We start from the raw sequence: 270,813 nt of genomic DNA, 5'->3' as shown, positions 1-270,813 counted from the left end.
AGAGAGATTATGTGATTTGCCTGAGATCCCATAGCTAAGAAGTATCTGAGACTGAATCTGAATTTAAATCTTCCTGACTCCAAGTCCAGAGTTCTATCCATCGAGCCCAGCTATTTAAAAAGGGCCAGAGGAAAATTCAAGTCAATCAATCGTTTCTCTTGGTCGTGGAAATCGGTTTTAAGAAAAGATTTTGGAAAAAAATTCACAGTATGAAAAATGAAATGCTTCATTGGGTAAAAGAGTGCCCACGTTAATGGGAAGAGAAAGCAACAACATTCATTAAATACCTACTATGTGGCAATCACTGTGCTAAGAATTTTACAAATATCTCATTTGAGTCTCACAACCCTGAGAGGCAGAAGCTATTATTACCCCTATTTTACTATTGAGGAAACTAAAGCAGACAAAGGTCAAGTGACTTGTCTAGGTACAGCTAGTAAGTGCCTGAAGTTGGATTTGAATTCTGATCTTCCTGACTCCAGGCACGGAGCACTATCTACTGCACCACCCAGCTGCATCTGATGACATTACACAAACATTAAAATGTCAGGGTATTTAAATGTATTTAGCAGAGTATTTAGCATTTAGCTCCCAGGACTATTGTGAGGATCAAATGAGAAAAAAAAAAATTGTAAGGAGTTTAGAATGTGCCTAGCACACAGTAGGTGCTGTATAAATGTTAGTAACAAGAGTAGTACTACTGCTACTGCTACTAATACTGATCACTACTATTACTGTTACTACTCCCTTCCAAGGTTTTTGTGAGGGTCAGATGAGATAATAATTATTAAACATTTAATAGGTATTTGATAAACAGTTGGTGCTATATAAATGTTCGTGAATATTACTACTTCTATTACTATTACTATCACTACTACTACCTCCCAAGGTTTTTGTGAAAATCAAATGAGATAATTGTAAAACATTTAGCATGGGTCTGCACACAGTAGGTGCTATATAAATATTAGTGAATATTTACTACTATTACCTCCCAAAGTTTTTTGTGAAGATCAAATGAAATAATAATTATCCCTCCCCGAGAATTTTTGTTTATGTAATTTATCAATATTATTACAATAATTATCAATATTATTATCAATGTTCATACATGGTTTATTTTTCAATATTTACTATATGAGAAATTAACAAATCTTAGAATTATTATAAAAATAAACTTTCCTTCTCTCTCCTCTCCCTCTGTCCACATAGGGAATCAAACCTTTACCTGCAGATGAATATAAATTTTGATCACTGAAACCTAGCAAGATACTCTGGGTTTTCCAGGTTAGATTTTTTTAAGGATCCAAATCCTTCTGGCTTTCATGGATTGGCCCACCACCAGTCCCAGCCCAAGCCTCACTTGGTCATTGTTTGGGTTTTGTTGGCTCAGGATGTTTTGTCATTTTTTTCTGTTTTGTCCAGAAAGCTTCAAGGTCTTCCCCTTTCAGATTGATTTGTTTTTTAACTAAGTAAAAGAAGCCACACTTTGCCTTGGACAAAATGAGACCTGGGAGAGATCTTCACTTAAAAAGGTCAAGGTCTCCCATTGCATCCTGGTCTGTCTCCAGTCATCCTGATCTCTATCTTGCCACTAGACCCGGATGGTTCTGGAGAAGAAAATGAGGCAGGTTTCCTCATTCAAATCCAACTCACTGACAGGACAAGACATCATCTTCCTGATTTCATTGGTCCTCTTCAAGAACAAAGGACAGAAAACAATAACACTGATATTTACTACATTAGGTATGAAAATATCTTATTATTATTATGAAAAATAGTTTCAAACTTTAGACCCCTCTTAACAAGGTTTCAGGGACCACAATTTGAGAACTGCTGCTTTAAGTGAAATTTTTTGGGCCCCATCTTTCAGCACAGGTGTAAGAGAATGGGTGGACATGGACAACTCCAACATAAAAAACAACAAAAATCCCCCAATGCCTGTTGGGCTCGTTCTTGCACAAGATCTCTGAACTTCTGGGCTGGACACGTCAGCTGTCAACTCATCAGCTTCCATTCTTGACAGTATTGTGCAGCAGCCCTAGCTGATATCTCTAATCACTTAACCATAGGATACCCTCCAGCCCCCTTCCTGTTTTTTTCTACAATCCCAGATGGCCCTGACTTCCTGACGTTGAGGGTCTGATATACTGGTCATCCATTTTGCTGCTTTTTGGCTATAGACCGTCCATCCACCATCCTCTGGCTGTGTTCCATGTGGCGCCATTCCCCATCCCTAGGGAAATTCAGGACATGTGGTATAATCTCAGGTGTACCAGAAGGAACTCCCGATTTCCCCCAAAAGGTCTCATCTATTAATATAGTATTAATGATACCTCCTTGAGATTCCATTTTTTGAATTTCATATTTTCAACTTGACAACTAGGTGGCACAGTGGATAGAGCATCAAGCCTGAAGTCAAGAAGTTCAAATTCAGCCTCAGACATTTACAGCTGTGTGATTCTGCTTAAGTCACATAACCTTAGTTGCTCAATTTCCTTATCCGTAAAATGACCTCCAGTGTCTCTGCAAGAAAATCCCTAATGGGTTCTCCAAGAGTCGGACACAACGGACAACAATAAATTTTAAATTATTATTTAAACTTATAAAGCAACAATAGCAAACAATTAACTAAGCATACAAAATAAAGGGGAAAAAATTGAAATTCCCACCCCCAAAGCCTCCTCATGATGTGGAAGTAAGCAGGTATTCCCAAGCTAGAAAGATTTGGGGACGGAGGCCCAGGTCAAATTAAATTCCAAGAGGGATATCATAGGCTCTCCAAGCCAGACCTCTGACAACAGAGAAAAAAAAAAAAGATCCATATCAAGGAAAGCTCTGGTACTGAAGTATTAGCCTGTAAGCAAGAGGGGAATTCTGTACCTAGGAGAGGAGGGAAGCATGGGAATGGGTACGTCTTCTTTGCTCCAGACCTTAGCCAACTCTTGTCCAGAAACCACACACTCATGCTTCTAGAGCGGGGTGCATAGAGTGTGAGCCTTTCCAAGGAAAAGAAAAAGGGGCCAGTGATATAATGCATGCCCCAGAATATATCCAAACACAGGGCCCTCCTCTGGGCATACCCATGGCTTTGTTTCAATTATTAATTAAAGACAAATCCCTAGGTTCAAATCCCCACAAAAAAAAAAAAAAGTAAGTCCATTTTTTTAGTTTAACAAAAACCAAATTAAATGGGCACTTACATATGCAAAACAAAGCAGAAAAAAAGATTGCACATGAAACAGAAGGTCTCTATTATGTACTGTTTGGTTTTCTTCTGCAGATGACTTTGAGGTAAATGAAAGGCATTTCTTTAGTCTTTTCAGGTTTACAAAGCACATTTCTCACACAAACTCCCAAAGAAAAGATGGAAAGCATTATTATTATTATTATTATTATCATTTTTGCTGAACCTGTGATTCTATTGGAATTCCCACTAATGAAACTCCCTTCACCAGCGCAGATCACCTGCTCTACAGTTTATAGTCTTAGCCCTTTGGGGGGGTAGGAAACAGATGGAAGTTAAATGACTTATCCAAGTTCACACAGTCAATATATGTTAGATGGGGGTCTCCAGCCTTTCCTTCCTGGCTACCCTTTATGTCATAGCACCTCTCTATATTGAGAAAACGTTGCTATCCCCATTTTATCCATGGAGGTTCAGTGAGTGAGGAAGAAATGACTTGCTACTTTGTCTCTACATGTGCAATGGACATCAAATTTCTTGCCTTTTCAATGAATGGGGCAGCAATGGAAAGAGGGAAAGAGGGAACTGAAAAAAAATTTAATTGTTTTTATTTTAAATAATTGCCCAGGTTGCATAGGCAATAAGCATCAAACTCAGGACATAGGCTTATATCAGCCACTTAGAGCTGAAAGTGATTTCCAAGCCACTGAGTCCCATGTTCCTCCTTTTTACAGATGAGGAAACTGAGGTTCAGAGTAAGGCAACTAGTCACTATGTGAGGGGTGATTCAAATCCGGGTATTCTGAGCCGGTTCTACCACTACAGCCCTCTGCCTCCTGCCTATGACGCACCCCACAGGCTGGTCAGCAATGCTGCGTGCCCTCCCTGCTTCTATCAAGCTTCCCCTCTCATGGCTGGACAGCAGTATCCCGACTTGTCCCCGATTAGCCTGGGCGGCAGGTGGCAGCATTGGCCCCAGAACTCCTCGGCTGGGCTGCGAGAGGCTCCAGCACCCGGCTCCTGCCTCCTGCTCCTTGGAGCCGCTCCCTCCCTCCCTCCCTGGCAGTTTGCTTGTAAAAACAAAGATTAAAACCGTCATGGCATCTAAGAGGGAGGGCAGGTGATAGGGCATGTCACACAGTCAGTCAGCCAACGAGCATTTATTAAGCACTTACTGTGTTTGTGTGCCAGGTACTATGTTGGAAATACAAAGAAAGGAAAAAAGGGGGAACCCTTTAAAACACATCTCCAAGGTATTTCCTATTGGGGCACAGGGAGATGCGCCAATCCTCCCTAGGAAGACCTGGCTTCTTGGCTTGTGGTTCAGCCCCCAAGACCCTTGTCACTTTAACTCTCTCTCTTTATTTTCCTTCTCAATTAAGTGAGTTAAATAGGAAAACCTGGAAGATTCCTTTCAGCTCTTTGAAAACTAACAATGAACAGGATACAGGGCTTGAAGTAAACAAAATCTAGATTTGGATATTGCCTCAGACATCTACTAGCTGGGTGACCCGGGCCAAGTCACTTAACCCTTGTCTGCCTCCGTTTCCTTATCTGTAAAACGGGGGAAACCGCACCTACCTCTTAAGGTAAGCATCAGATGAGATAATATATACAAAACGCTTTTGCAAATTTATCATTGTCATCAAATGTCATAAAATTATAGAGCCCCAGAGAATCTTAACCCTAACAGGTGTTCTTCCATGATTGCCCAGAAACCAACCTTATAACTAACTGCCCTCCCATAGAAATTAAAGTTATCCTGTGGTCCTCAGCCCAATGTGGGTTCTGGATCCACCTTCCATCTGCCCCTCCTCTCTGGGTTCTGGATCCACCTCCCAGCTGCCCCCTCCTCTCTGGGTTCTGGATTCACCTCCCAGCTGCCCCCTCTCTCTGCCTCCTGCTACCTCCACATCCAGGCCCAGCCCTGCCCGTCTCCCAGCTCCCTCCCTTTTGCCAGTCTCCCCCCGCAATATCACTGCAGATTAATTGGCACTAATACAAATGTACACAGCTCTATAAAAAAAGGTGTCACGGGCACACAATGAGAACCCGGCTGCTTGCTTATTATCTCTGCACTGCAGGTATCTAATTCATTCCTGGGGAAAACAGTCTATTTATTCTGTTACATTATAACAATCTCTCTGCAAACAGAACTTGAACAGGCAGGGGAGGGGGGTGGAGAAAGGGGCAAGTTGGAGGGGGGCAGAAAAAGAAAGAAAAATGGGGAGAGACCACCAATCCAACACACCATACATGGGCACAAAGTCAAGCCCTCCCAAGCCCCAGATTCAGTCCTTGGGCCCACCTGCCTCTACCAGCCTGCCTACAGCCAGGCCACAGATGGGAGCCCCCTGCTTCAGAGGAAGAAGGGATTTTAGAGTCAGGAGAGACCTGAGAGGTCATCTTTTGGTGATCCAGGGAAATCCAATGACTTACCCACAGTCCTCTGGATCCAATCTCTGCTGTTCTTTGCTCCCTGAAAGGATCTTGGTCTATGTGACCTCGATCCCATCATTTCTCCAGGTTCTGTATTTCTCTACAAACTGTGATGATTGGATTTAGTCAAAGGGTTCCTAAACTTCTATGTGTTGTGAACCCCTTTAGCACCTTCATGAAGCCTTCAGACCCCTTCTCAGAATGGTTTTAAAGGTGCACAAACTAAATACCCAGGGTTACAGATGAAACCAATTATATTGAAAAATAGTCACCATGAATCCCAGTTAACTGAACCCCTAGAGAACTCTATGGAATTTCTGGGGGCACCTCCAAGTCTGAGAGGGAATTTGATCTGAACAACAGAGAACTGGCCTTGGAAACCGCTGAATCTTGCCTCAGTTTCCTCTTCTATAAAAGGACAGGATTGAACTAGCAGATCTCTAAGGTCCTTTTGATCTCTCGGTGCACCTCTGTTCTTAGGTCATGAGTAACAGAATTTAGATTCAAATCCAGATTCTTTGACTACAAATCTAGGGCTCTTTCCATAAAAACTGCTTCTTAATCTGATTTGGAATTTTTTTCTAAGGAGAATATGATGGGTCCCAAGATAAAATGTTAATAATAATAATTCCTTGCATTTTATAGCACCTACCTCCCAGGGTGGTTGTACGAATCAAATGAGATAATCATTCTAAAATGTTTAGTATAGGATCTGGCACACAATATACACTATATTTAGCTTAATTATAGTTAGTTATTACTATGATTATTTTATATTTTTCAAAGTGCTTTCTCATGTACTTTATCTCATCTGATCATGGTAACAACCCTGGAATTATTTTTTTTATCCCCACTTTAAAGATTGGAAAACTGACTTTCAAGAAATGAAGGTTCTTGAATCACATTACTCAGCTAACAAATAGCAAGATCAGATCTAGAACCCAAGAACCAGTGTGGAATTTTGGGAAGATCACTGATATTATGGGAAGATTAGATCCAGGAGACTGGACTTGGATCCAGGCAGGTTTTGTGACCTTGATCTTGTCATTTCTCTAGATCTTGGATTTTTTCCTCTATAAACTATGGCAATTAGATTAGATCAAGGCTCCTTAACCTTCTGTGTGTTATGGACTTTTTACCAGCCTGGTATAGCCCGAGGAGCCTTTCTCAGATTGGTTTTACAGCATACAAATTAAAGTTACAGATGAAAGTAGTTATATCGAAAAGTGGCTGTCATGAAACCAGGTTACCAAACCCCTGGAGACACTTCCAAGTTTGAGAGACAATTTGCTATGGGCACTACAGAGCTGGGTATGGAAACAGAAGAGCTGAGTGTGAATCCTCAAACACTTATTAGCTATATGACACCCACAGATAGTAGTTATTTGTCCTTCATTTTTCAGGAGGACCCTGATATCAGGAAGAGGATGCAAGGAACGAAGGACAAAAATCATATGACACTAGGGAGGGCTCTCAGCCTGTCTTCTCATTTATAAAATGGGGTTGAAATTATGAGGATGAAATGAGATAACACAAGTTTCAAACGCTTTTCAGTGCTACAGAAATGTTAGCTGAATCCTATGGGCCCTATCTCTTCACTCTCAGTTGAACCTCTCCAAGTCTCAATATCCTCATTTGTAAAATAAGAGAGCTGGGCTACATGATTTCTAAAATCCCTTACAACTCTAAATCCACATTCTATGTCAAATGCTTCATTTAATAAATGCATTGTATTTTCTTTCTCACTTTTTTACTGTTTGATCTGATTTTTCTTGAACGGCAAGATAATTGTATAAATATGTATACATATATTGGATTTAGCATATATTTCTATCATGTTTAACATATATTGGATTCCTTGCCATTTAAGGGAGGGAGTAGGGGAAGAGGGGAAAAATTGAAACACAAGGTTTTGCAGGGGTTAATGCTGAAGAATTATCCATGCATATGTTTTGAAAATAAAAAGCTTTAATAAAAAAAAAATAGATCTTTTCTGTGACTGGGTCTTTTTGGAAAGTTAGTATTATAGGAGCCATTTCAGCCTCCAGATGGTCAGAAACATTTGGGGGCAGGAGGACCAAGGGTGACATTGACTTTTGCAACGATTTGAAAAATCATCCCATCTTTATTTCCAGCCTCCTAAGGCTGCTGTAAAAATAAAAAAAAAATAATGCATTTTTTTTTAGTTGACACATGTACATTTTTATATATTTCCATATGAGTCATGTTGGGAGAGAAAAATCAGAACAAAAGGGAAAAAACACAAGGGAAAAAAAGATGAAAATAGGACATAATACGTTTTAAATTGTTAGATATTATGTATCTTTTTTTTTTTTCTGTATGTCTCTGTCACACACACACACACACACACACACACACACACACACTTCCCTGGACTTCTTTCCATCATCTCCACCTCCAGGCTTTCTTCAAGTTGCAGCAAAAATCCCACTTTCTACAAGAAGCTTTTCCTGTTTCCTCCTTAATGCCTTTCCTCTCTCTGTTATCTCCCCGTCTATATCTTGTGGTTCATGGCTCTATTCATGTTGTCTTTCCCACTAGACTTGTGATCCAAGGTCACACGGCCAGGAGGAACAGAGGCCAGCATTCAAACTCAGTTCCCCTTCCATCCGGTGCTCTTTCCCCTGCCTCTCATAAAAGATAAGTAGAACCTCACGACGAGTTAGCCCGGAATTATATCAGCCGGAGCATCATTAATTGTTTCCCAGCCAATGTCACGCTAGGTAAAATGATATTGCAGGGGGCAGTTAATTTCACTGGAGCAATGCTGTCTGTGGGCAAGAGCCCAGTGATGAAAGACTTCCCAGCCTTTGCTGTGGGTTCCGTTATAATGTATCAGTGAAATAATGGAAACACAACAATGTTTGCTGATGCTATTCCGAATATGCCTGGAATGACTGTCCTCTCAACCCTCGCTCTGGGAAGCAGCCCTAGTGCCAGGGAGGAATGGAACAAGGATCCCAGGGTCCTCCTCCCATTTTGGCCACCTGCTCACCAGAGAAATGCCTTTCTGGGGGCTTATTCCTTGATTCTGTTTACATAGTTTTATTATGTTCTTTAATCATTGACTTATTCATAAACAAATATATGGTTATATATAATATATTTGTGGCTATGAATTATATTATTTGGTCAGTTGCTTATTTTTAAATACATATTTGCAAATACATGTGTCATATATAAACATGAATAATAGATTTATTTATTACATATTTAGCTAATTGTTTTATTATATTATTTATGTATAAGTGCATATGTTGTAGACATATTTATTCATTAATATTTGCTTATATTGTTTCTTTAGTTGCTTATTTTTAAATAATTATTTACAAGTACATGTCATATATAAACATAATTTATTTTAACTATTTACTTAATTACATATTTAGCTAGTTGTTTCCTTATATTGTTTCTTTATATTATTTATGTATAAGTGCATAGTAATAGACAAATAATATATTTATTTTTGAATATTAACTTAATTATATTATTTTAGTTATTTTATTTTTAAATACTTATTTACAAATACATGTCATATATAAACATAAATAATTTATTTTAACTAATTATATATTTCGCTAGTTGTTTCCTTATATTATTTATGTATAAGTGCATAGTGATAGACAAATAATATACTTATTTATGAATATTAACTTAATTATATTATTTTAGTTATTTTATTTTTAAATATTTATTTACAAATACATGTCATATATAAACATAAATAATTTATTTTAACTAATTACATATTTCACTAGTTATTTCCTTATATTATTTAGGTATAAGTGCATATATTAAACATATAATATATTTATTTAATATTTACTTAGTTATATTAGTTCTTTAGCTGCTTATTTTAAAATACTTATTTATAAATACATAAATATAAGTAATATATTCATTACAAATATATATTTAATTATTTTGCTAGATTATTTATTTATAAACGCATATATTCTATATATGATATATTTATGAATGTTTACTTGTGTCATATATAAATATAAACAGCATATTTACTAGCAATATTCATTTAATCATATATTATCTAGTTGTTTCATTATATTATTTATTTATAAATGCATATATTACATACATATAATATATTTATCTATGAATATTTACTTAATTATATTATTTCTTTAGTTGCTTACTTTGAAAAACTTATTTACAAATGCATGTCATATATAAATAATATACTTATTACCAATATTTGTTTAATTATATATTACTCTAGTTGTTTTATTCTATTACTTATAAATGTACATATTCTATAATATATGTATTTATGAGTACTTACATTATATATTTATTTGCTTATTTTGAGATATTTATTTATAAATACATAAATAAAAGAATATATTCATTATGAATATTTGTTTCATTGTATTATTTATAAATACATATATTTTATACACATAATCTATTTATTTATGAATATTTACTTGATTATGTTATTTCTTTAGTTGTTTATTTTGAAATACATATATGTAAATATAAACAATATGTGTATTATGAATATTTATTTAATTATATATTTAACTGTTGTTTAAGTATATTTATTTATGAATACATGTATTTTATATAGAAATAATATATTTATGAATATTTACTTAAGTACATGTTTAATTGTTTAGTTTTTATTTATAAATATACATATGCTATATATAAATTACTTATGAGTATTTATTTAATTCTATTATTTTTTTAGCCTATTCCTTTGCCAATTAAGGAACAGGTAAGATTAAACATTTACTAATAATATGGTTGTATCATGAGGTCTACACTGAAGTTTTTTCAATAGTCATTTTATTAAGGAGGAAAGTGAGAGTCAGGAAACTTGGGTTCTAGGTCTGGCTCTGCCTGGAGGAAAGTGATATCTTTTGCCTTTCTTTATCCTCAGTGCTTAGCCCAGGCCCCGGTATACTGTGGGTGCTTAATACATGCTTATTGACTAAGTCTCTGTGCAACTTTGGGAAAATCTTAGCCTCAATTTTCTCATCTGTAAAATGGGGAGGGGAGGGGGTGGACCAAATCATCGCTGCTCCTTCCTGCCCTTCCAGCTCCTATAGCTGCTTTTGAGCTCTATCTAGCATCCTAAGATTTCAACATCACCTCCCTACCCCAGCCCACCAGATTGTCCTAGTCTAATTTCTCCCTTTATGAATCCCTGACTACACTCACCTCCCAGAGAGTCATCTAAATCTCTGTCTTACATAAAACAAGAAAGTCTACCATTTCTGTATCATTAACCTCAGTCCCTCTGGCCTTGAGGTGAACTTCCCAAAGCCATGGGCACTTTCACAGAGCATGCTCCAGCCTACCCAAAGTGGAGAGTATGAACAGGCAACAGAAGGGCTGAGCTTTGAGGAAAGGCCCTGACCGCTGAGAACTGCCATATGCTTAGTGTGGATGAAGGGAGAATTCTATTCACTCAGTCCATCAGCAAGGGGAGTTTAAAACACTGGTCTAGGGAGGCTGGGCAACAGGAAAGTCAAGTTCTCCTCTGGCCTTGCTTACTAGCCAGTGGGATCTCCTTGGGTCCTGGCACTGCTCTGGGCTTCAGCTTCCTCCTCTGGAAAATGTAGGGGGAGAGCTGGAAATGGCACTATCTCTGACCCCTTTAAGCAGCTCTGCTAGTCTTGGTCCCAAAACCCTTTCCAGCCCCAGTGTTCTCAGTTTTATAATCCCTTCCTACTCTGATCTGTTCTAAGGTCCCTCCCAGGTCTCATATACTATATACTATATTAATGGTCCCATTCAGCTTAGCTATTCCCGGTTCTAAAGTCACCTTGACTTTCCATGTGCTAAAGTCTCTGTGTTCTAAGACAATTCCATCATTGCCATTTAAACATTCTAAAGTCTCTCTAATATTTAATGTTCTAAGTTCCCTCAAGACTTGACATTTTGAGTTCTAAAGTCTCTTTGTCCTAAGATCCTTTCCAGCCCCAGCATTCTGTTTTATAATCCCTGCCTATTCTGATGTTCTGTGTTCTAAAGTCCCTTCCAGGTCTCATATACTACATTAAAGGAACATTTTATGTTCTAAGGTCGAGGATTCTTATCTCCACATAATGATTTCCTTCACACACCCCCGCCCAACAGTCAGGCACACCATTGTATCACAGAGACACAGTGAAAAGCTTGCTCATTTAGGCATCTAGAATTTATAAGTTCAAATCCTGGTTCCAATCCTGAGCAAATCATTTATTTCTTTTGACTTTCAGCTTCTTGGTCTGTTAAATGGGTCTGAATACGGTAGGACTTGCATGACTAATTCCATGTGGTTTTTATAAGGAAAATAATTTTTAAGTTTTGAAAAGTCTACAGAATGAAGATTATTATTATTTGTCATTAGAAACAAGTCATTAACCCTAAATGATGTTTCTGACAGATTGTCTGGTCCGTCTTTCTACCTCTAGATAGGAGTATATGTAGGCCACATTCATTTAATCCCACACTTAAACTGCTTCCACAACTGTCCTCCATCTGTGTCTTCTCGACACCAAATATCCCCCTGTAAAGTGGAAGGATTCATTGACTACTCTAGAATGTGGTCAATAAAATAAAACAAGTTCCAGGGGGAAAGACTTTACTTTTATCATTATATCCCTATCACCTAGCATAGTGTCTTCACTTAAAAAATTAGTCAATGCATTGATGGATTGATTAATATCTAGAAAATTACTACATGTTTTCAGTTTTTAACTATGATTTTCCTTTCTAAAAAGAAATATATTTTTAAACTTCTATTAAGATAAGCTCATAGATGATCAACTATGAAAGCCTTGGTTCTTCTCAGTAGTTCAGTGATCCAAAACAATCCCAATAGACTTTGGCTAGAAAATGCCATCTGCATCCAGAAAAAGAACTAAGGAGAACTGAATGTAAATTAACACATGCTACATTGACTTCTTTTTCTGGGTTTTTTAATATCTCCCTTGGTTTTTCCCTTTTGCTCTGATTTTTGTCTCCCAACATAATTCATAAAACAATGTGTATGAAAAATAAATAAACTAAAAACAAAAAGCTCAGAACCACAGAATTCTGGAATTCAAAAGGCTAGACTTAAGATTATCTGGTCCAACCTTCAGTCTGATTAACACAGATGAGATAGTTGCAGGTTTGGCCAACATCACAGTTTGGGGTTCTGCGTATGAAAACAGTAGTTGAATTTCTTATTGATCATTCAGGGATTCAACGACGGCTGACACTCGAGTTAATGAAAATCCCAAATGATAGAAGAACTGCACATGTTTAGTCTATATCAGATTGCTTGATGTTTTGGTGGGGGGAGGAAAAAGAGGGAGGAAAAATTGGAGCATGGGGTTTTGCAGTTTTTAACAAACTATCTTTGCATAGTATTTGGAAAAATAAAATACTAAAGGAAAAAAAGAAAAATTGACATTGCTTTATCTTTCCCATTTAGAAATCAGAACAATTCCTTGTACATGCAACAAAATAAAGGTCCTTTTACAGTCTTTTCTGTTCATAGATAGTTGTGGACAGATAGTCCACCAGCTGGTCCCTGACTTTCCCATGATGTCTCTATAGCTGTAATTAGTTAGGTTGGTCCTCAGGTAACTGGAACCATATTCCAAAGTTTTCCAGCTTGAGAGGACCTATATAGCAGGGCATTTATTCTATCGGTATAGTCTTCAAGAACTGTATAAAGAGGCATTGGAGAAGGACTTCTGTGGAAATCACATTCATATAATATTCTTTTTTCCCCTTTTTTATTATAGCTTTTTATTTACAAGATATATGCCTGGGTAATTTTTTCAGCACTGACCCCTGCAAAACCTTTTGTTCCAATTTTTCCCCTTCTTTCCCCCACCCCCTCCCCCAGATGGCAGGTTGACCAATACATGTTAAATATGTTAAAGTATCATATAATATTCTTAAAATGGTTTCAGAATCCTTCTGTATGCATCTGGAACACCCTATCAACTTGGGACATCACTCACTTGACAAATGAGGAAACTGAGAGCCAGAGAAATGATGTGACCAGTTCAAGGTGATACAATGGCAGAAACCAGATCAGTTGAGCCGCCAGGTGACTCTCTGACCTATATCCTTAGAATGGAAGTTCCTTGAAGGCAGGCCCTGACTTCTGTCTTCCTTTTTTGGTCCAATACTTAGCAGGCTCTGCCTGGCACACAGGAAGTGTTTAATAAGTGCTTGGGGACAGACTTAACTAGTCACACTACTATGCAATAACTGTCAGAGAACCAACAAGTTCTCTGCATTCTGTGGACAGCATGGTCAGGTAAGTGTGTAGGCAGAAGATATCTCTGGGGTGAAAACTGCAATATGCCTTGAAGGATGGGGAGAAGTGGAATAGGTCAAGATTCCTTGGAAGGCAGGAGTAAGAAAATGGAGGTAGACATTAGCAGGCTCTACTCAGAGAACGAGGCTACGACCAGTCTGGCCAGCATTTAGGGTGTTGAACAAGCCGAAGAGGAGACCAAAAAGGTAAAGTGGGACCTGATTGTGAGGGGCCTTGAACACTAGGTTAAAGAATTCACATTTAATCTTGAGTCACAAATGCCATGAAACTCATTTAAAAGCAGACATTGTTTCTCGTTGTGATTACGGCCAGTTAAAATTAGGTCACCCCCAAAGAGCTGATCTCGGAATTAGGGAGCTGCTCCAAGCCAAGCCCACCATATCTTCCACCTGCTCCAGCAGGGACAGGAAAGGAAGAAGCCAGCTCGGCTGGTGTGAGCGCCAGATTGTCCTGAGCAAGAGCAGAGAGAGCGCCATTTTTCAGAGCAGGATTATTTTAATGATTTTCCCCTTTCCCTTGGAACCCTTTCTAATTCCTAACTTAATTTATTTTGACATCCTTGCTGCTGGTTTGACCTCTTTACTGGAATCATGTGGTGTTTAAAACTCATTACTCCACCATTGGAACAGGAAGTTAATTAAAACCCTTTAAAGAGAGGGTGTTGATGAGTGTCAGCAGCCTTCTAGTTTTGCTCAGTGGGAGATAGGGCTGCTGAAGGCCATGATTCAACTAGACAAAGCCAGAGCCAGGAGCCACCAGGCATCTGCGTGCCCCGCTGCCAGCTCTCCCGGGCAGCCCTGCCAAGCCACAGGGAACGTAGTAGGAGCTTAATATCTGGCCAACTGAGATGAATTGGCCTAGTTTTCATGTTGTAGGGCTCCTCACCACCATTTTTCTTTTCTTTCCTTCCTTCCTTCCCTCCTTCCTTCCTTTCTTCCTTCCTTCTTTCCTTCCTCCCTTCCTCTTTCTTTCTTTTTTTCTTTCTTTCTTTCTTTCTTTCTTTCTCTGTCTTTTTCTTTCTTTCTTTCTTTCTTTCTTTCTTTCTCTCTTTCTCTCTTTCTCTCTCTTTTTCTTTCTTTCTTTCTCTCTTTCTTTCTCTCTTTCTCTGTCTTTTTCTTTCTTTCTCTTTCTCCCTTTCTTTCTTTCTTTCTTTCTTTCTTTCTTTCTTTCTTTCTTTCTTTCTTTCTTTCTTGGCATTTGGGGTTAGTGACTTGTCCACGGTCACACAGCTAGGAAGTATTAAGTGTCTGAAGTCATATTTGAACTCAGGTCCTCCTGACTTCAGGACTGGTGCTCTGTCTTCTACACCAACCAGCTACCTCTTTTCCCTCCCAAAATTTTTACATGATCCCCAAATATGTAAATATATAAAATAGGTAAGCAAATCAAACATTTATTGATAATAAATCATAATTTCATGACTCCCACATTTAGTCATATGACTCCCCCCACAATATAAGAAGCTTTGCTCTAGAGCCAAAGGAAATACAGGAAATTTCTCACCTCAATTTAATAAACATTACCAAGTGTTGTTTTTGTTGTTGTTGCTGTTGTTATCCAGTCACTTAGTCTAATCTGACTATTCCTGAAACTCTCCCTGGATCATACTGTCCATACATGGAGTTTTTTAGCAAAAATACTGGAGTAATTTGTTCTTTCCTTCTCCAGCTCATTTTACAGATGAAAAAACTGAGGCAAACAGGATAAGTGACTTGTCCAGGAGGCTGGTAAGTCTCTGAGGCTGGATTTGAACTCAGGAAAATAAGCCTTCCTGATTCAAGGCACAGAACTCTGTGCACTATGGCACCTCCTAGGACCCTATAGGTGTCAAAGCCTGGACTCAAATCCAGGACCTAATACATGGTAATTTTTAATATGTAGTCTGAGGATCTGAGTTCAAATGCAGATTCTGTTACTTATTAACTGTGTGATCTTGAGCAAATCATATCTTCTCTGAGGTTCCATTGTGAAGATGAAAAGAGATGTCTGTCAAGCAAGCCCTTAGCTTGTCTGGCACATAATAGGTGCTTGTTCCCTCCTGCTACCCCCTTCCTCATCTATAAAATCAAGGAGTTGGATTAGAGAGTCTTTTAGATCCTTCCCTGCTCGAAATCCATGATCTTCTGTCTCCAAACCTGTATTCTTCTTCAGATTGCTTCCTGACATGGAAATAGGAAGCTTCCCAGGGCCTCCTTGTCACATGGAAATGACCTTGGCCCTCCAAAGCCATGACAGCAGAATGGCCGTGCCAGCAGTTCTTAAAAGCTAAAAAAGCCTTTGAGAGCACAGCAACAGATTGTGTGTGTGTGTGTGTGTGTGTGTGTGTGTGTGTGCGCTCCAAGGACCAGGCTTGTAAATTTGGACAGGCTCATCCGTAAAACAGTTGGACAGAGGATGATTTTTTTTCACCAAGAGTAATTCATGCCAACATTGCCAACATTGACTAAGGAACGGATAAATGTATCAGTGGGAGGGCACCCACACTGACATCATCGCTCCCCGGTGCACTGTGGGAAAGATACAAGGTGGAATCAAATTTAATGTATGGCCCCAGGTATTTAGAGCTGCAGTGGAGCTGCACAAGACTTGAAGTAAAGAAGGCTTATCTTCCTGAATTCAAATCTGGCCTGAGATACCTACCATGGACCAGATCCTTGGTGAGTCACTTAACCCAGTTTGCCTCAGTTTTCTAATCTGTCAAATGAACTAGAGAAGGAAATGGCAAACCAGTCTACTATCTTTGACAAGAAAACCCCAAATGGGGTCATGAAGGATCAGACACAACTAAAAAAATGACTGAACAATGACTTGGAATCTAGTGGTGAAATATTTTGATATATATATATCTCTAACCATGACACAAAACAAAACAAAAGTGTGTAAGTATATGATACAAAGTATTATATAAGGTCTGAGGAAGGAAGGATAATAACTATTTAGCAGAATTGGAGAAGGAAGACTTCATAGAGGGAGAAACATTTAAACTGGAGCCTGAAGGATGTATAAAATTTCAATAGCTATAAAATATCATGAGATAACATATGTCAAGTGTCCTGAAAACCTGAGGTTGGTATTTAAATGTTAACGCTCTAAATGGGGGGACATCCTAGGAGTCCCCCCCCCAATAGGAGTGGGATATGGCATGGGCAAAGGCAGGGAGGTGGGAAATCCATGGTTAATAGTCCACTATGGTTCTGCGACTGCTTTGTACACTATTGACTCTTGATAAATGCTGATTAGATTGAATTAAAGTCCAAAATGGAGACCTGGAAGATGTAAAGACTGTGCTTCAAGAACTAATTCAATTCAACAAATATTTATCTTAGGGTGTATGAAGGGAATAGAATGAGATACCAGTGGAATGGTGGAGTAGCATCAGATCATAGAAGATAGTAACCAAATTCTGAGAGAGTTAGGATTGCTTTTGAATCTTTATACGGTTTTGATCAGAAGAGGGACATGTGAATCAAAGAAATTTAAATTAGCACCTTAGAGGGCATTGAATCCAATTGTCTCATTTTATAGATGAAGAAATTGAGACACAGGTCAAATCACTTAATCAGTGTCACACACAGCTAGTCAGCATCAGAGTCATAGTTAGTATTCAAAAGTCTTTCTGACTCCAAGTCCAGCATTTCTATATTCCCATGTCACCACACTAACTCAGCAAATATTTATCAAGCACCTATTATATGTCAAACACTAAAAATGCAAAATCTACTACTAATAATAATAATAAATTAAGCAGTCTCTGCCCTCAAAAAGCTTTTAGTTTATCAATTTAATTATATATAGCCTATAGATTTGTACTCAGTAGAGAGAGAGACAGTAAAGCTTGTTATGGGCCAGAACTCCAAACTTCAAACAAAGGATTCTTACAAGGTGCCAAGTCAGTGGAAATGATAGTTATCTAATTAGTTATCTAGTTTAGCACTAGTTATCTAATTTAGCATGGATCAGTATGATTGATTTAATCACTACAACAAATAATGGTTTCCTAGTGATATAATGATTGGTTTATACTCAGTGTGGAGCATATAAACTAGAAACCTCAGCCAAGTAGATTCAGAGATTCAGAAAGATTCAGAGAGCAGAGAAGAGAGGCGAGAACTCAAGCTCTTGGAACCAAGAAGAGAGGTAGGCCTCCAGAAAACTAGCGGATCCCCAAATGAAGGAGATAGGACTTTGAAGGAGACAATAAAGGATTTGGACTTTTAACACCTGGCTGCACTTATGGTGATTACTGAACTGAAACGAAGGCTGCCCAGAGACCCCAAGGAAACGGAACCAAAGAGAACATTACAAGAGCTGTCTAAGTCACCTTGGGGATGTCAATTACTCTTCGAGCTTCTATTACGTCATCTGTAAAATGGTAAAATAAAATTCATTTTTACAGAATTGTGAGGAGAGTCAATAAATTGTTCAATAATCATTTATTAAACACCTATTATGTGCCAAGCATGTGCTAAGCATCAGGAATACAAAGAAAGGCAAAAGACAGTCTGTCTGCCCACAAGATATTCTCATAGTCAAAGGGGGGAGATAACATGCAAGACCACTGAAATAGAAAAACAAAATCCTAGTTACAATGTATAGATAAGCAAAACAAATTCCCACACTGGCCATGTCCAAAAAAAATTATGTCTCAGCCTGTACTCTGAATCCATCATTTCTCTGTCAAGAGGTAGGTAACATATGTCATAATCAATCCTCTGGAACTGTGATTGGTTATTGTATTGATCAGAGTTTCTAAATCTTTCCAAGTAGTTTGTCTTTACAATATTGTTATTATCATATAAATTCTTCTGGTTCTGCTCAATTCCCTCTGCATCAGTTCATACAAATCTTTCTAGGTTTCTCTGAAGCCATCCTCTCTCTCATTCCTTGTATTCATATATCAATCATCTTATAAGTATATAAGTCATTTCTTATCCAAGGCAGTATTGATGTTCTGGGGAGCCAGAAATGATCTTAAGGAGAGATCTTCAGGACTCCAGAAACAATGGAAGAATTTGTCCGATTTATCTTGCTATATCTGAACATAAACTTGAAGGGACAAATGCTATATAGGAACAGAGTTAGATTGGAAGCTTAATGCCTTTCCTCTCCATCTCCATCAGACCAGAATCAGTTACAAAATATTTCCACCTGCTCCAATCTCTCCAACGCATTTTCCTTATACATCATCAAGATTCTCTCCTGTGTCCTCCCAGGGGAAAGATGGCAGATGCCCATAATGCACTCTCCATGGCAGCTTCCTCGTATCCATCATGGGCTTCTCCACTACGCTCTAGGGGATAGTCTCATGTCTTCAGAGATGGTTGTGTCTTATATCTTGCAGGCGTACGGTAACTCATGTAACAAAGACTAAATAAATTATGGTGTATTCATGTAATTGCATATCATAATGCAATTAAGTTTGGCAAGTGTAAAGACTATAAGGAAATATTTAAAGCTCTTCATAAAATAATGAATAGAGATAAAAGTGGAACCAAGGGACAGTATGTATACTAACTACAACCATATCAAAAGAAAAATGGATAAGAAAGAACAAATAAAAATGGCCCGTGGAGCCTTAGGGAATCAGTGACTAGCTGCAATTCTATTTTATGGGATAAATTTCATTTATTTAAACATATATAGTAGGAGAATGAAATTGATTGTATCACTCAGTATTGTTCATAACATATATATACATATATGTGTGTATATATATATATATATATATATATATTTTTTTTTTTTAAAGACAACAGGGCTAAAAATGTAAGTGATGAGAGAGAAAGCAGTCCCTTCTAGCCTGGCTGCACCCAGGGAGCTCGTTATCACATGATATTACCCTGTTATTTTCACTGGAGATGTTCATGGCAAAACAAGGGTGAAAAAGATATTTTACTTAGGTACTGAATCTGGAGTGGAGAAGACCTGAGTTCAAATCCATCCTCATACATTTACTAGCTGATGACTCTGGGCAAGGAACTTAACCCCCATCTGCCTCAGTTTCTTCATCTATAAAATGGGGATAATAATAGCATTTTAGGAATTGTTGTGGATTAGTTGAAATAATATTCATAAAACACTTTGTGTTATGCAAGATATACCCGAAATGTTAATGCAGCTTATAACTTAAGATGGTTATTATTTAGTCATTTCAGTTGTGAACAACTCTTTGTGACCTCAGTTGGAGTTTTATTGGCAAAGATACCGAAGTGGTTTGCCATTTCTTTCTCCAGCTGTAAGCCTCAATCTTTTTTATCCCAAGCCTAAAGTAGACTCTTTATAACATCTTCCTTTTGCCCCTGATTCTGTTTTTTGGGGACAAACCAAATAAATATAATTCTCTTTCATGGGACACTCTTTCATATATTTACAGATAATTTTTGTATCTATTTTGTATCTGGTTTTGCATTAGATAGACCTAGACCTCTAGACCTTCATCTTTTCACATAGAAAAAAGACTGAGGAAAGAGGACTCAGTGTGTAGAAGGGCCAGGTAGCATTTTAAACTGAGAGTATCACCCCTCAGAGGAACAATTATGTAATGTAGTGGATCGAGCATTGGGCCTGGAATCAGGAAGACTCATCTTCCCGAGTTCAGTTCTGCTTTCAGACATTTACCAATGACTTCTGGGCAAATCATTTAACCCTGTTTGCCTTAGTTTACTTATCTATAAAATGGGGATAATTAAAAAAAAGTTTGTGGGGATCAAATGAGATAATATGCATGAAGTACCAAATATTGTGCTTAGTACATAGAAAGTGTTTAATAAATCCTTGTTTCCTTCCTTCTGACCTTATCTCTCAGTAGTAAGGGTGACTGGATTGATTGGCCAACAATAGTTCCCAGCTCAAGCTTTTTAGGTCTTTGTTTGGGCTCTGATGAGTCAGAGTAAAAGTAAATAGCAATTGTTTCTGTTTTGACCAGAAACCCTGAGGGTCTTTCCTTCCCAGATTGATTTTTTTTTTTTTTTGGAGGGAGGAGAACTAGGCCAAAGAGGCCATTCTTTGCCTCATTTCTCACCTAATCTTAATCAGTAAATGGGTATTCCCTCAGTCCCTGGGAAAGACCTTAACTCAAAAACTTCAAGATCTCCCAATGCATCCAGGGACACCTCCAATCATCCTGCTCTCTGTCTTGCCGCTGGACCAGATAACTCTGGTGGAGAAAGTGAGGCTGATGACTTTGCATAGTCAGTCCTCCCTCACTTCAATCCAATTCACTTGCAATTCATGACATCTCCTTGATATGGTCCTCTTTGAGAAGGAAGGACAATCAATAACAATCTCTCACTAGTGCTGAAAGCTAACCCCCCTAACTCTAGTCAAACTGGTATGATCACTGTCCCTGGAACATGACACCTTGTACTTCCGACCTCAATGCCTTTATCTATGGCAGTTTCCCTGCCTGTAACACTTTCCTTGTTGTCTAAGACTTACCTTTGCTTCAAAGCTTCCCCAGTAAAGCTTTCCCTGAACACTCCAGAAGAGAATAATTCACATTCATTTAAAGTTAGATTTTAGAGCTGAAAAAGGACCCTCTGAGGTCATCTGGCTCAGCTCCCTCATAATAACAGATGAGAAAACAGAGGCTAGTAGGCAACAGAATAACTTGCCTGAAGTCCTACAGTCAGCATCCCAACCCAGGTCCTCTGACTTCAAATTCACTGTGGTTTGATGCGCTATCTAAATATTAACCAGAGTTTGTGTCTGATTTTTGGTGGCCCCATTTGGGGTTTTCTTGGCACAGACTGAAGTAGTTTGCCATTTTTTTCTCCAGCTCATTTTACAGATGAGGCAACTGAGGCAAACAGGATTTAGTGACTTGCCCAGGATGACACAGCTAGTAAGTGCCTGAGTCCAGATTGGAACTCAAAAGGATGAGTCTTCCTGCTTCCATGCCCATATTCTATCCACTGACTGTACCAGCTAGCTGCCCATATGTTATTATATATCCTTTCCAAATCACTTTGATAAATATTATTCATGTTGCTCATTTGGTAATATGGTATAATTTGAAGACTGATGGGCTTGAAGTCAAAAATCTTGAGTTCAGATCTTGACTCTGATGCTTACTTATAGTGTGATGACTCATTTTCTTCTTCGTTTTTAATAGTATTTTATTTTTCCAAATACTGCAAAGTAATTTTCAGCATTCACCTCTACAAAATCCTGTGTTCCAAATTTTTCACCTTTCCTCCCTCCCTAAGATAGTGAGCAATCTGATACAGGTTAAACATGTGCAATTCTTTTAAACATTTCCATATTTGTCATCTTGCAGAAGAAAGATCAGCTCAAAGGGGGAAAAACATGAAAAAGAAAAATAAAACCAACCAAACAACAACAACAAAAAGATGAAAATACTATGCTTGTGATCCACATTCAGTCTCCATAGTTCTCTCTCTGGGTGTGGATAGCACTTTCCATCCCAAGTCTATTGGAATTGCCTTGAATCACCTCATTGTAGAAAAGAGCCAAGTCCATCACAGTTGATCATCACATAATTTTGCTGTTGTATACAATATTCTCTTGGTTCTGCTCACTTCACTCAGCATCAGTTCATGTGAGTCGTTCCAGGCTTCTCTGAAATCAGTGATAACTCATTTTTCTCTATGGATCTTCATTTCCTCATCTTTAATATGGGAATGATAATGTTTTAACTCTCTCTCTCATAGGATTGTAACATTTTGTGAACTTTTATGACACACTTTGTGAGCTTTTATGAAGGAACTGAAGTCCTTCCTGTTTTCAAGTTTTCTCATCTAATACTGGAACTCTCATTGACTTTGGGGTAGGTTCTCCTTTCATTTTGGTGGGGACTATGGGAGAGAAATTGTAGGGTATTATGGGCCAAAACTCTCAACTTGAACATAGGATTCTTACAAGGTGCTAAGTCAGTGGAATTGATAAAAACAATGGTAGTTCAGTACATGTATTTAGTATTTACTATAGTTCCACAAGATTTACAACTATGATAAGAGACCATATAAGCTTGGACAAATTCAGCCAGAATCAGAACTGGAAGACAGAGAAGTGGTGTCGGTCCTCCTGCGTCTCCCACAGAAACCAAGACACATTGGGAGGACCTCAAGAAGCTGGCAGAGGCAGAGAAGACAAAGGACTAGCAGCAGGTGCTTAAGCTCTTGGACCCAAGGAGGAAGAGGGAGAGGGAGAGGGAGAGGGAGAGGGAGAGGGAGAGGGAGAGAGAGAGAGAGAGAGAGAGAGAGAGAGAGAGAGGCTTCTATGAAAGCTAACCAGGCCCCAGGCAAGGAGATAATAAAGGATTTGGACTTTAACCCCTAGCTGTTCTTGTGGTGATTACTGAACTGAAATGACCCCAAGAAAATCCAACCAAAGGAGAACATTATAGTAAGGGAGTGAGGGTGCAATTAGGATTTTACATAATCCTCAAGAGTGAAACCCAGAAAGCCTATAAAGGGTTAAAGGGGATTGTACCATTAAGGGGTGGGTAGGTTCTCTTAAAGCCCCCACAACTGTGAATCATAATACACTTGAAGGAATTGGAAAATAGACTTTACTGATGCAGATGTTGCTTGTGGATTGGGAATGAAATAAATTAGAGGCAAGAGGGAAAAGGAGAAAGGTCAGAGAATACAAATGCCTCTTGGTCTCCTTTTATGGCTATCATCCTCTCTCACGAAGGGATCTGTTCTGCTGGCCAGGAGGAGATCCCCAGAAGCCACTGGCAGGTGGCCCCCGTAATACCCAAGGTGCCTTCCAGCTTTACAGCATAGGCTGTGGGATACATCAATGCACTGTTCTGATTTCAGCAATCTATTTTGTTGTTGTTAAGTTTAGAACTGTTAACCGTTCTTCAGCTGTCTCTCTAATGACCCAGTCAAGGGTCCCCACACCTACCAGAGCCTGAACAGGGTCCCTTCGGGCAGCCTGAAAGCTGGCAAGGCTGCAGGAGCATCCTTGGGAGGGAAGTGATGGCAGCCTAACATGACAGCATCGGTGTCAGGCAGGAGTACTTGGGATAAGACATCAGAAATATATCCCTGGAAGTTTTCAGCTTAAGAAGAAAAAAAAAACCCCACCATATATACATTATATGCAGAGTTGTCAAAAGCTCATCTCTGAGATGAAAAGGGATTTAAAGCTAAAACTCGGAAGCTAAACTATCTGGACACCATCTGTCTACATATCACTTGACTGGCTAAGTTATCTTCTGCTACATCGCTTTTACTTTCAGCCTCACCACGGGCCTCCTTGGCTGGCAAACTGGCAGAAGAACTGGATTCCCAGAGCCTTCAGTGCCCCGCACCCCCAGCGTGCCCCTCAATAGGTTCGTTCACCTTCCTAAAGAGACAAAGAGAAGCCAGACGCCTCTATCACTCACTGAACAGTAGCAGGAGGTGACAGGTACAATGGCTCCATAGTCCAGGGATCTGGATTCAAATCCTGCATCTGTCAAATCAAGGAGGTGGCCCAAATGGCCTTCGTAGACTAAATGATTCTAGCTATCTTCTGACTTCTTCCAGTCCAAGTTAAGTTTTGCCTCGGAACAGAACTTTCACATAAGGTGTATTTACAGAGGTGTCCCACCTGCACAAGGAGATAGTGTATAGTGGAAAGAATAACAGGTTGAGAGTTCTGTACAATACCTGGTTTCTGCTTCTAGTCTTGGCACAAACTAGTTGGGTAACCTTGGTCAAATCAGGTGTGAGCCTCAGTTCCCACATCTGTAAATTAGGAATAACAACCCCTTCCCTCTCTATGTTATGGGTTTTTCTGTAAATCAAACATGATTAATGGAGGGAAGTGTAACAATGGATAGAGTACTGACCTGGAATCTGGAGGACCCGATTTCAAATCCAGCCTCAGACACTAGCTGTGTGACACTCTGTTTGCCTCAGTTTCCCCATCTGTAAAATAAGATATTTGGATTCACAGATAGCAGGCAGCTCTTTAAAGAGATTAACCTTGATTGGGTATTGAATACTGGAGAGAATGATGATATCAGCTCACATCTATATAGACAGGGCTTTAAGTCTGGGGAAGCACATCATGTCTGTTATCTCATTTGAGCTCCACAAAAACTCTGGCAGGTCGATGCTACAGATGGAGAAATTGAGGCTGAAAGAGATTAAGGAATTTGTCCAAAGTTATTGTAGTTCAGTTATTTTCAGTCCTGTCTGATTCTTTATGACCCCAGTTATGGTTTTCTGGGCAATCACTGGAGTGGTTGGCCATTTCCTTTTCCAGCTCATTTTACAGATGAGGAAACTGAGGCAAACAGAGTGAAATGCCTTGCCTAGGGTCACACAGTTAGTGTCTGAGGCTGGATTTGAAATCAGATCCTCCTGATTCCAGGCCAGCACTGAATCCAGTGTCCAATCACACAACTAATAAGTCATTGAGGCAGGATTATAACCCATCTGCTCTTGTCTACAAGCCCAGGAGGCCAGAAGACATCTAAGATTATAAATCTGGAGGTAAAAGGGAAATCTGAAGCCATCTGTAGGTCCAAATAACTTATTTTACAGATGAGGAAACTGAGGCTGGCTAAGTGACTTGCCTTTGGTCAGAGGTAGGATTTGATCCTAAGGTCTCTGAGGTACCAAATTACATCTTCTGTGGAAATATTAGCAAACCTTGATTAAAAAAAAAAAAGAAACATAGTAAAATTGTTAATCACTCAAATAGATACTCTGGTAAAGCAGATTTTGAAAAAAAAATGCTTTTGAGAAAGCATTTGAGCTAGTTAGCTAAAGTGAGATTTCGAGTTCATATCAACACGGATTTAAAACAACTCCATAGTAGGTGGTAAAGTGTTTTAAAAAAAAAAAAAAAAAAGCAGTTATGGAGGATAGAACAGGAAATCTGTTAAAAGAGTTGTCTTGGTTCAAAAAACAAAAAAGACCTTCCTAGGCCTCCATTTCCTTATCTGTAAAACTGACCATTGTACACAGCCGGCTGATCTCTAAGTTCCTAACACTTCTAGTTCTAAATTAATTGTATGACCTGTTCATTTTAGCTACCAGGTCATATCTTCCTCTTCTCTAAATCCAAAATGGATGAGAATTTGGCCCCTTAGGGAAGTTATATAAATTTATGAAAACATGAAGCCGGAGCATGGCAAAGACACAGAACATTCTCATCCGCAAGCCTGCTTGCCTTTCCCCTCTGACGGGCAGAGGTGAAATAAGAACCAGGCAGAGGGAGAAATCATGAAACCAGAGAGGTATCAACAGAGAAGGTATTTAGTCCAAACAATGGGGTCTGGAGAGTGGGGAGGATGGGAGGCCCTAGGGGACAGGAAGGAGGGGTAGCTAGAACAGGCGGCCCTAGCTGGGCCCATGGCTTTCCCACGCCCTCTGGGAGGTTCTCCCTGCTGCATCCAACCTTTAGGAGTTTTCTGGGAGAATCTAGAGCACCTTGGGAGCTTCCTCTCCTTTAAGCAGTGGCATCCAGTCTCCTGTATGATTTCAGCAGACTTTGGGCTACCCCTGAATGGTAGGATTGTCCAGGGTTGGGGGTGGGAGGGAGAGGACAGAGCCTGGTCATTTATTTAGTCAAGAAACAGAGCAGTTTCTGAACAACTGAGTCTGAACAGATTCCCTTCAATTAACTCGGTTCCTCTTTCTTCCTAAGGTATAAAAGAAAAAGGAAAACATTTCGCCTTTGGGTGGAAACATTTTCATCTTGCTTCCCTGCTCAGTACAAAGACATTTTAGAAATGGGGGTCAGAGGATCTGGATTCAGATCCCAGTTCTGACATTTGCTAGATTTGAATAAATCACTAAATCTATCTAGGCCTCAGTTTCCTTATCTATAAAATGGGGAAGCTGCATTAGATAGACCCTGTAGGCCCTTTTAGCTCTGGCTATGATCTCATGATCTCTCCTAGCCCTAATATTTTGACTATGGGACATAAAATCCTTATTCTTACACACACACACACACACACACACACACATACACACACACTATAAATTAGTAAAAAGTCACAGTTTTTTCAGTTCAAGGAAGCAATTCTTCACATCCAGGGACTGAAAGGTAAGATATTCACTATGATAGCCTGAACTGTTTAATTAATATACATTAATAAGTGCTTCTCAAATTTCATCAGGGTGGGGTTGAGAGATTTCACAATTTAATTCTCTTTCATTCTCTTCAAACACATATATCATTCTTTTTTTCCTTTCTCCTCCCCTTATTCCCTCAGACAATTTCTGGTTCTTCTAGGTCAGGCACCTCCCAGTGGTCTGAGCAATCTCCAAGTCTGTCTTTGGCTAAGCCAGGGGATCAATCTTGCAGACCCAGCAAAGTCTGGGCCTATTTGATTCAAATCAAATAGATTTGATTCCATGGAAATTGATTAAATACCTGTTCTATGGAAGAACCTGTATTAGGCCTTGAGGGTATTTCAACATGTTAATGGATCTATCAATTAATCAGTCAGGGAATAAGCAATTATTAAGTACATACTAGGTACCTAGTATGAGCTTAAAAAGAAAAGGCAAAAAAGGTCCCTGCTCTCAAGGAGTTAGAGGTGTAATGAGAGAGACAACATGCAAACAACTCCAATCTCCTTCCTCGAAGATCACAAGCCAGTGATTATCCAGCCAGTCCCCTGGGAATCCCTTCCTTGTCTACTAAAGAGTTCTTCACAGGGAATTTGCCCAAAGCTTTGGGGGACTGTCCTCAAGTTCTTGTGGATAAATATGGAGCAGGAAGAAGTGTGGGGATGTGTCCGTGGGGTATCCAGTCTTAGCACATGACCAGTCCTTCTTTTCCCATCAGACATTTCTCTGATGACATCCTTTGCTTCTCCTTTAAAATTTTTGGTCTGTGAGATGCTGCTGTCTGTTGGCACAATAAGATAGAGTGCTGGGCAAGATGGCAGGAATACCTGAGTTCAAATATGGTGTCAGATACTCACCATGCTCTCTGTGCCTGTCACTTAATTTTGTTACTTCTGTCTGCCTCAGTTTACTCAATTATAAAGTGGGGGTAATAATAGTATCTGTCTCCCAGGATTGTTGTGAGGATTGTTAAATGCAAGTGACCTTGCCTGATTCCAGGACTTCAAATTATTTGAGAGTGATGGAAATCAATGAAAAGAGAACTATTGAAGCAGGAAAAATAAATTTAAAAAAGAGTCCCAGTTCTGAATCCAGAGAATTCCCCCAGCCTTCCCTATGGACTCTTGGTCGCTATATAAAACAACTTAAGTAACAGCTTCTTGAGGCTGTGTCTCTTGAGACGCCCTTCATTTTGAAATGTATTTAATTCTACTCCACTCTGCCCTTTTCAGGCACTCCTGCACCCTGGTACTTCTTGGTGACCTCATATTTCCCTTGCCTTGGTTTTGCCCAAGACTCTAGTTTTTGCTGTTTTGACAGGTTCTTTATTTTAGGGTGATAGGCTCAAATGAGCTATTATTTATGAAGTATTTAGCACATTACTTGGTAAATAAAAGGTGCTTAGTAAATTCTTATTTTCTTCCCCGTTTTGCTGATCCTTGTCCTTTGGGTAAGCCCAAACTTGCATGTTTCCAAAACTCTGACATCCATGGAGAATTATTGATGCCAAAAAGACAGGCCTTCGTTTCAGGAACATTAAATGTATTCTGAAATTTCCTCAAAACTGCCTGCTCTCTCCATTCATTTCAATGTGGTCCCTGAAAAGAACCCACATGTGCAAAAATGTTTGTAGAAGCCTTTTTTGTAGTGGCAAAAAACTGGAAACTGAGGAGATGTCTATCAGTTGGAAAATGGCTGAATAAGCTATGGCGTATGAATGTTATTGAATATTATTGTTCTATGAGAAACGACCAGCCGGAGGATTTGAGAGAGACCTGGAGAGACTGATGCTGAGTGATGTGAGCAGAACCAGGAGAACATTGTATACTGCAACAAGCAGATTATGTGATAATCAACTGTGATGGACTTGGTTTTCATCAACAATGAGGCGATTCGGAGCAATTCCATTTGACTTGTGATGGAGAGAGCCATCTGCATCCAGAGAGAGGACTATGGGAAACAAATGTGGATCACAACATAATATTTTCACCTTTTTTGTTGTTGTTGTTGTTTGCTTGCCTCTTTTTTCTTTCTCATCCTTTTCTCTCTTTTTGATCTGATTTTTCTTGTGCAGCATGATAAATGTGGAAATATATTTAGAAGAATTGCACATAAAGAAGAATCCTATATTGGATTGCTTGCTTCCAGGGGAGGAGAAAAGGAGGGGGGGAGGGAGGGAGAAAAATTTGTAATACAAGGTTTTGCAGGGATGAATGTGGAAAACTACTTTGCATGTATTTTGAAAAATAAAAAGCTATTACCGATCTATATCTGCTTATTGTCCTTTTGTAGTATCTGTCTCAAATAGTGTGGACATTATAGTCTGGAGAGTAAGCATCGTTCATCCATTTGGATTTTACGGTATGGATAGTTAAGCTACACTATCCTGAATAATTGTAGACTCCTTTAAGGCATTGTAGTATAGCGGTACTTGCTACAATCATCATCATCATCTAGTTAACATTTACAAAGTACTTTAAGATTTGCAAAAAACTTTACAAATATGATCTCATTTGATTTTCATAACAACCCCGGGAGATTGGTGGTAGATGAGGAAACCAAAGGAGACAGAGATAAGTGACTTGACTAGGGTTACATAGCTTACGAGTTTGAAATCAAATGTGAATTCAGATCTTCCTGACTCTAAGACCATTGCGTTGTCTGACCTCTCTCCTCTTCCCTCTGCCTCCAGTTTATTTCATTCCCAGTCTGCAATACCTATGTCAGAAAAGGCTGCTCTGCAACTCCTTCAGATGCTATAATCCACAGCTGTGGAGGCTCTAGGAGAACTGATCTGCCTCTTAACAGGAACCTCAGAGGTGATCTTGTCCAAACTTATCTTAGAGATGAGAAAATTGAGGCCCAGGGAGTTTATTTTTTTTACTTTTTTAAAAAATTAAATTTTATTTTTTTTCAGTCAGAAAAAATCCATTTTAGCTCCTTTCTACCCCACCTTCTCCAATTGAGAACCAAAGGAAAACAAAATCCCTGTTATATAGTATATTATTTTTCAAATCCATGCAAAGATAGTTGTAAGCATTAATCTTTGCAAAACTTTGTATTTCAAAATTTTCTCCCTTCCTCCCTATCCCCAAGTAATAAACATGTGCAATTCTTCTAAACATATTTCCCCATTCATCATGCTGCATGAAAGAAATCAAAAGGGAAATCAAAAAGGAGAAAGGAAAAAAACACAAACAAACAACAACAAAGGTGTAAATACTATATTTGGATCTACATTGAGTCTCCATAATTCTCTCTCTGGATGTAAATGGCACTTTTTATCACAAGTCTGTTGGAATTGTCTTGAATCACCCCATTAAAACCCTTGTTATAAACATGTAGTCAAGGAAAACACACATTTCTACAGTAGGGCTGGGGAGTATTTTTTTGTCTAAAGTCACAAAGGGGACAGGGACAGGTAACTAACTGGCCCTCAGGATCTCTGATTCTGCAGCTGGTGACCGGCCCACTCTGCCGATGACTTGAATTGGATCATCTTACTCATTCATTACTTAATTCAGCCAAGGATTATCTAGGACCTGCTTATGTATAGGCCACACTTCAAGAGCTGGAGGATGATAGAAAGATGAGGACATTCAGCTTGCCCTCAAGTACTTTACTGTCAGTCTCATAGCAGCCCTTAAAGGGCATGGAGTCCCAACATCTAGATCATATGGGGCGCCCGAAAGCCTCTGTGGGGTTTTTTTGCTGAGACAGGTGGGGTTCCGTGACTTGCCCAGGGTCACACAGCCAGGGAGTGTTTGTTAGGGGCCTGAGGCTGGATTTGGTCAGGATTTGCTGCATCCACCGCACCACCCCGCTGCCCCCCCCCCCCCGCGGGTTTTTTAATTGCGATAACCCCAAACTGCATACACTAAGACTTTGGGACGCTGTCTCGGGAAGAAGAATAAGGCACACAGATAAGCATAATAGCGAATGCAATGCAATTAAGGGGAAACGGTCTGGTTCAGAGAGATAAAAGCGTTTATTAGTGTGCCGCGCACCGCATTGTATGTTTAGCGGAGAGCCGCCGAACCCGGGAAATCCGGAGACCGGGGTTCGGATTCTGCCTGACCTTGTCCCGTAACCTCATTCTCCGAGCGATGAATTTCGGGCCGGCCTTTCAGGGCAGTTGGTTTGGGAGGAGAGGGCTTTGCGAATTTTAAAGTTTCTTAGACACGGGAGTTATCGGTCCCGCAAAGTGCTCGTATTTACGGACGTGCGTCTGCGTATCACGGGGCCCATTCACAGACCCAGAAATTGGCATCTAAAGGGCGCAGGATTTTCTAACGAGACGCCCCGCCGCCCAGCTCGCGGTTCAACTGAGCCTCACTTATCAGTCCCGCCGAGTAGGCGTTCCAATTGCTCAAGGACTCCTCCGCTCCGCCCCCGGCTCGGCCCGCTCCTCCTCGCGACCCCCGGCCCCTCCCCGGGCCATGCCCCGCCCCTCCCCCAACCGCCCCAGGGCTGCCCGGCTCGGCCCCACCCTCGCCCTCCTCGGGTCCCCCCCGGCTGTCCTCAGCGCGCCCGCCGGCCTCCGTCGGGCGGGGCCGAGGCGGGCCGGGGCCGGGCGGGGCGGAGCCAGGCCTGGCCGGAGCGGGAGTGACGCCGGTCCGAAGCCCGTCCCCGCCGGGCCCCGCCCCGGCCCGCCCCTCCCCTCTCCTGGGCTGTCTTCCCGCCCCCTCCCCTGCGCTCCCCGTGCTGGAGAACGCTCAGCCCGGTGGATACCTCGCTGGTTCCATTGAGAAAATCGAAGCGGAGCGGGCGGCGAGCGGCCGGAGCCGGGCTCTCTCTGCCCGCCGCGAGCTCAGCGCACGCCAGCCCGAGCCGCCGCCGCCGCCTGCGAGCCCGCCTGGCTTGCCCGGCCGGCCGGCCGCAGCCACAGCTCGCCCTGCTCCGCCGAGCCAGGCAGGGGGGGGCATCCCCCCCTCGCCTCCCGCCTCCCGCGGCGCTCTGCGGCTCCGCAGCCTCCGGGCCGAGATTGGGGGGCGGGGGGAGGGGGGCGGGGGCGCCGCGGGGGCCGCCGCCAGCCGAGGCCGGCGGCGAGGGAGCTCCCCGGGCGCAGGGAGTGCGCGGCGGGCATGAGAGGCTGCGGCCGCCGCCGCCTGCGTCTCCGGAGCCCGTCCCCGACCTGCGGCCGGCCGAGCAGTTAGAGGGAGGAAGGGAGCCCACCGCTGGAGAGATGTCCAGGAGAAAACAGAGCAACCCCCGGCAGATCAAACGTAAGTGGCAAACTTTAGGCAGAGGTGGCCGCCGCCGCCGCGGGAGGAGGAGGAGGCGGAGAAGGAGGAGCCGCGGGGGAGAGGGAGGGAGGGGCGGCGGCTAGCCTTGGGGTACCCTCTCCTTCCCCAGCCTGCCGACCTCGACCCGCTTCTCCCCTGCGCCGGCTGCGGACTCGTTCCCCTCTCGCTTCTCGGTCTGGAACTTGAACGTCCGCCGCCGCCGCCGCCGCCGCCGGCTCTGAGCGCCCCACCCCCAACAGTCCCCCCAATCTCCCTGTTAAATGGGACCGTTCGCCTCTTCCTCCCCCCCTCCCCAAGGTAGCACCGCTACGTCTGCGGAGCCGACGGGAGGGAGGGGAAGCCGACCCAACTAGAGGCGGCTCTGTCTCCGGTGGGATCTCGGTGTCTCCTGGCAGACAGCTGCCCAGATAAAGTCTGTATTGTTGCTTCGCCCCCCTCCTCCCCCCCAGTCCGGGTCCTCCCCTCTCTTGCCTCCCCCTCCGTGCCATTTTGGCGTTCCTTCGGAGCGTCCTTCACCCTTCACCCAGCCTCTTCCCCGGCTACTCCCGGCTCCCACTCCCCACAGCCACCCCTTCGGTAGTCAGTCTGTGTTGCCGCCTCCTGCAGTGTTGCTGTTTGCTGTGACATGTAATCTAATCTCCATAGGGCAGATCTGAAATGTATATACGTGAGCTGCCGCTTGTACTGTATGGTCCGAGGAGGCGGCTGGCGGAGTGGGGGATTGGGGGTGGGAGGACCATGGTTATTTTTTCATTTTACTTGTGACTAGGGGAAGTTTGAGCCGTGCTAAGTGGGTTTACTGGTCTCTCCCTTTCCCTCCCTCCTCCCCTAGCTTTCACAGAGATGTTTCAGCCAGATAAGGCAGCCTCTGATCTGGGTGGAGATAAAGTTTAAAATATTCCATTCTGCAAGTCCCATCCTGATAAGATCACTCTGTCGGGACGGGCTGAAATTGTGATCTTATCTGCCCAGTTTGACTCTCACAGTCTTTGTATTAAGAAAGAGAGAGAGAGAGAGAGAGAGAGAGAGAGAGAGAGAGAGAGAGAGAGAGAGAGAGATCATGATTATCTAGGAGCTTAAAAAAAAAAGCTATGCAGTGAGTGGAGATGTCTGTCTGGGGGTTTTGTAAGATATTTGGCTACTTTTAATTTTTCTTCTGGAAATCTTGTAACCTCAGCTTCAGCTGCTGGGTCTTCACTAGGCTGCCCTCAGCCTGCCATACTTGTTGGCTTTTGAAAGCTAGAAGGGAGGGATGGGTGAAACCCTGATAAAAGTATCTTGATAAAATCCAGACCGAGACCACCAGGCATTGCTTTATATGTGTTTCAACTCCTCCCCCCCATCATCTACTACCCCCACCCCCCACCCCAAGCCCTCTCTCGCTGATAGCGTTGCCCTAGGTTGTCATTCTCCTAGGGAACCGAGCTGATCAAGCCGGGAGAATCTGATTTCAGGTCTAGCTGAGATGAAAGAGATTACTGTTGTATATTCAGGGTGGGGAGGCGGGGGATTCTATGAAACTGTTGGAACTTTTCCAGGGGTTACCTGCTTCTGTTTCTAACCCCTCCTCTCCCCCCCCTCACCCCACCTCCTCGCAGTCCTCCCTCCTATCCCCACCCCTTCTAGTAGATCTAACTTGTGGATAACGCTTAGATGGAGGGATATAGTTTGAACACGCCTCCGTAGAACAAATGTTGCTTTTATCAGCCTGGAGAAATAATTGCCATCTTGAGTGGCATCTACCTGCCAGCCTGACTGGGTGATGGCTCAGCTGGGAAATCTTGATCCAATCTAGAGGGGAGTGATGGAATACTTAGTTTTAACATCCCGCCCCCTTTCCCAGTATTATTATTATTATTATTCTTTTAAGACCCGGGATTGGGAGTTCTGCTCCCCTCCGTTCAGGAATTAAGTAAAGTGGACGACTGAAACTCGGGCTGCCATCAGAGCCAGCTTTCGGGGTGCCTTCAGACAGGCCATTCCAGCCGGATTGAGCTGAAGTTAGTTCTGATGCTGCAGCTGGTCGGTCGGTGGCTTTGTACCCAACCGAGATGCTGCTCCCTGCCTAGGCAACAATGCTGATCATTTGCTGATAAAGTCTATTTGAGGCTAGTGCACGCTCACTGGGTGTGCAGGAGTGTGTGACAGGAAGCCGGCATCCTCACAATCGCCCTGGCTTCCCACTCCCCCGGCACCCACCCTCACAATAACTTATTAGCGTGGTCGCTGGGGTTAATAAGAGTGCTGAACGCCGAGCACTCCTAGGCTGGGTGGGGAAGTGTCGGGAGGTCTGTGCGGGAACCGCTGTTAAGCATTTGTTTCGCTGCCTCTCCCCTTCACCCCTGGGAGATGTCTGCCGCTTTAATGCTTAATAAGGAGTAAAAGGTGATCCCAAGATGGATTGCGATGCCGGCCGGCCCGGGCAGCCTGCTGCATGTTAGTGGGGAAGCGGAGCAGCGGGGAGCTCGGCTCCATCCGCACCCCTCCGCTTTCTGCAGAGATGGCAAGGAGGAGTGGGGGGGGGTGGGGGTGGGGGCGAGGCGATTGATCGCCGGAGATGCAGATCGCCCAAACTGATGAGCCCCAAACCGGCCTGGGCTCTTCCGTCCTGTCAGGCGTGAGAAGCGGAGAGGAGTGCAGAGGCGGCTATTTACCTCCGTGCCCCCCCCCCCCACTTCCATCCTTACCCTTTCGCCACGGTCTCCTCCAGGAGAAGGGAGGGCGCTGGGATCCGGGTTCTGGTAACCCTACTCCTATAATGTGCAAACCCGACCTGTTTACAGCAAGTACACTTATATCATGTCAACCGGAGTATTAAAACCTCCCCCAGATGCATATCTGCTCTCATGGGTTTTTTTCTTCTTCTCTATGTGCCTCTGTTCTTGCCCTCCTCCTCCTCTTTTTTTTTTTTTTTTCAAGTTGATGAGAATTGCAGATAGACTCAAAAGGAGATCTTGGGTTAGAAGGTGATTGCCAGAACCGATAAGACCAAGAGACAGAGACAGGGACTGTGACAGAGATGGTGGACTGTATTCCATATGGAAAATTAGGATTCCTCCTTTTTCTTCTGACCAGCCCCAGGCCAGGCTAGATCCATTTGGGATGAGGAGCCGGGTGCCCTTGTCCTTCTCCTGTCCTAGGATCCTCTGTTGTCACATTGCAGCCTGGCACGGAATGTGAGGGAGAGGACAAAAGGGTGGGGGGGGCTCTCCCCTGCACCCCTGGCCTTTGTGTGTCTGTTTATTTAGCTTGGTTCTGACTTCAAGTTCGATTGTGGACTGAGTTAAGATGGATAAGGTGATTGTGACTGGGTGGTGATGGAATGGCTAACAATTTCTGGCCCTTCCTGTATTTCAAAGGCAATCTCTTGGCTAGATCTCTCTTCCCCCTTTCTTCCCCCCCCCCCCCCCACCTCCCGTAGCTCCCACCCTCTTGGTGGATTTGGTCCTTTGCTTCTCCTTAGATTGGAGGAAACTGATAAGGAAATGAGGCTGATTTCCTTGGTGGTAAAGGCTACTACTGTCCCTTCCTCTGGCCTCTCTTCCTCATGCCCCCTCCCCATCAAAGCCTTAGGAACCCCCCCACCCCACTCCCCCTCACCCCAGATGCAGCTGCCTCTTTCTTTCTCTCTTTTGTTCTGCTCTGAGATAGATGTGCCCGGCAGATAAGCGAGGGAACCGATCACAGCCTCGATAGCCTATTCTGTTTATTAACTTCAAACATGGGAGCTGGGGCCCCCACACAAAGTGAGAAAGCTCCAAGCCAGCAGCTGTGAGCTGGCAGTTTAGAAAGAGTTGGGACTTTCGACATGGGGAGAAACAGATCCCCGACTGATGGGAACTCTGGGTGCCTGGAACACCTCCCCCCTCCCCCAACTTCTCTTCATTGAGGGAAAAAACCCCATAGAACTGAAGAGTCTCCCAGTAGTTCGAGGACGTTTCTGCCTGCCTGTTTTTCCTTTCGGTTCTACTTTCAGCTACAGTAGATGTGAATTCCTGATAAGCGCTGGGGCCTGATCTCCAGGCTGATAAAGATTGCCAAGCCAGATAAGAGGTGCTTATCTCTACCCACCAGACTGGAGCAGGATTCGCCTATAATAACAAACAGTGAAAAGCAAAGTCGAGGGGGGTGGGGTAAGGGGGCTCCAACAATTTGTTCCATTGCAAATGTGATTAATGCAGGCCTTTTAATTATCTGATTCTGGGTAAAGGGGGTGGGGGAGGGTTGTGGGAAGGGGAAAAGGAAAAGGGGCTGGCCAGAAAGTAGGCCAGGCTGCCAGAGCGGGGTATTTTATTTTATTTTTTTTTCACCCAAACTTGGCAAAATCCATGTCATTGAAAAGAAACTGGTTCTCTGCCGCTTTCTTTTTAATTAGGTCCAGGTGGTACAAACCCATTAAAATGGAAGAAAGCTGACTTTTCATGATTATTTGCTGAGTGAAGGAAATGTTTGGTGAAAATAACAGCCTCTTTTAAAGCAGATCTCCTCTCATTCCTATGAGATGGTGTGAGATAGGGTGATCCGTGGTTCCCCAGTCCTCGGCGAGAGGGAGGTAGTTTTCTGTTGTTCTTAGGATTGTTTGGGGTTGCTGGGGTTTTTGCAGGGGGTGAAGGGAGGAGATTGTGTTGTGCTGGATTCTTTTGAAAATTATCTATGCCCAGATTGCCTGGGTGTTGCTTATTACTAAAGTTCTGTCGCTGCAAAAAGACAACTGGCTTCTCTCTCCCTTTCCCTTCCCCCAAGGAGTTTTTAATTTCTTGATATTCTACTGGTTTGGGAACTGGGAACAAGTCCCCCTTTACAGGTTCTGTTTGCTGGAACCCTTTGTTTAGTAGCTCTCCTCCCTCTCTCCCATCTCCAGCCTACAAAAACCCAAAGGCTCTAAGCTTCCTGTGGGCAGACATTCAGATTGTAGCCATAGGGATGTCAAAGGAGCGACAGCTGAATAGAGACTTGGCTTCCAGCCTCATTGGTCCAACTAACTGGGTGGCCAAGACGAGTCGCTCTGGCTCAGGCCCTCATCTTCTCTTGCTTCAGCATTGCTGGGGCAATTGGTCCTAATTGACCTCCCCAATTCTTACTTTTCCACTCTCCTGTTAAAGTGATCTCCCCAAAACACATTACTGACATTGTCACTTCCTTGCTCAGGAATCTGCTGTGGCTCCTTCTTCTCAAGGATAAAATAGAAACTTATTGGCCTTTGAATCCTTTCAAAGTCTGGGTCTAATTTACCATCCCAGGTTATTATATGTTCTAGCTTTAAAGAACTCTTGCTTCTGTCAGACTGGAACACTTAAAAACTCTCTTGGTTCCAATAAGGGATTGGAATTATGGGAATTGTTGAACTTGTGCTACCTACTTCATGGGGTGGTTTGGGGGAAGTGCTTCAGAAGAGCTGTGAGCTCTTTTCATGAGTCTAGTCCCATCAGATAAACTATTCAAAATGATGGATCCTTAAGCCTCTGTAAGTTTCCTGAAAAGACTAGACGGGTAGGATTCCCAGACATTAGGCCATTTTGGGAGCTCCCACCAGTGACCTTATTGGTGGGATTCCCTCCCCATCCTTTACATTTCAGCAACCTGTGTAGTAACTCTCTCTGCCCAAGACCCTCTTCACCCATGAAGAAGGTAGGGTGAGGGACTTATTACTCTGTCTCACTCAAGTCAGACTTTGTGACCAGTGGGTCTGGAGTCCATTTCTTCTTGTCTTTAAGACCAGCCCTTTACCTAGTACTTCTTTTCAATATTTTACTCCACTTTGCTTATAGACCAACCAGAGACTAGGAACTTAGGTTCCAGGCCCAACCCAGCCACTAATTTGTTCTGTGCATTTCAGAAACTTAATCAACATCTCTAGGCTCCTGTTTCTTCTTCTAAAGTGATGGGGGTTCCACAAATGCTGTCTGTGCCCAGCATTGATAAGTATGACCCAAAAGTTTTATTCTCTCTCGCATAGCAGATAAAGAGCTTTAGGAAGATCTGACTCATTTACAAATGAGTGATAAAAACTTCTATAACACTTACCTCATTGGGCCACTGTGGGATTCAGGTGAGCTGATAGATGTGTGTGTGGTTGTTTTTATATTATTATTCTGTTTGTTCATCAAGAAGCCTCTATTCTCATGCCAGAGAGTCTGGAATTTATTGTGTTGGGGGAGAGAGAAGGTTAGGTAACCTTGGAAGATACCAGAAATTTCCAGAAACTGCAGTAGAAATCAAAGGTTTTCAAGTTTGGTATGGTCAAATCCAGGTGCAACTGGGTGGCTCAGTGGATAGTGTATTGGCACTGAAATCTGGAAAACCTGAATTCAAATCTGGTCTCAGACACTTATTAATTGTGTGACTCTGGGTAAATCTGCCTCAGTTTCCTCAAATGTTAAATGAGTCAGAGAAAGAAATGACAAATATTTCCACCATCTTTACTAAGAAAATTCCCAAACGAGATCGTGAAGATCACTACTCAACAACGGTCAAATCCCAGTCTCCGTTTTCATCCTCGCTACAGTCTCTCATGACCTCTGGCACCAATCTTTTCAGGGGTCTCATTCATGTTCCATGAATGAATTGGAGAAACCTTCTCTAGAGGGATCCCTGCTGTGCTCAGAGTGAATGTTTCTTCTGAAAAACAAAACTGAATATTTTTTTCTGGTCTCCTGGAGTTTTCTCAAGTCTATGCTCGCCCTTAGCCAAAAAACAATAAATAAAAAATGAAAAGGTATCAAGTCTTGTCAATTTTATCCTCTTTACGCCTTTCAAATCCATCCCTGTCTTCTTAAACAGACATCATCTGGCTCCGGCCCTCATCCTTTCTCACCTTATCTATTGCTGGAGTAATTGGTTCTAAGTGACCTCCCTAATTCTTGTGTTTCTACTCTCCTGTTAAAGCGATCTCCCCCAAAGCACATTATTGACACTGTCACTTCCTTGCTCAGGAATCTGCTATGGCTCCTTCTTACCTTAAAGATAAAATAGAAACTCACCATCCTTTGAATCCTTTCAGTCTGGTTCTAACTTACTTTTCCAGGGTGTTATATATTCTGTTCTTCAAGAACTCCTTTTCAGTCAGATTAGCAGACTTGTGCATTTCTACAAAATAGATTCAGTCTTTCACTTTTGCCCAGGCTGATCCCCTTTTCTTATATTCCCTCGAATATACTTCCTTTAAAGTTTAATTTTTAGTACAACCTTCTGGAAAAGGCCTGTTCTGTTGTTAATGTGTGTTCGTTCTCTCTGTGTGTCTCTCTCTTCCCCCCCTCCATCTCTTTCCATCTCTCCCTCTCTCCCTTTCCATTTGGGGTTAAGTGACTTGCCCAGAGTCGCACATCCACTGTCTGGCCAGATTGGAACTCCAGGGCTGGTGCTCTGCTACTGAAACTATCCCAGTGCCTTCTCATCAGAAATTATTTTGTATCCACCTGTATATATTTTGTATTTCTTTTTCTGGGTACATGTTTCCCCCTCTTCTCCATAATATATGGCTCCTGGAAGCCTTCTTTGTTTTTCTTGTATTCCCTTCCCTGTTCCTGGCACATGTTGAACTTTTTTAAAAAATCTGTTTTATTTTCAGTAAATAGTAGACTCTTTGTCGAATGAATTAACTGGGGAGTGGGAGGGGGGATGCTTTCTGATTTCCAGAGAGAGAGCACCCTTCTCATCCCCTTTAATTTTATAAGCTGATTTTCCCCCCTGGTTTTTACTCTTTTCATTCATTATAAGTGGTGAGCTTGCCAGCCCCATCATAATAAAAAAAAAAAAAAAAAAAAAAAGGAGAAATCGGGAATCCTAGCCCTTTAGAGCTAGGAGGAGGTACCTTTGTAGTCATCTGCCCCTGAGCCGCAGAATTGGAGAGTTAGGCTCATCCTCTATGACCATCTAGCTCAACCTCATCCTTTTACAGATGGGAAAACAAAGCCCAAAAGGGAGGGGACTTGGCCAAGGTCACATAGCTAGAACTCAGTTTTTATTCGTTCATTCAGTGTTTATCAAATGCCTACTGTGACCGAGCTAGGTCCAGTGTGAGTTCCTGACCCACAATTCAATGCTCTTCCCAGAATAATTTCACTCTGATTACTACTTGGGGGCCAGCTACTTATTAGATGGTTTGGAAAAGGGCATTCTCTCCCTGCCCCCATCCCCTTCACACACACACACACACACATACACACACACACACACACACACACACACAGACACACACACACACACACACACACACACATTTTCAAAATTTGATTGTATGAGTAATAATTCCAATCAGAGAGCTCACAGAAGCAGCTTCAAAGCCATCTCCTTCCCCCCAGCAGGCATCGGAGCCCGTGGGTGACTCCCCAAACCGCCCAGCTCACAGCCAAGTCAGTGAAGAGAGAAGTGAAAGTCAAGTGCCATTAACCCAGAGACTGGCTGCCTCTCCCACTGTCTGGTTGGGGAGTAATTAAAATGAACAAAGGGATCCTCCATAAAAAGAGTCCGGCCACTCGCTCCTTTGGAATTGCTTTCTCTGCCCAGGGGATTGTTTGAGCATGGGCAGTCTTGTGGCCTGGGGCTTCCTTTTCTCCACCTCTAGCCAGTTTTTATGAGAGAGACAGAGACAGACAGAGGGAGGGAGGGAGGGAGGGAAGAGGAGGAGAAGGAAGAGACACAGACAGAGAGGGAAAGAGGGAGGAGGAGAGACTGAGACAGACAGACAGGGAGAGTGAGAGACAGAGAGATGGAGGGAGGGAGACACAGAGAGAAACAATGTGTGTGTGTGTGTGTGTGTGTGTGTGTAACTAATGTGCCGGGTTCAGGATGGGGAGCAAGCCGGTGGCTTTGATGAGATTAACCTGTGCTTCGGTCCTTAAGCTGCCCATCAGCCAGACTGCAGTGATAGAGAGGACAGGGGCACAGGAATGATAGCCATCTTCAAACATGTGCAGAGGCAGCCCAGGACTCTGCTGTAGAGTTCCAGAGGGCAGGACCGGGGCTGATGGAAGATAGATTCCGGCTTAGTCCGTCTGAGGAAGGAAGCCCTTTCTAACTGGTCCTGGTGCCCCAGCTTCGGAAGGAGCTTCTTGTAGGGGAGTCAGCTCCCCTTGACTTCCAGGGATGTGGGAGCAATCTTCAGGGCAGGGCGCTGGACGAAACCTCTCCTGAGAGTTTTCATACCCGAGTCCAGTGACTCGGAGCCAGGAGTTTCTCCATTGAGACCATACTCTGATGTCCTGTTTGGCGTACTTGTTAGAGATGACAAAGCTAAAGGGATTGAGACCAGCTGCCCTTTTTTTTTTGTAGAAGACCCATTTTTCTGACCATATTTCGTAAAGAAATTTTGTCCACGTGTTTTTATTCTGAGACTGGAAGGAGCCACGTTGGGGAGTAGAGGACAGCCTGGGCAAGGGAAGGCCTTCCTGAAGTAGGAAAGGATTATGTGGGGTCTTTAGGCAGCCAGTAATAGTTCTTTCACGGTGACTTGGAAAAATGACCGCCACCCCTTACACACATATCTAGTTCATAGGGTCATTGCTCCAGAGCTTAGGGGAGATTTCAGAGAACACATAGACCAAGCTGCTCATCTCACAGATCAGGAAACTGAGGCCACGGACACATGGGAAGTTAATGGCGGAGCAGGATTGGAATTGAGATCCTGCGCCAGTGCTCTTCCCATTGTGCACCGTTTCCTCCCTAAATACCTGTGTGCTGGTTGAACTTGGGCTAACCTTGAGAGAGTCCGTGGGGGCTCGGGGAGCCTCTGCCCCACCGTGGATGCTTGGGAGGCTTGGAGACATCCTTCCTCCCGAAGGCGGGATGGCGGCCGATTTGGGGGTTTGGGACTCTCGGGCTCTTGGCCTGCTGGCACAGACCCCGGGCATCTCCATGGGCTCGCCAAGGGCCGTTCAGCTGCTGCCATCTCTGCCTCTCTGCTTGGCAACCTCGGCTTCTCCACAGAGGTCACTCTGCCAGAGCCAAGGGGCGGCACCGGAGCATTGCTGGGGATTTAAATGGGTCAGTTGGGGAAGAAAGGAGGAACCGGAATGCGATGCCATTAATTGTACCACTTATCTCCTGTTTCTATGCCAACCAGACGTTCCCTGAGTTTGACGGGCCCGTGAATAATACTCCAGGCCGTGCCTATCTGCCATCGACACGACTCTTCGTGGAGGCAGCTGTTGCCTGGTTGATTGGTATCGCCCAACCTCCTAGCCCAGTTGCTCGGTCTGGGCACGTAGGCTCTCCTTGTCCTTTCTGCCACAAGTCCCCTGGGTCCCCATCACTCGCCTCACCCGGGTTGGTGTCCAGAGGACAGAGCAGCTCCTTCTTGGTCAAAGCCAGCGGTTTCCTTGTGATACACCAGCAACAACAGCCCTAGATTTGGAAGTTCTGGCACTGGGTTCAAATGGCAGCTCTTCTACTTCCTGTCATTAATATTGGGCTGTACCTTCATCTCTCTGGCTCTCATTACCCTTATCTGTAAAATCAGATCTGAGGTTCTTAACTTTTCTTATATCCTAAACCCCTTGGGCAGGCTGGTAAAGCCTGGGAACCTCTTCTCAGATTTGTTTTTGAAAGCATAAAATAAGTAAAATCACAAAGGAAGCATATTACATTGAAATATAATCATCAATTTATTATTATTTTTTAATAGTTTAAAGACCTGAGGTTTAGAAATCTTAGACTAGAGGAGCATGTATCCTGTGGGTCTAAGTTCAGTGACGGAAGATGATTCCCTAGCTGACCTGGTTCCTTCCACTCCCAAGGCCTCCCCAAATCTAAGTCCTACAATCCCACCTTTGGAAACTCCCAGAGATCCATAGGCGTGATCTGGCTTGATTTTGGGGATCTCAAACAGAGGCCCCCACAGCAGACAGATCCAAGCAGAACAACCAGGGAGTGCTATCTGCCCCCAACAAGTGGGCTGGGTGGGGAGCTGGAGGAGGGGGTGGAGTAGGGTGGGGGTGCTGGGGAGGTGCAGCGGTGTAGGAGCCAAGTCCAAGAACAGGGATCTGAGTGTGGCTTTGAGATAGGTGCGTTGCTGGGACATGGGGGCCCTATCAAAGCCTGGGGAGTACAGAGGAGAGACGTTACCCCCTTCACATCGTGTATACCACAAATCACGCACCAGTTACAGGGGATAGGAAATAACCCCCCTGCCCTTGGAGAGCTTACGTTCTCTCCGTGTGACAAGAATGGTTGTCTATATTTCAGGTTGTCCTTCTCAGTGGCCTACATTCACAGTTGAAGGAAAGGGTAAATTGTAGTAATGTTGGTGAAAATAAAGAGGGAATTGTTTTCCCATCCAAGTTCACAGCCCCCCTGGTTGGTAACTTTCAACTTATTTTGTATTTAAACCTCTAAAGCTCCATGGTAAGCCTTTGTCTGCCCACCTCCCCACCCCCATGATTCTTTCATGCTTGAGCTGGTACAGTGTTGGAACAGAGTAGGTACTTTGCTTATTGACTGATTGGCTGAGTCACAAATACTCCCCCAGCACTTTTTGGGACTGAGGCTTTGGGGCTGAGTTTGGGCCCTTGTTGACATTAAACAATGGCCTTGGGCCTGGCTGAGAAGGGAGGGGTGGTAGTGGATAAGGGCTAGATTAGGACAGCCGAGACCCTAGTGATTCATGGGCTGTGGCAGCTCTGGGCAAAGTGCTGTCAGGATCTGTGACGTTCACTTCCTCATCTTTCCGCTGGATTCTCCACGAAGCTGCCCTAGGGCTGCTGTGAGTGCCCAGAGAAGGGCCGGGTACAGTGAAACATCATGATTTGGCTGTCCCCCCCGGAGACAGGAGACTCTCCTGCCTTCCTGAGCTGGGCCCGAAATGTTTGCCAAGCCAGGGGAGAAAGGGGACTGGCTGTCCCCCTCGGCTTATCTCCACAGCTCCCACCCAGGCCGAGGCACCCAGGGAGGCCCCACCCAGCGGAGAGGTCCCCTTGGAGATCTGGAACTCCATCTCAGCTTGTCCATCTCAGGAAACCAAGGGAGGGTGATGGGCACTTTTTCCTCCTCAGGGTGAATCCACAAGCATTTATCGGGACCCACTGTGGGGCATTGCTAGGCCCAAGAGCGGAGCAGCCCCTGTTCCCAGTGTCCTCATGCAGAAGAGGAGGAGGACGGCCTCCCCCTTGCCTGCTCTGCCCTCCTTGAGGAGCTGCCTGCCGGCTCCCACCCCTCTTGGGCCTGCCAGCGACACGGCGCTGTCCCCTGTTTCTACATCTTCCACTTGGTGTTGGGGTTAAAGTTCCTGTCGTTCAGTCATTCAACAAGCATTTATTAAGCCTGCTGCTTGCCAGGCCCTGTGCTAACCACCATGCGAGTGTTTAGGCAGATTAGGAATTTAGGAACCACCCTGGACTCCCATTGGCTGGATTTCACCTTATCTTGCCAAAATCTTAGCCTCAATCTCACTCTCCCCGGCATACTGAGTCATAGGCTCCCTATCCTCTTGCCCTTTATCTCCTTCCCCTTCCAGCTTCCCTCGGTCCCCTGTTAGAGTGTAAACTCCTTGAGCACAGGGGATTTGGGGCTTGCACTTTATTTCCTGTGCTTAGCATTGTGCTTGGCGACTAGGAAGCATTTAACAAGTGCCCTCTCTAGCCATCCCTCCATCCATCTAGTGTTTGGCTGCCCCATTCTTCATGGCCTTATTTGGGGTTTTCTTGGCAAAGCTACTGGAGGGGTTTCCCATTTCCTTCTCTGACTCATTTTACAGATGAGGAAACTGAGGCAAACGGTGAAATGACATGTACATACAAGCTAGTAAGTGTCTGAGACCTGATCTAAACTCAGGTTCTTTCCTCCAGCACCTACTACATTGCTCTGTACACAGAGCCTTTAATAGTTGGGTTTTTTGAGTGACTGAAAGAAGTATTAGAGTCATTGCTGTTTGAACAATAGAACCTGGTTTAAATACAATCTCTGATCCTGCTACCTATTCTACTTTGGGCAGGGCACCTCTCTCTGAGCCTCAGTTTCCTCACCTGCAAAATGGTAGCATTGACCTAGCTGGCCTCCAAGGCCCCTTCACTTCCAGCTGTGCATCTATTTTCCTGTTCTTTGGAACAACAAAATGGCACCTTATGAGGTGTAGGGGGATGGCTTGGGGTCAGCTTCTTGGTCTCACTGGCTTTCTTATCCAATACTTTTTATACATCTGCCTGATTTTCTTTTCCCTTTGCTATTTTGTGTTTTCAGACTTGGAGGAGATGGGAAGGAGCCTCCAGTTCCCACTGTGCCAAGTCAGGAAGGGGGGAAGAAGGAAAGAGAGGAATAGAGAGGAAGGAAGAAGAGAGAGAGAGAAAGGAGAGTGAGAGTGAGAGTGTGAGTGTGAGTGTGTGTGTGTGTGTGTGTGTGTGTGTGTGTGTGTGTGTTGTGTTTTGCAGAACCTTCCATTATGACATTATGGCCACCCAATACCTGAACTTTATCTACAGGTTCAGAGAGGAATCCTTCATTCACTCTGCTCCAAGAGGGGATCAAAGGGGCACCCATTTTTCTGCAGCACCAGAAAGTGCAGCTTTGGCCCTTGGCAGGCTGAATTTTTCTCCCCACCCTAGGCTCCGGCTCGGCTGTTTTTCCAAGGCTGGGGTCAGTCCAGCCCTGGCCTGATTCAGCATTCCAAGGCCATCTCCTTCTCACTGGAGGCCCAGAGGGAAGCCTTGCAGCCTGGGCCCGGCTTTCCCCTTCCCCATCCTTCTGTTTGCGGGAGGAACATCCCCTGCTCAGGCACAAAACCCTTTTGCTCTTCTGCTCATTGCAGCTAGCATTTCTTTTTTCTTTTTTTTAAGCTTTTTATTTTCAGAACACATACAAAGATAATTTTCAGCATTCACCCTTGCAGAACCTTGTGTTTGGGGCAGCTAGGTGGTGCAGTGCATAGAGCACCAGCCCTGAAAGTCAGGGGGATCTGAGTTCAAATCTGGTCTCAGACACTTAACAATTCTTAGCTGTGTGGACAGTGGGCAAGTCACTTAACCCAATTGCCTCAGCAAAAAAAAACCCAAAACCTTGTGTTCCAAATTTTCTTCCTTTCCCTCATCCCCTCCCCTAGACAGCATGTAATATATGTTAAACATGTGAAATTCTCCATATATTTCCACAATTACCGTGCTGCACAACAAAAATCAGATCAAAAAGAAAAAATGAGAAAGAAAACAGAGCAAGCAACCAACCACCAAAAAAGTGGAACAGTATCATGCTGTGATCCATATTCGGTCCCCGTGGTCCTCTCTCTGGATGCAGATGGCTCTTTCCATCACAATTGGAATTACCCTAAATCACTTCATTGGTAAAAGAGTTCTGTCCATGGCCCTTGTTGCTGTATACGATGATCTAGTCCTGCTTGTTTCACTCAGCATCAGTTCATATAAGTCTCTCCAGGCTTTTCTGAAATCATCCTGCTGGTCATTTCTTACAGAACAATAATATTCCATAACATTCATATACCACAATTTATTCAGCCATTCTCCCACTGATGGCCAATTGCTCAGTTTCCAGTTTCTGGTCACTACAAAGAGGGCTGCCACAAACATTCTTGCCCATGTGGGTTCTTATTGCTTTTTCATGATCTACTTGGGATTCAGACCTGCTGGATCAAATCATACACACACTTTGATAGCCCTTTGGGCACAGTTCCATATTGTGCAGTGCGCGTCTCTTCTCACTGTTCCTGCAGCAACATGTTTTGGAGAAGGGCTGAGACACAGAAAGGAATGTAACTGTTGACCTTGGTGGGGAATAGGGTTAAGGAGTATTTGTGCCAGTGAGTCACTTCCGATAAGGGCCTTCCACTCTGGTTTTCTCCATACATCTTCTCTGTCTCGGCTCCCCTCCAGGCCGGCTGCCTCCTTTTCTCCCATCTCCCTGCTGGTCTGTCTCCAGGCTGCTGACCTTTCCGTCTGTCCCATGTGCTGGAGGCCACAAAGCCGGGGGCTCCCTGGACTTCTCTTCTAATGTTGCTTTTCAGCTCAATTTAACAAATATTGAGTGGCTGTCATATGTGTATAAGGAAGTAGGAGAGAGCCCAGCGTCAGGGATCGGGAATTAGGACCCTGACTCTGCCGCCCAGGAAGTCTCATGACTGCATTTGGGGAGGAGATACTGGGATAGCTCATTTGACAATTAGAGAAACTGAGGCATTCAGGGTCAGACAGCACTAAATGTCTGAGGTCAGAATTTGAATTCAGGTCCTTCTGACTCCAGGGCTGACATTTTTTTCATTTCAACACCTAGTTGCTTTCCTGCCACATAGTAGGTGCTTTAAAAACATTTGTTGATGGATGGATGGAATTAAAGATGGAAGGGGTCTTAAGAGATCACCTGGTTCCACCCTGTCCTTTCACAGACATGGTACTGAGAAGTAAGAAGCACGTGAGTGGCAGAGCAGAGTCCCTGATTCAAACCCTGGGCCCTGTCTCCACAGCTGGGGTTCCATCTGTAGCATCTCGCTGCAATTCCCACCCCGTTCCCAGGATCATCTGCTTTCTTGTTGAATGAAAGGGCTTGGCCTGGAATCCCAGATCTGGACCTGGAAGGGACCTTGGAGGCCAGTGAGTTCAACCCTTTTACTTTATGGATGAAGAAACTCATTTTTATCTCATCCATCAAATGGGCAAGACCCAGGGAGGCAAAGATGGCTTGCCTAGTGTTACATCAATATCACGGCATGAGAAGTGGGCTGGGAACCCAAGGCCTCTAACTGCAAAGGCTCCAAGGCAGAGTTCTTTCCATGGACCATGTCACTGCTGAAAGAGAACCATCATCCAACTGCTTCCCTCCTCCCACCACACACACATCCAATCTCTCTGTCTCTGTCTCTGTCTGTCTCTGTTTCTCTATCTCTGTCTTTCTGTCTGTCTCTGTCTGCCTCTATCTCTTTCTCTGTCTCTCTCTGTCTCTGTCTCTCTATCTCTCTCTCTGTCTTTCTCTCTGTCTCTGTCTCTGTCTCTCTGTGTGTGTGTGTGTCTCTGTCTCTGTCTATCTTGTCTCTGTCTCTCTTTCTGTCTCTGTCTATATCTGTCTCTGTCTCTCTGTCTCTGTCTCTCTCTATCTCTGTCTCTGTCTCTGTCTCTGTCTCTCTGTATCTCTATGTTTCTCTGTCTCTGTCTCTCTGTATCTCTGTCTCTCTGTCTCTGTCTCTCTCTCTCTCTCTCTGTCTCTGTCTCTCTCTGTCTCTCTGTATCTCTATGTTTCTCTGTCTCTGTCTCTCTCTCTCCTTCTGTCTCTATCTCTATCTCTGTCTCTCTCTATCTTTCTCTCTGTCTCTCTGTCTCTGTCTCTGTCTCCCTCAGAACCCATTCCCTGCCCATTCAGGAAGCAGGAACTGGAGCCGGAGCAGACGGGGAGCCCGGTCCTCTTCCCCAGCAGCAGCAGCAGCAGTCTGGGCTGGGAGGCGCTTCCCGGGAGGTTTCCCCGTGGGGGGCGGGAGGACTTGGCCAGGACTGTGTGTCTCGGTTGCCGGCTGGGCTCTCTCGCAGGCTGGGTGAGTGGTCTGACTGTCTGAAGCCTGAGCGAGGCAGGTGTGTGCCCGGAGGTGGGCGGGAAGTCAGAGCGGCCTGTTGGTTAGGCCTTTTCTGAGAAAGTTGGTTTACTGAGAAACAAAGAGAGGGAAAGAGGTGAAGGTGGGCGGCTGGGCCCGGGTGGACCTCGTGGGAAACCGCGTTTTTGGTTTAATAAATGGCTGCTTACAATTCTCTTTTTCAGTCACTGCCCGTGGGTGTTGGTCTCCCATGGGTGCCATGCTCACAAAGGGCAGGTTGGGCTCTTTTGTCATGGAACTTGATGATCTAGTTCCCTTGAGGTGCCCTCCCATCCCCCTTCCTGCCTCCATGGGCAGGCGTGTGCATGTGGGGGAGGGAAGGGCTGCCAAAAGGGCAGACGGGCTCCCAAGGACGGCCCATCTCTGCACTTTGGGCCCAGCCTGGGCTCGGGGCAGTCGGGTCGCTCCTAGCCCGGCGCCCTCCCTCCCAAAAGACCTTGTGTCTACTTTGTATATCTTTTCCTTTATCCACTTTAGAATAAATGCTGTATCTATTTATATATGTCCTTGCTGTCTCCCCCATTAGAATGGGAGCTTCTCCCGCGCATTCTCTAAATTTGTTCCCGGGGAGCCAGCGCAGGGCCCGGCTCGCAGGGGAGCTTTCGTGGCTATTCGTCGGTCAGTTAGGGTCTGGAGCCGAGACGCTGCCCGGTGGGACCCCGGGGCTCCCCAGCTGAAGAACCGAATTCAGGGATATGAGTTTGAAGGATTCTCAGGCCATTAGTCCCACACACAGGTGATGTGGCCGAGGTGCAGAAGGGGGAAGGCTAGATGGCTCTCGGGCCAGCAGGATCCCAGCGTTGGCTGGGCTCTGGGGTGTGCTGGGCCCCACCTGCACAAACAGCCCTTCTTGGTGACTCTCCCTCCTCCGCCCACAAGTCCTCCATCGAGGGTCCGTCCGGTTGGCTTGGGGGGCCCTCAGCCCCGAGACCCTAGTGTTGGAGGGATGCAGCAGCTCCATTTTGGGGCCTTTGGGTCACTCCATTTTTTACTTGTCCTTTTTCCAATCCTGTGTCTCCCTGACGACGTCTGCGGGCTCACTCGCGCTCCCTGTGACTCGTCTCAGGGAACGCGCTTTGGGAGGTGACAGATGATACTTGTGCGTTGCCCGGAGCTTCCCTTGGGGCGAACATGTGGGCGCCGTGTCCCCTTCTCGGTCAGAAGCAGGGGGGCTCTGGGCCGGTTGGTGGGAGATGAGGGCAGACGACCCCATTGCCTGGGTGGGTGACAGAAGGAGCCCAGGCCTTCCCGGATCTTTGAAGGCCCTGGTTTAGTTAGTGTGTTTGTACCTGAGTAAATAAATGGTGGAGAAGGAAGATGCTGCCTAGTAAAAGCAGAGGAAGGGAGGATATTGGGCGCAGCAGAATGAACCCTGGATGAGGCGTCCTGGACACTGAGTCTAGCTTTGATTCTCCCATTCATCTGGAAGAAGTCAGTTTACCTTTGTGACTCAGTCTTCTCATCTGTAGAATGGGGGCAATAATTGATGGAGTCATTGTGGAGCTCAAATGGGATAATGTATGTGAAGTGTCTCGCGAAGCTTGGCGAACCATCTAGATTCCAGTCGTTCTTCTTACCCCTCAGAGGTTCGCGTCGGACCTGCTGAAGGCCCTTTCCATTTTGAAAGAATTGTCCGAGGAGGGCCCCAGTTTGAGAAGAGAGCTGGGTTTGGGATGAGATAAAGAAGCGGAGAAGAAAGGAGGGGAGGGTGGGGCTGAGGACTCCTTGCTGGGCTCCGTGGCCGCCAGCGGCATCTCGAGACCGTCTCCCTTTCTGACCTTGGTGCCCTCTCGCCTGGCCCTGACTCTCTCCCTGTTCAGTCCCAACTCAGTCTGCAGGCGTGACCCTGATGTCCCTCAGAGCCCAGCCTCTCTCCGGATTTTCTCCTCTCCTTGGATTGAACCATTCTGGGGGAATGAGCGAGGTGGCCTAGGGGAACTTAACCAACGTGGCGGGCAGGAGGGCAACAAACGTTAGCTGTTGTGGGCCAAGGACTGAAGAAAACTGCAAACAGAGCTTACCTTTTAATGGGGAGACACAAAGAAGAGAAATGTACCCAAGCTAGGCCGTGGAAGCAGAAGCCAGAGGGGAATGAAAATCACATGAATCAAAATTATGTATTCCTTGGTTATGGGGAGGGGTCTCAGGAGGCAGGAGCAGAGAGTATATCTGAGTGGGAAACACTCAGCCAAGCAGGCAGAGGGCCTGGCTTCTAGTCCTGTCTCTGCCAATGACCCCCTGTAGCAAGTCACCCTCCCCAAATCCCAGTGTTTCCCTGTGAAATAAGGGAATTGGATTAAATCAGGCCTTCTTAAGTGGAGGGCAGCGGTCTGTGAACTTAAATTTATTTTTTGATAACTACTTTAATATAATTGATTTCTGGCAAATTTTTTTTATGAACATAAATACATGATTCTGAGAAAGGTGCCCAAGGGGCCAGAACACAAAAGAGATCAAGAACTTGTGGACCAAGTGGTCCCCTACCTTCTGACAGTCTCTAGTTCTATGCTTCTAGCTAGAAGGCAGTCTTTCTGAGAGGACTGAACATTTCCCAGCAAGTTAACCATCTCCTGCTGTCTCCACACTCTCCAGAGACAGAAATTCCCATCTCCCTTGCTCAAGATTTCAGTAATTCTTTGTGATACCTAATCTATGCTCTTCCTTCTGCCCATTCTCTCTTGTTCTGTCCTCAGCGGGAATAGAGAGCAGCTATTTACTAGAATAGTTCTGTGTCCTATCCAAATCAGCTTTCTCTTTTTTCTGCTCTCCCCCATCCTTATGTCCAGAGCTTTGTGAGCCCTCCCTCACTTGCCCCACTGGGTGCAACATTCAGCTTTGGGAACTAATAAATTTGTCGGAGAGGGATTCTGTAGTTAGGGGGTCTCCTGGGGTAGCCACAACTGAACTTTCTGGAATTAGAACATTATTCTACAGAAATGTTATGGGTCCTTTGGGCAGTCTGAGGAACTTTTTCTCAGAACCACTCTTCATCATCAGGATTTAGACAGACTTTTAGTGTGAAATGATTTACTATATTTTGGTTCATTTCATCCTCACAGTTGCCCCTGTGAGATAGTTATTATTATCCATACTTTACAGATGAGAAATAATATCTTTATTAACTAAAGATAAACTAAAAACTAAACTAAACTAAAAACACATAAACTAAAAAACACAAGGAAAACTAATCATATTGAATACGTCCATCCATATATCAAAATATTTTTTTAAGTTCACAGACTCCAGGTAAAGAATTCTTTTCTTGGACTTTTGAATAATAAATATTATTCTTTCAACAATTCAATTCAATAAGCATTTATTTAAATACTTAGTGGATGCTAAGAACTAGGTACTACTGGACATATAATAGGGGGAAAGTGCATTTCTGCCTTCTGGAAGCTTACATTTTATTAGGGGAAAAACAACATCTACATACATACAAAATTATACACATATACAAATAAATTTAAAAAGCTGAGGGGAGGGGAACACTATCAGCTGGAGGAATCCAGGAAGGCTTCTTTCACCAGGGAGGGAGCCTTGAGGAAAGCTGGACAAAGAGGCTTCCAGAGATCTCCCTTAGCCTCTGTGATGGGGGGCAAGGCGGCAAGAGGAGGCGGGCTCTGTACTCTGTGCAGATGATTGGGGCTGGAGCCAGAAGGAAGATGGAGAATCAAAGTTTTCATACTAGAAGGAACTTCAGGCATCTGCTCTCCATGGTTTCTGAGCGTATTCTGAAGCCGAAATCTATCTGCTATCTCCTGTTGCTCTTTATTTTTCTGACCGGGGTCAAGCTTGAATAAGTTTGATCATTTTTCATTTTACACAACAATTCCTCAGAGCAGAGAACCCAAGAGCTAGAGTCGGGAGAGATCTTGGATAATAATCTTAAGTCATTGTGTCTAGTGGTCTCCAAAGGCTTCATGTTGACTTGGAAAACCACACGTTAGAATTCTCCGTGTTGCAGCGTGTTTTAGTTTACTTTGCTAGACATTCCCGGTTGTGTTTTCGTCTAGCTTTGCCGGCGCTCGGGAGTTTTGCCGGGCTTGGTGAGCTTGACGCCTCCGTGGCAAATGACTTACCCGGGGTCACACAGATAGGGAGCTGAAAGTGTTTGGAGGCAGCTGTTGGGGGAGGCGCGATCTTCCGTGCTCTGTTCAAAAGAGCCCAGTTCCTTTAACTCACATAATCATGGAATCCAAGAGTTGGCGGAGATCTCGGCAGCTGTCTCGTCCAATCCACACATAAAAGGAAACCCACTGTAACCAATCCAACAAATGGTAATCCGTCTTCTTATGGCACAAACTATTTGGAAGGGTGTATTTTCCATAGTGAAGCCCATCTCACGGATCCTCACATTTTAATTTGTGAGAATCCTTGTATTTCCCAGTTGTTATTGTGAGACCCAAATGAAGTTTTTTATATACGTTTTATATTTATGTGTGTGTATGTATATCTTATTTACCATAGTGCCTAGCATACAGCAGAGGCTTAATAAGTGCTTGTTTCCTTCCTCATATTTACGTGCGCTCGTGATTTATCTCCCTGGGCAAGCGCCAAACCACCTAGTGAAAAGGTATTGATATTTGAGTGAGCAGTGGGGCATCCGTGGCCCAGTGCTAACTTGTCACTGGGCGTGGCTGTTGGACAGCATCCGATATATTTGATTCCTTTATGGAGAAGAAAGGACATGCTCAAAGTCACAAAGAGCTTCTAGGCTTCCCCAGGGCTTCCCTGAAGTGACTTTTCATCTTTTGGGTATTTTGGTTGCCTGTGCCCGGTTACATATTGTCCTTCCCACTGGGATATCGGCTCCTTGACTGCAGGGTCTGCTCTTATTTTTCTTTGTATCCCAGAGGTTAGCAGAGTGCCCAGCACATAGTAGACCCTTAACAAATGCTTGTTGCCTGGACTGAGTAAGGAGGCTTAGCCGGTGCCTTTTCTGATGGAGAGGTGACCCCTGGCAGGGCTTGTGTACGTGCTGCTGACAAAGCCACCTCGCCTCGGGTCTTCCCACACCCTGGCACCTCTCCTGGCACTCAATAACTTGACCCTGCTCCTGTTCTTCCTATTATGTGTAAGGAGAAATTCTGTGTTCTTAGTAGGGACTCAACCTATGCTGGGTGAAGGGTGGCTCCCACTGTGCTCATGATTCCCCTGTAGTAGTGAAGTGATTATCCCATTTCCCAGATGAAGAAACTGAGAGGTTAATTAATTTGTCCAGGTCACACAGCTGGTGTAATGGAAAGTAATGGTTTTTAATCCAGGTAACCTAGTTCAGTAATGCCTTTTTGACCACATCATCAGGAAAGTTTCCAGTTGAATAAATAAGAGTTAACATCTGTTTATCGCTTTAAGGTTCATAAAGGACTACAAACAGTACCTCATTTGGTCCACAATAACCCTGAGAGGGAGGTGCTCATATTATCCCCATTTTGCAGATGAGGAGATGAAGGCAGACAGAGACTTTGTCAGCAGCACGTACACAAGAGCCCTGCCAGGGGTCACCTCTCCATCAGACAAGGCACCGGCTAAGCCTCCTTACTCAGTCCAGAGGCCCACCTGACTGGGCCAGGGTCACATAGCTACTAAATGTCAGAGACCAGATTTGAACTCAGATTTTCCAGTGTCCAGGCCCAGCTTGCTATTTACTATACCACTTAAATACCTGTGAAGTTGAAGAAGGAAAAGTAATTCTTTGAATGAAAATCTAAACCTTTGTTGCTTCTAGTAGAAATCATTACTTCTCCACTTTTCTTGGCTTCTGGTTCCAGCAAGATCTGGTCTCTCCCTTACTAGATGGACCTACTCTTCCCTACATTGAATCCTGACTCCCACCCCCAGCTCCTTTCCCCAGGATCTCAGGAAAATCAGATCAAATATAGGTATCTGAGCCAAAGGGTTTCCTGGGAGGGAGTTACTGGACTCCAGTTTGAACCCTAACTCTGGGACTAACTAGCCATTTCCCCATCTGTAAAATCCAGTTCAAGCATTTATTTAATGCCTACTAGGTACTGGTAGACTTAAGGAGTACAAAGAAAAAACAAACAAATAAAAAAATCTTTGCCTTCTAGAAGCTGACGTTCTACAGGCTGAGGAGTGGGGATACAAAATGTTTATAAATGAGGCATAATTTGATAAAGGAGGTCACTAAAAGCTTGAAGAAATCGGTAGGAAAGAGAACAAATATTAGGCACGTACTATATGCCAGGAACTGTGCTAAATGCTATATAAAACTTATCTTTGAGCCTCACAACAATCCTGGAAGATAAGTGCTATGATTATCCCCGTTTGACAGTTAGGGAAACTGAGACAGGAAGATTTGCCCAGGGTTATGTATCCTAGTAGGTATCTGAGGTCAGATGTGAACTTCTACCTGTCTTAAGGCTCAGGGTTGGGTTGACTAGTTTCTAGGAGATGGCACCCAAGCTTGAGCCAGTCTTCCAGGAAGAATTTTAAGGAAGAAGATAAGAATTTTAAGAGTTTCAGGTCAGGAGGGAAGCATGTGAGACATGTGCATCCAGACACGTGGCAAAGACAGAACTGAAAGTGGATTCCAAGCTCAGTGGACAGCCAGCCTGCGGATCCGTCTGTTGGAAAAGTTGTTTGGAGTGAGATTGTCTCAGATTTAATTCTAGGTGGAAGCATTTTGTTTTATTCCAGGACCCACTGAAGGCTTTTGAGCAGAGGAGAAGCTGGAACAAGGCGGTGCCTCAGGAAAATTGTTCTGACCGGCTGGGGAGGATATGGGAGAGATCAGATCTGGAGATGTTACAGATATGGCCTGGTGGGACCAAGCCCGAGGGCCTGTGAGGGAAGAGATTGGGATCCTAGGAGGGTGGGGGATGAAATCCACAAGTGGGGCAGCTGATTGGCTGGGAAGCAATGCACCGGCCTAGTTAGGACATCCCTGGTCAGGATGGCTGAGTCCTCTTGGAGACATTTGAAGGAGGGCTAGCCTGGAGGGGAAGAGAGTATGAATTGTATTTTGAACTCTGTTTTGAAATTCTCTCTTCTGGTGGGGATTTCCCCCTGGGAGCTGGTGCAAAAAAGATGCAGATTGGATAGAGATTCTGAACATTGATCCCCAAGAAGAAGGTGTTGAGAGAGAAGGGCAGATCATTTGGGGACACTTGTCCCCGGGGAGTGGAACAGAGGGAACAGAGAGTGGACAAACAGCTAGAAAAAGCCTATGAGAAGCAATGAATACCTTGAGACCAGGGGCAGGGGAGAGTTAAGAGTGACAGAAGCCACAGGCAGGTCAAGGGGAGCTCAGAAAGTCCACCAGATTTAGTAACTCCAAGATTGTAACCTTGGAGATGGTAACCCTGGAGAAGGCTGTGGGGACAGAAGCCAGATTACAAGGAGTTGAAAAGTGAGTGGGAGGTGAGGAACTAGAGGCAGTGATTGGAGACAGTTGGTGGTTTTTTTTTTTTCCCCCAGGAGTTTGGCTGTGAAAAGAGAAAACAGCTTAAGACAGAGGCAGGGTCAAGTGAAGATTTTATTTTTTTAAGGGACTGGAGAAACTTGGGCACATTTGTAGGCAGCAAGGAATAAACCAGTAGGTAAGGAGAGATTGGAGATGAGATAGAGGGGGAGAGACCTAAGGGGCAAGATCCTGGAGCATCGTGGGCGGAGGCCATTGGCAATGAGAAGGGCCTCCCTTTGCAGAAGAACAAAGAATGGGGGATGTGGAGGGAACTGAGACAACCTCAGAAGTGGAGAGAACCTTTATTCTCAGGAAAGCAGTTCATAGTTTCAGGGATTGCAGAGGTCAAAAAGTCCAGCCTCCATTTTACAGAGGAGGAAATGGAAGCCAAGAGTCATATAACCCATTGATGCCTTAAGACAGCACTTGAATTTGGATTGAGGGGCAGCATCTTCATCCATTAAATGGTGAACCACTCTAGTGTCTTTGCCTGGTAAATCCCAAATGGGTCACAAAGACTAACGGGATCCACGGGGCAGCCAGGTGGTGCAGTGGCTAGAACACTGAACTTGGAATCAGGAAGTTTCATCCTCATGAATTCAAATCTGGCCTCAGGAACTTATTAGCTGTGTGATGCCGGGCAAGTCACTTAACCTGGTGTTTTCTCGGTTTCCTCATCTGTAAAGAGTTGGGGAAAGCACCAGCAAAGCACTCTAATGTCTTTGCCAAGAAAACCCCACTTGGGATCATGAAGAGGCAGACACGACTGAACGACAATCTACGTCTCTTTTAGATTAGTCGTTTTCAAAGTCAGGTTCAGAGACTCCTGGGAGTCTCTGAAACCCTTTCAGAGGGTCTACAAATTCAAAATTAGTTTTTATTTCTGATATGGTAAGTATCTGTAATATTTATCTATATATAAAATCTGTATAATAAATATAATCCACAAATAAAAACTCTGGGCAGATCTTCAGTAATTTTTAACAACAAAGATACTGAGAACAAAAGTTGGAGAACTGCTGCTCTAAGACTACAAGTCCCATGCTCTGGCCATGGCTCCTTGCTGCCCCCAGGTAGAAAGCAATCCTCTCTCTTGAGAGGGAGAAGGGGAAGAGAATGCTTGTTGGAGCCTTGAGGAAACAAGAAAAGGTTTAGAATAGCAGCTCTGAGGAGTATGATAGTCAATTAAGGACGAATAACAGGAGTGTGCCGGGCAGTGTCAGGTCCTTCACCTTGCAGAATTCAGCTGCATTGGAGAACCTGGATGGTGACGGTAATTACAGGCTGGGGCTTGACAAAGGGAGAGGAGGAAATAATAGCAAGGGATGTAAGGGATGAAGGAAGAGTGTAATTGATCTGTTAACGACGTGATCAGAGGTAACTAATTCAGGTAAAGATTCCAAAGGAAGGAAAATGGATCCAGAGCAGAACCGAAGGACAGTAGTTGGAGAGGGTGAGCATGAAGAAGGGGGAACGAGGCAGAAAAAGAGAGAGGGGGATAGAGAGAGGAATTCCAGCTTTCTGGGTGGTGGTTATAGAGCACCTAGGGGCAATGGGGGGTTCTAGAGCATGGGTGGCTGAAGTGCAGTGAAGGTGTAGGTAACTGGTCAAGTGGCAAGCTTGTTGTGTCCGAGGCTATCAAAGTACGCACTGAGAAGATCCCAGATTAAGGGCACGGATTGCAGGGAAGGCAGGAAGAGGGAACCACACACTGAACTCCTTGAGAAAGGAAGGGGAAAGGTAAATGATTGTGTAGAGTCATGATAATTGGGTAGAATACACAATGAATGATCCTGTAGAATCACTAATGGCTGGATAGAGTGAATCTCAAAGGAACAGCAGAGGAAGGATCTGGAAATGCATTAAGAAGTAGGTCTCTCTTCCTTCTTGACCAGTGGGTTGAGGGCCATAAGAGAAGGTGCATTAGCTATTAGAGAGAGAGACCAAAGTTGCAGGCTGCTGGGTGGGCAGGTTCGAGGTTTCTGTGAGTGAAGAGGGAAGGTGTGTGAGCAGAAAGAAGTCTAAGGTGATGGGAAGTTGGTTAACAATAAAATGGGGATTCCCAAAGGGGCCTAACCCTTTCTAACTCCACCTTCTCCACCCATTGTTGTTGTTGGTTTATTTATTTATTTTTTTTTAATAACTCCCATGACATCTGCTTCCCATCTACCAGAACAGAAGGCTAACTTTAGCAAAATAGGAACAAAAAAGAAATCCCAGGGGAGGAGTGCCATTTTGTGTGGAGAGAGTGGTGGGCTGGCAAGTCCCTCCTTAGGTTCTTGGTTCCCACTTTGCCACAAATCATCAGTTGTGAGACTGTAGGCAAATGACTTCAGCTTTAGGTGTCCTGGCTTACTCTCCTGTTAAATGAGATCATTCTCCCTGATCTCCACTTACCTCACAGGCTCATTGTGAGACGAAAAATGAGATCAGAGATATGAAAGTACTTTAAACTGCATAATGTACTTTGCAAACATAAAGTATTATTATTTAAGAGAACCTGATATACTCAAATTGAAAACAGATAAAACAAGTGGTAATTTCTGAAAAATTTACAAAAGAATTCAGCAGAACAAGTCATTTAGTAGCAAGTTTCTGTACTGCGTTTAAAATGGCTTGATAAATTAATATTTTGATTTGCATGGGAACACAGTAATTAGAGCACTAAGTGCGGCAGACCTGTATTCAAATCCCAATCCCTGAAGCTTTCTTGCTGTGTCATTTTCAGCCAGGAGATTTGTCTCTCTGGGTCTTAATCTTGATGCATTTGTCAGATAAAGAGGTTAGACTAGGCCCAGGTCTAGATCACGGACCCCTCTAACAACCTCGGGGAGACTGTACCCTTTGCAGAATCATGTTTTTAAATATATAAAATAAGAACACAAGTTGTGTGGAAATATAGACATAGAATTTTTTTAATATTCTTTAAAATATTAATTTTCTTTAAATTAATTTAAATTTAAATTAATTTAAATTAAATATTAATATTCTTTAAAACAAGTTAATGGATCCTCCGTTAATAATCCCCAGACTAGATGGATTTCCATAGATTCTTCTAGTCCTAAAGCCTGTAATACTGAGTTACATTTGCAGGACACACCTGTTGTGTAGGATGAGGTAACTCAGCTGGTAGGATTGCAGCTCTGCCCAGTGTTAGGTAACGGGTTATCTCATACCAGCCTCAGTGGGGCAGGAACCAGGTTCTAGATGCCCCTAAGCACGGGCTGTCCCTCCTGAGCAGTAAGTGGCCCCTGTGTCCTGTGCCTTCTGAGTGGCTTCCCAGGGGTGGGCCCGGCTTCACCATCCACGCTCTCACCGGGACCAGCGGGGCTCACTTGGGAGACCCAAGCCGGGTCAAGGCCGTGGGTCTGTGGCCAGGGCCCCGTTGGGGACCCAGTCCCAGCCTTGGCCCCCCTGAGCACCTGAGCCAGGCATCCACTTACGGCTCTTAAATGGCAGCAGCAGCCGGGCCCTGACTCCCAGGGTCATCTTGTTCTCACTGCAGTGGGAGGGCAGGGGGAAGCCGAGCGTTCTAGTCTGCGCAAACAGATTTTCCTTGAAGTCTGGAATCCCTGCGAGGGGGGAGACATTTGAGAGGCTTGAAAGGTGTCTAGCCGGGTTGTTGTGTTAGTCACTGTCATCTTCCCATTATGGAGAGGGATGCTGATGGGCCGGCTAGAAAGCCAGGGCTTTGGAGACAGGAGACTCTGGTCTCCCCGCCTATCCCCTCCTCCCTGCTTGTTCTAGTTCAGGATTTTACTCAGGGTGCAATGTGGCCTTGGGCAAGGGGACCCCCATGAAGCTGCATGGGGGCTGCTGCCCGTGGGCTAGTCAGCCAGAAAGGGCACCTTCCTGGCATGGAGAAGGCAGTGACCAGCCCACTGAGTGAGAGACCTGGGTCCGAGGAATCATGGCTTTAAAGTTGGAAGAACTGGGCTTTAGAGACCCCTTCATTTTAAAGTTTTGAGGTGTGGGAATCGGGGGAAGAGATCTGCTTGGAGAATTTGCGAATCCCAAAATCTGTGGCAGAAAGGAGGTTTTATTGTTCACTAAGAAGCAGATTCCTGATGAGGAATTTGGCAAAGGTGTGTTTGACAGACCCTTGGTTTTATGGGCAAACGTTGGCCTGGGGCTGGGAGCTGTCTGGGCTAATCAATAAAGTCTCTTTAGAGAGACTCTTTAGACTTTAGAGATCGATCACTTTACACTTCCATAGACAGAGATCTCCAACTGAATAAAATCATTTTGAAGGCTTTTCCCCAGAGTTTGGTAATTCCCCGAAGGGGATCCGGGCTATCCCCAAAAGATTAAGCGGAGGGTGATTTGACCAAGGTCTCCAATTGAATGAACCGCTTAACCTGGAAAGGGCTTGTCTGGGAAATATGCTTTTCCAGGGTTTGGGAGTATCCTCCCTTTCCCCAAGGTTACATCATCTCCCCCCCAAAGAGCTCAATTTACATCAATAGCTGAGGGAACTGAGGTAAGAGACTTAGAATCATGGCATTAAAGTTGGAAGAACTGGGCTTTAGAGACCCCTTCATTTTATAGATGAGGGAACGGTGAGAGATTAAGATCCCACATATAGGAAGTTGTGGATTGAGGATTCATGCTGAGTTCTCCGACCCAGTGCCCACCTGCATGCTCCCCAGGGACCTTTCTGGGGGCCACGCTCCTCATGGAGAGTTGGGTTAAATGACTCTGAGGGTTTCTGTCTGGAATACTTTTTCTTAAACACTTGCACTTTTGGAGGCAGAATATCCAGTCCATCCAAGACTCCTGATTTCATGGCTGTCTCCCTCATCAGCACACATCTCCACTTCCCTCTGACTTAGCAGATGGTTTTCCTGAGTAGCTAGGGCCCAAGATCACCTGGTGACCAGCCTCTGGGCAAGGAGCCGCTCCAGTCTTGGCTCACCTGGGCCTCAGGTGACAGATTCTGGGCTGCTGCTGGATGGTCCCCAAGTTTTCCCAGCTTGGTGGGGTTTTGTCCCACCGTATAGTTGTGAGAACACGAGTCGGGATGGTGTGTGTGTGTGTGTGTGAGAGAGAGAGAGAGAGAGAGAGAGAGAGAGAGAGAGAGAGAGACAGACAGACAGACAGATATCCATGCATTGGAGAAAAGCTGAGGAAATGTATTTCCTCAGTTAGGGAACTGGGAGTATAGGGTTTTGGACACACTGAAGGTACCGCATAGATTAGGTTTTTGTCTTTTTTGTTAGACCAGGGAGAGGTATGGCCAGAAATGACTGTGTAAGATAAATTAAAAAAAAAAAAAAACAAAACCAGCAAGAAAACTTTAAGAAAGGAAACAAGAGCACATCTCTTGTTCTCAGTGAGCATACAATCAATTTAGGGAGACAAGATTTCCAAAAGGAATTAAAAATCATATGAAGCAGTCCGTGAGCAACCAACCAGGAGACTGGGTAGTTTCAGGATTATGATTATCGAAACCTTTCAATGTTTTTATTTGTTTCATTCAATATTTCCTAATTACACATGGAAAAAATTTTTAATATTCATTTTAAAAAAATTTGAATTCCCAATTCTGTCCCTAGAAGGCAAAAGCAATAAGATAATGGTTACTGAATATCTCCTTGACGAGATGGCCCAAGCTGGTGTTTGCCTATGCACTGACTTTCTCATGGAAGCATAAGCACCTATGGGGACCCTCCAGGTGGTTCCCGGCCCCCCCAGCCAGCGGCAGCAGGAAGGTGGCTTTTAAGTGTGGCTGCCCTGCATCTGAGGTCGGGGGGTTTGAGGGGGGGGTTGCTGTCTGTGACCCCCCCCCCCATGCAGGAGCGAGGTCCGCGTCCAGCCCAAGATGGCCAGGGCCTCCCGCGGCCTCCCCCCCCTTGGGTGACTCGGTGCCTTTTGCTTTTCAGATGGAAGTCCGGCTGCTTACTCACTTTTCTGTCTCCCAGTTGAGGCCTCTCACGCGGGTTTCAGCTCCTATGATAATTCCGAAAGTTGAACTGGCCCCATTACTGCGCTGTGATGGTTGAGTTGATAAGGCCTTGATAATGGTGGAGATAGCCGGGGCTTTGTAGCCAATAGCTCAGCTGCTTCTCCCATTAACATTCCCCACCACTGATCCGCTCCCAGCCTACTATCTTCTCTCCATTTCCACTCCTCCACCAGATAAGGATGGAAATACTGACTTCATAGCTCACTGATTAAAGTGTCTGGATTTCTTGATAATACACAGATAAATTATGTTTTTGAAAAAGAAGGTAGGGAAGGGGGGAGGAGGAGGGGGAAGGCCCCGAGGCAAGGGGGGGGCCCTTGGTCTGGGCTTGGGCCTCCCGCCCCCCCCCCTTGCTGTTCTCATGCCGTTGCCCCAAAGGCCGGGCCTGCCCTGAAATGGTTCAGTCGTTCTGGGCAGGCGGGCAGGCGGGCTGGGAGAAATGAAAGCCGTGCATTTGTGTGAGACTCGGGTGCCATTTAAGTGTGGGTTTGGGGACAGGAGGATAAAGCCTCTTTCAGCTAATGCTAGTTTGCACATTTATTTTGGAAGTGATTAGCCCGGATTCCAGTTTTGTGTAGGAGATGGGTGGACAGGTGCTGATAATCCTTCCGCTGAAGGAATTGTCAAAAGAGCCTTTCTTAGCTCTAGTTGTTATCTCCTGTGAGGCTGGGGCTGTGCATTCCGGGGATACTTTCTATATTATTTATCTATCCTGGAGTCTAATATGCATGTGGGCACAATACCCAGCAGGCTGTGGGGGGATGGGAGGGGGGATCAGGCACTTCTGGCTGGGCATCTGTAGGTGTCCCTGGGAGCGGCTTTAAGTGGGAAAGAAGAGGAAACAATAAGAGGATCATAGGATTAGAATCAGGAGGGACTTCAGAGATCATTTGGTCCAGAGGTTCCTAATCTGGGTCCATAGACAGCCCCTGGGGACCATGAGCTTGATTGGGGGGAAATTACGTCTTTATTTTCTCTGAGTTTTGAGTGTCCTTCGTAATTCTTTGTACTTTTTTTTAATGCAATTCAGAACACTGTTGTAAGAAGGAGTTATTTTCTGGGGTTCATCTGACTGCCCACTGGGCCATAAGTAGAGAAGCCTGGATGTAATCTAGACAATTCCAAGCCCTGTTGTAAGAAGGGGTCCGTCTGGGGTCCATCCGACAGCCCACTGGGTCCAGATGCAATCTAGTCCCCTTTTTACTGGAAGGAAGACTCGAAGACCCAGAGGAAGGAGTTAGCTTGCCCACAGTCACCGAACAGTGTGATGAAGGACCTGGGAGGTGGCCCAGAGTGGTCGTTCACTGGCTGGCCTGCCGCAGGCCACACTGGCATGCTGCCTCTGAGCTACCAAACCCTTTCCCTCATCTGCCCTGGAGCCCCACGGCTGACTGTCCTGAGGGAACCTGTGGACCGCTTACCGTGGGAGAGTCCTAGCCATGAGGAGACACCTTGGGCCTAGACAACGGTGCTCCTTCCGGCACCAGAGAAAGCCCCCAAGTGGGAGTCTGAAAGTCTGCCTGCAGCCCTGGCTGGTCTCCTGGACTCCATGGATGATCTTGTGAAAGTCCGTCACCCTGCCTTTCCCTCTTCCTCCTAGAACTCTGAGCTTTGAGTGTAAAGAAGACCATTCAATTTTTCTTTTTTAATTTGGAATATCCCCAAACTCTCTTTTAGCTTCAATATGTCGTGCGTGCCATCCCTCTGAGAGGCCTGTGGGGGTCTCAGCCAGAGCCTGTGATTTGTCATAACCCATAGAATTGAGCTGCCTCCTGCGAAGGGCAGACCCTCTCTGTATGGCACTTCTCCCCTCCTTGTCCAGAATGGGGCCGTGCATGATAAGAGGGATTCACTAATTGCTGAATGGGAGAGAAGAGTCCTTCATGGCAGGGGGTTTCTGGATTGGGATCCTGAGCTGTTGAAGAGGTCTTGGGCAAACAACTTCTTGGCCCCGGCCATGATCCTCTCCCATAAAATTGAGGGGCTTGGCTTTGTATCTCTAAGGAACCTTTAGGGTCAGATTTGGCAGAGGGCCCTTGCTGGATCTCCATGCACTCCCCTACCCCCATCTCTCCCCTTTCATGTTTAGACTGGACACAGATATTCAGGGTTGTCTGGATTTTCTACCTTCCTCAAACCCCTTTTGTTTCCTCCCCTGGACAAAGATGGATGGCCAATGGCAAATTGATACTCTCACCCTTGGGGCTGAACTTTATGTGGTCTTTAAGCTTAATTCTTTTGGAGTTTAGGAGGTAGCCTGGGGAAGAAGGGTAGAGTCTTTACCTAGCTGGGAAGTATTAACTGAGTATCTCCTGTGTGCCTAGACTTCAGTTCCATCTTGTAGAGGATGCAAAGAGGTAGAATATCCTGCCCTTGTGGTCTAATTAGGTGATAACACTAATGCATGAAAAGATAATTAACAATACATGGGGAACAGACATTAAGCTGAGAATCAAGAAACCTGGATACCATCCCTTGCTGGCCATTGTCCAGGAGCCGCGTGATCTTGAGGAAGTCCATTTTCTGACTGAGCCTCAGTTTACTTTTCTGTAAAATTGAAGGAATGGACCAGATGATCTTGGAGTTCCCTTTCTTCTTCACAGTCCTACCTGTAATGCAAGATGAATGAGTGGTGGCTTTCTATCAACCACATTGTATGGTCCTGGAGGTCAGAGACCAAGTCTTATGCATCTTTTATGCCTCAGTACTAGTTAGCACAGTGCCCTGCATACAATGAACATTGCTTAGTAATACTGATATAAATATTTGCTAGAGGAGGTTTCCCATTCCTGAAGTGCTTTTAACTTGTCTCCCTGACTAGTAATCACCTTTTCTTTCTTCCCTTCCTTCTTTTTCTTTTCCTTCTGCCTTCCCTTCTTCCTTTGTTTCCTTCCCTCTATTACTTCTATAGAAGTCAGCCAGGTGATTCAGTGGCTAGATTTACACTAGGCTTGAAAGAACAGAATTCAAATCTGGCCTTAGACACTGTGTGTCTAAGCTATGTGGCATTGGACAAGTAATTTCACCCTGTTTGCCTTAATCCATTGAAAAAGGAAATGACAAACCATGCCATTATCCTTGCAAAGAAAACGCCACAGACATTTTTGATGTGGTTTATGGGTTCACAAGAGTTAGACACAATTGAACAACTAACCATCCTTCTTCCTTCTTTCCTTTTCTCCATCTCTTCTTCCCTCCACGAGTACTCTTTGGTGCTTATTAGGGAGTCAGGATGGTGCAGTGGAAAGCTGGATTTTGGAATCAGGGACCCTGGGTCTAGATTCCAATTTTGCTACCTGATTTTTCCATTACTCATTTACCAAATCTGTCAAACTAGGGGATTGGACTGGATAGCCCATAAGGGTCCCTGTGATCCAATTGCGTATAAAACTCTGTACTAGACTCTGGAGGAGACATAAAGATGAGTTGGATGGGGTCCCTTCCCTCAAGGAACTTACAATCTAATGGATGAATATGAGACTTCTAAAACACCCCCACCAACACAGATTGTGACTGCTTCATGCCACAGTAGATGGTTCTTAAAATTGGTTTTGATCAAAGCAGTTCATCTACTGGTGACCTAAGTTCTAGTGATGAGCCTCTGGAAGCCAAGGTGGATCTTAGAACAAGAGACTTTATTCTGCCGTCTATTGCCACTTGGAACTCAAGGCCTTTCCATCTTGTTAATAGTGTGTAAGTGAGGGATGTCTTTTCCTTCATACCTCTAGTACCTAGCAGAATGCTTCTTATGTAGCAGATATTGCCTAAATGCCTGAATGGAATGGAAGAGAATTGGTAGTCCAGCAGCTTAGGTTTCCAAAGCTCAGCATAGTATAGAAGCATGGCGGAAGCATGATGGTGACGACATTTCTCTCAATGTCTTAAGCAACTCTAAGGCTGGGGAATCTTAACCTGCAGTCCTTCTTTCCTTCCTTCCTTCCATCCTTCTTTCCTTTCTTTCTTCCTTCCTTTCTTCCGTCCTTCCTTTCTTCCCTCCCTTCCTCCCTTTATTCCTTCCTTCCTTCCTTTTGCCCAATCTTAAGTATTAATAATACTAATAAGTATTAAGGGTCTGAGTTCACATTTGAACTCAGGTCCTCCTGACTTTAGGTCTGGTTCTCTATCCACTTTGCCATCTAGTTGTCCCAAGTTTTTTATTTTTTTTTTGTTTAAAACCATGATTCTGAGAAAGGGGTCAGTAGGCTCCCCAAGCTCCCCCAAAGGGGTTAATACCTCCAAAAAGAACTGACTTGAAATTGTATGTTACAAAGAAGATGCTAATCTGCATTAGTAGAAGAGATTTTCCTCCCACAAGAGTTCTCCATGTCAGTGAAATCGGAGGTCTGGTTCCTGTGGTAAATATAATATAAATAAGAAGTGCAAAGCATTATGAAAGCCCATGAATGATGAGTCAGGCAGCAGTTCACCCGCTGAAGTGGAGGGAGGAGAGGAAAGATATTCTGATAGAAGTCCTCCTCTGGTTCTAGCTGGCCCCAGGCACTCTGAAAGGAAATGGACAGCCAGATTTACTTGTTGGAGCTTCTCCAGGTGTCTCATCAATACTTACTCAAATTTAGGGCAAACGTGGAAAAGGTAGAAGGCGCTCCCTCAGGGCCCACTTCTTCCTTCTCTTCGGTTTTATCAACCTGGGCTTGGTTATCTAATGAGTGGGTTGTTACCCTGCTAGGTACTGGGAACCGGCCGAGGCAGCAGGTATGGACCCAGCAGTTTCTATGGGAGGCAAGCCATCCCGGGCCCAGAGGGAGGAGCCCAAAGTGACTTCAACAACCTGTATAAAAATAACAAGTACAATTCACATTTTGATAAAGCCAGCTCTTTTTAGTTCAAGAAGTTTTCCCTTCCAGCAGTCTTGTGTAGGGTATTTATTACTTATACAGATGAGGAAATGTACTTGTTTGAGAGTACCCAGCCAGAGAAGTGTGAAACTCAGCCCTACCTTGATACATTTAGGAGTCTCCCAGGGTGCATCTCAGAGGTGGCGAAATCCACTTCTCCTTGATTTGGGATTTGACCCCATGGTTAGTCCAGGGCAGCCAGAGGGTCCTGCTGGTTCCACACAAAACAGCCTTCCATCTGCCAAAGCATGAATCGTTTTATTTTAGTCATCATCATAACTTTCTTTATAGGCTCATTATTATCCAGAGAACACGGCTCTCCTTTTTGCTAAGCACAATGTTCATGGGGCTTTTTTGAGATTTCAATTGGAATATATTGAGGCCCTGAGACTCAGACAGCTTAATAGATTTCTTGAGGTAGCACAGCACAGTACAGGATAATTGGGGTTTCCAGGCTTCAGCTAAGCTCAACTGTCTCCCATTTGTGTCATGGATTTCATCTATTTCCTTGTTTAAATATGTACTTATCTAATATGATACTAATATCTATAGATATTTAGAATATCAGTCAATAAAATATCTGTAAGTTATATAAGTATCTAAGTACCTTATAAGTAACCTAAGTATAGCAATTATTGATATAACTTGATATATTTGTATCAATAAATATAAATGCCTGTAAGTATATATTAATATATGAATATAGGAAATGGGTATATATGTGTGTGTATACACACACACACACCTACACATACAAGCACATATCTATACATATATAAATAAATATATAGATATATATATCTATAAATAAATAAACATTTATCCATATCTGTATCTCTGTATGTCCCTGTCTCTCTCTGTATGTGTATGTGTGTATGTCTCTGTCTCTCTTTCCCCTTCTACCTCTCCCTCTTCTCTCTGTCTCTGTCTCTGTCTCTCTCTCTCTCTCTCTCTCTCTCTGTCACTCTCTCTCTCTGTCTCTCTCTCGTCTCTTTGTCTATTTTCTCTTTGTCTCTCTGTCTCTCACTCTCTGTTTTTTTCTGTCTCTCACTCTCTCTGTCTCTCTTTGTCTTTCTCTCTATTTTCTTTGTCTCTCTGTCTCTCACTCTCTCTCTCTCTTCTCTTTCTCTCTATTTTCTCTTTCTCTCTCTCTCTGTGTCTCTCTATCTCTCTCTTTCTCTTCTCTCTCCTCTCTCTCTCTCTCTCTCTCTCTCTGTCCCTATCTCTGTCTCTCCTCTCTCTCTGTCTTTCTATTTTCTCTCTGTCTCTCTCTGTCTTTGTCTCTCTCTCTTCTCTTTGTCTTTCTATTTTCTCTTTGTATATGTCTCTCTCTGTCTCTTTGTCTCTCTTTTCTCTTTTTCTCTTTTTTTTCTCTCTTTCACACACACACACACACACACACACACACACACACACATCCCTCTCTCTACAGGGAGTAGGCAATTCATTCATTCCCAGGGAGAGGCTATATACCTTAATGGGGACTTTGAGGAGGAAGTAGTCCAAGAAAGAAGGCAGTTGGAGTCTTCCTCTGTGAAACCTTCCTTGACCGTTTGCTCCCTCCTTTCTATTTTCCTAGAGTACTTTGGGACTCTCTTAGGACCCCCTAACCCCCACTTGACACTCACTTACCTCTTCCAGGCTGGGTGGTCCCTGAGGGTACAACCAACCACTTTTCCATCTTCTCATCACCCAGGGGGAGAGTGCAGCAGGGCCCTGCGGATTGCCAGAGCTTTTCATAAACAAGTTATTGAGCATCTATCGAGGTCTTACTTGGGAAGAGCTAGGCCCTGTACCAAGTTCTGGGAATATAATTACAAACAGAATTAGAGTCCTGCCCTCAAGACATTTACATTTTAATGGAGGGAAACTGAAGATAAAAGGTGGTGGAGAGAAAACCCTCTTGGGGCTTATAATAGCACAAGTGGCTGGAGAGGTGGACGTGGAGGAGAATGAAGCTGGAGAAACACAGAGGAGAAGGAGAAGGAGGGAGTATGGCTCACCTGAGTATTTTCTAAAATGGAGGTGCTGGAACAATCCCACCCACTTCAGTGATCTTCTAGGATGAGAAGGCCACAAACATTTGTTGAATTGACTTATTGAAGCAGTTTGTATTGTAGATAATTCCGGGGACTGGGTTTAGTTATTTGACTTTTAGGAACTCATTAAGGCTCAGTTTCCTCATCTGCAAAGTGTCAGTGGAAATATCTGTAGCTCTTACCCCAGAGGATTGTTGGAAGAATAAATGAGATAATGCAAACCTCAAATCTCTATATAAATGTCTATCTTCATCACCTCCCCCCATTGCCCTGTGCCTGAATGCCCTTAGCATTCAGAGGGCATGGACACAGGGGAGCGGTTTCTTCCAGTCTCTTGAACTCTGGATAATTGTTCCACCTATGTTAGTGTTCACTCCAGGCAGTGGTTAACATGGGGTCAGTAAACTTGTTTTCAAAAAAGTGGGATAATTATATTTTGATTTTGTTTTTTATAATCCTACATATTTTGTTATATGTATTTTGAATATTTTTTTTTTCTGAGAAGGGGTCCGTAGGCTTCAACAGATTGCCAGAGCGGTCCAAGACACTCTCTCACACACACAAAATGAAGAACTCCTAATCTACAGTATAATTTTTTCCTGTAAATTTTTTCAGAAATAGCCAAAGGGCTCTGGGTCTAAGGTCAGAAAAGTCTGAGTTGAGATTTGGCTCCAGATACTTACTTACTATGTGTCTGATCCTTGATAAATCACTTAACCACTCTTTGCCTCAGTTTCTTCAACTGTAAAATGAGGACAATAATAGCACCTTTTTGTAAGGATCAAATGAAATAGCATTTGTAGAGTGCTTAGCACAGCATTACATAAATGGTATTCCCTTCTCTCCTGTCTCCTTCCTAAAGGAAGGGCTTTTTATATTATGAGAGTTTTCACTAAAAAGCTTTGCAGTTTTTAAACACTATTAACTTGGATAAAACTGTTTTTTTCTTTTTTATAATTTAATTTTTTTAAGTACACATTTCTTTTTGAATCATGTTGGGAAAGAAAAATCAGAATAAAAGGGAAAAACCATGGGGAGAGAAAAAAAAACACAGAAAAAAGAAGTGAATGTAGCATGTGTTGATTTACATTCGATCTCCATAGTTCTTTATCTGGATGCAGATGGTATTTCTATCTAAAGTTTATTGGGATTACCTTGGATGGTTTCTTCTATAACATGGGGTAAATGTGCCGAAGTTTGAGAGCTATTTTTATGCAGGGTTCCATGGGACCACCTATGAGAAAACAGAGATTGGAAACGGAATGCTAAGATCAGGGAACCCCACTGAGGCCAGTTAGGCTGGAATGAAGGAGACATCCAGGGGAGCAAGTCTGGCAAAATTTATGGGATCAAAGATTTCAAGCTGGACGGGATGGGGCTCCAGATTGTAATGGCTTATTGCCAGGCTCCATCTCTGTGTTTTTCCTTTTTATCTTGGGGTGACTTGAAGTTTTTTGAGTAGGGGAGCGATGTGGTCAGATTTATGAGTTAGGAAGATGATTTTGGCAGCTGGGGGGAGGATGGATTAGAAATCCATTAGCCAGACAGGAAGTAGGGAGATGAAATTGGGAGGTTTTTACTAGTCTCGGCAATAAGTGTGATCTGGTCCGGAACCAGAGTAGGGCCCATGTTACTGTATGAAGCCCATCTATGCCAGAGATGTTATAGATGTGTGATCCACAAGACTTGGCAGTTAACTGGGTATTGGGTGATAGGGGTCATGGACTTCTAGAAGGCTAGTGGTACCTCAGGAGAAAGAGGGAACTTTGGAAGGAGGCTGGGCTGGAGGGGGGGAGGGAGAAGGACAAATTCCCTTTTGGACATGTTGAGTTTCTTGCGAGTATTGAAGAAAGAGATCATCTCCAGATGAAGAGAGAAGAAATTAGAGGGAGGGAGGAGGGAAGGAAGAAAGGGGTGAGAAAGAGAGGATGGGAGGGAGGGAGAAAGAGGGAGAAGAGAAGAGAACTAGAAGAAAGAAGGAGGAGGAAGAGGAAGCAACAAAGAGAAATTAATAGTGAATAACTGGGGGAAAGGGCTAATAAAATCCCAAACTGCAACAACATTAGGGACCAGATGCCCTGAGGACAGGGCATCTCATTAGTAACCATGTTCCTTGGCAGGCCTGGAAGCCAGATCTGCCAGAGGTTGAAGAGCCTGTAGGAGGTGAGAAAAAGGAGGCCATTTGTAGCTACCTTAATGTAAAGCATAGTGCTTTGCACACAGTAGGTATTCCATACATGTTTCTTGAATTAAACTCCCTAATTTTATTACAAAGGAAACTCAAGCTCAGAGAGAGAAACTTTTGCCTGTTTCTTAGATCAAATTTTTCCTCAGATTGTCCTGGCTTATCCCACCCAGAGATCTTTGGAGGGTAATGATTATGCCTAGTGGCTAATCAAGAAATAATGATAATATCTCATTTATATAAGGCTTTATGGTTTGCACAGGGCTTTATATATGGTAATTCACTTTGTTCCTTCCAACAACACTGTGAGAAAGATAGTCTTATTATCTCCTCCCCCTTCTCCTTCTGCTTCTCCCCTTTCTTCTTCCCCTTCTTCTTCCCTTTCTCTATTCCTTCTCCTTCTTCCCTTTCTCCTCCTTCTCCTTCCATTTTCCCTCATTCCTTTTCTCCTCCTTCCTTTCTTTCTCCCTCTTTCCTTTCTCCTTCTTTTTCTCCTTCTCGTTCCCCTTCCTCTTCTTTTTCTTTTTCTGAATGATAGTTCCCTGTGTTGGCATTCCCTTGGCTGGATGAGGTGAGGTCAAGTTTAGAGAGGATCCATCTGTGGGGAGGGGGGGCAAATAGCTCTCAGATTTCCATCTGAAATCCCAAGTTTTTGCTTCTTTGGATGACAGAGATCTGCTGGTGATCTGAAGGAGGCTATGACATCAAAATAGAAGAATACCCTGCAAAGAGTAGAAAGTTCATTTTGAATACAGCATCCTATTCCAGTTGTGTGTGTGTGTGTGTGTGTGTGTGTGTGTGAGAGAGAGAGAGAGAGAGAGAGAGAGAGAGAGAGAGAGAGAGAGAGAGTTGTGTGTTTTCTACCAAAAAAAAAAAAAAAAAAAAAAAAAAAGGGAACTGTGATAAAAAGCTGCGATAAAGGCAGGCCTGTTCTGTGTAGGAGTCGGTATCAACGTTATCTATCTCTTTTTTTTTCACTTTCTGAGCAGCTCTGTTGTTTTTTACTCTTATCTCCTTCCACCAAAATGCCAAGAACAAACACACACACACATACAAACCCGGGTGCCTTGATAATTCATGAAGCGAGTGATAAACTGTAACCAGTAAATTAAAAATGAAAAGTTTTTTTTTTTTTTAAAGAAATTATTTTTGCAAATGAAGTCAAAACAAAACCCCTCCACTGAGAATGTGTTAGGGTTGTTCAAAACATTTTGGGGGCAAAAAAAAAACCCCAGATGGATCTTATCCCCTCTAACTCCCCAACCTCCCCCAAAAGCCACTGTCCTCTTCAAATATAACATTCATTCTCTCTCTCTCTCTCTCTCTCTCTCTCTCTCTCTCTTCCCCCCGCCCCCTTCCCCTCTCCTTTTAGGACAAAAATCCCAAATGGGATAGCTGTTCAAAACAGATGTTGTCACCTTTCCTTGCCCACTTGAGGGCCTGAAGGGATAAATCTAACCACTGGGTAAAATCTCCAAATTAGTTCCATTATTTGTTGGGGGGAAAATAACCTAACCCCTCTTTGGGAATCTTGCATTGAAAATAAAAGTATTCCTTCTAAGCTCCCAGTTCATCCTTCCTCTGCTTGCAATCACTCTTATCTCTCTTTTCTTTCTCCTCTTCTTTCTCTCTCTTTCTGTATCTCTCTCTGTCTCTCTTTTTTTCTCTTCTCTCTCTTTCTCTCTGGGTCTCTGTTTCTGTTTCTCTGTCTCTTTTATTTCCCTTCTCTCTGTCTCTGTTTCTGTCTCTCTGTTTTTTCTCTTTCTGTCTATCCCCCCCCCCCCACAGGGATGATGGATTAGCGCACTGGGGGTAGCCCACATGTGTCTGCCCCCCACCCAGCCTGAGCTAGGAAGGCTGTCACAACCGGCTGACTAAAGACATACTATTTGTATGGAGAGCCTGGGCCTTGGGCATTGGATCTGTTTCAAGACTGATGGGACAACAAGAAGCTTAGTTGTCTAGTACTAAGGGAATCGTCCTTCCCTCCTCACCCCCCCCACCCCCGCGGCATCCACACCCCCGGGGTACACCTTTGCCTTGTGAGTGGGCCCCAGATCCCCGCTTGGGGGGGGGGAGAAGGGGCACTTTTTTTTGACCAGTAGGATTAGGGCATGCATACAAATGAGGGAAAGTGAGCTCTGCTTGGGATTGGCTGAGCCCCCTCTGATGTCACCAGGCCGGCACCCTGAGATAAGGGCTAGGTTTGTTTGCCCTGGTTCTGGGCTGATAGTTTGGGCTCCTTTCCTCTGCCCTTGTGGGTCAGGGGAATGGCTGGGGCCGAGGCTGCCAAAGCCCTTAACATCCAGAGAAAAAACCCCTTGAATATGGCTTGTTTTCCTTCCTGTCTCCAGGAGCCAACCCTTTAAAAAACAACAACAAACTAACTTCCCATGTCTTTGTGATCTCTGAGATTATTCCCACTGAGAGGGCTTAAGAATCTTGCTTTTGTTTCCCCCCTTGGTGGGCATTCCCTTCATCATATTTTCTGGATTCTGCTCAGCCGGTAATAGGTGATCTTTTTGCTTTTGATCTTTGGTCTGGAGGGGCAGGAGAATGTAGGATCTTAAACTTGGGGTGCCGGGCCCCTCTGGAGCCAGGAAGGCCGAGTCCCTGCATCCGGCACTGCCCGAGGGCCATTACGCCCGGCTCGCTGCTTGGCCACCTTTGGTCCATCTCCCGCCTGGGTCCGGATCGGCGTGGGAGGGGGACACAAGTCCAAAGACCTTCACACCGTTTTCTAGAAGCCCCTTTCCTTGGGGGTTGGCTGGAATCTGGATTGGGCCTCAGGAGTGGAAAGAAAGGAAGCCTTTTCTCCAGGAAGACAAGTGGTAACTCCTTCTCCTTGGAGTTTGGTTTATATAATGACTAAGAGCGCCAAAGCCCTTTACATTTCCCTCACATTTTAGCCCCATTTAATGGATGAGAAAGGCAAAGCTGGACTAACTGATTGGTCTTATAATAGACTCTTCAAAGGCCTGGCATCCTGGGCCCAGCCTCTCCGAAATGGGCAGTTTTGTTAGTTGCTGGTCATTAGGCATTTTATAAATATCAAGAACTGGGCTTACACTAAAAAAAAATTTTTGTGAAAAAGCCCAAACCCCAAACCGTATCTGAGAGTATCTGAATGATACTTGACATCTCCAGATGTCATTTTATCTCCTCCCACTGGCCTTTTCAGGATAAAAATAGCCACAGCAGTGAGGTTTGCTTTATTTAGTTTCCTTTTAATATGTAAACAGAAAATTAGTGAAGGCATAAATAAGGCTCACAGATAAGAACTAATAAAAGCTGAAAAAATGGGAACAAAACTGCCCACTGCCCTATGTTGGCCCTTTTTCAGTGAAGGTGCTGGGGAGCCATTGGAAGTGTGAGGGGGGATGGAGACTGCTGAAGTAACTTTCTATCTTCCAGGGTGTGTGTGTGGCTATTCTACTCAATTTCTACCCATCATCCCATGCCCAATTCTGGGCATAACTTTTCTATAACTTTTCTAACCTCCATTTCTTCTTCAATTCAATTGAAAAAACATTAAGTACCTACTGTGTGCCAGACACTGTGCTGAACTCTGGGAATACAAAAAGAGATAAATGACAGTCCCTGCCCTCAAAGAGCTCACAGTCCACATCCAATGGCATGAACTCTTCCTCTTCCATAGGATTTGCTCTCCTAAATCTTTTATTGGCACGTCTCCATTGCTTCCTTCTCTGTTGCACATTATGAATTCCTTTTCACACCCATGATCTTGTTCAGTCTTCACGATAAATCTCTAAGGTACCACAGGACGTCATCCCCTCTAAGGCCTACATTTAAGAAATGGAGACCCAGAGAAGCAATAAATAGCAGAGCTGGGATCTGAATGCATGTTGTCTGAGTCTGAATATAGTGCTCTTTCTTCTGTCCCACACTGATTTAGTGGTTGGTATTATTTGTAATTTCAGAGACAGGAAAACCAAGGTGTAATTTCCCTGGGGTCAGCAGAATACAGAGCAAAACTTGTTTTTGTTGTTGACGTCAAATTCTTCACGACCCCATTTGGGGTTTTCTTGGCAAAACCCCTGGAAAGGTTTGCCATTTTCTTCTCCATCTCATTTGACATCTGAGGAAACTGAGGCACACAGGGTAGTGACTTGCCCAGGATCACACATGTGAATTAAGTGTCTGAAGCTCAGGAAGATGAGTGTCCCAGATTCCAGGTCCAGCACTCTAAATTCCACCAGAGCAGAGCCGTTTACACCGCCTCTGTTCTCCAGAATGGTCCTTTGCACACAGTAGGTATTTCATGAATGTTTGCTTATTGAATGAGCTGTACTTGAGTCTGGGGACTCTTCAGGCCAGTGGTTCATCCTCTAGTTTAATGTTTTGTCCACCTGACTGTTTACCCCTTGGGTTTTCTTTATTAACCTTTCTTGAGTGCATCTCAGTTTGGAACTGGCAGGGCGTGCCCTCCTTCCTGGATGTCCTCTCACAGCCTGGCACCGGACTGCATACAGTTAGACTCAGGAAATATTTGTTGAGTGAGTGAATGAATCTCCCCCACATCTCTCTCACACACAAAATTGGTTATATTCTAGCAGACTATCCATAGGATCCAATTCAACAAGCATTTATTAAGCACCTTCTATCTACTGGGCACCGTCAGGTATTTGGGATAGAAAGGCAAAAACTGGGCAGCTCCTGACCTCAAGAAGCTTCGAATCCATTCTAAATATAGAACATTAGTCATGTCAGCACATGCAAGGTGATCTACTGATAAGTAACTTCCACAGAAAGCCTTCACCAACTCCCCTTAATTCTAGTGCCTTCACCCCATAAATTAATTCCTATTGATCCACTTCCTCGTCCAGAGCCGTTTGCTTGTTTTCTTCTCGGCTAGATTGTAAGCTCTTTGAAGACAGAGACTGTAATTTGATTTTTTTTTTCCCATCCTCAGCACTCAGCACAGTGCCTGGCACATAATAAATATTGATCGATTGACTAACAAGTGGTGGCAAAAGCCAGTAGCCAGCAGTACTCGAGCTGAGCCTTGAAAAGCCCTTTGGAGGGTCAGTTTTTGAGATGAAGTTTAGATTTTTAAAAGAATTACTCATTGTTGCTGAGTGTGAGGAAGAAGAGCGGGAGCCTCAGAGTTATCTTGGACTTTCATACCTTTTCTTCAGGTAATAGTGTTTCTGCCTCAGAAACAGCTACCATATCTCCTTCTCCTGTCTGCTTTAAATGATGGGGAGGCTGCTGGACCTGGACTCAGAAAGACCAAATCTTCCTTCTACTTCCTGACTATGACCATGAGCTCACCTTCTGAGCTGCAGTTTTCCCAATCTGTAAAATGTTTCACAGGGTTACTGTGAAGGTCAAAGGAGATAATATAATATATATTTCTTCAGCCAAACTCTTCATGTCTAATGGGTCTTCTTGCCTCCAGATTCTACTCTCTGTAATCCATCTTTCTAAAGCTGTATTTGAACTATCTTGCTTTTAGTAAGTTTATTTATTTTTAACAGACATTGCTTTATGACTCATGTTGGGAGAGAAAAACCAGAGCAAAAGGGACAAACTATGGGAGATAAAAAAATAAAAAAGAAGTGAATGTAGCATGTGTTGATTTTACATTCAGTGTCCTTAGATTTTTCTTCTGGATGCAGATGGCATTTTATGTCCATTGGGATTGCTTTGGATCACTGAACCACTGAGAAGAATCGAGCTTTTCACAGTTGATTATTGCATATTGTTGCTGTTGTTGTCTATGATGTTTTCCTGGTTCTGCTTGTTTTGCTCAGCATCAGTTCATGTAAAGCTTTCCAGGACTTTCCATAATCAGCTTGTTGAACTCTCTTCCTAAGAGTATACTTTGGTCTTTTCCCCCTGCTCAGAAGCTTCTCCATCACCTACCCATCCATAGGAAACTCTGCTTCTGGCATTCAGAGCTCACCATAGTATGGTACCAATTGACCGCTCCAGGCTTATGTCTTTCAGATTATCTCCATTCCAGCAAAACTGGATGACTGCCCCCACCTGATTTGTGCCCTATTTCCTCCTTCATCCTTTGCTCAGTCTGCTCACAGGATCACGGTTTTACAGCTGTAAAAATTGAGGCACAAAAGAGCCAAGTGATGTGTTTTAGCAGGTGTCGAGATTTGAATCCAGCAACGTTATATTTGGAAAGAGTTCCAGCCTCTGTCGCTCCAATTTCTTTTTGTTGATGTCCCCCCCCTTCCTTCAAGCGTCAGCTCACTTGTCACATCACTCCCCCACCCCAAGGTCCCCCCCACCACACACACACAGAGTCTCCCTTTCTCTAGTTTGTTGCCATGGTTTCCCCCAGTACAGTCTCTTACTCTCCCTTGTCCCCTGGTGATGGGCCTTCCTCCTAAGATGGTGAGCTCCTTGATCACAAGCCATAGTACTCTGGGTCTGCCAGAGCCCAGCGTGTAACACAGTGTCTGGGGAGGGGGCGAGGGGGCACAATAAAGTTCTCCTCACAATCTCTGGTCGGTGAAACCTCAGCTGTCTCAGTGCAGGGAATTCTTCTCCGGTAATCACAGGAAGAGGTTTGAAATCTCCCCAGTGCCACTTACGTAACGTGTGGGGCTGGCTACATCTGATCTCCTGTCCTGCCACCTGAGGAAACCAGGAAACTGGGCTCGCGGGTGGAGCCGCTGATTTTTCAGGATTCTTCTGCTTGTCCCCACAGGGTCACCTGCACCCCCCACTTCTTCCAGGAGCACAAGGGGGGGTAGGGAGCTGGGGACCCACCCCCAGGAGCCATCTACGTGATTGTTCACATGAAAGGGTGAGGGGCAGCTGGATGGCATGGGGGATAGAGCAGCAGAGTCAGGGGGGCCTGAATTCAAATCTGGGCTCAGGCTCTTAACGATCACTGACCGTGTGACCCTGGGCAAGACACTTAACCCCAAATGCCTCTGAGGAAAAATTAAAAAAAAAAAAAGGATGAGACTAAATTGGAAGTGGTCAGTAACATGCACAACACTTTTGCTGCCAAGCCAGATTAAAAAATAATTGAGAAACAGTTAATAAAATAAAATAAAAATAGAAATAAGATATGGATAACGTTAATATGTGTTTTTCTAATGTAAAGTTTGTTTTTGTTGTTCACTTGGTTGAGTCATGTCTGACTCTTTGTGACCCTATTTGGGATTTTCTTGGCAAAGACACTGGAATGGTTTGTCATGTCCTTCTCCAACTCATTTTACAGAAGAAGAAACTGAGGTAAATAGGCTTAAATGACTTGCCAAGTGTCATATAGCTGGGAAGTGACAAAAAAGTCTTTCAGAGTGGTTTTCACCATGTTGTTACTGTATAAATTGTGTTTCTGGTTCTGCTCACTTTATTGGCTAATCAGTTCATAAAAGTCTTCTTCAGGTTCTCAGAAACCATCCCTTTCATCATTTCTTTTGGTACAACTGTAGTCTATTATATTCATATATCATAATTTCTTCAGCCATTGATGGACAGCTAATTCTCTGCCACTCCTGAAAGAGCTGCTACCAACAATTCAGTAGAACCCACGTATCATTTCTCTTTGGGTCTCCTCATTGCCTGCAGCCATACCATTTTCCCTGCACATAGTAGGTGCTCAGTGACTAGCATGCCGTCACTTTTCCACAGAATCAAGGTGAGAGAGTCCTTTGGAGGCTCTTTTCCTGGCTGGCTCATTCATCCAGGGGCCCAAGATGGCAGGATGGGTGGATGAAGGTGGAGGGGTTTGTGGGGAGTCTTCTTTGTCATTTCTACTCTGATCTCATGGCTAGGTCTACAAGGGTAATCGGAGCTCCTACTGTTAGAAATGAGATTCAGGATGGCGTAGAAGCTCACCAGACAGTGAGCAAAAACCAAGACAAAAAAAGGGTCCCTCCTTTGGTTTTGGAAGCTCCAGTGTGAGGCAGATGCTTTTTAATGTTTGCTCTGTATCTCTGGTGCTCTGGGCCCCTGCTCACAGCCTCTGGCAAGGCTGCTCGGTCCAGAAAGCAGGCCACAGAATGCCCCCCTCCCACCCCTGCCCTTCCTTTATCAGATTCCCTTCATTCTAGGCAAAAGCGCCAGCCCACTTTGAGACCGAGCCTGTGAGAGGCAAAGGGTGACCGTGACTGCCAGGGAAAGGCGGTTCTGGCTGCCAGGGGCACCTCCCACTGCCCCAGCCCTGCCCTCTTTCCTGGACTGCTCAGGCTCACCGATGGGGCCCGGGTCCAGACAGCGCGGCTGCCAAGGGAGGCTGGGGAGCTCTGTGTTCCTGGCCCCCTCCTTCCAGCTTTTGTGCCCACAAGCTGGTACCCTAAGAACTGCTTTGAGCCCCCTTTCGGCTCCTCCCGGGCCCTTCCTCACCTGCTGGAGCCCACTTTGAGCGAGCCCAGCCTGTGGAAACGCACGTGGGCCCAACAGGCAAATTAAGGGCAAATGAGACTTGACCAGCGCCGAGCTACGGGATGCCTGTAAGAGGCGCGCCCTTTGTGGGCAATAAAAGCCCTCTGCTGTGACTGGCACAAGTCTGCCCGCCGTGGGCTCCCCGGGAGCGGCCTGCTCCTCCTCCAGGAGGCCCCGGGTGTCCCTGTCACCCTGGCCGGGCGCTCCTGGGCCCGCGGGCCGCGCCCGCCGCCGTCCCCTCTCCCGGCCCTTCCCGCGGCCGCCGTCCCCCTTTGGGGTCTCTGAAAACTTGCCCCTGGGCCTGAGCAGATTTCCCCGCATCCCCTTCGCTCCTGTGGAAGCTCTTTCTTTCTTCTCTTCTCCCCCCTCGGCTCTCAGATGCAAAGCCCGGCGCTGCATTGGGAGTCGCATCCCCTTTTGTGAAGCAATCTCCTCCTCTCCATCTGATGTGTCGGAGCAGTGAGGACGGGTCTATTAGAATCTTTCCTCTCCTAAAATCTATCAGGGCCTTATCCGCCCATCTGAAGCGCGGAGTCACTCCATCGCCATTGTGTCTGCGCTTTCTTTCTCATTATTTCCCCCGTTCTGTGGGCTCTCCCCGCCCCCGCTCCCTGTCTCTCGGATGTGGGCTCTCGCTATTAGTATTAGTAATCGGGTCCGCGGAGTTAAACAATCTCCCGTAATCTATCAGCGCGTTATCTGGTCCATCGGAGAGCTGAGAATGTCCCGGCCCAAGAGATGGCGCCGTGCTTTGCTCCTGATAAAGTTACAGAGTTCAGCCCGTGATGAATGTTAAGTAACTACACCCCAGTTAGATAGGATATGGACTTGGCAGCAGGAGCGACTCCGGCTGAAACCAATCTCCCCGATATCAGCCGGGCTGTTTTTTCTCAGGCCCCGGCTCTCTCTTCCCTCCTCCTCCTTTCTCTCCCCGGCTGTCTTGCCCTCACCTGCTCCACCCCCATCCCAACCCTTACCGGGCTGGCCTGAGAGCGCTTGTGAAAGGGGAGGGGGGGGCGAGTTCAGCCCCCCCCATCCCTCTCCCCTTCCCAGGCTTGTAGTTTTGGGTTGGGGGGCGGTGCCCACCCAGCACTCCCGGTGAATGCAGCCTTCCCAGCTTGGAAGGGCCTGCCGCTGATCTGGGGCGGTAGGGGCTCCACGTGGTACCTGGGGTAACTGGGAGACGGAGCATCCCTTGTCTTAATCCACTGCCCTGCTCGTCTAACAAGCCTTGGATTCCCCCTCCCCACCACCTCTTTCTCTGACCCTTGGGCACATTTCTATCCACACCTAATCTAGCGACCTTTAGATTAGGCTTTTTTTGGTGGGAAGTTTTAGAAGTCTTGAATTATTAAGAGTTGCTTAAAAGGAGAAAGGGCAGCTTTGAAAGTTTCCCCATCATGGAAACTCTTTGTTTTTATTTTAAATATTTTCGTTTATTTTGTTAATTATTTTTCAATGACATTAAAAAGGTTCACATTCATTTAAAAAAGAATTTTTTTCTCCTTCCCTCCTGTTGCTTCCCCACCCCTAAAGAAAACAAGCAGTAGGATGTTGGTTATTATACACATATCACTTATTCTTAAATTTATATTTATTATAATATATAATAGTATTATATATGTATATGTATAATATATAATAAAGGGGCTTGCTTTTTTTTTTTTTTTTTTTTTTTGCTTGAGAGTTGGATTATCTAACCTCCAGGATTACAGGATTGAAAAATGGAAGCAACCTCAGAGAGAATTTAGGAAACTGAGAACCAAAGAGACCTCATGACATTTATTATAAGATATAATATTATATGTTACATATATATATATAAAATAAAGGGGCATCCTATTCACTTGGAAGCTGGATTATCTGACCTTCAAATTTATAGGATTAAAAACTGAAAGGAACCTCAGATTATTTAGTGTAACTGCTTTAGGAAATTGAGAACTAGAGACTCCTCATGACTTTTATTTATTATAATATTATATATTTTATATCATATCTTCTCTCCTACCTCAGCTATCAGATGAAAAGGGGCCTCTATTCATTTGGGAGCTGGATTATCTAACCTCCAAATTTATAGGATAAAAAAAAAAAGGAACCTCAGAGATAATTTAGTGTAACTGCTTTTAGGAAATTGAAAACCAGAGACTTCTCATGACTTATATTTATTGTAATATATAATATTATTATATATCATATGTATATATAGTAATATGTAATCAAGGGGCCTCCTATTCATTTGGGAGCTGGATTATCTGACCTCCAAGTTTATAGGATTAAAAAATGAGAGGAACCTCAGAGAGAATTTAGTCTAACTGCTTTTGGGAAATTGAGAACCAGGGAGATCTCATGATTGATCCCAAGTAATACAGATAGTGACTAATAAAAGAATGGATTATAATGAAGTATCTATTAAGGGCTTACTGTGTGCCAGATACTGTGCTAATAATAAGGGCCGGGATTTGAACGTAGGTCCCCCTGATTCCAAACCAGCTCTTAAGATTCTGTTTCCCTTTCGCCCTGGCCAGGGGAGTGAGACCTGAGGTGGAAGGGAGGGACGTAACTTTATAGGACAGCCGTGGGGCTTGTGGGTCCCCTGAGCTCTTGCCTCTGTTGGTCCTTGAAAAGCTCACCAGCTGGGCAGGGGCTGGGTTTGGTTACCTAGCAACTGTCCTGAATAGACTCCTGGAACTCCAGGGCTGGGAGAAGCCTTGGAGATCATCCCTATTGTTTTCCACTGGAAGAAGCTGAGGGAAGGACAGAAGCCGCTTGTCCGGATGGCACAGCAGTTAGGGGCTGGGCTGCGCTCTTCCTTGTATGATGTTTTCGCTCACTGGGATAAAAGTGTTGCGTGTTTGGGCGCGGGACAGCCCACCAGCGTCTCCCCCCCGCTGTGGCCCCCCAGACGGGGCTGCGGACCTCCTTCCTCCCCTTGGCCAGAAGCTCCCTGCGGCTGGCCGGGTCCGGGGTGCCCTCCTGGCAGGGAGGCCCCCTTGCAGGAGGGGCTCCCGGGGCTGCTGTCCGGGGCAGTTAAGCCCGGCCAAGTTCCGTCCGTGGGTAAACGGGGTTGGCCGCAGCAGGAAGTGGGTTTTGCTGGATGGCAGGATATGGGCCCCGAATCCTCCTCCTAGAAGAGCGATTAGCCTTTATCTGGGGCTCTCATCTTCTCCCCATTCTTCCCCCCCTCGGACTGCCTCCCACCCAGCCTTTACTGGTTTTAATTGAGGGGTGAGGAGGGTGGGAGGAGGGAGCTTAAAAACCCTAATACTGGTGGGGGGGGGCATCCCCATCGCCATGGAGACCAACGGGAGAGGTCAGGCCCGGTTTATCTTATCCTGATAGAGGAGGGTTACTAATTAGAGATAGGTACCCTCTTCTCTGAGCTTGGGCTGGTCTAGACATTATCAGCTCCTCGCACCAGACTGATATTAAGACTATCTAGAGAGACGGCCCTTATCCTTACCCCTTCCCTAACCCCATAGGGTGCTTCACCCCATCTCTGGGCTGATACGATAGATAGGCGTGACCTCCCTGAAGCAGGAAGGGCCTCTGGAGGCCGCGAGGGCCGGCAGGCCGCGGGAGGGATGTCAGGCTCGTGGAGGGCTTTGGGCTGCCCCCGGACGGGCTTCGGGCAGGAGGGCTCCGGGGCAGAGGGGCACAGGCAGTTTTCAGTACATTAGTTCTGATCCGGCCCCCATCACCCAGTGGTCGCTGCTCCCCGGCCTTGCTTTCCGCCTCTGTAGTGCGAGGGACAGTGAGGGGAGGGGGCGTGGGGTCCTGAGCACTTGCTGGGCTGCTCACCCACCGCCGACCCCTCACTTTGCTTCTCTCCTACCTCTGGGGCCACAAAATAGCGGCGCTGCCAGGAGCCTAGGGATGGATGGTTGGGACTGGCCTCCTCATTTTATGGGAAGGGGTGGGGCACGTGATGGAGAGAGCAGTTTCAATTGGAAGGGATCTTTACCTCATTCCGTGATCTTGGACAAATCACCAAGCCTTCCCATAACCACCTTCAGGGAACTGTTCTCACCTGCATTACTTGTGATGCGAGATTGTTGTAATAAAGAAAAAATCTGTAAATGCTGCATTATTGTAAATATGGATTGAAAAACTAAGGCCCTGGAGAGGGTAAAAGTTGGTGCTGGAACCCAGGCCCTCCTCCAGATTGTTAGCCCAGTGTCTGCCCCTCCTCATCCTCCAGCCTCCCTCAATTCCTGGCCCCTCCAGGACTCCTGATCAGTCTGTCCTAGAAACACCCCAATCCCTGCCCTTAGTCCTCAGAGGGAGCCCAGGTTCTCAGGTAACCCAGGCAGCCCTTCCCAGCCTCGACTCGGGGACCATAGGGTGGGTGCTGCCTTCAGGCCTGATGCTGCATGTGTGGGTAGGGAGAGGAGAGGAGGAGCCGGTAGAGGCTCTCTCTGATCCCAGGGATCTGAGAGCTGGGCTGGGGGTGGGGGGGGGGTGGTGTATGGAAACCTTCCCTTCTCAGACTACTAACTCACTTTCTCTTTCTACCCAAAGGCTCCAGGCATTTTTCCCTTGTGGTCTTTGTACTTTCATTAAGACTCCTAAGCTGGGGAGCTCTTGGCTTGTCCCCTTTTCAGTGCAGAACAGGTGAACGGTCCCCCTTCTTGGCCTTCTCCTGTCCCAGGAGGGGAAGTTTCTGCCTGTCTCACCTAACCATGGCCAGCCTGACTCTGGCCCAGCTTTGTGAGGAAGATCCTTGGGGAGGATGGAAAACTGGGAGGAGCAGACTGGAGGCTTCTGGGCCTTGGCTCTCCCAAGCTCCTGAGGCTCCTTCAATCTGGCACTTGGGAGATGCTTGTTTCCTCCTCCCTCCTTTCCTACTTTCTTTCCTTCCTCACTCCTTTCTTAGTTTCTTCCTCCCTCCCTCCTTTCCTTCCTTCTTTCCATCTTTCTTTCTCTCTTCCTTTTTCTCTTTTTCTGTTTCCCTTCTTTCCTTCCTTCCTTCCTTCCTTCCTTCCTTCCTTCCTTCCTTCCTTCCTTCCTTCCTTCCTTCCTTCCTTCCTTCTACTAGATACCATGAAAAGTACAGAGCTGAGACACATTCTTATGTTCTTTTGGTTAAATCATCCTATGAAATAATCAACAAGGATTAAAATTTTAAAATATTAAATATTAAGCACCTATCACATCAGGCATTTGTGCATAGTGTACGTACTACTATCCCTATCTTGTAGAAGAAGAAATCAAGTCTCAGAGCAGTTAAATGTCAGGTTCAGGATTCTTGACTCCAGGTCCAGTGGGTTTTGTTTGTTTGTTTGTTTGTTTGTTTTTCTGTCTTGTTCCCATAACATATCTCAATTCTGTCTTTCCTATTCCCCTGTAAGCAGCTTAAGTGCCGGTCCATTGCCCACATCGTATGCTTTCCTACATCTGTCCTTTGTCAGACCTTTCCTTCTGCCCACTAGCTTAGGATGGCCATTCCTATCGAGTCCTAGAGAACTATGACCATCTTCAACCTGAGACACGGGATACATCTGCATCCTGGGAAGGATTGAAAATTACTGACCTGTGCATTACTCTGAGGAGTGTGTTGTTAAATATATTTAATAACTAGCTCTCCAGAAGAAAAAATGCACAAGACACTTTGAAGTTTAATCTGCTTCAGAAACATTTTCGCCACCACTTTATGAAGTCTACACAATCAAAAATAAGTCAAGCCTTGATCTGCAATAGTAGTCAGGATGTAAATGCTCATACTGAAATTTTAATAATTGGCTCTTCAGCAGATAGGAGTTAGCTCCTGCCCACCCCTGACATTTTCCACTGAGGGCTTCCAACTTTCTATGTGACTCACACAACTTGATTTACCACAAAATAAATCAGTCCCAAGTAGGGAAAGAGGGATTTGGAAGCATTAGAAATATGCACATTTGCAAAAGGAATATTCAACTGTCTCTTGCTTCAGCCCCCTGTATATGTTATACCCCAAGGTACAACCCAAGTGGACATCTCATCCATGAAGGCTTCCTGCGATCTCTAACCTCAAGGGGTTTTTTCTCCTGGGACCCCTCCCCAGTCATTTTGACTGCTCCTTCTAACCCTTCTGAAGCCTTCCTTGAATGAGAGCTTATGTCCATGTTTTTACTTTCCAGACTATAAGCTTCCTGAGGGAAGAGTCCATTTCTTTTTTGCCTGTTTCTTCAAAATCTGTCAAGGTGCTTTGCACATAGTAGGTGTTTGATGAGTGCTTCTGGAATTGAATTATATAAATGTGAGAATAACCATGACACTTAGATGGTACTTGGAGATTTGTGGTGTGCTTTTAACATATTAACTCGATCCTTACAACCACTTGGGGAGGTGGGTGCTATTCCCCCCATTTAATAGATGAGAAAACTTGGATGACCCAGCTCTCCCTTGGGTTGCTGTAGTTTCCTCTTCGGTCATTTCCTACCTGTCCGCTGCTCATGCGGTTGGTGCGATCTTACACTCCGTACCACCTGCCCTTCTGCAGTCTACACCAGCATTCGGCACCTGGAACTGCTGCAAGATCCAGCCCGGCCTGATCTCCACAATGCTTTTATTCTGGGAACTCTTGTCCATTTTTGAAGGAATTCCAAACTCTGTATAAGGAAACCTGTATCTTTGAAGGATAACTCAGTGGGGCAGAAGGGTAAGGGATAAGGACTGTGAAAAGGCCTGAAGCCCTGGGTGGGAGCATCATCCAGCACAGTTTTTGAGGAGGGGGTTGCAGCCACATCTGCTTTGGGAATCTATTTGAGAACTGTTGGAGAAGAGGGAAGGGGGCTTTTATTAGGCTATTACAGTCACCAATTAGTCAGTTTTATTAAGGGCACCATGTCAGGTGAAGAGTTCCGGCCCTAAAGGGGCTTCTTTTCCAGTGGTGGAGACAACGTGGACAAAGAGGAGGAATGTTGGAAATCTGGAGAGCCCAAATCCGAAGTCCCTCTAGCCCAGTGACCGCAGGTCCTGAGCTGGGGCGCATCCCCCAAGACCTATCTCAGTCACTTATAAGCCATTGTAATGTCCCTCCCCAGGCCCGCTACATTTCAAAGTTGTGTGACAGGGAGCAGGTCTGGGATTTGTCCGGCCATCAGTGAACAAGCAGGCATTAAGCACCTACCAGGTGTCAGGCCCTGTGCTTGAGCATGGGGGGCAGAAAGAAAGACAAAAACAAACTTTCCCTGGCCTGGAGCTGCTCACTGTCCCTGAGGGGAGATAATATGCAAATGCTTTGGACAAGTAAGCTGGAGGGAGATAAGCAGTTAGGGAAAGTTCTGACCTTAAAGGAGATGGGGAAAGGTGTGATTTTAGCTGGGATCTGAGGGAAGCCAAGATGCTGATGGAGAGCATGTCATCTTGGGGCAGATGGGAATGAAACTCCTACAGCCAATGACCAACCTCAGGTCAATCCCTTTTCTCCTTTTCTTCCTTCCTTGCTCCCTCCTTTTTTTCTTCATTGCTCCCTCCTTCCTTCCCTCTCCTTTCTCCCTTCCTTTCCCCCCCCTTTCTTCCCTCTTTTCTTTCTTTCTTCCCTCCTTCCTTCCTTTTTTCTTCCTTACTTTCTCCTTTATTCCCTCCCTCTCTCCTTCCTTCTTTCTTTTTCTCCCTCCCTCCCTTCCCTTTCCCTTTCTTAGGAGAAAGGTAGAACACCATCATTCTAATAGCAGATTATCTCCCCAACATCCTCTTTTGTGGCACACACAGCTTTTAGAATATTGATGTTTGCAGAGAGGATGGATGCAAGCAGCTCATCTAGTGGTTTCTATGGGTGGGTCCTTCCCCATCTCTTAGCCCCGGCCCCAGCCCTGGGCTCACATGTTGAATGACTAAGAAATCAGCAGGTAAGAACTTTTCTTCTCTGGCATTTTTACAGATAAGGAAACTGAGGCTCAGAGAGTTTAGCTACTCAAACTGTCACTATAATGCTACTTAGCACAGGATGATGATATTTGTGTGGATCCTACAGGGATCATCCAATCAAAAATGTCAAATCTATTTTTCAGAAATGTTCCGCTTAACTTAATGTGCCTTCTCATTGTGGGAGGTGGGGAGGGGGAGAGGATCTGGAACTTAGTTTTAAAAACAAATGTAAAAAAATTGTTTTACATTTAACTGGGAAAATATTAAAATCAGGAGTCAAAAAAAAAAAGTTAAATCTAGTGCATTTGAGTCTCTATAAAGGCAGAAGCAGGAAAAGTGAGTGATAATTCCCCTGTTCCTTTTATAGTTATTTGTTTGATCTTCCCAGCAATCCCTATTAAAATGGGTAGTTAGGTGTCATTATTCCCACCTGACAGTTAGAAAGACTGAGGCTTACATAAAGTGATTAGCCCCGGGACCCACCCATCCAAGCCTTTGCTGCTCTTATCTGCCATCATCTCAGAGCACTGCCTCCATTCTCTCACTGGCGGGACCTCCCTGTCACCGATTCGGCTTCATCCCATCCTATGGCAAGGGCCCCTGGCAGGGGTTTGCCTTTGCTGCTTGTACCTTGGGAGGGTTGGTGCTTCCTGGTTGGGAGGGAGAAGCCGCAGCTTGCTGGAAAAGTCTCCACACCCCGAGGAAAGCAGGAGCCTACCCTCCCCGCTTTCAATTGCAGCCAAGGAGATAACGGGAGTGATGGGCTGGTGCCCCCCGTGCCGGGGCCCCTCGGTAGCTCCTCAGCCCCTTTCTTCTGGCCCTTCTTTACAAGCTTTCAAGATGAATTCAGGGTCAGAGGCTGGATAAGAGGCTGAAGGGAAGCAGAGGGCCTGAAGAATAAAGGCATTATCATGCTCTCCCCAGCTGGATGTATCTGGGCTCCGGCTTTGTTAACTCCCTCTGCCTTCTTGGCATTTTCTCATTGTGCCCCCGATCCTCCTACCCTCCGCCTCGGGACCAGTTTTAGTCTGGGGACTTGTTGCGGTTGGGTTTTTGTGGGGTTCACCCTTCCTGAGAAAGGTCTCTGAGGCTCAGGAGAGCACCCAGTCTCCCGCTCTCTCTCCCAGGGAGATATCTCGCTCATCCCCAGTGCATCCTTGCCTTCCAGCCGGCCTCCTTCCCCGCTCTGGTCAGTCTCACCTTGACAACTCTGCCCTTCTCCTCTGCGATCCCGGCCTGATCCAAGGCCCCCTTCTTCCACCAAGTTCTTTCTTACCCTCCTTTAAGCTCACAGCACTGAGCTTTTCACTAGGAAATATTGTGGATAAAGGACTGAACCTGCTTACTAAGCCCAGAGTTCAAACCTTGCCACTGATAACTTTTTTTTTTAATAGTGTTTTATTTTCCAAATACATGCAAAGATAGTTTTCAATATTCACCTTTGCAAAGCCTTGTGTTCCAAATTTTTCTCCCTCTTTCCGTCCCTCCCATCTGCCCAAGACAACACACAATCTGCAGACATGTTTCCGTCTCTGTCATGCTGCACAAGAAAAATTGCCTCTGATACTAAGTCTGTGTCAAGCCTCATTTTTCTCATCTGTAAAGTGGGCATAATAACAGTACTCTCACAGTGTGGTTTTAAGGATCAAATCCGATAAAATATCAAACCTTAAAGTTCCGATAACACTATCTAAGTATTTCTTAAGCGCTGTCTACCAGCCATTGTATGGATGTTAGGAATTGTAATTGCTCACACGCTATTGCTCACGTGTGGAATTTAGAAAGAGAAATAGGTTTTTCAATGGACTTAATTATAGCATCAGATAATAACCAGATTGCAGTTTTGGCTGTGGGTGATGGTAATAGTGAAAGAACAAAAAAGCATTTATTAAGGATCATTTGCCAAGCACTAAGTCAGTTCCTTCCCTCAGGGGGCTTAAGGTCTAAAAGAGGCCAAATAGGAAGGAGCATTTGGGTTTAGAAAGTCACAGGAGTGGCGGATGGGGCAATGAGAGAGAAGACAGATACATCCATTCTATTAGCCTTGGGGACTTTGATTTTATTGTGGCTTCTGTGAGGAAGGTGGGGAGGGGAATAAGGGAAGGTGGGGGGCGGGAGGGGATGGTATTCCAGCCTCAGAAAAAAGAGAAGAAATGATCCTTGCCATGATCCTTTTATAAAAGAAGAAACTGAGGCAGATGGAGGTGGAGGGATTTGGCTGGAATCACATGCCTCAGGTTGGATTTGAACTCCCTTCCTTGGGGGCCAGCCCTTTTTCTACCGCTTCCATTGCTCCGGACTTTCCCAGTTCTCTGGCTGGCTGTCTGCTGCCCCTGCTCTTCTTCGATTTGACAAATTTAATTATGTGTTCTGCAGATAGTTATTGATAGATTCTAACATGGGGGACTGGGAGTGAGAGGGCCGGCTCTCCGGCCCCCACGCCCTGGGCCCGGGACAGTCCGGCCCCGTCCCAGCAGCTGCAGGTTATCTGTGGGATGGGGGCCTTCGCGCTCTCCGGTTCCAGGGTCTCTTGCTCATCTTCATGCAGGACCCCTGAGGAATCATGCTCAGGGAGCAAGAAGATGAGCCGTTTCTCCCCTGTCAGCTCTGGCTTGATCTGTTTCCAAGAAGCGGCTTCCATGCTGTGTCCTAGATCCCGGGCCCCCAGCGGACTTCATCTGTCATCGCAACTACCTGCCTGGGAATCAAGTGTCCTCCTTCATCAGGAAGCTCATTAGCCAGGGAAGATTGGCTCCGGGTGGGTGGGGGCAGTGATTGTGCCCCCGTTCTCCTCCGCGGGGGCAAAGCGGGCCCCCGAGAGACCGATGGATCTGTGACTTTTTTCTTCTTCTCATCCCTTTGCTGATATTTCAAGGACAGCCGCCGATGCTGTTTCTCAGCTAATGCATCTGGCAGGGTCTTTGTCAACCCAGTAGAACTGGTAGAGGAGAGAGGCAGGCCTGTGGCAGCTCGGCTTTTGGCCCCTGTTTCCTCCTGGACCCCTCGGGGTCCTCCCACCTCTGATAGTCTGGGATTTGACGACTCCATCAGTGGCCCCAGCTTGATGGACCAGAATCTGGTGGGTTTCCTGCCCCTCACCTTAAAAATCTTGGGTCACCGGGCAGAGAGATTTCAGGGCGAGACTTTCTTTCTCTCTGGTTTGAAGACTAAATGACAGCGTTATTTCTAAGCATGGAAGGCCCCACTCCTAAATCTCTGGGACGGGGTGGCCCAAATCCCTCATTTGACAGATGAGGAAACAAGGCTGGTTGAGGGCAAATGACTTGTCTAGAGTCACAAAGGATGCTTTTGTTTTTCAACGGGAAGACATAGCAATCCTCTGAAAGGGGAGGATGGAGGATTCCCTGTGGCCTCTTGTTTTAGAGTAAGCACAAGGACCAGAGACTTAGACTTTTCATCCAAACAGCTCATTTTATAAACAAGAAAAATTGAGGACCAGAGGGAGTCAGTGAGTGAGGTAGGATTTGAACTCTGGTCTCCTGACCTTAAAGCCAGTGACCTGCTTATTTCCAGGAACCAGAAGAATTTGACATGTTCAGTGGTCTGGCCTTTGCTACCCCTTTGGTTCAGCAGAAGTGAGCTTGTGCTCACAGCCCCTGCCCACTCACAACAACAGGAGCCCCTTGGAATAGTTCCTCTACTTGCCTCTCGCAGGGTGTGAAATTAGACCTTCCTCTGGCTGGAATGGGGAAGCCTCTTCCAGCTGAAGAAAATGCACAGACCTCTGGGAAGGCTCAGGCCTTAAGCGGTCAGCTCAGATCTCTGGGAGAATTCCCTTCCCACAAGGACAGCCGACCGAGGGGAAAGACAAGGCCGCTGGGCGGGGAGTCACCAGGCCCTCTGCCATTAACTCTGCGTGACCCTCGGCCACTCACCTTCAGCCAGCCTCGTTTTTCTCATCTGGACTAAATGATCTCCCCCATCCCGGTCTTAAACCCCCCCCAAAATGCAGATTGCTGATCCTCCTTCCCCTCCATCTTTCCCTGTCTCCCCATGTCACTGCTTTTCCCTTTCCTCCTCTTTCCCTCCTTCTGGTATCTGAATAAGAGATGCTCTTTCTTCTCCCTTTTTCTCTCTTCATCCCCACCTCCCTCTTTTCTCTCCTCTTTTTCTTCCTTTTCTCCCTCCTTCCCTCTTCTCCTCTCTTCCAACCTCCCTTCTTTTCTTTTTCCATCCCTACCTCCCCCTTTCCCCCTCCCCTCCTCATCTTTCCCTTTCTTCTCTGTCTCTGTTTCTCCTCCACCCCCCACCCCATTTTCTTTGATGCCCCTTCTCCCCATCAGCAAAGGTAGGGAGCTAGGTGACCATTTGGTCTGCCCTGGTGGCTCCTGCCTCTGATCTCTGAGCTTGTGGGAAAGTTGGAATCTGTTGCTATTTTCTGACTGTTATCGAGGCCCCTTATCTCTTAGCTCTTGTCTGCAGGCCCGCTTTTGGAGAGCCCAGGGTCTCTCTCTTGGCAGACAGAAGGAAAAAAAGGCCTTTTCCTCCCCACTCCTTTTCACTTCAGTGGCCAGGCCAGACAGTAAGAAAAGCGTTATTGTTCAGATGCTGATAGACGTTTAATTTGAGCGAAATGATCAAATCATTACCTCCAGAAATAATCCTTTTGCTGACCCTGGGATGGAGGGAGTTACCTTCACCTTTTCCTCCTCCCTCGTCTCCTCCTCCTTTTCTCGCCTAGCCTCCTCTTGGGGAGGTCCAGTCCCAAACTACCTTTCATCTCCCCCTCCTCAGGGCTCAGCTTCCCTGAAGAGGGGGTGTCTCCTGGGCAATACCCGCTGTCTTTCCCGGCCTCAGCTACCTCCCACTCCCCAACCCCTATCTTCAGTCTCCCCTTGTCTCCCTCCCTACTTCTAGCCCTAATCCCCAGGGTTCCTAATGAATGAATGAACTTCTGAGGTCGTAATTAGGTTCCTGGGGAAATGTAGATTGCTAAATAGGAACCTGTCATTCTTCTGCAAGTGGATGTTTTCATGATGTTCCAGGGATTATTCTGCTGTCCCCAGCCTGAAAGCAGTGATGTCACTCCGCCAATTTTATTTCCTAGTTTTTTCCTTAAAATGTCTCTATGAGAAAAAGTGGGGAGGGGGAAGGCCCACTGAATCTGGGTCTGTGGCTCAGCAGAAGCAGACAGAAAAGGGGAGGGAGCCCTGGCTCCCGTCAGGGTGCAGGAGGCCTCGAAAGTGCGAGAGGGCACATCCCCAACAATACTCAGAGAATGGGGGCCGTATTTGTCCAGTTGTGTCCAGGGAGAAAATGCTCAGCTGAACAAGACAGGGCAGTGTAGGGCAGGCACGGTCCCCAGGACAAAGCCCAAATCAGGGTATAATGTAAGCGGGAAATGTTTAACAAAGAACATCAAAGTGCGGCACACTGATCATGCTCATTTCTGGTTTTCAAAATCATTTTCCTCATCGGTAAAATGGAAATCATAACCTTTCCTTTCTACCTTAGGATGGTTACGAGAGAAGCACTTTGTGAACTTCATTATGTAGTGAGGAGGAGGAGGAGGAAGATGGGAGGCTGTGGGTAGTGTGGAAAAGGCTGGTTCATAGTGAAAAAAAAGTTCTAGAGGTGGGGAAATCCTGAGTCTCCCTATTCCTTCCAGCACAACTCTTTTAAAATGAATAAAAATCTATTTTCTCTCCCTTCTCCCTTGCTCATTTTAAAAGAAGAAAGAAAAGAAAAATGATTGTAACCAATATATTGTTTTCCAAAGTCATGCAAAGCAAATTCTATCCCTGGCCATCCACCAAAATATAGGGCCCACTTTGTACTGAGTCTGTCGCCTCTCTGGCAATGCTGCATTGATCAGAGTTCTTAAGGCTCTCAATGTCATTTGTTTTACGTTGTTATTGGTGAATATAACTCTTCCTCCTGGTTCCGTTCAGCCTACTTCTCAGGTCTCACTAACGCCGTCCTCTCGTCATTTCTTATGATGCAATAGCGTTCTATTGTACTTGTGTCCCATAACTATTGAATCATCCCCCAGAATCAGTCATTCTCTGTTCCTGGGGAGGGGGGGAGGAGGGGAAAGCTGCTATAGATAAATTTGTGTCTGGGGGTTTTTCCCCCTCTTTCCTTGATCTCTTTGGGGTATAAGGTCAAAAGGCCCTCAGAGTTTGGCTACTTGTAAGGCTGAGTTCCGTATTGCTTTTCAGAAGGATTGAACTGATTTACAGCTTCACCAATAATGCATTGATGTGCCTGTTTTTCCCAAAGCCTCTCCTACATTTGTCATGTTCCTTTTTATTGATCAACTTCGGGCACTCTGTGGCCATCTTAGGATCACAGAATATTAGAGCCCCATGAGGCCTTCAATATCAGCTTTTTTTTTTTTTTTTTTTTTTTTGCATACTTATTTTGCCCAGAGAAGAGCATCGACTTTTGTCTCGGGACCAACTAGTGGCTGTAGGAAAATTGGATCCCTTGAGCTCTAATTTAGCTCTGATCTAGTGTGTGAAGATTTCTCCCCCTCCCCAAAATTTAAGCCAGAGAAGGCTCAGAGAAATAAAGTACAGAGTTAAGAAAACTGGTTTTCAATCCAGGCTCTGCCAATGATTACCATGAGATTTGGAGGAACTTATTTTTTAGGCCTATTTCTTCCTGATAGGCATCATGGTATAAAGGAAGGGATCACAGAGTCTGGAGTCCAAGAACTTGGGTTCAAATCCTGACCTGGCTGTTCATTACCTGTATAATTTTGTGGAAGTGTGCGTTTTCCACTCTAAAATGAGGTAGTTGGACCTTATGTCTCCTTTTTGCTACCAGATCTTATACTTCTGATCAGTTAGCCAACCCATTAGCTGCTGTGTGTTTCTCTATGCAGGGACAGGTTGGGGAAAAAAGCACAGAACTTTTCTGTTTTTAAAATTGGAGGCTGAGGGGGACAAAGGCTGATGGTAGTAGATATTGATTCATAGTTGACATATATTAGAACTAAACTCTCCCCTCCCTCACCTAGCTAGAGAAAGGCATTTCATCTCTTTCTGTTTGATTTCTCTCTATTTCTACCATCTTTTTCATCTATAGATCTTCATGTATGAGTCAGGGTAGAGCCAAACAACATAATCTCTTACTGGTCCATAATACTATGATTTTTGGGTACATTTTAGAACAATTAAAGGAAGTCCCACTTCACCCATCCATAGACAGCTTGGCACTCTCATTACTCTAAAACCTGATTGTATTATTTTCCTCATTTAAAAAAACTAGACCTGTAGTTTTATGAAGTGAAGTTTCATCCAGCATGTATTAAGCGCTTACTGTATGCCAGGCTAAAAACAGCAAACAGACTTTAGGAAGAAATGTCCTTTTCTTTTGTTCCTCCAGCATTTTCTCTGTGACTTACAGATTACAGATTACAGAGAGTATCTGAAGGGTCCAGAGTTTAAACCTCTTGCCCAGCGACTCTGTGGCGTCTGGATTTGAATTTGGGTCTTGCTGTCTCTCTAACTACACCACCAGGTTTCCTCTCGGAAGCTCAATTTTCTAAGGGAGCAAACTGAGATTCAGTTAGGTTTAGTGCTTCCCCTTAAAGGTGCAGACACGGGCTGCAAAGAGAAGCCGTTTCAGCAGAGGTTTAGGCAGATTCAGGATGGCAGAGAGACGTGAAGGAAGCCAGGAAACCTCAGAAGGAAGATGAGGACATAGCTGAGTCCTGAGCTTGTCATCCTGGGAAACAATGAGCACCTGGCGTAGTTGGGGAAACTGAGGCTGTAGGAGATGGAATGACTTGCCTGGCTGTAACTGCTGATGCCAATAATGATAATGATAGCACGAAATTGTGGAAATATATAGAAGAGTTGTACATGTTTAACATATATTGGATTACTTGCCATCCAGGGGAGGGGGTAGGGAAAAGAAGGAAATTTGGGACGCACGGTTTTGCAAGGATTCTGTCAAAATTACCCATGTATGTGGTTTTGAAAATAAAAGGCTTTAACAAAATAAAAATAAAAAATAATGATAATGATAGCCATAATGCTCAATTATTTTGAGTTCCATCCATGCTGGAACTGCTGCTCCCGGCCCCAGTCTATCAGTGGGGGGAATAGTGTCGGTGGCAGTATGGCATCAAGAGCCTAAGGAGCCCTGAGTTCCAATCCTCCCTCCAGCACTCGCTGACAGAGGGTGAATAACTGGCTGCTAAGTCTGAGCCTCAGAAATGGGAGTGATGATACTTGTATAACTAACCTTACAGGGGTGCTGTGGTGAGGGTGGAGAGGAAGAGAAGCATTTATTCAGTGACTACTGCATACCAGGCACTGTGCTCAGTCCTGAGAATATAAAGAATGAGACAATCCCTACCTGTCAGGTTGAACAGAGCATTTGTTAAGCACCTACTAAGTGCTTTGTAAATATTTCATTTGAGCCTTACAATTGTGTGATGGCCCTCAGGGCAGGTGCTATTATTATCCTCATTTACAGTTGAGGAAACTGTGGTAGAACCCAGGGTCACACAGCTACTCCCTTTCTGGGTCTGGATTCAAACCTGAAATCTTCTTGTCCCCAGCTTAGGTGGCTCAGTGTGTAGAGCATCATTTCCGCAGTATTTAGAGAAAACTATAATCGGAATAAATACAAAATTGCCGACTGCAAGGCAGCTTGGGAAGAGGGGGGCCAGAAAAGATGTCTTTGGGGTGAATCCTGAGGGAAGAGCAAGATGGGGAGATGGTCAGTGCCAAGGTCTACTTTGTGTACGTGGTTATCACCTGGAGGTTAGGCAGGCATAATATCCTAGACCTCAGGGCTGCCTCTCAGTGCCATGATCGTACCTAAACAAGCATAAAAATCAAGGTTGAGTAAATGCTCATTTTTGTGCCATGGACAGCTCATGAACATCCTGATATCCTTCCAGTCGAACCAGTCTGCTTATCCCCATTTTATAGACTGATAAATCAGGGGTCTGATCTCAAAACAGAAGCCGAGCCTTGTCCTGAGTGACACATTACACGGAGGCCAGTGACAAGAATGTCATTTCCCTGGGGATCTGGGAAGCCCATCCCTGGGAGGCTGTGGAAGGAGCGCTGAACTGGGGGCTTCTGGTCTGGCTCACTCTGCCAATTCACATTTGGTGCTGGGCAGGAATGTGACCTTTGAAAGCCACCCTGACTCCATCTCTAGGATGACAACAATAATCTTTGCCTTATTTCCTGCTGAGGTTTTAAGCCCCAAATGAAACGGTGATGTGTGAGCCTGCCTTCATGGGTTCTCCCCACCTGTCCCTCCCCCAGGGAGCTTGTTTTTTATAAATGGAAACCGAGCAGGAGGTCGCTGGGACTGGTCCCCTTAGTGGGAACGGCAGAATGTTTCCTGGGATACCCTTTTGAGCACCTGAGCCCCCTCCCCTCCCTGGACTAACTCCCCCACGAGGGCTGATGGATGACCCAAAGCCCTTGATTCCCATTCGGTTCTGGAAACACCTGGTTCTCCTCAGCTCTCCCATGGCACTGTCCGGTCTGACCCTGAGCAGCGGGAGCTCGCCTGGGCAGTCTGGCAAAACCCGGGGAACTCCGACGGCTCGGCGAGGCTCCCAGGCCAGCAAGGTTAATATTGTCGCCACCATCTGAGATCAATGTGAGTTTTTAACAATCGCAGTAATTTAAAAAAAAAAAAAAAGCCAGCCTTGTTATCAAAAAAGGAGAGGGAGAGGGAGAGAGAGAGAATAGTTAATCGTCCAAGCGGAGTGTCTTGGAACTGAGCTTTTTGGCTCATCCCCCTCTGTAGAGGCTGTCTTAGTAATTCAGTTTTAAAGCATGAAAAAAGGGAGTTGATGAAATTCCACTATCAGCACTGAACCAATATGCAAAATATCTCGCCCAAAATCAAATAGCTATTATGTTTTCATTTCCATTTCAGCGTATTTGCTTAATGAAGAATAGACAGATCAGGCTGGCAGAGGGAGCCTGCATGGGGTGATAACCGAGCCAGGCTTCCAGCAATCCCAGAGAAATGACGCTCTCGTCACTGCGGCCACAGCCAGCAGCCGGCGGGCTGCGGCCGCTCTCCCCAGCCCCGCCGGTCCGCAGCCCTAGCCCTGGTGCACCGGGGAGAGCTCCTCATGGACCAGAGGTGGCGGGGGGGAGAACAGGGATCCCACTTGGGGAGCCCAGCCTGAAAGTACCTCATGGCCATCTTCTTCTTCACTTCTTAGTGACACTGTGTGACCCGTGGTCTCAGTTTCCTCCTAAATAAAATACTTTGACTCCACTCACTCTTAGAGCTCTCTAAGCATCCCTCCGACCCCAAATCCTGTAATTTGGAGACAATCACAGTATTCATTTCATGGTCTTGCAGTTACCTAGGACAGGACTTGAATCCAAGGTAGTCTCAGTAGCCATCGGGCTGTATGCTTCTGCATTAGTGGGGGGAGTTTTCCTCAGAAGGATTTCCCTGACCCAGTGAAATCCTCAGTGCCGCCCATCCCTGACTAAATCACAGATTTAGATCTGAGAATTAGGGGTCTTTTAGTCCAACCTTTTTGTCTTGTAGATGAAGAGAACAACAGAGGTTTCATTACTTGCCCAAGATCACAAAGCTCCTTTGAGGAATTCAAACCCAAGACATTGGACTTCAAATTTGACCCACTTTTCTCTTCACCATTTCTGTTAGATTCAGGTATTGGCTCTGAGACCGTTCATGAGCCCAGGCTAGTAGTAAACCTCTCTCAGTCTCAGTTTCCTCATCTCCAAAATGGGGAAGGTGAGGGAAAGAGCTTTGTCAGCCTTATAATGCAGAAATTGGAATGGCTGCGACCAGGGAACTGTTGGCTGTTGGTTGCCATGATCTTATGATCAATCTTCTCACATGTCCTGCCGATCAAAGGGTGTTGGGGAGAGGAAAGGCGATGGAAAAGTTTTAGTCAAAAAGAAAACACGTGGATGAATCTCATCTTCAGCTGTGTTCAGGGCTGTCTTATAGAAGGCTTTAGACTTAATGTGCTTCTAAAGAAAAAGGAGCAATGGGTGTGGATTGTTCTGAATTGTCTGACTCTTCATGATCTTATTTGGGATTTTCTTGGCAAAGATACTGAAGTCTTTTACCATTTCCCTCTGCAGTTCATTTTACAGATGAGGAAACAGGGTTAAGGGACTTGCCCAGAATCACACAGCTAGTAAATGTCTGAGGCTGGATTTTAATTTATGAAGATGAGACTTTCTAGTTCCAAGTCCAGCACTCCATTCACTGCACCACCTAGCTGTAAATTACTGGGAGGTAAATTTTGGTTCCATTTAGATAAAAACCTCCTAACAATGAGCCTTCCTCTCCAAATGTAGTGAGTTGCCTTGGGAGGTAGTAATTTCCTCATCAATCCAGATATTTAACTGAAAGACCAGAGAAAGCACAGAGTTTCAGGGTTGGAAGGATGCAACCCTATTGGCCATCTCAAACAACTTACCATGTTATAGAGGAAATCCTTTTTCAAGTAGGGAAATACTTAGATTAAAGACCTGAATTGTCTTAGAGCAGTGATTCTCAAAGTGTGACACTTCAGAGAATCCTGGGAGTCTCTGAAACCCTTTTAGAGGGTCCACAATTTCAAAATTAGTTTTTATTTCTAATATGTCAAGTATAAATATAACCCACATAAACAAAAACTTCAGACAGATTCTCAATCATTTTTAATACTATAAAGATACTAAGGAGAAAAATTTTGAGAACCACAGTTGTAGAACAGGAAGACTGGGAGCTCATGCTCCCAGTAGTAATGATGCTCTCAGAGAAAGTCAAAGAAACCTACAGATGAGAGATTGTAAAGAACTCAGAATTCTTGGTAATCAGAATGACCCAAGGTCTCTTGGATAGTGTTTCAAGTCTTTGAAAAAGCCTTTTTTTCTTGATATTTCTATAAGATAGGAACTGTTTTCAATTTATAGAGGAGGAAACTAAAATTCAGAAGTAAAATGACTTGTCCAATGTCATAGTAAGTAAATAGGAGAGTCAGAACTTGAACCCAGGACTTTGGGTTCTTTGTAAGTGTCTCACCATGGTGTCAAGCTCAAGTAGAAACAGACCCTTGGGCTGCATATTGACTTGGGAAACCACACATTTACATCAGGTGATGGTGGTCATTGAATCCTTTCAGTCACATCCATCTCTCTTTCCCCCTTTGGGGTTTTCTTGCCAAAGATACTGGGGTAGTTTCCCATTTCCTTCTCCAGTTTGTTGGGCTGATGAGGAAACCGAGGTAAGGGGGTTAGGTGACTTGCCCAGGGTGTCGCAGCTAGTGCGTGTCTGAGGCCGGATCTGGCTCCGGGCTCGCTTCCTCCATACGTGGCATTTTTATCACTTTGTCAGACGCGCGGGAATCTGATTCGGGCTGCGTTCTGGTGGCATCTGTGCTGAGGCCTTAAGCTGCCTGGATCATGATTTTTCCATGGTTGAGTGATGTCGGTCTTAGTTTTTCTTTTGAGTGGGAAATGTGCTCTCTGCCTCTGGAGGTATTCAAGAAAAACCTGAATGACCGGGATGCCAAATTAGTTCGCGTTTCGGGGAGAATCGGACTGGGTGAACCCTGAGGTCCCGACCGGCTCTTTGAGCCTGACAGATGAACCAGAGAGAATTTCCTCTGTTAAATGGCTGGGAAGGAGCCCATTCACAACTTAAGCTAGATTCTTGCCTGTTAGGGCAGCGTGAGAAGCTATTGAGGACTCTCCCCCTCCAGAAGGTCCAGCCATTGGCTGGGAATGTCCGGACCACAGAGGCGAGCCTGACCTACTCAGGAGAAAGATTCCGGAAGAAAGGGCCCGTGGGATGTGGGTGCGGGACGTGGGGCCGGGGGCTCGGGGAGGTGGGTGCGGAGCGTGGGGCCAGGGCTAGGGGAGGTGGAAGGGTTCATGAGCTTCAGGAATGAGCCTTCCCACTGGATAACAAAATAACTGGGGGTACTCCAGCAGGACAGTCTTACTCTGGGTGTGTGTGAGAGAGACCGAGAGCTGGAGGGACAGAAATGGACAGAGACAAAGAAGTTGGGGAAAATGGCTTGGGGAGCCGGAGTGAGGACATTCAAGTTAACGCTTCCCTACATCCTAAGGATGTGGGGGTGGGAAACGGAGCTGTCCGCTGGTGGGCAGTGGGAAGGCGGGGCTGTGATCTGAAGTGTCCCAAGCCTTGCTCAGCATCCCTGGGGCAGAACACGCCAGTAGCCGTCAGCCCAGAGGACAGGGCCAGGTGCCCGGTGGGTTCTGGGTGGTTCTAGAGAGAGCCGGAAGTCAGGCCCCACAGGGCTGGGAGGGGAGGGGGTGCTGGGGGGGCTGCAGGAGCGGGGACCCCAGCCCTCTTTGCTGGGGGCTGGAGAGAGGGCCGGGGAGAAGAAAGCCAGTTAATTTTATCAGGCAGCCAAGAGCCGGGAAGGCGTGAAAGAAGAAATTAGCCTAACGATGTTTCATTTGCGGAGAGAGAAACGATTTGTTAGGTGGCGATTGTTTCTGGGCATTATCTGAGGCTTTTTAATTGTGCTGGAACTGAAATTAGCAGAATTAGAATAAATTGCCTTTCCTTCTCTGGCAGCCTCTTTATTCACGCTTATTGTTGTCTGCTTTGTGTAGATTATAGAGCCCTTTGTTCTCCCCCGTAAATATCCTTGCCTGGAGTCAGGGAGCAGCTGAGGTCTGAAGACATTTTTACTGTGTGGCTTCCTCTCTCCCTCCTTCCCGGCCGCCTCTCGGCTAAGGACGTGGCCAGAGATCGGGCTGCGCCATTTAGGACCCTCCGGTCTAACTCCCCCATTGTTACAGATGAAGAAACTGAGGCCGCTCCTTCAGGGCATCCCCCAGGAAGCTGCTGAGCCGGGACTTGAACCCCGACCTCGTGGCTGCCCATGCCCTCCCCGGTGGCAGTAGCTCCGCCATCCCCGCAGGTGAGCGCCATTCACGGCTCTCGGTGATGCTGGTCCCGTCTCCTTCCTGCCTTTCCCCTGAGGCGGCCATTGTTCCCGCGGATCCAACCCACGGGCCTGCTTGCGGGTCTTGGCTGTTCTCGGGCTAAGTTTCCCACAAACTCCGGGACGTTTGGTTCCCCAAACTTTCTGTCTCTCTCCATCATGGGTCCTTCTCCCTTTGTCTTTCTGGTTGATGATTTGGAGGATGGAGGAGGGGGGAATGGCAAAGCCTTCTGGGAGAGGAACCTGCAAATAAGCTCTCAACTTGTCATGTTTACCGTCGGCTAATTAATTCCTCCTCGGCCCCATGCCGACGACTTGGGTAGAGGCCAGCAGGTGAATGATGGCTGCCTGTAACTGGCTACCAGAGGCAGAGCCAGGCCTGCTTAGGCCTGCAAACATCCGGGCCCCAGTAGTGGGGCGTTGGAGGCTTCCCGGGGAGGACCAGCAGTGGGGGGGGAGAGGGGGAGGTCGGAGGCTTCCCAAGGAGGACCGGCGGCTTCTCGGGGAGGATCGACAGTGGGGGGGAAGGGGGTCGGAGGCTTCCCAGGGAGGACCGGCAATGGGGGGTGGGAGGCTTCCCGGGGCCCACCTTTGCCAGGCGCCCCCCAGCCGGGGCGTGGGTTCCCCCGGAGCCTTGCGCCTCCACTTTCTCCTACTCTTACAGAGGAATTTGTTTGGAGCAAGAAATGAAACCATTAGGCAGGTTTGTCACTAAGGGAAGAAGTCCTGACCACTCAAGGAAGTGATGTGGAAAATCGATGAGGGACTGCTGGGGCAGCCGGCGCAGAGGTCTCTGGGTTCCTCTTTGGGGCAGGCGGACGGGGGTCGTCCTCTGCCTGGGACAGAGCCGGGGGCGCCCCTTCCCACCCTCCCTGGCCGTCGGGGAGCAGATTCCCTCCGAGACCGCCTTCAACAAAGCAGATAATTATTATTCTCTGCAGACCTCGGCATTGTTGCCACTTGTTACTGGTAATAATAATTCCAGCTTTGCTCTTTGCTCCAAGGAGCTGCAGGCACTTCTCAGAGAAGTATTATTATTCCTGGCCTGCCGCAAATTAAGGGGGAAAGGGAGGGGGATGCTTAGGGAGGAAGTGATTCGCCTCAGGGGGCTGTCCCTGCTGCCTGGGTCCGGTTGGGGAATCGCATGGGTTCCAGCCCAAGGAGGACCTGGCCCCCGGCGCCTTCCTTGGCGTTAATCCTTATTTGGGATGACTGACTTTTCCGCCCGGTACTCGGAGTTCTTACTTCCAGACGGGCTGTCCACAGTCTTTTCCACTGACACACTCCCAGATTTGTTGGTGCGCCAGACACCTCATTGAGATCATCGTGTTCCTTCCACTCTCCATAACTCTCACCCCGAGATCGTCTCAGACACACCTGGTTTCAAGTAATATTCAAAATGACTAATATCCACATTAATCGGGAAGTGTCCCACATACCCAGTGCGAGAAGGATGTGTCCAAAGACACCCACTAGGAAAAGCACCGTTGTTGGGGTGTAAGCTGTGGAATTACTAGTAAATCGGGGGAAAAAGACAATCATGAGATTGACGGCTCAGTCACCCCTTAAAGCCAGTGTTTGTACATTGAACATTAGATAATGCTTTGGGCTGATGTTAGAGATTAGCCCACTATTAATTATTAAATTGGGCACAGAGCATCATAAAATCATTAAACATTAGCCCTAGGAAGGACACCAGATTCAACCTAGATCTTCTTCCTTTAGAGAACATAGCATGGCCCTGAGATTTCCTACATTGTCCCCTCTCTACCAAAGCTACCATCACTTCCATCCCCAGCCCAGGGGGAAAGCAGTCCTCAGAAAAGGGGATTCTTGGGGTGTGGGGACACAATAAATTTGTCATTTCCCTCCTTTGTGAAGTGGAGAAATGCTCTGAGAGGGTGGCTCCTCTTCCTCACTCCCCCATTCTCTTTTCTGTGTTCCAAAAAGCAAAGTGGGGATTTTCATTTCTTTGCTCAATGTCTGAAAGATTTCATTGGTCTCCTTCAGATAACTGGAGACCTTAAGGCTGGGGCAAGCTTTCAGAGGTACCACAACCCAAGTCATGTGGGGATTTTGATGCCACCCCTCAGACTGGCTGATTCAAGGAATGAGGGGCATTAAACCTGATCGGGAAAGCCTTTGTTAGATGATGTCCGGGGGTGACTCGGTGAAAGCCTGGACCTAGAGCAGGGTCGCTGAGCTCAGACATGTCCTAACTGGGTGCCCCTGGGGAAGTCAATGCCTTAGTCACCTTGACTGTAAAAGGGGGATTGTGACAGCACCTATCTCCTTACCAGGGTTTGTGTGATACTAAATGAGATAATACTGATAAACAACTTTGTAAATCTAAAAGCACTGTCTAGATGCCAGCCCTTATTATTTAACTATCCTACCTTGAATGGCATTTATTTAAAGTTATGCACTATCAGAACTGAAAGGGACCTTAGGGATGGGCCACTTTGTCCTCGTTTTTACATCTAATTAGTGGAAGAGAAAGACCAGGATTCAAATTCATCCTCTGTCACTTGCTGCCTGAGTGACCCTGGGCATGTCACCCAATTTCTACATCTGCGAAATGGGTCTGATGACTGTTGGAAGCCCCTTTCAGTCCTGTAGTCAATGATCTTCACCTCCTGCTCAAAACAGTTTGCCTATATACAAGTCAATAAGTGCCTTATGTCTAAGAATATATGGATCGGACACATTTTTGGACGGGGGCAATGTGGGAATTTTTCTTGCATATTTATTGCAATGATTCTGTTTTTCTTTTATTGTCAAGATCGGGATGAGAAGAAGAAAATGCATGCTTGTTAATTGGGAAAAAAAAAAAAGAAGAAAAGGGAAGGAAGGAATTAATTTATAATTGCAATTGTGTTTAAGGCTAATTGCTGTGAGTTCTTGTTCATGTCCACAGCCAGGACCTGCTTTGGAGCTCTTCAGATACCTTGGATGTCTCTAAGTCTTTCTAGCTTATTCCCCGTGCCCTTCTCCTGCAAGCTGAAAGCCCGATGTATTCTTTCAGGGATGGGGTGCCCCTTGCTCTCCATCCCTGAGAGTAGGATTGACGTGGGCAGTTGATAGAGAACAGCCAGTGTCACTAACTGGCCAGACCCTTCCTTGCTGCATTTGATGGGATTTTATACCTGAGAGTTGGGCAAACCCAGGTTCAAATGGTCTTTCAAACATTCAGCCCCGTCACTAAATTCTTTGGCTCTCAGTCACCTCATCTGAAAAATGGGCATGCCATCCCCCTCACCCACACCTCCCTGTGCGGCTTTAGGGCCAAATGGGACTTCTGGAGTCAGTCAAGCAGGATGTCTTCTTCCCATGATTTTCAACTACATCTTGCATCAGCACCATTCTTTCCATACTAAAAAGTTCTTTTTCGGTCTATTCCCTTGCCCAGTTTTCAGGGCGGAATAGTGGCTTCCTCAGGTCTCCACAAGACCCCAGTGCACCAGACATGCGAGTAAGCAACGTTGGGTCCCAGTTGGCTGTGAGCCCTTTGGAACCCCACAGTGGTATGACCGCCATATTGGTTTTCTTTTTAAAGGTTCTCTTGGTGACATGGAGGAAGGAGAAGACAATCAGGCCGAGGATGCCAGTCAATCAGAGAGAGAGGGAGGAGCTTCAGATCCCGAAGCCTCCGGAGAATGTGACCCTGGGAGCCCTCCTTGCAGTGGTAAGCTACCCCCCCCTTCTCTCCCCATCTAAGATTGGGCCAGTGATCCTTGCCCAGGGTGTGCTCAGGAATTAGAAGTGGTCCTAAAGATTTCAAAGTGTGCTTCAGGGAGTTTCCAAGACCCTTTCAAGGAGCCCTGGAGATCAAAACTATTTTCACAAAAAGGCATAGATGTTATTTAAGCTGCTGGTTTTTCTGAGTATGTATCTGCAAGTTTTCTTCATATATTTCAACCAAAACTATAGAAGCAGATGAGAATTAAGCTGTCTTCCATTAAGATAGACATTAAAGAGATTTGCAAAAATATATGAAACAGTGCTATTCTTACCAAATTTTTCTTGTTTGGGAAAATATAGTTATTATTCTTTTTTACTAAAAGGTTATTTATGCTAATATATAATTGATTTAGTATTTTAAAGTAATTTTTAAAAAAAATTTATCCATTTTCATTTCTACTACAATAAATATTAGTAAATATGACTAGAGATGTACTGATATATGACTTTTCCAAAAACCAGTGTGTACATAGTTCACTTTTCAGTCAAATCCACATTATTCTAATTTTCTTCATCACTCTGTTGTTTAGACAATCAACAAAAGCATAAATGAAGACTGGTTTTGTTCCTCTTGGGAACTGGGATGAGCTGGATCCAACATATCCCTAGACTCAGAGAAAGAAAAGCTCACTGGGATCCTCCCTAGTTTTTGAGAGAGTGGAAGGTGCTGCGATCCCAGAAGACAGAGAGAACTTCCAGCTTTAAGGATAGTTAATTGTTAGTGCTATAAGAGATTTTTTGATGCCAATTTGTCACATTTTTCTCTCTGTGTGGGGAGCTCTTCTTTACCCGTGCAGACAGTGCCCTCCTGTCTAATTTAGACTTGGGACACACAGAAATTAAATGTACTTGCCCAGGGTCACATTTTCCTGAGGTTGACCAGCTTACTCCAAGGATGTTGAAGAGTGGGGGGCGGGAGGAGCTGGGGAGGATGCATCTAAAGCCCCACAATTAGGGAGGCCAGGCTATGGCTCCTGACCCGAGGCATTATGCGTTACCCTCTGCCAGCCTAGTAGAGCAGGAGTGGGTAATTATCTGGGATTTCTTCCTTCCCTTCTCCCACTAAAGGACCTTTGGGTCTCTGCTATCCAGATTGGCCATTAGGCAGGGATCCAAATTGCTGACACCTTGGAGGTTAATTAATTGGAATTTATCCCCTGGCCCTGCCCAAGAGCTCTTAATTAATTACCCATAAGGTATTTTTCTCTTCCTTAACAATCTCCCAACATGGGAGTCTAGTGTGGGGAGCTTTAATAACTGAGAAAAAGAAAACCCAAATCTCTAGGTAGGTCCTTCAGCCCTTGCCAGCGACCTTCACTTTCCCACTGGTTTAGGGCCACCACCCACTGAAGGCTGATTTTCCCCTCTGTAGGACTAGGAGGGCCTACGCCTGTATCCCTGAGCCTGCCTCCATCAGATTCATTCTCCTTCTGTAAGCGCCCTCTCCTTCACGGAGATTCAAGGAGAAGGAGCCCTTTCCTAAACTAGGTCTTTCTGCCTTGGACCTCTCCCAGAGAGAGTCTTCAGCTCCTCTTGGAGAGCAGTAATTATTGTCAGGAGCCAGAACCTACAGCTTCTGCAGGCTAACTGATCTGGGAAATGGCCTCTCCCCTGCTGGAAGCTCCAGACTCCCCCTCCTTGCTGCAGACTTCAGGATGCTCCTTTTGTGCAGTGAGAGGATTTGCTGAGAAATAAGGTGGATGCAGACCTGGTTGACCTGAATCAGGGAAGGACCTGTCTTGGAAGCAGTAGTGAACCATTGAGCATTTTTAAGTAGTTGAGTCTAGCTGCTAGTTCATTCTGTGACTTTAATTCTATCCAATTCAGTTCATAAACATTTATTAAACTCCTACTTTGGGCCAGGAACTGGAAGTCTTGGGGAGTCACTTCCCTTTCCTGATCTATAGAATGAGGGTGTTCATAAGGATTTAGATGGACAGGGAGTATTACAGATCTTTTGAGGAACTGGTTAAGAGTCCACTGCCAAGGTCAAGGGCTTTGTAGCAAATACCAGCCTCGGCTGCCCATGTGGCCTCTTCTCTCCTGCCCATTAGTTTCACCTTAACTAAATTAGCCAACTAGTTTAACAAAACTAACTAACTAATATGATACAGGGTGTTCCACAAATGAAGAGACACATACTTTCTGCTTACATGACCCTGGGAAAGTGACAGCCCTCTGTCTTAGTTTCCTTCTCTGTAAAAATGGGGATAACAATAGCCCCTACTGCCCTGGTTGTTGAGGGGATCACATGAGATAATGGGTAAAGCACTTTTCAAAAGCACAAAGGGCATTTAAATGCCCGCTATCATCATCATCTTATCAGATCTCTTTTTTTGGTACCAAAATTGGCCTTTGTGATTTCCCAGCACTCTGTATTGATTTTGGGGGTTGCCATTGACATTCTCTCCATTCACATTATGGAACTCACAGAATCTGTCCTGTTTTCTTGGTATGGCTTACTCCATTCTGGGTCTTCTCGTGGATGCTGTGTTCTTCAGATACATTGTTTTTTATAGTGTAGTAATTCTCCCATTATGTCCATGTGATGTAATTTACTTAGCCATTCCCCAATTAACAACATCTCCTTTCCAGTCCTTGGCTACCAGAAAAAACTGTTGCCAATGATATTTCAGCAGAGGCCTGCCTTTCTGACTTTGACGCTTTGGTGGGTGTACTTAGCAGCGGAATTTCTGAGTTAAAGGGCATGAACAGTGCAGTGATTTTTCTTGCATAACTCCAGATTGTTCTCCCGAACTGTTGAACCAATTCACAGCCCTACCAAAGGTGGGTTAGTGGCCCTGCCTTTCCATCCTCCCATCTTTTGTCTCACCATTTCTGGATGTGAGGTGAAAGTTCAGAGCTGTTTGGTTTGCATTTTTCTATATTAGTGATTTGGAACATTGTTTCCTATGGTTGCTACTAGTTGGCAATTCTTTTGAGAACTGTTTGCTCATATTCTTTGTTTATCTGCCAGGCCTTTGCTTTTTAAGCAGAAGCTCTATAAAGATCTCCAGAGCTATAGTTGGTTGCCTAATAGCTTATATTTTTGTAGCTCTATAAGGTTTACAGATCCCTTACAACCATGTAAGGGAAATGGGGAAAGGCTTCCCTGAAATTCTAGAGTAAGGAGATGGAAGCCCAGGGAGGTTTTTGATTTGCCTCTGGTCACACGGTTTTGTGTGTTTAAGTGCAGGAGCGGGATTCACAATCAGGTGTTCTGACTCAGGTCAGTTTGCTACGCCTCCTTCCATCCCTTTACTTAGCTTGGAAGAGGGCTAAGTCCTAAGTAAGCAAAAGCAAAGTAATTCTCAGAGAGGAAGCTACTGCCTTGAGCCTTCATGGGAAGTGCAGCTTATCTTTGTGATGTGGGGGAGAAAAGTGGACAGAGTTCTTGCAGCCACAATCAGAAGCCGTGGCATTGGCTGCCCGGAGATGGGTGGCAGCTTCTGCCAGACAGGAATCCCAGCTGGGTCCCTAAGCCCTGACTTGGTAGTTTCAAGCTGCAGATGTTGTTCTTACAGTTCCTGAGGGACTAAAGGGGACTTCAGGGACAAATGGAGGAAAAATGTTGGAGGATCTCATTAGTGTCAGCCAGGACTGAGACCGAAGGTGGAAGGGCCCGAGGCCCAGACACCAGGCTTGGTGGGGGTATGGCCAGGCTTTCTTCTTCTGGGCTGCCTCCACCTTAGATCCAAGGCTCTTTGGGAGTCTTAAGGAAATAGCTTCTTTAGAATCCAAGATATGGAGTCCCTTACTGAAAGATATGGGGCTCCTCTACTTCCTTCACAAGACTATTCTCCCTAGAAAGTTAAAGGTCAATAGCAGGGACCACAAGGGCCCCACTGAAAAGAGACCTCAGTAAAAGGGATTTTTTCAGATAGGGGCTTATCTCACTATCTAGGGCTGGGAGCCTTTTCTACTTCAAGGGAATCATTATCAGCCTTAGAAATGTGACCCCTTCAGAGTATTGCTGCAATTTCTCCTGTGAGGGCCAGAGGAGGGTTTAAAGGTTTCTAATCCCAGTGGTTTGTGTCTTCTTAAAGGAACTCTATGACTATGGAATTGGAGAGGGGTGGAGGAAAAACAGGAGGTGGGAAGAAAACTATAGAAAAAGGGTTTTTCTTGACCAGTATTTCTCTTTGCAGACTACTTACCTCCAATGACAAATGGCACATCAGAACTTATAATGTTTCTCTCTCTCTCTCTCTCTCTCTCTCTCTCTCTCTCTCTCTCTCTATATATATATATATATATATATATATATATATGAATATCTTTCTCTCCTGATAAACACATCCATTTCATTATGTTAGGGAATGTTTAATTTCTCTTTGTATCTCCTATGCTTAGTGCCGAGCCTGGCCCATAGTAAGTAAGCAGATGCTTTCCTCATCTGTAAAACTAGGTTGGAATCAGGAAGATTTCATCTTGAGTTCAAATCTGGCCTCAGGCACTTACTAGCTATGTGTCTCTGGGCACTGTTTGCCTCTGTTTCCTCATCTGTAAAATGAGCTGGAGAAGGAAATGGCAAATCACTCCAATCACTCTGGTCTTTGCCAAGAAAACCCCAAATGGCGTCACAGAGACTCATACGAGACTGAAACAAATGAGCAGTCACAGCAGTAAAGAGCTTGAAGCAGGTCTGCAAAATGCTAAGATCTCCTTCATCTCACATTCTGTGGTTCTGTCGACAAAGAACCAAAGGAACAGATCTAGAACGAGAAGGAGCCTCGGCAGCCGGGTGGAGCAGCCCCTCATTTCACACACGAGTGTATAGGGTATACTGAAGTAACTTGCTCTGAATTGCCCTTGAGCCTCGGTCGTGGCTGTTGTGACGCCATTGGAGGATGTGAAAGCATATCTTTGGTCAGAGTTCCGACACTCTTGGAGCCTTCCCTTGGCTCTTTGAGAAGAGTGAAGCAGGAGGGCTTCATCCTAACCGAGGCTCTGCTCACAGGCTCCCCCCAAGCCTCTCCCATGGGCCCAGCGGCTGATGAACCCCTTCTGGTCCCTCTCCCCAGAACACCTTGTCTTCCCCAGTCAAAGGCAAACTCCAAGCTCTAGCTCTAATCCCCAGTGCCTATGGTTTGGTCCTACCCCGAACTGACAGTAAATGCTGATTGAGTGATTAATTGATTGACTTTATGTTTGTCTAGAGCAGTTTTCCAAGGTATGTAGCAGTCCATGAAAAAAATACCTGTGTTAGCAACATTTAAAAATGTTTTCAAAAATGAGTTTTTTTCCTCTCAGATATTAGAAGTGATTTTTGTTGTTGCTCTTCAGTTGTTTCCGTAATGTCCAGCCTTCATGAGCTCATTTGGGGAAGTTTTCTATTTCTTTCTGAGACAAACAGGGTTAAGTTACTTGCCTAGAGTCACACAACTAATAAATGTCTAAGGCAGGATTTAAATTTGGGCCTTCCTGACTCCCGGCCAGATGCTCTATCTATTGTTCCACATAGCTGCCTTAAGTATGATATTGCTATATCAAAAAACTTTTTACATGCATCATTTTAGGGGATTGGATCCTGTTCCAATAATTTCCCACAGCCACTGATGGGAGACGGAGGTTTGCCGACGTATTTGGTATCTCTCGGGCCACTGCCAGCCCACAACGCCAAATCAGCATTTTGGGGTTCTTTCAATCTAAGTCAGTCCTAAAGATGATCGATGGTCAGATTAAATTGAGGAACAATGGCATAGTCCTAGCAAATTAGTTAGTCCCTTATGTGAGAAGTCGGGCAGAAGGAGCTCTGAAGGTGGAAATTAGGAGACCCGGTATCCAGCCTCACCTGGGATTGACTTTCTGGGAAAGGAGAATAACATCCAGAGATAAGGAATATGTTATATATGCAAACTGATTACAAGGAAGGAATAACTAACAATATGGGGTAATTCAAAAAGGTTTGTAGGCTGGTGCTGGAGCCAAACCTTGAATGGAGATAGAAAATTAAGAATTAAGGAGAGAGGGCATTTCAGATATGGGTCAACTTAAACAAAAGCATGGAGGCTGGATCTTAGGCCTAGTAGTTCTGAGCCTGCTTCCTGATTTCTAAAGGCTGGGGAATAATGTTTGTATAAAGTCTGGCTCCCTCCCATAGGCACAGACTTTGTAAATCTTTAAGCTTTTTGGAAATACGAATTACCAGTGATTTGGATTCTGTATTAGGAAACACATTGTATTCCTGACTTTTCCTCTAATGCACTGTATGGCCTTAAATTCCTTTGTCTCTCCTGGGTCTCAGATGTCTCAGTTGTAGAACTGGGCTAGGTGGACTTTCTGAGGCTTGTTCTTTCAAGATCTGGTAGTTTATGATTAAACCCAGAGGAAAAAAATGTAGGACATTCAGTCTGAGCTGGAAGGGGCTTGAGAGCCCATAGAAGGCAACCCTCTCTCATCTTACAGACAAACACATCGAAGCTAGAGACGTAAGTTGACTTTTCCCCCAAGGTCACCCCGGTAAGAGATATCCCAGCTGGCCTTTGGGCCAAGCAGTCAGTCCAGCCCCAGACCCAGCCCTCTGCCCACCAGCTCCTGCTGAGCAAGGGACCTGCTTTGTTTGGGGGGCGCGGAGTGGAAGGCCAAGGTGTGTTCAGTCATGTCTTCCTTCTCTTTTCCTCCCCACCCCCAGCCCCAAGTAGAGGCCAGCGATGGAAGCCCATCCCTTACAGGCGATAAGAAATCGAGTTGTGTGGTTTGGCCCCTTCTGCCTATCTCTCCCCGCCCCCATTCCTGACCACATCCTTCTCCCATTTGTGGCCGTCAGAGAGTTCTCACTCCCACCCAGGGCTGGGGGAAATCAGTCCGACACCTGGATCCTGGTCTTTCACCCAGAAATCAATAGCCAAGCCTTTTATGGGAACTTAGCCCCAGATAACAGGGAAGCGGGTTTTAAAAAAAGTCCCATCAGCCCCTTGGTGCATAGGCAGCTGGATCCCAATCTTCTGATCATCTGAGCTGATAAGAGGCTGTTGGGATTGTCCGGGTTGCAAAGTCTCCTCAAACTGACCGAGCCCATCCCGAGCCTCCTGCCCTCTGTACCAGCCCCGAAGGGGGTCAACCTGCCCAGCTCCTGAGCTGCCTCGTGTGTGTGGGGTGACATGGGTGGGCAGCGAACAGGCTGGCAGCAGGCTCCCCTTTCTCCCCCAAGCCATGGGGATGGATTTCCACGGAGCTGTCCCACTCTCTTGTCTGACTCCTTTCCCTTGTGATGGGGGACACACGTTCTTCCAATGACTCGTCAGGGCTTAGGAGTATTAGGGAACAGATGGACTCACAGGGAACTGAACTCCCACCTTTGGTTTCCTGAACACGTTCTCTCACCTAAGGTCTGCACGTGTGGAAGGTACCTGACATGGCCACGTAACACCCCCCCACCCCCCCGGCTTTCCGGATGCGGGAACTCGGGGCAGGGAAAGAGATGGGCTAGAGGCCCTTAGGTGGCGGGGGGTTCCCTTGTCCCCCTCCAACCAGAGCTGGCCCGGGATCCTCTCTGACGGCGGCCCCTTCCTCATGCCCACCGGGGCTTTGGAGAGGAAGGGAGCCACAGCCGGGTTTGGGATTTGGTGGTGGGAGCTAACAACTTGTCAAAGGGCAAGTGGTTCGTTGGTGTAGACTTTGACCCCGGCCGGTCTGAAAGGGAAGCAGGAGGTGCGTTATCTGATCGCAGAGCTGATGCAGAGCGCGCAGATAGGGCAGGGGGTGCGGTGGGGGCGGGGAGGGCTGCCCGGAGCTGGGAACAGCAGCCCGAGTTGCACCTGGTACTGGCCTGTTTTGATAAAAAGTTGATAGGGTCGATAACGTGGGGCGGCTGCAGCCACCGCTGCTCTTGTGGCCACAGAGGAAAGCTTTCACCGGGATGGATAAAAATCAATATGCCATCTACTTTGATTTATAGCCAAAAATAATAGGACTTTTATACGGCATGATTGATTTATTTGATGTTAATCATCGGCTTATCGCCAGCATTAATAATCTGAAATGGCGGTGACGTCACCCTGGGCGTGCTTTCTGGGTGCCCATCGATTGGGGCCACCATGGTTATCAGCCCCGGGATGTAAAGGCAAACATGTACTTTGCGCACTAATCTGTCCCACTGTCATATGCACACGGGCTTATCGGCAGCATCTCCAACAGCAGTTAATAAGAGAAAAATAATTGTTATCAAGTTGCTAGGCAGATCCCCCCACGGAGCAGGGCCCAGGAGCCGCGCCGAGAGGCGGCCACAGGCCCCGGGAAGGCGGGAAGGGCGATCCCTCTGCCTGTTCTAATTATTAACCGAGCCGTCATTATTAGTGTTCTGCTGCTGTTAATCAAAGAGGCCGCAGAGGTTCCAAGCACCAGGAAAAAATGGCGGCAGCTGCGCTGCTGGTCCCCCCCCACTCCCCCGTCTCCCCCCTCCCAGCTCCTTCCAAGGGCTCCGACCTCTCTTCTGTCCCCGCACTCAGGAGCTCACCGCTGAGCTGAGGGCTGGACGGTCATAAGTCTGGAGCTGGAGGCCCCTGTTGGCAAAAGGGCACGGCGAAGACCCCTCCAGGGTGGGGCAGGAGAGGAAGGGAGGGATGGTGAGGGAAGGCTGCCCAAAGGCCCCGCGCCGCCTCGCCCCTCAGCTCAGGAGCAGGAAAAGTGACTCTGCTTTTGTCCCAACAGAAGGAGACATTCAGGAAAGCCCAGAGGGCCCCAAGGAGCCGGAGGAGCAGGAGCCTGACTGCGGCCCAGGAGAGGCGAGCCCGTGGAATGGGCCAGGTAACCAGCCATCTGACCTCCATTCCCCCCCCTCCCCCCACCTCCCTGCCATCTGCCCATCTGCTGAGGGCCCTGCACAGCAAGAGCTGGGTGGGACGCATGGGGACGCGCCGAGAAGACTTGGTCTCCTCCAAGAGAAATCCTCCAAGCATGGCAGGATTCGAGATCCTCCCTCCCTTTTTTGGCCTGATTCTTGTGGAAATCCTTCTTTGTAGTGCTTTCTCTTCCTCTTTTCCTCTGCCTTAGTTTCTTCCCTCTACCCATCTTATCCTTGATTTTTTTCCAGTTCCTTCTTTTCTATTTTACCCAGTCTCTTTTCCCTCCTCCCCATCCCGTTTCCTTCTCTCTCTTCCTCCTCCCTCTCCCTTTCTCTCTCTTCCTCTCTCCTCCTTTTCTCCCTCTCCCACTTCTTCTCCCTCCCATCCCATTTCCTCTTCTCCCTCTTCCTCTCCTTTTCTATTAGTTCAGAGGCTTTTAGCCTTTTTGTTGTGGCCCGGATCCCTTGTCAGTCTGGTGAAACTCAGGACCCCCTTCTCAGAATAATGTTTTGAAAAAAATAAATACATTGATATTTTTAAAATAAATTAGATAAAATACCCAGATTAGAAAGAAAACCAGTTATAATGAGGGGTGGGGTGGGAATGCAGGCTCTCCCCCATTCAAGCTCACAAACTCCAGAAAACTACTCAGGGACCTTGTTGCACAGTCTAGGTAAAGAGCGTCTGGCCTAGTGTCTCCCTCCTTTTTCCACTCCCCTGCTGCCTCTCCCCTCCCACTTCACCCCATCTTTCTCTGTCTGTCTCTTCCTTACTCTCATACCTGATATTCCCACCCTTGTTCCTATCACCTTCAGTCACGATCTTTCTCTCCCTCACTCTCTCTTCTTATCATTCAGTATCCCTTTGTCTCTCTTCCTAGGATTGAGAGTTAAGTCTTTCCACCATAGCAAGAGTTAGGTTGACATGTTTTAGATAATGAAATCTATCTTCTATGACTTCAGGGAGGTCCATTATAGGAAAGGCCTTGGGAATGATTTTTTTAATAGCTTTTTATTTTCAAAATATTTGGGAAAAAATTTGTTTTCAACATTCACCCTTACAAAATCTTGTGTTCCAACTTTTTTCTCCCTCCCTTAGATAACAAGTAATCCAATATATGTTAAATAGAGAATGAAGTTCTTGGATCATGTCTCTCTTTCCTAAGAACTAGGATTCAAAGGAAGATACTATGAGGCAAAAAATGGGAGGAAAGTCTGTCTGAATTGTATCCTGAAGTGTCATTAGTACTGATAAGGAAGGAGAAAAAGCTAAGTCTCAGTCAAATGCCCCCAGTGGTAGGTAGCATGGCCAGACCAGGCTGGCTGTTGTATTGGCTCTCATTCTACTCTATGAAACTCTTTGGCAGAATACAGAGAGGTCTGTTTTCATTTTGCTGTGTCTGCCTTCCCTTTTTTATAAATTTGGACCCAGAAGGATAGGGAAGGGCAGGACTATTGAAGAGAGAAGAAAAGATGGCTGTATGTATGTGATGAAGGGATGGATAGATGGCTAGAGTTTATTTATTCACTGAATTTTTTCTGAGGACAAAGGACTTGGTCCCTCCACTCCAGGAATCTGCCATCTGATGGAGGGGGAAAATAAAATGCTTGGGTGAACTAAGACCTAGACACAAATAACTGCCATATTGGTACTGTGGAAAGAATGCTAGATTTTTTTTAATCAAAGGATACTTGTTGAAATCCTGGCTTTCCTATTCATTACCTATAGGATATTGGGCAAGTGATTTAAATATCTGTAGGTCTACTTTTGCATAAAATATAAAGGTCAGACTGGGTGACTGCTAAGTTCCTTCTTTGTGAATATAATGAGTGCTATTAAGAGAGGTACAAATAAAATACTACTGGGGCTCAGAAAAGGGAGAACACCTGTCCACCTGGCAGTGATCAAGAAGATGCCTTTTGAGCTAGATTTTGCAGGTGAAGTAGGAGAGAGCATTCTGAAAAAGGAAACACTAAGCAGAGATGTAGAGATGGGAGAGCCCAGAGTAAGGATGGGGCAGGGGGAGGAAAGGAGGGGTGCTATAGATATTAGCTGCATTAATCCTAAATTAGTTAAAAATATAAAGAAAATAAAAGGAAACGCCTTCAAAGAATGTATATGAAGAGAGCGACACAGAACATGGAGTGAGTAAGGTTGGACTATACTTAGATTTCTGAATCTAATTTTTTTCTTTGTGTCTGTGTCTGGAAGGGGGCTTAGAAAGATTTCACCAGTGGAAGGATTTGGGTCATTTTTGAAAGAGGCCTTGGAGTCAGATTGGAGAAAAGGAGCAGATGGGTTATTTCACATTGCCTGAGGCAGAAACAAAAGCCTAAGTGCTTCTCCTTGTCATGGCTGATGGCATCTCTTCCTTCTGAGAAAGAGCTGGAGGTATGTGGCTTTGATCAAGGCTGAGTTGAGGAAAGTAGCTTTGAGCCACTGGAAACCAGGCTTCTGTCTATTGTAGCAATACTTTAGGGATTCGTGATTGTGTCCTTGTATATCAGTCAATCAATCAATCAATCAATCGACAGACATTTATTAAATGTCTGCTTTGTGCCAGGAGTTGGGCTCAGGGAACTAAGACAGAAATGAAACACTTCAAGGTGTTTCTGCAAGTCTTAAAGCACTAAATAAATGATTGCTATTATTATTAAATGGTTGATTGTTAAACATGATGGTCATCATGAGTGTGAACAATCCCTTCCCTAATGACCAATTCAGATTTAGCTAGACTGGTCCCAGGATGATGGCCACTGTTGAGCCCAGGTAAGACCTTCTGAAATGCTTACTTCTCTGGTATAATCTCAAGGAACTAAGTTTACCACCATATCCTAACAGAGTAAGGCTTTATGGAGAAATGTACCCATTTATCAGATAGGAAATATCCAAAACCAGTGGAGAGATACTCAAGAGTCAGAATAAAGAGGCCATGAGATAGCCTTATAGATGAGTCTTGAAAAAAACTTCTGGTTTAGGGTCCTCGGAGGAACCCAAGTGTAGCTAGAAATGCTTTGGGGGGCTCCAGGGATAGCTCAGGGCAGTAGCCCCCAAAAGGATTTTGGCGTATTATGAATTCCCGGGTTCTCTTATTTATCAGATCACAGAGCTGTAAGATATTTAGTCCAGGCCCTCATTTTTTCAGATAAGGAAATGGACCTAGAGGTTAAGTGGCTTGTATGAGGTCACACAGATAAAAAGCTTTAAAGACAGGACTTGGACCCATGTCCTCTGTCTTCTGAGTCAACATTCATTGGATTTTGTCATGCTTCGCTCTTGGCTGATGGTGGATAAGGAAGATGAAAACCATGGTGGGTAGAAAGGGAATAGTGCAAAGTTATTGTGGTCATAGTAATTGATAATACAAGTAATCAATAGCCTTTACTTAATCCATTAAGGTTTGCAAATAAATTTGCATATCTTATTTGATGTTTGAAGAAAGAGGTGGAAAAAGGGGTCACTATGCACCCCAGAAAACCCATACGTGTGTGGTAGATTAGGAAGAGATTATAAATGCCAGTTTTGAGAATGGTCTCTTTTGCTTATTTTCCCCTCTTACCACAAGCAGGAATCAATCATATCATACCTTTTCCCTTTGTTTAAATCCTGGCTTTCCTATTCATTACCTATAGGATATTGAACAAGTGACTTAAATATCTGTGGCATTTCTTCAGGGCAAATAAATGGTGCTAGCCAACATGTAGTATGGGGTGTGTGGGGGGAATCTTACTAAAAGGCCCTGTCTTGGTCCTTCTGTCCCCTTGGAGCAGAGATTCTAAAGCAAGACTGTGAATTTACCAGGTAATGGGAATCTTGCCTTTCTGGTTCGGCCATCAGACCGAGTAGCACTTTGAATTACCCTTGAGATGCCCTCTGCAAGGGGGAGCAGCTTCTCCTGACATGGGTACCAGGACTGTCCCCCACTCTTCTTGTCCCCCAGTTTGGTGAGGGTTTTCCCACATCTAGAGGGAAAAGCAGCCAGACTAGGAAGCACCCTTCTTATTGCCGTGCTCGGATTCCTGAGTGCATCACGGGTAAGCTGGTGTTCAGCTCTTCTTCTCCCATCTCTGCCCCCTTGCCTAGATATTTCCTCAGTGATCCCAAGGCACCTCCCCCCTCCCTTCAATCTTCTCCAGGAAGGGAAACAGGCTCCCGGCATAACTGATAACACTGGCCCTTCCGGGATGGACTGACAGGAAATCTTAGGCCTCCCAAGTCTAATCAGTCTCTCTCTCTGCTCCCTCCTTCCCTGCCCTCAGACCCTGATGACCATTATGGGAGGTGGAGGAAGGGAATATAGGCTGACTCAACAAAACCTTCCCACCGCCAGGCCATTCAATGACCAATCTGACAACCAATGTGTTCAGAGAAGCCTCTGGGCAACCACTATTCAGCCCAAGGGCCGATTGGTCATGGTCTCAGTTCCCTGCCTTTAGCCAATGATCTCAATCCCTGAGTTATTCTGACCACAGAAATGGACAGTGAAGGACAAAAAGCCAACAGATCCACCTGTTAATATTCATCAAGAGCACTTTACCCTTTGAGGGAAGCGTGATCCCTCTTCTCCCCCATTTACCTCCTCAGAAGGCCATGTCCATCTGTCATTCAACAAATATTTATTACATGACTATTAAAGGCCAGGAACTGTGCTAGTTTCTGGAGATACAAAGATAAAAGTCCCTATTTCCCAAAGAAATATGTTGTTCCTGTCTTCAAAGAGCTTATATTCTATCCAGAGGTACAGAATATCCATAAATAAAAAATAAGTATCAAAGAGGAAGGACTTGGTCTTAACCCTTCCCACTTTATGAACAGTCCCATTGATTCCCCTTTCATTGACAGTCTGATTAAGTCCATCTGATACCTGCTGGGTTTCATTGGCATTGCATAATGACCAATCACTGCTTATGTGGGCAGGCAAAGTAGCTCCCATCTGTCCAGCCCTTGGAAGGTTTATGCACCGCTCTATGAAGTAGGCGTGCCATTCCCCCTTTTTAATTATGAAGAAACAGAAGCTCGGAGGAATGGGATTTGCCTTGGATTTTCGTGCCAATGCTGCATCCATTAATCAGTCTCCTAACAAACACATATTATGCTCCTTTCATATGCACAACACCATGCTGCCACGTTCTTCCCCTTCAAAGCTTTTGGGAAGGCAAGACTGACATGACATAATGTTGAGGAATAGAAGACATTCTATGTAAATACCTCCTCAGCTGTGTGTTTTAGATTGTTAGAAAGGTGGCAGGCGTGGCTGGTAGAAAGTAGACCTCAAAGCCAAGAAGAACAAGGCCCAGGTAACATGGCAAGGCAGCCCACTTTCGGTGATCTTGGCAATTCTGTCAGAGTATAGTTCCAGAGCAGTTAATGATCCATATTGGTGGGAGCTCACCATCCCCATGAAATCACATCTGGACCTCCCCAAAGTGGGGAAAAGATGTATAAATGGTGGAAGAGAGCAGAGAAGATCAGTGCTTCAGGAAGACGTCGTGGAGGAGGTAGCCTGACCTGAAACTTGAATGATGAATAGAATTTGAAGAAACAGTGAGCACAGAGTGTGCTGGGAAAAGGGGATAATTGGAAAGGCTCCAGTGTCAAGGCACAGTCTATTTAAAATAGATGTAAATGACACAAGGCATAATGAGCTGTCACTATCTTGCCAGTAGGGGAGAAGACCCATTTAACTCACTTTCAGGACTCTGAGATAAATACTAATGACATTTTCCTTAAATCCAGACCTAGCCTCGGTGACGCCAGGTCTCTCTCTGAGCTGTGACCCTGACCCTTCCTTCCCTGAGGTCTTGCTTCAGCTATGTGGCCCCACCCCCAGGCCTGGAGCTTGGTCTGGGGAGGAATCAGTCCTTGTGAAAGACTGACCACCTGCTCACTTCTCTGCCTAGGACCTTCCTGTGGCTCATGTTCACTGGCCCTCTCCCGCTTTCAGAGGGAGTCTGGAAATGCATGCCCGGGAGGAGACTGAGGATGGAATTCCCATTTTTCTCTCGAGGTCATGGCGGGGGAGTGAGAGAAACACACAAATATGTGTGGGGTTTTGGAGGGGGATAGAGGACAGAGGGGCTTTGTTGACTGAGATCAGCAAGGACCAGAGGTGCTCTTTGTTATCAGTGACAAATGCTACAAAGATGAGCTGCTGTTTATAGAACGGCAGCTTGAGGTCTCTGACCTCAAGTCATTACTTGGAATCATCAAATGTCAGAGCTTGGAAAAGACCTTAGAGTTCATCTAGTCCAGAGCCTATACTTGACAGATGAAGAAACCGAGGCATTAGGTGGTGAAGAGATTTCTTCAATGGATACTACCAGTGACATACAGATTACCAGTTCTGGGGGCAAACCCTCCCTTTTTAAAATTTATTATTAAAGCTTTTTATTTTTAAAACATATGCATAGATAATTTTCAACATTCAACCTTGAAGAAAAAACTTGTGTTCTAAATTTTTCCCTCTTTTCCCCCCACCTCCTCTCCTCGATGGCAAGTAAACCAATATACGTTAAACGTGCAATTTTTCTATACATATTTCCACAATTAATTATGCCACGCAAGAAATATTACCTCAAAAATGGGGGAAAAAAAGAAAAAGAAAATAAAATGTGAGCAACAACAAAAAGAGTGAGAATGTTATGTTATGATTCACACTCTGTTCCCACAGATTTTTCTCTGGGTGTAGATGACTCTCTCCATCATAAGACCATTAAAACTGGCCTGAGTCATCTCGCTGTCAAAAAGAGTCACATCTGTCAGAATTGATCATCATATAATCCTGTTATTGTGTACAGTGATCTCCTGGTCCTGCTCATTTCACTCAGCATCAGTTCATGTAAGTCTCTCCAGGCTTTCTGAAATCATCCTGCCGATTGTTTCTTATAAAACAATATTCATATACCACAATTTATTCAGCCATTCTCCAAGTGATGGGCATCCATTCAGTTTCCAGTTCCTTGCCACTACAAAACAGGGCTGCCACAAACATCTTTGCACATGTGAGTCTTTTTCCCTCTTTTCTGTAGGGGCAAACTCTTTAGCACTGAGAATACAGCATGGCAGAGTAGAAAAGGAATGGAAGGTTGGAATAAAAAGACCTGAATTTGAATAACTATGACTTATTCACTGGGGTCATTTCCCCCCCTCTGTAGGTTCTTTCAGCTCTTTCTAAGAGACAGCTCTGTGCTAAGGGATAGCACCAGGACTAGAATGAGGTGTCTTGACTCTCAGGCCAATATTTTGTCTCTTACATCTTTCTTGCCCTATTCCTTTAGCCAAGTGACTTAGTCTCCTTATCTGTAAAATGGGGAAATATACCCTACCCTACCTCACAGGGATATTGTAAGGATCAAATGAGATCATGGATATGGAAGGAGCATGGATATGAAAGTTGGGGTGTAAGATGCAAATATATTTTTTCTGTCACCCTGCTAACTTGGAAGAATAGAAGCTTGATGAAAAAGGAGGGGAGGTCCTCTTTTTCCCCCAACATTCCTAAAGAAAAGTTTTATTTTTCCAGACTACTAGGAAGGAAAAAATGGCATCTGCTGTTGGGTTCTGGGAATCTTCACCCTTGGGACTTGAAATACTCATTTTTCCCTTACCCCCAGGACCAGGGGTTTTAAGATTGGCAAAGATCACAGTGGACTTGGCTCGTTTTTTGTGAGAAGGTGGTTCCCCCTCCCCTTCTTTTTCAGATCAGTGAGGGTTATTTTATTTTATTTTTTGGGAGTTATTTGCATTCTTTATGGAAAAGAGATTTTTATTATCGGCTGCTCCCAGCCCATCGCTGTTCTGGTAATTGGAGTGATATTAATTTCTGTGTGGTAGGGAGTTGATGGCAGCCCCGCGATGCCGGTCCGATAGGCTGTTCCTCTCACACTAACCGCGGTGATAGGCGTTCTATCAGCCTTCTTGCAGGCGCTGCACTTATCAGGAATGGGTCTGGCAAAAAACTTTGAGCAGTCTGAATTTTCTTTTTATCTCTCTGGATCCGCTGTATGTCAGCAATGGCAGCTGTGAAGATGTAATATGGAGGGCAGGCAGGGAGGGGAGAGAGAGGGGAGCCACAGCCCCCAGAATGCTTTGCCTGAGCCAAGACTCCCAGAACATCCTCTCCTGGGTCTCTGTCCCAGAGGCAATGTACGTGGGGGAAGTCGAAGAGGGGGGAGGAGGAATCCCTCTCTACCTCCCCTTTCCCATCTATATTGGCTGAACCCTCTCCGGCAGTGTGATCCCTATCTCTCTTACAGTAACAAACCACTCACTTTGGCATTTTCAGCACACGTACACACAGTTCTTAACCTCCCTAATGACTCACTCTGACTCTGAGGGCTGTGGAGAGCCGAATCGGTGACTGGGGGCTCGGCAGTGGACTCACAACCCCAGCCCCGCCACTTTCTTGTCCTGCGCCCTTAGCCAAGTGACTTGACTTAGTTTCCTTATCTGTAAAATAGGGAGAGAGATATACCCTACCTACCTCACAGGGATACTGTAAGGATCAAATGAGATTCATGGATTTGGAAGCACTTTATGAAAGTTGGGATGTAAGATGCAACAATATTGATAATTTTTATTACCAAAAAAAAATAGTGAAGACTTTCCATAATTATTCTATGCACATATCATGTTTAATTAAAATGGTCCAGTATGAATCTTAGATCAGAAGACACTGAGGTCCTCTGCATATTAAAGGGAGGGGGTGTGTTTTGGGTAAAATTATTTCAGGACTGTTGATTACGAGCCAGATGTCCCTGTTGTCTTCCCAGCTGGCCCTGAACTAAAGCCAAAACTAGAGCCTGATGCAGGAGGACTACAAAACCCAGTTCCATCATATGCTCTTTGACAAGCTATTAACTCCATGAGGATCTTGACCCCCTTTTTCAATGACCTAGAACATGTTCAGTCTGCCCCACAAAATCTCATACCTGATCCTATGCCAAGAGTTTATAGAAGCTCCAACTCTGAAGTCCTTTAGAAATAATTCAGTCCCACATCCTCATTTTTACCATTGAAAAATCCCTGGCTTATAAGGGAGAAATGTCTTGTTCAGTTTCACTTAGGTAGTAAGGTTACAGTCAGGATCTGAGCCCAGCTTCCTGGTCTCCAGACCGAGTGGGCTTCCCATTACTCTGTTCTGTCTACCAGCCTTCCGCCCAGGTGTCTCCAGGGCAAAGCAGAGAGTTCTCAAGTATCCTTGTTGAGTACCCCTCCTGTGCCTAGTACTGTGTTAGGGATTACAGGACATTGAAAAGACAGACTGGAACCCTAGACTTAGTTTGAAGATCCAATCTTCTCATTGTACAGAGGCCCTAGAGGTGAGATGGGCTTGGGGTCATAAAGTGGGAAGGGTATTATCTTTAAAAGTGAAGAACCCAGATTCAAATCTCATCTCTTTCACTTACTGCCTATGTGATCTTGGACAAGGCTTTCCATCTTTCTTGGGCTGCCTCAGTTTTCTCTGCCATTAAATAGAGAAGACCTAATAAATTAGAAGAAGAGTCCCTTAGGTCAAGGGACTGGCGTGCTTTGGTCCACAAGATCACAAAGAATCAGACATAACTATAAATAATGGGGGGAATTGTTAGACCAAATGGTCTCTCAGATCAAAATCTGTGAACTTGTAAGCGGAGTCCTTTAATTCTCAGTCCAGTCTTCTTTCCTTTGAAATCTTAGAAGAACTCACATTTCTAATCGCCAGTGTTACAGAAAAGGTTAGGGAACTGTTCAAAATGGCAGAGGCTTGGGGATGAGATTATATGGGGCAGAGTGTAGCTCCAGATGTTTGAAGAAGAGAAGAATCACTCACTGCCCTAGGAGTAGGTCAATGATTAGTGCAATTAATGAATTCCCTGAAGTAGTCTCATATTTTCAAATTCTGCACAATTCTAAGTTATAATGATTTAAAATATGGATGTTGGCTCCAGCCTAATGCAACACAAATTCATATACTGTGACACTTTGGAGGATTCTTCATTCTTACTCACCAAGACTTGGGTTTTGCCAGAGCTGGGTCTTAAATTCATCGTACCTCTTGGTTTTGCCCAGACATTTATACTTTATCTTCCTTTGCTGGATATGAGTTCAGGTCTTCCCTGGCTTTTTTCCAAGTCTTAGCTAAGGTCTTACTGTCTGTAAGAAGTCTTTTCCAGGCCTTTTTAAAGATCTTCCTTCCAAGACTACCCTCACTGTACCCTGTCTAGATCTTTTTTGTAGGTAGTTATTTTCATGTGGTCTTCTTTGTTAGACTATAAGTTTCTTGAAGGCAGGAACTGTTATGGGGGTAGGAACGGCGGGGGGTTGGGGGAGGCTTTTTGGTTTCCCCAGTGCTTACTAAGCAAAGTGCCTGGCACATAGTAGGGCCTCAGTAAATACTGACTGATTATTGATATTTGACTATTGTTGATATAATGACAATTATTGATAATTGATTAATGATAGGAACTAAGTCAATGATAGTAACTCCAATTCTTTCTTTCCTTCTTTCCTTTATTCCTTCCTAGGCAGTATGAGATGGTGGATAGTGCTGAGTCTATCTCTGATACTACTTAGCTATGGGACACTTAACCTTTGTGTCCCTTAGGCAACTCCCTAGGCCTTATCTACTAAGCTAGATGGGAAGTTCCTTAGTTCCCTACCCTGAGGAAATCCTTTCCTTATTCACATATATTTCTCACAATCCTCCTGTGGGAGAAGTAGTACATAAGCATTATAATTCCCATTTTCCAGATGAGAAAACTAAGGCTCAGAGACATAAAGAGAGCTATCCAAGGAAAAAAGTTATTGTTAGAACCAGAACTGGTACTCAGCTTGCTATTGACCCCAACTCTACCATGCAAAGTAAAGCAATTGTTCTCTCTCTTTTGATATATCCCATCCCAATCTAACTCCATTGGGCCCTCACCACCATCTTGTTTCCTGTCCTCTCAGTAGCCCCAGACTTTGATCAAAAAGATGGTAGCTCATTGGAAAACCTATCTGCGGAAACACAGATCATCTCCCAAGAAAGCAAATGAAGTCTCTGCATAACGTGTGGTTCTCCAGGACTCACTTGATGGCCCATTTTTTTCTAGTATAATTGGGCCCTAATTAGAATTTGGATCCTTCATTGTCACTGTGGAGTTTGCTCTGAGGAAGGATGCAGAAAGCCACTTTTGTTACTCTTCCCAACATGGTAGCAGGAAAACCTCATCTGTAGGCTCACAGCACGGCCTCCGGGTTTTTAGACATTCACTCCCTAAATAAGTTTTCAGATAAGGTAACTGAGGGGTTAATTCAGCAGTGGTTCCTATACACCTTGATCTGGGATCGGTGGTGAGGGGACACACTGGAGGGAAGGAGTGGGAGTATCCCAGAAGCCATCAGGGTAGGAGATAGCAGCCAATAGCATGGCTGCCAAGCAGTGATCTGTATTGTGAGGTCTCTAATTGGGAGCAGGGACCATCTTTGGTTTGGCCTTTTTATGTGCATCTGGTACACAGTAGGTGCTTGATAAGTGTTCATGGAATGTCTCTCTAACTCTGACCTTCCTCCTGCCCTTCACCTCCTCCCTCCTCCCCTCACCACCATCCCCAGCACATACATCAAATTCCAATAAGCCTCTCTGCCCACATTAGGTAGCAGGAGACTCTTTTTAAACACTGGTAATCCCTAAGGTTTAATTCTTCTGTGCCCTAGTAAATTGTCTTTCCTGCACTAGAAATAATTAACTCGGATTTATTCTTCCTCTTCTTCTCACTGGCCTCCCCCCCACATTCATCAGAGGATACCTTTCTTTGACCCAGGGAGAGCCTGCCTGGTCCTAGGAGCCCTTCGAGTCCTGGGACACTGAGGGTTCCATTGGTCACCATTCCGTTTCTGACACGCAGCCTTGGGCATATTTCCTCTTGAGAGAGACAGAGGGCACGGCTGGCATGGGACCGAAAGCCACATTTTTTAGTCTGTTGGGCAACCGTGACTCCGTATTCCCCTTACACTAGGTACCCTCTCCCCCTTCTTGGTCTGTCCCCCTCTTCTATCTTGATTTTCCTGACAGAGCCTCACCCGTCCTCCCCGCCCCGTCGTGGGTACCCAAGTGACCAGGGCACAGGGGGCAGAGGCAGAGGGGGAGGGGCTGTCTCTTGCTCTAGCTATATGAAATGCAAACTGAATTTAAAAGGGGGAGGAAAGGGTGGGAGGGGAGAAGAAAAAGTATTTTTTATCTTTGAAATGACCTTGTTCGCTGGAGGGGGCTGGCTGCTTAAAATTCTGATATGCAAATCACTGATAGCTATAATCTATAATCCTCAACTTGGGAGCATTTAGAGATGGAGCCTGCCACATTTACCTCGTCTTTCAGAGGCGAAATTTTCTGCATATCAAAATGTGCTGGGCCCTTTGACTCCTTCCCAGCCTGGCTCTGTATTTATGAGCCATAAGAAAACTAGAATAAAACAAATCATCCATTTATAATTAAAGGAAAACCTGGGGCTGCGGGGGAGTTTGCAGGGAAAGTGGGCCTCTGCTCTAGGTCAGGCAGGACTGGGGAGAGAAAAAAGGGACCCTGAGTGTGCAGCCAGAAGATCTCTGTTCCACCGCCAAACTCTGCTATTTGTTCCCTGCTTCACTTTGGTCCGGCTGCCTCCCTTCTCTGGCTAAAATGGAAGGTTGTTCCTAGGAGTTTGACTCTGTCCATAGCATCAGAGGCTCTGGACTGGCCCTTAGGAGAGCCTGCCAAATTCAGGCTCTACTCGTGGTCTAGCTTAAGGACCATGGTCCTATTGCACCCCCCCCCCCCCCCCCCCCCAGCTCCGGGCCTTGCACGTCAAATAAGAAGAATAATGACTACCTTACAGACATATTGTGTGGATGTAAGAATTCAGTACAATAAAGATTTATAAAGTCTCTACTGTGTGCCATGCACGTAGTAGGTGATAAAGGGAAACCCAAATGGCCCCTAACCTCAAGGACCGTAATACAGGATACTCCAAAAGTCTTGTGTCGGCTTATGTAGTTTAAATGGTTTTAAAATTCCCTAAACCTTTGGGGATACTGTGCATGTGCAGGGGTGTGTGTGTGTGTGTGTGTGTGTGTGTGTGTGTACGCACAGGTGAATAAATATATTTTGGGGAAGGAAAGGATGTTTAGAATTGAAAAGAATGGAGGTGGGAATCAGGAAAGACTTCTAGGAGGAAACGGTGTCTGGGGTGAGTGATGAAGGAGCTCCAAGGAGCAGATGAGGAGGGAGTATATTCCAGGCATGAAGAACAGCCCATGAAAGGACTGGGAGGAAGGGGATGGTATGTCATATTGGTGGGCATTTAGAAGAATTGTTTGGCTTGCAATATAAAGGGAATGAAGACAAATTCTGGAAAGGTAGGCACAAAGCCTGATTTAAAAAGGGCTTTAAATGCTATGACAAGGAGTTAAAGAAGGTCAAAAAAATACTTTTTCTTGATATCTTTGATTTTTTTTAACACTTCCCAATATATACTTTTCCTCTCCCCTCCCAGAGAATCATCCTTTATAGCAAGGAATTAAAAAAAAAAAAAAAAAAAAAAGAGTTATTAGCAGCTCCATGTGTTAGCATTGTGTTGAATTAGTCACTTGGTAGTGAGGGTGGATAGCACTGGGCCATCTACACTCTCCGGACCTTAATCCTCTCTGTAACAGTACCAGAGGTTTGCAAACCAGCTACCCAGAGCCAGGGATGTCGCCCATGACCAGAGCCATTCTCTGTAGTATAGGGGGGACTGAGCTTCTTTGATTTAAAACCATCTTCACTGGTCCTGGTAGGAAAGAACCCAATGCAAATCATTTCAATTCAACATAATTGAATTCAAAAAGTACTTATTGAATGCCTACTATGTGCCAGATACTAACAGATATTAGGGGGGGGGGAGAGGGGAGTTCAGTTTTCAAGGAGCTTCCATTCCAGTTCTTATTTGATGGTACTTTTCTCCCTTGCCGTTTCCAGCTCTCTCCACCCCTTCCCTCTGTCTCAGACTCCAAGAATCAGGACAGAATCAGGCTGGTCACCCTTCTGTACTTGCATCTGGCTGACTTTTCAGCGGCTCGTTGATCAGCAGAGGTGCCATATTAGGCACTGACCAACACTGCTTGTATTGATCGTCCTAAAGACTTCGGGGCCATAATTGTAATTTAGTGCTGAGAACCAGGGCTTCCGAGAGGTTCAATAATTAGCTTATATAAGGAGGAGAAAGATGGAGAGAGGGAGACAGAGGACTCATGCTGTTCCAAAGGTTAGGGAGGAAAGTATCCTTTCTCCTTGTCTTCTCCCAACCTCAAAAAAACCCAAAACAAAACGAAAAAAAAAGTGAACTAATGGCCCCAGGACCTTTGGTGTTCAGGATCACTCTAACATTTTCTCCCTTCCTGTTGTTTGGCTTCTGAACTTCCCCTCTGATGGAAAGAATGAGGCTTTGAAAATATCCGCTAGTTTCCTGGCTTGGGGTGGGGGGGTGAGGTAGAGGGTGTGGAGAAAGGGGAGAGGTGGTTTCCTTGGGGGCAGGGGTTTGGGCTCCCCCAAGGGCCAGACTGTTAAAAAAAAACCCAAGTTTTAGGCTTGGCTGTGACTGCCTCCGCCAGGGTCCTGGAAAGCATACAGGACAGGAGGAGCTGAGGGAGCCAGGTTTGAGGACTAGGGCTGAACTTTTCTCTCTCAGGGCCTCCGCTGCTTCCATTTTTAAATAAGGAGACTGGATTGGGGGGTCTCTAGGGAGCCCCTCCAGCTGGAATTTTGTGTGAAGTACATCTTTCTGTATGGGCAGCCACATTGATTAGCACTGACCAGAAATGTAACTGTGGAGACATGATCCATGTTGAAGGTCCTGGTTCCAGTCTTAATCTCCAACCCTTTCTAGACTATTGTCTTGTCAATTTTCCGACCCTTTTAACTCCGTCCATAAAGTAGGGGATAGTAATCCTTTGACTATGTGGCACACTGGGTTGTTGTGAGGTATTTATAGTGTTCTGTAAACTGTTATTAACCAATGGGAGACCCAATGAACCTGGAGTTAAAATCTAGCCTCAGATGCTTGCCAGATAAGCAAGTCATTTAACCTCTGCCTGCCTCAATAGTCTCCTCTATAATATGGGGACCATAATAACACCCACCTCCCAGAGATGCTGAGATGAAAACAAGACGTTTACAAAGTGCTTTTTGAATGCTAGCTAGCATGGTTACTCTTTGCAACCTAGAGCCAAGTGGCAGAAGGGGCAAGACGAGTGGTAGTTATCTTGTTCCTTTGCCTTAATGTGCCTTTCTTCTTCAAGGCAGAAATTAAAGCAGGAGCCGACCCTTTTTCATTTTACAAATGAAAGGCAGGGGGGTGATTTGCCCAGAGTCACAAAGTTAATAAGGAGCACCTGAAGCAAAGGAGACATAGTCAGGGCGTCTTAAACTTTTCCTACCTTACAATCCCTTTTCACCCTTTTGACCCCATCTATATGGGCATGTAAAATCAGTATGCAAATCAAACATTTAATGATAATATATCAGAATTTTGTGATCCCTACATTCAGTTATGAGATGCCATCTGGGATCACAAACTACAGTTTAAGAAGATGGAACCTGGGGGAGGATAGAGGAGAAAGTCTATTTCATAGCCTGCACCACTGTCCCCTCCTATTCTGTCTAGAACAGGGGAAAACTGCTGCTGATTCTTGGGTCTAAAGGACTCCTTGTTGGAGTGTGGTGGATTTATGCAGAGGCCCCACTCCTGGGGAGGCCGAGGCAGGGGATTGCTGTATCTTCCTCATCTGTAAAATTAGAATGTTGGACACTGGCTCCACAGCCCCTCTGAGCTCTAGATAGAAGGTCCCACAGCTTGGCCATTTGCCCTAGCTGGACCCCCTCTCAGCTGAATCATGATGAGCCATTTAAAACCAGAAAGAATCATGGAAACCAGCAAAACCTCCTCCCCTATTATCATCATTTTCCATTTTGTTTATAGCCTCATTTCAGCTTTATTAGCTTTGTCTCTGAGCTTCATCCCCATCAAATATTTAAATATATCAGAGGGCCCTGGATCTCTTTAATGCTCTGCCATCTATTTTCCTTGAGTTTTCTGCCGCTTCCTAGGAGCTCAGTAAAGATTACTCACTGTTAATTATAGGCAGAGGAGAAAACATGGCCAGGGCAGAAGCTCTTTCAGGAGGTTTATGGTAGAAGGCATTTTTAGAGGTCAGATTGATTCCTGCCTCCCCTCCATCTGTCCCTCCCCTTGTCATGCAGGCAGTACTAGGCCCACGAGGCTCCAGAAAGATGAATCGGAGCTTTAACCTATCCTTGACTATAAATCATCCTGTGGTGGCAGCCTGCAGTACTGGGGGACAAGCTTCTTCTTCTTGGCCCCCTGGGAGTCCTGAAGGAGGCCAGGGCTTCATGAATCTTGTGGAAAGGAAGGAAGGAAGAGAGGGAGAGGAAGTGGGAGGAGAGGAAGACAGAGAAAGAGAGAGAGAGAGAGGAAAAATGGAGGAAGGGAAGGAGGAAAGGAAGGAAATAAGCATTCATATATGTGTTAGGCACTGTGATAAATGTTCTTTTACAAATATGTTCTCCTTAATATTCACAACAACTCTAAGAGACAGGTGCTATTGTTATCCCTGTTTTACAGTTGAGGAAACTGAGGCAGACAGTAAGTAATTCAGTCACTTGTCCAACTGCCTCACATAGTAAGTGTCTTCTAGACTTCCAGACTATCTGCATCACCTAGCTGCGTGGAGGGCAGAATGCCGAATCCCACTCTGCTGTGTCATGTTTGTGCATCTTTCTGCATATCAGCTACCTTTTTCTGATTTTCAGCTTTTTGAGAATTCAGTTCAAGGATGTATCAAGCACCATCTTCTCTGCTTCCCTTTCCCTTTAACCTCTGTACCTCCCATGCTTCACCTCTGAGATTATCTCCAATTTATCCCAACAGGTAGTCTCCCCCACTAGACTGAATGCCCTGTAAGGGTAGCCTGTTGCTTATTCCCAGTGGTTAGTACAGTATCTGGCCCTTAGCTGGTAATTAGCAAGTGCTTCTCCGCTTGCCTGTGGTACACTGTGCTGGGTGTTCTCTCTCATTAGAACACAAATTCCTTGATTTTTGTCTTAATATCTCCAGATACAAAGCCTTCAGTTAAGTGCCTGAAACGTAGTAGGTGATTTAAAAATGCTTATTGATTGATCACTTGATTGATAGTGTAATCCAAGGTCAGATGGTCAGCTCCCCCAGGGTGGGATTTGTACTCAAGGCTGAACAACAAAAACTTCTGACTCCAAATCCACCTATTTTTCACACTGCATCACCTTGCAAATCTTAAAGGGCTACATAAATGCTAGCTATAGTTGTTATTATTACAATGCAATTGCTATTATTTCCATTTTATAGATGAATAAACAACCTTACACAGATGAGACAACTTGTTTAAAGGGTCAGGAGCATACTTTTCAGGGCTTGAAGAGGCTTTAATTATCATGTTAGTAGCCTCTTCATTTTATGGATAAGGAAACTAAGGTTTAAGAGGAAGAGATTGTTTATCTAAAATCCAACCCGTTATATATACCTCCCTGTCTTTGGTTATAGATTAGAAGGGACTTAGAGAATAAACAGAGGCTGTCTATTCTAGCCTCCCTCTAGAACCTGAATCTATTCTCTTTGTATGATCCCTGATAGAGATTTCCATTGATGGGGAACTCACTACTTCCTTGGGACTGCTATATGAGGGAGAATAGATGAAGTAGTAGAGGAGATCAGTTAAAGATCCTGGTTGAGAGGAAGAGGGTGTTTATTTCTGAGCCTACTTTTAAAAATATAGCTTGGTTTAGTCAAAGTCAAATCTGTATAGAAGGCTGAGAGAGCCAAAATGGGAGGTACAAAGGAGAATTGAGATCTGATTTGGAGGATGTCTCAAACTTGTTTTTGTGTTGTAAACCAGTGGTTCCCAACCCATTTTTTTCACCCTGCAGCTCCTCTCAACAATGGTGGAAAAGTGTTAATTAACTCCCAGGGTAATTTAGTACACATAATATTTTGCAATTACTTACCCCTTAAGGCTCCATTAAAGAATTTTTAGCACCAGTCTATGGGGCCATCATCACAAGCCCCCGGGGGGTTCACAAACCCTAAATAAATGGAAGCTACTCTTGTCCACAATTTGGCTTCTAAAAGCATTAATCTTCATTTTTTTTTGAAAGATGGTTCAGCAAAATTCACCATTTTCACGGACAGCCCTCAGTTTCTCTTCTGCTTTGTGTAGGGAAATGTTTATTTTGTTGGGCATTAAGTTCATAGTTAAAAATTTTTTTGATCAATTAAAAAAAAGAATAATGTTTTGGAAATCAGATCATCTTTATTTCCAGGCCTGCCCCTGGCTCTGAGTATGATATTGAGCAATTCACTCTCATTTAGGGCCAGGGTTTCCTTATCTGGCCAATAAAGAGAGATTTAATTGTCCGCTTGGTCTGGCTTTCAATCTTGGGTCAGAATAATCATCTTAAATTACAGATCTTACCATGTTACATTCTTCCTCAAAAGGCTTTAATGGCTCCCCAGTGCTTCCAGGATGAAGCACTTATCCTTATCCTTATCCTGGTATTTGGAGCCCCCCTCATCCCCACCTCCATCTCTTCTCTCCATTCCCTGCCCTCCCCCTCTTTCTTTCCCCAACATGTAGCTCCCATTCACCTTTCTAGACATTTTATTCTAATTTTCCTTGTAGGTTCTGGGTTCCAGCTAAAGGCACTAATTCAGTGTTTTCCAATCTTGGTATTCCATATTCCAGAAACAGGCCTTCTTTGGGCCTAGAATATACTGCCTTCCTTCCTTTTCCTCCCACTTCTTAGAAGGTTTAGCTTTCCTGATTAGCTGGCTGTTAAAGTTCTATCCCCCTACCCTCAGTTGTTCTTGTATGCTCCTGGGCACTCCTTTTGGGGAGCTGCTTGTTTTTATTCCCATTTTATTGATAAGGCAGCTGTAGTCACATAGTAGGTACCTGACTCATAGTCAGTGCTTAAATAAATACTTGTTTTCCAAATGGCAGAGGCCTTTAACTTAAAATCTAGGTATTTTACTACAAAATCATCCTAATTTCCCACTTCAGACAGGAGGAAGAATCTCTAGCTGATGTGCCGCAGTGGGTTCTGAAACTGGGAGAATTGTCAAAATAAAACTTCTCAGAGGGCAGCATGATGATAATAATTAATAAGGCACAGGACTTGGAGTCAGAAGGCTTCCGTTCTAGCCTCAGGACCTCACCAACTGTGTGACCCTGGGGCAAGTGACTGAACCTCTTTCTGCCTCAGTTTCCTTATCTGTAAAATGGAGGTCAGAATAACAGCATCTGCTTCTCAGGGTTGATATAAGGGTCAAATGAGATGATAATCATAAAGCATATAGCACAATGCCTGGCATATGGCAAGTACTGTATAAATGTTAATTATCATCATCATTATTATTATTATGGTACCTTGGGGCAGGTTCTGCCTAATATTACAAAGCCTGGGGTCCCCATGGGTAGGTCTGCCTAAGGTCATGTGTCTAATTTGTGGGACTTCAGCAAAGTCTCCCAGCAGGGTGGGTGTTAAGTGTAATTATAAAGAAATTATTCTTTTTTGGCTTGATGGCTGCTCAGCCCTTCTCTGAGGATTCCAGGAGACCTTCCTTCCTGGACTAATCATGGAATCTTAGAGCTGGGAATCTGTTCCCTACCCCCAGGGCAATCATAACAAAACCACTTTGGCCATCACATCCCACCATGTCTTAGTTGGAGGATTTTACTCCCCTCTTTGACCTGCCACTTTTCAAATGAACATCTCATGTCAAAGTGGCCAAGATCTGAGTTGACGATTGGTCCTTTTCCTCTTGACATAAGTAGGAGGAAGTTCCCTCTACTTCAGGCCTGGCCCTGTTGGTTCTCACATCGTCCAGGGTCCTGCATGGTTTAATTAGAATGAATGAAAATTGTCGGCTTCTTCTTCCTCAGTTTGTGTGTGTGTGTGTGTGTGTGTGTGTGTGTGTGTGTGTGTGTAATTTTTTTTATCTGTGCTGTGACTCCTGTCTGACTAATCTCCGGCAGCCTGAAGTTTCTGTGAAAACCTCAAGGTTTATTATCGGGGACAGCAGGGCAGTCTGAGGCAGGACGGCTTGTTCTGATGGACAGGCCTGGGAGAGATCTCTCCGATTACTCCTCTGGGGTGTGGGTATGAGTATTTTCCTTTCCCTCTGCTTTGGTATGTGTGGGTGGGAAAAATCATTTCAGCTATTTTTCTTTATCACCTCAAACTTGCCTTTCAACCCGATAGCCCTATTTGTGTTAGATTAACGGACTTTGAGAAGAGAAAAAGGCCGGCCCGGGAGGCACAGGGTGGGGGTAGAGGGAGGGGGGTTGGTTAGGGGAACTGGACAGGGCAAGGAGGCAGATGGTGAAGTGGAGGGGGTCAGGTCTGGGTCAGCCAGCCTGGATGCCATGCTCACTTGCCTGAGTTTCTTCAGTAGCTTTCGGAGGGTCATCTGAAGGGGACTTGACCATCTATCTCTCCCGCAATAGCCCCCTCCCCAAGCTGGATCTCACATGGTCACTTCCATGCTCTCCTTACTTCTGCCTCTTAGCTTCCATTGGCTTCCTTCAAGACTCAGCTTAGAGTCTGGAATCTCCCTCCCACCTTCCTTTCCCCGCTCCCCAAGTATTTTCCCCTTGGAAATAATTTTCCATTTATCCTGGAGATCCCCTTTCATTTATACTATATATTTTGTACATGCAGATTTTTACGGATTATCTTCCTCTTAAGAATGTAAGCTCCTTGAGAGCAGGAATTGTGGGGGGTAGGGGTTTTGAGGGGTTTTTTGTTTGTTTGTTTGTTTTTTGGTATTCTTTCCTCCTTAGTATTCCCACACTGTTCCTGACACTTGCTAAGTGCTTAATAAATGCTTGTAGGGAAAATGACCAACCCACTCAAAACCAGCTCTTTGTGGTGGTAGGAAAAGCCTACCTGGTGAATACTAGCAGGGGATAGTCTCAGCCTATTCAGAAGAATAGTTGAAAGGTGTCAGCTAGCTCCTTCTTTTTTCGAAACAGGAAGCTGGCTGCTACTTTGTGACTCAGTCTACTTTAATTTTAACTGTTACACTTGGCTCATTGAATATCTTCTTAAAGCTCCGATTATATGTGGTGTATGTAGCCCAAGTGTAAGTGGTGGTCAGGTGATTGATCACCAAGCACTGTGTGCTAAGTACTAGAGAGACAAAGAAAGTCAGGAGCAAATCCTGCCTTCAGAGAAGGCTCATTCTGATGGACCAGAGAGCATGGAAAGAGCCACGTATGTACTTTACAGACAAGATGGAAAGTCATCTCAGAAGAGAAGGCCTTCGCAGCTGGGTCCGACTTGGAGGAGGAGGGGAAACTGGTCCTGGGAACTTGCCACATCCCCCTTGAAGCACCATCCAAGTGCCCTCCCTTGGGTTTAGAACCCTCCCCCTTGTTGGCCCAAGCCATGACTTCTGCAGAAGTGGTTACATTTCAATAAGTCAATAAGCATTTGTTTGCCTTTCAGTACAGTATGTAATAGCTCTCATTTTTATAGGACTTTGAGGTTGGCAAAATGGTAAGGCTTTTGATACACAGGAACCCTATGACATAAGTGCTTTCATCATCCCATTTTACAAATGAGGAAACTAAGACAGAGAGTGATCGAGTGGCTTGCCCAGGGTCAGTCAGTTAGGGAACGTCTAAGGTAGGATTTCCAGTTCCTCTGATCCTGCCCACTGGAAGTTGTAGACCTCTGATCCCAGCCTTGGCGAAAGGTTCTGTGTCTCCAGCTGGGGGAAAGAACCTTTATAGTACTTGGGGCCAGAGACTTGCCACTGCAAACACTGGCTTTCCTGGGAGACGTAGATGACTAAATTTGAGCCGTACTTAACAAGGTGCCTGTACTGCTGAATTCACCAGAGAAAACTTGAGCTTCACATCACAAGCTTAGAGCAGAGCATAGACATGGTTCTGGAAGGAACCACAGAATATAATCCCTTTGTTTTATGGGAGAGGGAAAATCCAGCCCCTCTGGGAGAATGGGCCAGCTCTTCAATGCTAAAGGCTCCACTCCATCCCTGCTCCTGGTACTGCCCTAGATTGGGCAGGAGCCTTCGAGAGAGCCAGGAACAAATCTTGCTCGGAGGTGTGGGAGGAGGGGGGACATGTGGGGAGCTCTTGGGCCCATTTGTTGTCAGATTTCAATACAGATGGCCCTTTTAAAGGCTGTGGGGGAGTGGGGAAGAGAGCAGATGAGATTTGTGTGTGAGTGATTGCTATCTCTGCACTTTATCTCTTCCTTGGGTACCTATCTAGAAACTGATATCTCTCCCCCTTGCAGCCAGCCAGCCAACTACCCTGTCTCCTTGGTACCTCAATGGAGCACTCAGGCGCCTACATAATCCCTACATTCTCCAGTAACCCTTTACTGGCGGAGAGTTTCCAAACAGCCGGCCGCTCCGACCCCCTCGCCTGTCTACCAGTCGTGCCTCTTGCTGCTTTTATACATCTCCTGTCCTCCATTAACCATTGGGAGATGGGCACTGCCCCCAAGCAACTGCCAGGAGGGCCCACACTGCACAGGATCCAGGCTCAGGCTGCCCTTTAGCTTCAGAACCACAAGTTTCTGGTCCTGGGAAAGGACACAGCTGATGTTCCCACCACAGATGCTCGGCAGCCAGCCAGCCCCAGAGTAATCTGTCTTCCTCAGGTGGGCAAGGTTTTCTGGGCAGCCAGGAAGCGGGTGCCCGTAAATTCTGAGTCCTGGTCAAGGCCGAACACTAGGCCCTTTTGCCTAGAATCACTCTGAGCTTTCTGATGGGAGAAGAACCTTTCTCTCACTTGCTTCTATGAAGTTGCCTATAGTCTTCCTGGGTCCCCTATGCCTACCTGAAATAGAAAGAATATTGATGCCATGTTCATTTTTTCTAAGACCAAGTGTCTCTGTCTCATCTAGGTTATAAGTTTAGTATCCACTCTCGGAGCTTATTCTAGTGATGATTTTGTTTTTGGGGGAGAGGGGGCAGTTGGGGTTAAGTGATCCATCCAGGGTTACACAGCTAGTGTGTGTCAGGTGCCCGATTTGAACTCGGCTTCTACTGCCTCCAGAACCATTGCTCTGTCCATGCACCAGCTGGCTGCCCTCCCCATTGGTGACTTTGGCCAACTCATCTCTCCTTAGGCATCCTGGTGGCATCCCCATCCTGGGGTTCACCATCCCCACGCCAGCCCTACCGCAGCTCAGAACTCTCTACCGCAAGCGACTCGCCCGGGCCATCATGCCCAGCCAGACTGCTCCCACTAGCTCTATGTGCCATCATCAGCATCTTCCCCCCACTCCAAGTGCAGTCTCATTGCTACCTTCTTGCCCACCTCCCCCAGAGAAAATCTCCCAGTAGCTCCCAGCTCTTTCCATTCCTTACCTCAATGCGTTGCCAAATTTTCCTACTATTCCCTCTATGACCTTTCTGATACCCACCCCTGCTTCCTTGGGGTCATATTTATCGGGAGGTACACTGTCATCTCAGTATGGATGAGGACATAAAATCACACAGACTGTCAGCTGGAGTAAGCCTCAGGAGGCACCTCTAAACCAGCTTCTAGCTGAACCAATCTCTGTCCCTCCCACATACATATACACACACACCCCATCGCTGAACCCACCCTGCTTGTCAGAGCCCTTCATTAGATGTAGTTTTGGTTTTTGTTTTTTTCCCCCTGAGGCATTTGGGGTTAAGTGAGTTGCCCAGAGTCACACATCTAGTAAGTGTTTAAGTGTCCGAGGCCCATTTGAAGTCAGGTCCTCTTGACTCTAACCAGTGCTCCATTCGCTGGGGCCATCTTGCTGTCTCCATATTTTAAAGTTTTAAAAATGCATCAGATTTGTTATTGCATTTGGTTGGCCCAAGAAGGGCCTTTTCTTATTCCTACTTTACTAATAAGGAGACTAACTAAATTGTTTCCATTTCCCAAGAGAGATTAAATGACCTACCAGGCTCATTTGATTCTCCCAGATCAACTTGTTAAGTAAATAATAATATTATCCCCATTTTCCAGATGAGGGAGATTAAGTGATTTATCTGGGGTCCCGATCTAAATTCCTAAGATAACATTTGAATTTGAATCTTGACTCCCAGTGCAACACTCTGGCTTCTGTATTGGTCCAGCTGCTTCAAGCCTGATGCTCATTGGCTGCTTCAACCATTCTGGTTCTACCTAATCCACACTGGGTGAAAAAGCTCCTCCCCTGGCCCGTAGCCTCACTATATTGTTCACCATGGCTCCATGTTCCCCAGCCAGGCACCAACACAGCTGGAGGCATTGTAAAGCCAACTCATGGACATCGGCTTTCTTCTACTTGGCTAACTTCAAAGGAACAGAGAGCAGGAAGGTCACAATATTCATCCATTCAATAGACACCTAATAAGTGTGCTTAATAATGTGCCTTATTACATGTGAGGCACTCTGCCAGATGCTTGGGAAGACACAGGGAGGTCAATCAATCAATCAGTCAGTCAGTCACTCAACAAGCGTTTAAGTACTTGCTGTGTGCCAGGAATTCAAGGCTCTCCACAATCTGACATCTCCATAGTTTTCTCGCCATATCTCCTATCACTCCCTTCCACACTTGACATTGCCAGCAGATTGGACAATTAATTCTCGGTTCCCTATGCCTTTGCTTGCCCTGACCCTGGAACCCTGTTTAATTTTCTGTTTATTCTTTAAAACCCAGTTCTAATATACTTCTTCCATGAAGGCTCCCCTGATATAATATTTATAAGGTACTTAGCACAGGGTCTGGTATGTAATTGTTATTCAGTCTTTTCAATTAACCTGTGAAGGAAATCAAAAATGCAGGCGGACAAAAATAGAGGGATTGGGAATTCTATGTGGTGGTTCATACTCATTTCCCAGAGTTCTTTTGCTGGGTGTAGCTGGTTCAGTTCATTACTGCTCTATTGGAACTGATTTGGTTCATCTCATTGTTGAAGAGAGCTATGTCCATCAGAATTGATCATCATATAGTATTGTTGTTGTCATGTATAATGATCTCCTTGTTCTGCTCGTTTCACTCAGCATCAGTTCATATAAGTCTCTCCAGGCCTTTCTGAAATCCTCCTGCTGGTCATTTCTTACCAAACAATAATATTCCATAACATTCATATACCACAATTTATTCAGCCAATCTCCAATTGATGGGCATCCACTCAGTTTCCAGTTTCTGGCCACTACAAAGACACCTGCCACGAACATTCTTGCACATACAGGTCCCTTTCCCTTCTTTAAGATCTCTTTGGGGTATAAGCCCAGTAGAAACACTGCTGGATCAAAGGGTCTGCACAGTTTGATAACTTTTTGAGCATAGTTCCAAATCACCCTCTAGAATGGCTGGATGTATTCACCATTACACCAACAATGTATCAGTGTCCCTGTTTTCCCACATCCCCTCCAACATTCCGCGTTATCTTTCCCTGTCATTCTAGCCAATCTGACAGGTGTGTGGTGGTACCTCAGAGTTGTCTTAATTTGCATTTCTCTGATTAATAATGACTTGGAGCCTCTTTTCATATGGCTAGAAATAGTTTCAATTTCTTTGTCTGAGAATTGTCTGTTCATATCCTTTGGCCATTTATCAAGTGGAGAATGGCTTGATTTCTTATAAAATAGAGTCAATTCTCTATATGTGTTGGAAATGAGGTCTTTATCAGAACCTTTAACTGTAAAAATGTTTTCCCAGTTTATTACTTCCCTTCTAATCTTGTTTGCATTAATTTTGTTTGTACAAAAACTTTTCAATTTGATATAATCAAAATTTTCTATTTTGTGATCAGTAATGATTTCTAGTTCTTTGGTCATAAATTCCTTCCTCTTCCACAGATCTGAGAGGTAAACTATCCTGTGTTCCTCTAATTTATTTATCATCTCATTCTTTATGCCTAGGTCATGAACCCATTTTGACCTTATCTTGGTGTATGGTGTTAAGTGTGGGTCAATGCCTAGTTTCTGCCATACTAGTTTCCGATTTTCCCAGCAATTTTTGTCAAACAGTGAGTTCTTATCCCCAAAGCTGGGGTCTTTGGGTTTGTCAAACACTAGAGTATTAAAGTTATTGACTGTTTTGTCCTTTGAAGGACAAACCTATTCCACTGATCAACTAGTCTATTTCTTAGCCAATACCAAATGGCTTTGGTAACTGCTGCTTTATAATATAATTTTAGATCTGGTATAGCTAGGCCACCTTCATTTGATTTTTTTTTTCATTAATTCCCTTGAAATTCTTGACCTTTTGTTTTCCCATATGAACTTTGTTGTTAATTTTTTTTTAGGTCATTAAAATAGTTTTTTGGGAGTCTGATTGGTATAGCGCTAAATAAATAGATTCGTTTTAGTTTTTATTATTATTATTAATGTTTTAATAGTTTTATTATATTATTGTTATCTCCCATGGTATTTTGTTATGTTTCTCTCTAATATACTTTTCTTATAATATTGGATGTTACTATTGTTAGTTTCTTCTTGAGCACAACTTCCATGAGGGCGCCTCATTCACAGTAGGTATAAAATAAATGATTGCTGACTATATAATATGCTTATGGTAGGGAAATATAGAGGTAGACAGATAATCAGAATGGGAAGCAACTATATTCCCTTTTGCAAGGTGATATTACTATTAAATGAGCAGTCCTGCAGGTCTATCAGAGGCTAAGTAAAGGTGGAGAATCATTTACTTCCTTCCCACAATCCTGCGCCATACCATACCCTCCATATCCCACATTAGACAATCCTACTCATTACCCAGAGCACTAGACTTGTGGTCAGATTTCTGATCTATCCCTCCCTGGTTTTGTGACCTGAGGCAACTCCTTCTGAACTTAAGATCTCCTTTTCTAAAACAAGGAGATTGTACCCTCTGATCTCTGAAGTTCCTAACAGATCTAAGTCTCCTTTAAGCTGTGAAAGCTCTCTGAACCTCGGTTTCATTTTCTGTGAAGTGCAGATAATAGGATCTGCCCCAATTCCCTTGAGGTTAAGATAGTGTATGTGAAAGTGTTTTGTCGTTTTCACATCTTGCCCAGAAGGGAAACGTTTTTAATTACTATGACTTGGGAACAACGCTGATTCTATCTGCAGGGGCAAGGCAAGTGGGTCTTCCTGCCTGCTCTCTGGAAGGCTGTCAGAGTCCCCACATCCCCCTCACCTCGGTCTTCCACTTATTTGCCAGCCTTCCGCCTCCCGGGCAGCCCGATAGGCCCCCTGCCCCTTGGGCCCCCAGCTATCAACTGGGCCGGGCCACTGACATCACCATCTTGGTTCCCTGTCTTTCCTGGACAGGATATCGCTCTGGCCAGTGGTATCTGAGCAGGAGCTAATCATTCCACGCTCCATTTCCTCCTCCTCCTCCTTCCCCTGCCCTGACTTCCTGGGAATGGGCCCTCACTCTTCCCCCTAACTCCCCACCCTCCCCTTCCCCCATCCCCTAAGAGGCAAGTGGGGGAGCTGTCTGCTGAGCTTCCTCCTGTGAGCTGAATCAGGGAAACAGCAGGCGGGGCAGGGTCCTGGGCCATGGGGAGGGGAGGGGAGCACCGAGAGCCAGCCACGTGGCCAGGGTGGGAAGTGTCCATAGTTAAGGCAAAAAGGTCGAGAATGCTCTTAAACTCCTGACTCCTGCCTCAGGTGGACTAAAAAATTCGTGTCCTGGACCTTTTTTGGCAAGGCTGCCCTGCTCAGAGTCGCATTTTTAAATGCATAAAATAAAAAACAAAGGATTACAAAGGAAGGCAATTAGAGTGAAATACAAAGATCAGATTTTTTAAAAAGCTAATTTATAGGTTCCAGATGAATAACCTCAGATGATCTCTCAGGTCCTTTCCAGCTCTGAATCCTGTAATTCTTGGACTCATTTTTTTCCTCCGGTTCCTCCTACTCCTTTGGAGTAGCTGCAAAGCCAGAGTGGGACAGGTCCTTCCTCCCAATGTGTCCCTTGCTCTTCCAGCCAGCAGCCCTTCCATGCAGCTGGCCTCCGGAAGCGTTTGGTCTGATGGGGAGCACCTGCTGTTCTTGCCTTGTGCCCTCCAGGCTTGATGGCCCTATTTGTTACCGGCACCTCAGGCCAAAGACAGACATTTGGATGGAGGGACAGACCAGACAGATGGACAGACCCACATTCAGCCCATTCAAGAATATCTTTACTTTCTACCCCAAAGCACACTTGACAGGTGTTAGTGCTCCTTAATTGCTTAGGTCTCCCCTTTCTTCATCACTTATCTTAGAATCATATTCTGCCTCTGGCATCTTCTCTGGAAAATAAATGGGGGACTAGATATTCTGTGAGATCTGTAACTGTCTTGACACTCTATATTTTAAGGGCCCTTCCACTATTGACATTTGTGTTCTAGTTTCCCTCACAGCTCCCACATTCTACATTCTAAGGTCCCGTTCTAGTTTTGATCTTCTGTATTCTAAGGTTCCTCCCAGCTCTGACATTCTAAGTTCTAAGGTCCCTCCTACTTCTGATATTCTATGTTCTAAGAGTTCTTCCATCTCTGACATTCTCTGTTCTATGCTCCCTCCCAGCTCTGACATTCCGCTTCCTAAGGTCTCTCCCAGCTCAAATGTCTGTGTTTAAGGGTTCTCTGTACAGCTTTAAATCCTCCCGATCCTATATTCTTCTGTCTTTATCCTATCTTCTATGGGGGTGCTAGGGGAACCCTCTGCTGGGTGATATCGTTCTGGCTCTGCTTTAATTTCTTGTGTGGCTGTGTAAAGCAGAGGCCCCATGTGTAACCTGCAGCACTCCCAAGTGCATCCCAAAGCATATTAAAATGTAATTGAGAAATACTTAATAGAATAAATAAAAATATAAAATAGAATATTGTCATAAAATTAGGTTGTTCTGCAGTCCAGGGATCCTCATTTGGTTTAGTGAGCCCTGATTCTATTTGAATTGGATGCCACCGGTGTTGCGTAATGGGCTTGGAAATGAGAAAGCTGGGTCTGAGCCCTGACCGTGTCACTGAAAGGCTGAGCTCCAACAGGCTCCCTTTCTGGGGTTCAGGTTGTCTCCTTTGGGTTTCAGTTTTCCTCTCTAAAAGAGTAAGGGGAGGTCGAATAAGGGAGATGAAGGACCCCTGACCGCTCTCTCTCACAGGGGAAATGATGGGAACATAGGCATGAAATCACGTGGGAACCCTAGAAAGCTGGCCAAGAACTGCATCCTGGGGGAGTCTTGGAGAGAGCCAAGGGTCACAGAGCCCGAGCTCTGAATCTCAACACCAGCACTTTGTAGTTGTGTACTTTGGGGCAACAGACTAACTTCTCTGGGGCTCAGTTTTCTTATCTGTGAATGACAGTGTTAAAAAGTGTGTGACAGTGATAAAAATGGTCTCATTCCATGCTCCAAGGCAGCTGAGCAGGTCAGAGCCCCGGATGTGTGTGAAGGAAGCTGAATTCAGGCTGGCCTCAGGCACTTGGCTTCTGGCTGCCTCAGTTCCCCAAGTAGAAATGAGGGTGAAGGGGCATTTATCCTCCAGGGTAACTGTGAGGATCCGATGAGATGATATTGATAAAGCACTTAATGTAGTGTCTAGAGCACAGTAAACAATAAATTCTCTCTCCCTCTTCCTCTCTCTCCTTCTCTCTCTCCTTCTCTGTCTCTCTCTCTCTCTCTCTCTCTCTCTCTCTCTCTCTCTGTCTCTCTTTCTCTCTCTCTCTCACTCTCTCTTTCCTTTGTTCTTTCCATCCCTCCCTTCCTTCCTTTCTTCCTTCCGAGTATTTCTCTCCACACTTTTTGCCCATTTCCACTATCCCTAAGCTGGATAGGAGCAACATGGAGGCCAAGTGTTAGAATGTCACAGAAAACCAGAACTTGCAGAGACCTTAGCAATCATCCGCCCAGTCCCACTTTATAGAAGTAGAAACAGGAAAGGGTCCTTCTGCCCATTTTACTGATTGGATGTGTCCTAGAGGAGAGGACTAGCCTCCCCATAACTCACTCCCCTTTGGCCTCAGCTCCCTGATTTGTAAATGAGAGAGTGGAACCAGAAAATCCAGCATGGGAGGCTTTGTCCAGCTCTATGTCTTGGTCCTAGTGAGAATAACTAATGCTTCTGCAGCACAGCCTGGTCTACAGAAAGCCTGCACTTCTGTTATCTGCTTTGATGCAGAGAAATGTCGATGCTGTCTCATGAAGCGGGGTTTGGAACCCAAAGGCTCCCAGCCTGGTGCTGGGCCCGTGACATGAGACGGTTCCTCCACATGCAGCATTAGATGCTTGTCTCTCTCATTTTTTAAAGGGAAGGAGCCTTGCCAGCCTCCTGGCCCTGGGGCGGAGTGTCAATGGGCAGAGGAATGGGCTCCTGCAAAGTCACTGCTCCCTTTCCCCCTCATCCCCTATGGACCAAGGGAGCTGGGGCTGCCACCCTCTACAGGGGGCTTTTCTCCGAGGCATTTGTTTGTTTGTTTAACTTTTTTTTTCCTCCCCTAAAGAATTTTTCCATTAAGGTGCCGGTGGCCGGTTGGGCTGATAAGATCATGTCAGTGGAGATGGGACAAAGGGGAAAAGATCTGCTTGAGGGTTTGATCATATCCTGAGTGGAAGGGCACATATTCAGGCCTGAAATGAGTTCTGATCTTATCTGCCCACAGGGTTATGGTTATTGTGTTTAATAAAGGATGGTCTTTCTTCTCTTTTTTTCCCTTCTCTTCATCCTTTTTTTCTTTTCTCCTCCATCTCCCGCCCTCCCCTTCCCCCAATTTTTCTCCCCCCTCGCCATCCTGATGTCCCCTGGATTTCTCTCCGTGGCACTGACCCTCACCCTTCCTGACTTTTTGCCCAAAGAGCCTGGTTTCCCCAAAGGCAGCAGGAGGAGGAGGTCCTGTGGCCCTCTCACGAGGGGAGCCAGTAAGGCCCCCTCATCTTCTATGTTCGCTCAAGAGAGTGGAACTGGGTCAAGGAGAGGCAAAGTACCGGGGAGACCCCAGCCCACTCCCACCAAAGGTAGAGGCCTCTCATGGCAGTTCTGGATGTTCTACCCTGCTGCCATCTTTAAGCTCTCCCATGGGCAGGCCTTTTCCCCATATAGCCCCATCTTGTGCTCTTTGCTTTGCTCCTCTGCTCAAATCCCAAAATGGAAAGCTTCCTTCGCTCCTCCGTCATGTTCACTTAGCCTCACACACGTGCACACAAACATTAATCCACTACATATACCCCGTTGAAGAGTGTCAAGAGTGCTGCTGTTTGAATTACAAGGAGGGCCATCTTTTCTCGGAAGGGACCCTGGTGTCCCTTCCCGGAGCTATCGGCCTCCTAGCTTATCCCCCCAAAAGGTGACCCCATCACCAGAGCCTGAATCTCAGGAGCACCCCGGCCCAGCCTGGGAGAGCTTCCTGACCACTGTTGCTGTGTTTGTCACTGAGGATGCTCCCTGAAGAACTTTCAGCAGTGTTTCCTTAGGAAACTTTCAGCAGTATTCATTTTATTTTATTTTATTTTTTTTTTGTTATAGTAACTTTTTATTGACAGAACCCATACCAGGGTAATTTTTTTTACATCATTATCCCTTGCACTCACTTCTGTTCCGTTTTTTCCCTCCCACCCTCCACCCCCTCCCCTAGATGGCAAGCAGTCCTATACATGTTAAATATGTCACAGTATATCCTAGATACAATGTATGTGTGCAGATCCAAACAGTTCTCTTGTTGCACAGGGAGAATTGGATTCAGAAGGTAAAAATAGCCCGGGAAGAAAAACAAAAATGCAAACAGTTTACATTCATTTCCCAGTGTTCTTTCTTTGGGTGTAGCTGCTTCTGTCCATCATTGATCAATTGAAACTTGAGTTAGATCTTCTCTTTGTCAAAGAAATCCACTTCCATCAGAATACATCCTCATATAGTATCGTTGTTGAAGTATATAATGATCTCTTGGTTCTGCTCATTTCACTCAGCATCAGTTCATGTAAGTCTCTCCAATCCTCTCTGTATTCATCCTGCTGGTCATTTCTTACAGAACAATAATATTCCATAACATTCATATACCACAATTTACTCAACCATTCTCCAATTGATGGGCATCCATTTATTTTCCAGCTTCTGCCCACTACAAACAGGGCTGCCACAAACATTTTGGCACATACAGGTCCCTTTCCTTTCTTTAGTATCTCTTTGGGATATAAGCCCAGTAGAAATACTGCTGGATCAAAGGGTATGCACAGTTTGATAACTTTTTGAGCATAGTTCCAAACTACTCTCCAGGATGGAGAGTTCACAACTCCACCAACAATGTATCAGTGTCCCAGTTTTCCCACATCCCCTCCAACACTCATCATTATTTTTTCCTGTCATCTTAGCCAGTCTGACAGGTGTGTAGTGGTATCTTAGAGTTGTCTTAATTTGCATTTCTCTGATTAATAGTGATTTGGAACACTTTTTCATATGAGTGGTAATAGTTTCAATTTTATCATCTGAAAATTGTCTGTTCATATCCTTTGACCATTTGTCAATTGGAGAATGGCTTGGCTTCTTATAAATTAGAGTCAGTTCTCTATATATTTTGGAAATGAGGCCTTTATCAGAACCTTTAACTGTGAAGATGTTTTCCCAGTTTGTTGCTTCTCTTCTAATTATAATCTGTTTGCATTAGTTTTGTTTGTACAGAAGCTTTTTAATTTGATGTAATCAAAATTTTCTGATTTTGTGATCAGTAATGGTCTCTAGTTCGTCTTTGGTCACAAATTTCTTCCTCCTCTACAAGTCTGAGAGATAAACTAACATAGGATAGTTATTTATTTATTTATTTATTTTATTATTTTCCTCCAGTTTATTTATAATTTCGTTCTTTATGTCTAAATCATGGACCCATTTTGATCTTATTTTTGTATATGGTGTTAAGTGTGGGTCCATGCCTAATTTCTCAGCAGTGTTTATTAAGCTCCTACTATTTACCAGGCTCTATGTAATCACTTGGAGAGGGGAAGGGAACAGGTGTTTATTAAGTACCTACTGTGTGTCGGGCACTATGCCAGTTGCTTTGTTTACATCTCATTTGAGGGACAAATCTTCATGGAACTCAGTCTACTCGGGGCAGAAAATAGCAAGATATTCAGGAAGGTGTGCGGTGTGACCTGGGAGGTTCAGGAGAAGTTAGAACCCAAAGTGTCCGGGAGTCCAAGGGAGAAGGTGCTCTTCACTCCGGGGCAAGGTGGCGGGCATTGGAGTCAGGCTTTAAAGCCTGGAACAAAGGGCTCATCTCCGTCGTACGTGTGAGGGTCGGCGGAGCTTGTGAACAGGTCGGGGAAAATCTCATAGAGTAGTTGAGATTTAAGCTGACCCCCAAGGACAAAATAGATTTTGGTGAGCCATGGGATGGAGTCCTGTGAGTGAGGCAGAGGAAGGACCCCTGAACAAAGGCGTGGCGGCTGGAACCTACTGGATGCAGGAAGAAAAGAGAGAAAACAAGGGAGGCAGAGAAGGGAGACAGGGAGGGAATTGGCTTGTCTATAGGAAGAAATCTAGAGGAAAGACAACTGGATTTATAGTCAGGACTTGGGTTCAAATTTAACCATCACTTTGTAACAACTTCGGTCATGTTATTTACCTTCTTTATCAGTAAAATAAAGACCTGACCTAAAGTTCAGAAACCTGAGTTCAAATCCTGCCCCAGACATGTATAACTTTGGGCAAATAGCTATCTCCCTCAGTAAAATGGAAATAACAATAATAATAGTCCCTATATCCAAAAGTTGTTGTGAGAATCACATGAGAAGGTATCTGCAACTCTGCAACTGTTGTTGTTGGGCTAGATTCTCTTTTCATTCCCTTTCTACTTCAGACATAGGGAAATGAAGTTATGGAAGTTCTGAATATCCATCTGGGAATTTGGCTGATACAGTCGGCAGGTGGGAGCTATTGCAGACTCTTGAACAAAAGAGGGACCCAAGGACATCAGCGTTAGTGGCCTCCTAGGGATTTGCAGCCTGGTTCTTGGCTAAACTACATTTCACTCTGCGGGTGTGGGGGGGATTACTGAATCCACTGCAGCTTCAAGGCCACTTTCCCCTGGTGGCTGGCAGGGTGACATCCCACATAGATAGACTTCAAGGATCTTCTGCTTTTGAACTCTACTTCTCCTTCCCCCTGTAGTCTCCCAGTTCTTAAAGCCCCTTTAGGAGACCTTCCCCCAGTCTCAGAATTATACAGGACCGCATAGGAAGCTGGGCACTTTGTCAGACCTGTTCCTAAGGAGACCCCTGTTAGACACTTCCCCCACTTACATCCTGACCATTCCTTATTTCATGTTCCTTTCCCCTCTGCAGGACCTGTGCCAAGGGTCCGCTGCATCCTTTAAGGCTCCCCCCAAATGCTGCCCCCTCTGGGAAGGTCTCCCTCTTCTGGCCTCTCTCCCGATTTCCCTCCTGGGCTCAGGAGTCCTGAACACGGCCAGGGAGAACCCAGGGTGTTGTGGGCTACAAAATGGCAGGGGCTGATTTTTTTCCGACCCTGCTTCCTTCCTCCATAGGGTCACAGACTCAGCACCAGAAGGGATCTCATTGACCATCTCATCCAATGCACGTATTTTACCGATGAGTAAACTGAGGCCCAGAAAAAGGAAGTAATTTGCCCCAATTTATTCATTCAGCCATTCCCCGACGGATAGGTGTCTCCTCAGTTTCCAGTTCTTTGCCCCCAGAAAAGAGCTCTGGCCACTTACCTGCCCTCCTTCCTTCCCCGCCCCCTTCCATTTTATATATATATATATATTTTTTTTTTTCTCCCATTACATGGAAGCTTGCTGAGGGCAGAGACCATCTTGCTCACTCTTATTAGTATCCCAGGGGCTTAACTCAGTGTCTGGTATATAGTAAGTACTTACTAAGTGCAGTGTCTGTCTGTCTGTCTAGCCATCTTTGTCTTTCTGTCTCTGTATAATACAGACTGAATAGTCCTAAGAAGCAAACTAGAACTGGGGCAGTGGGAGGCTCTGCTCTCTGCCATGGTGCCAGCCAGCTGCCATCTTCTGGCCTCGTTCCCCATAGTCTGGTCAGGGCAGGCAAGCTCAGCCTCAACGTACCAGTTGGGTGGGGGGTGCAATCTGCCCGGTCATCCCTGCCCCGGCCCCCGAGGCAGCCAGAGCAGAGCCCCGGCCGCCCCCATTATCTCTCGCCCGGGCCCAGAGTGCGTCCCCATTATCTCTCATGTCCTTTTCCCGCCCTTTGCCGGGGAACAGCGAGGGTTGGAGGGTTGGGGGCCAGGGTCGGCGGGCCTTCCGAGGAGCCACCCCCAAAAGCAGGAAGGAAAGGGCCTTCCGGCCAACCCCCTGGAAAAACATACAGCTGGAGAGGGTGGTTACTTGATAGGTGGGAAAGATAAGCATTAGGAGCTGGGTAAAGAAAATACACCAATGCAAATAAAGCCATTACAGGGATCAAGCTGGGAGCTTATCTCCTCACATCCTGGTTTCAGCGAAGGAAGCCTGCCAGGCTGCCACACTGCCCGGGAGTGGAGGGGGCGCTTGGGGGGCCCAGCCCCCTGCCCCCACCTCCTCTTGCTCACCAGCAGCCCGGCTTGGCCCAGGAGCCCCTCCAGGGTGGGGATCAGGGCTGGGGGCAGCCCCTGGAGCTCTTCTGGCCCTGAGACACACGGATTTGGGACCTGGACATTCTCCTAAGGAATAAGCAAAAAGCAGACCACAGACTGTAGGCTTTAGAGGTAACTTAGTCTACCCCCTCATTCTACAGGAGAGGAACTGCAGGCCCCAAACTTACCCCAAAGTCAGGCAGGTACCAACCATAAAGGGCAGGATGGGGAGCCCTGTCCTCTGAATTCAGAACCTCTGAGGAATCCACTCCCTGCCAGCTGGAGCTCCCCACTCTTCATACTCACTGTTTCTACTTTAACTTATCAGTAAGTTAATTGGTGAGAGGAGAAGCTGGGTCTCAGAAAGGTGGCTAGTATAAGCACTATTATGCCCTTACTGACAAATGGGGAAACTGAGGTTCGGAGATTCCCTTAAGATCTCGTAAGGAAATGGCTTTCTCTGTGATTTGAACGCAGTTCTCCGGCTAGTCCGGGGACCTTTGCCCCACAGAGCATGTGTTGGCTGGCTGCCCCCTTAGCCGGCAGGCTGCCTCTTTCTGCCTTTGCTGGGACATTACCTACAGCATTCTTTCCTGCTTGGACAGGGGGCTGGGGGCGTTAGGGTGTTCCCCCTCCCCTCTGGTAAAATTGCCGGCCCCTCTCCCTGCCCCCCAACTCTTATCTCAGTTCCCGGCCATGCAGACTACACCTTTAGAAAATTACAGTCCTGCCGCCTCCTCTCCCCTTATCGTGGGCCTCCCACTAAAGCAGATACAATACAGAGAGAGGCCACAGGGAATGTCGGTGGGGAATGTGGGGCCCCCGGATTGTGCCCGAGTTGGGGCTGACAGGGGCCAAGGCGGTGGCCAGGGAGCCCGCTCTGCTTGCTATTCCAAGGAGGTAAGATCTCCTCCATTAACTAGGGCCAGGGTTCAGCATGATAAAGATTTGCTGTTGTACTGTGTCAAAAAATCAATAAATCCCAAGCGATATTCCAAAGAGATACTGAGAAAGTCCACAGTCACTGGCAGGGGTGGGGGAGCCGGGAGGAGCCGAGCAGAAAGGGCAGAAGGGGAAGCTTTAAAAGGTCTGCCTGCCCTCCTCTGGGTCTCAGTTCCCTGATCTGTAGAATGAGGGGGGCAGCGCAAAGCAGTCAATGAAACATTTTTTCCCACTTACCATAGAGGTGGGGGACTATGGATGGAGAGTGCTGCATACACCACCTCAGAGAGTGTGGCTCCGTCAATCAGTTTTGCTTTGTTACGTGTGAATTTTCAATAGAAGGAAAAACATTAACAGGGAACTCCTTTGTAAAAACAAAACGCATCAGTAAAATTTCTTGTTCAATGGAAATTCTATGACCTCTAACATTATTTTCACTGCTGACGTTCCGTGATTCCTTTTCCTTGGGAGCCTGGGTCTCAGTTTCCATTTCCTTAAAATTAAGATTTGAGAATTAGACCTCTCCCAACGTTAGAGCCTCCTCCCAGCTCCCATTCAGCGGCCGGCTCTGGTCGTGTCTAGTGGCTTATGCGTGGCTTCCTCCACTGGGTTTTCCAGGAGGTTTCCTAGAAAACAGAGACTTATTTTTAACCTTTACTTGCATCTCCAGGGCTTAGCACAGGGCCTGGCACAGGGTGAGGTTCCCAGCATTTAATGCTGCTTAGTGACTGAGCTCACGCATGGGCCCAGACTTCTCTAGCTCACCTTTGGCCCAGGGGACTGACCCACTCTCGGTGGGACCAGGAACGTGGGACCAGGGACTTGTTCTGGCTCCCGGGTCGGCATTCAGCGTCACGGGACTTTTGTTAGCGCGTTCCTTCTCCGCAGCTGCCATCTTTCTGGGGCCTCCGGACTCCGCAGCTACAGCGAGATGTCTCAGAGGGGATGGAGCGTCCGGGTTAGAAGTTGGAGGATCTGGGTCCCAGTTCTGGCCTTGATGATTATAACGCTGAGTTTAGGAAGGTGACTTCCTCCGGAGTCTACAAAATCTCTTTGAGCCTAGAAATTAAGGAGATTGGGCCGGATGAGGGTGGATTGTTCCTTTTGCTCTCCTCCCTGAGACTAGAAATGGTTCCCCCCCATTTAAACTGAGATACATAAAATACAGGTGATTCACCCACAGTCGCTCAGTCAAGGACCCAGAAAAAGAACCTGTGACAAGTTGGAGTTTAGGCCTCTCTAATCTGGCGCTTTCTTTCTTTCTTTTTTTTTTTTTTAAAGATTTTTCCCAATTATGTGTATAACAGCATGGGGGTGGGGGGGGGTTGCGATTAATACACAGAGTTTGTTTTATTTTTTGTTTTTTTTTTACATATTTCCATATGAACCCATGTTGAGAGAGAAAAATCAGAACAAAAGGGAAAAAAACCACCCACTCTCTTTAACTTTATTATCCCTGCTCTGCAGTGTGCGCTCTCTGCTTTGGGTTAGCCAGTTAGAACGGGAAGCATTTATTAGGCTCCTGCTGTGTACCAGAAACTGTGCTAAAACCTGGGACTGCCGCCTGACTGTCCCCCGGCCTCCGGTTTTCTGTTCCACCCTCCTGGGCCGTCCCCTACCCTCTGCCTAATGTAGTGGCTTCCAAGCCGGGCCCGAGGCTGGAGGCTCCCCGGGCTGGGCCCTCCTTCTCGGGCCGGAGACAGGGAGGCCGTCCCGCCTTTGCCAGCCTCTGAGCTGGGCAAAGCACCCGGCCCTTCTCGCCTCAGAGCTCTCCCGTAAAAGGGGCAGCCTGCTCGGGATGGGCCCCGAGTCCTGGGACCCTGACGAAGCCTGCAGTGAAGAGGGGCCCACGGGCTCAGCCCCTGGGTTTGGGCCACCTGCCTTGGGAAGCACCTGCCTGTGCCTGCCTTGCCAGCGCCCTCTGCTGCCCGCTCCCGGGAATGCCGCCCTGGACAGGTGAGGGGGGAGCAGCCCTGGCTGAGGAAATCAGGGCTCAGACCCTGCTCCCCCCGCCCCCTCCCCTGGGGTTTGTCCCTGGGCTGGCCCTGGGAGAGTGATCCTGCTTCCTTGGCGGGCCTGCTGCTTGGGGAGAGGGGGCCAATGAGCAGCTCTTGGAGCAGCCTCGGGGCAGGCTCCAGTCCCTGCCTGTGGGTATCTCCTTGTCATCATCTTTTCCTCCCCCCTTCCTTCTCCCTCTTATTTTTATTCTCCCCCGGATTGTGCCTTTTCCCTCTCTTCCTTTTCTCTTCCCCTTCTCTGGCTTCCCCTTCTTTCCCCTCCTCCTTTCCTTTCCCTCCTTCTCCTCCTCCTCCCCAGTTTCCATTTTTTCTTCTCCCTTCTTATTCTCCTTCCCCTCTCCCCCTTCTCCCTCTCTTCCCTTATTCCTTTCCCTCTTTCCTTTCTCTCCCTCCTCCTTTCCTTCCCTCCTTCCTTCCCCTCTCTCCCTCCTCCCTCTCTTCCCTTTCTCTTTCCTGTCTCCCTCTCCCTCCTCTCTTCCCTTCCTCTTTCCCCTCTACCTGTTCCCCCTTCTCCCTCCCTTCCCTCCTTCCTTCCCCTCTCTCCCTCCCTTCCCTCCTTCCTTCCCCTCTCTCCCTCCTCCCTCTCCTTCCTTCTTCCTTCCCCCCTCCTTTCCCCCCTCTTCTCTCTCTTCCCTCCCTCCTTCCCTTCTCCCTTTCCTTCCTCCCTCCTCCTCCCCCCCCACTGCCCTGCAAGCTTTCCCCGGCCAGGGTCCCCCGGGAGCCTGACTAGGAGGCAAGGCCCAACAGGAGCCGGCCACCCGCTCTCTCCCCGCCACCATCCTCGGGGGCGTCTAAGCTCCCCTTCGTCCTTTGTTGTTCCCAAAGCCTCCCTGATTACTGGGAGCGCCCAGAAAAGCCTCGGTAATCTCCTTAGCCCCTTTGGAGAGGGCTCCCTTTGTGAAGGAAGGTGAAGAGTGAAGATGCCGCTTGTGTGCAGCTTAAGGCTCCTCCAATCGCTCCTCCATCTTATCTGCCTGCTGCCATCGCCTCATTTCACTAGTTGAGTTGTCAGGATTTATTCCTTCCATCTTGTGGAGTGGAGCCTCAGACACAGGCCCCAGGGGCTGGCCCACCGGCTGCCGCCTGGGGTCCCGCTGAGGAGCCACGTCCGGGTGGCGGGGAGGGGGGGGGGGGGGGGGGGGGGGGGGGGGACGGGGGTGGGAGAGGCCTTGGGGACCCTGCAGTCAACAGCCCCACACCCGATTCCTGGGATGGTTTCTGGGCTGAGTGAGGAGGGGCCCTAGAGGCTTCAGAGCACCTGACGAAAGGAGACACTTGGGGGCTCTCAGAGGAAGCCGGGGCCTCTGGCCTGGCCCATCGGGGGCGGCAGGGAAGAAAGGATTTCCAAAAAGCAGGACTGTTGCTTGACTTTCTGAGCCAGCAGGGGAGGGGAGGAATTGAGACCCAGGATCATTCATGTGCATGGTGATGAGCAGGTCCCCTCATCTCTCGGTTTCCCCTTTGTGAGCCGGGCAGCGACGCTGACTTTCTCCATCTGTGAAGTGGGACCGTGCTTGTTCTGGTCCCTTCAGAGAGTGTGAGGAAGGTATTTTGTAAATCACAAAGTGAGGAATGGAAGCTGCGGGAAGGGCTCAGGGACCAAAGTGGGTGGCCCGAGTGGGATTCCCAGGGGCTCTGGCCTGCTGTGGGTAGAAGAGTGACTTCTCTGGGCTGCATGTATGGGACCAGGGGGCTTGGCTAGGGGACGCCATGAGGCACCTCCCGGCTAGGGCTGGACTTGGGATTCACAGAGGGGGCCCGCAGAGCCGTCCCTGGGGGGACAGCCAGGGCAGGCACACAGCTGTTCCGCAGGTGACGGCCTGAGAGAGAGACCCAGGGCCGGGCCGGGCCCAGGGGCTCCTAACCCAGGAGCCCGATCCCCGGCCTTGCGACACCTCAGGTCTCAGTCGGAGTTGCCATTGACTGGTTCAGATGCCGGGAGAGCATCCTTCAGACTCATGGCCGTAGCCACATGAGAGGAGGGAAGTTTCTCCTCCCCCACGGCACGAAATCCTCCTTCAGCCCCCGCCAGGCTTTTTTCTCCCCCGTGGGTGCTCCCTTGCAAGGGCTGCATTTGGCTTATCCAGACCAACTAGGCCCACGTGTCCCCAGGAGGTTAGATGTGATTGAGGCGACAGCGCTCTGCAGGATAAACCCTTCTGATCTCTTTGGCTAAGAGATTGTAAGTAGCTGGAGAGAAGGATTGGAGATGCCAGGATAAGGTCCACAGGAGCAGGCTGGCCAAAGTGGGGGCGAAGGCCTGGGGGGAATGGGCGCTAGAGGGAAGGGATGGCGGCCCCTGCGGGGAGGTGGTCTGGGCCCCGGGCCCGGGGATGTGTGGGTGTGGCCCAGGGGAGGCTCTGTGGGTCTGTGTACTCACGTAGAACTTGCCACAAAGCCCACCACGCAGTGGGCACTATTAGCAGTATGAGCATATGTGTATAAATAGAGCTGATATTACATAAAATGTCAGACACAGGAGAAATCTCTTAGGAAGTATCTGAGGAGGGATCCAGGAACGGTTTTGCAGGGGTGACATCTCCGTTGGTCTTTGATGGAATCTGGTAGATGGAGAGGGGAAGAAGGGGATTCCAGGCTCGGAGAAAGGGGCTGCCGATGTGAGAAAGGAGGCCAGGAGCCTGTGGGAGTGCGTGGTGTTCTCGGGGAACCGGGGGCAGTCCAAGCTGGCACCGAGGGGTAGTACCAGGAAGGCAGGTGGTGCCCAGCTGGGCCTCATGTGCAGAAACAAAGAGGGCTGGCTCGGGCATTGCTTCGTGTCTAAAGCACCACAGGCTGGGCAGGATCCCCGGTGCCCGGTGCCCAAGAAGCAGGCTGCTCTCTAGGCACTTCATGTTTGCTAACAGATTAAATCTTCATGCACCGCTGGTGTCGTCTGAATGGCAGGAAACCTCAAGGAAAGTCCTCGGGGCACCAACCCTTCCTTGTGGGAGGACGCGGACGGGGGTTGAACAGGTTAGGAGGATGGATGGACTACGGTCTGCACACAGGGGTAGCATCCGTCACAGAGCTGGAGAGTGATTGAGGAAAGGAATAAGCCGGGGACCTGGCACCTGATGATGGCTGGGGAGGGCCCCGGTCACTGACTCCCGGGCCATGTCCTCTATTCCACCCCTTCCCAGATGTCCCTCAGACCGCCATCTCTGCTCCCAGAAAGGATGCCCCCCCCACCCAGCGTTCCCCACCAAGGGCCCCCCCCAGCCACCCATCGGCCAGCAGGCTCCTCGAGATGAAGGGCCGCCTTCGTTTCCAGGCTTGTCCCCCCGTTTAGCAGGTGCTTGTGGCAAACACGAGGCACTTAATAAACTCGCTGTTTGTTCGCTCTGGTCTCCAGGGAGCCCTGTCGTGGGAGTCAGAGCCCCCCGACTCTGGAGTGGAGAGCCCCCACTTGGGGAACTGCCTCTGACTTTGGTGCTGGCTTCCCCAGCATTGGGTTTAGATGCCTCTAGGAGGTGCTCTTAGCTTCCTCATTGCGTATCCCTGTCTCTGGGGAGACTTCGGGGCCCCAGCCCCGGGCTGGAGAGCCCCGGTCCAGGGCTCATGCGGAAGGAGCCCGGGCATGGGTCACCCCAGTGCAGGGACATTGGGCCTCAGTCTTTGTCCCAGAAGCATGGGTCCGTGCACGAGGGGGCAGGTGCAGCTGCTGAAAGGCAGCTCGTTGGCAACTGACTCGTTGGCGTTGATGATGGCTTTTTTTTTTAAACCAATTCCAGTCGGCAACAGCTGTGCCATCAATGGTCCCAGCCAGTGCTGGGACAGTGGCCACTCGGGCTCCCCAACGGTCCCAGCCAGCGCTGGGACAACACCTCGCCCCCCGGCTCCAGGCCACTCGGGCTCCCCGACAGTCTCACTGTGGAGACTGCCTCTTGGTAGTAGTGACCCTAGCGGTGATACATCATGGGGCTCCCCACTGCCCTCCCATTCGCTGTGGCAAGGAAGGCACCGGGAGTGGGGCTGCTGGTCCCCCAGAGGGCAGGGAGCCCGCTGACTTCAGGGTGTTCCCTAGAGATGATCATCTCTCCCTGACGAGGGCACAGGCGCCTGCCCAATCTTCCAAGGAGCAAAGCTCCCACGGGACAGAATCCCCATGTCAAGAAAGCTGGTGGTGAAGGGCACACGGAGGCTTGGGAGAGAATAGAATTCGGCCTGTTCTCCCGGTGTGCGTGACAGGCTTTTAGCTCTGAGCTGTAGCAGGCTCCCCTTTCCGGCCTGAGTCCCCTTCTCTGGGAAATGGGAGAGTTCTGGGAATCCCTCATCTCCGCAATGATCTGGAGAAGGCCAGTGGTGTTGGGCATCCGTCTGTTGCAGAAGAGATGAACTTGTCCCGGAGTGGTGAGCCTTGGGCCCACATTCTCCTACTGTCCTCCTCTCTAGAAAGAGGATTGAGTCAGATAATTCTTGAGTTTATTTAAACAAATATTCCCGAAGCTCTTCCCTATTTGCCAGTTGGTACCAGTGAAGATACAGAAAAAAGTAAGTGGCTCTGGCCTTGGGAGGCTACATTTTTTGAGGGGAAATGCCAAATATATGCCCAGTAAACTCATCTTGGCGAATCTGCATTTTTAAGCCCTCCCTTGGCCTGAGCATCTCTGCCAGCTCTTAGTCTATATCTCTTCTCCCTTTGGGGGCTAAACTTGAGGAAGCCATTTCTAAGTGACCTCATCACTCATCACATGACCATATCCCTACTGACCTCGTCACTCAGCTGAACCTACTATCTCCAAAGTTACCAGTGATCTTGTCATTGCCAAATGGTCTGGCCTTCTCTCAGTCCTCCTCCTTCTTGTGCTCCCTGTGTCGGGCACCCCTGCCCCTCGATATTCCCTTCTCTCTATGTAACCTCCGTCCTGGTTAAACGACCTCTCCTAAGGCTCTTTTGCCAGGTCTCCCACTCACCCACTTTGGGTATCCCCAGCTCCATCCTGGGCTCTCTTTCCTTCCTCCCTGTATTAAAAGTTCTTAACCAGCGGTTCACGAACCCCAAGAATTTCAGGAATAGAATTTAGAGGGTCCACAAACTTGGGAAAAAAAACCCTTTAATTTTCATTAATCTCTAGATAAAGTATATTGTTTTCTTTTATTATGAATATAAACCACAAATTTAATTCTGAGAAGGGTCCCTAGGCCTCATAGACACAAAATATAAAGAACCCCTCCTCTGTCCTATCTTGCTTTGGTGATCACATTAACTTCCCATGGGCTCAATTATCATCTCAGCTAATGATTCCCAAATCCATTTATGCAGCCCTAATATCTCTCCTGACTTCTGGTTCTGCAGCACCAATGCCTCTTGGACATCTCGCTCTCCATGTCCCATCGGCATCTCCTCCCCCTCCTGTATCTGTCTGTGTCTCTGTCCAAAGCAGAACCAGTATAGTTCCCAGAACATCCTTCTCTTCCAAACTTCCCCATTATGTCACACAAGCTTGCACTCGTGGCAAAATCCTTGACTTCTCACAGACATTCAGTTCCATATTCAGTCGGGCCTTTTACATCCAAGAACAAATAGAAAATCCTCTGGTGTTCAAAGCCCATCACAGATTTGTGGGGAGCCTTTCTCCCTTTCCCAGGCTCCTTCTTTGCTTATTTCTATGGACTTTGTGGTCCAGCTGTTGTCCTTCCATGCCTGGAATACTCTCCTGCTCATCACTGCCCTTAAGCCTCAGCCCAAATCCACCTTCTTCAGGAAACCTTTCCTATTTTCTTGCTTTCCCCCATATTACCTTCCATTTACTCTGTATGGTCATCTTGTCTGCATGTGCCTTATATGTGCCTCCTTGTTCTTCTCTGTCTCCCCAGTAGCATGTGAGTTTAGCCAGACACGGGAGGTACGCCCCACTAATCTCCGATCCCAGGGAAGGCCGAGGCTGCTGGAGCCCTTGAGGTCAGGAGCTCTGAGCTGTAGCAGGGCTAGAGTCTCCACAATAAATCCAGTGCTATCGGATCAGGGTTGCAGAAGGAGAGGAGAAATGCCCCTGTTCGAAGATGGAGCAGCTCAAAGTTTCTTTGCAGATCCATCGTGGGCTTGGGCCCATGAATGGCAACTATGCTTTGAGCCTAGATGATAAAAGAGAGGCAAGAGAGAAGGAAGGAAAGGAGCAAAGGAGGGAGAGAAGAAAAGGGACAGGAGAAAGGAAAGAAAGAGGAGGGTAAGAAGGTGAGAGAGAAAGGGGGAGAGGAGAGTAGGGAAAGAAGAGAGGGAGGGAGGAAAGAGGGAGAAAGAGAAGGAAGGAAGAAAAAAGAAATAGTGTATAGGTTTCTTGAGGGTAGGGACTGAGGTAATTTTCTTGTGTTCCCAATACCCAACACAGTACTTGGAATATAGTAAGTACTTGATAAACGCTTATTATTATTATTTTTTATTAAAGCTTTTTATTTTCTATACATGGATAATTTTTCAACATTGATCCTTGCATAGCCTTGTGTTTCAGATTTTCCCCTCCTTCCCCTAGATGGCAAGCAATCCAATATGTTATACATGTTAAAATATATATTAAATCCAACATAATGACAAATGCCTGTTAATTGATGGCTCGATATAAAGGGATAATCCCTGAACTTGGAATCAGAGTGTCGTGGGTTCAGATCCCAGCTGACATTTATTAGGTTGTGCCGCTCGGTTAGTTACTTCCATCAGCCTCTGCCAGTCTCACTTTCCTCATCTGTACATTGAGGTAATACCTGCATGAACCGCCTCCCAGCAAGCTCCATGGAAGGAGAACTGACTGGTTCTGCTTAACTGCACAGGAATGAGCAGCAGTGGGCGGCAGGTACAGGAGGGCCACTCGGGGTCAGACCTGCGAGCACTGTGTCCCGTCGGTTACTGGGATTATCGTCTCCGGCCCTTCAGGTGAGGGGGTGATTCTAGCCCTACTGGCGCCCAGACCCCGTTCTGCGGGCCCTCTCCCATGCAGGTCGAGGCGAGGGGGCCCCCCCTCGGCAGACCCCTGCCCTTGGGCGGCCCACTGGGCTCCCACCAGCAGCCACTTGGGCCTCCCCCGGCGGCTCCACATCATTTCCCCACTTGGCTGCTCCCCTAACTTCCTGCCGGAGGAGTGGAAGCTGCTAGAACCCTAATGGGGTGTGAGGGCTCAAGTGTTGTGTTATTTTTTTCCTCTCCCCTTTTTCCTTTACTTTTTGTAACTTTTATCAAAAACAAACAGCCCGATACCTGCACAATTTGGTTAATGATCTCAGAGATAGGTATTATTCTGATAACTTTCAGACCAGCTGGCTGATGGGAGCCAATAGGAGGCCATCCATGCCAGGAAGCCGATGAGGGAGATAAGATAAGTGGGAATTGGATTAACCTGCAGGGGTGGTGAAACCAGGCTCCAGCAACAGATCCCGAGATTGGGGGGTGGGGAGCTGGGGGGGCTGGGGCCAGTGGACTTTACCCCCACTGATGATTAGGAGAGCTGCCTTTGCCTATTAGCAGAAACACGACCCGGGACTTAATAATAGGCAAGGCCCTCCCCAGTTTGAGATCGCCTCCCTCAGCCATGGGGCAAATTGGTCTCGAGGAGATGAACCACCAGTTCTTGGAGTGACGTCTGTGTAGCCACCAAAAGAGGCAAGGAAGTGGATAGGAATGCGGCCCAGGTGAAGAGCGGCCCGAGTGCAGGGGCTGGGCCAAGGGCGAGCCGTCGAGGGGCCAGGAAAGTGGACCTCCTGCCAGCCCTTTCCTGTGACTCCCAGCCTTCTTCCCTGGAGCCACAGCATCTCAGGCCTGAGAGTAGCCGTGGCAATGACTAACTAAGTGCACCTCTTCTCTGCTTTTCCAGAGCTGGACTCGGATGGCCAAGGACTTTAGCAATGTCATTTGGCTAGAAAGAGTCAGAGCCATGTTTCCTTATACCCAGTACCTGCTTTGTCAGTTAATAGCTTTGGGATTTTAGTCTAATAACTTTACAGTTAGAAGTTCTGTCCCAGCCTAGCAGTCTGTGTTCTAAGCTGCACCCCATCTCTCATTCCTTCTTGGCTCTGAGGTTCTAGATGCCCTCCTATTCTGTGTCCCCTGTTCTAAGGGCCCTCCCAGCTCTGACATTCTGTGTTCTAAGGGCCCTCCCAGCTCTGACATCCTGGGTTCTAAGGGCCCTCCTAGCTCTGACATTTTGTTCTAATGTTCCTCCCAGCTCAGATATCTCTAATTATACTTGATATCTTGGCCCTCTTAACTTAGCTAATTTTGTCTCAGAGTCTATATTAGCCCAGGACTCCATTTTTCCTGGGTAGGCTTGTTGACAGAAAGAAGGAAGGTTTTAAGATGTAGGATTGGGGCAGTCATGGATGGAGTACAAGTCATAATATTCAAATAATACTCAATTCAAGTAATATTTTAATGATATTCAAATAATACAAAATTAATATTCCATAATATTCCAGACAAAAGGCTAAAACTGAACCGTATCTTAGTGCTGTGATGACTCTGGGTTAAAGTGTGTGGGTTTGTTATGGATGTCTTGCCAAGAATGGGAAATCTCAGAAAAGGGGATAAGAGCTCCTAAGACTTAGTAAACCAGCCTGGGCTGGTGAAAGAGCTGTGACTGCCCAATAGTGTCATGGGAATTCCCTAGACCCCATAGAAGCAATTGGACTAAAAACGATCCACAAGGTTCCTCCAGCTTTAAGCTGCGAGGGACGGGAGAAACAATCGGCTTCACAGCACAGTAGTGTTATAAAGTGTGCAGTATAATTTACAACCTATGTAATTTCATTTGACCTTTGTGGAACTCTTGTGAGGAAGATACTAGAGGTGTTATTCTACTCCCTATTTCACAGTGACCTGCCTACAATCACCTAACTAGGACTTCCTATCTCCAAATTCTTTATTCTTTCAATATACTGCTTCACAGGAAAATGGGAGTGAGACGCACACAGAGAGAAAAAGTGGAGGGAGGGAGAGAAGGAGAGGGAGATAGAGGGGAGGGAAAGAGGAAGAGAGAGGAGAGGGAGGGAAGGAAGGAGGGAAAGAATAAGGGGGGGGGATAGACACACACACACATACAGAAAGAGAGGGAGAAGGAGGAAGAGAGAGACAGAGGGAGAGGAAGGGAGGGAAAGAAGGAGGAAGAAAGACACAGACACACAGGGAGGAAAGAACAAGAAGGAAAAGGAGGAAGAAGGGGAAGGAGGAAAGAAAAAGGTGGTAAAAGAGAGCTGAGTTTGAATCCTCTGATACTTTGCTGGCTGATCTGAGTCTCAGTTTCTTCACCTGTAAAATGAGAAAAATAATACCTACAGAACCCATATTTCAGGGATTTTTTTTGAGGATCAGATGAAATATAATGCATTAAAAGCAGTTTGTAAATTTCTAAGCATTTACATTCTACAAATTCTACAAAGCATTCTGGAAAGGTCAGCTTTTGAATGTGTGAATAACATGAATGAAGGAACTAGCATTTATGGGAGCCAAGATGGTGTTGGGTGTGTGGGGGGGGGGGGTTGGCAGGGTTTGTTCATTGTGCCCCACCCTTTTGGAACTGGACTGGCCCCTTATCGCATCTGATCACAGTCTTTAAGCACCTGTGTTCACTTCCTGCCTGCCCCCTTCAGAGCCTGCTTGGAAGTGTATCCCTCTTTTCTCCCTTTATGGGCAGACTCCATGTGGAATAACCTCCAGAAGAGTTGCTCATGGGACCCAGGACCCCATGCCTAGCATTAGGAGCAAAAACTACACCAGCCACTCTTTGGTTTCAAAGGGGATCTGGCCATTCACGGTGTGAGAACCTGAAGAACAGACATCTGGAGTATGCTTCAGCTTGGTATTAGGGCAACAACTTGCTAAAGGGCAAGGACTTCCAACCACAAACACCTCAAGCAGAGAAAGGGAAAACCATTTCAGCGGGGATGGCTTGTCCTGGCACATACGGGGCAATAGGAGGTTCTAGTCAACAGAAGCCCTTGGGCTTGAGCAGAAACAGAACATTTTTGTATCTCGTCTTTGTCCTTGGCTTGGGGGCCCAGATTTCGCCAGGATGTCACTGCCTTTCAAGCCAGAAGGACCCCTTCTCTTTGTGCCTTACTTTGCCCATACTTTGATTTAGTGTATCTGTGATCTCCCCAATGCTGGTCCTCTCGCCTCCTGTAGAAAAGATCAAGATCCATTCCCATTTTCCAGTCCTGCAGCACTTTGGCCGTTTCTTCCATGGGCTCTCTCCAGGAGGGCCCCCCCAACGTGCTGGTGGCCAGCTTCTTGATTTATTGACATTACAGGTGCCAGTGGGGCCCATCGGCTATCCCTCTGCGTTCCTTATTCTTACTAGTGGCCCACCTTCTTTTCTGATATGTGCCCTCTCTGGGCATCTCTCTCCTCTACGTCACTTGTGTAATTGCTTTTTAGTGTCATATCCCAGCCCATTCATTCCTACTACCTGCTTCTTCAGCGCCACTAGGTTATGTGGAACTTGATTTTTCTAGAAAATTGCATTTATTGTGCATCAAGGCAGAATATCAATGTTACAGAGTTTTGTTTCAGGGGCCGCCTTCCTCAGTTTGGCAAAAGTAATCCAAGCCTTGTCCTTCCTTCTCCCATCCAATTCTTGGCTCAGTCCATTATCCATTCAGTCTCTATGTAAAATTTAAGTTTCAGTGGACAAGGTCTATAGGTCGTCTGGCCAAGGGCATCTCCTCCTTCCCCTCCTCGGCTTTTCTTGTGTATCTGTTGGGCCAGACTCTTTCTGATCATCTCAGGTCTCCTTCAGGAGCACCTGGAACCTTCTAAGATCTGACCCAAAACCAGCACAGTGTCACAAGGAATCCCAGCTCCATGCACCTGGCAGTGGCAAACGGCCTTCGCTAACCCACCTCTGTGCAGTTGATGCCTCCTTTGATTTTAACTTGGAGTTGTTTGGCAAGTTTATCTCAGTCATTACAGTGCTTGTTAAGGAGCCTTGTGCTTATGACACATGCTGGAAAACATCTACCTTGGAGGAGAGCTGTTAAGCAGGCACTTGGTTCTACCAAGCAAACGCTTTTTAAAATAGTCTTAGGGGAATCTTGTATTCTCTGCACCCTTCAGTCAATTGTTATTTGTAGAGACGGGATCTGCTGTTGGTGATCATTTGCAAAAGCCCCCATTTCTCTTCTCAAGCTTTCATCAGGGATGCTCTCAGAACATGCTGGTGATCCTCATATAGGCAGCTAGGTGACGCTTCAGTGAAAAGCGCTCCGAACTGAAGTGGGGAGTGTTCATCTTCCCGAGTTCAAATCTGATCTTGGACACTTTCTAGCTATGTGACCCTGGGCAAGTCAATTTTATCCTGTTTGCCTCGGTTTCTTCATCTGTAAAATGAGTTAGAGAAGGAAATAGCCAACCATCCCAGGATCTTTGCTAAGAAAACCCCAAATGGGGTAATGAAGAGTCAGATACAGATTAAAAAGGAAAACTGAACAACTATCCTCATAGGGATTTTGTAAGGATGGGAAAGTGAGCCTATGAGTGTCCAGTTAGCAAGATGTTTTCTTGATGACTTTGTTTAGGAACGGTAACGTCAGATTTCCTCCAACCCCATCCCCAAGCATCCTCCCTGTTTTCCAATACCTGGAGAATCGATCCATTATCCTTGGCAAGATGGGGTGTCCTGCAGCACAGATGTCCTCCTCTGGGTAATCAGCCAGTCCGGCTATTCTTACTGTGATTAGTTTCTTTAGTGTGGCTCTCACTTTCTTAGGCAGCACCATAGCAAATGTGGTTGCTGCCTTGTCGCTGATGGAGAAAATGGCCCCTTATTGAGCTCTTAATGGATCTCTTCCCATTTTCTGTAAATGCTTTCAGGATTTAGTGAAAACAGCTCCCCTATAACTACCGTATGAGGACCTTCCCCTGGGAGCTCTGCTTTGGGATCTGTGTGAAGGTGGCCCCTGGTCCTTGTCCTGGCTCAGCCAAAGGCCCAGAGGCAAAGCAGTTCCTAGATCCCCACATTGGCAGAGATCTTGATATCATCAAGTCCTGCCCTCTCCTTTAACCAGTAGGAAAGCAGGTTGACTTGCCTTGAACTCAAACCTTCTGAATGCTAAATGAGTTAGAGAAGGAAATAGCAAACCAGTTCAGAACTTTGCCGAGAAAACCCCGAATGGGGTCATGAAAAGTGAAAAATCACGGAGTTCTCCTCATAGAGATTTTATAAATCGCCCCTTTTTGGAGCATGCTGGTATATAGTATGGCAGATGGTCTGGATTGGGAGTTAGGACAGCTTGGTCCTCTCGTGCCAGTCTAGCTGTTTGACTTAAGCCGTAACAGTAAGTCATCTTTGCAGAATGCTCAAGTAAGGGGGCTATATCGACCCTGCAGCGAGCAGCTGGTACAGGCCTAATTATGCCCTTTTTACAGATGAAGAAACAGAGGCTCCCAGAAGCTAAGCAAGTTAGAACCAGCCCTTATTTTTGTGGAATTTAGAGCAGAAGGAACCTTAACGCGCACCTAAATTAGAAATTCTTAATATAGTTGGTGTCCTATACCTGTTTGGCTTAAATTCATGGACCCCAAGCTAAGAACGCCTTTTTTTATTCAAGGAGAAAACTGAGGTCCATAGCAGAAGTGACATATCCAAGATCTCTCAGTAAGTAAGTGAATCTCTATTGCCTCTTTGGGCCTTAGTTTGCCATCTGTAAAATGAGCAGTTTATGAACGATCTCCAGCCTTGTGATTCTCTGGTGCCTTGTTTTAATATTAAATAAACCAGGGCCAAACCGCCTGGGGTGGGGGGGTGCAGCTCAAGGGGCCCTCCTGATGCTCTCTGTTTCAGCGCCAGGGGAGGGAAGGAATGGGTGCAGTGTTGTTTCAGTGGGGAAACAGAGGCAGCCAAAACTAAGTGAGCTTAAGGTGAGACACCCTTCACCCACCCCCATGTTGAGCAGTGAGACTCGTTCAGGACTCCCTGGAGAGAAAGCAGCCTTAAGTGCACTGTTGGTCGCTGTGTTATAGCACATCCCCTTGCCAGTGAATTGGGGGGCAAGGTTTCATCCCAGCCCACCCTCCTGTCCCCTTCCCCAACCTCTCCTCACAAAGTGAAAAGGAAGGAGAATTCCATCTAATCCAAATCCCTCATTTGGCAGATAAGGGAAACTGAGGCTTTGGGGAAGAAGCTATTTGTCTACATAAAGGTGAGATTAAGTGAGATCAGGAAGATTTGGTGGATGGTGGGGCAGGCAGACCTTCAAGGGAAGATCTTACTTAGTGGTGCCTCGGGGGGGGGGGGGGTTCTAGCCCATCCTCCTTTCAGTCTTCCCCATCCCCCAGACCCTGGCCAATCCTTATGTCAGATTCCCTGTTCCCCCTTTCTCGCCTCTAGTCCTTGTCTTCCCTGCCCCCAGAGAAGGAAGTTCGCAGGAAGGTCTCTGGAGTCTAAATATATATTTAAATCATATAAATATGCAAAATCTAAAATTTCTCATTTAGTTCCCTGCAGTTGCTTGGGGGTAAGAAATTGAATCCTAGGCACAGCATGTTTATTCTGGAAATAACATGTACAGTATTGTTTGCCTGAAATAAATTAGTACTTTCTCTCATGCCGTGTGCATAGCAATGGCTGGGTCTGACTGTGGAGGGAGCTTGCGGCCTGGGGCGAATAGGGAGTGGGTGAGCCGGTGCCTCCAAACACAGGTGCTGGAGCCTGGCCGCTGCCTCCCTCTCCGCCGGTGCCTCGGAGCACCCGCCCTGTGTCTCGTTGGGCCCCCCAGTATCCAGGTTAGTTAGGAGAGACAGGAACTCTTATCTCCTCTTTGCAGACATGGAAACTGAGGCACATGGAAATAATAATTAGGAGCCAGCTTTTTGAGGATGGGAGAACTCCAGATCTGGGGTCACAGACTTGGATTCAAACCCTACTGGGCGACTTATTACCTTGACAATAGCCTTGAGGGAGTCCGTTCTCGTCCCCATACCTCAATTTCCCCATCTGTAAAATGAAGGGGTTGGATGAGATTGAAGAGTCTTAACCGGAGTTAAATAATGCTCATGAACTTATTCTGTAAGCTACTTTGACGACTGTGTTTCAGTCTCATTGGTTTTATTTGTAAATGCTACGGCATTTATTCTATGTATTCCAAAAGCATCATTCAGAGGGCAGTGTGCTTCACAAGACCCCCAAAGGACTGTAGGGCACCCAGGTGGTTAAGAAGCCCTGGTCTCAGTACTCTCTAAGGCCCTTCCAAATCTGAAGTCTCTAAGGCTTTCGTGGGAAGCCAGGCCTTCTCACTTCCACAGGCCTCTGGACTGCATTGCCTCCCTTGTTCTGCACCGGGTCCTCTTTCCCTCCAGAACAGGTTTTTTTTCATCATAGCCACTGTCTAGGTGAAGAGATTAGCAGCTGGCTCTTGTCACAAAGAAACTTGCTCAAGCAGAAGGGAAGGGAAGAAGCATTGAGAGAAAGACACAGAGAGAGAGAGACACAGAGACAGAGACAGAGACAGACACACAGAGAGGGGAGAGACAGAGACAAAGAGACAGTGCTAACTGGTATTCATTTCTCCTTTAGTTTTCTTGCTTTTCCAGGCCTTAGTTATTCCCCATGAAGCTGGCATCTCTTCCCTTCGTGGTTCTTCTCCATTTTCCAAATCCCATTTTTAAACCTCATCACTTAGAGCTCTTTCTCCTTCTGAGGGATGGGCTTGGGAGTATCCCTTGAACAGAGAGATCTAGGGGTGTCTGTTGAACATAAACATGCTTTAAGCTCCACTTTCTTGACAAAATTCTCCCTTTGTCGGAGCTCTTTTCACTTGCTCTGATTGTTCAAAGAAGAAAACTTCAATTAGCAGCTAAGATGTCTTTTGCCACTTGCTAATCCCCCTTTTCCCCAAGAGGGTGATACTGGCCTGTTGGGTAGCAAGAGAAGCCGATGAAAGAGAGGCCTTCATTGAAAGACTCTTTAAATGTCACTTAATTCATTTGTGTGTGCGTGTAAACACATATATAAACATATAGACATATAGATCTATACATACATGTATACATATATACATAAAAATTTGCATATAAGATACAATTATAAATGTTATATGAGAAAATTGATGCAAAATATAGTGAAGTGACTAGCCCAAGATCACATGAAAAATAGCAACAGAAACAAGATTCAAATGCAAGTCTCTTGCCTAGATCCAATCCCCTTTCCACTATAAATCATTGTCCTGCACCTCAGAGCAGGAGAAATCTGGGAGGTCTTAGGAGGCTGTCATGTTCCAAGCTGGAAAAATGCTCGTCCAAAGCTCTAGAGTAAACAAGTTGGAGCTCATGCTCATTCTTTCTCTTTCTGTCTCTGTCTCTCTCTCTGTCTCCTCTCCCCCTCCCTCCTGCCCTAATTCCTCTCTCTCCCACCTTCCTCTCTCTTTCCTCCCTTCCCTCCCCACCTCTACCTCTGTCTGTGTGTCTCTTTCCCTCTCTTTCTCCCCACCTCCTCTCTCTCCTCCCCCTCCTATCAGTCTGTCTCTGTGTCTGTCTCTGTGTCTCCCTCTCCTTCTCTCTGTCTCTGTGTCTCTCCCTTTTTCCTTTCCTCCCCCTTCTCTATCTGTCTGTCTGTCTGTCTCTTTCTTTCCCCCTCCTCCATCTGTCTGTCTGTCTCTGTCTCTCTCTCCTTGTCTCCCTTCCTTCTGGAACGGTTGCCTTTTATCTGTGGCCGTGTGTTTTCTCTGGTGGGGATTGATACACAGAAGATGAAGTGCTCTGACATGGAAAGTGTCAGGCACACACTCTTATCTGGGAGGCATGGTCTCCTGCCCCCGGTGCAGATGCTTAGCCAATGAGGCAGTGGGAAGGGGGGGGTGGGGAGGGCTAGCCAGAGCAGAGCAAGAAAAGGGGGAATTAGGCTGCTTACGGAGGCCCCCCGCCCCAGGCCTGCAGAAAGGAACTAGAGCCTTGGTAGGTGCCCGTCAGAGCTGCCAGGTAAACTCCCCAAGAGAACTGGAGGTGAAAGCTCCTTATCTTCCCTCACCCCCTCCCCATATCCCAAGTTTCCAGAACTCAAGCCCCTAGGGATTAAAATGAAGGAAACATTAGTTTCATGGAGAGAATATGAGGGGTTAAAGGCTTATGAGTATTGGTTTAGGGATTCTTATTATATATATAATATATATTATAATATTAGGTATATTAAGGAAAAAATTTCATCTTAAGCCAAGATTGGGGCAACTGCCTTGGGTAGTAAGGGGATGCTCCAAATACCAGGATCAGCAAAGTATGTGTGTGTGTGTGTGTGTGTGTGTGTGTGAGAGAGAGAGAGAGAGAGAGATCATTCCCTGACCCCCAGATCCTGTGCTTAGTTGGTATGGTGGTGGTGGTGGGGGGGGCCGCTAAGGAGTAGGAGGACCCCGGGGCTTCCCAGCTCTGCCTCTGCCTCGCCTTGTTTGTTCCTTGGGATGGTTATTTCCCCCCATCTGAGCCTTTGATTGTTTCAGCCATGTTTGCCTCTTCATCACCCCTTTTGGAGTTTTTCTTAGCAAAGATACTAAAGCATTTGTCATTTCCTTCTCCAGCTCATTTTACAAATGAGGAAATTGAGGCAAAACAGGTGAAGTGACCCAGAGACATGTAGCTAGGAAGTGTCTGAGGCCATATTTGAATTCATGTCAAAGTGCTGTGTGTTTGGTCTAGCCTGTGTGCATCCATGAGAGAGACAGATAGAAACAGAGAGAGACGTGGAAAAAGAGAGGAGAAACAGAAAGACAAAGCTGGGGGGTGGGGAGACACAAAGAGAGAAAAACAGAAAAAGAGAGAGAAGAGAAAGCAAGAAACAGACAGGAGAGTAAGAAACAGACAGGCAGAGAGACAGAGAGGAGGAGAGAGAGAGAGAACTGAGACAGAGAGACGAAGAGACAGACAGAGAGACAGAGAGAAATAGAGGTAAAGACAGAGAGAGACAAAGTGAGGGAGGAGAGAGACACACACTGGGACTCAGAGTTAGAAGCAGTGAAAGGAAGGGGAGAAGGGGAGGCACTCCCCTTAGAGGAGATAACCGTATGCCCAAATAGCAAGTCAGTCAACAAGCACGTGTCAGATGCTCGGTGTTAAAATCCACGCTAAGTCCTTGGTACCCACAGAAAGACAGAAACGGGGGGTCTAACTCAGAGCAACGGAGGGTCAGGGACCAGGGACGGAGGAAGGAGAGGCGGAGCCCCCGGTGGGGGGAGCCCAGGAAGGCCCCCTCAGTAAGCTGAGCCGGGCCCTGCAGGAAGCCAGGGCACCGAATGCTGTAGAACGCCATGAATGTTGTAGAGATGCGTTAACGCACGCTCTGTAGTAGCACGTTGTTTTCTAGTGATGGCTGGCCCATGCTCCGCGCTAGGGGGGCCCTAGAAGCCACACAGGCCCCCGGCAGAGAGAAGCGGGGCCCAGCCTCAGTGTGCCCCGTGCGCGTGGGGCCGGCGCTTCAGCGAGGGGAGAGACCCAACCTCCAAAAAGGGAGCGCCCCGCTCCTCCGGGATGGCCGACCTGGTCCGGCCTGAGGATGAGTCCCAGGTGGAGAGGAAGGAGAGGGGAGCAAGGGAAGGAGAGACGGCCATTGTGACTCGGACACAGGGTCCGAGGCGCGGGAGTGGTCCTTGAGGCAGAGGGGAGGGCCTCGAGCACCAGACCAAGGCACCAGGAGAGTCTGGGCTTGGACTCCTTCCCTGACTATGGAAGGGACTTTCTCTTGTGGGCTCCCTGTGTCTCATCTGTAAAATGGGCAGGCCTCTTGTTGGCTCCCCCTGGGGTTATGTAAGAATAATGGAGAGCGTTTGGAGTTGTTCAGATTAAAGCCCCTTGGTGTATTATATATTTATATATAGCATGTACTTGGAGTGGGCGGCATAATAATAGTTATTATGATTTTCATCAAAGAGACATGAAGCCTTTTGTGAGGTACAACAAAGCCCGCTCAGCGCCGGGGGCGCGCACTAACTGCTTTTTGATGGTGCTGCTGATTGTGATCCAAGCAGGCTAATTCCGCGGCTTTTTTAATGGATAAATTGAGGCACAGCGTGTTTATAAACAGCCCAGCCCTCTGCAGGGGTCACCCTCCTCCTCCCCGGTCACAGCCAACTCTGACCGACTTTTGGGGGAGTTCCCCACAGCCGCCATCCGGGAGGGTCTTAAATTCCCTCGGGAGTCCGGAATAGAGAAAATTTGCAGTGGAGACGAGGCAGATTGTGAGTAGAATCCGGATCCACAGAGTCCCAGAATTCCCTCTTCTCAGGCAGGGAGGAACACACATTTATTAAGCACCTGCTTTATACCAGACACTGTGTGTGAAGCACTTTTACAAACATTTTCTCAGCTAATCCTCACAACAACTCTAGGAGGTGAGTTCTACTGTTATCATCGTCTTATAAATGAAAACATGGAAACTGAGGCAGAGAGCGGGTTAAGAGACATGCCCAGGGCCACACAGTTCAGGGTTCTGAGGTCAGATTTGAGTTTGAGGCACAATTTCTGGATTATGGTGAAATTTTAACCAGAGATCCTCTCAGCTCCCTCTGGGCGCTTTAATAGTGTAACCCTGAACAAAACAAACTCCATTTTCTGGACCTCCAAATGGAAGGTTTTGGTCTCTTTCATCAAAAATAGGACAGAGTGAGTAACCAGTCAGGGAAGCCAAATAAAACCTACTGTTAATTGTTCTCATCAGACCGAGCGTTCAGAGCTGCAGGAGGTCTTAAAGACTCCCTAGTCCAGACCCCTCTCCTTTAGACCAAAGGCTTCTTCAACTTTGCCCACTCCTGACCCCTTTTTGCCTGAAGACTTTTTACCCAACTCCAGGAATATAGGTATATAAAATAGGTATATAAACCAACATTTACTGATAATAAATCGTGATTTTGTGACCCCGAGTCCAGTTATATGACCCCATATGGGGTCACAACCCATACTTTGGGAGCCCCTGAGAAGGAGGGATTTGCCCAGCATTATGTAGTTAGCAGGTGGCAGAATGGACATTGACACCCAGATCCCCTTTCAACTGGAGGCTTCCTTTCTACAACCCTAGTCTGGGGCTCAGCCAGAGAAGAGAGCCTTGAGGGACTGGAAAGCTTCAGTTTGGGGAGAGGAGTGGGCGGGCCGGCCTGGGAGGATGGAGGTGGGGGCCAGCACTCTGGCCCAGCTGGGCCGCCTCAAGGAATTATTTGGGTAAATAGGATTGTGTCTGTGGTTCAGGGAGGGCATAATAGAAGGTAGCATATGACTGACGTCTTTTGAACTGGAGTCCCGGCCAGCCTGCTTCCTGATGGCAGATTTGGCCTGTTTCTGAGCCTTACCCTGACCTGCCTTCCTGCCACCCACCCACAGGCATTTGGAGTGCACAGAGATGCGCAGGGTAGGAGCTTGAAATACCTGCTTGTTCCCCTGGGGGCCGCGGGGAGCAAGCTCCGGTAGCTGCCAGGGCAAAGCTGGGGATTCCCCACCTAGGATGACTTGGAGAAAGTAATGAAACTCCCCTCCCGCCCAGTTCTGTTACAGTATCAGCTGTTCCTTCCTCCCCGCGTTTCCCGAGCCCCCATCCCCTGCCCACCTCACAGGGGCAGCCCAAGGGGAAAGGCGCCCTCCATAAATCCCGCAGCCCCCAAATCTTCATCCCGGGGCCCACTTCAAGAGGAAGCAGCTGATTGTGGTGGTGACCCATCCAGGGGCCACGGACTGTCCCGCCCTTCTCCCGTCCAGGGAGGGGGCGATGCTGGGAGCTGAGACAGCGCCATGGTGTGGGGGGCTTGGGATGAGCAGTGAGAAAGGATGGCGCCCACCCTCAGAACTGAGAGACTTTAGAATAAGGCTCCCAAACCAGGGTCGGTAAACTTGGAGGGGGAAAAGTGAGGTTTCTACCAAGCTTTGGTCTCCTATGCAATCCTACCTAAGAAACTCTCCAAAACCCTCTTCTGAGAAGTCTGAGGACTTTGCCACACTCCTGAAGGGGACCTTGACATGCAGGAGAAAGAAAAGAATTCTTCTTTCAGAGGTTGCTGTTGTAACCCTCTCATATTACAAAAAGGGAAACTGAGTTACAGCACTTTGTCCCAGAACCTACCCTGGGCCAGTGGCAGAGCGGGGAGGGAAGATCCACATTTCCTGACCCTCTAGCCCGGGTGATTTCCCATGGTACGAGGAAGAGTGTTTTAGCTTAATTTGGTTATGCAGTAAAGGAAGAGGCTTTCTATGGAGTAGTGAGCTCCTCACGTTCAGAAGTGTTCGGGCCCTGGCTGCCGGGAGTGTCCAGAATCGCTGATTTAGAGCTGAGAGAAATCTCGGGGATCAGCTTCCTCTGTCCTGGGACCCTCTCGCTGTGGGATTCATTGTTTATTTTACAGATGAGGAAATAGCAGCCAAGGTCACAGAGGAACAAGTCATGAAGTCAGGATTTGAATCCGGGGCTTATGTCTCCAAATCTATCACTTTTTTCTTCCCCTATGGAGGAGAATCTGATGTGAAAAAAATGATGAAATTCATCCTAGAGCTTCTCCCCAGTTCCGAGGTTCTATGAGTCTTTGAAGGATAAAATCACTGTGGAGAGATACAGTGGGAGTAGTATAGGAGTGACCCTCGAGATCATCGTAAGCAGTGGATCTAGTCTCATAATGCTTACTACTCTCTTTTTTAAGGAAAAAAAAAGTATTTATTAATATTCTTTTTAAATTTAAAGTTCCAAATTCTTTCCCACTCTTCTACCCATTGAGAAGCCTAGCAAAATGATATCAATTCTGTATTTGAAACCATACACAATATTATTCTATATTAGCCATATCTCCACCCCTTAGACTTTTACAAATGACTGAGAACCACCCTCTCTCAAAGAGCTTTTGTCCATGTGGCTTATATCTGTCAGTATTTATTGTTTTAAACATTAAGATTGATGCACAGTAAAATATGTTTATGAATCCATCTAAAAATAACAATAATGCCATTTTAATATAAGTAACCTTAATAGAAGTAACTATTTTTCAGATACATAAAGGACACATTGTTTTGCATGGATTTTTTTTGCCAATTTCTTTAATGTCTGGTTTCCCAGGATGCAGCTGGACTTTCCTCTCCTTCAGTATTCATTCTGTTGTGATATGATATTTTGGAAACACCAAATTCTTAAAGTTTTTTAAATTTTCCCACTCATTCACTCCGGATTTAGAGCTGGAAGGAAGCTTTGAAGGAAAATGGCAGAGATTTGAACCCAATCCTTTGGTTCTAGTGCTGTATGGAATAAACTCTCTGGATTTGAATTTTACTCATCTCCTAGAGTATAAACTCAGTGAAGGGAGCTACTGACTCTTTCACAAATGCAGAATCTCTCCCAGGGAGAGAACAGGGCTGTAATTATGGCAGATGCTTAACAAATGGGGGGTTGCTGGTATTTGGTGATCCCCTGAGTCCTAGGAGCCTGTGAGAAGATATGGCATCGGTACCCAGGGAGACTGGGGGTGGGCACAGAAGAGATTCTCTTTCTTCTCTCTTCCTCCCTCCTGGGACCCTCTTGCTGTGGGATTCATCGGACAAAATCTCCTTCCTATTTTCCTGTGCCTCTCCACTTTCAGTGGAACAGATCAAGGGGAGATGGCAGCCTCTATTAGCATACATTTGAGTATTGGTAAGCTGCCATCTTATCTGCACTCTGAAAGACAAAGACCCAGTTAAACCATTTTAGAACAGCCTTCATAGCATATTTACATGTTATCTAAACCATTAAGCTCGGAGTTTATCAGATAATCGGGCCCATTAAGCCCAGAGCCTGCCTGGAGTTGAGGGCAGCCAGAAGTAGAACAGCTTCTCTGGTCTGCTCAATAGATTTCCCTTGTCATGGTGGACAGGCTTGTGACCTCTGCCCAGGCTGCCAGGCTGCGGTGGATGGAAGCAGGACTCGGAGGGGGCAAGAAGGGGTCAGATACCCCCCCCCCCCCTAAGGACACCATGGAGAGGGAAGTAGTCCCCGCCACTTCCTGGGCAGGGAGGAGAAAGAATCCTGCTATTGCAATTATAGGGCAAGCCCATTCCCTTTTATGCTCTTGGAGCTGGAGATCAAAGGCTCCTAACCAGAGGGCTGAATCTTGCCTTTGACATTCTCCAGCTGTATGATCCTAGGCGAGTCCCTTAATCTTTCTCAGCCTCAGTTTCTACATCTGTAAAATAGGGCCAACAAGAGCACTTGCCTTACAAGGTTTTCCAAGACATCTCCACTTTCAGCTGAACTGCCAACTGAGAGAACCCAGAAAAGGGCTTTGCAAACCTCCAAGTGATAACTGCAAGCTGCCTATTATTACAAGATTATAGATGCCCAGCAGGAAGGGACTTGGGAGGGCCTCCAGGCCAGGCCGGCCTTCCCTTTCAGTGCTCAACAGAACACTGTCTACTCGGTCCCAGAGGTTTTCAGGAGCCATTGGGGATTTATTGAGTAGGGATGGGAAAATCATTTTAGCAGCTGAAGGCAGGGCAGAGGAAGGAGTAATGGGATGAACTGTGCTACCATCCAGCAACTGTGTGACCTTAAACAAGTCACTTCCCTGTTATGACTTCGGCCTCCTAAAAGTCTCTCCTATCTGCAAAAGATATTCTATGTCTTATGTCCTGCAGTCTCTCCTACCCCTGATGTTATATCCCAGTGTCCCTCTCAGCTCTGACTTTTCCATCTGACAGCTGGGCAAACCATTGATTGATATTGATCGCCAATATTGTTCAATGTCCTCAGCAGTTCAGGGTACCAGGAATCCATGCTTGTACCTAGGTCTCATCTTTGCTAGCTTTTGAGATGCAGGGGCACCCACAACCGGTCCCCCCCTCATCTGTAAAATGGGGATAACAGCACTCACCTCACAGAGTTGTTATGAGCATCAAATAAAATAATTTTGTAAAGTCCTTAGGACTTCACTTGAATTCCACCAGCTCCTCAGGAAGGCAGAAGGTAGATCCTCACGACTTCTTGAGAGACATTTCTCGTCAAGAGAATTCAGATTCACTTCTGGAAAATGGAAGGAACATTGGGTCTAGGGACTAGAAGGTCGAGTTTCTGAGCTCTAGACTTAGCGCAACCCTTTATCATGTTCGTGGACCTCAGTTCTCTGTAGAGGTTGGATTCAAATACTCACTCTGCTACTTGGACCTTATGAGAACTCGTGTCTCCCTTCATGTGTAAAAGGAGGGGGTTGAATCAGAATCTTGAAGATCCCTTTTAATCCTAAATTTTCTAATCCTGGTCCTTATTCTGCTGTTTGCAGCCACATTACTCTGGCAAGACTCTCGCCTCCCCGAGAGCCAGTTCCTTCATGTGTAACATACAAATAACACTGGCAGCTGGTCCACCTCCTAGGGAGGTCTGGATCAAGAAGATGGCATCTGTGAAAGTGCTTTTTAAGTGGTAATGTTCTTTAGAAATGTGAGATGGAATTATTCTTGACATTTCTTATAATTTTACCGTGTCTTCTTTGTGTTTACAATGTGTCTCTCCCCTCTCTATTCTTTATTCTTATAACAGCCATTTTTAAAGCACTTGTTACCATCACAGTACTGTGTTAAATGCTTCAGGGAAACTGAGGCCCTCGTGAAGTTTCTATCTGGTTGGGGGCTGATAATATTGGACCACAGGGGAATAAGTTTCAAGAATGTGACCCCTAGGTCTTGGGGGGCATTCCTGGTATCTCTGCCCTCTGAGCACAGTCAGGACCACCCTCACTGTGCCTTTTGCTGGGTTTTCCCCCGTGTGCAAATATCATTGTCCTCCCAGTCCCCTCAGGCTGGCAACCCAGGGGTCATCCTTGACTGCTCACTACCTCTCACCCCCTCTATCCAATCTGTTACCATGATCTGTTGGTTTTCCTTTTGCAGAATCTCTTGAAATGTCCCCCCCCCCCTCTCCTCTGACACCCTGGTCAGGACTTCATCACCTCATACTTGGACTAATGCAATAGTCTGCTCAAGGGTCTTCTTGCCTTTTATCTCTTCCCACTCCAGTCCACCCTGTACTCAGTTATCAAATTGATCTTCCTAATGTGCAGATCTGACCATGTTGAGCCCTACTCAGTAAACTAATAAATGCCCTTTATTTCCTCCAGGATCCCGTATAAAATCTGTCTTCCCTACCTTTCCATTCTTACCAACCCCCCTTTAACTCTTTGACATCCCCTGTGATCCAGGGACATTGGTCTCCTTGTCATCGGGAGGGCCATCCTCAGGCTCTGGGAATGAGCTTTGCCCCCCGTGTCTCTGCAGAGCTGTGTTTTCTAGCTGTGCTTCCATTATGTGGCTAAGAACAAGAACGTCTCTCGGGTCTGGGCATTTTTGCTGGCTTTCCCCCAAACCTGAAATGGTCTCCCACTTGATCTCCACCTTCTAGCTTCCCAGCTTCTCTTTAAGTTTCAGCTAAAATCACACCTTCTACAGAAAACTTTTCCCCATTTCCCTTCATTCTAGCTCCTTTCCTCTGTTAATTATCCCCAATTGTCCTGTATCTATAACTTGTTTGCATGTTTTTGCCATTAGAGTGTGAGCTTCATGGTTTTTGTTTTTCTTTGTAACCCACGCACTTAATTTAGTGCTTGAAACATAGTAGGCGCTTAATAAATGCTTATCGATTGATTGGGGAGCAGGAGGGATTGTGATGTACTTCAAGCCCCACACCTGGAAAGCCTGCCCAGGGCATTTAGGAGCCCGTTTCCTGCCACTGTTGTACATGGACAGGTAGAGCCACTTTGCTCTTCTCTCATCCCCCTTTTGTCTTTTCTTTTTCTAGATGAGCTGGAATTGATCTCACAGGATGGCGAAAGCAAAGTTCGTGCCAAGCGGAAGCTCCCTGAGGGAATTTCCTGGGGTCCATTCAGTGGAAACATTCAGAGTGAAGGCTCCTCCCCCGGGCACGCAGACACGGTAAGGACCTCCGGCTTTTTGCCCCCTAGTTTCTGCTGCTTTAGCTTCAGTCCCCTGGCACCTGACTCTTTGTGGCCCTCCGTCGTCGCAGAAGACCCCCTGATGTCAATCCTTGAGACAATTGGGACCTAGAAATGGGACATGGCTTTCCTAGATTCACACAGTGAGTGACCGAAACCAGGTCCCTGATTTCCAATCCAAGCTTTCCACTATGTCAGTGCTAGACACCCTATGATCCAAATTAAGCCCCCTTGGAAAATGCCTCCTTTGCTCGTGACAAGACCATGTCAATAATTTCCTTTCCTTTGTGTTAATTATAGCTCATGTTTGTGTGGCCCTTTAAGGTTTGGAAAGCACGTACAGTAGATCTGGTCACCGAGTCCTGGGATTCTAGAATCATGCTGCGCTCCCCCCTCCTCCTCTCCTCACACTTAAAATAACTTGTTGGGTGACCTCTTTTCTCAGCGAGGAGAGAACCTGGAGGACCTCTTGTTCCAGACAGAAAACTGAATGAGGCTTAAGGAAGGCACAGAGATACATTTCTGGGTGACTGATGCGTTCCAGATTATGGGACCGGAGCTCTAGAGCTAGGGCACCTGGGACATGCCGTGGATCAAGCCTTGTGCTTCGAGTCCATAGAACCTGAGTTCAAATCTGACCTCAGACTCTTATTAGCAGTGTGACTGAACAAGTCACTTCACTCGGCCTCAGTTTCCTCATCTGTAAAATGAGTTAGAGAAGGCAAATCACTCCACTATCTCTGCCATAGAATCAGACAGCCAAGACTGAATAATAACATATTTGTTATTACTGTGTGAGGCAGCGGGTTATAATAGATTTTGCTGACTTCTTTTTAAGCCCTAGTTCAAATCCTTTCTTTTTCAACAAGCCTTTTCCACCCACTCTAATACCTCCCCTCTGTTAATTATTTCCTTTTTATTCTGTGTATATCTTGATTTGTATGTTTTTTGTTATCTCTTCCCTTAGTAGATACTTAACATGTGATTGATTGATTAATTGATTAACTAGCTCTGTAAATGTGAATACATCACTTATTCTCTGTGAGCCTCAGTTCCCTCAAAGGCAACAAGATAGAATTGGACTTGATGGCTTCTAACTTCCTTCCATCTCTCAAGCCAAAGAGGGGAGGGAGGAGTCAGGCCTTTTTCAGCAGTTTCTGGCACTATGCAAGGCATGGGGGTCATTCTCCCCCCCCCCTTAAAAAAAATCAATGAACTTCTTGGGAACATGGACCTGATTGTGTTGAAGAGACAACATGTATCCATTTTAAGTAAATGAAAGGGGGGGAAGAGACGAGAGGGAGGCACTATCAGCTGGTGAGATCAAGAAGGCTGAGCTTTGAAGCAAGATAGGGATGCTGGAAGGCGGAGGTGAAAAGGGAATCCGTTCCAGCCATGGAGGACAGGCACTACAAGGATGCAGAGAAGAGAGGCCCAGAACCACAGAGTTGGGAGGGCCCTTCCAGGCCATCTGATCCAGTCAGATCCAAAAGGAATCCCCATTATCACAGACCCAGCCTCCAAGCTCCTTTCACACCCCTACCCACTGCAGCTGTTCATCTCACTCTGGGAAGGTTGGGTTTTTTCTGATAGAAAACCTAAAATTGATCTCTTTGTACCTTCCTCTTATTGTTCCTGGTGTTGCCCTCTGGGGCCAAACAGATCAAGCATAATTCAATCCTCCTTTCTGTGGGACAGCCCTTTGGATACTAGAAGACCCTGTTATATCCCATCTGAGTCTTTCCTCCAGCCCAAACACCCCCACTTCATTCTCCACACCGGTTCAAGGCCCTCCACCATCTTGGTTTCCTTTCTTTGAAAACTCCAGCTTATCGATGTCCCCCTTCGCTGTGGCTCCTAGAATCGGGCCCAGGACTTCAGACGAGGTCCGTTGGAGCAAAGTGGAGTGAGACTTGTGCCTCGGTCATGTCCAACTCCATGCCCTCGTTTGGGATCTTTTTTATTTTATTATTTTTTTCCCTGAGGCAGTTGGGGTTAAGTGACTTGCCCAGGCTCACACAGCCAGGAAGTGTTAGGTGTCTGAGGCCAGATTTGAGCTCAGGTCCTCCTGACTTCCAGGCCAGCGTTCTGTCCACTGTATTAGCTAGCTGTCCTCTGCCACATTTTTGGATCCTAGCTGTCATCCGTTCTCTTGCTCGTGAGCCGGAGGAGCGCACCATCAGTGCCTTTACCCACATCACCGATAAAGGGGTTAAACAGCCCAGATGCCCAGGTCCTGGAATCCGGGCCAGGCTGGCACTGAGTCATTAACCACAGCCGCCCAGCTCCGGACCCATCTGATGGTGTTACCAGCCAGGCTCTATCTCCCCATCTTCCCACAAGAATAGCATGAGATACTCTATCAGAAGCTTTGTAGACATCTAGGCAAGCTCCCAGATTGCGATCATCATGCAACCCCGTTCAGAGGACTGCGGCAATGTGGCAGGGCCCAAGCTTGGTGGGCAAAGCCAGCCCTCTGGGACCCTCCTTTCTCTTCCAAGATGGTCCCCAACCATCTCTTTAATGATCCCTTCCAGGACTGTCTTAGGGATCGGAGTGCAACACAGTTCTCTCCCTTTCTGTTTTAGAAAATCGGGTCACTTGCCCTTCCTAAAATTTGTGCCATCCCCGTTTCCCGCGATCTTTCGGCTTTTACTGCTGGTGACTCTCTTGTCACAGCTGCCAGCTCCTTCAGGCCTTGACAGGGTAGCTCAGCTGAGATGGGCAACTTGGATTCATCAAGCTGGGTGATCTCCCTGCTTATCTTCCGCATCAACTCCCTGTTAGTCAATTTTTGTTCTATCGCTTCCAGTGAAAAGGTCATTCCCTTTGGCAGGGAAAACAGAAACGTAATAATAGCTTTGACTTGTCTGTGTTGTTAGTTATCCTTGTACCATCTGCTCCAAGCAAAAGCATCCCATCCCTTGGGTGACACTAGTTTTTACCCAATATAATTAAAAAACTAAACTAAACTAAAACCACATTTTAAAAAAGTCCTGCCTTTTGGGTTGTTTTTAGCTTTCCTTGCTAGCCTTGTATTCTTAACTTTGCAATTTCTGACACTTTTTCCAGGACTGTGCCATATTTTGATTTTTGTTACTTCTCCTTGTTTCCAACTTCTGCACATTTCTTTTCCCTCTCTCCCTTTCTCCCTTCTTCCCTTCCTCTTTTCCTCCCTCCCTCCCTCTTTCCCTTTATCTTTTGCCAAAAGATAGGTTTATTTAAGAGAAGAGGTTATAGATGAGATGAATTGGTAAAATAAGACACCAGGAGTGGTAAATATGAAATATAGAAGTATGTAGTTAGTAGAATAAGAGGTTAGAACAAATAACAATGGAAAAGGCAAGCTCCCCAGTGGGACTCACAATTAACCAAGAGAAAGGGAATACTCTCATGAGGTGGGAGCAACTATTGACTGGCAGGCCAAATAATGGAGGAGCTTAGCACCCTAAAAGAGTTAGTTAACTATAAGAAGAAGAAAGGGTCCCATGAGCCATGGGGAAGGACATGGGAAGAAAGTTGCCACGAGGCAGAACATCACGGCGGGCTAACCCAAAAGTCATTCAGCAAAGGTGGCGTAGGCCATGTGAGGATTTATAGGGAAAATTCAAACTCGGGGGTTTGACGTCTTAACTTGGGTTTTTATTGGGTAGAGTAAAGTGGGGTTACCTGAGATCTCCATCAGAGTGGGCCTGAGCTGATCCCCATCAGTGGCATTCCTTGCTTGCCTCAGGGAGTATTATATCTTATCATGTACATTTCTTTTTAAAGTCTTAAGTTGGTGGGCGACTTCCCTGTATTTTCATATTAGTCTCTTCTTGGGGCATCAGGAAGACCTGAGTTCAAATCTGGCCTTAAGACATTAAAACAAGTCACTTAATCTCTGTTTACCTCAGTTTCCTCAGCTGTAAAATGGGGATAATAATGGCACCTACCTTCCAGAGATGTTTTGAGAGCAAATGAGATAGTATTTTGTAAAGTGCTTAGCACGTAGCAAGTACCATAGAAATGCCGGCTCTAATTATCATGAGTAGAGTTCAGCGATTTTTCAGTCTTGTTTGACTCTTCATGACCTGCTGTGGGATTTTCTTGGCCAGAGGTACTGGTTGGCCATTTCCTTCTCTGGCTCATTTTACAGTCACAGTGAAGTGACTTGCCTAGGATCAGTTTGGGAGAAGCCGGCAAATTCATTTTTACCGTCCTTTGTCGGATGTGTGACGGCTCTGACCAGGGAGGTGGAATGTCATGTGCAACAAACAGTGAATAGGTTGGTTTAATTGACACGTGGAGGGCGTGAAGGGGAACGTGGCTGAAGCCTTGAATGTTGGAGGAGTTTGTGTTTTACGTAGAGATCAAAGGAAGCCACTGGGGCTTTTTCAGCAGGAGTTAAACACGGCTAAACCATGGACCAAGGGCAGCTAGGTGGAGGCTGACTGAGAGTGAGGAGAGCCGGTACAGGGCAATAATCAGGAGACAGTTACCAGAGCCCAGGCAAGAGCTGATGGGGGCTGAGCCAAGCTGGTGGCCATAGAAGCAGAGTTAGGGGGAATGGGTGCGAGAGGTGTCCCTGAGGTAAAATGAGATCTGGTGAGTGATTGGATAGGGACACAGGCTGGGGGAGCCCAGGGAGAGATCCAAGGTGACTGTGCTTGCAAAGCCTGCAGGATGGTGATACCGTCGATAAATATTAATAATAATAAGAAGAAGGGTGAGGTAGGGTGGGAAGGAGGTGATGAGCTTTGTTTTGTATACGTTGAGTTGAGATGCCTCTGAGACAGCCAGTTGGAAATGTCCAAAAGGAGCTGTCCCTGGCAGCCCAAGACTGCGGTCCTAGCCCGAAGAAGGTTGAATTTTAGGATTGCTTAGGAGTTCTGGGGCACAGTGGGCTAAGCCAGTCTGGCAGCCACACTAAATTCAGCATGAATATGGTAAGCGCCCCAGAGCTGGGGGCGGCCCAACAGTGTAGGTTGCCATAGACCCATAAGTAGCCCCTGGACTTCTTGCTTAGCCAGATAGAGAAGATTTAGAACTGGAGCTTAGAGAGAGAGTTGGTCTGAATGTATAAAATTGGGTCTTCAGGAGCTAATGAGATCACCAAGTAAAACCGACCTCAAAATAGAGCCTTGGAATACACCTGGAGCTGGAGCCGGGACTGTTCTTGGGACCTATGTCACACTTATTTTTAGGAATGTCACAAATGGAAAGACCTTAAGGCGTAGAACCTTTGATCTGGAAAGGAGTGTTAGAAGTAGGTACAACCTTAGAACATCAACTTTCAGAACAAAAAGGGACTTTCAAACGTAGGATGTTAGAGCTAGAAAGATGGAATTTCAGAATGAGGAGGGACTTAACCTAGAATGTTAGAAATGGAAAAAACATGAAATTTCAGAACAAAAAGGGACATTAGAACTAAAAATGCACTCCATGTCAAAAGGTCAGTTAATGAACATTTATTCAGCACAAGCCAGATACTGGGCTAAGCACTGGGGATACAAACAGAAGCTAAAGACAAACCCTGTCCTCAAAGAGCTAAGTCTCCTTCAGCACTTGGTTTTCTTGGCTTCCTCCAAGACATCTCAAGTTCTACTTTGTGCCGTCCCCTCTTTCCTTCTCCCAGCCAGCCCTCTCCCAGTGTCTCCCATTTATATGTGAACGTCTTGTACCTATATAGTTATTTGCATATTGTCTTCCCCGTTAGAATCTGGAGAGCCTTTCTTCATGGCCACCACTATTAGAACAAGGCACTTAATACATTTTTGTTTACTTATTAACTGCCCCAACCAACACCCTCCTCCTTCTGGTCCCCATTAACCTCCCTGGGTCTCGTTCCCTCATCCATTAAATGAGGAAGTTGGCGCAGATGATCCCTAATGACCCTCCCAGCCCTGACATCCTATATTCCAAGGGAGAGCTCTGACGTGCCCTGATTTGTCTTTCCTTCTGTCCCTCCTCCTGAAGGCCTTTTGCTCTCCAGACTGTGGGTGGAGGACAGTCCTGGGAGAATGAGTAGGTCATTAGAAATCCTTGCCAACCCAGTGAGATAGCTGGATGGGTGGGGGGAGTGGGGAGGGGGACAGGGAGAAAAGCTATCCCAAAGCTTCGAGGTCCCTGCAAATGGGGGTAGCGGGGGAAGGGAAGGGGAGTCTTGCCTCTTTCCCTCTCTCTCTTTTTAAGGCTGAACTCATTTTTATCTCCTGCAGAATTAAATCCTTGATTAACCCTTATCTCTCCAGTTTGGCAGCTATCTCGGCTTCGGCGCCGGGTGTCCAGACACACAGTACAAGATGATTGATTTCTTAAAGATCTATGCTGCTTTCTGATACTTCATTTATTGTCTAAATATTTTTGCTAACATTTCAGCGGCCCCCTTATCGAGCTGGGTTGATGATTCCCAGCTCTGCTCCTGCTGCTCGCCTCCCTTCCTATCTCTGCCCAGAGAACGGAGGAAGGAATCACGGCCTTATCCTAGATAGTCGCTATCACCCACCAGTCTATTTTTCTTCGTTGTTTGGAGAGGGAAGAAGGGAAAGGGGAAGGAGGGGGTAGGGAAGTGGGGGGGGGGGGGGGGGGGAGGACCAGGAGCAACCTTTCCTTGCACTGTCCTTCTCTTCCTTGCTTCTAATTACCAGTCGGCATCCCCCCGGCCCCTGTGGGGATGGATGGGTCCCTGACAGCTGAGGAAGGTGTCTCTCCTCTGGACAGAGGAGAAATGGCTCCCAGGAGAGGTTGTGAAAAGACATAGGGGAGGAGAATGGAGACCTGGGCTCCCGCCCAGCACCCTGTGACTTGGAACAAGTGGCTTAAGCCTCAGTTCCTTCATCTGTGAAACAGGAGCAGTAAGACCTGCCTTTCGGTCGACAGCACTGTTAGCAACACAAGATCTGATTTTTCAGCACGGTGTCTGGAAATATGTATAGAAAAAGTGCACGTGCCCAACATATATTGGATTTTTTGCCATCTAGGGGAAGGGAGTAGGGGAAAGGGAGGAAAAATGAGAACACAAAGTTTTATAAAGATAATTAATGAAAATTGTCCATGTTTATAAAACTTTATTTTTAAAAAAAGAAAGAACCACAAGCTCTGCAGCTGAAAGGGACCCCCATTCTGCCTCAGGCTCCTGGAGAGGGGTCGTTAATCCCTAATCCTGCCACAGAGTTGGTGTGAAAATCCAGTGAGGTGATGAATGAGAAAATGGGGGAAATAGCAGCACCTACCTCCAGGGTTGTGTGAGGGTCAGAGTAATATTTGCACAGTGTCTGGTGCTTGTTATGAATAACTGGGCAGCTTGGTGGTGCAGTGGTTAGAGCCCGGCGTCAGGAATCTCCCCATGCCCAAGCGTGAGCTGGGCACTCATGTGCCCAGCATAACCAGACCAAGGCTCAGACTGGCACGGCGCCTGGCCCAGGGGTCTTGGTCAGTGTGGAAGCCAGGCTAAGAACTGGCTGACCCCCCTGCTCTGCCATGCTGCCTGCCAAGGCATGAGATGGTGTTGGGCGACATTGCAGCCTGCCTCCAGTGCTTGGCCCCTGGGCAAAGCTGGCAGACACCCGGGCTGCGCACCCAGCCTGGTCCGTCACCAAGCCTGGAGCCCAGTCACACTCCCGTGCCCGCCCCTCAGGGCCTGCTGCGGCCGGACACTGTGCAGGGAAGGCCGCTGTGCCAGCACGGCTGGCACACGGATCCCACGGCTTGGCTAAAGCACAGGGGGCAAAACCTGGGCTCAGGGCTGAGACTGGTGCTAGGGAGATGAGGGGATTCGTGTGTCAGGCAGTGAAACCTCCATCCAGATAGACTTGTTTTCCCGAGTTCAAATATGGCCTCAGACTCTAGCAGTGCCCTTAGCTCTGTCTGCCTCAGTTTCCAAATCTGTAAAATCCACCAGAGAAGGAAATGGCAAAGCCTCGCTGCATCTCATCCAAGAAACCCCCAGATGGGGACACGGGGGGTTGGATGAGACTGAACGACATTCTTGGAGACCCCTCATGCGTTTTCTCTTCTCCGGATGAAGTGTTGCCCAGGGTTTTCTTTCATCCGTCCTTGTGTTACGTGGTCTCCGACCTTCTCTTAAACGTGCTGCGGGTTTCTGAATCCCCTTCCCGAATGGGGCTCCGGAAGGAGGGCTATCCTCCAGATGTGGAGAATCCTAACCAGATTTTCGGTCTTCCAGTCTTTCCAGCTGTGGAAGAGGCCCAGGGAAGCTGGGTGGAGCAGATCCGGGGAGATTTTAGACCAATATTGCTTCAGCTGGACCCTGGTCCTTCCCTTCACATTTCCTTCCAGCCCATTCCTTGGCCTGATTATCTAAGATAGGAAGCTTCATCCCCCCTCTCCTCCCCTGCCCCGAGGGAAGGGAGGTGTGGAGCAACCGTGGGGAGAGATGTCCCGGTGACTCCCACCCAGGCCAGCCAGGGCTGCTCTCCAAGGCTCTCCCAGTCCCGGCCCCTTTAGGAGGTGCCTTCAGGTCTGGAGTTGACTCACCCGCTCTGATGTCGAGAATAATGGATTTGGAGCCGGCAGCCAGGTTTGAGTAGGGAGTGCAGGGGATAGGGCACTGGCCCTGGAGTTGGGGCTCCTTACTCTTTGTGCGATCTTGACCTTTATCTGCCCAGGGAGAGGACTAGACTACAGGCCCGAAGAGACTGATCATCCCTCAGTTTAGATCCTTGCTGAAATGAATGACTGACAGAACACTGTAACCGTCGGATCCATTGGTTTGTCAGAGAATCTCAGGGCTGGCAGCAGGCTATGGTTGGCTTTTAAAACCGTACCTAAACAAGCAATCCCCCTCTGCTCCCTGCCTTCTTTTAGAAGGCAATCTGGTCCGAGGCAATCTCAATAAACTTTGGATAGAAAACACCATCTGCATCCAAAAAAGAACGATGGAGATTGAATGTAAATCAACATATGCTATGTTCATTTTTTTTTCTGTCTTTTTTTTTTCTTTCCCATGATTTTTTCCTCTTATTTTGATTTTTCTCTCTCAACATGATTTATAAAGTTTTTAAAAATTAATTAATTTAATTAGAAGGCAATCTAAGTTAATGACTTGTCCGGGGTCACATAGCTAATAAATGTCTGAAACTAGATTTGAACTCAGGTCCTCCTAAGCTCCTACAATGCTCCTATAAGCATCCCTTTATAGCTCCCATAAAAAGTACTCATCCATCTCCCCACAGTGAGGGAGAAATCCATACCCTCCAAGGGAAGTCTCTTTCCCTATTGAATAGCTCAAAATATTAGGAAATTTCCCTCTATATCATGATTAAGTCTCCCTTTCTGAAACTTCCACCCACTGCTCTTATTTCTGCCTTCTAGAGTAGAAGATCCATCATGAGCTTTTCAAATACTTGATCAGTCTTGGGCTTCCCCTTAAGTCTTCTCTTCTCCATTGGAAAGATCCACAATTCCTGTAGCCTCTCCTCATCCAGTATGATTTCAAAACTCTTCACCACCCCAGTGACCTTCCTGTTTATCAGTGTCAGTTCTAAAACATGGCACCCCAAACTGAAAACAGATATGGTCTGACTTGGGTGGGGCATGATGGATTAATCGCATCCCTTATCCTGAACACTAAGCTTCTCAAAGCAACCCAAGATAGTGTCTGTTTTTCTGGCCATCATATAATTCTGCCAACTCACAAGTGAGACTGAAATCCACTAACACCCCAATTTTTTTCCCCAGAGACCTACTACCAAATCATGTCTCTACCATCTCCTACTTGTGAAGTTGATTTTCTACTTCATTAAATTCAGTCCAATAATTTAGCTCAGTCATTCTTAAAGTGTGATCTGAAGGAACTTCCAAGGACTATCAGGAAGTTACCACTTTTAGATAGGTCTCATTGTTAAGAGGGCTTTTCCTGACATCAAATCCCAGAAATCCCCAAGACCCTTTCAGGAGGTCTAGGAAGTCAAAACTGTTTCCAAAACAGTAATGTTTTTTTTTTTTTTCCTAATACGGTAAATATTGATATAGTTCACATAAACAAGGTCTTTGGGAAATTCGCAATAATTCTTAAGGGCAAATGAGAGTAGAAAAGTGGAGAATTACCTTTCTCGCCTATCAAGATTCTTTTGGAGAGAGGGAGGGAAAGGGAGCAATCCTGATGTTATCATCCCCTCTGGTAACCATATCTCCTAGCTTTATGTCATCTGCAGATTTGAGAAGCATGTCATCTTTGGCTATTCCAAAGATAACTATGTTAAATAGCATTTTCCCACAAGAATGGTGAGATAATTTATCAAATCCTTTGCTAAAATCTAGATAAACAAAATCTGCAAGTTTTGAAACCCTATCAGAAAAGGAAATAAGGTTAGTCTGGTATGACCTGTTCCCAGTGAGGTCATACTGGAGTCATAATCATCCCCTCACTTTCTAAATCTTCAATTAGCATTTCTTTAATGATCCTTCCTGGAATTTCCCCAAGAATTCAAGTCAAGTTCATTGGCTTTTCATGCATACTCTTCTTTTCCCTTTCTGGGCTCTTAGTTCCTCTTTTTATTGTCCACTGCCTTTCAGTTATCACCAACGGTGACCTAACCATCCCATCTGCCAGATGATGAGATGGAGTGACCATATGGTACGAAGCCAAACTAGAATTTGTGATCCTCCACCTTTTGAAAGATAAAATTATCATTAAAGTGAGTCATAAGCTGACGCTCTGCTTTGAACAGAAAGACATTTTCAGCAAATGCTTGGGTGATGGAGGTTTCCTGCCACCATTATCTCAGTGTTTGAGAGTTGTAGGAGACATCACTGGCCTTCCAGGCCAGCCCCTACACAAGTTTACATCCCTTTGTGATGTACTTGGCGAGGTAGTCTGGCCTCTGCTTGGAGATCTCCAAGGACTCCGTTTTGGGGCCACTCTCATTGTGAAGGGAGTTTTTCCTGACATCCCACCTTCCACTCGTTGCTCCTCTGGACCAAATGGAACAAGTCTTATCTGCCTTCACATGACAGTCCTTCAGATACTCAAAGACAAATATCATGGCTCGACCGAGTCTTCTCTTCTCCAGACTAAACACTCCCAATTCCTGCAGCATTCCTCATATGACAAAGGCTAAAGACCCTTCCTCATTTTAATTGCCCTCTTTGAGAGCTTTCCAACTTATCAACGTCCTCCTCAGTCTGTGATACTCAGAACTGAACACAAGATGCCAGATGAGGGCTAAGAGGGCAGATACCTCTCTATTCTTGGAAGCTATGGTTCTCCTGTCTAATTCTCTGTGACGTTTGGGGTTCTCTTGGCAGAGATTTAGAGTGATTTGCATTGCCTGCTCCAGCTCATTTTACAGACAAAGAAACTGAGGCAAATAATTAAGTGGCTTGTGTGGGGTCAACAAAACTAGGAAATGTCTGAGGCCAGATTTGAACTTTAACCAGCCCTTTATCCACTGTATCACCTAGCAGCCCTTAAAATAAACTTTAGCTCAGAACTAAGCTGAATTTATGGCTTCACCAAAGCATGGCTCTCTTAACACAGCCCCAAATTGCATTAATTTTATTGGCCATTTTACCTAACTGCTACTTCACTGACTTTGCAGCTTACTAAACCCCCCAGACTTTCTTCAGAACAACAGCTAACTATCCATGTCTCCCCCATCTTACTTACACTTGGGAGGTTGATTTTTTTTTAACCCAAATGCACAATTTTACACCTATCTCTTTTGAATTTCTTCTTATTCAGTTTAGCCCAATGAGCTGAGATACCAAGATCATGCAGTCCCTCCCAACTTGACATTTGCAAATTTGATGGGCACACCTTCTATGCCTTTATCCATGTCATTGATAAAAAAGTTAAACCAGGGCACGGACCTCCTGGCAGGTTAACCCTGAACTGTTAACAACAACTACCTTTCAAATCTGACCCCCCAATCATTTCTGAACTCACCTGACTGTATTATCACCCAACCCTTATCTCTAGATCTTCTCCACAGAATAGCATGATATGATATGCTTTATCAGATGCTTGAAGCATTCTCCACATCTGATTGTTTCATAATCCCGTCAGAAAAACAAACAAGGTTATTTTGACATGACTTGTTCTTGGTGAAAGAGTTTTGGCTTTTTGGGACCATTGCCTTTAACAATCCCTTTTAGAATTTTCCCAGAAATCAAAGCTAAGCTCCTTGACTTATAGTTTAGAATTTCCTGTTCTCTTCCCTTTTTTTTTTTGAAAATTGGGACATTTGTTTCTGCCGGATTTGTGCTCTCTCTTCCAAACTCATCATCTTCCTAAATGGGTGATCTGGAGTATACTCTAATGCCATTATAAATCCTCCCTCTACTTAATAGTATTTTATTTTTTTCCAATTAAATGTAAAGATAGTTTTCAACATTCATTTTTGTAAGACTTTGAGCAAAAATTAGTCTTATACATGTGCAATCATGTTAAACATTTTCATTAGTCTTGTGAAAGAAGCATCAGGGAGAAAAAAATGAGAGAAGAAACTATTAAACAAAAAACAAATTTTTAAAAAGTGAAAATAGTCTACTTCAACCTGCAGTCAACCTGCATAGTTCCTTCTCTGGAGCTCTGTAAGCTCCATTTTCCAGCATGAATTTTTTATCAATTTCCTTCTTACTATTTATATCTTCATCCAAAAATTCTTCATTTTCTCTGCCTTTCCACCTCACCCCACAATGCACCCATTTCCTAGATTTTTTCTTACAAGTATATCTTAATTTAATTAATTTAATTTAATTAAAAGGATAACATATACTTTATACTTTATATAAGTGTACTTTATTAGTATACAATAAAATTTAATTACAAGTATAACTTAATTTAATATTTTAATAATTTAATTTAATATTGTTTAAGTTCCTTTGTAATCCCATGTATCTCCTATTTAACATTTAAAAACAAAAGGGGATCTGTCAATAAAAAGTTATTTTAAAAAATAAAAAAATTAAAAAAGGGGGGTTCACTGGCTTTACAATAACCAGAAAAAAAAAAAAAGGTTAAGGACCCCTGAATCAGAGCTCTGCCAACTCTAAAATTCCATGACTCAGTGACTGTTGATAAGAGAATTCGTTGTTTACCTAATGGCGTGATGGAAAGATCTCTGGGCTGGGAATCAAGAGGCCAGGACTCCCAGTTCCCATCTACCTCTTAGCACCTGGGTGTCCGTGGTCAGGTCCTTTAGCTCTGCAGGCCTCAGTTTCCCCATATTTAAAATGTAGGAGTTGGACTAGATCATTTGGAGGTCCCTTCCAGGGTAAGATTCTGATTCTTTCTCTAATTCTTCTCCTTCACTGCCTAAAGTACATCTCTGGATTTTATCCTCAAAATGTATCTTTGAGATGAAAAGTGATTGTGACTTCTCTCAAAGGCTGTGCAGAGCACGCCCTTACTGCCACCATCCAGCCGGTGCCTGAAGTTTCCAGGATTCGCACTCTGTTGTAAATCCTGGCTGGTTCCTAGAACCGTCAAAAATGGGCATTTGCTGCCCTGCTTAGTCTGGCCTGATGGCAGTCACAGCCACAGGGCACCCAGGGAGCTCAGTCAAACTGTACGGAGGAGCCAGCCCATCGGACAAATAAGAACGATGGGGTGGGAGAATAGCCGGCGGTTACATAGGACTTAGAGAGTCGCAAAATGTTTATTTCTGTTACTTATTCTATAATGTGATCCTCCCAGCAACCCTTGGAGGTAAGTGCTATTATAATCCCATTTAACAGAAGAGAAAGCTGAGCTTGAGAGAAGTGGCCACTTGCCTAAGAACCTGAATGGCCGAGACAGGATTGGAAAGTCTTCCTGACTCCAGGGCCTTGAGTTTCCATTGCTAGGAAGCGAAGGCCCTGGACAGAGCCCTCGGGATATAGCAGAAAGAGCTCTGGAGTGGAGGGCAGACCGCCTGAATTCCTAAACCTGTTTTCAGGCAGAATCAACCTTGCAGAGTGGCCTCTATCTTAGTGTTTAGCATGGTGCTCTGCACACAGCAAGCATCTAATAATTGACCGGATTTGGTGCCAGGCACACAGTAAGCACTTAATGAATGATTTGACTTATGGAAGAGGAATTAGTCTTGTGCTGCAGAGTGCCTCACTGGAGGGGAAAATGCCCCAATAATTAAAGCTTGAAAGGGGGGGATGGCTGCCTCAGGAGGGAGGAGGCCCTTTGCTGGAGTGAAAGGCGGATGCTCGCTTGTCGGGGATGTGGCCGTCAGCCTCTCTTTTCCACTGTTGAATCCGACGACTTCTGACATCCTTTCTCTGTGCTCCCAGTCCTTCTCCCTCCCGGCTGTGTGGACTTGGCCTAGGGACTTGTCTGGGTCGGCTGTTAAGTGTCCCGAGCCAGGGTTGAATTCCTGACCCAGGGCATAGCACAGGCTGTCTGTCCCCACCCGTCATAGCTAGCTTACCTTCCTCATTAGATTAAAAACTCCCAGAGGTCGGGATGGTGTTTGTGCTTCCTTATCTCTGAGGGGCCCCGTGCAGCAGAGTGCTGGGCCTCTAATCCAGGGGATTTGAGTTCGAGTCCAGCCTCAGACACTTTAGAGCAAGTCACTTACCCTATTTGCCTCAGTTTCCTGATCTGTAAAATGATCTGCAGAAGGGAATGGCGAACCATCCACTCTAGCATCTTTGCCAGGAAAACCCTAAATGGAGTCATAGTCAGACGCTGGAAAATCCCTGTAGTCTAAGAGTTCTGCAAATGGTGAGCATTTGATCATTTAGTCCAGATCATCAGTAAACTCCTTGAAAAAAGGAGTTTTTTTTTTAATATTCACTTTGGGTATTTTTATTATCAGACTATATTTTGGCTTTGTTCATATTCTCAACATTTAACAAGTTCCTGGGAAATAGTAGGCACCTAATAAATGCATATGAATCACTACATAATAAATGCAGTAAGATAATTGACTGACAGCATACGCCAGGCAGTGGGGATACAAAGTAAGAGAGGCAGGGAGTGAGGCCGTGTGAGTTCAGTCACTGAGCATTTATGAAGCCCTTACAAAGGGAGAATACTGTGCTTGAGGATATAGGAGGCGCTCACATTCTTGTGGGGGGATGGCACACGAGACCTGTCCAGGGTAGGTGGCAGGTAATCGGAGAGCGGAGGGCAGCAGCCGCTGTGGGGCTGGGAGGGCCGCCTATGGGAGGGGGAGACTGGAGAGGGGGTCAGGGAGCCTCCAGAAAGGAGAACGGGCAGTGGCAGCGTTCCCGAGTCCGAGCGAATGCTGACTGAAGAACAGCAAGAGTCTGTGGATGTGAATTAGGAAGGAGAGAAAGAGGTCGGGTGCAGAGTCTCCCCACTTTGTTGATTCTTCAAAAGCATTCATTAATCTCCTATTGTATACTGAGCCCTGTTACTCCCTTCTGATAGGGATAAGACCCATCCCCAATAAACAATAATTAATGATGTTTTAAAAGAAAAGGTTGGGGGGATAGCAGGAAGAGGGGGGTTACAGTTAATTCTGAAGGAACTTGAGCTGAGCACTCGGGAGAAGGGTGGGCGCCATAAGTTGGCAGCTGTGGGGGACGTGGCAAAGGGAGGGTGCCGAGATGGTGTTGGGTTGTAGAAGCCTCGGATGCAGTCAGAGGAGTGGGAACTTTTCCTTGTCTTGTCTCTCCCAAGCGGACGGCAGAGTGGCTCGGCCCCATCCCTGGGTCCCATCCCAGCTCTGACCCGCTCTTGAACCTGGTGCATTCTTAGTTGGGGTCTCTCCTAAGGACGCCGGTTTCCTCCCTCCTCACGCAGACCCAGCGGTGCCTCTGGGGGTGGGCGCCGCCCCTCCTACCCCTCCTCTGCCTCCCCTCCCCAGCAGTGCCCTCTGAGCTCACCTGGGGGAGGCGGACAGAACAGTGGGAGCCACTGCTTTTTGAAGTGCTCTCAGCCTCCTCAGACATTCGGTCCCACCCAGCCCGGCCCTCCCCTCTCATCCTCCCTGACTGATTGCACGGGAGCCTGGAGTCACCCTGGGTCTGCCCCCCTCTCCCCCGTGCTTTAAAGTTAATTAATAACCGGGGGGCCCTTCCCTCCCCCCTCCCCCACCTCTCTTTTTTGATGCTGTTTTATGAGACGTACAGTGAGGGTTCGGAGCAGCCTCAGATAAAGTTGTAACAGCGGATGCGGTAGAGATAGAGTTTCTGATGGTTATCAGGCCGGGTGCAGAATCGAGACACTGACCTCTTTGTTAGGGGGAAAACAAGGAGGGTTCTCAGATCCACCAGGAAAATTTAAAGTGGCTGTTATCCCTGCTGTGGGCCTTGAAGAGCAGGGAGGACAGGTCCCAAAGGCAGGGAGGCTGCTGGGCTGACGCTGGAAGTCGCCGGCTCCCATCTGCCGTGGAGGGGCCTAGGGCTCGGCCCCAAAAGGGACAGCCGGGGAGTTTGTGCCGTTCACAGCCCTAGGGGTGGAGGGGGAAAGCAGGAACGCCCGCAAGCAGCCCCTCCAACTCCCCGCCCGTCCTGCCCCCCCCTCCCCCTCCCCCGTGACTAGGTGGTTTGGGCAGAAATAATCAGCCGGGAAATTAAAAGTGGCTCCTTTCCCTGATGCCCCTCTGGCAGGCCCGGGCCCTGCCCCCCGACAGGGTAGAGTGGGGTGAAGGGAAAGGGGCCTATCTCAGCCCGGGATGGAGCCTTTGAAACCCCAGAGAAAAGAGCTACTGTTATGTTAGCATTTGGAATTATGGGGTAGAAAATAAACAATGAGCCTCCTCGCTATGTCAAGTAACTCTGCAGGGGAAGCCAGAAACAGAAATCTGCTTCCTGAGCCCAACGTTTTCCCTTCCCTGTGAGCCCACAGCCCCTGAGTGGAGGGGAGAGCGGGGCGGGTGCAGGCAGGCCCGGGGAGGCCGGCCCGGTTGTGGCTGGGGGGGGACGCCGGATGGGCTCTGAGGGAGAGTCTTTGGCCCACTCCCTCCTTATAAAGGTTAGGAAGCTGAATCCCAGACAGGTGAGAGTTTTCCCAGAGTAAAAGAACAGGTATTTAAATCTCCATCATCTAGCTCTGAGCCTGTCACCTTTAGGCCATACCCTGCTCTCTCTGGCATCGGGCTGGATCTCCACAAGCAAGGAAGACGTACTGGGGGTGGGCTTCTGGCTTATACCTGCCTGGGACAGAGAGGTAGCTCCAGGTGCCATTTCCGACATAAGCCGTCTTAAGTCAGATCTGGGCCCAGAAATGAACAGCTCCTTGAAGGTTTTTACCCAAAAAACAGGATTTTTTGTTTGGGACCAGGTCATCTCCCTTCTAAAAAGTGTCATTCTACAGTTACTGGTGTGACTTGAATACCAGGTAACAGACCCCATTCTCCCCTCCCCACTGGAACAACGGAGGGCTGAATCCGTTCAGATGAGGCAAATCTTTATTTTTAGGCTATAAGTGCACTGAGGACAGAGATAGTGTCGTTTTTTTCATCTTTATATAGAATGTCCCAAAGTCTTAGTGCGCTGAGACCATTTTACAGTTTGCATACAGTAGGTGACTAATAAAAGTTGGTGGAAGTTCTAGAAATGCTCAATCAATAAGAAATCATTCATACACAAAGGAGGGTGATGGAGGAAGGTCTTTGAACGATAGCACGGGGGTGTCTGGGAAATGAATCCGGGACATGCCGAAGCTCCTCCCGTCTCACGAGGGGCGATGGTTCGATTTTTCAGCGTGAGCATCGACACATCAAAAATGCTCCAGACCAAGGCTCGATTCATTGCTTTGTTGATTATCGAGACTTAAGAATGTGAAGGAGAAATGGCGAGAATATGGATTCTGTATATGTAACAGAGCATCTCCCCCCACCGGGCTGGTCCCGGCACCACTGGGAGAACCGCCCCCAAACGAAGCCCCCTCCCCGTTGTCTCCTCCCGCCCATGGCTAATCATCCCCAGTGCTGATCCCCCTTCAGTTGGGGCTCCCCCTCATCCTATAGGACTTAAAGGCCCTTGAAGGCAGGGCTGGTCTCTGTGTTCCCAGCAGGCCCGTCACCTGGCACCCACTGGCAGTTAGGGATGGAGTGCAGGCAGCACGTGCTAACAGGGATGTGCAGGCACAGGGCGGGCATCACTCGCAGCCAGTCAGTCAGAGGGCCTCTGTCTCCACTTCTGGGCACTGGAGACATTCGTGGGACTCCCAAAATATGCCAGGAGTTGAGGACGGATGAATGTGCTCTCTTCCATCCTGCATCTGTGGTTCTGGAAGGACAGACCCTGTGCCTTCTAATCTTCACTCTGTCTCCTCTCCCCCTCCCTTTCCTCTTCTTCCTTCCTCTTCCTCTCCGTCCTCCTGCTTCTTCTTTTCTCACTCTCCTTCCTCCAGGCCCTGGTACCTCCAGGCTGAAAGAGAACTAGAGCACCGGTTCAGACTGAGAAATATGGCGTCCCCATCTTCCTCAGAGAGCACACACAGAAAAATTAGGAGTGTTTCTGCCCCATCAGCAAAAGTTGTGTGTGTGTGTGTGTGTGTGTGTGTTTTTATCAAGCTGTGAACACTCTGCTCCTTGGAGTGATAAGCTTTAAACCAACCAGGAGACTGTCAGTCTCAGTTTGAGGGTTTAGAAATATTGGGACGAATAATTAGATTTCATATCGTTACTGCAGCAGCCATCGAAGGATCAGCCAGATTAATTTTTTTTACCCTCCTCCACTCATTAATATTCATTAGAGGCACAGGAAGACGGCGCTGGCTCCGGCCAGGCACAGGCAGGAGCCGCTGCGCCCCGGGGCCCCCGACGAGGCCTTTCCCCAGCGGGGCTTCCTGCGGCCAGTGCTCCCCGGCCCGGGCCGGGAGAGCGTGGGGAGGGGGCCGGCCTGGCCCGGGCTGCTGAGGGCTTCTCCGAGAGGAGGCGGCCCCGCTCCCGGCCCCTGGCAGGTCCCCCTCCCACCCTCCCAGATGGACAGGCTTTCCTGCGCTTGTCTCACGAGGGGGCTCCCTGTGAGTGCTCGGTGAATCCCCCCGAGCCTTTCAGATGTCACCACCGATCAGCGGGGCGGAAACCAGAGGGACCAATAGCCCAGACGGCAAAGCCGAGGCACGGCTGCTGCGAATCAGCCACTGGCTCCCCAACCAGCTCCTCCAGTGTGAAATGGGGCTTGCAGGGCCACGGAGACCGGGACCTCCCGCCGGGCAGAGTGGCCGCCGGGGCGCCGCTCCCGTGGCTCGCTTCCAGAGCCAGGCCCCTCTAGGTTCTCACCCCCAGGCCCCGGGGTGAGCTTCGGATCCCGAGTTAGAAGGGAGGGAACGGGGCCGCCGCGGCCCGATAACCGGACCGAGTTCACTCAGCCGGGGAATGGCCTGGCTGCCCCAGAAGGCATCCCTTCCCCTCCCAGCTGGAGGCGGCCGTCGTGGGCGCTGGAGGCGGCCGTCGTGGGCGCTGGGCGCCCCTGGCGGGTTCCGGGGCCTTGGCCGGGCCTGAGCCACTTCAGGTGCCCTGGCTGAGCCCGAGAACCGCCGTGTACCATCTGGCCGGGCCGTCGCTCTCCCACCTGAATGGGAGCCCACTCGCCGTGCGCTGATACAGAGGCTTCTCAGCCAGGTGGGGCTAGAAGGGCGAAGGAGCTCTCCCTCCCCCGCGCTGCCCTCAGGGCTCCCCGGGCTCTTAGCCCTGGTCAGGAATCAGTGCAGGCTGCCCGAGTGCTAAAAGTGGTGCGAGAACTATGCCAAGGGTCCCACTCCTGAAGCCTCGGTGCACCTTCTGGCCCCCTGGCCTGGGCTCAGTCCTTCCCTCCTCCTCCCTTAGACGGCTTTCCGTGGCATTACAGGAAGCCAGGAGACCCCAGGTCCTCTTCCCTCTGCTCCGCCCCTCACTGGGCCTTCAGTAAAACAAGGAAGGTGCGGGGGCTGCACTACTGTCTATCCGGAGCTTTAAAGAGCTCCAAGAAGCCATGAGCCCCTGGAGGTTAACTGGGGGGTAAGCCTGAGGCAGCATGCCCGGAGACCCGATATTCCTGGGCATTCTGTATTGTTCTCCGTTCTAAGCTCCTTTCCAGCTCTGATACAGTCTTGTGTTCTCCCAGTCTGAATGTGTATGTCTAAGGTTCCTCCCAATCTGAACGTGTATGTCTAAGGTCCCCCGAGTCTGAACGTGTTTATTCTAAAGGTTATTGCCAACTTTGGCGTTCTCTATTCCAAGGGGCTCTCCATGTCTGAAGGGTCCTTTTCAGCTCAAACGTTCCGGGGTCCTTGTGACCCCCCTAAAGCCTCTTCAGCATAAGGACCAGTCACACCCATACCCTCCTCCCCGCAGCCCTCGCCCCTCTCTGTTCCCTGGCCTTGTCCCCGGCACCCGGCTGAGGTTAGGGGTTAGGTGACTGATGTTTCCTCCACTACCGGCACTTGCAGGACAGACGGACCCCACGGGTCATGCCAGAGGAAATAACAAATCCTTTGCCTACGTTTCTCTGGCTCACGATAAGCTGCCCATGGAGGATGAGCAGCCAACAGCTGGGCTGGGGCAGGGGGAGGCGGACCAGGCTGGGGGTGGAGGGGAGTGGGACCAATGATTTTCCCTTTGAAGCTGATGGGGGCGTGGGATCAGGCTTGTAAAAGAGGAACTGAAGGAGAGCTGGGAGCAGGGAGGCTCACCTGGTGGTCTTTGGTCTTCTCCCAAAGATGGGCGACGTGGGCCCAGTCAAGGAGCCTCATCCTCAGACTGCCAGGGGCTGCTGGGAATAAAAAGGAACATCAGGACTCTGAGAAGTCTGTGCCGGGCTGAGACCTCCAGCCTTCCCTCTCCCGGCTCAGTCCCCAGGGCCTTCCCTGGGAATGAACCACAGAGGGGAAGGCGGCAAGGGAGCCAGGGGCTCAGGCCCCGACCCGAGGAGGGATCCATCAGCTGTGTGGCCTCCTGCTCCGGGGGAGCCGCACATTTACAGTAACAGGGCCAGGCTGCCCAGCCCAGAAACCGAGGCTATCTTGGCTTTTACAAGCTGCCTCCGGGCAGCCTCAGGGGGGAGACAGGCTGCAGCCTTCATTAGAACCATTAGCAGCTTGCTGGCCCACAAATCGATAATGACACTTAGAGCAGCAGAATTCTCTGCTCTGGGCCCTGGCTTCTTTACCTGTAAAATGGGATCGATAGTCCCTGCCCTGTCTGCTTAAATAAATCTATGTTCAATGGAATTGAATGGATGTCAAAGCATTTTGAGAAAAAACCTAAAGAACAGCAGAATTAAAAAGGAAAAAAGTTTCAAGTCGTTTTCCATTAGCCATAAGACACCTGACCAGACCCCCCATGTTGTGCATTCTCTCTGCAGGGCCCCCTCCCCACTCCCCACCTCGTCCAAGTCATGGCCAAAGCTCGATCTCACCTTTGTAGCATCTCTTAACTGTAGCTGCTTATTTCCCTGGCATTGCCCCCCTCCAGTGCAGACGGCCATCACCTGGGCTACTGCGCTCAGTGCTGCTGGGGCTGTCTGCCTCAGGTCCCTCCCGGTGCAGTCCGTCCTCCATTCAGTCACACAAGCAGGTCCAAGCATGTACGCATGCAGTCTGTCTGTCTGTCTCTCCCTCTCTCTGTCTGTGTCTCACCTTTTACAGGAAGCCTTTCCCAGCCCTTTTTTAGTCTTTCTTCCCTCTTCTAACGATTTCCTTTTTATCTTGTATATAAAAGTTGTTTGTACATACTTATTTGCTCCATGAGATTAATAGTAAGCTCCTGAAGGGCCGAAGCTGGCTCTTGCCTTTCTTTGTTTTCCCAGAGTTCAGCACAAGGCCTGGCACACGGTTGACACTTTTGCTTATTGATTAATTGCCTGATCTCCGATGAAGTCCACAGCGTGAAGGGGGGAGGGAGAGTCTCCTTGGCCACTGTCCCCTTGGGGGTAGTAAGACCCTAAGGAAGAGGAGCTTAGCTGAGCCATTTTGCCCCTCTCCCTGAAGCAGCAGCCTCTAAGCCCCTGGCCTTAGGGAGGGAGTGGGGTAGGAAGTGGGGAGGAAGGTAGTGTGGACCAGGCTTTGGAATATCCCCAAACCAAAGCAAGCCCATTCTGGACTTCGCGCCTCCATCTTAGCCAAAGGGGGATGGCCGAGAACATATCCATGCTGCCAAAGTTAGATAGTAACTACCATGTCATAAATCACCTACTATGTACTAAGCATGTTACAAAAAAAGATCTTGTTTGATCCTCACAACTACCCTGGGAGGTGGGTGCTGTTATTATTCCTGTTTTACATATGAGGAAACTGAGGCAGTCAGTTGAGTGACTCGCCACCCTGAAAAACATAGCCTCATAAAAGTCTTCTTGCCTCCAATCAGCACTCTGTGCAGCAAAAGGTCTCAAGTCAGAAGACTTTTTGTTCAAATATTAGCTCTGCAGCTCATTTTTGTGATCTGAGGCAGGGTGCCTTCTCTCTCTTGGATTGATTTAGGATTTAGGATTTGTTATAGACTTTTTTCATGTTCTGGATCCCTTTGGTAATCTGGAGACATCTATAGACCCTTCTGAAAAGAATTATTTGGTTGCCCACATTTGTAATCGAAGGAAAAGCTAAATTTTAGTCGGACATTAGTAAAAAGTTTGTTCCCACTCAAGTTCACAGACCACACCACCCACCCTCTGCCCAAGTCTCTTCTCGGAGACCCCAGGTTCAAAACCTCGGGTCTGGGTGACAGAAGTGACCCGGAGGCCTGCCCAGCCGTCCACTTTGGGGCTCACCACAGAGTCGGTCCCAAAAGGCCCTCCCTCCAGCCCTCGCCACCACCCAGCCCCGGCCTTCCAAGCTGCGCTCAGGGCGGGTTAAAGGGCCCAGACGATCCATCCCATTTCTTCCTGTGGCTGCTCTGTCCCTGGCTCCATCCAGGGCGTGCTGGTGCTATCCCTGACCCGTTGCCTCTATCTCCTGTTTCTGCCCCTCACAGAGCCCGCCCCTGACCCTGCTGGTGGGAGAGGAGCACCGCTGGCTGACGAAGCTCCCCCGGGCCTCCAGCGAGCCAGATGCCAACGCGGTGATCTTCAGGAAGGGTGGGTATCATGTGCAGTCCTTGGGCCGGGAGGGGCCTGGCTGCTGAGGGGGGAGGGCTGCCCCTTCTTTGGGTGCCTGCTGCTGACCTTTGTCCCAGGGGCTGGAGCCACCGGGGACCTGGGCCGGGGGCTACCGTCTTGGGCTCGTGAGCTTGGAGACAGGAGGAAGGGGCCCCAGAGGGCTTTTGGTGCCCTTCTTTTACTTTAGAGACAAATAAACTTTTGTCAAGGTCACCCAGTAAGTAGCAGGTCCAAAGGCAGGCCCCCGACTGCAAATTCAGAACTTTTTCCCTCACTGGCGGGTCTCCTGTTTACAACAACAATCATCCTGATGGTAATGGTCCCCCATGGAGAGGCAGTGGGAAACGAGGGAGGTCTGGGACCAGCCTCGGGGGATAAATATATGATACGCGGGTGTGACCTTAGGCCTCCAGACCAGTAGCGACCCGTGGAGGGCAGGCTGGCTCGGAGAACAGTGCATTCCCATGATGTGGGCTGCATTGGGGAAGCAGCTCAGGGGAGCGCGCGCTGGGCCTGCAGTCGGGAAGAACCAAATTCGGATCCGGCCTCAGATACTGACCCACTGTGGGACCCCGGGCAGGTCCCTGAACCCCTCTCTGTAAAAGGTTGCAGCTCCCCAGAGAAGAAAGTGACAAGCCCCTCCACTATTTGTGCCATGGACTCTATGGGAGTCACATGGAGTGGGACACAACTGAACAACCGAATGACACCGTGTTGTTGGGTTGTGTTTTTATTTACATTGTTAAAGATTCCACAATTATGTTTTAATCTAGTTCGAGCTCCATTTGGGAGTTTTGTGGGCAAATCTGACACATCTGCCAAAATCTAGACCAGTCTCTAAGACCAAAAATTTCAGAGAAGCTTCCAGTCTATGTTAGTAGAGAGAGTATCCCTAAATCTGTGAAGTCATGGATTCATGCCCTGTCCCGATGGGTGGGTGGAGGGATGGATGCATGGATGGACAGATACATAGATACTTGGATGGATGGATGGATACATAAATACATGGAGAGACACAGGCAAGCAGGCAGATAGACAGACAGATGGATAAATGGATAATTATTTTCCTATTTCATTGGCATGGCAAATTCCCATAACTAAACTTCCTCCATGGGCACAGATTAGTACCTGTTGTGTAACTTAAAGCTTGAGAGTGTTATCTGGTACCGTGCAGGGGCTAAGTGATTGTCCCAAGGGAACAGCCTGCCCGACACTGAGACCAACTCTCTAGTCATAATACCATGATGCTGCTTCTATCTACAGATGTAAATATATATGTTGCATCTGCCTGTTATATAGCACCTTAGCTCATGTGGATCCCTGTACTGGACCAGAGTCAGACGGTGGAGAATCTGGGATGTTATGATTACTCACGTGGTGCTGGGGAACCTTCCCTGGGCCTCCTTCCCTTACCTGCAAAATAAGGCCGTTGGATCAAGGGATCCCTTCAGCCCTTCGCATCTTACAGAGGAGGAGACCGAGTCTCTGGGAGGAGAGGGGTTTTCCCCTGGGACACGGCCACTGGCCGCCAGTGCACTCCATCCAAGGTCTGTCTCCTGCCTCCCAGGCCAGAGCTGTCAGCCACGCCAAGACGCTTTCCTTTATCACGGCCATCATTGGCCCCATCCAAACCCATTTATTAGCAGCCTCTCCAGCCGCAGCGCTCTGCCAGGCACTGTCCAGAGTGAGTTAAACAGATACGGTCCTTGCCCTCTGGGGGTTTACGATCTTAGACAGACACTGTCGCAGACAGATATAAATGACTTCAGACAACTGAACAAACATTGAGCAAAGAGACAAATTAAATACTTAAAAAAAAAAAATTTAATGACGTATCCAGGGGACTATGCAAGCGGAAGAGCAAGCACATGGTCTGAGTAGGATGTGGATGAAGGGAGAGTCGTGTTTAGAAAGGGTGGGGTAAAGGGGAAATTGGCTCCCTTTACCAATTACCAGGGAAGGCTTCCTAGAAGTGCAATTTCAAGAATAGTTTAAAACTCATGAGGTTGTGGGGTGTGTGTGTGTTTGTGTGTGTGTGTGTGTGTGTGTGTGAGAGAGAGAGAGAGAGAGAGAGAGAGAGAGAGAGAGAGAGAGAGAGAGAGAAAGAGAGAGAGAGAAAGAGAATGTCATCATTGGGGTAGCAGCTCATTAAAATTCAGGAACCAAGGAGAAGGATGGGATGCCATATCTAGAGTGGTCTGGCTGGGGTCTATTTAACTACACAATCCCTTCCTTCCCTTAAAGCCAGGGAAATTGAGGGTAAGCTCACTGCATCCCATGGTTGTTGAACAGGAGTACGGGATGCCTCCCGCTGCTCCCCAAATCTCTGCCTTTCAGTAACTTAAGAGTCTCTCTTTCTCTTCCCCCTCAATATGCAGGGTGCCCTGGCTGTGGATCCTAACAACTTAATCCATCTGCCTGCAGCTGCACCTTCTTAGATGTGCTATTCCCACAATTAAAATGTGAGCTTCCTATGAGAGCAGGGACCATCCCATCCTTCTCTGGACTTAGCATAGTGCTTGCCCCAAAGTAAACACTTTAAAAAAATGCTTTTTTTCATTCATTCCTTCATTCATCCACCTCTTTTCTCTCTTCCCCTTTTACTCTTTCCCTCCCTTCTTCCCTCCTATTTCTATTTGCCTTCCTCCATCATTAATCCTGTCTACCTGGCTCTCTCTTCCCTTTTCTCCATCCATCTCCTTCCCACCATCTTGCTTGTCTGGCTAGTTTCATTTGCTTTGCATTATGCATAAAATCATACATTCACACATGCAGGGACTGTTGGTTGAAAGGGAGGAATTCTGAAGTCAGAAAGGCATAGGAAGTGGGGGAGAGGCAGTCCCCCAAAAAAGCCATAGGACTGAGGGAGGGCAGTGATAGCATCAGGCTTAAGGAACATGTCTCTGAGGTAGGCGAAAAAGTAAGAGGGGGAATGAGAAAAATTGGGGAGAGAGCTTTCCCTCTCCCTAAGCTCTGCCCCCCTACCACCACCACTGAGTGACCCATGATCCTCCAAACAGGATGGAGAGGAGCTGAAGAGGGAGGGACAGGGACTCTCATCATCTGTGCCTCACCCTTCATTTCCTGCAAACAAGCAGCCAAGCCACTCTGCAGTAGGACATGATTTGGTTACTGTAGGAAGTTCTCTCTCTGTGGGTTCATGGGATTTCCCCTAGAAGCTCCCAACATTTCTGTGGTGCTTTCCTTTCTTTGGAGTGCTTCCCAATGAAAATAAACACCTCCAGTTCAACTTAATCCTCTAGGTCTCCTCCCCTCCACCCAGCTGCAGAAACTAGGATCAAGACAGAAGTAATTTGCCCCAAATCAAATAATGATAAAATCAAAAAGTCCATAGATTATTATTCTTTTGGTGTGTGAGGAAAGAGGTAATCGGGAATAAGGGACTTGCCCTGGATCACACAGCTAGTAAGTATCTGAACTCGGGCCTGACACTCTATCCATTTTACCATCTAGTTTCTCCAGGACCATAAATTTAGGCCTTTTAAAGGACCTTCACAATTCAATTCCTTTCATTTTATGGTCGAAGAAACTTAGACCCATGGGCTTAAGCGATTTGTCCAGGGCAGGAGCAGAAACGAGCTGGCAGGGACCCCAGAGCTCATCTTGCCCAGTGGGTCAAATGCATATAGAAAGGTCCCTGTGGTCTGCGTGCTGACTTAGAAAGCTACACGTGACCATGATCTATGTTGCATTGTAGTTTTATTTCTTTTATTAAACATTTCCCAGTTACAGTTTAATCTGGTTCAGGCAGTTTTGTGACCCACCCACTGCCCCTAGTCTGTGAAGTATGGAGACTGTGACAGCCCAACGTCGAGCCTTTCAGGCTGGGTGGGTGAGAATGCTATTGATGAACTGACGAGGTGATCAGGAGCAGCAAGAGTGTTGGAAAACAGAAGGCACTTATTCCAGGGATCTGGAACTCATGGAAGCGCTTCAAGAAAGCAGGCTCTCTGTGCACTGAGAAACATTGAAACTCTAGGTGTGTGATGTGCCAAGGAGCTGGAGGAGGTAGGAAAGAGCCAGGAGGGGAGCAGACACTTGATTCTAGATTCTGACTTTCAGTGGTGGAAGCTGGGCCAGGTCAGAAACCTCTCTCGTCTTGTAACCTGAGAAATCTGACCACTCATGAGGTGTTCTGCATACATGTCAGCAGGAGGCGACAGAGGTCCCCAAAGAGAAAAACGGAATTGGGGGGAGCTTGGAACATCCAGCCCTTTTCATTTTTTTTTTAAAAGCCTCCATTCTGTTCCGATGGAGATTTCTTTTCATTAACCTGGTTGTTTGTTGTTGTTTTTCTAAACTCCCTCCCAGCTCTGACGTTCTGTGTTCTAAACTCCCAGCTCCGACTTTTTTTGTTCTAAAACTCCCTCCCCCTCGGAACTCCCTCCCTCCTTCTGGATTCCATGTTCCTACACTCCCAGCTCTGACATCCTGTGTTCTAAGCTCCCTTTTCAACTCCAGGATTCGAGCTCAGGATTCTAGGATACTAAAAGATAAGGGCTCATCTTGAGACCCTAAAACCCTGAGCCCTTTGGGAAGGCCGGAGCTGTGAATAGGTCTCTGGCCTTCCCTCCCTCCTGAAGCGTTCTGGTTTTCCCTCCTGCTGCCTCCAGCTCGACTTTTGCTAAACTCCTCCCCTCGGAACTCCCTCCTTTGGATTCCATGTTCTTTAACCCCAGCTCTGACATCCTGTGTTCTAAGCTCCTTTTCAACTCCAGGATTCGAGCTAGTTTGGATCTAAAAGATAAGGGCTCATCTTGAGACCCTAAAACCCTGAGCCCTTTGGGAAGGCCGGGAGCGCCCGGGTGAACAGGTCTCCTCGGCCTTCTCCCCTCCTCCTGAAGCGTTCTGGTTTTCCCGCTGGCTGTTTGGAATTTGGCCCCCCCCCCCGGGCAACCCCCACCCCTTCCCGCCCAGAGCCCCCCAACCAGGAACCCGGAGGGTGGGGGAAAGGGGCCGGGTTGGGGCCTTTTTCCGGGCCGGTTTTGGGCCCCATTTGGGGGTGGCAGAGTGCAAAGGATTTTAAAACAGGAATAATTGGGAAAATTCCCAAACGGCCAAAGGGCCCCTTTCCTGGGGCCTGGCCTGGGTTTGGTGGCCCCAGGGGGCTGGGGATGGGGAGCGTGGGCCCGGAAGTTCAAATTTTAAAAAAGGACCGGCCAAGGTAAAACCCGACAATAAAACCGGGACCACCAATTGGGGTGGGGATCTAGGTTTGAAACGGGTTCAGGGGCCCGGTTGGGGGGTGGGGCCCCCCTTTTTTAGGGCCCAAAATGGTTTTGGGGCCCCTTTTAAACCGGGTGAGGGGTTAATCCCAAAGGGGTTTTGGCCCCGCCCCCTTCCCTTTGCCCTTTCCCCCCAAACCCCTCTTTGGGAACCAAATCCCCCATTGAAAACCGGGGCAGTTCCCTTTTCACCGGGATAAATTAAAAGGTTGGGGTCAGGGTTGGCTTGGCCCCACCCGAGCCCCAAAAGGCCGACGGGCTCCCCCGCCCCCCCCCCCCCTGGAAAACCCCGGGGTGGGCCTTTGGGGGAGGAGGTGGGATACAGGCTGGCCCGCCCAACGGGGGGCCCCCAGGGAGGCCCCTCGGGGGGCCCTCTCCCCCCCACCCCCTCCCCGTTTCCTGGCCCCCCCCCGCCGGGGGAAAGGGGCTGGCAGGAGAAAGGGGCCCCCGGGGAAGTCCCAAAGAGCTTTGGGGGATAAACAAAGGGCCCGGGCCCCAGCGGCAAGGCAAGGGAAGGGGTTTGGGGATGGAGGGGGCAAGCCGGGGTTTGGGGTGGCCCCCCTCTTGCCTTCCCCGTGAAAGGGCCCCCGGGTTTAAAAGGTTTTGGGACCCTCAAAGGGAAAAAGCAAGTTTCGGGGGGAAAACCGGGGGAATTTTTTGTGGTTTCTTTGTGATGTGTTTTTAAAGGGGGGGGGGGTGGGGTAGGGGGAGGAAACCCGGGAATTCCCCTTTTTTTTACCCGAATTTTAACCTAAAGAAAACCAACCCCCCATAGCCCCCATTTTCCCATCCTTTAAAAAGAGGAGGAAAAGGGGAATCAGTTTGGGCCCTTCCCCACCCCTTTCTCCAAAAACCCCCCTTTTAAAACATTTTCAAAATAATAAGGTGAAAACCTCCCCCTTTTCCCCTTCTCCTTCCCCCATTTTTTTGGGCAAATCCAATATTTAAAACCCTACAAAAACTTCCACAAAAAAATCAACAAAAAAAAAATTAAAAACAAATTTAAAAACACAAAAAATGAGAATGATTTGTTCCAACCCTTCCCATAGCCTTTTCCCAAAAAGGCCCCTTAAACAATTAGGGATTTTAACACACCCCTAGGTAAAAAAGGTAAAAAAAATTAAATTTAAAAAAAAAGGGGAAGGGGGAAAAAAAGGAAAAAAAAAAAAGGAAAAGGAGGGAAGGAAGGAAAAAAGGGGAAAAAAAAAAGAGAAAAGGGAGGGAAGGGAAAGGGAAGGGGGGGGAAAAAAGGAAGGAATAGAAAAGGAAAAAAAAAGGGAAGGAAAAGGGAAAAAAAAAAAAAAAGGGGGGGGAAGGAAGAAGGGGAGGAAAGGGAAAAAAAGGGGAAAAAAGAAAGAAAACAGGAGGGACAGGGAAAAGAAAGGAAAAAAGGAAAAAAATTGGGCAAGCCTAAAGGCCTAAAGAAGGCCCCCCACTTAAAAATTCCAAACCAGCCCGGAGGTTCCAATTTTGGGGAACCCAAAGGATAAAAAGGAATGAAAAAAAAAAGCCGGGAAAAAGGGGGGTTTAAGGGGCCTCTTTAGGGAAGGGGGGCTTGGAAATTTCCCCTCCCCCCCCCTTTTCAAGAAAAGCCAAAGGGGAACACCCCTTAAAAATATAACCCCTTTTATCCCAAAGGGCCAGGCGGGAGGGTTTTTTTTTTCCCATGGGTTTTTGAGGGTTGGGAAAGGAGGGAGGAAAGAACTTTTCCTTTTAGGGGTCCCCTCCCAGCCCACCTTCCCCCCTGGCCTCCCATCCCCAACCTTTTTGAATGAGAATTAACTAATCCATGAATTCCTTTCTGTGGCCAAACCCTTGGGCCCTTTTTCAATTTCCCGGTTTTTCCCCCCCCTCTTCTTTTTCCAACCAGGGGACCCCAAAACCTTCCCCCCCTTTTCCCACCCCAAAATTCCTTTGGTTTCCCAAAAAAACCCCCCCAAACCCCAACTTACAAAACCCAAAATTTCTACCCAGTAGTTGCCCCATCCCAACATAAAATTTTACTCACCGGCCAAAAAAATTTGCCACCCGGGCCAAGGGGGAAAGAAAAAAGAAGAAAAAAAGAAAAAAGGGGAAAGAAGGAAAAGAAAGGAAAAAAGGGGGGACAAAATTTGGGAAAAAACCCAAAAAACCCCAAGGGAAAAAAAAAAAAATTCCCCAACCCCCCCCCCAAACTCCCCCAACCCACCAAATTCCCACCCCTTTCCCCCCTTTCTACCCCTCCCTGGACCCAAAACCCCTTTTCTCTCTTTTTCCCCCCTTCCCCCCCTCCCCCAAAAACCACCCCTTTCCCCCCCCAAAAAATTTTCCCCCCTTTACCCCTGCCCAGGGCCCCGTTTCCCACCACCCCCCACCCTTCCCACCAACAAACCAACCCCAACCCCCCAGCCCCCCCAATTCCCCCCATTTCCCCCCACCCCCCCACCCCCCCCATATCCCACCCCCCAGCCCACCCCCCCCAACACCCACCAACCCCTGGCCCCCCTCCCCACCCCAAACCCTCACCTTGGAGGCTAAAGGGTTTTGAACCCCCGCTTCCCCCGGTCCCCAAGTCCGCACCTCTTTTCCCCCCAAAAGGGGAAAGGGGAAACTTTAAATTTCAAACTGGGGCTGAAAAACCCAAAAAAACACAATTTTAAAAGGGGCCCCAAAGGGGCCTTAAAAAAACCAAAATTTAAAAGGGAAACAACAAAAAACCCAAATTTTTTAAACCAAACCTTCCCCCCCCCCCCCATCCCATCCCACGGAACTCCACACCCCCACCCAAAACCCCCAACCCCCCACCCCCTTGCCCTTTTTACCCCAACCCCGCCCTTTTTAAAAAAAACCCCGGAAACCCCAATTTCCAAAAAACCCCCTAGGGCTCCCCCCCCCAACACCCATTCCCCCCCCAAAGTAAACCCAAATTTCATGGGGGGAAAAAAGGACCTGCACCTTTTTTTTTTCTTTCCCCCCCCTTTTGGACTCCCCCCTTAACAGGGGAATTTAACGGCCTCCCCCACCGGGCCCCCCAACCCAAAAACCCCCCCTTTGGCTGATTCCGAACCCCTACCCCCCACAAACCCCATCTAAAACCCCGCAACCCCGGGGGGCCAACCCCCATTTTCCAATAAACATACGGCCAAAACCCCCCCAGGGAAAACCCCCAACGTTCATTTCTTCCCTCCCCCCCTCCGCCCCGGGCCCAGGGGGGAAGGGGGCCCCATTCCCCGGGCCACAAACCGGGGGCCATTTCCCAAAAAACCTCACCCATTTTCGCCCCCCCCAAGGCATTTCCCAAAACTTCCCCAATAGCAGCAACCCACCACCTTCCCCCCCAGGGATTTTGGTAGGAAAAGGGCGCCCCCAAACCTTTGCCCTTCCCCCAAAAGCTGCCCCCCCCCAGCCCCAACCCCACAGGGGGGGCCGCCCACCCGGGCGGGGGCCCCCCGCCCGGGCCCCCCCCCACCCTTCCCTCCCCAGAAAACCCCCTTGGATTGCCCCCTTCCCCCAAACCAACCCCGCCCTAAAACCCACCCCACCCCACCCGGGAACAAAACCCCGGGAAGGGACAACCAAATAGGGATAGGGGGGAAAATTAAAGGAAAAGCAAAACCCCAGCTTAACCGGGGCCCAAGAACACCCATTTCCACCGCCCTCACCCCTTTTTAAACCCCAACCCCCCAAAAACTCCTCAAGCCATCTTACCAACAAACCCGCCGCCAAAAAAACCCCAGCCCGGGAACCCCTCCCAACCAAAAAAAAGGGCCCCCCAGGCCGCCCCGCCAGCCTTGGGTAAACAAGGCCAAACCCTCACCCCAAAAAAAAAAAGGAGGGGGAAAGGAAAAGGGGGAAAAAGGGGAAAAGGGGGGGAAAAGGAAAAAAAAAAAAAAGAAAAGAGGGAGAGGGAGGAAGGAAGAGGGAGGGAAAAGAAAAAAAAAAAGGAGGGAAAGAAGAAAAGGGAAAGAGAAGGGGGAAAAAGAAGGGAAAAACCCCCTTTTCCCGGGGAAAAAAATTTGACCCACCCCCATTTTTAAGGGGCCCAAAAAAAAAGGGGGGCCCCCGCCGGGGCCCCTACGCCAACCGGCCGCCCCTTTTCCCCGCCCCCCCGGCCCTTTCCCAGTCCCTCCGGTGGGGCCCCAAAGCCCCCTGCGCCGTTTGTTCTGTTTCCCACCAGGTTTGGGTTTTGGGCCCCCGCCCGGCCCAAGCCCTCCCGCCCGGCCCCAGCACATGGCCCTGCACGGCCCCCTGCCCGCCCCAGACTCCGGCCAGGCCCCGGGCCCTGGGCCCCTCCAGACGGCCAAGAGGCCCCCTGAGGGGAAGGGGGCGAGGCTACCCCCGGAGAGCTCTCCTCCCCCTTCCGGGCCCCGGGGGCGCCGCCCTGAAGATCAAAGAGGAAAGGGGGCCGGGGGGCCAGGCCGATCCGAGGGGGCCAAGGGCCGGGCCGAGGCAGGTGGCAGCCCCAGGTCGGAGCCCGAGTCCTCCTCGCGGGCATCCTCCCCCAACCTGGCCAAAGGTCAACCGGCTGGGCCCCAGCCCCCCACAAGGGCCGGGCCCCCCGGGAAACCATTTCCGCCCCAACTGTTTCCCGCCCTGCCCCCAGGCCCAGCCGGCCAATGGTGGGACAGCCGGGCCAAGGCCCGGGCGGGCCCCGCCCTTGGGGGCCCGGGGGCCAGGGAGGCCCCCCCAACACTTGTCCCAAACTCACCCCGCCCCCTGGGAGGGGCCCCGGGGCCCCCGCCCCCGGGCCCCGGCGCGGGGGAGGGCCCCCCAGCCCCACCCCGCCCCCGGGCGGGGCGAGGGGCCCCCCGGGGGGCCGGAGGAGGCGGGCGGGCAGGAGGGCCTCCCCGAGGCACGGGCGGGCCGGGGGCCAGGCGGGAGCCCTGGGCACCACGGGACCCCTGAAGCTTTGGGCAGGCCTGAACTTCGCCCCGGGCCACGGACCTCACGGAACAAGGCACATGTGCCTCCCGCCAACCCCCGCTGCGGCGGGGCCCCACAAAGGTGGCTTTCCTGCCCCAGCCGGGCGACCAAAGCGGCGCAACTGACGAGATCCACCCGCCCGCCGCCGGGCCCGCCCGGCCGTTCCACCACCCGCCCACCGCCACCCCTGGGCCCCTGCCCCCCCAGCTGGGGACGCCTGGGCCCCCGCCCGGGCCCCCGCCCCCTCTGCCTGGCAAGGCCCCCGCCTCCCGCCTCCCCGCCCCAGCCCGGACACCGACGGCCCCATTGACCTGAGCAAGAAGCCGCGGCTGCAGCGGGCCGAGGGGGGTCCCACAGCCCACCCCGCCCCGCCCCTCTGCTCCCCTGACTGCACAGAGGCCGGCCCCACCAGCTCACAGCCGGGCCCCTCCCGGGCACGCCCCCGCCCCCTGCAGCAAGCCCTGGAGCAGCTGCACAAGATTCAGGGCCTGGCCAAGCCGCGCCTGGGTGCCGAGGGTCCCCCGGGGGGGGGAAGGGCGGAGGGAGGCGTGGGGAAGGTGGGAAAAGGCGCGCTCCAAGACCGGCCTGCCAGCCCCACCGGGGGCGCCTGCTCCCGGCCCCGGCCCCACACCTCCCGGGGGAAGCCCCCGCCCGTGGTGTGCCCTGCCCCTCCAAAGGGCCCATCAAAGGCACGTTCACTTCCCCGCCCGCCCAGGCCTGGGTTTGGGCCGGTGGCAGGACACATTCTGGCTGAGGCCCCTGCCCCCCACACCCGGACGCCGGCCGTGGCCGGCTGTGGGGCCGAGAACAGCCTCCCGGCGCCCCTCTCGCTGCCCCCCGTGACAGCCTCCTCCGCCTCCTCTGCCTCCTCCTCCTCCTCCTCCTCTTCCTCCTCTTCCTCCTCAGCTTCCTCTTCCTCCTCTTCCCCACAGCCAGGCCCCAGGCTTCCTCGGGACAGCTTCAACGGCCATGAGCTCAAGGAGCCCCCGGCCCCAGCTAACGGCAGCCCCCTGCCCACCGGCTCTCCCCGGCCCGGCCTGCCCCTGTCCCCAGCCACGGCCCCGGCCCTCACCCTCTCGCCAGTGCCTGAAGCTCTGCTCCAGCCTCCCACCCCACCCATGTACACAGACAAGGGGGTCCAGACCCCCAGCAAAGTTGCCCCTGCCACCGTCCCCAACGGCAACCAAAGATACGTCCCCAACATCAATTCAGCACCTTCCAGATGACACAAAAGTATTATTTTTCCTCCCCCCAAATGAAATAATCCCAGCCCCTGCCTCCCTCCCCCCCCCCCCCCACGCCTGTCCCACCCACACAGACCAAAACACGCCCCTCAGCCCGGGCCGCTGCCAACCCCCAGGACAGCTCCGCACGTGGCCAGCAGGAGAGGACGCGGCGGCGGCGGGGGCCCGTCCCCCAGAGCACTACGGTGGAGCAGGAGAGCCCCTTCTGCCCCGGGAACCTTCCCGACAAAGCACAAGGCATTGGTCACTCACTCGGGCACCTCCCGGAGCTCAGAGCCGCCTGGATGGACTCCCTTTGCCCCTGAGCCCGAGGGCCCAGTGACCGAGGCGGCGGGTGGGATAGCCAGAGAACTGGCTGGCTACAAAAGAAAGGCAGGGTTGGATGGGGGGGCAGAATGGGACCCCAAACCCTCGGCACTTAATAAAGAATTACAGTTTGATGATGAACGCTTGGTTAAGAGCCTAGTTGTCTGGGAGATGGGGGTATTGTGAGAGGTGGTGGGAAATGGTGGATGAGAATTAGCAATGGGTGACCCCCCCCATCACTTGCAGGGCCTCAAGCCCCCAAGATGGGAGATACCCCTAGTTTTGTCTCTAAGAAGAAAATAGACCCCCTCTCCCCCATTCCAAGGCCCAAACTTAGAACTGGAAGTCTATAGACAAGGAAGTCAGTCATGTTGCATCATGTTGCAGTTCAGTTATCCGAATGTTTAAAAAGCAAATTCACAGATCCTAAGTTAAGAACACCTATTCTAGATGACTCACCTGCCCACTTCTTTTTCAGATAAGAAACTGGGACTCTAAGCAGGTATAACTTGCCCAAAGCGGATGAGGGATAGTCTTGACTGAGTCCATCAGGGGTAAAGGGAGCAGCTGCTGTTCCCACTAGATGAACTGGAGGTCCAAGGGAAAGCCACCCCACTTTGCTCTGTCTCTCAGCCAGACCTCCCCTCAGAGCTGAATGCCAGCCCCTTCCCTCATGCTCCTGTCCCTTGGAAGTGCCTGGAGCTCAGCATCTCCCTGACGTCTCAGGAAGGACAGCCCTGCTTCCTTCCTCTGTATTTAGGAGAGGATGGAGGCTCCAAAGCCCTGGTGGGACTTAGATGTTCCAGGAGAGGCAGAAGTTTTCCCAGAAGCCAATTGCCATCTGGTAGAGGAAGGTCCTGAGGGAGTCATTTAGAACCACAAGCTGGGCCAGGTCCTGGCCCAGCATCTTCAGATCCTTTACATAATGACCCTGAAAACAAATAAAGGTGTGTGTTGTCCAACACCTCAAAGTAAAAACCAATAAATGCATAATTGGAAAAGACCATTTATTTGGAAGGCAGTTCTTTTTTTTTTCGAGGTAAGAGACCCCACATCCCCAGGAAAAATACCAAACCAAGAGGTTTCCCGGAAGGGACTGGTTCAAAATGAGGAAAACTATCAAAAGGATTAAATAACCAAATTAACAAAAAATTGATCTCCTTAAAAGTGCAGAAAAACGATAAACCAACATCCATGCCTAATAAAAAAAAAGAGGATAGGAAAAAGAACTTTTCCTTAAAATAGTCAGGGCATCTTATTTAAAAACCATCAGTAAGATCATGTTGGGTATAAACTGAACCATTCCAGTAAAATCAGGGAGGGAAACAAGGTTCCCATATCACCATTATATTCAATATTGATGAAAGCTATAAGAGTTGAAAAATTGGCAATAAATTGGGAAAAGATTAAAGGAATTGAGAGGTAAGAGGAAACCAAATTATCCCTCTTTGAATGATATGAGGTTCTTAAGAGAACCCCGAGATTCTATAAAAGCTATTAAATGACCCCAGGGTCCGGGAAAAGAAGTGTTAAATTTGAGAATTTTAACTTGGGTCCTCCTGACTTAATTCTTTATCCATTGCCTCCAGCGCCCCAGCAGACAGGTTCTAATGCAGGATCTCACGATAATTGTTGGATCTTAAAAACTTTCTTGTGGGTCTTTCCATCTCGAACAATGGTGGAACGGGACCAACTCAAATCTTTGTACCAACAACTTCCTGGGGCCAGCTGGCCTCCTGTCTTTCGGCGACCCCTTCTCCCTTGGCCGGGCCAGGGGTCCCGCCTCTGTAACCTTCCACCTTCCGGGCCCCGAGGGTTCCTTCTGGTCCTCCCCTCCCAGTTCAGGGGAACTGCCGCCAGGGCCCAGGAAGGAAGAAGCGACCCACTCCACCCCAGGTCCTTCACCCTTCCCACCCGGGGCGAAGCATAGCGTAGACTGACCTACGCAATTGTCCTCCTGGGTTCTTCCTTCAAAGAGATATCAAATGGGTATCTGTTAAAGTGCCTAGCACAGTGTCTGGCCCAAGGTAGATGAGTAATAAATGCTTGTTCTTTTCCTCCCTCTCTCTTTTCTTCACTTCATGAAGAGTCTTTTGGATTCTACTTCCATGACATCTCTAAAATCCAATGCCTTCTCTCTGCTCACATAGACTCCATTCTAGTCCAAGAACTCTCACTTGGACTATTACAATAGAAGTAATTCTTTCTCTTTTTTTTTTATTAAAACTTTTTATTTTTCAACCATATTTAAAAAAAAAAAACATAGGCATGGATAATTTTTCAACATTAACCCTTGCCAAACCTTGTGTTTCAATTTTCCCTCTCTTTCCGCTCACCCCCTCCCCTAGATGGCAAGTAATATGTTAAGTCCAATATATGTAAACATATTTATACGATTATGTTGCTGTATAAGAAAAATAAAATCAAACAGGAAAAAAATGAGAAAGAAAATAAAATGCAAGTAAACAACAACAAAAAGAGTGAAAACGCTACGTTGTGGTCCCCACTCAGGTCCCACAGTTTTCTTTCTGGGTGCAGATGGCTCTCCATCACAAGATCACTGGAACTGGTCTGGATCACCTCATTTTTGAAGAGAGCCACCTCCATCAGAATTGAAATAGTACCTTCTCTATAAAAGCCTTGGTTCTTCTCAGTGGTTCAGTGATCCAAAGCAATCCCAATAGACATTGGATAGAAAATGCCATCTGCATCCAGGAAAAAACCTAAGGAGACTGGATATAAATCAACACATGCTATATTCATGTCTTTTTTTTTTTTTTTTAGCTCTCCCATGGTTTTTCCCTTTTGCTCCAATTTTTCTCTCCCAACATGATTCATAAAGCAATGTATATTAAAAATAAATAAACTTCCTACAATAAAAAAAGAAAAGAAAAAAAATATTATCTTCTGATTGGTTTCCCCATTTCCAGTCTCTTCCCCCTCCAATTCATTTTCCACACCACTACTAAAATCATCTTCCTAAAGCCAAGGGCTTTTCCTGTCTCTGCTCAAAATTCTTCAGTTGTTCCTCCTTCATTCTCAAAGACAACCAGGACATCGGGGAGGTCATGCCATGACATGAAACTGAATTGGATTTAAGGAAGGGAGGGCTGTGCAAGGTCCCCTGCCTCCCCTTCCTCTCCAGAGCCATCTGGGTCAAGTGGCCAGATTTGATTTAGATCAGGATGATGGAGATGACCCTGGATGCAGTGGGATACCAGGGCCTTTTTAATTCCTCCTAGTATTATTTAAAGCCTTTCACAACTTGGCTTCAGCTTCCCTTTCCAGACCCACTATTCCTTTTATTTATTTATTTATTCCTTTTATTCTCCTGCAGGTACACTATGTTTCAAAGTGGCCAATTTGCTGCTCCCTCTCCCTCTCACTTCTTTGCCATTGCATAAGCTGTCCCACTTACAGGCTGCACCTTTTCAGTTCCTCACCTCCCTTGGCTCAGTTCAGGTGCCCTACAAGGAACTCACTCTGATACCTCCCCAACCCACGGTGGTTAGTGACTTTCTCCCTTTTAAGTTTTCTGGCAGGTCCTTAGCTGTGCAAGTGTCCTATCACTCAGTACGTGGGTGCCATTTTGGTTTTTCTTTATGCTTTTGTCTTTGGACCCTTAGATCATATTACAAAGCCCACCTAGCTGGGGATCGGCACTTAACGAAAGCATCTTGGATGGAATTCAGTCAAATTGAATGGAAATCCCATCATAATTGTCAATTCCCTATTGGGCCATGTGTTCCAGACCTTCTGGGAGCTGGAAAATTGGGAAAGGCTCAAAGGGGATGTCAAAGACATCCTCTGTCTTCCGGTGAGCTTGGGAACTGGGGGCTGCTCAGAGTATTTCAAAATTCCTCCAGGGCAAGCCAGCAACCTTTTCTTATTTACTCCCTTCATTCATTCAATCTTTCAACAATTATTAAGACCCAGCCATATGTCAGGCACATTGCATTGTAAAATTAGGTTAGGTCATAGCCTGATGGAACAAATTTAAATGTCCAAGCTTATAGTATTTCTGGCCTTGAAAGTATAGTTATGAAATATGTGATTGACTCATTATCTTGCCCCCAGTTAGAGAGAAAAGCCCTTGAGCATTAGGTTGAAGGTTGGGTCATTCTTGCCAGTGGCACTTTCCTAAATTCTCATACCACAAACAAAGGGACACAAAGAAATACTCCTGTCAGGGTGTTTATGAAAAATAAGATTGATTAATGTAATTAGTTAATTAAAAATAAGATGAGTTCTCTCTTTAACAGAATAAAGAATCATGCTTAGAAAATTGCTTCCAACAAGTAAGGTGGGAGAAGGGGATGAGGACCACTGATTCCTCCACATTCCCCACAAGTATCCGAGTTTGTTGGAGTTTTTATGTGTGATTTTAAGAAAAATAAAGGCTTTTTACTCTTGGCTTCCTAGAGGTGGGGGTTTGAGAAGCAGGGATAGCCAATGTCACTGTTGCTATGGCTGCCATACTGCTGCTCCCCTTGACTGGGAGTTGCTCCCTCCCTTCTCTTAATATGTCCTCTCTCTTCCTCTAGTAGATCCTCCCCTTAGTCCCATGTCAACCTCAAATCAGACAATATTTCTCTGCCACAAGAGATGATTGGGAAATTCCTAAAGCCCATAGTCCATGAAGTCCAAGGCATTTCCTTCCCTGCTCCACGTGGAGGTTTGTAGGGTCAACCCGTGGTCTCAGCTCCCACTTTCTCTTCTCCCTTCCTAAATTCTGTAAGTTCATAGGATTTTAGACCGGGGAAGAGATGGATCTCAACTAGCCCAAACTTCTTCAAATGAAAAATAAGAAGGGAAGTGATGGGCTGATGGTGACATGACTCATAAATGGCAGGAGTTGTCCCCAGGTCTTCTTCCAAACTCAGGGTTCTTTCCACTCCGCCATCCTGTCTCCTCTGGGTCAGCTCTCTGATTCTTTGACTTTAGTTCAACTCCACTCTCTCTCCTCCATCCCTGGGCCCAGCCTGTCTTGGGGCTGTCCCCGAAATAGCCCCACCAGCATCTCGTACCCACCCACCCACAGCCTTACCAAGGGCTGGGAGGCTAATGAGCTCTCCCTGGTGCGTCTGTGCAGGATGAAAGCATAAACTATGATTAGGGTTATTATTCTTCTTGATTACCTCCATCTGATTTCCCTGGTGGATTTCCCTGATGAGCAGGTTAGTGGGAGTCACCAGGCCCCAAGAACTTCGAACTTCTGCGGCCTGCGCAGCCTGGGGTCCTCGGATCAGAGGAAGGCAAGCGGGGCTCTCCCCCCACAGCAAGAGGGCGGAGTGGGGGTACAAGGTGGACAAGCCGTGGGGGCAGGGCTGAGTGCCCACCCCAGGGGACCAGAGTCAGCCCCCCCCCCCCCCCCGCAGCCTCCTGATTGCTCAGCTCCAGCGCTGATCTCTCTGTTACTCCGCATAAATTTGCATATTGAGTTCAAAGAGGCCCTAAGTCTCTCAAATGAAATGAATTCATTACTGCAGACATTATATTCAAATCCATTATTCAGGTTCGCACTCGCCAGCCACATCACCTGCTCTAAACCAGAAAATTTAATCACTTTGCAGATTAGGAGAGAGAGAAAGTTCCCATGCACACATATGGGCATCAGACACACACACACACACACACACACACACACACACACCTGTCCACACCACTACTGTGGTTCCCAACCCACACACCTGGGGAAAGACATCTTGGTAGTCCTGACTAGGTGCTTCCTCCCTTGCCCTAATTCCTTTCTCTGCAAAATGAGCACTTTGGATAGAGCTCCGAGGATCTTCCTGAGTTCAAATTTGACCTTAACTAGCTGTGACCCTGGGCAAGTCACTTCATCTTGTCTGTCTCACTTTCCTCATCTGTCAAATGACTGGAGAAGGACATGGCAAATCGCTCCAGTGTCCTTGCCAAGGGAATCTCAAATGGGGCCACAAAGAATCAGACATGACTGAAAATGAGGGAACAACAGAAAATGGGAGTGCGAGGTCTCTAAGATCCCTTTCCAGCTCTAACATTCTGTGTTCTAATCTACTGTTCAGCCGAGACATTCTATATTTTAGGTCCCTCCCAGCTCTGACATTCTGTGTTCTAAAATCCTTTCCAGCTCTGACATCCTGTGTTTTAAGGGCCCTCCCAGCTCTGATACTCTATATTCTGGCATATATGTGTTAAAGTGAGGGTAAGGGAATGGAGAGCTGGAGCTGGAGGCCGGCAGGCCCGCTCCTGCAGCCCAGCACCGCCGGGTCAGATGCTGGTTCTGGATCCTGGCAGGTACTAGAACCGCCTCTGTTGCATCCACGGTGGCCACGGCCAGTCCCTCCCTGGTTAACGCCAGCCTGCTCTGGGCCAGGTGCCGACAAACGCTGGCAAATCCAGCTGCCCTCCCTCCCTCCTCTGCTCCAGGCAGGAGCTGGCCCAGCTGCCAAGCCACCCACATCCTGCCTGCCCCCTGTCCCCTTCCCCCTGGGAGCCCCCAGAAGGGCCTTTTCTGCTTCTACACCTGGCTCCCTCACCTCCTCCTGGACTAATCTATAGGCACAATCAGCGGCTAATTAGATCGCTGTAAGGCAATGCCATTATCTTCATTAGAAACCCTGCAAATCAGGGCTTTAATTACATGGTCTCCACATCCCCCTGCAGCCCCTCCTGTCCTAATGGGCATCTTTGAACCTGTTCTTCCTGGGTGCAGGGCTGCGGCACCCCGTGCCCTCCCTGGCTTTCTTTTTAGCCCAGACTGAAGAACTTGGCTCTTCCCCCTGGGTCCCCCAAATCTCTCTCCCCCACCTCCATCTGCCCACAGAACAAGACATCTCCTTGGGTCTCTGGGGAAACTGAGCATCCATGGGTGGCAGTACCAGTCCTGAGTACTTGGCTCTGTTTGAGTGCCCGGACTCATAATTCAGGGCTGCTTTATAGGAGCAATCCTGACAGCCTGCAAGGAGGCAGTGGCTGAATCAGAGTTCCCTAATCTGTTCCCATCTGCTGACTTCCCCAAGAGGGGAGATACCCTCTCCATCTTGCAGCCCTTGGAGTCTCTCCTACTGTCTTCCTCCCCCTTGACCCCATAATGTTGCTTTCCCCACTCTAAATCCTATAGCCTTATCAATTCACAAGATTTAGAACTATCAGAGCCCTTAGAGTCCCATTTGACAAATGAGGAAATGGGGGTAAAGGGTCTTGCCCAAAGTCATACAGATAGAATTTCAGGGTCCAGATTTCTGACTCCAGGTGGAGTGCTTTTTTTCACTAGGTGATTAGTTGTTCAGTCTTGTCTTACCTCATTGTGATCCTATTTGTTTTTTGTGGTTGTTGTTGTTTTTGTTTTTATTTTGCAAATAAACTGAAATGATTTGCCATTGGCTTCCCCAGGTCATTTGACAGATAAGGAAACTGAGGCAAACAGGGTAAATGACTTGCCCAGAGTCACACAGCTAGTGAGTGTCTGAGGCTGGATTTGAATTTAGGAAAATGAGCTTTCCTGACTCCAGACTGGGGGCTCTATGCACCTTCTAGATTTTGTCCTTGATAGCCTGGGCTCCCGAGGGAAAGGGGCAGCCAACAGAAGGAGCTGGTCCTCTGTTCCTCACTGACTGCGAGGAGAGGTGAGCAAGAAGTTGAGAACAAATAGGAGTGTGAATAGGAGCCAGGAGGGAGGAAGGCGTACATTTGGCACTTATCACATGCTCAGTGCTTTGCTATTTGGAAAGAGTCACGGAAGTCTGGAGACTTGGGTTCTAGCCCTAACTCTGCCATTAACTAGCTTAGCCACCTTAACAAGTCCCTTCCCTTCCTCGCTTGATTTCCATAAAAGTAGGATTAGGGGTTTATATTCCAAGGAGCCCATTGGCAAAAAGAAAAGAGCTACCTGTTCAGTGGTGTAAGACTCCAGGAGACAGAGGCAGATCCCTGTGGACTGCATGTTGATTTAGTTTTAAAATGTAATATTATCCATGTTTTTACTGTGTTCTTATTGATTTTATCAATTATTTCCCAATCACATTTTTAATCTTTTCCAAGCTACACCCTTATGTGTTGTGCGCCATATGCACTGGCCCACAGCCTGTGTGTTGGCCACTTCTGCCCACGTTCACTGCACTCAATGTTTATAGCACCATTTGGAGTGTGATAGTAAAGAATTGGGAACAAAGTAGATGAGGATTAATTGGGCGAAGGCTAACAAATTGTGATATGTGGAAGTAACGGAATATTACTGTATATTAAGAAATGAAATGATGTGTGTGGCCAAGAACTAGAGTGACGAATCAATGGGATAGATGAGGGATGCAATACCCAGTGTAAATGACCTATTCTAGCATTTAAAAAATGCGAAGACCAAATCTTTGGGGACAAGAACTCGGTGCTTGACAAAAATCACTGGGAAAACTGGAAAATAATTTGGTAAAAATTAAGCATAGACCAAAATCTTGTACCATATGCCAAAATAAGATCGAAATGGGTACGTGATTTAGATATAAAAAGTGATGCCATAAGCAAATTAGGGGAGCATGGGAAAATTTACCTCTGAGGTTTAAAATAAAGCATATTTTTTCCTTTTAAAATTATTATTATTATAGCTTTTTATTGACAAAACATATGCATGGGTAATTTTTCAACACTGACCCTTGGAAACACTCCTGTTCCAACTTTTCCCCTCCTTCCCCCCATCCTCTCTCCTAGATAGCAGGCAGTCCAATACATATTAAACAATGTTACTACAATATATGTATACATAGTTATACAGTTATCTTGTTGCACAAGAAAAATCAGTTTAGAAGGATGGTAAAAAAAATAACCTGGGAAGAAAAACAAAAATGCAAGCAAACAACAACAGAAAGAGTGGAAATGCTATGTTGTGGTTCACACCCATTTCCCAGTGTTCTTTCACTGGGTGTAGCTGGTTCTGTTCACTGATCAAATGGAACTGATTTGGATCTTCTCATTGCAGAAGATAGCCACTTCCATCAGAATTGATAATAAAGCATTTTTAAAAAGAAATAATGCATGTGATAAATATAGGAAACCCTGGAAAGATCTGCATAGATTGATGCAAAGTGAAATTAGTAGAGCCAAAGAAATAATATATACAATACACACCAATGTAAATGAAAGGAACACACCAATGAAAGAAAGAAATCGAAAGTGAATGTTGCAAAATTATAAAGTTCAAAATTATATAGCTCAAAAGAAGAGATAAGACAGGACATCCCCAATCTACCCCTTACTGGAGATTACACATTCTGCTTGTTTTCAGACTTTTTCAATGTATTAACAGGCTGAGCGAGTTCTTTCCCTTCTGTTTTCTTTTTTAAAATACTATTTGTTATATGGGTTGACCTTCTGGGAAAGGAAGGGGAAAAAAGAGGGATACTATATGATGATATAAAAACAAAACAAATAAATAAAAAACTTATTTTGAAAAATTAATTAAAGTAAGACAGTGGGATGAAAATAAATTTTCATCTCCCTTCTAGCCCTAATATTCTAAGGAATCTCTTGATCCTCAGCTGGACTTTCATCTACTTGAGATCAAAAGCTGTGTTTCATGCCTTTTCCCATAGGACCCATAGCACCAAGCTGCAAGTCCGATGTATTTAGAACTCTATATGCTCACTAAGTATGCTCACATGCATGTTGGCCCAATAGTAGAATACATTAGTGGAGTGTAGGCACAAGTATGTCTCACTGAAGTGTATGTACATGTGCACACATGTCTCTCTGTCTCCCTTAATGTGATGCAAATGTAGCCCTGGATTCTCGAAAGCTGTGTAAGCTGGGAAGACACAAGGCTGGTGATGGACTCAGAAGGAGCTACCCCAACTTATGGGCAGAGAAGGTGCACTGAATAATGACTATTTGGGGCCACAGAAGCTCTTGAAACTGTCTAGGTCCTGATTAGTGCAAACAACAGATCCCTGAATCTAGGCTTATAATCAAGAATAACCTACCCCGAAACACTGAATATAGCAGGGGGAATGGATGGATATTTAATGAGACAGAACTTTCAAGCATTCTTGGTGAAAATACCAGAGCTGAGTTGAAAATATGACATACAAACACAAAAGTCAAGAGAAGCATAAATGTGGTAAACGTAAGTGAGGATTCATAAGAGACTAAACAAAGTTAAATTGTTTACATTCTTACAGAGAGAGATGGAACATGTACCTCCTCAGAATTTTATCATCATCTTAGAAGACCTGAGAATGATCTGATTATGTTTATATGATCTCAAAAGAAAAATGGAAAAATGGGGAAGAGGAATACACAGAGAGAAGGGGAAGGGAGAAAACAAATGAGAAAATTATTGCACATAAATAAATGCACAAAGAGTTTATACAATGGGGGAAGTGGATGACATGGAAACCTCATTCCTATCTGAATTGATTATAAAGGAGGGAAGAATATGTATAGACACAGAGTTGGGTGCAGAAACACATCTTACCTAACAAGGAAGTTAGGAGGTAAAGTACATCTAGGAAAGAGTGGAATTAAGAGAGGATGGTTTAAGGGAAGCAGTAAGAAGTAAACCAAGCTCTTAAATGAGAAAAAAGAGAAGGAAGAGTATAAGGTAATAAATACAAAGGAGGGGAAACTGTGAATGTGAACAGAATGAATTCACCCAAAATGGAAGAGGATAGAAGAAGGGATTAGAAGCTAGAATCCAATAATATATTGTTTACAAGAAACACACTTGAAACAAAAATATAAACAAATTAAAATAATATACAGTAGTAAATGATGATAGTATTTAATAAATGCAAGGATCAAAGCTTTGGGGACAAGAACCCATTAATTGATAAACATTGCTTGAAAAACTGAAAAGCATTTTGGCAGAAACTAGATATAGACCAATATCTCATACTATATATCAAGATAAGGTCAAAATGGGTACATGATTTAGCCATAAAGGGTGATACCATCAGCACAGAATTAGGGAAGCACAGAATAATTTACCTGTTAGATCTATGGATAAGAAAAGAATTTGTTACTAAACAAAAGATAGAGAGCATTATGAAAAATAAAATGGATAATTTTGATTACATTAGATTAAAAAGGTTTTGCACAAGCAAAACCACTGCAGCCAAGATTAGAAGGAAAGCAAAAAACTGGAGGAGAGGTTGAGGGGTTTGCAGCAAGTTTCTTTTTTAAATTTTTTTATTATAGCTTTTCATTTACAAAACATATGCATGGGCAATTTCTCAACATTGATCCTTGCAAAACCTTGTGTTTCCACTTTTCCCCTCCTTCCCCCCACCCTCTCCCCTAGATGGCAGATAATCCCATACATGTTAAATACGTTAGCGTATATGTTAAATCCAATATATGTATACATATCTATACAGTTATCTCGATTGCAGCAAGTGTCTTTGAAGTTTCTCAAATATATAGACAGAACTGAGTCAAACTAATAAGAATACAAGTCATTCCCCAATCGATAAATGGCCAAAGAAAGTGATCAACATTATACACTTCAACAATAATACTGTATGAGGATGTATTCTGATGGAAGTGGATTTCTTCGACAAAGAGAAGATCTAATTCAGTTCCAATTGATCAAGGATGGACAGAAGCAGCTACATCCAGAGAAGGAACACTGGGAAATTAATGTAAACTGTTTGCATTTTTGTTTTTCTTCCCAGGTTATTTTTACCTTCTGAATCCAGTTCTTCCTGTGCAATAAGAGAACTGTTCGGTTCTGCACACATAGATTGTAGCTAGGATACAATGCAAGGATCAAAGCTTTGGGGACAAGAACTCATTATTTGATAAAAATTGCTTGGAAAACTGAAAAGCATTTTAGCAGTTATATATACTATATAACATTTAACATGCATAAATAAGACTGTCTGCCATCTAGGAGAGGGAGTAGAGGGAGGGAAAAAGTCAGAACAGAAGTGAGTGCAAGGGATAATGTTGTAAAAAAAATTATCCAGGCATATGCTCTGTCAATAAAAAGTTATAATAAAAAAGGAAGTGATCAAAACCAGGATTACCATTAAGAAAATAATGATATAATAAAGACAATCAATTCTGAAAAACGTAGAAACTCTGATCAACAATTTCAAAGGACTCATGATTAAACTCTATCCAGATAAAGTATTAATGGATTCAGAGGAAAAAATCTGAGTATAATTTCTGTTCTTTCTTTCTCACCATGGGAAAACGATTCCAGCATATTTTAGGCATTTGCAGTAGAGGTTGGAAACTCTAGAATTGAGTGCCTTCTACTTGTGAGCTCTGCCTAAGAACATCCCCCTCCTCCCTACCCCCTTTCCAGGAACCTTCACCTCCTCCTATCCATTAGAAATCCCTCTGTGAAGAGTGCCCCAGCTGAAAGTCATGAGCTCTGCTTCTGTGGTGCAGAATCTGTGTAATATTAAGCAAGTTACTCCCCATCCCACTCAATCTTAGTTTCCTTATCTTAAAAAGAGGGATAAGGGATTTAAAGTCCCTTCTTAATGTAACATACCTTCCTGCTTTAGACGCTTTGTGGAAATATGTCCCTGGCCAAGTCACTTACATTTCTCCGGGGCTCAGTTTCCTCTTCTATATAAGGGTCACTTTCAATTATAGCTTTCACTTTCTATTGGTAGAGAGCCACAATTTTCCACTGAAGTGCCATAGGATGATATTGGCCACAAGGTGGCAGCAACACCCTACCCAAAGTATCACACTGCTCATTCAGTTTATTATTGATCCATCCCATCACCTCTGCAGAGCTTTTTCCATACCTCAAGTGCTCCCAGTTCCACACCCCACACCCCCATTTTTCCAGATGATTAGAAGACCCAAGCAAAGAGGACAGGAGCTGAGTTTGTCCCCTACCTAGCCCTGTTCCTCACCAGCACCAATCTTCTTACTCAGCCTCCACAGTCAATATAATATCATTAATAATAGCTAACATTGACGTAGTCTTTCCAAATATTATCTCATTTGATCCTTACAAAACCTTGTGAAGCAGGTGCGTTTATCACGCTCATTTTACAGCTGAGGAAACTGAGGTCACACGGAGCCCAAGTGAGCCAGAGACACAAAGCTAGAGCCTGAATTCGGAATGTCAGAATTGGAAATTTCCTATCTAATTCAACCTTTTTGTTTTAAAGAGAAGGACATTAAGGTGGATTGGGTAAAATGTTGTGCTTCAAGTTGGGAAAACCTGAATTGACAAGGAGGTTGGAATCAGGAAGACTCATTTTTTTTTTTTTTTTGAGTTTTTCTAAATTCTTTTTTAGTTTATTTATTTATTTATTTGAGGCAACTAGGGTTAAATAACTTGCCCAGGGTCACATAGCCAGGACGTGTTAAGAGTCCGAGGTCATATTTGAATTCAGGTCTACCTGATTTCAGGGCTAGTGCTCTATCCACTATACCAGCTAGTCAACCCTAGTTTATTTATTTATTTATTTTTAAAATATACATTGTTTTGTGAATTTGTGAATGCTGGGAGAGAAAAATCAGAGCAAACAGGAAAAACCAGGGGAGAGAGAAAAAAGAAAAAGAAAAAAGTAATGAACATAGCGTGTGTTGATTTACATTGTCTCCTTAGTTCTTTTTCTGGATGCAGATGACATTTTCTGTCCAAAGTCTACTGGGATTGCTTTGGATTACTGAACCACTGAGAAGAATCAAATCTTTCGTAGTTGATCATTATACATTCTTGCTGTTCCTGTGTACTATGTATTCTTGGTTTTACTTGCTTTGCTCAGCATCAGTTTATGTAAATCTTTCCAGGATTCTCTATCATCAGCTTGTTTATCATTTTATATAGAACAATAATATTCCATTACCTTCATGTACCACATCTTGTTCAGCCATTCCACAGTTAATGGGCATCCACTCCTTTTCCAATTCTTTGCCACCACAAAAAGAGCTGCTACAAACGTTTTTGCACATGTGGGTCTTTTCCCCTCTTTTATGATTTCCTTGGGATACAGACCCAGTAGAGACCCTGCTGGGTCAAAGGGTTTGCCAATTTTATAGCCCTTTAGGCATAGTTCCAAATTGCTCTCCAGAATGGTTGGATCACTTCACAACTCCACCAATAATACATCAGTGTCCCAGTTTTCCCACATTCCCTCTAACATTCATCATTATCCTTCAGGAAGACTCATCTTCAAGAGTTCAAAACCAACTTCAGACACTGACTAGCTGAGTGACTCTGGGCAAGCCGCCTAATCCTGTCAGCCTAGTTTCCTTATTTGTAAAATGAGCTAGAGGGGAAAAAATGGCAAACTACTCCAGTATCTTTGCCATGAAAACCTTAATTAGAGTCATGAATCGTTAAACATGACTAAAAGGGTTGAACAACAGCAATAACAATTATTATTATCATCATTATTAGTCTGGACGACTCAGTTATAAGGAGAAGCTGGAGACTATAGCTCTGAAATCTTCCAAATATATGTGGATTGAGAGGCCAGGGATACTTAGAACTTCACACACACACACACACACCCTTCCCTCCTGAAAAGGAGACTCCGGCTCTCAGAAAGGAACAGAGCCTGTTCCTGGGTCTTCTTTGAGTCGGCTTTTAAGCAGCAATTGTGAGTTGTGCTCTGCAATGGTGTTTTTAGATCTTTGTCTGAAATCAACACAAAACCTGGAGCTATTGGTTATGTATGGAAGCCAGCAGGAGAGGTTTTCAGATTCCCCAAACAAAGCCTCTCAGAGAAAGAGCTTTCCTTCTTCAATCCCTCTCCCCTCCCTGGAGTCCCTCTTTTATTCAAATACCTGCAGTCCCTGGGCCTGGCAGCTCATTCTGAATACACATCTTTGTTTGACTCCCCATTTCCAAGCTGTGATTGTAGTCTCCCAATACACATACACCTCTCTCAGTAAGGTGAAGAGGAGGGACCTTTTGAAATAGCTATGGCATTTTCAGCAGCGATATACCATTTAAAAAGCTAACCACTCCCTACTTCTAACTCCATCATCTGTAATCTTTAGCAAAATACAGAAAATCAGTCATAGATTTAGACCCAGAAAGGATCTAGATCAGTGGTTCTCAAATTTTTGTTTTCAGTATCTTTATCCTATTAAAAATTATTGAGGATCTCTCCAAAGCATTTTTGTTTATCTGGGTTATATTTAGAGACATTTACCATATTGGAAATAAAAACTATTTTTGAATTTGTAGACCCTCTAAAAGGGTTTTCAGAGATCCCCAGGATTCTCTAGACCATATTTTGAGAACCACTGATCTAGATCATCTAATCTGCTCCTCTCCCCTCTGTTCTTACAAATGAGAACACTGATTACACAGTTTGAAATTTAGCACCTTTCTCAGACTGGATCCCCAGAAACTCCTTAGATTCAAGGAATATTAGGGGGTCAACATCTGCTCCAAATCATAGCTTCTAAACCCCTTTTATCAAATCAACCAAAGGGCAAAGTAAAAAAATAAAACAAACCCAAAAGAACCAAACAACATAACAAAGTAAGGGCAAGAAGGGTTCCTTCCTGCCTCTTCCCCCACCAGGGATATATTTTGTCCACACTGCCTATGAGAAGAGGGAACACATATGAACATAGAATACACATAAAAGGATGAGCCGATCAAGAATACCAGAGAAAACATGTGGCAGTGTATGCATCCGAACGTGTTTAGCTAAGGATGACAGTTGGCAAAACATACGCACGAGAGATCTTGTGATGAAGAGAGCCATCTACACCCAGAGAGAGGAATGAATATGGGTCACAACATAGCATTTTCATTCTTTTTGTTGTTGATTGATTGGATTTTGTTTTCTTTCTCATTTTTTTCCTTTTTGCTCGGATTTTTCTTGTCCAGCATGATAATTATATAAATGTTTACATATATTGGATTTAGCATGTATTTTAACATGTATAAATATTGGATTCCTTGCCATCTAGGGGAGGGGGAAAGAGGAAGAAGGGGAAAATTTGCAAGGTTTTGCAAGGGCTGATGTTGAAAAATTATCCATGCATAGGTTTTGAAAATAAAAAGCTTTCATTTAAAAAAAAAGAAAGAAGAACATACCCATTAGAAATATGCATTTCTAAAGGGGAACATAGGAATGAGGGAAGTCAGTAACTAACTGGTAGCAGCTCATGTTTCTAAAACTACAATGTGGTCAAAATATTCTAGTGATGTCATCACATTATCCTCTGCTGTTCGTCTCCATCTTCTGTTGGGTATTTCCATTGAGGTGATCTCTTTGCTGGGTATCTCTGCAGAACTGCTCACTGCTAACAGCTTTTAGTTTTCAGCTGCAATACGTCTTTTTTCTTGAGTTCTAAAGCAATTGCAAACAGCCCAGCTCTGAAAAATTCATTGCCTCAAGTTAGTCTTGCTCTTTTGAGATGCAGATCCCAGCCTGTGACAGAGAACTAGAAAAGTCTTTAATCATTTACATTTGGTCTTTTGAACTGACTCCTTGTAGCTCATTCAGACTTTCAGGTTCATTCTGTTCTAAGCTATGTTCATAGGATTTCTTTTTTTTTTTTTTTCATTATTATTATTATAGCTTTTTATTTACAAAACATATGCATGGGTAATTTTTCAACATCGACCCTTGCAAAACCTTCTGTTCCAACTTTTCCCCTCCTTCCCCCACCCCCACCCCTAGATGGCAGGTAGTCCCATACATGTTAAATATGTTAAAGTATATGTTAAATAAATATATGTATGCATATTTATACAGTTATCTTGCTGCACAAGAGAAATCGGATCTAGAAAGAAAGAAAGAAAAAACCCTGAGAAAGAAAACAAAAATGCAAGCAAACAACAGAAGGAGTGAAAACATAGCATTTCTTTTCATTCCTATCAGACCCTTGGTCTCAAAAAACATTCCTGGGACAAACTACAAAGGTTTGTGGAAAACACTCCACATCCCCCTCATGGTTAATGCAAATTTAAAACAAAATGAAACAAAACTGAAATGGAAACAAAATATAGAGAGTATTTACAACCAGCAACAAGACAGATGCCTTTTAACATAAATAGAAAAGTTAAGATTTGAAGCCCAAGTACTTACCCCTAACTCCTAACTGTTTCTCTGAGAAATCATGAAGAACAGAAACAGGCATGTGTTCCAAGTCATTTCCTGGGCAAATCGATGAGCACTTCTGGGGAGTCAATCTGTGTCTAAGATTTCTGATTATACCTCCCTAGGAAGGGTATAAATATGCCCCTTTGCTACTTCCCAGAGGATGAATTTTGCTGATGATTCACCCACATGAATTGATTGGTTTGCACTTTATAGGAGGAACAATATAAAGGCAATCTACAGAATGGGGGACTCTTTCTCCTTTACTTTTTTGTAATGTAAAACATTTCCGTGAGTCATTTTATACAAGATGACTCAAATAAAAGGAGAAAAATGAAAGAGAAAGTGAAAACAACATGTTTCAGTATGTATTCAATCAATATCTGTTCTTTCTCTGGAGGCAGATAGTCACGCCTTAATATTCGTCCTCTGAGATTGGAAATCAAAGAGATGCCCATCGATCGGGGATTGGCTAAACAAGCTGTGCTACATGGTTGTGATTGAATATTATTGTGCTTTAAGAAATGAAAAGCAGGATGACAAAAAAAAAAAAAAAAAAAAAACAACCTGGAAAGATTTACATGAACTGATACAAAGGGAAGTGAACAGAATCTGGAGAACATTGTACACAGTAACAGCAATATTGTACACTGAAGAACTGAGTGACTTAGTAATCTCAGCAACACAATGATCCAAGACAATCTCCTTGGCTTTTCTTCCAAAGAAATCCTGCAACAGAACTAAGAGGAGTATCACTAGTAGCTTTTGTGGAGCAATGGCACACAAGGATTAAAGAAGGGCAAACGTCCTGATTTTCTCTTTCTTTTTTTTCTTCCTTTCTTCTTCCCTCTCTCCCTCTCTCCCTCCCTCCCTCCCTCCTCTTTCTCTCCCTTCCTCCTTCCCTTTCTCTCTCCTTCCCTCCCTCTTCCCCCCTCTTTCTCCTCTCTTTCTCTCTCCCTCTTTCTTATTCTCTCTCTCTTTTTTATTCTCTCTCTCTTTCTTCCTTCCTTCCTTCCTTCCTTCCTTTCTTTTTTTTTAATTTTCTAATTTTCAAAAAAAAAAAAAAAAAAGCAACAGAACAGAGCTTACACACTTTGATTCCTGGAATTAATTTAATTCTTGAAAGTACCACTAAAGAGATGGTTCTCAAACATCTAGAAAGGGAAGCAGTGATTACAGTGATCCAGCATGTTTCAGCAATAACAGATCATGTCTGAGTAATTCATTTCACTTTTGGACAGGATTACTAAAGTGTAAATGAAGGGAATGTTGTGCATATATTTTTTTTTTTTTTTGCTGAGGCAATTGGGGTTAAGTGACTTGCTCAGGGTCACACAACTAGGAAGTGTTAAGTATCTGAGATAAAATCTGAACTCAGGTCCTCCTGACTTCAGGACTGGTACTCTATCCACTAGCTACTCCACCTAGCTACCCCTATGAATATTCTTGAACTAAATTTTAACAAAGCTTTTTTTTCCCCCTTTATTAAAGCTTTTTATTTTTCAAAACAGATGCGAAGACAGTTCAACGTTAGCCCTTGAAAAACCTTAACAAAGCTTTTTGATCAAAAGAAAAATCATACTATTCTTGTGGAGAAGATGGGAAAACATGGATTAGATGATGATGCATTGAGACTGGTTAGATGACTAGATTAAAAAAAAAGTGATTGTTCAGTATCAATGTGGCAAGAGATCTCTAGTCAAATACCCCTAGGAATCTGTGCTGGGCCCCGTGCTATTTTACATTTTTATCAATGACTTGGGGGAAAGGGTCTGGATAATAGGCTCATCAAATTCACTGATAACAAAAGGTTGACACAATAGCTAACATAGTTGATGACAGAGTCGGGATTCAAAGGGACTTTAATAGGCTAGAACACTGGGCTAAATTCAATATGATGAAATTCAATAGATATAAATGTAAAGACTTGCATTCCTGTACAAAAAATTAACATGACAAGAACAAGATGGAGGGGGCACAGATTGGCTGTAATTCTTTAGAAAAGAACCCATGGATTGGAAGCTCAATATGAATCATCAGGGTGATGTCATAGCCACAAGAGTTTCTTAGCCCTTGGATCACATTAAAAAATATATATAACTTCTAAGGATGTGATCTTTCTGTTGTACTCTGCCCTCATCAGACCCCATCTGGAGGACCTTCTCTCCTCCTCCCTGCAGAAGGAACTCATCAGTGGTTGAGGGAGACCAGCAAAACCAAGGGATGTTCTATAGTGAGAAAGCCCAAGGAATGGGGGAATTTCTAGGATAAGAAGGAAGCTGAATTATGATGGCAAAATCATGAGGGAGAGGGAGGGAAAGTACATCTCTTCCAATAAAATGTAATCTCTTAGATGACTGGGACTATTTTGTGTTGTTTTTATATTCCTAACATCTAACATGGCATCTAGGAGCAGAGGTAGTACAATGGAAAGCACACCTAGCCTGAGACCAAAAAGATTCATCTTCTTGAGTTCAAATCTGGCTTCAGACACTTACCAGCTCTGTGACTCTGGGCAAGTCACTTAACCCTGTTTGCCTCAATTTCCTCATCTGTAAAATGAGCTGGAGAAGGGATTGGCAAAATCACTCCAGTATCTCTGCCAAGTGGGTCATAGAGAGAGTCAGAGATGACTAAAATAACAACAACAAAAGGCATATAATAATAATCATAGGACCAGTCCCTATTCCCGTCTATCCCTATCCTGTATATCTGTTCCATCATGTGGTGAAGATTCATTATCAACTAGCGTTTGCTTTTCCTTTGTAACGTATGGTCCAGATAACCCACCTCCATTACCTTAATATCTGGGTTTAAATGAATCAGACTCAATCTCAAGGGAGACCCTAAAAAATGATTTCACTCGTAGAGAGATAAGGAAACTCTCTCCACCAGAAGAAGTCAGCACCTTCTCTGCAGCTTATAAAATTGTTAAATGAATTAACTAGATTGTGGTGTAGCTCATTCATGGTACCAGGCATTCACCTGAACCTTGCCATGGATGTACACCTTTCTTTTTTCTCTCTGTCACTCTCTCTCTCTCTTCTCTCTGTCTCTCTCTCTCTCTCTCTCTCTCTCTTTCTCTCTCTCTCTCTCTCTCTCTCTCTCTCTCTCTCTCTCTCCCTCTCTCCCTCTCTCTCTCTCCCTCTCTCCTCTCTCTCTCCCTCTCTCCTCTGTCTCTGTCTCTGTCTCTCTCTCTGTCTCTCTGTCTCTCTCCCTCCTTCTCTTCTCTCTCTCTCTTTTTCTCACTCTCTCCTCTCTCCCCCGCCCCAGACCTGGAGGCATAATTTTTAGGTTCAAAAGCAAAGGTTGTACTAGTTTCCTTAGTCGCTATCCCTTAAAGGGAAAAGGTACCTAAAGCTTAAACATGATGGGTTGATTTCTCCCTTTCTACCAAATGTTACTTACACACACACACACACACACACACACACACAAAATCACAAATAATGAACAGCAAGTAAACCCATTTATCCAAAGAAACTGTTGGTTATATAAGGTTTCAGCTTGTTCCCATCTGAAGCTGAGATCTTACTCAACCAGCAGTTCTTGATTTCTCATAAGGGAAAACTCAAGCCCCAAGTCTCTTTGTGTGTGTCTGTTTCTCTCTCTCTCTCTCTCTCTCTCTCTCTCTCTCTCTCTCTCTCTCTCTCTCTTTCAATAAACTACTTACATTTTTATGGATAAAACAGGTAAGATAACAGACAGCTAAAGTTTTTTTCTTGATAATTTGCCAATTACAAAAAAAAAAGCTAGAAATATTTAATATTTAATACACTTAAAAACAGAACCAAGATTCAAAAATATCACAGTGACTGGAAAAAGAGATCAAAGTTAATAAAAAAATTGAACAGAGATAAATGTCAAATTCTATCATTTCAGTTTTTAAAAATAACTGCACAAATAAGGATAAGACAGACTTGGAAGACCTGAAATTCAGAGGAAATAAAAAAGAAAACCTGGGAGTTTAAAGGATCTCAATATGAAATAAGAGTGAGAGGTGATAACTGCTTAAAAAAAACAACCCAGCACAGTCTTTGAATAAATAGAATGATGAGTTACTAGAGCTGGAAGGGACCTGAGAAATGAAACAATCATCATTTTGCTGATAAGGAAACTGATGTCCAGAAAAGGGAAAGTTGCTGACCTAAGATCATATAGGTCACAAGGATTGACCATGCTCTCTACTTTATATTCCTGCTCTTTCCATGACATCATGCTTTCCATTACACCAGAACACACAGTGTGCTGCAGTCAGCTCACCCAGCTCCTGTGAATTAATTGTCAAATTTTTATATAACTTCACAGGTACCTTCTCAATGAGGGGAGCATGGGGAAAGAGGAAGGGAGAGAATTTGGAACTCAAAGTTTTAAAAGCAAATGTTAAAAAAAAAAAAAGTTTTACATGTAACTTGAAAAAACAAAATATCAAATAATTTTTTAAAGAGAATTGATTGTCAAATTTTTAGTGTGAGCATTTATATCTTGGAAATCATCAAATACTACAAATACTACAACTACTACAAATACAAATACTACAAATAAGCAAGTCACTTAATCCTGATTGCCTGAGTTTTCTCATCTGTAAAATGAGCTTAAGAAAGAAATGGCAAACCACTTCTGTATCTTGCCCCAAAACACCCCAAAAAAATAAATGAAAAGTTAAATATGACTGAACAACAACATAGGAACTACTTGGAAAAGAGAAGACAGAGGGGTAGGATAGGGGTCTCTAACTATTTAAAGGGTTGTCATACAGGAAAATTACTTATTTTGGATGGGGAGAGCCAAAATTAGATCAATGGGTAGAAATTGTGAAAGGGTGATTTCAATTGAAGATAAGGAAGAACTACCTAAGAGATTGGTGTCTCAAAATTAAATGGTTTGCTTTATGAGGTCATGAGCTCCCTATCTTTGGAAGCATAGAAGGACCACTTGTATATAATGGGGTAAAGTAGAATCCAACTCTGAGATTCTGTGACTTTCTATCCCTTCTAGTACATTCCCTGCCAGCATCCAAAGGAGCAACTCTCCCACCATCGTCAATAGAAATATCACCAGACTCCTTTTTCCCTAGGCTGGGTCTTTTGACTCTTTGGACATTTTGAATCCAGGACTCAGTATGGCCTGGATCTGTCTCAATGACAAGTGTCCTCAAGGGGCTTGTTATTCTCTGAGAGTATTTTGGAATTAACCAGATGATACCCAGGAGGATAGGGTTAACTGCCCTGAAACAGGGAGGCCACTCAGGGATGATTTTTAAGGGTTCTGGCCCCTTCCTCCTGTTTAATTTTACTCATCCTTCTAAACCTCTTTTCTCATAAAGCCTTTCTTGTTCACCCCAAGCTTCAGTTATCTCTCCTTTTCAGACATTTTAGATGACTTTTTGTTTATATTTACTATTTAATTAGGATTGATCTGGAAAGAACCTTCAGTTCTTCTAATCCAGCTCCCTAATTTTCACAGGAGGAAATTAAGACAAAGAGTACAAAGTGCTGTTAGCTTTTCACCTATTGTGTTCCCCCATTAGACTAGAAACTTCTTGAGGGGAAGAGTCTGAATCTCCCATAGTAACTGGGCTGGGATAGGAAATACAGCAGCATCCAAGAAACCAAGGATTAGCCGGTACAATTTACTCCCATGTGGCCCCACCTGAGACTACGGCAAATGTTGCCTGGAAACTTCCATCTGAATTATTTTTCTTTTCATCAGCTTTTTAGCAAATAGCCTTCATTCTTCCCCTTCAGCTATCTAATAGTATTGTTCATTCCTCTTATTTATCAGTTCTCAGACCCCAAGCTCACCTTCCTTCCCCTGCCCCACCCTCTGTCCCAGGACTTTTGGATCATGTGTCCAATCCTGGAACTAGATAGGGAGCAAATATTTCTTTTATCCCCCATCCAGCTTCATCTTTTCCCCCTCATCCTGTGGAAATTGCCAATCAGTGAGGGTTAATTGAGGTATACAGATTAATTTCAGAGTCAATTTCTTTTTTGGATCCCTCTCAATTCTTAAAAATTCTTCCCTTCCATCCTTCTTTGGCCACAGGAATTGGCATAAAAGCTGCAGGGAGTATGTGTGTGTGTGTGTGTGTGTGTGTGTTTCTGGATTGTGGGGATATGCTCCTAAATGTGTGTATCAGGATTGTGTAGGGAAGTGTGTGTGATGTGCTAGTGTCAGGGTTGCTTGAAGGGGGCGGGGGGGGGGGGAATGGAGAATATTGGCTCCCATGTTTTGTACATCTCCCTGTTCCCTGATTAGCAATCAGGGAAGGACACAGCAGACGGAATGTTTGGGTTTGTTTTGTTCTGGAAAACAGCTCTGCTGCTCTGCCAGCATTGTTGATGAAAAGGACCATTTCTGGTCCCTCTTCACCCCTCAGCCACACATGCTAATGGGATGCAGACTGTTCCCCCAGTTAACCTTGTCCTTCCAACACGATGCCAGCTCTCTCCTGCCTCTGGGAAGCCAGGCAGAGGGCTGTTCATCTCATATCTCACCAGGAAAACAAGCTGATCCAGCCCCAGCCTGTATCTTTGAGACCCCATTCCCATGCCCCCAAAGAGGAATAAGCAGGTGAAAACAGGGACTCCAAGCAATCTCTTTCTCTGCCAAGGAATCAGGACATTTTCTCACTTCTTTCTGGGGTTCTGGATGTCTAGGGTTCAATCTCCCAGGATTGCTCAGTGGAAATTGGGTATAGGGTTTGGAGCCAGCATGAGAGAAGCAGAAGGTGAGATAAGGAAGTCCAAAATCTTTCCAATAGGATAAAAGATTTAAAATTGGAAGCAGATGATCCAGATGAACCCCCTCATTTTACAAGTAAGGAAATGAGACCAGGAGAGAATACATGGTTTACCTAATAAAATCAGGTTTCCTATAGCACCATATTGTTGTTTTTTTTTTAATTTTATGTATGGTGAAATATTTGTTTTGTTTTGTCTTTTATTTTTTTATTGAAGCTTTTTATTTTCAAAAAAATATGCAAGGATAATTTTTCACCACTAATCCTTGCAAAACCTTTTGTTCCAATTTCCCTCCTCCTCCCTAACCCTTCCCCTAGATGGCAAGTAATTCAATACATGTTAAATATGGTAAAATATACGTAAATCCAATATAGGCATGCATATTTATACAATTATCTTGCTGCACAAGAAAAATCAAATCAAAAAGAAAAAACAAGAAAGAAAATAAAATTCAAGCAAACCACAACAAAAAGAGTGAAATACTATGTTTTGATCCACACTCAGTCCCCACAGACCTTTCTCTGGGTATAGATGGCTCTCATCATCACAAGATTATTGGAACTATTCTGAATTGTCTCATTGTTGAGAAGAGTCATATCTGTCAGAATTGATCATCGTATACGGAGCTCATGACCTCATAAGGCAAACCAATCTCTTAGGTAGTTAGTTCTTCCCTATCTTCAACTGAAATCACCCTTTCACAATTTCTATCCATTGATCTAATTTTGGCTCTCCCCATCCAAAAGGAAGTTTCCAGGCAACAAGAAGATCTCCTGGTCCTGCTCACTTTACTCAGCATCAGTTCATGTAAGTCTCCCCAGACCTTTCTGAAATGCTGGTCGTTTCTTACAGAACAATAATATTCCATAACCTTCATATCCCATAACTTATTCAGCCATTCCCCAACTGATGGGCATCCAGTCAGTTTCTAGTGTCTTGTATGGCATCAAATTTTAACTCATCCAGCTGCCAAGATACTGTCTTCTCAAGTGAGGAAAGTTGGGGCTGGTTTGGGGTCCAGAACTCATTAGGAATGGTTGTGACCAAGTATGAGCCCTTTCAGGGGAAATCGGAGTCAGGAGAGATGTACAAAAGAGACCCACATGGGAATACCCCAGGTCAGCAGCAGGCAGAATGTGGACTCAGGAGACTCATGTTATCTCCCTGGCCCCATGCCATGGCCTGGAGGAGAGCCCTAAGAAGATTTAGGAGAAGGCGATTTCCTCCAATCCCATTCTCAGGTCAAAGCCTTTAAGAAATGCAAAGGCAGAGGGATAGTGACACTGGGCTAGGGGAAACCAGGAGGATGTGACTCAAGATTGGACATAAGACTTAAAGTATCTCTCTGGGAAAGGCAAACCTGGTGAGGTGCTCAAGACCCTCTTCCCAATGCATGAGGAGGAGCCACAGTTTCAAGCTGAAGGGAAAAAGACCGTGTTTATTGCTAGAAAACTGATGAAATTAAAATCCCTGATGGAGATGGTCAAAGCTGTATCCCTTATACAGATGGTCCAGGCCTGAGCAAAGCCAGGAGGCTGAATTCTCCAGGAACCTTACTAATGGTGAGCTTCTCACTTCTTGGTTAATATTCTGAGGCTTGAGGCTCCAGACCCAACCATGAAGTTAGGAAATAAATAAAGAACACTCTTAGGTTCCATACTTAGCTAGGTGGGGCCACAAAGTGCACAGAGCACCAAGACTGGAGGAAAAAAGGCCTGAGTTCAAATTCAGCCTCAGATACTTCCTAGCTGAGTGATCCTGGGCATGTCATTTAACTTTTAACTAGTTACTAAACTTTAAAATGGGGATCACTATGGCACCTGCTGTCCAGGGTCGTTGTGAAGAACAATTGAGATAACAATTATATAGTATTTAGCATATATAGTATGTACATAGTAGGCACTTGAGTGCTTTTTTTTTTAAGTTAAAGGTGCAGAAAGCAGAAGAGGCAAAAGATTTGAACCCAACTGTCCTGACTCTGGAGTCATTACATTTCCAATTAAGCCATAACTTTGACACTTAAGGGTTCTATGGTTCAGTGACAGAGCACTGGACCTGGAGTCAAAATGACCTGAATTCAAATCCAGTCCCAGATACTTCTTAACTATGTGGCCTTGGGGAGGTCACTTAATCACATCTGCCTCAGTTTCCTTAACTGTAAAATGGGGACAATGATAGCACCTATCTCAGTAGAATTATGCAAATAAGGTAATATTTGAAAAGTCATTCACATATAGTAAGGGATTAATAAATGCTTGTTTTCTTCCTGTGTAATCCTGGACAAATAACCATACTTCTTCTAGGTCTGATTCCTCCCCTCCATGAGTAAATTATGTATCAGATAATTTCACAGATCTTCCAGATCAGTGATAATCATTCTAGGGATAGGGAAGGGCATTAATCTCATTGAACCAATAATTCAGTCCAGTGCTTTGTATTCTTGTATACTATATTGTTCATGAGGTTTTCCTGGGAAAAATTCTGGAGTAGTTTGCTATTTCCTTTTCTAGTTCTTTTTACATATGAGGAAACTGAGGTAAACATGGTTAAGTGACTTTCCAGGGTCACACAGTAAATGAGTGTCTGAGGCTATATTTGAACTCAGATCTTCCTGGTTCCAGGCCCAGCACTCTATTCAGTGAGCTTGCAGCTGCCTGGGCACCAGGGTACCATAGACCACAGAAGAACAGGAGGCTGATTGCTCTCCTGTCTCTCTATCTCCCCACAGGGCCAGAGGAAAGCAGCCATTTATCTTGGACTGCTCTCTCCCTCTCTCTTACCCTTCCTGCAGCAGCCCAAGAAGAAGAGGGAATAGGACAGCCCGCGCTCCTCCCCTTGCCAATAAGCAACTACCTCCCCTCTCCCTCCAGCCAGCTCATCCTAGCCCACTCTCCGGAGGAGGCCCCTGGGAAACCACAGTCTGTTTCTTCCCACTGCTGAGCACAGCTGCGAGAAGTTGCCTCTTGGCAAATGATCCATCATTCCTCTGCCTGCTCATCCCAGCGCAAATAAGCTCTGTAGACTGAAAGCTCATTTCCCTTTTGGGTGAATCTCAGCTCTCTTCCTCATCCTGCTCCTGGGAGCCAATGGTCGAATTCCCCAGGAGCAAAGGGGAGCAGGCTACCTCAGATTTGGGGTCTTAAGGGAGCATCTCCATTAGAGGTTTCATGGCAAGAAAAGGAAACTGAGGTCCAAGGGGAAGAGGCAGGTTATACGGTGGAGAAAGCCCAGAGAGCTGATGACTGAGCCATCCCTCAGAAGACACACCCCTGGGAGCTGTGATTTCTGAAATCACCCGATATGGGGATACACAAAATGCCTTCCACAAATAAATCGGGTGTGACCCTGCACAACTTAGTTCACTTCTCTGAACTCTAGTTCCTTCATCTACAAAATGATGGGGTTTGTCTATATGAACTCCAAAGTCCTTCTCAGTCCAAAAATCAATGTCCTAAAAAATTCTAAGGTAAGACCACACAATTAGCTACTGGCAGAGAGGGGATTAGAACTCAGATCCCTGGCCATCCCAGATAATGCATTTTTCCAGTCAGAACTGCACAAATTGCTTACTGGGTAACCCAATTGTGGAAGAAAGAAAGAAAGAAAGAAAGAAAGGAAGGAAGGAAGGAAGGAAGGAAGGAAGGAAGGAAGGAAGGAAGGAAGGAAGAGGAAGGAAGGAAGGAAGAGAGAGAGAGAGAGAGAGAGAGAAAGAAAGAGAGAGAGAAAGAGAGAGAGAGAGAGAAAGAAAGAAAGAGAGAGAAAGAAAGAAAGAAAAAGAGAGAAAGAAAGAAAAAAGAGAGAGAGAAAGGAAGGAAGGAAGAAAGAAAGAGAGAAAGAGAGAGAAAGAAAGAGAAAGAAAGAAAGAAAGAAAGAAAGAAAGAAAGAAAGAAAGAAAGAAAGAAAGAAAGAAAGAAAGAAAGAAAGAAAGAATCTCTTTCAGTAACCTGGTGTCCTGTAGAAGTAGATACTGCATCGACCTGGGCTAGAGTCATTCTTTGCTATCGTTCAGTCATTTCTGACTCTTTGTGTCTCCATTTGGGATTTTCTGGCAAAGTTACTGGAGTGGTTTACCATTTACTTTTCCAGCTCACTTTAGAATAGAGGCAGAGGATCCTGGGTCAAATCCCAACTCTGCCATGAATCACCTGTGTGATCTTTGCTTCTCTATAATTCAGTGTCCCCTTTTTGCAAAATAAGAGGGCTGGAATAAATGACCTCTCTCTTCTCTCCCAGTTCTAAGTCTGGGAAATAAGGAATGTCTTCTATCAAAAGTCCTCCTTGATCATTCATAGAAAATCCTATAAGTATCTGATGCTGTACGGTATTACAAAGGATTGAGATATTTTTGATATTTTACTTTCAATTCCCAAAAATAATAAATGGGCTGTGTATGGAGCAACCCCCCCCCAAAAAAAAGAAATTGTGGGATGCTGATTTCATCAAAACTCAGATCATGAGTGTGTCCCAAACACCCCATCCAAACTGGCTAGTATCCCTCAGCTCAAACTGGTTTAATTAATTCTAAAGAAGCACCAAAATGAATTAATGGAGCAGACTTGGAGCTTGATCTGAAGGTGGAGAATGAATAGAGGATCTCTTCTTTCATTTACTATGTGGCCCTTTGCCAGATGTCTTCACATGACAACCTGGAGCAAGCACTTTCTAAGGACGTCATTGACAAAAGCCCAGACACTCAAGTATAAATTTTCCCCAAAACTCTACCCTGAGCATCCCTTTTCTGGTCCCTGCCCCTCCCAAGTCTCCCCAAACTCTCCAAGGATGACTGAGACAGTATCTTTGCCTTTTGTGGCAGTAGTCATTGAAGTTACAGGATATGATGGCTAGAAATAGGGTGGATGGAAAATAATTCTAATAAGGGAGTAGTAAGTGTCCTTCAGAAACATCATGCCTTCAAAGGAGATCAAAATAATTAAATAAGAAAAATAAGGGGGATGTGGATTTGAAGGAGAGGAAAAGGTAGAAAGAAGGAAAAGGGAATGGAACTTGCTATTTCTTATACTTATTAATAATGTAATTTTTCTGTTTAACATATATTGGATTCCTTGCCATCTAGGGGAAGGGGTAGGAGGGGAGGGAAATTTGGAACAGAGGTTTTGCAAGGATCAATGTTGAAAAATTATCCATGCATATGTTTGAAAATAAAAAGCTTTAATAAAAAGTTAAAAAAATAATGTAATTAGTAGCAGCTAGGTGGTGCAGTGGATAGAGCACCAGCCCTGGTCAGGAGGGCCTGAGTGCAAATCGGACCTCAGACTTAATACTCTCTAGCTGTGCAACCCTGTCACTTAACTTAATAATAATAATATGTAATTAATATGTAAAATTAATATGTAAAAATGTAACTGTTCTTATAATTCTGTATGAAAGACTATCAACATGGAAGAAGTAGTGAGAAGAGGGATCATCTGATGAACCTCACTCTTATCAGAAATGGACAAAGGAGAGTTGGGGACATGGTCAAGTAAATGGTTTGACTTCAAAATATATCAGACTAAACTGAGCATGGCAAGGGAGAAGGATGGGAAGAAAGATATACCAGGGAAGGAATAGAGTCACAAGCAAAACAAATTTCATGATCATGAAAAGAAGATTAAAAGGAAAAAGAAAAAACAAAAAAGGAAAAAGAAAGCACAAAAAAGAAAAAAAGAAAAAATGGGAATCTAAGAGAAATGCCCATTGATTAGGGCATCACTGGACAAATTATGGCACATGAATGTAATGGAATGTTATTGTACCAAAAGAAACAGCTGAAGGATAATTTCAGAGGATCTTGGAAAATAAGAACTGCACTGAGTGAAGGGAGGTGAACCTAGAGAATAGCTTCAACCACAATAACAACTTTAAAAGACTTAAGAGCTATGACCAAAGCAATGATCAGCGATGTTTCCAGAAGATCTATGAAATAATATGTCTCCCACTTCCCAGAAGAGAAGTGATGGGTTCCTTAAGGTACAAAAAGAAACATACATTTTAGGAAAAGACCACTATATGGATTTGTTTGGCTTGATTATGATTATTTGTTTTCAGAGATTTTCCCCTATAATTTTTATTTCTATTTTATTTTAGATTTATGGAATAAAACAAGCATCTCTTTAATGTAGTATAAGAAAAATGATTGCACATGAAATTGCAATTACATTATGGACAAATTGGTATTCTTCAAAATACATAATAAAGTTATTATGTAAATTTCTTGTTTTTTTCCTTCCCTCCTTCCACCATAGATATGGCTACAATTAGAAACAAATATGTGAACTAATTGTATTTTTATTACATTCTTCTCTATTTTTAATAATGGGGGGATGTTGGGGGAAAGAATGGAGTTAATAAGAGTAATGCCAGAAAAGAGGGCCAGTGAAACAATTTTTTAAAACCATAAACGAAAATAGGACACGTAGAAAATAAGAATCATTTTGAAAATGATACATGGGATTTATAATACTCTGTAAATTGTATGATAAATATGCAATAAACATTTTTAAAAGAGCCACATGAAGTAGAGAGTTATATCTTTATATACAATTTTCACCTTAAAATGTACTGTTGTGTGTATAGAAAGGTTCATTTGGGAAGTGTTCAAGGTCCTAATATTTTTATTTTTTAAGAAAAAAAACAACCATAGAATATAGAATGTCAAAGCTAAAAGGAACTTTGGAAAACAAAATGTTTGTCCTGAAAATGTCTTTAGAACATAGGAGAGTAGAGCTGGGAAGGCTTTAGAATCATAAAATTTATGTAATGGGGAAAATCAGGAAAACCCCTTCCCACCTCTAAAGACACTTCTAGGGAACATATCTCTAGCCTTAACCCCTCTGATACCATATTAGCCCTCACCCTTTCCTGTGGGTTCATTGATAAAAAAAACAAATATTAGTATAGGCTTCAAGCTGGTCTCAATGTGCCAAATCCATACTCCCTATGAAATATCCAAGGATGACTGATGAATGAGCAGCAAGTACCAATCATTCAGTGGACTTTAAAGAGAAAGACAACTTCAACTCTCTTTCCTTTTTTTCTTTCTCATGAACAAATTGTTTAGTTGAACGTCTCTCTCTCTCTCTCTCTCTGTGTGTGTGTGTGTGTGTGTGTGTCTGTCTGTCTGTCTATCTCTGTCTCTGTTTCTGAATCTCTCTGTCTCTCTCTTTGTGTCTCTGTGTCTGTCTTTCTCTCTCTATGTCTCTCTGTCTCTCTCTCTGTTTCTGTCTCTCTCTCTCTCTCTCTGTCTCTCTCTTCCTCTCCATAAAGGGGTTAAAGACCTCCTCCCCATTTCCCTATCCACCATAGCTTGGCAGCCATGATAGTAGCTGACATGTAAAAAGTGAGAGCCTCTGTTTATCTGGATCTTTGATGGATCTTTTTTGTGGTGGCAAATAATTGGAAATTGTAGGAATGCCCATCCACTAAGGAATGACCGAACAAGTTGTTGATCTATGATTGTAATAATATTATATTAATATCATATATAATATAAGATGATAATTAACATAAGAAATGATGATCATTATGCTTCCAGAGAAACCTGGAAATACCTACATGAACTGATGCAAAATGAAATGAATAGAACATTGTACACAGGAACAGCAATACTGTACAGTGATCAACTGTGATCACTTGTTCATCATTTTTATAGAACAATAATATTCCATTATCTTATATACCACCACTTATTCAGTCATTCCCCTATTGATGGGCTAAGGCATTTTCCCCATAACTCTGGATGGAGGTATAAAGAGACAGAGATGGTAAGAAAAAATACCCAATTTGCACATCTCATGTTTCCTTGTCAATATAGAGCTGTGAAGAATATCATAGTTTTAGACCAAATCCCATATTTTACAAAAAAAAAAAAAAAGTAAGAGCAAAAGATATTTAAAGACTTGTTAAAGTTCATATGAATAGTAAGGAGAAACAGGTTTGAATCCAAGTCCATTCACTCAAATTCAATATTTTGAATACCACTCCTTGGACATGGAATACAGAATGTTAGTGCTGAAAGGGTCTTTCTAGCACAGAATGTCAGAGCTGGAAAAGACCTTAGATCACAAAATGTCAGAACTGGAAAAGAGCTTAGGACTTAGAATGTCCAAACTGGAAAACTGGGGCACAGAATGTCAGAGGTAGAAAAGATCATAAAACAGAGAATGTCAGAGTTGTGAAAAGCTTAGAACATAGTATATCTGAGCTGGAAAAGAGCTTAGAACATCAAGTGTCAGAACTGGAAAAGAACTTAGACCAAAAAATGTCAGAGCTAGAAAAGAGCTTAGGACATAGAATGTCTGAACTGGAAAACAACCTGGGGCACAGAATGTCAGAGCTGGAAAAAAACTTAGAACATATGTCAGAGGTAGAAAAAATCTTAGAACAGAGGATGTCAGATCTGGAAAAGCATTTAGAACACAGTCAGAATTGGAAAAGAACTTTGAACACAGAATGTCAGAACTGGAAAACAACCCAGGGTACAGAATGTCAAAGGTAGAAAAGAGCTTAGAACATAGAATGTCAGAACTGGAAAAGACCTTAGACTACAAAATATCAGAGCTGGAAAAGAGCTGAGGACATATAATGTATGAACTGGAAAACAACCTGGGGCACATAACATCAGAGGTAGAAAAGAGCTTAAAACATAGAATGTCAGAGGTAGAAAAAAATCATAGAACAGAGAATGCCAGAGCTGGAAAAAAGCTTAGAACATAGAGTGGCAGAGGTAGAAAAGAACTTAGAACAGAGAAAGTCAGAGGTAGAAAAGATCTTAGAACAGAGAATGTCAGAGCTGGAAAAGAACTTAGAACATAGAAAGTCAGAGGTAGAAAAAAGCTTAGAGCATAGAATGTCAGAGCTGGAAAAGAGCTTAGAACATAGAGTGTCAAAGGTAGAAAAGAGCTTAGAACAGAGAATGTCAGAGCTAGAAAAGTGCTTAAAATATAGAGTCTCAGAGCTGGAAGAGTTTAGAACAGTGTTAGAACTAGAAAAGACCTTAGAACATAGAGTGTTAGATCTGGAAAAGAGCTTAGAACATAGATTGTCAGAGGTAGTAAAAAGCTTAGACCAGAGAATATCAAAGGTAGAAAAGATCTTAGAACAGAAAATGTCAGAGCTGGAAAAGTGCTTAGAACATAGAGTCTCAGAGCTGTAAAAGAGCTTAGAACATAGTGTCAGAGCTGTAAAAGAGCTTAGAACATAGTGTCAGAGCTGTAAAAGAGCTTACAACATGGACTGTCAGATCTGGAAAGGGCTTGAGGAATAATGTTGTGCAACTTCCTCTTTCTATAGATGTAGAGAGACTCCCAGAGCAAAGAAGCCTCAGCCAGAGTCACATAAATAGGTAATGGCTGAGCATGATGTAGAATCTAAATTGTCTCACTTCCAGCTCTTTTTCCACACTAGGATGAGGAATTCGCCACGTGCCACAATTCTCTACCCTCTAAATGCTTCCCACTATCTGTGAACATCAAATTAAACCCCTGTTGAGGTTGGGGGCCAAGGAGAGAGACAACCGGTTACAGCAGCAGATGGTATTTTCTTTCTCTATTCCCCAGTCTGCTGTAAAAGGCACCAAGGTGCAAAATACCAGGTGCTCTTTTTCATTTTCCCTTTTTGGGCTCAGCTCTCTGATTCACTGGAAAGATGGAATGCAGCTGAAGAGCTGGATCTCAGGGGGGACTTCATCTTCTTTCTTGGTTCAGCCAGGCCTTTGGTGGGGCTCTGGAAGTCACAAGTGCCCCTGTTCTTTGTTACTGACCAACTGACCAGATAGTCTTAGGGAAAGCCAGTCAGCATAATCCTCTCAATCAACAAGTATTGAGCATCACTGCTAGGCACTGAAGAAGGGGGGCTTATACCCCCCTCAATTATAAAATGACATAACATGAATTCTAAATTTTGAACTAGAAGGTTCCCCAGAGGTTATTACATCTTATGTTCTCATTTTACAGATTCGATTCAACAAGTATTTATTGAGGAATAACTATGGGCTATTTATTATATAACTATTTATACATATTAAATAAATAACTATTTATGAGGAATAACTAAGGAAGAAAATGAGTCCCAAAGAAGCTGACTTGCCCAATATTACACAGGAAGTGAGGGCAGAGGCAGAATTTGAACCCTGATCCCCTGATATTCTGAATTTGATGATGTTATTCTTCCCATACCAGCTAAAAGATAATATCTAAAGTATTCCTTCTAACTCTGATATTATGCAGGTATCTAAGAAGTAAAGTCAATGTGAGTTATTAAAGACCTAGTCCCTGTGACCTAGAAGCCCCACACTACTCCCCATGTCCCAGTATGGCTGAGCTAGTGAGTTCAGGGGTGCAGATGAATGGAGAACATATAAAGAGTCTGACTTTGTTACCAGGCTCCAAGGGACACACTATCCACCAGGGCATGGAGACCGCTCCTTTTCATGCCACAGGCAGGTGCATATTCTTTAGCACTTTTGTGCACTTGCATGTTTTCAGGCCTTTGGAAAGCCAGTACCAGGCTATTCTTTATACTGAGTTGTCTTGCCACTTAGCAAAAGACCTTTAATATAGGTGTAGAAAGGTCACCGACTTCATTACTGGCAGAAAAGGAGACAAAATTGCCCAACCTATCTAAGCTCTATCAAACCGGTTATCTATCTAAAGCTCTGAGTTTTTGTGTGGACCAGAAAAGGGCATGATGGAAGTTAAAATTACTTGAAAGATACTTTATCATCCTGAGTCAAGTAGTTTGACAGGGAATAACAATTTAGCCAAATATAAAAATCCTATTTAATGTCCAAGGGTTTGTCGGGCTGACTGGTTATCTCCGTCTGAATCACAGAAGCTAAAATAGTCCTTGGGGCTATGAGCAAAAGTAGCTGATAGACTTCTCCCAGCTTTAGGAGAGGCAGCCAAATAGCTGTGATTCAGCAAGACACCAGGAAGTGGCAGAAGAAAGCAGCAGAGGACTCGCCCAGAAAATCATCAGCAGTGACCTGTGTAATGAGTGACCTTCTGATGGGAAGTGAGGAAAAGGACTGTCTGTTGCCCCTAGCACTTAGCACTGTACCTGGCACATAGTGGGTACTAATAATGTTTTTTGAATTGTGTTATTTCCACACGAACAATCTGGACATGAGATTCTTTTTGTGTGTCCATTCCTACATTTGTCTGTATATGTTCCCTTTCCACTGATGTTTTGATAATATATAGGAGAGTATGGATGGAAGAAATCTTCCTTTTCTGTTTAATTCAATGTCTCTTTCGTTGAAGTCATTTATAATTTGGTTGGCCTTGCAAAGAAACACCTGTGGGAGTATATATACTGTGATTTTGGGGTGAATGCTCATCCAAAACCTAGCTTGAACTTAGAATATCTTTCAGGAGGCTCATAATCAATGGGAATTGGGCTACATATATTCTCAATAAATGTTGTATGGCCTCTCAGATACAAAGGTATCCATTGATGGACTGTTATCCCTAAAGATAGATGAATGGAGAAGATCAGATGTACATTTTTTAGTTCATATCATGAGTCCCTCTTAAATGTTTTGAGTGTAGTGCAAAAAGCATTGTATTTAAAGATGGGATCCTGGATTCAAATTCTCACTCTGACTTACTAGTTGTATGACTTTGAATGACTCTGAATGAACCATTTATCTCTCTGGGCTTTAATTTTCACAACTGTAAGATGAAGAGGTAGGACTAGATTATTTCTGAAGTCCTTTGTAGCTCTAAATCTCTTATCTGATGGGCTCTAGGTCCTGGCTCCAGAAAAACCCAGTATCCAACCTCAGACCACATAACACAGAGCACAGAGAAGCCATAAGACACCCTTAGGATTTTCTCCTTACCTATAACAGGCAGGACCATACACAACACAGAACTGGAAGGAAAGGGCAGGAAGATAATTATTTATTAGCTACCTACTATGTGCCAGAAACTGTGCTAAGTGTTAAGGATACAAAAAGAGACAAAACTCTCCCCTCAAGGAGCTTACAATCTAATAGGGGAGAAATAAAGACCACCATAGTTTCACCACTGCAGGCTTCTTAGAACTTTATCTAATCATTTACTTCCTCACTTTACTCCCCAGTCTTCTTCACATCCCATGTAGTGACCTGGACCAGAGACCAAGTGCTAGAGAATTTAACCACTTCAGCTCCCAAACTCCTGCCTTTCTTGAGACCCTGATGTCCGGATTAGTAAATACCTTCCTGGATCCACTACATAATGCTGCTTCTAGCTGTTAGACAAACCTCTTTCAAGACTACTGTTTCTTTTGGAAATAGTGTATCAGCCTACTCCTTTGTGCCTCTACTGACTATCCTTGTTATTTTCTCAACCAAAATATCCCTCCCTGTCCACTATTCTGCCATAAATGTTGGCTTTTTTTTTTTTACTAGGGTTGAAAGCTCTTTGAGGGAAGAAACTGTATTTGCTTATGTATTTATATCTCCTGTGTTTTGCACAATATTTAACAAATGATTCATATTCCCACATTCTGGCACTGAAAGTGGTCTGAAGATATCGTGTGTATGTGTGTGTGTGTGTGTGTGTGTGTGTGTTGCTATGTAACCCTAAACCATGATGATGATGATGGGTGGAGTTTCAATAGTGGACAGACCTCTTCTGATTCTTTCCATCTCTCTATTTCCTCTGCCCCAGTAGTATATCTCTTTTCTTGTTGTTTTTAACATTGGTATATTTGCAATATTGTTCAGGAGTCAACAACAAAAACAAAATTCCAAAAAATTTAAAAAATAAAAAGAAGAACAAGAAAGTAAAATGTCAGTCTGATGAAATAGTTGAAGAAAGAAAGAAAAGGAAGGAAAGCTATGGCAAATCTGGATAGCAGTCCAAAAATGTGAGAGAATTACCTTGCTTGTGTGTGCACGAATGTTTGTGGCAGCCCTTTTTGTAGTGGCTAAAAACTGGAAACTGAATGGATGTCCATCAGTTGGAGAATGGCTGAATAAATTGTGGTATATGAATATTATGGAATATTACTGTTCTGTAAGAAATGACCAACAGGATGATTTCAGAAAGGCCTGAGAGACTTACACTAACTGATGCTGAGGAAATGAGCAGGACCAGGAGATCATTATATACTTCAACAACAATACTATATGATAACCAGTTCTGATGGACCAGGCCATCCTCAGCAAATCTAGATCAACCAAATCATTTCTAATGGAGCAGTAATGAACTGAACTAGCTATGCCAGAAAAGAACTCTGGAGATGACTAAAACCATTACATTGAATTCTAATCCCTTATATTTATGCACACCTGCATTTTTGATTTCCTTCACAAGCTAATTGTACAATATTTCAGAGTCTGATTCTTTTGTACAGCAAAATAACGTTTGGTCATGTATACTTATTGTGTATCTAATTTATATTTTAATATATTTAACATCTACTGGTCATCCTGCCATCTAGGGAGGTGGGGGGTAAGAGGTGAAAAATTGGAACAAGAGATTTGGCAATTGTTAATGCTGTAAAGTTACCCATGTATATATCCTGTAAATAAAAGGCTATTAAATAAAAAAAAAAAGAAAGAAAGCCATTTCCTGCAGGAGATATATGAGAATAAAAGTATTCCTTTATGGTAAAAAAAAAAAAGAGAATTACCTTGCTTACAAAATAGTGAAAGTTTTGGTGTTTTCTGTACAATGCAAGGTTTTAAGAACTGGATTAAAAGGAAGCTGACTATTGCAGAATCGACAATTCTGAACTGTGGCACTGGAGAAGACTTTTGAAGGTCCCTTGGATAGTAAGGAGATAAATCAGTCAATACTTAAAGAAATTAATTCAGGGTATTTACTAACTTAAATACTTTGATATAATAATGATAAATGAGGATTGAATGGGGGAAAATACCTTTGATGTTGGGAAAGATTGAGGGCAAAAAGAGAAAAGGATAACAGAGGATGAGATGGACAGATAGTGTCACAGAAGCAATGAACATGAGCTTGGACAGAGTTTGGAAGACAGTGGAGGAGAGAAGGTCTGGCATGCTATGGGTCCACAGGGTCACAAAGAATTGGATGCGATTGAATGATTGAACAACAACACAAAATGAAATTGATACAAGGATTTACCTTAATAATAACATTTATCTTGTTGCCAAAAATCAAATAACATGTGAAGTGCTTTGAAAACCTTAAAGGGGTCTGTATAAGTAGTTATGAGTTGCTACTAATAGCTAACTTATAGGAATAACCAAAGATTTTATAATTATTATTATAGTTGAAATTCAATAGCACTTTGAGGTTTACAAAGAATATACATACATATATACTTATGTATGTATGTACATTTAATTTTCTGACCAAACCTATGGAATAGATACTAAAGACATTATCAGATCTATTTTCCAGATGAGGAAAGTAATATTCAGAGAGGTAATTTGCCCATGGCCATAAATCTGTCAAATGCCAGACAAGGATCAACCTCTGGTCCTTCCTGATCCCTAAGCCCAGTGATCACTCCATATCAGCACCCTGCCCTCTAATGCACCCAATTCCGGTTGAAATGAAACTTCAAGAAAGATTTTCTTTAAAAAGAGACTCAGTAGCCAACCAACTTTCCAGTCAAAGCAAGGAATTAGCACATCAGTTATAAAAGGTTAAGCAAGTAACTTTATGGGAAAATCATGACAGAATTAATAGGATGACTCAGTGAAATGCAGGAGACTCGAACAGTTATTAATTGGCTGCTTCCAGGGATTCACATTTGGTTCCAAAAGTTGCAGCCAAATTCAGAGACTATCTAGAGTTGAACTAAGGTAAGTCTATTGATTTACTGGACTAGAAAAAGAATGATGTTAATGGTAGCTGGGTGGAGAAGGTCCTTGCTTATTGGTTGGCCAGCTTTTTTTGTCTCCTCCCACACTCCACCCAGGCAGGAGGATATCAGTATCATTGAGATAGGGAGTAATGAGATCCAGAATAATTTAGACCAGACAGGCAATGGAAACAGAAGCTATTAAGGCTTGGGTCGAAGCTAATCCATATCATAAAACCAAGAAAGTCAAGGTGAAAAAGGGCAAAAGGAATAGAAGAAAGAAGAGTCCAGAGTAATCTTGTCCAGAAGAGGAGAAGCAATAAATAGTGATGTCTGAGGTGCAAAGCAACAGCTGGGCTCTGCGAGATGAGTGAGTTGGTTCCCAGAACACTGTGTGTATTCATGGGGTGGCTGGCAAGGAAACAATCTGATCCACCCTGGATTTCAAGGGATTGTTCCTGTGAGGCTTCCAGGTCCCTTAGAATAGCAATAAAGTACCCAGGGAAAGAATTCAGAGCCCCAAGCCCATCAGAGCTACCAAACTTAGCATCAGAGACTGACAAAACCTAGAGCAAAATCATCAGGCAGCATTTATTAAGTCACCTATTATGTGCCAGATATTGTGCTAAATGCAGGGGATGCAAAGAAAGGCAAAGACCATCCCCACTGCCAAGGAGCTCACAATCTAAAGGCAGACAACACAAAATGACGATACACTAACAAGATCTAGATGTGTAAATGGGAGGGGATGTCAAAGGGAAGGCTTTTTTACTAACATTAAGGGGAATCAGGAAAGGCTTCCTTTTAGCTAAAACTTGAAGGAAGCCAGGAGGGAGAAATAAGAAAGGAGAGCATCAAAGACATGGGGAACAGCTTGTGGAAAAGCTCAGTCAGGAGGTGATTATTCCCCGGGAGGAACAGCAAATAGGAGTGCTAACAGGAATTTGCTAGGTGCAATGAGACGTGTCTAGATCCATAGATGTATAATATTATAACTACATCACGACCCATGTGGGAATTTGTTTTACTTGACTATCCATGATTATTACAAAGATTTTAGCAAAGAGGTAAATGCCATTTTATCAAAGAGTATACAAGGGGAATTGGGAGCAGAAGGTAGAAGAAGACTCGAAAGGTAAGAAAGGATCAGGTTACAAAGGACTTAAAAAGCCAAAAGGAGGATTTTATATTTGATCGCTGGCATTTGTTACATAAATATCTTATCTTTGATTTAGGAAGATCAATCTGACAGCTGAGTGGAGGGTGGTAAGAAAGAAGAGATAGAGCAGGCAGACCAACCAGAAGCCTATTGAAATAATTACGTGTGAGGCAATGAGAGCTTTCACCAGGATAATTGCAGCATCAGAGAAAAGTGGGAAGACCCGAGAGATGTTACAAAAAGAGGTGACAGGACCTGGCCATTGATTGACTAGTGGAGGCCATAGAGAGTAAGATAACACGAGGTTGTGAACCTGGGTGAATGGGAGGATGGACCACCATATGGCCCTTAGGAAGACTGGAGGGTTAGAGGGTTAAAGTCCTGTTTATATTTCTGTCCGTGGCTGATTTCTACGTTCACTAAACTAGTCTATCTTCCTTTAAATGGCAGTAGTCTTAAGTAAATAAAAATGTGCCTTGAATGTCTTTGAATTTTTCCTCTCCCCAATGCTACTCAGGTGCAAAGAATACCTTATGTGCTAACACCTGTAAGGACGCATAAGCTGGTTATTTTAGAACAGCCATAACCATATATTTCTGTTAAAGAGCAATGTCTGTTCCAAAAAATTGGGGGCTGGATTAGGCCCTTTATCATTCTACATGTCTTCCTTTGCCCTTAAAATATCGAGCAACACAATAGAAATCAAGGTAAATCCATATTCTTGAGCCTGTGATGAAACTGTTTCCCTTAGTCCTCTATCTTCTCTCCCCACCTCTGACTCATCCTTCCCATACTCTGCAATTCCCAATTCAAGTTGGGGGAGTTTAATGTATATCGCAGGCTCCATACAGCTCTGACTAAAGGTACTCCCACCCTTGGGGTCTGCATCCTCTTCCAAAGAAGATTTAAGGGTCTACTCTTGAGCTCCTGGTCCCAGAAAGAGCGACTGTCTCTGTTTCTAATCGCATCTGCCCCGTGCTATCCCTACTCAAAATCTACACATCTATTTATAGTCTAACAACACGGCTGCGAAAATGAGCCCACACCCACATGTTGCAGATTGAATGACCCCTCTGCTTCTTTCCCAAAGCCTGAGCACCTCCTCTCCCCAATTCTCCCAGCTTCCACATCTGTGTGCCCTTCTGGAGACTTGCCCTTCCTTTTTCAGAAAAAGAAATAAAAATCATCAGCAAAACATTCCTTCATCTCCGCCATAGGCAGAAGTGCTGTTGCTATTTCCTCCCAGTGTCTCTGCTCCATGCTCAAATCGTCTTCCTCTGGGGATAGCGGTCCAGGCTGAGATGTGCCCTTAATGGCAGCAACCAGTACCAGGCTGATGGAGAATGCTTTAGCTTGCCCATATTCAGGAAGGGATGACTAGCTTGGTGCTACTATCTTGGGAGAGTAAAGAATCAGGGGATCAGGGTTATAGGTTTAGAACCAAACCAAAGGGAATTTAGGCTCATGGATAATCTAATTCAATCTCACCTGTTACAAATGAGGCTGTAATAAAAGATTCAGAGAGAAGTGATTTGATTTTGTTTGATTCCAATCATTTATTCAATCAACAAGCATTTATTAGGTATTTTCTATGAGCCAGGTGTGTGCTAAGTACTCTGGATATAAACAAAAGCAAATATACTGTGTCTGCCTACAGGGAGCTCCCATTTTAATGGAGAAGATGCCGTGCAAACTCCAAATCCAGAGATTGTTTTACTACTGGCCTGATGGACCAAATTTTCTTACCTTTTTAACTGAGTATTGACATGCTTTGACTGATGAATTGGAAGAACATGGAAATCAGAACTCCTAGATCCCGCTTCCAATTCTACCTTGGCTCTATTGGTATAGTTATTTTGTAATTAATTTTTCAATTACCAAACATTTTATTTTCTCTACTTCCCACCTCCCACTCCCCCCAATAGAATATGAAAAAAATCCCTTGATTTCAGAGAAGCCTGGAAAGACTTACATCAACTGATGCTAAGTGAAATGAGCAGAATCAGGAGATCTTTATACACCAACAACAAGACTATGTGATGATCAATTCTGACGGATGTGGCTCTTTCCAACAATGAGGTGACTGAGGCCAGTTCCAATAATCTTGTGAGGAAGAGAGACATCTCCACTCAGAGAGAGGATTGTGGGAACTGAGTGTGGATCACAACATAGCATTTTTACTCTTTCTGTTGTTGTTTGCTTGCATTTTGTTTTCTTTCTCATTTTTCCCTTTTTTGATCTGATTTTTCTTGCACAACAAGATGATTGTATAAATATGAATGTGTATATTGGATTTAACATATATTTTAACATGTTTGACATATATTGGATTATTTGCCATCTAGGGGAGGGAGTAGGGGAAAGGTGGGGGAAATTTGGAATACAAGGTTTTGTAAGGATCGATGTTGAAAAATTATCCATGCATATGTTTTGAAAATAAAAAGCTTTAATAAAAAAAGAAAAAAGATGAAAAAAATCCTTGTAATAAGTATAGTCAAGTAAAACAAATTTTCACATGGGTCATGCTATAGTTATAATATTATACATATATATATATTTGCATCTAGGTTTCCATTCTTTAAAAGGACACGTCTCACTGAAGGTAGCAAGTTCCTTCAAGTCCTGTTAACACTTCCATGCCAGTTTATGTTAAGTACAATTGCTTGGACTTGTCCTTGAGAAATCTCTATATTTTCCCCATTTTATAGGTGATGCAAATCATGCTCAGAGATTTTTAATAGTCTTTTATTTTTCCAAATACATGTAAAGATAGCATTCACCTTTGCAAAACCTTGTGCTCCAAATTTTCTCCCTTTATTCCCCCTTTTACCCTAGATAGCAAGCAATATGATGTACATTAAACATGTACAATTCTTTAAACACATTTCCATATTCATCATACTGCTGAGAAAAACTAGATTAAAAGGGGAAAAAAGCACAAGGAAAAAAATCAGCAAACAAACAACAACAAAAAGGTGAAAACACCATGCTTTGATCCACATTCAGTCTCCATAGTTCTCTCTCTGGATGTGGATGGCACTTTCCATCACAAATCTGTTGGAATTGCCTTGAATCGCTGCATTGTTGAAAAGACATACTTACTGACAGATAGTAAACAAAGTCACCGAGCAAGTTCGTGGTGGCTCCAGATAGAATCCAGGTCAAACAATCATAGCATTTAGCCCTACCAGAGCCGCTAGACAAATCTTATCGGCTCCCCGAACTCTACAGCGAAGGAAACAGAAAAATGATTTACCCAGAGTCCTAGTAAGCAACAGAGCCTATATCCCAGTCCCTCCAGATCTCCATTACTGCCTGGGCTCTTTCTGCCAGACTGATATTTCATTTCCAAAAGGACTTTCCAGAAGGCTTAATGCACCGGAAAGGAATGAATTGGTTTCTGGGGGTGAGGGACTCAGGGAGTGCCACAGACTGAGTTAGCTTCCAAGGAAGTCCACTGGGGAACTTTAAAGTTGGGCCAGGAGCTCTGTGTGCCCCCCTGTCCCCTGAAGGTACTGCAGACTGATGTGTGCTCCATTTTAACTGCTTAGGGATGGAAAGAGAGTTCTCAGCTTCATTCATAAATCAACTGGTCCAATTTGTGGGTCCTGCTGGAGATAGGCTAAGCCACACTGCTGCCAAATGAGTTTCTGAAGCTTGCTGAAGGAAGGAGCTGGGGAATGAAATATGATTATTCTAGGCAGTCAGTCTTTTTTTTCCCTTTTTTCTGCCCCAGCCAAGGTCAACACCTCCATTTCCCAAATATGGTTCATGTCTCCCCTCTTGTTCCAGGTAGCCTTTCCCGACACATCCTTATCAAACCTGCTGTAGGATTTTGCATTCATTGTAAGGCACCGGTGACCACCGGGAGCTTAAGATGAATATGACAAAGTTCCTAATAAGTCCAGAGCATCCCAGGTGAAGTCAAGGATATAGAGGGTAGATGCTGAAATAAGAAATGATTAATACTGAAATTTTAGGAATTAGAAAGTGAAGGAAGAAGGAGAAAAAGACAAGGGTAATGGCTTCCTGTACTTGTAAAGCTTAAGCACTAAAGTTTAAACCGCAATACTTAAGCATAAGACAGTAATGATTTGTAAGTAATAGGAGAGAAGAGACCTCAGTTCAAAGCCTGGGTCTGCTACTCACTCACTCCTGGGCAATAAGCTTCTCTCTGGATCTCAGTTTCCTCATTTGCAAAAATGAGAATCTCTAAGGTTCTTCAGCTCTAACTCTCTGCCTCTCCCCTCCTCCCCCAGCTCACAGACAGCTCTCCTTTCTTATAGCATTTCCTGTCTGAATTCTTTCTTTGGAAATTATCATCTTTCTATGAGTCACTGGTATATGTATGTGGATATAGGTTAGGAACTGTCTCCCTCGCAGATTCCGTGTCTTCTACATCTCTGGCTCACCCACGGTGTCAGGCACTGTACTGGGTTTAGAAGTGACACCTAGGCAATATTTGTAGATTAACTAATTATAGAGAGACATTTTTAAAAAAAAAAAAAAAAGCTATTTGGAAAATAGATTATCTAGCCCTCCTGTCTCAGATGCTTTGGATTTGGTTCTGGGGCAGGAGCCATGTCAGAGATTGGTAGCTGAGCCATCCAGGTGCCAGAGGAGGATACAGGAGCCACAGACTCATCCTGCTTGTCTCTTTTCCCATCCCCTTTTGGAAAATTTGACTTTGTATCACGGTGGTCTTCTAGCAACAGAAAAAGCAGTGGAACTGTAGTCAAAAGGCCTGGATCCAAATTCCTGACTTTGCTATCTATGGGACTAAAAATTTGCATGTCTTTAGACAAGTCCCTTTCCCTCTCCGAATCTCAGTTTTCTCATCTGTTAAATGGTTATAATTTACTACCTAGCTCAGAGAGGTGATGTGGGGAATGAACTTTGCATACTATACAAGCATGTATAACTGTGAATTATTATCACTGTTGAAAGGAATAAAATGACAAGGAGAGATAAGGTTTGGGGCAGGCTTTTTTTCCCCTCAGCCAGCTCTCTTTCCCCAGTTTGATGAATTTTTTCATCGATATAATGAGAAGGCTGAGCTCCAGGATCTTTAAGGTTCCTGGACTCTACAAAATCTTTGATCTTGGGATTCCTAGGAGACTGTCTCGAAACTCTGCCAAGATCTGGCTTCCAAGGGCCTCTCTATCTCCCCATTTCAGGAGGCTTAGACAGAAGCCACCAGGCTCAGCTGTTTGTCTCAGAAGCCTCCTCCTTATTGTTTTACCCAAGTTGTGGTTTCTTGGAAGCTGCTGAAGGATGGGAACAGGTAACACCCTTTTTTAGTGCCTTTGATCTCCAACTCCTTTGATGACCTTCCAGACCCCTTTTCAAGCTGCTTCTATTGAGGCTGCTGTCCAACAGGGAAGGGGGTGGCTGGGGAAAAAGCCTCAATAGGAAGCACAGCATCAAGCAATTCCCTTTCCCACTGACCCATGACAACAAAACCATAACCTCACAAAGAGACCAAATTCAGAGCTCTTGCTTTCCCCCTCCTCTGTCCCTCAAAGCCCCAAGCCCACAAAACATACAGTTCTTATCCCTGAGGAGCTGTAGAGTGATGTAGGAGATAGTTGGATTTTATTAGCATGGAGGGGGGTACCGATCTGTAGGAATTAGAGGGAAGCTAGAGGTCCAGATTATCATGGGACCAGTGATCAATAACATGTGCATTACCTGTCTGTAGTACAGGGCTTGAAGAGTTCATAAATCTCATATAAAAGTAAAGCAGCAACAGCATTATTATAGCAAAAAGTGGAGTAGCAGGAAGGGATCAGCTTTGGGATAGCAGGGGACAGTGGGGAAACAGCTTACTGGATTTAGAGTTAAGAAATGAAGTTCAGGTATTGACAATACCATTGCCAACTTGTGTGACTTTGGTCATATTCCTTCCTAGGTCTGGGGATCAGGTGATTCATCCTTAAAGTGAGGAGACGGGTTTTAAAAAATTAAGGAGATGGATTGGAAGAACTCTAGGGTCCCATTTTCTAGCCCTAAATTCTCTACTTTCAAAAGGAAAATGCTCTTAAAAGGAGAGAGGGAAATGAATCCCGTTATTTATGTGAAGGCAGGGAGCTAGACCAAATGATGGTTTGATATTCCTTCCAGCTCTTGAATTTATGATTCTGTGATTCAGGTGTGAGGAATTATCAGGGAAGAAACTCCATATGAGATGCTAATTACAGGCGCATGTAGCCTCTGCTCTAACCAGCTCTGGACCCTCATAGACTTGAGTTCTAATCATGGAGCCTTTGTTATTCCAATGATTATTTCTGTCTCTTAGTTCAGGCATCCTGATATATATGTATATATTATATACCTACATATGTGTGTATACATATACATATATAAATATATATTGCTGAGAAAATTGGGGTTAAGTGACTTGCCCAGGGTCACACAGCTGGGAAGTGTTAAGTGTCTGAGACCAGATTTGAACTCAGATCCTCCTGACTTCAGGGTTGGTGCTCTAACCACTGCACCACCTAGCTGCTCCTCCATACCTATTATTTTAATTAATGAATTATAACATCAATACTTGGTGCATTTATTGCCTAGACATGTCCAGCTCACACCTAAATATTTTCTGTGCATTTTTATTGAAGCTTTTTATTTTCAAAATATATTCAAAGATAATTTTTCAACATCGAACCTTGTGTTCCAATTTCCCTCCTTTCCCCCCAACCCTTCCCCTAGATGGCAAGTAGTTCAATATATGTTAAACATGACACACCTAAAATCTTAATTAAAGGCACATTTCACAGGATCATAGAATGGAAGTTTCTGAGGTCAGGAGGTTTTCCTTTTCTTTTTCTTTATATTCCCAGCACCCATCATAGCATGCTGTATACACGAGATAGTTAATAAATATTTGTTCAATTGAATTCCACAAGAAGCTAACAGTCTAATAATGTTCAGTCAGTCAACCAGCATTTATTATGATCAATGAGAGCCATAATGATAAAATCTCAGAATGGGAAGAGACCTTAAAGATGCTCTAATCCAACCCATTCCTGAATAGGAATTTTCCCTCTACAATATTCCTGACATTCAATCTCTCTTCTATTTCACATTCCAGGGCAGCCTATTTCACTTTTGGATAATTTGAAGTGTTAGGAAGATTTCTTAATGTGCAGTTTCCTCTCATTGATTGCTCTGAAGGCTTAAGCAGAACAAGTCTTTATGTGACAGTCCTCCAAATGTCTATAAACAATAATAATATCCTTTGATTCTAAATCTTCTCATTTCCAAAAAAAGAAGGAAGGCAAAAAAGGAAGGAAGGGAATAAGAGAAGGAGAAAGGAAAGGAAGAGAGGAAGGGGAAAGGGAAGATCAAGGAATTAAGGAAGGAAGGAATAAAGGAGGGTAGAGAAAGGAAAGAAGCAAGGAAGAGAAGAAAGAAGGAAGGAAGGGAGAAAGGAAGGAAAGAAAGAAGGGAGGGAGGGAGGAAGGAAGGGAAGGAGGGAGGGAGAAAGGAAGGGAGGAAGGAAGGGAAGGAGGAAGCAAGGGAGGAAGGGAGGGAAGGAGGAAGGAAAAAAGGAAAGGAGGGAGGGAGGGAGGGAGGGAGGGAGGGAAGGAGGAAGGAAGGGAGGAAGGAAGGAAGGAAGGAAGGAAGAAACATTTCTACCCCCACTCAAGTTCATTCTTTTTCTAGCACCACTGGAGCAGATACATCCTTTCTTCGCAACCCCCTTCTTTATGAGTCAGTGCTACCCAGAGCAACCAGTACCCAGCTTCGCTTGCTGCGTCAATCTTCCTGACCCCTTACTCACTCTCCTTGCTTTTTTCAGAATTCCCTCCCACTCAGTATCAGTCATGTTCCTCAGACTATTATGGTCCTGGAAGGACTTGTCTTAGATTCCCTTTCACCCCTCAGCACAGCGCTGGATATAAAAGTAATAAATACTTAATGATTGATAACTTGACTTTTTTCTGAGAGTCCCTCAGGGTATTTGTTTCTCAGTCTTTTGGAAGAGCTCAGATATTACCTTCCAATAGATCCTTCCAGTATTTGTGTAACCCTTCCAGGCTAAAAAGGCCTTTGTAATCTTAGGTTGGATGTGAACTTTCAAATAAATTTTAAAGGTCAGAACAGGATAAAATGAGAGTTTCTGAGAGTGAAGGTAAATAACAGTTCAGAGTTAATTTCATTAAAGGAGTCATCAGACCAATAGATCGTTGTCTCATTTTAACTGGTGTCTAAATTAGCTTAGCTCGTTATGAGGCAATAAAAAAGCATTGGATTTGGAGTCAGAATCTAGTTTCAAATCCAAGCATTCTTGGACAGTTTCTTCAAAACCTCTGAGCCTCAGTTTCCCTGTCAGTTGCATAGATAGGGACAATTAAATTTGCACTCCCTCTCCCTGCTTCAGAGAGTTGGTGAGGTGAGGGGAAGAACCTTATCTTTTGTGTAGGCCCCATTTCATTCTTTGTACTTTTATCCCAAAGGCTAACCTAATATACCTGGTGCATAATGCCAAGTGCTTGATAAAAATGCTTAATTGTAAATCTTATAAGACTTTAGAAATAGAAGTTAGCTCTGGTTTTTTTGTTTGTTTGTTTGTTTTTGCTGAGGCAATTGGGTTAAGTGACTTGCCCAGGGTCACACATCCAGGAAGGGTTAAGTGTCTGAGACCAGGTCCTCCTGACTTCAGGGCTGGTGCTCTATTCACTGCACCACCTTGCTGTTCTAGCTCTGGTTTTTTAAGGTATCAGTGAAAAGCAGTTAAATATATTGAAAAGAATACTGAGTTAGGGACCAGGAAATCTGGTTTCTAACCCTTATGGTGATTGGGTTATGGTGATTACCTGGGGAACATTGCAGAAATCTTATTACTTTTGGGGCCTCTGCCCTTCTGGCTCAGTGTCTCTCCCCTTCCTCCCCAACCCAAGAAACTCCAAGGAGCTGCAGGTAACTCCCAAGGTTGCACATCCTCCCAAGTAAAAGAAAGGGAAAAAGCCTGGGGCACAGACACAAACCTAAGGTAGTCCTGCTGGGAGTTACTCAGTGGTGGGAGCAGAGCACAGAAAGGAAGGGCAGTAGCTCCAGGAGGAGGAAGCAGAGGTGACAAGAACAAGAAAGATTTCCCTTGCTTTGTCTAACCTTCCTTCCAACTTTGACCCGAACTTTGAGAGGTGTCATCTTATCTACTTCTCTGCTCTCTGTCAAGAGAGCCAGACTCTTGGATGGAGTTGCTGCTCCATCTCACCAAATAAAGTGAGACTGCTGGAGGTGGCCCTTCCCAGGTTACTCTCTGGGTTACATTTGTAGAAATTCAGAGCTGGAAGGGACCTCAGAACAGGGAATGTCAGAGCTGACAGGGAATGTCAGAGCTGGGAGAAACCCCAGAATACAGAACGCCAGAGCTGAGAGGGAGCACGTAAAAGAGTGTTGGACCTGAAGGGACCCTTGGAACACAGAGTTGTCAGAGCTGGGCAGAACCTTAGAACAGGGAATTTCAGAGTGGGAAAAACCTCAGAACAAGGAATGTCAAAGATGGGATGATGGATCTTAGAACAGGGAATGTCAGAGCTGGGAGGGAGCACATATAAAAGAGTCTGAAATAGACTTTAGAATGTCAGAGTGGGGCGGAACCTTAGAACAGGGAATGTCAGAGTTGGGATGGACTTTAGAACAGGAAACAGCAGACCTGGGTGAGACCTTAGAACACAGAATATCAAAACTGGTAGCAAACTCCTAATAGATGTTGTATCTGAAATGGACCTTGGAACATGGAATGTCAGCGCTAAAGTTACCTTCTCCGTAACTGAGATCCAAAGAAAGAAAATGACATTTTCCAAGTTCACCTATAAGTTAGTAGCAGATCTGAGGCTAGAACTCAGGTTTTTTGGCTCCCAGACTGATGTTTTTTCCCTTAAGTCTACACAATCAAATACGTAGAATGAAGAAGGATCATCACCGACCTTCAGATCCGTGGACTCTATCATGATATGGATGACCCCAAAACTGTGAATACCCAGCTACATGGAACTAGGGAATTGTTTGACTTTCCTTCCAGAGCGAGGCTGGCTGAAACAGCTTCTTTGAGCTGGAGTGAATCATAATGGGACACATCACAGGATCCACTGGCATCTGTTAGAGGAAACCAGCAGCAAGTGGACTCGTTGCCAAGTCTCAAGCTGGGGTTTAGTATAGCTCAATAAATTAGAGACTACTGCAGTGGCCTTGCATGCAATAGATGCTTAAGAAATGTTCATTGAATTGATTCCAGATTTCTTGGAATTATATGGATTCAACAGAAAAGTTACTTCCAACTATCGATGGCAGTGTTGTTTTTTTCACAGTGGCAAAAAACTAGGGGGAAAGTAAATGCCCTTAGATTGGGGAATGGCTAACCAGCTGGAGATGGATGATTATTATCATCCAGGTTCACAACTCAGGCATTATCTCAGCTCACCTGTCCAATCAGTTGCCGTGTCTACAGCATCCCTCATCCCTGCAGCTTTTTCTCCGGTCCCACCGCCTCTCCCATTGTTCTCCAAGCCCCTTTTGCCCTCTCTCCAATCCATCTTCTTTGCCAATGCCAAAGTGATTCTCCTAATTTGTAGATTTTACCATGTCACCCTTTCTTTTTCAATAAACTCCGTGGCTCCCTATGGCACATATAAAGCCCTTCATTTTTATTTAAAATTCTTCACCATCTTGTCCTTTTCTACCTCTCCAGCTTCCTTACACATTCTGTGATTCAGTCAGAATGGCCTATTTGCTGTTCTTCATATGACACTTGATCTCCTACATCCACATATTTGCACTAATTGTTCCTCATGTCTATGTGACATTTAAAAAGTTTGAGAGGCATAGTTTCTGGATAATTTAATCATTTTCTTAAGAAAGCTAGCATGTTATTAATAAAAGAGATCAGTGGTGCTTTCAAATACCAAAGATCCCTCATGATGGTGGGGGTCACAGTTTATATACCCTTGGAAAGGCAAGTATTTCTGAGGGTGCAATCAACTCTGATTGGTTAACAATCAATAAAAGAATGAATAATATAATGGGATGTGGGCTCTTCTAATGAGTGTCTTTGTATCACCCAAGTTTTGGTCAAAAAGACTAAAAAGGATGCATATTAAAAAGGTAATCTATTTCTACCTCAAACCTGTATGACCAAACACAATGAATTTATCAATTCTCTCACTTGGGTTCGGTAAGTTTTTGCCCAAGATTTCCCATACTAGCTGATTTTTGTATAAGGAAGTAGAAGAGGGGAAGAAACTTGGTCCTGATTTCAATAATGAGTTACTAACTATTTCTCTCATCTGGAATACTCTCCATCATCTCTGCTTCTGAGTCCCTCCCTTTCTTCAAGGCTCAATTCAAGCATCATCTTCCACAAAAGACTTTTCCTAGTTCTCTTAGTGGGTAGTGTCTCGTCTTCAAGATCATATGTTTTTTCAAGGGATAGTCTACCTTTCTATGGAGAAGGAAGAAAATTATAGTCGAAGAATTCAAATACATTATGAAATGAAAAATGAAAAATTTTGATTGTTAAATTAGAAAGTTTTTGCACGCACAAACCCAATAGAGCCAAAATTTGAAGAGAATCAGAAAACTGGGGGGAAATTTTTACATCCAAGGGTTTTGATATATTCTAAAATATGTAGAGAATTGACTCAAATTTATAAGAAATACAAGCCATTCTCCAGCTGATAAACAGTCCAAGGTAATGAATAGACAATTTTCAGATGAAGAAACTAAAGTCATTTCTAATCATATGAAAAAATGGTCTAAATCACTATTGATTAGAGAAATACAAATTAAGACAACTCTGAGGTACCACTATATATCTCTTATATTGACTCAGATGACAGGAAAAAATAATGATAAATTTTGGAGAGGATGTAGGAAAACTAGAACACTGATACATTGTTGGAGTTGTGAACTGATCCATCCATTCTGGAGAGCAATTTGGAACTATGCCCAAAGGGCTATCAAAGTGTGTATACCCTTCTCCAGCGGTGTCTTAACTGGGTCTATATCCCAAAGAGATCATTAAAAAGGGAAAAGGACCCTCTTGTGCAAAAGTGTTTATAGCAGACCTTTTTGAAGTGGTAAGGAACTGGAAACTGAGTGGATGCCCATCAGTTGGAATGGCTGAGTAAGTTGTGGTATGACTGTTATAGAATATGGTCGTTCTATAAGAAATGATCAGCAGGATGATTTCAGAAAGCCTGTAGAGACTTGCATGAACTGATTGATTCTAACTGAAGTGAGTAGAACCAGGAGAACATTGTACACAGCAACAGTAAGATTATATGATGATTAATTCTGATTGATGTGGCTCCTTTCAACAATGAGATGATTCAAGCCAGTTCCAATGATCTTGTGATAGAGAGAGCCATCTGCACCCAGAGAGAGGACTGTGGGGACTGAATGAGATTCACAATATAGTTTTTTCATCATTTTTTGTTGCTTGTTTTTTTTCTTTCTCAGTTTTTCCCTTTTCGATCTGATTTTTCTTGTACAACATGATAAATGTGGAAACATATATGGAAGAGCTGCACATATTTAACATGTATTGGATTACTTGCTGTTTAGGGGAGGGAATAGGGGGTGAGGGAAGGAGATAAAATTTGGAACATAAAGTTTTTCAAGGGTGAATATTGAAAATTAGCTTTGCATGAATTTTGAAAATAAAAAGTTATTATTTTAAAAATTATGGTTTTTTTCTCTGCTTATGTGATCCATGGCTCCAATGACCAAACCCATGGGACTGTCCTTTATTTGATTTGTTATTTTATTGATTATCTTGATTTAATACAATTATGGAGAAAATATTAATAATGCAGATTAAATTGAAAAGTATATCAAGCCTACATTTTTTTTTCCTGGAGAGCCATTTTTTAAACATTTACCAGCACAATCCTAAACTCAACCAACCTGACTTGTATTTCACAAGGAAAATATTCAAATACATCAGTTTGGACATTCCCTCCATTTATCTAAATTGCATTCTTTCCATTCCTACTTGTCTGGTTCTCCCACAAACTTGCCACAAGAAGTTTATCCAATGTGTTAGTAGTCTTTATCCTTCCTCCCCAATGGTAAATATGCTCCTGAAACACACAGGCGGTCTACCTGTCATGTCTTATCCTCACCACATCTTCTTTTCTTATCATCCATTGCCCTGATGATCATCTTTTATTTCTATAATTCTTTAGCACATGAGATAATCAGCAAATATTTATTAAATACCTATGTTATGCCAAGCAGTGTATAAAATGCTTTGAAAGCTGTAAAGTATGGTATAAATGTCAAATATTATTATTCATTAGGATTCACACTCCAGAGATGATAATGAATGAGAGCCTTTTACACGGCCCATCAAAATGTTGTTCCCGAGAGTCATCCTCACTTCAGGGCTCATTTTTTTAAGCCACAATTTTTTGAGCATCACAAACAAAGTCATTTTTTTTTGGTACTTAAACCTGCTTGGCAAAGCATGTTAAATTGGCATTTGGGGAGAAACTCTGATCATTATTCAATAAGGTATCCTCACCCAGGTGCACAAATATACATCATTTATGCTACAATGAGCAAGATAGAATAGCTTATACATTTTCAATTAACAGATAATTTATATAAATAGGAAATGGGTAGGAAGATGCTACCCAAATATATTCCTATCTGGGAGAAAAATAAGAAAGCTTGGCTCAGGGCTTCCTAGAAGAGTTGGGTCTACAAAACAAACCACCCTTTGAGTCGGAAAGGCAAATAGAGAATTCCAAACATAGCCTGTTATACTGGAAAGAATATTGGGATAGCTGTCAGGGCCTCCTAATGATACCAAGTTACTTTCCCTATTGCTTTAAGTTTCTAAAGCACTTTATTTACAATAACCCTTTGTGAGTAAGAGCATTATTATAGTTTTTTTACATATGAAGAAATTGAGACACAGAGAGAAGAGACAGTCCCAGGATCATTCAACTAGCAAAGGTCATAGCCAGGATTTAAGTTCAGAATATGGTGTCCAGCTCTAGATTGAACTGAATGAATGATTTAGAACAAATTTCTTCACTTTAACTGAAAGTAAGAGTAATAACTAGAATTTCTATGATACTTTAAGGTTTGCAAAATGTTTTATACTTGTTATTTCATTTTATCCTCCCAACCACCCTGGAAGATAAGAGCCATTAATATTACCACCCCATTTTACCATTGAGGAAACGGATCTTGAGTTTTAAGTGAATTGTCCATGGAAGGGGACAAGCATTTACTAAGTGCTTACTTTATTCCAGACACTGGCAAATATTTACTATTTTTATCTGTTTTGACCCTCACAAGAATTTTGGGAGGTAAGTACTATTATAAATAATAATAATAATAATAATACTTTTAGGTGGTATTTATGTAGCATCTATTATGAGCCAGACACTGGCAAATATTTATCATTTTTATCTCTTTTGCCCCTTATTGTTACTATTATAATAAAATTTGCCCCTTGACTTGGAGATGGATCCGAGCCTGAAAATTCTTTTGAGACACCTCATGATACCAGTCTGGAATCCCAATATTTTTGGAGTCTTCTTTGAAACCCAGCATTTGGTGGCCCATATGGGAGAGTCTGGGCTCCCTTGGATTTACCCCCTCCTAGTCAGGTAAGCCCCCCATTCTTTTCTCTCTATGTCCTACAGCTGGGACATCCCAAACACCTAATCTGGGTCATCAGGAACTCCATGCTCAGCAAACTTTCTTTGACTGAGGACACCTATCTTGGAAGTTCTTGCAATTCTCGATATAATTCCCTCCTGATTAGGGAACCTTTGCCACCTTTTCATCCCCCTTGGGACACTGAAGAGATAAGATGCTATAGAAATAGAAATTCCTATAGAAATTTAATAGAAAATGGCTTTTGGCAAAGATGAGACAGTTCTCTTCCATATCATTTTGTCTGTGTCTGCTTCTCTGTGCAAGATGTCTGTGTCATGTTTGTTCTGTGAACTAAATTCTGTTACCTGGAAAGATTTAAAATGCAGCCAACAAGAAAAAACATTTATGCTGTAGTTAGAATACTGGGAAAGGTTTCTTAACATCCTTGATTCCTATCTTAAAAAGGGAAAAGACTACCTTTTCCCTATGGACCCCAGTTCTGACCAAGCTAGGGGCTATGGAAATAAAGTTAGCTAATTAAAATTATAGAACTGCTAAAATAATATCTTAGCAGATTCTCAAGGTTTTAAGAGCAATGATTAAGCAGTTTGTCCATTAGTCATTTTAAGACTGCAAGAAAAAACACTATGACATTATGGATAATTCCAGGAATTTACCCCACTTTGAAAGAAGAAAGTGAGGGAAAAAAAACACAAAACTAGGTAAATAGCAATTTTTTTTTACTTAACTTTTATCTTTTTTATTATATCTTTTTATTTATAAAACATACACATGGGTAATTTTTAAACATTGACCCTTGCAAAACCTTCTGTTCCAAATTTTCCCCTCCTTCCCTCCTCCCCTTCCCCTAGAAGGCAGGTAGTCCCATACATGTTAAATATGTTAAAATATATGCCTATCTTGTTCAGAATCCCCTCCAGCTCCACTGGGAAAGGAAAATGTGGTTCACTTTACATAAAGAGTAAGGTAGATGCTGAAAAGGGAAAGCACCCCAGAAGGTATTTAGGGATCCTCTCTACAACCCTGATTATGCAGTATGCTCCACTCCCCAGAGTCCCAAGAGCATTTCACTTGTGGGGACTGCTAAATCTATATAGCTCAAGTCCCTCTGTTAGTCTCTCTCATCTCCAATCAGATTAAGAAAAGAGAATGCTGAAGAATTATAGAGAAACTTAAATCCCACCTATAGAAATGGGGGATGCAGCAATAGTCATGGGGACCCCACATACCTAGCTCATCTTGCAGGAGGTGGAGTGACGGTCAGGCCTCGAGGTCAGCATTTCCTGAACCCTGGCCCCTGAAGTACCATCAAAGGAAGATCCTGGCACTTTTAGAGAGTGTAGAGAGGTGTCAAACAGCACAGCCCATGAAAGCTGATAATTAGGGTGGGCAACAGCAATCTTAGTCCCTTCTCTGGGGTCTGTCAACTCCCCTTGATTACAAGCTTGATTACAAGCTTACAAGCTTGCCAGTTTTCTTTAAACCATCAGTGTAGGCAAGGTTATCAGCCCTGAGAAATGAGCTTGTTTGGGATGTATAGAATATATGTAAGATCTTGCTGTAGTTACTATATCCTATATGTAATCCCTATATCCTAAATAATTAGGTAAATGAGTATTTGGACTAGTCATCTGCCTGTTACTAGATATATAGATATACTAAATATCTATTAATATGAAATTAGAACCCTAAATTGATACACCATTTATAAGAACTAACCACTGATTATTAAAACAAAATCTGAAACATCTTCACTGTGGTTTAGAGAAGAGAATTTTAGTGCAATCAGTTTTTGTAGAGGGACATAATTTCATGGAATATTATAAATGACAGTCCCAAGTCTTTTACCCTGGAAGTAGAAAGCCTCTCTTTTAAAGGGTGTTGTTTCTCATGTTTCCATGCCAACTGCTGTTCCACCTTTTTGTGAGCTTTGTTTCTTCTAGGCTCCAGGCCATGCATTTACAGCTATTTATTCAGCCTGGATACCGCAGGCTCTCTAATTCTGAGACTCAGCACACTCTGGATGCTACTGCCATAATCTTCAAGTTGCATGTCTCCCCTCCTCAGTCTGGATCAGGTAAGGCCAGTTCTATGCCCCTTATCAACCTGAAGCAGCTCCAAGAATATGAGACCTTCAGCCCTTTGCTCCAAATGAATTTGGGTCCCAGTTGCTTGAGGGGAGAATGATGTAGTATAGTGCCTGGGGATGATGTAGCAATAACCCTTAGGCTACCTGGCCTTCACCCTAGGGCCACTGGGCCTGGGAGTGCTGTAGTTCCACAGATAATGCTGGCCATCAGATAACAATCTATTGGTCAGTAATAACAAAGTTTCTGAGATAATCTAAACCATAGAATTCAATAATGGAATACAACTCGCCTCTAAGCTATAAAATTTAATACTAAGGTCATTCCTCAACTCTACCTCTAAGCTCAAAAATCAGCATATCAGTGACATGAAGCATCTGATCTTTCTATCTTTTTCCTTTAAATTTATTTTCTTGTTCCTGGTTCTTTGCTAAATCCTTTTGGAGCATAGCCCTCTTCAATCGGCATTGCAATTATAATAAACTTTGCCCTTTGACTTGGAGATGGGTCCGAACCTGTAAATTCTTTTGAGATACCTTGTGATACTCATCTGAAACCTCAATCTTTTGAGCTATCCTTTGAACTCCAACAATAGCTAGCATTTATGTAGTGCTTACTTTGTGCCAGGTACTGTGCTAAATGCTTTATAGATATCTCATTTGATCATCACAATAATCCTGGTAGGGAAATGTTATTATTATCTCCATTTTCCAAATGAAAAAACTGATTCTGAAAGAATTTAAGTGACTTGCTTGATCTTGGAAGGGAAGATATGTTTGTTAAGTAGCTATTATGTGCCAGCTTCTATGCTAAGGGTTTTTACAAATATTAACTCATTTGATCCTGCAATAACCTTAGGAGGTAATGTTATGCCTCAGTTTTCCTGGCGGCAACTCCCCTTCCTGGCTGGCCATTAGGACAGAGATAATAATTAGGGCTAGGAGCTCTGACCACTAGCATTCTAAAGAGTCATAAACTACAGATGGCTTATCTCAGATATTTGGTCATATTTTCTATCTCAGACTTAGTGTCTTCTAGCCTCCCAACTTAACAGAATTTATGATCCTTCCTTACACCCAACCTGTAAGAACTGAATTTATGGTCCTTTCCTGGAACTCCCGCTCACCAGTGCTCTATTCCCCCTCTGTCTTTGTTTCCGTGATCACTGAAGCCCTAAAAGAATCCCTGGAATCCCTCGCTCCTTGCTGGATACTTTGAGACAAGAGTCCAATCCAGCCGACTAGTCCAAGCTCTTCATTAATAAAATATGAAAGACCTCTAATCTCTATCTTGCCATAGTTTTTCCAGAATTACAATAGGTGTTCTATCATCCCCATTTTATAGTTAAGGAAATGAAGGCAAAGGTTAATGACTTGCTCAAGCTCACATAGCTAGGCAGTGGTCAAGGCTATATTTGAACTCCAAACTTTCTCATTCCAGGGCCAATGCTCTGTCATTGCATCATCTTGCTAGCTGGTAAGCCTCTGAGACATGGCCCAGGGGAAAAAAATACCAGATTTGGAGTCAAAGGACTTGCTTTCAAATCCCACTTCTGCTGCTTGGGATAACTCACGTCATTCTTCTGGACTCTTTTTCATTGCCCATAAAATGAGGGGATGGGACAAGACAATCTCTAAAGTCCTTCAAAACTCCATGATCCAAACTCTGAGCCCAGCATCCTCTCTATTATACAAGCAATCATGAAGCTGTAGAAGCATATTCTAGACAAAAACAAAACAAAACAGACTAAGGAGCTGCTCCCAGGGGACCTGATTTTTCTTTCATTTGTTTGTTCATTCAACTAATCATCCATTCAGCATACATTTGGGAAAGGCTGAATCTATACAAGTTATGTCACTAGACCAGCTATTATACTTCCTGGAGCCTAGAATAATTTAAAGTCCCAAAAAGCAATAACCAGAAGTGCTGTGGCTAAGATTCCACCCCCACATCAGCACCAAGTCCTCCAGAGATTCAGATACTTGAAAGTTGCTTTCCAAAATGGAGGAAAACCCAAGAAGGCAGTTTTCTTAAAGATAGAGGAGACACAGATGAAACTCTTTCTTGATCTACCTACTTTGCCCCATCCCAGTAAACTAAAGCCACTTTGTCCTCACCTGCCAGATGGATTTTTCTAAAATACATATTTGACCATGGTACCTCCATCTCAATACTCAAGTAGGTCTACTTACTGCTTATTAACTCCTTTGGTTCTGAGGTGCTTTCCTTCCTCATTTCTACCTCTTAAAATTCCTGATTTCCATCAGTATTCCACTCAAACAGTATCTTTTGCAGGAGGCCTTCTATGAGGAAACAAAAATATCATTCTTTGTGGATGATATGATGGCACATTTAATGAATCCTAGACAATAACCTAAAAAACTACTTCAAATAATTAACAACTTCAGCAAAGTTGCACAATATAAAATAAGTCCACATAAATCACCAGCATTTCTACATGTTACTGAGAGAAATGATTATTTCTATCTCT

General features: G+C 45.4%; 1 protein-coding gene across 1 annotated transcript; it reads left to right on the top strand.

The window, feature by feature from the left end:
* Nucleotides 1–31,544: 31,544 nt before the first annotated feature.
* Nucleotides 31,545–211,567, top strand: ZFPM1 (zinc finger protein, FOG family member 1). The gene is made up of 7 exons (XM_031949230.1): nt 31,545–32,208; nt 104,906–105,034; nt 113,743–113,838; nt 177,111–177,244; nt 200,070–200,211; nt 209,596–209,934; nt 210,549–211,567. Exons 1-7 carry the CDS (start codon nt 32,169–32,171, stop codon nt 211,565–211,567), a joined length of 1,899 nt encoding a protein of 632 aa, XP_031805090.1. The 5' UTR covers nt 31,545–32,168.
* Nucleotides 211,568–270,813: the final 59,246 nt, after the last annotated feature.

The sequence above is a fragment of the Sarcophilus harrisii genome, chromosome 2 (genome assembly GCF_902635505.1).
Source record: "Sarcophilus harrisii chromosome 2, mSarHar1.11, whole genome shotgun sequence".
Taxonomy (NCBI): Eukaryota; Metazoa; Chordata; class Mammalia; order Dasyuromorphia; family Dasyuridae; genus Sarcophilus; species Sarcophilus harrisii.
This window is presented reverse-complemented; position numbering and strand designations above follow the sequence as displayed.

Bases quoted from the DNA above. Each gene is read 5' to 3' on its own strand.
- ZFPM1 (XM_031949230.1), top strand. From the start codon at position 32,169: ATGTCCAGGAGAAAACAGAGCAACCCCCGGCAGATCAAAC. The intron at 113,839-177,110 runs GTAACCAGCCAT...TTCTTTTTCTAG, and splicing joins GAGCCCGTGGAATGGGCCAG to ATGAGCTGGAATTGATCTCA. The intron at 177,245-200,069 runs GTAAGGACCTCC...TGCCCCTCACAG, and splicing joins CCCCCGGGCACGCAGACACG to AGCCCGCCCCTGACCCTGCT.